This window comes from Corvus kubaryi, unplaced genomic scaffold (genome assembly GCF_017639235.1).
Source record: "Corvus kubaryi isolate FWS band 111438036 unplaced genomic scaffold, C.kubaryi_AGA036_p1.0 134, whole genome shotgun sequence".
In the NCBI taxonomy this organism is placed as follows: Eukaryota; Metazoa; Chordata; class Aves; order Passeriformes; family Corvidae; genus Corvus; species Corvus kubaryi.
Window position 1 is genome coordinate 1 of NW_024580668.1, and position 214508 is coordinate 214508.

Sequence of the window (214508 nt, forward strand, 5' to 3'; positions counted from 1 at the left end):
TTTTAGCCCAAATAAAGGTTTGCAAAGCTGAGTTTTGTGAGAAGTGCTTCATATTTGGATGATTCTTAACTTGGAGTTTCCCTTGGCACCAAAATCAGGGGCTCACCTTTTGCTTGGAGCTTGGCTGAAGTCCTCAGCAATGCCAGGGAATGTGGCCATTGGAGGCTTTGGGCAGATTTGGCTCATCTGCCTTTTTAGGCTTTGTTTCTTTCTCTCAGCCTTCCCACTGGATTGTGGCCTCCGAGGAATACGTAAAATCCCATTCCATTCCTATTCTTTCGGACAATTTTTTGTACCATTCCTGTACAAAAAGAGGCCCCCTGTTCGGATGCTTTTCCCCACCATTCCCTGGCAGTTTTATCTGCCAGTGCATTCCCTGCGTTGGTTGGGCTCTTCCCAGGTCTCTGAGCTCCTTCACAAGGCAGGAGATCGATTTGACCCAGGAACGAAACCCTCCTGAGGAATTGTCTGATACCATCTCCGCATTTGACAGCTGATCCTTGTGCTCAAAGGATCCCTCTTTCTTCCCTTCAGCCAATTCCAAGGCTCGCTGCCCCCAGCTGGGATCAGTCCCCAGTCTGATCCCTGCAGTCTTCCCTGCCGGGATCCTGCTCAGGAATCCATGGGCTACAAATGTAAGAATTAATTCTTCCCACCCCTGCCCAGTTCTAATTCCAAAGGATTTGGTGTCTGCCTTACCCGGCTGGAGCCTGCTTCCAACTCTGTTCTTGCTGCTTCTGCTGCTTTCCATTTCCCAGGAATTCCACCGACGGAGCGACAGCGATTTCCAGCTCCGCCAGGATTCCCTCTGCTGCGTTTGGGTGCTGGAAGGATATCAAAACCAGGGTCTCTGGGGCTTTACTATCAGGAAATTACATCCCCGGATTTCTCCATTTCCAAATATTATCTCTTCCCAACAAAGCACTGGGCATCCAAGGAATACAGAAAGTGATGGGCTGACCACTGCTTACTCCTGTGGAATGTCAGAGCTTGGAAAAAAAGAGCAGTTGAGGCTTCTCCTGGTGCTGCCCGTGAGGTGCATTTTACTTAACAGCCCCTTCCCATGTCTTTCCCTGTATCCACCAAAAATCCACCCGTTCATTCCCCAGCTGCTTGCTTCCTCCCTCTTTCCCTGTATCCAACAGAATTTTAACAGGTGACTATTCCCCTCTGCAAGAGCACCTTTCATTCCAAACCGAAGAACAAACGAATCACTTTCCTTCGACCTTCCTTATTAGGATTGCACTGAGAAGAGTGGATGGAAAATGATCCTCTCCTGGTCCCTGCTGGATTCCCGGAGCAGGGATTCTTTCCCGCCCCTGCGGTGCCCTCCTCCCTCTCCTGCCCACCCCGCACCCTTTCCAGGCTTTGTTCCACAGCTTTTGCCTCCAGGCCTCAGATCCTTTCGTTCTCCAGGAGCTCCCAGCAGCTCCACAGCCTTTCCTCTCCCATCCTGATCATTTCTCCAAGAATGGAGCTCCACATTTCAATTGCCTTCTCTTTTCTCTGACAATTCCCACCAATCCAGACCTAAAGCTGACACAAGGAACACTCGGTGCCCACAAATCCAAACCCAGACCCGGCCATCCCTAAACCAGCAACTCCCGGACAATTTGCGTTCATTCCAACCTAACACTGAGGACTCACCCAATCCTTCAAAATTCCCAAGAAATATCCTGTTGCCTTCACAGCTCCCAGGGGATTCTGCTTTGTGCTCACACGGATTTGGGACTTCCCTGAAAAAACCCGTGCAGGGCACGCTGGAATCCCCGATCCCGTGAATCCGGGGAGCGTTAAAAGCTCGGTCCAGCCCGGGCCCCTGGAAATTTTTGCCAAATATCCCCCAAGTCCTCGGGATAACAGAACTCTCTGGTACTGCATTTTTGGCATTGTAAAGCCTGGAATTACTTTATTCCTAGTGCTGGGCTCTGCATATGGCCGAGAAAATCCCGGCCTCCACACAGACCCAGATTCCAAACTTTTTGATACATTTCAGCAAACCGAGAAATTCACCTTCCCTGCTTCTTCTTAAGGGCATCCTTCTCTTCCCTTACCCGGCGGGCTCTCTCCCACTGGGGGTGGGTTTTCCCCTTCCCGTGCTAATTAGTCCCTACTTCTAGGAGGTTTAGGTACCTTTCTTCCCTGGGAGGGATTTCTTAACACAGCTACCGAGGCTTTGGGAGTCTTCTTTATCTCCTACTTTCTGGAAAAACACCCTGTGATCCACAAATGCCACAATCCAGACGCCCAACTTCAACAAGACATCCTTTTTATCTAAAAACACTCACTCTCAACTCTTAGATCTTTTCAAGTTTTACCCCCGCAAAATTCCCCTATCTTTCCACCACTGAATTCCTCAGTCCTGCTTCCAAGGATTTCTTGAATACCACGGGGCTTTTCTCAAGATTTACTCCCACGACCTTCCCTACGTGCCCACTGCTCATCACCTCATTTTTCCCTCAATGTGTTCGTTCTCCACCCCAGAGAGTTTGTCAAGTGTTGCCTCCAAAATGTTCCCCATCTGTCCACTACTGAGTTCCCCATTTTGCCTCCAAAATATTCCTTCTGTCCCCTCCAGATTGCATCCACTTTTACCCCCAACATTTTACTTCCTCTACAATATTGATCAAACCTTTTCCACCCCAAAAATGTGCATTCTCTCCCTTAAACAGCACCTCGGCTTTTCCCTCAAAAACGCCCCAGAGAGAAACTCAGATTCAGCCCCCAAACTCCCATTTTCCTACACAAACAGTTCTTGTGGCCCCTCTCAATTCCCCCAGGCTTTCAGCTAAAGGAAGAACTGGAAGCCGATTCCCTCATCTCCGCCTCTGTTTTGCTTTCCCAGAAAACCTTGTGATCCCACACTTTCTCCAAGAGATCTGCTGGGAGTACTGGAAGGTTTGCTCTGTCAGAGCGCCAGGGGGGGTTTACAGCACTTGTTCCTGCAGAGGAACTTTACCCTTTTATCAGGTTTCCCCTGGAACGGTGTTGTGGGAGAAGCTTGGAATTACCAGAAATGGATCAGGTTCACATTTTTTCCCCACCAGTTTTTATCTGGTTTGAAATTCCTGGAATTACCCTCAAATTTGCCCTAGAACACTGCTGTGAGAGGATCAATGAGAAGAACAGCCTGAAAGCAGAAAACCACCTCCGGCAGCAGCCAGAATGATCCCATTTCTGTTCTTACCTGGTCCTGCCAGAGCTCCCAACAGCCATTCCCATTCCGAAACAAGAGCTATGGAAGACATTCCTGCTGTCCGTGAGGGTGAGGTGGCAGTTCTGGATGTTCTTTGCTGTGGAACCAGACAACAAACAGAGTGTAAATGATCTTGGTGGTCCCTTCCAAGCCAAACCAGCCCTGATTCCATGCGTGGATCAGCACCTGTCCCAACTCCATTCCAGAAACCTCCTCCCATTAACCCAGAACTTTCCTTTTTCTGCTCAACATCAGGGATTTGCTGCCGAGTGCCCCGAGCAGGGGACGCCTCAGCCTTCCCTGGGACCGCAGCATTCCCTGGGACCGCAGCATTCCCTGCGCTGCCTCAGCACTCCCTGCGCTGCTGTTCCACGCCGATCCCGTGGTCCAGCGCCTGTGCGGGCTGCAGTGCCGGGCTCTCCCCACAAGGCGGCAGCACCGGGAGCGAGCAGCCCCGGCCGGTCCCGCTGGCTCGGGGCAGCTGCGCCTTGAACCCGCCCTGAGCCGGCGGGGCCGTGAACACAGCGGGCACAAACCCCACCGGTGCCCTTTATTTCACCCTCAGAGGCACAGAACCGCAGCATTTCCTGGGCTGGAAGGGACCCGCAGGGAGCCTCGAGTCCAAATCCTGGCCCTGCACCCCAAGAATCCCACCCTGTGCCCGAGAGCCTTGTCCAGACCCAAAGTCTTCCCCCAAGATCCTGAAAACACAGAGGGGCTGGGAGAAGGATGACCATGGAGGATTTCTTAGATAGATCTCCCTGTACGATCGTTATATAATATTATTAGACAGTCCAGGAACCCATCCCTGTGCCTGGACACCCATCCCTGGGCCGGGGCAGCCATCCCTGGGCCGGAATACCGATCCCCCGCTGCCCCCACCGTCCGCTCGGGGCTGTCCCCGTTCCCCGCTCACCTCCGAGCCCGGAGCACCCGCGCCGGTGCCCCCGGCCCGGCAGCGCTGCTCCCCGGGCTCCCCGCCATTGCCGCTCCTGGCGAAGAAGGGCGGAAGTCGCCGGTACCGCACCAATGTGGCTATTCGACCTTCTCAAGATGGCGGCCGGAAGGACCCCGCTCCGTCTATTTCGCTGCCTGAATGCTCCCGCCTGCCCCAGGCACCGCTGACCCCACAGGCGGTGTCCGCATAGCGGGAAACGCCTCAGAAAATTGCGTGCAAGCGCTGGGCTGGCGTCGGCGTCGCGTTCAGGCAGCCGAATAGACGCAACTTGGGGGGGGGGGGGGTTGGGGGGGGTGGGGCTTCCCTGCCGCCATATTGAGAAGGTCAGAAAACAGCGTACACGATCTCCATCTTTAGTGTGGCTGTGACGAAACTTCCGTCCTTCGCCGCCATCTTGGGTGCTGGCAGAAGCCACTTCCGGTCGAACCGCCATCTTTAGTGTGGCAGTGACGAAACTTCCGGCTTCTTGTCGCCATCTTGGGTGCTGGCAGAAGCCACTTCCGGTCGAGTCGCCATCTTTAGTGTGGTACACTTAGGGCCCCCGCCGCTCCTCACAAGGGCGTCTATTCGGCTGCCTGAAGCCGGCCCGGACTCCGACGCCGGCCCCGCGCTTTCCGCGCGATTTTCCGCGGTGCTTCCCGGCGCGAGGACACGGCTGGTGGAGTCAGCGGCACCGGAGGCGGGCGACGGCCGCGCGACCAGCAGCAGGCATCGGCAGGGACACCTCTCAAAGGGGCCTAGTGCGTCCGCCATCTTGAGTGTGGCGGAAGTGTAAACCACCCTCTGCAAGGTCCTGGCAGGTTCTAATAAAAACGTCACTTAACGCCGTCCCGAGAGCGCCCAACTGCGCCTTCCTTTCCGAGCCGCCCCCTTGAGAGCGGCACGCGGGCGGCTCGATTCCGACCATGCCCGCCCGGTGCTCCCCGCCCCGGGTCGCGCTGCGACCGCGCCTCTGCTGCCCGGCAAAACCGGCCCCGCCAGGCCGCCCCCCGCGCTGTCATTCCTCGCGGTCGCCGCCCCGCACGGCGCCCACTCCTTTCCATAGCTGTGGCCCCGCTCACGCACGGCCGTGTCCCTCGGCGCTCCGAACCGCCCTTCGCCCCTCCCCTCCGCTGACAGACCCAGCCCCGCTCGCTCCCGCTCCTCGCCCTTGCCACGCTCGGCAGCCACCGAGGCCGCCGCCCTCTCGCCTCAGCCGGCACCGGGCGGCAGCAGCGCCGGGGCGCCGTGTCGGGGGCGGCAGTGCCGCGCTCTCGCCACCAGGCGGCAGCAGCGCCGCCCAGCTCAGCCCGGGGGCAGGGACAGCAGAGGGAAAAGCCGGCTCTGGGCGCTCTGCAGCTCCTGCAGCCCGAGCGTCTCGGCTCCTGGGGCCAGGCACTTGCTTCTTTCCTTCCTACAGAAAAACGCCGGCTCGTTATTCTCAAAACTTGCTGATCTCTATTCCCAGCTTCTTATATTCCTGTATGCGACAGAGTAGAGAGAGAGGGCTGGCTCATTTCAAAATGAATTTACATCTAAATCAGTAGCATTTGCCTATAGATGTAAAAGTGAGGAACTTAACAGGTTTTAGTATTCTGCACACATCCCTCGCTGGGAGGAATGGTAAAAAGTTAAAAACAAATGAAATTTAAAAAGTAGAAAGTTAGAAACAAAGTTACAACGGCAGAAATTTAGAAACAAACAAAGAGGTAAAATACAAGAAACAAACAAATTTCTAAAGGTAGAAAGTTAAAAACAAACAAAGTTAGAAACAAAAAAAAAAATTAGAAACAAACGAAATTAGAAAGGTAGAAATTTAGAAACAAACTCAGAAAGGCAAGTGTTGAGCCTTTGACAGGGTACCCTTCCTTCTCGGACCAGGGTGAAAGAGCAGAGGAGGCTGCTGTTCTGCTGAGTTCTTTATTTCACAGTCTCACAGCTGTCTTGAAGGCAGAGTTCGAATGGGGTTACATGATAAAGCCAAGCAGCAGCAGCAGGCAAAACCAGCTTCTTCTATATGATCCATACACTGTATTTTTTCTTACAGAAGTGTGGATTCTATTTGTTAATTGACCAGTAAGATTAACACACCATTCTAGTTTTCTTTTCCTTAACCCATCCTGGTCTAATTCTAACAGTCGTTAGCCTCACACAAGTGTCACATCTGTATTACACAGATTTGCATATACAGTTTCTATCAGCTCTTACTGTTTATGTGAACACTCCATCTAAAAAATGTTAACGGTGTAATTCTATCTAGATTTTGTCTAAAGTAAAGAATTCTGTGAAAAGGTAACACTGCTGCAGCAAGAGCTGTGTTTAAGATCTCTGCTACAGCTTTTTCATGTTTAAGGCACTTAGCATCTATTTCTACTAAAAGTTAAAAATCTGTATTTCTATTTCACTTTGGTGTGGCTTCATGGATGTCAGCTTGTCCAAAGGTTTTAATTCAAACCTAGTGCTTTGGCTTCCCTCTGGGCCTGAGCCCAGAGGAGCCTTCACTCTAACAAGAAGGTTAGAAACAAAGTTAGAAAGGTAAAAGTTAGAAAGTAAAAAACAAATTTAGAAAGGCACAAAGTTAGAAATGTAGAGTGTTAGAAACAAACAAAGTTAGAAAGGTAAAAATGGGGAGAAAAACAAAGGTATAAAGTTTCAAAGTTACAAACAAAGGCAGAAAGGGACAAATCTAGAAAGTTAGAAACAAACAAAGGTAGAAAGTTAGAGAGGTAGAAACAAAAATGCTATGAATGTAGAAAGGTAGAAACAAGCAAAAATAGAGAGTTAGAAATGTAGAAAGTCAGAAAAGTAGAAACAAAGATAGAAAGTCAGAGATGTAGAAAGTTAGAAACTACCAAACGTAAAAATGAACAAAGGTAAAAAGAGAGAAAACTTAGAAAGGTGGTACAAAGTCATAAAAGTAGAAACGAAAAAGGTAGAAAGGCAGAAGGTCAGAAGGGTAGAAATGAACAAATGCAGAAAGGTAGAAACATAGAAATGAACAAAGGTAGAAATGTAGAAAGTTAGAAATGAAGAAAGATGGAAAGATAGAAAGTTCGAATGGTAGAAACAAACAAACGTATCAAGTCAGAAATTGAGAAAGGTAGAAAGCAACAAAGGTAGAAAAATAGAAAGGTAGAGAGTCAGAACCAAACAAAGGTAGAAAGTTAAAAAGGCAGAAATGAACAAAGGGAGGAAGTTGGAGAGGCAGAAAGTGCAGAGGCTGGCAGCAGCCATTCCAGCCTTACCGAGAGCCCTGAGTGGGAGAGCAACTTGTTCCATTGATCTTCACTTTGCTAAGCGCCTTCTGCTCTCTTGGCAAAGATGCAGAGCAGGCAAATGGCTACAGGTAGAAGCACCAGGTGTGACTGTTCTTCCTTCACCTCCCAGAAAGCTGGGGGGTTTCATGTCTGAGTCAGTGGCCTAGAAGGGGCAGAAAGTCTGCCCTGACAAGTGTGTGGGCATGGATCTGTTTTGTCTTTCCCTGTGCCCATTGCCAAAACTCTCTTAAAACTTTCCCAAAATAGAAACACAGAAATACTGGGGCTTGTGTAATAAAGAGAGATCGTGCCTGAAGAAAGAGTGGTCTCTGTTTTTTTCCAAGCTGCTACAGAAACAAACAAAGGTAGAAAGGTAAAAATGAACAAAGGAAGGAAGGTAAAAAAAGCAGTTCAAAAGTCAAAGTCAGAAAGAAAGAAAGAAAGAAAGAAAGTCAGAGAGAAAGAGAGAAAGAAAGAAAGAAAGAAAGAAAGTCAGAGTCAGAAAGAAAGAGAAATAGAGAGAAAAAGGAATAGAGAAACAGAAAAATAGGGTTTGAGAGAAAAAGACATTGAGTTTAAAAGAGAATTAGTGTTGAAGAGAAAAAGAGAAACTGAGAAATAGAGTGACAGAGACATCCAGAAACAGTTAAACCGTGAGAAAAAGATAAAGAGTTAGAAAAAGTCAAGTGAGGAATAGACTGAAAAGTAAAGCAAAGCAGAGCAGCAAAGCAAGAAATACGGTGAAAAAATTACTAAACCACACCAAAGGAAGAGAGCAACCAAAAGGGGGGGAGGGGGGTATCTTTATTAGGGTTTATTCAACTTGATTGAACTAGGGTTTTTTATTTACACTTCAGCAAAGCAAGTGGAAACAACAATGTACACAAGCACAAGTACAATCCATATGCACACTGGTCAAAGTCCAACTGACATACAGAGCAATATGTGCAAGTGCAGCAGCAAACACGAACACAGAGCAACACAAGCCAACCCCCTATCAGTACAATGTAACAATTATTCTATTTCTGGAAAATTTAGGACATTTTATTGTTCCAGGAAACCCAAAACAACAGCAGCACCTGGAGAAGAAAACACTCATCCACCACACACCTCCTTCAGCTGACACACAAACCCACCCTCGCTCTCGTCTCGAGAGCACCCCATGGGAACGCGGTTCCCGGGAGCCCCAAAATCATCCCGCCTGACAAATCCCCGGCACGGTCGGCACCCAAACCCTGGCGATGAACGGCACCTCACAGACCGGCCGGGTCCCACATAAAAAAAGTCCAGTGAGGAGGGAAAAAATCCCCAGCCAGCGCAGCTGGGTTGTTTTTACTCTATGTTTAAAAAGTAGCTGAAAAGCCTGAAAGGCAAAACTCCCACACACAAGGTCAGAACCATTCCACACCCGCACTCTTCTCGCAGGCAGACAGACACAGTCACACACACACACACAGTCACACACCCTTCAGCTTACACCCTGACTGCAGCCCTTACTCAAAACATTCCAGCCAGGAAGATGCTCCGACACAGCTTCTGGATGCCGCTCCTCGACGTCGAACAGCGCGCGCCGGGAAAATCGGCAGCGTCGGTGACCGCGGAGATCCGAAGCTGCCTCGGGGACCTGCGAGACAACGGGAGGCGGTCAATGAGACGCCGAGGGCTGGGAGTTATTCCCACACCGGGCCCGTAAGTCTTCTACCCAAAAACCCATAGAAAAGAGATGAACCACTAAGTTTGATAACTCTTCCACTTAACCGTGACCCTACGTGCTGGGGCAGGGCAGCTCCGACCCTAAGCAGCACACGAACAAGGTGGTGCGCCCAATATAAACAAAGATGATGCAAGGGCTTGAAATAAATCTCCGGAAGATTAATTCTCGAGCCCGACACGCTTTGAGGCAGCGGAACCTACAGAACCACCGCAGTCACGTGAAAAGAGTCTAATACTCTCCAAAGAGAAGTCCAAGGGAATGGAACGTGAAAAGAAGGTGCTTATCAAAAGCGAGAAGGAAGATGGATGAGAATATCTTGTGTACTTCTTGTGGTCTCAAAAAGCAAAAATATAAAGATGCCAGACTAAGCCCGATCTGAGAAAGTACGCGAGCAGAGACCCCCGCTGCCGATGTGGCCCAGAACGAGGCCGATAAAGCACCGAGACATAACAAAGCCCTGTGACACACAAGACGATGGACACAAACTACATAACACAGACACAAACTAAATGACACAGAGAGAAGTTGAAACTTCTGGGGAAGTAAACATTTCTGAAACATCTACCAACAATCTGTCCATATATATTTCCATTCCACGGGACTCTTGGTTTGATATATGCGTGTTAACAGTAATCCCCGCTGTAGCAATCACCACTATGCATAATTCATTAATTCTTTGGAGTTGCTGAGTATCATCTTATCAGTCTTATTTTTTTCCTTGGCTCTGGTTTCGGGCTTTTTTTTTTTTCTTCTGATAAGATTTTCCAGGAATGTGAAGACCCCCCGCATCCTTCCCAAACTGACCACCCAAACTACAGACATTCTATAGCATTACATTACACAACCTAGGCAAAGTTTTTCTAACATTAAGGAACATGAAAAAAGCCAACATCACAATACATTCATAACAATTATGGAACATGCGAAAAGCCAATACCACAGTACATTTATAACAATACCTCCCTTTTCCTTTCTTTAGAGATCATTTGGCTTGACCGCCGCCTCCTCGCCCGCCACCGCTGAGTTCTGCCGTGCCGGAGTCACGGAGCCAGTCCCCCGCGGCCCCACCGCCTCCTCGCCCGCCGCCACGGAGATCGGCTGCGCCACTCCCGAGCTCTGCCGCGCCATCGCCGCCCCCGCCGGGGTCCCCCGGCACCGTGCAGCCGTATCCCTCCGCCGCCCAGCAACATCCCTCCGCGCAGCGCAGCCCCGCCTCACAAGCTGCAAGAAGCGAAGGGAACGATGCAGCTCCAGTGGCAGGGGAGACAGGGAGCCGCTCTGCCGGAGCTGATCCTCCGTGCCTGAGGCGGCGCGGCCGGGCCGGTGCGGGAGCGGCGCTGCACACGGGAGCGGGCGCAGCGCGTGCGTGACTAGCGGCTCCTGGCGCCCCCTGGCGGCCGCGGTCGGTGCCCGTCAGGCGCGGGGCGGGAGCGGCCCCGGGACCCCGCGGGCCCCTCACATCCCCTGAGGGATCACTGGGCTGGAGAAGCGCTTCGGGACCATCGAACCCAGCCTGTGCCCCATCCCCACCCTGTCCCCAGCCCAGAGCGCTGAGTGCCACGGCCAGGCCTTCCTGGGACACCTCCAGCGATGGGCACTCCAAACCTCCCTGAGCGCCCTTTCCATAGGGAAATTCCTGCTGACGTCCACCCTGAGCCTCCCCTGGCCCAGCCTGAGGCCGTTCCCTCTCCTCCTGTCCCTGTTCCCTGGGAGCAGATCCCGACCCCCCCGGCTGCCCCCTCCTGTCAGGGACTTGTGCAGAGCCACAGGGTCCCCCCTGAGCCTCCTTTGCTCCAGGCTGAGCCCCTTTCCCAGCCCCCTCAGGAACTCTCCACCCCCTTCCCAGCTCCCTCAGGAACTCTCCAGCCCCTTCCCAGCTCTGTTCCCTTCCCTGGACTCGCTCCAGCCCCTCCGTGTCCCTCTTGTCCCAGAGCTGCCCCCAGCACTGGAGGTGCCCCAGCAGTGCCAGCACAGGGACGGGCACTGCCCTGGCCCTGCTGTCACCCCAAGCTGGCACAGCCCAGGTGCCCTTGGCTTTGCCCACCTGGGCACACCCAGCTCGTGTCCAGCTGCTGTCCCCAGCACCCCCAGGGCCTTTCCCAGTTTTCCAGCCCCTCTTCCCCCAGCCTGGAGTGTTCCACGGTGAGCCAAGGGAAGGACCAGGCACTTGGCCTTGTTGACCCTCACACTGCTGGTCTCACCCCATGGATCCAGCCTGTCCCGATCCCTCTGCAGAGCCTCCCTGCCCTCCAGCAGATCCACATCCCACCTGACTCGATGCCATCTGTGAATTTACCGAGGGTGCCCTCAATCCCCTAATCCAGATCATCAATAAAGATATTGAACAGGACTGGGCCCAGCGCTGATCCCTGGGGGACACCAGGCTGCTCCCAACTGGGTACGGCACCATTCCCACCCCTCCCTGGGCTGGCCATCAGCCAGTTTCCAACCCTGCCCAAGTGACCCTGTCCACGGGCTGCAGCTTTTCCAGCACAGCAGCACCCTGGGAGTGCTGGACTGAGGCACGGAGGCAAAATTCCATCCCAGAGAATAGCCTGAAAAAAGGAAAAGCATCGGGAAAAGCCACAGAGGATGCTCAGAAGAAACAACGCAGCTCCTGGGCCTGGCGCAGGGACAGGGAAATGTGTAACTCCAGCCCAGAGAACACGTGCTGCTAGAAATAGCAACATCAGAACAGAAAACTGGATCCGCAGAGAGAATTAACTCCCTGCACATGTGAAACAGAATATTTGGGAGAGGTAAGAAAGCTCAGGCGAATCCCTGCCGTGTCCAAATGCTCTGCTAGAGCAGGCTGCACCTCGGCAGCACGGCTGTCAGCACAGGGATCAGCAATGAGCGCTTGGATGCATCCATCCGTGCCGGGAAGAGCAGGAATCCGCTGAGCGGCAGCCAGGGCTCCCCTGCTGCAGGCACTGCTGAGTGGGACAAGGACATTTTTGTGACTGCCGAGCAGTGAACGGCAAAAATGGACAATTTCCGCTCCTGTCTCCAGGAAAAGCAGCAGGGATCAGGCCGGGGAGGAGGTCGCTGGCTCCGGGAAGGGATTTTTCCAAGCCGGGAATGAGCGCAGGCAGCAGAAGGAAGAAGCTCTGCAGGAGCTGCCCTGCACAGCTGGCCACAGCTGGCCTACGGGTGGCACAGCACCTCAGCAAAAGAGGCATTTAGTGTTTTTTAGTGAAAAAACCCCTTTTTCAGTGAGTCCCCAGGTGCTGCAGGGTTGGTTGTGTCCAATCCCACAGCCCAGAGCAGAGCAGTGGGACAGAGCTGAGGCAGGAACGCCACAGGGCTTATTTAGTCAGGATTTTTTCCTCCTGGAGGAGTTTCTGGGGGTATCAAGGGTTCCCTAAACTGCCTCCCTGCTCCATTATTTTATCCAGTTCATTTGGGACCACTCAGAAAATCCTGTTCCCCTCATGTCACCTGGCACCATTTGTTATCCTTGGTTCCATCTCTAGAGCAAACAGAAACTTCTAATTTAATTTAAATGAGATTCTATAACATTCAAGCATCAATTTTTACCACCTGCTCTTCCCTTTTCCTCTTCCTCACTTTTTTCTTTCCCTTTTCCTTTTCTCTTTCTCTTTTTATTTTCATTTTTCTTTCTTCTTCTTTCTGTTTTTCTTGCTCTTTTTCTGGTTTTATATCTATTTTTGGGTTTAATTTTATTTTTATGTCTAATTTTTCCTTTCCTTTCCCTTCCCATTCCCTTTCTCTTTCCCACCTCTTTCTTTCCCTTTCCTTTCCCTTTCTCTTTCCCACCTCTTTCTTTTCCTTTCCCTTTCTCTCTCTTCTTTTTCCTTTTTCCATTTATTTTTCCTTTACTTAAGGAAATATCTCAGCACACCAATTGCCGTTTAATGCACAACTCAAAACTTTTTGGAAGCAGTAAATTCCGTGTTTAAGCTTTGATTCTTGGACAGGGAAATCAGGAACATCCAGGCTAGAAAGAAACTTAATGCACACATGCTGGAAGCCCTTCCCAGGCATGAACCACCTGGAATTCGTTCATGTCTTTGGGGAAGGTTTTGGATTCAGGTAAATTTAAGTTAATTGCTTCCTTGGGCAGTTTGTTTCTCTCACTAAGTCCAGATTATTAAAGATCTGGGATGAAATTTAAGATGCAGCTGTTGTGGACAGCTCAGGATGGGAAAACAAGGAACACAAGCAAGTTTGAAGGCTGGGAAGAGCAGGTGCCTTTTTACTGAAATATTAATTGCGATTACCAAACACACACAATGGCCAGGGCAGCCCAGAATTCTGCTCGAGAAGGGGCAGCACAGCAGAACCCCCCTGCAATGCAATAAAACACCTGGAAAAACATCTGGAGCAGTCCCAGAGGCTGCAGGAATCCTGCAGGGCTGTGTTGGGATCTCCCCGTGCAGTAATTCTCCTGCCACCACCTATCCCCGTCACTTTAGGATTCGATCGGTAGGATGCATTCTTTAGGGGTTGAACCTTGGAATTCTTGGGGAGCAAAAGGTGCTGGGAGATGCTGCTTACCTGTGACGCATCCCTGGGCGCTGTGGGCTCTGCGCCAGAGGGCTCCAGGTGGGATTCCAGCTGGGATCATCCATGAAGCTCTTTCACAGCAGCAGGTGCCAGAATGCTGCAGCTGGACCCTGGAGAGGGTTGGAAAGCACTGGAGCACACCGGAGTGCTGGAGTTCCAATCCCTGGAAGTCTTCAAAAAACCCGTGGGTGTGGCACTTGGGGACGTAGTGGTGCTGGTTGAGGGTTGGACTTGATGACCTTTAAGTGCTTTTCCAACCTTAAAAATTCCAGGATTTTGGGATTTTTTTTTCCTTCTTACCTGTACCTGGGTGCTGCCTGGCCAGGCATGGGCCACTCCAACATCACACCTGGATTTTCCAGAGGGAGGTTTCTCCCCTGCAAGTCCACAGGCTGTTCCACACTCTCCCAACAGCTGCTGCAGGGAAAACAGACACTTCCCATCCATACAGGGAGAATACTGGAAAATCCTTGGCTTGGTTAGTGCTGGGATTATCAAGAAATAACTCAGGTTTCTCTTCTGGGATGGAGATCATGGATCCACCATCCTCCTTTTTATGCCCTCATCATATCCCTCACCCTAAAAACATCTTATGGGGCTGGGCATCAACACATTAAAACACCAATTAAAGAATTAGTTAAAGCATTAAAGCTGCTGTCACCCAGCCCTTTGCAAAGCCCCTCCCTGCAGGCACAAATTCCCTCTCTCTGCTTCTTCTTTTTCTGGGGCTGCATTTTGGAGCAACCCAAGCTCAGGGATCAATCAGGGAATAAAGAGGATTTTTTCCCTTCACCTCTGCTTCCCCAATCTCCTGTGGCCAGGGACATTTAACAGCCCCAATTTAAAGAGCTCTGACCTGCAGACAGCAGGAAAAAGCTGCTTTTTCCTCTGCTGATCCTCAGACGTGTTTTCAGTCCCTGCTAGGCGGCTCCCTAATTCCAGCCCTGTAACAAAAGGCCCATTTTAAACCCAATATTCCTATTTCAGGCAGACCTGGGGGGATTTTTGCTGCATTTGAAGTTCCTGGAAGCCTTTGGTGCTTTCAGTGATCCTGGATCCAGCCCAGCAAGAGCTGCCCCAGATCTGGGGCAAGGTGGAAAGAAGGGAGCAGATTAAGACCCTAATCTTGATTCCATCACGGATTTTTTCATCACCAGTCCTGGTGAATCACTTTCACTTTTATTATTCTTCCAGTCCCATTCTCCATCTGGGAGATAAGATCTTCTTCCCTGGCCTTTTTTTTTAATTTAAGGTAGATTGCACTGACACCTTCTGAAGGAGGATGGATTGACAGCTGAATGGATTTTAGTAGAGGAAACAGCTTTAAAAAGCCAGAAAAAATCTGTTTATGGCCCCATGAAAAAGAAAGTTGCTTTGAGCTGAAAACCTAAGGAGGCTTTAGGCTCCGTACAGTCCTGAATTAATGAGAGTTTCTGTTCTATTCCTAATTTTCAAAGCTTTTGCTTTTAAAGACAAAGTCCGTATTAATGTTTTGTTCCAGCCATTATCTGGCCTCGAAATCTGGGACCTCAGCCGTGCTGTTCCCTAATCCCAGGGATTACCCAGCCCTTCTTTCCCTTGCATCCTAAATACCACACAAAAAGAGGGCTGAAGGGCTCATTTCAATTTTATCTGCAGTGGTTTTATCTCAAAACTTCGAGTGTTTCTCCATTTCTCTTTGAATCCAGGGGCAAGGGGAGCAGCTCCTTTGGAGCTGTGATTTTCCCAGATTTCCCAGGCTTTACAGGAAGGGGAGGAACCCAAGGTCGTTTCCCTCAGTCAGGAATTTTGCTGTGGGAATTCAGCTGCTCTCCAGGCAGTTCTTCTGTCAAACCATTAATCAGCTCGGAAAAGTTGATTAATCCACGTAGGGGCTGTGGAGAGAAGGATACAAAGGAACTTTTCCATGATTTTGGGGCTTGAAGAGGGAGTGAATTTCCCTCGAAGCTGGGAAGGGCCTGAGTGGGAGCAGGTTGGGAAGCAAATGTCCAAAAGGGGAAAGATGGATTTGTTTCACATATATTGTTGGGAATAAAGTCTCAAGCTTAGTAAAAGAACAACTAGTAAATAAAGAGGCAAAGCCAGCACAACAATCTAACTCTGTATTGACCCCAGTTCAAGACATGTATATGAAACTCAAACAACAATTTCATCCCCATCTCTGGTCTACCCTGAATTTCAGTGAATATTGATACAGTTTATAAATACTCCCTTTGCCTGCTACTCAGTCTTTCCCTGTCCATCCAGGGAGCAGATTACTCCATCCTTTGCTCCCGACTGCAGCTCTCCTGCCCAAATGCTGGTTCTCACAGACACTAACTAAGCAGAAAAGTACTACAATTGTTCACTTTTAAAGTAAAATTCTTATTACATCTGGCTAAATAATCAAAATAAATACAAGTATTGATGGTCACGAGGGGAAAGCTTTTTTGGAAGAGAAAATATCCATTTTGGTAGCACAGATCCCATTTTGACAGTAATGCACTCTTTTGGGTTTGGGAATCTTGCACATCTAAGACAGCTGAAAATTGGTATTTTGGAAGCTGATACTTGAAATTGGGCCATTTTGATATTTTTGGAACTTAATATTCTGATATTTTGAAATGGAATTCTTTTGGTATTTTGGAACCTGGTATTCTGGTATTTTGAAACTAGGTTACTTTGCTATTTTGAAACTTGGTTTTCTGGTATTATAAAACTGGACTACTTTGGTAATTTGGGATTTGGTATTCTACTATTTTGAAAATGAGTTACTTTGCTATTTCTGAACTTTGTATATTGAAACTAGGGTACTTTTGTGTTTTCGAACTTGGTTTTCTGGTATTTTGAAACCTGGTTTTCTGGTATTTTTTAACTTGGTTTTCTATTATTTTGGAACTAGGTTATTCTGGTATCTTGGAATCTGATTTTTTTTTTTTTGGTAGGCTGGTTTTTTTGGTATTTCTGTAGGCGGGGGGAGGGTGGTATTTTGTGACATGGGCTTTCAGTTTAGTATTTTTGTAACCTGGGGGGTTGGTATTTTGTAACCCGTGCTCGGCAGGAGCCTGTAGCATCCTAGTCCAGGCTCTTGGCTTCATTTGCCTTCTTCCAGTGCAATTATCCTTTCATGGGAACTGTTAAATCCCAGACTGCACAATGAGACACGCTTCTCAAAACAGAAGTAAATTCCAGCTATGGAAAACATCACTGCCACATTTAGAAGCACTTCAGCAAAGACCTCGGAAAAAGCAAAGGTGACGTGTGACTACCTGGGGCCCCAGGAAACTGAGGTGAGGGTGGGGAACAAACACATAGCAAACAGCTTCCACTGCTTCTTGCTCCAGCCACTACTGCAAGTGCAGCTTCCCTGGAATTTCACGTCCAGTATGTGTCTTCCAAGCTCAGCAGGTGAACAAACAGGTACTCCAGGATTTACTTCGTTGGTACTGCAGGCAGCACAGACCCTCCACGAGGAACTGGAATCCAAGGGCAGGTCTAAAACTGGTCCTTCCTCCCACTTGCTGCTCCACACTTTCTCCTTCTGGTAGGATGCAGGTGCCTTGCAGAGGCAAGAACACTGCCTTTCAATTCAGTAGAAAACCTGCCTGAAAAAAACAGGACACCAGGAGCCAGCAGCAATTCCTTAGTGTTTCTGTTCAGTGCTGTTCTCCTGCTGCCTTTCTTCATGGGGCCTTTTCTGCCAAGGTCATTCCTGTATGATTTTATCTTGACAAATGCTTTAGAAAGTTGAGTTTCTTGAGAATTGTTTCATCCTGACGTTTTCAGTGCTGCGCTTGTCATGATCCTTTGCATGCCCTAACTACGCATCCAATTCAGGGAACACCAACTTAGCCCTGGGCCGGGAAATAAAAGACAACAAACATATAAAAATCATCCCTGCCTTGAGGGTGTTCAGGCCCGGGAGAAAGCTGTTCCCACCACCCTCTTGGCATCTTCCCAGTCTGAGTAACTCTGGAAATGTGCATCTGAACCCGAATTACACAGATCGGGGTGTGTTCTGCACACCAAAGACCACAGCCCCAAGCACCGGGAGCCTGAAGATGCTCTGGATTACAATTCACAGCCTCGGTGAACCCTGCAGAGTAAAGCCAAGCGGTTTCTCCTTCTCCTAGGGAGGAAAATGCATGACAGGGAGGGCTGTCCCAGCTGACCTGGCCCTCATGGGCAGCTGCGTCACTGAACAGGATAATCCGCTGGGTCTTGCTCTGGTGCTGTAAAATACTACGTACCCTGTGGCTCTGGGGTTCAAAAGCTACTCTTAGGTCAGCAAAAAGGTCTCTGGCTGAGACAATCCACTGAATTCAATGGCAGATCCCAAAATCTGTTTCCAAGTGCATAAAAACCTACACGTACAAAAAGGTGCCAAGCACAGTGGAGTTAAAGGTGCTTTGGGCACCGGCTCCTTGAACTGCAGGGAAATGATCTCAAGTCTGGCTTTGGGCTGCTCCCCCCTGCAGCCTGTGTTCTCCACACCAGCCATCGTGCCTGGGAAGGCCAGGGGTTTTGGAACCCCTCTGGGAACCCCCAGCCCCCCTGCCAGTGAGAAATGACACTGTCAGTGCCTGCAGCCCTCACCCCAATTTGTGTCGGTGGGTGGTTCCTGATGCGGCACTTGGGAACATGGCTAAGGGGTGGCCCTGACAGTGCTGGGGCAGCAGTCAGACCTGATGGTCTCAAAAGGCTTTTCCCGCCTCAGGGATTCTATGGGACATCCGGTGACTGACCCAGCTGCACAGACAGGCATGGGAAGCTGTTACACACAGATTATATTGCCATGAGCCAGAGCACCTCAGGGCATCCTTGAGCGAATGCAGAGAGCAGGAAAAAAACACACTGTTGCACCATTCATCCTGCTCTGTGGTTTGCAAGTGGGGCATGAACACCATTTTGTTCTGTTATTTTCCTTGATCACTCCAAGGAAAATAACTATTGAGCTGGCAATGAAGATTCCACTTTCCTGATACTCCTGGCCCAGAACCATGGCCCAGCAGGCTTCTGTGGCAATCTGAATTATTTGTGCAGTTCAGAAGCTGCACATCCCTAAACTAATCCCTTGGGAGCATGAAGTTTCCCACAGGCATTTTGTACTTCAACGTGTACTTTCAGCACACTGGGACAATTTAAATCAGAATGAGGTCACTTTGTGATAGCACAGCATTAGATCAGAGATATCAAGAGACTCACCGGACAACATTCACTATGGACTCTCCATTCCCATTGTTCTGGCTGCAGCATCCTCATTTCTCACAGGTCTGTTTCAAGGACTCCCCTCAGAAAATGGATCGCTGGTCCCAGTAGCAAATCCCCAAGGGCATTTTTACTCCCTGCAAACCGCAGGAATGACCAAGGATAGGTTCTATCATAGGAAACGCAGAGGATTGTGATGATTACACAGCCTTCCCTGTGAGGGCTTCAGTTTCTACCTGCAGTCCCTGAGCAGCTCTGCCTTGGCTCTACCCGCCTGCTCCGAAATGCCTCCGTGGGGTTTAACTCCAGCTCTTTGGATCTGCCCATCCCCACCGACAGGCAGCACCGACAGCACAGCAGGGGAGCATCAGAACAGGTACAGCCAGGGGCACACCAAGGCCATCAGGTCCTGCAGCACAGCTTCTTGTGCTTCCTGTCTTCCAGTTTTTGGTACAGATTCACTGGAATTTAACCTTGTAAAAATCATGTGGCAACACTTAATGTCAACTCAGAAATTCCAGTGCATCCCTGCACCACTGGGATTCCGGCTACTGTACAAGCTGTGAGAGGCAGTGAACAAAGCAGGACCTTACCGGTAAATCAGGTGCCGATCTGTTCAGCCAACAGCAGCTGCAAGAAAGGTACTGAGCCAGCACCCCACCAATACTACACTAAAAGAAATGCCAACACCTTGAGAATCGCTTCAGTTTTGAATTCCTTAAGCAAAACCAAAAGTGATTTTCAGATGTTTAGCCAAAGTCCATCTCATTTTAACCAATTTCTGGGACTTGTTCCCAGCCTCCTGATGTTAATTTCCCAGTTCACACGTGGCTGCCAGCATTAGAGCTGGTTCTACACGCAGACACGCGAGGCTGCTGCGACTTGTCATTTCAGCAGTTCCTGGGAACGTGAATACAACCCACATCTCCCACCTGCTCAGCACGGAGTCCATCCGGCACTCACAGAGCTGCTACGAGCTGAAATTCTCCCTGCTCCCCCTCTCTGGGAAACCTTGCCTCAAGCTCTGCCGCCCCCCCCCCAGCTCTCACCTCCAGGGAAAGAGGAGCTGCATCCTTGCTGTGTGCTCCCGTCTCTGCACAGCTCCTGCCCTTTGGGGGAGCAGGGGGATGGCAAAGGCAGCTTTAGTGACTGTTTGGTATTTTCTGACCATTTTGAGTTTTCATGCATTTCCCGGGGGTGGGGTGTGGCCAGGAGCCCGGTCCGGCACCGCGTGGCGTCGCGGGGTCCTCGTCACGCGCGGCGCGGCACGACCGGGACAGAGACGTCCTCGCCGCTGCCTGCCGCCGCACGCTCGGCTCCTGCCTACCCCCGAGACCCCACACCGAGAGACTCCACGGAAAATCACGCTGAAAGCGCCGGGTCGGCATCGAAATAGGGGTCGGGTTCAGGCAGCTGAAAAGACGCCTTTCGGAGAAGTGGGGAACCTTGTGGCACCATACTTGGTCCTTACCCAAAAAGCGCATGCGCACGGTGCCTCACCGGCGCACGGTGCCGCCAAAAATCGGCGTGCTGGCATGCTATCGTTGGTGTGGCATCACGTGACTTCCGCCCATCCTCGCCATCTTGGGATCTGGCAGAAGCCGCTTCCGGCGGGGCCGCCATCTTTTGTGTGGTACGGAAAAAGGGTCCCGCTCCTCAGAAAAGCTTTTTTTTCCGTCGCCTGAACCCAACCCCGACTCCGACGTCGACTCTGCTCTTGCACCATCCGCGTCCGCACACCGCAAAGCGCCGCGCAGGATCGGGCTGCAAGCGCGGGGTCGGGGTCGGGCTCAGGCAGGCGGGAGGACGCCTTTGTGAAGAGAAAGCTCCTGCCGTTGAGCAATTTTTCCCTTCCACGAAGCGCATGTGTGACCGCCCCCCATCTTGGGAAGGACGGCGTTACCCGTGCCCAAGCCGCCATCTTGAGTGTGGCACAGGCTCACCGAGCGCTGCAGTTCGTCAGTACGTGCAGTTCTTATCACCAGGTGGCAGCAGCGATTTAAGTGCCAGCCACAATCTCAGGCTGTTAGACGGAGAGAAAAAAACTGAATACACTAAGCTATTTCTATTGCCTTCATAGGTACCATATTTTCTTCCATTTTCAAGCCTTTTCTTGTTTAATTTATATATATAAAAGTTCTATTTGCATTTTTAAACCTTATATATCCATATTTAGGACTTCTTATCCTTGAAGATCCTGTATATAATACACTAGATACGGGGTTGTATTTTGAAATCCATTTTAATATAAATTATTAATTTTATATATATATAAAGGTAAGGAAAGCTACAGTTTTTAATTTTCTGCACAAACACGCCCTCTAAACTTCCAGGCATTTTTGGGCTGTAACCTCCCTTTTTTGGGAGAACACCACCTAAGCCCTCTCATACCCTACTCACCTTCTCCTCCAATGCATCTTCACTCTCCAAGTGACCCTGGGGTGCCCGAAATGACATCATCATCCCGCGGATTCCAATTCCCTCCCTTTTTACTCGTCCCCAAAGAAGGCAAAAACGAAATCACACTAGCCCGGACAGCAGCATGTTTCTTTAATAAAGCCATTTACATTTGTGTACACCCCCCCCTCCCCGCAAAAGGAGCATCTTCCAGAAAAATAAAGGGAGGGCAGCCCCCCAAATGGTCGAAGTCCCTCCCCAGCTCCCGCCTCACAGGCTGGCGGCGGCCCCACAGCAAAGGCGCAATGTGTCCGAGGATGGTGTCTCGTCTCCCTCTCAGGCTGTTCTCTGCCTTGTTCCTCCTCTGTTCCCGCGCTCCAGGCAGTGCCAGATGTCTCATCCCTTCCCTGTGACGCTCCTGCGGGGATATCACCCTGCGCGGCTGGAGAAAACGGCTGTACGATGGTCGGAATCTGTGCTCACAGACCCGCCACGACAGCTCCAGCCCTCGCGATGGTGCCGCACGTCTCACTGGCAGGGCCAATGAAGCCCAATGTAAACTGTGAAAATTTTAAGAGTAACATGAAAATCGATTTTTTTGTTTTGTTTTGTTATCCTGCTCTCTCACGGCTGCGGCCACAGGGAGAGCAGCTCCAACATGTACAAACACACACTGCACACAAACAAAACAAGAACCAAAACTCCCTGAGAAACCCGAGTACAGGATCAAGGATACAATCAGGACCCACAGCTGGAGGTCAGCAGAAACAAGGGGGGAAATCGCACGACCCAGGGCTGGTACCGCACTGTATTTTGAACTCTAGTGCGCAGTAAAAACGCTCCTTATCATACAGATACGGCATCGCGTGACCTCTAGCCGCATTGTGCAAGTGCCGCCGGAACGTGCCTGGGGTTGCGCGGCATAGGCACCTTCCCCTGGGACCGCTTCCTCCTTCCCGTTTCAGCACGCCCTACCGCGGAGAACGCCGCGATGCAGAAGCGGCACCGGAGCGCTGCCTGACGGCTCCGGCACCGGGCCTGGCGCGGACTACAAGTACCATGAGCTCCCACGGGAAGAGGGAGTGGGTCCCGTGAACGCCCGCGCGGAGCCGCACTACAGCTCCCACAATGCCTCACACCGTCTGGTGTCTCCACTCCGGTCCCGATTTAAATCCAGGCAGTGAGGAAAATGGCGGTGCGCGGCTGAGTGTGGGGGAGACGGAGATGTACCTGAGATTTGGCGCATTTCCTAGGTGAGTGGGGTTTGGAGGGAGGGAGTGAGTAATGAGTGGAGGGAGGAGAGTTCTAGTTCGCGTTCCTCTGCTTCTAGTGCTGGGGTGGGACGGGGATGGCGGAGGGAGCGCTGCCCCTTGCCAGGGAAGGGCGAAGCTTGGGGGTGGCCCTGAGGGGCGGCTCTTTTCTGTCTCTCGCCCCCCTCCTCAGTATGAACGTGGTTGCCTGAGGGGAGGAGGAAGGGGAGCGTAGATGGGTTGTGTGAGGAGTATTCCTAGGGCTGGGGATGAGGGGGTTCCCCGAGCAACGTGTGGCTGCCTTTACCTCTTTCTAGCTATTGTAACTTTACTGGCGACTGAGTTTGAAGGAGCATTCCTGAGGCAGTGGCGGGGAATTGATGTGTGGAGTGAAGGCTTCTCGTATCGCTGTGTGATGCATATCTAAGTACGGTGATTTTGGGTGGAGGTTCCTCGTAGAATACAAAGAGATCTGAGATCGCTGTGGACTTGGCTTTAGAATCGTCTGACCCACGGTTTCTCAGCCTGAGCAGAAGCGGGGTGTGGGTGAAACGCCTCGGTTAGAATGGCCCCGTCTGCCATTCATTTGGGTTTATCTGGTACTGAGGCGGTTCCAAACACCTTGATAGCTGCATTCTCCTGGTCATCCTGTACCCTCGGTAAGTTTCAGAGCTGACTTCTCTTGCCTCCTTATTTCTGGTAATAAGAGAAGGGATGAAAAATACTGCAAATGAAAGGTTCATTTCCATTCCTCTTACCTCTTTCTGCCTCGTAGCTGTAATGAAACTATGTTTTTGAGGGCTGGAGATGATGCGTTCTCCCTCCCCACCCCCCGCCCCGAGGTCGCATGCCACTTTAGTTGTTAGTGTTTCTGGGATATAAATAGGGTGATTATGAGTTAGAATGTAGCGTGAGGTTGAGATAATTCCCACAATTCTCTTTCTTTGGTTCTAAAGTTGGTTTTGTTTGTGGTTTCTGCTCCCGCTCCTAAGCACAGTCAAGTTTTCCTTTCAAAGCGAAGCTTCTGAATTTGTCAGCTCATCTTCAGACTCATTTGAATCCTCAGTATTTCCTTCCTCTTTTAGATAGAAGTTAACAGAAAACAGTATGTTGGATTCTAACTGGAATAACAAGACAAAACAAAAGGAAATCTGAAAGTGTGAGGTATGGTAATACCTAGCTATATGGTATCTGTAACACAGTTAAAATGGACTCTTACAATAAGCTTAAAATTCTGTCATTGCTATTGTAAAAATAAATATTTTCTCATGGAACATTTTCATCTTAAAATGTGCTGCTTCACATGAAACAAAGTTGTATGTTCTGCATATAAAGTATAGCTTCATAGAAACAAATAGTATATGAGTGAAAACCAGGGAATAAAAGCTTGGGTAGAGGAAACAGACAAAACTGGGTGGTTTTGGGGGGTTTTGGGCTTTTTGTTTTGTTTCGGTTTTGTTACTTTTGTTTTTTAAACAAGATTGTGCGTTATAGCATGCGGTCATTATATTTACTCTTAATTGCTGTTACAGTGGGCTGTTCAATTGACTGTTGTAAAGAATTTCTTTCAACTCTGTTACTACTACTGTGGGGGTTTTTTTTTAACTAATACCAGTGGATTTGATGGATTCTCTGCTGTGATGTGAGGATAGAGGCTGTGGGATACGGGAAGTGATAGAATAAACCCAGCATTCAGCCTCACTTTAAGTACTTCTCCTGATTACAATGTGTTGTTTCCAGTCTGATTTTATTTGGAATATGACTTGCGTGCATTTTGGGCTTGCCTGTGGCTTTGTGTTTCTTTTAACTGTTCATTTGAAGGCCTTCTTCATCCTGGCTTTGAATTTATTAACTTGGAAGTTTTGCATTGCCTAGTTATCTTTTTTTTTTTTTTTTTTCTTTTTTTGCATTGTATCAGTGACGTGTACCCTAACGTATAGCTGAGACAAAATGCAGATTAGGAAGGAGAAGCAAATCTGTTTTACAATGGAACCTTATCTTTTGATCATGGTGGGTTTTTTTCCTTAATAATGGACAAGAAATCACAAAATCTTCAGGATTAATCTCTGTGGTACAGTTTCATAGCAAAGGGGGTGTGTGCTTTTAATTTTGAAAAACTGTGGGAAAGAAAAGGTGTCTCGATTATATTTGCCTGCATAATTAAAACATTTGTAGCATGTGAAAAGGTATTGGACACTACAGTCTGACACTGGAAGTTGCTTCAGTTCCTGCATTTAAATTAGTCTCTCTCGAAAAGGTGATCTTAAATGACTGCATTTCATGTTCAAGCATTTTGAGTATTTAGAAACATCTTAGATATTCTTCTGACTTGCTTTAATTAAAAAAAAAAATGGAGGAGAGGGGGAGGGGAGGAATAGTATCCTTTATGACAAGGGTATGAAAGGGTGGTGAAGAATATCTAACCCGAATGCTGGGGCAGCCTGCCTATGTAGTTTTTTTCATTTGTTTTTCTCCCCTTCCCCTCTGGCTAGATCTATTGATGTTTCTAGATGTAGTGTATTAGGAAAGAGGCAATTACAAAAGAATTTAACTGCTACTAATTTAAATCTGCTATGGAATTGTATTTCTACTTACTCTGATTTTTGTATGCTGCGTTTAGTTGAGCGAAGGTACATCAAATTATTTTTTGCACCATATAAAAGCGAGGTATATTTCAGATGGATCCTGTTACTTTAATAATACTTAAATGGTGACTTTTAAAATTTACAGTTATCAATAAGCTGATTTTTGAAAAGTCAAACAAAATTACCTTGCCTTCAATCTCATAAAGGATTTTTAATCTTTTGTGTGCAGTGTGTCTAATAACAGCATGCCCTGCCTCACTGCAACCTCCCAAGGTGAAAGGTAATGGGACAGCGACTGGGTTTGGCGACTTCTGTTGCCGTATCTTTTAATGGAAGGGTTAAGTAAAAGACAATTTACTTGAAAAAAAAAAATAGAAATACATGTTCTCTCCAATATTTTGGGGAAACTGTTGTTCAGAACAGTCAGTCAGGAGAAGAGTTCTCTGTTGGTTTTGTGTGAGTCTGAAGAACTAAATAAATCTAAATCAAAGGTAGCATTCTTCTGGTTTTGCTTTGTGCACTCAATTTGTAATTCTAACACTTTGCAGATTGCCCTGTAGAGTATATTAACATCTCACCATTGCTGTGTTTTATCATCACATTCTCTGGAGGCTAGTAAGTCACAGAAAAAGGTAAACTGCTACTTGCTTTTTCCTGCTATGTGTGCCTGAGGAGGTAGCTAATATGGTCTATGTGGATAAACTTTTTCTAAAACCTTTTAGACAGCCATCAGGAGCATACACGTGCGTGCGTCCACACGTAGTCAATCAGTATATGGAAATGCTATATTGGCTTTTTTGAATCTTATGGAAGAAGCAGTAAAGCTTCAAAAATTATTTTATTGTATCAACAATGACAACTCTAAAACGGTTTTTCATTTTTGGCAGCTTACATCTTAAGGAGATGATTTCAAACAAAAACTTGCAGTTTCTTTGCCAGTGATAGGGATAGGCTTTTCAGGCATCTTCCCCTATAATAATTTTTCTTTCCCCATAAAGACTAGGCTAGAGAGGTTAGGTGGAAATAAGGAATTATGACTTGGTTTGCAGTTCTTTTTGTGCTTGGTCCATCTTTGCTGCTGCAATGAACTAAAGCAGACATAGCAGCATCTTTTGTTGTAGTACCCTCCTGGTTTTATATTCTATGGCAGCCTTTTTGATATTCAGAGTAGAGATTTCTGGCTCAATGGGCAGAGGTCAGTCAGCATATTGCTTAACGTTCTTAGGTAGTAATTGAAAGAATCCTCTCCTAATCAGTATTTCAAGTATTTATCTAGTCATCAATTCAAAGATAGCGCTAATGGGAACAAAAGCAAGAGTACTTTATCTGCAAACTGTTCACTTGATTAAAATAGAAAAAAACCGACATAATCTGTTAACCTAGAAAGTACATTTGATCCCCCCTTTAGAAGGAAGGCAGTTTCTCTAATCAGTGCACAGAAAACTGGAAAAAGAAAACATCTTCACTGGCCGAAGTAGCTTTCAAAGACTTTTGTATTACAGCTGTAGGTCTTCTGTTGAACCTTCTAATCTTTGGTGATGTATTTTCAAGGCCAGTGAATAAGATTGGTAGAGGTGAGGTGTAGAACTGGTACTAGCAAACTTGCCAGTCTTAAGAGAAACAATAAGCAGGTAGTAGGGATGATGAGTGGGATTCAGGACAATGGAAAACGAGTGCAAATTTGAGAAAGTTGAAGGAGTGCCATCACTTGATAGGAACAGAATAGCTTACGTTGTCATCCACCGTGATTTCTGTTCAAATGTACAGCTACGAGGCAGCTTTATCAAGTGCTTTGTCTTCTCTTGCCCATCTGTCTGCCTGTAGCTGAACGTCAAGTGACCTCTATCAAGATTAATACACAGTATGATAATATTTCAGATTGGCCAAGCAATGCTTTTGGTATTTGAGCAAAATTTTTTCCTTCCCTCTCATCTTAGCCCTGCTTTACAGCAATGAAACTTTAAATGAAAGAGTCTGTCTAGGCAGAAGTGGAAGGTTGTTTGAGCAGTATATTTGAGAGAGCTTTTTAAAAATCTTTAAAAGCAGTGGAAATTTCCAGGCTTCACGAAAGAAGAAAAAAAAAAAAAAAAAGCTTTTAGGGTCTGGTTTAATAACTGCTTTGCAAGAAGAGAAATATGAAAAGGAACCGCAGACATTCTGGATGTCAGCCTGAGAAATTTTCCACTGTTTCCTTTAATAACATGCAGGCATGCTTTTATTGCTGGAATTTCAGTTAGGCATCCCTTCCTGACTGAAACTTCAAGCTATTTGGTGAGCAAGTGCTTGCTGAAAATCAGTTGTCAAGAAATAAATTCTCACATGCAAGACTGCGCATAAACTACTCTCATGGTGGGTATCAACTACTGATTACGTTAATCTTCAGTTTCTCGTTTTACAGTGTGTTAACTGTTCCTATTACTACGTGATCGCTGCTAGGTGACAATACATCTTTTCTTGCTTCCGGTAATTCTAGATTAGCATTTCCAGTAAGGCCTGTCTGCTGCTAAAATAAAAATCTTAATTATCCTATCTTTAATATACAAAGGAAGAAAGACATTAGAAAACATATCTTTTGTCAAAGAGTTAACCTTAAAGATTATTTAATGGTTATTTTTAAAATTATTGTAGTTTCAGATACAGTGGTGAAAATCAAACTGAAGGGATCTACAGGTTCAATCTCATTTGTCTACCTTAAAGCTCTTTTCTGTGTAAGTTGTTCTTGTTCACTAAAAGCTGCCTGACCTTTCTCCAAGATGTAGAGGACTCTGTACTTGGAATGTGTCTTGTCTTTCTGTCACTACAGATATTTATCGTTGACTTATGCTGTTTTAGGTTAGGGCCTAAAGAATCCTTCATCTATTGGGTTGAGGTTTGTCTTTTTTCTTAAATGCTGGGGTGGGAGCTAAGCTCTCACTTTACTGTACTGTGTAAAAAGTAAGCAACATCACAACAAACTCTTGTCTTTCTAGTATTAATTGAAAATTTAAAACCAGAACCCTTTAAATGCATGTTAATGGAATGTTGTCTTTTTAAGACAGCATAGTACACTTTCACAGCTCTCAAGCCAAGTCAGGGCTATTGTGCTTCCTTTTCTGTTACCTCTCTTTCCCTTGCTCTGGGGCTGAGTCTCTTGTCATCAGCAAACAGATTTTAACTCAAAATTGCCCATTCCCTCCTTCCTGCCAACAATAAAAGTTAAACCCCAAAACAGACTTAACCATCCAGGCAACTCCTGGCTACCGTCTTACCCCTAGTTGCCCAAACGCCAGTACAGTGCAAGGGGATGGGTGGGATGGGACTATAGTAGCCACAGTCGTGTCAAAATGTAAACTAGAAGGAGTTCCTCTAAGAGTCTGCTTCTGAAACAAATGTGATAGAGAAGAGAGACTCAAGTGGTGCCTGAGCATAGACTGAATTCAGCACCCTCTATAAACCCAGGGGCTGCAACGGGGAAGAGTTGGATGAGATACTGATTGTGTTGTTGCTGGTAGTTCTTTACCTACTGTATCTGCGTTAGAAAACTAATTTCACTTAAGTCAGTAAGGATTGAGTAGATATATTGAATGCTGTCCTGACAACTGATGTTGAGTGACCTGCTGCATTTAATGTGTATTTTTTACTAGTGTAGAGCATACACATATTGCTAAGCAGACTAACTGACTGAAGGGGATAAATACTAGAATAATGTTTATTTTGGAGTAGAATTAATGTCTTTAATCTGTTGAATGGACCACATCTGTAAGGGCTCGGAAGGTCACCAATCCCATGCTGTTTGGTTTAGGATTGAAGGATTTTTAACGGGACTCTAGAATTAGAATATACTAGGTTTTGTTAGGAGAAACTACTTCTTTTGCTTTTTTCCTATACTGTTGTAATCAGTGGTGCTTCATAGGTGGTAAGGGAATTTGTGGTTGCTAGGCTGAGGTTTAAGGACTGAGAATGGGACTAAGATCTTTAATAGCTGCTGGTGTGTGTGTCTAAATGAACCTGCAGAGTAGACTGACACACTTGCCAGCATTTACAGGATTTGGGCTTAATACTCTAGTTTTCACTTCCATGAAATCAAGGTTCATATTTTTGTCCAAGGATCTTTTTATGTGGGAAAAAAACAAAAGGGGAGGGGAGAAGAGTAGAGAACGTCTTTTGTGTACGGTATACCAAGAGTGCCTTTTGTGTCTAGGTCTAGATAGTTTTCAAATTAACCTGTGCAGCTAGGCTAAAGTGAACAACTACATGCAAAGCTGAAGACAAATTATTGTACTCTCATAAAAGTTTGTTTATTGTAGGAAGCTACTACTAAGTAGAAATATATTCTGTGTTTATATGAACACTTGTTCAGAAAGAAGCTATCAATGCCTGTAACACAGATTTATAGGACACAGGTCAATTTCAAATATATCCACCTTACCTGCAACTTCATGGAAGTGATGAAAGTGGGAAGAGTGGCACATAAGAGTAATTGACTTTTTTTTAAGCTCACGTGACAGTGTTTCTCAACCTCCAAAAGCAGCACAGCTGAACCCTCTTACTGTAACACACAGCTGCAGAAGTTATTGTTATTATTAATTTTTTTTTTTAGGGCCCTGTTTGATGTCTGCTTAATATTGTCTGTGAGCTTTTTTCCTGTTTTCTGTCTACCTTTATGTTACACTTATGCATGCAGGAGATCCTCAGTCAGTTTTCAGGGCAGATACTTTATTGAGTTAAGTAGGGATCAGACTTTTTTAAGAGTGGAGTGTCCAAAAGTCTTATTTCAAGTGTGTGACTTGTATCTGGAATTACCTTTTAGCTGACATGCAGGTTTCACTGCTATGGAAGTTTAGCAAATGTTTCTCTAATTTATGATAACGCAAACCTATGACGTGAGCTGACTTTATCAGAGGCAGAACAGTCCTAATACTTGTTTCTGATTAGAATCCACAAATGTTTTACCTGGAATAGGATCTCTTGAACATTAACAATCTATGAAGCGTCTGTGACTGGCCTTTCCTGTTGATTTGAGTTTAAGGAAAAAAATAGTGTCTTGAAAATGCAGTTTAGCTATAAAGTAAACTTTAATGTCTGAGTAATAGTTTGCTATAATTAACTAATAATCTGTTCATTAATCCTCTGTCTTTAAACAGAACTGGTTGTCCTTAATGTTTCTGTTTACTAGCACTCTTCAAGTTTACATGTTTCATTGTTGACGTTTCAGTAATGAGTCACCTTTTTCATCCTCTTTCAGAGCTCACAAGAACTAGTAGCACACTGTATAGAGAGAAACCCTTTGGGGCAACACTATTCCTTAGTGCAAAGTTGGCTTGAAAGCTTTTTCAAGGTGATGAGGTTGCACATGTGAGACTTGGAGTATTCTGGCATGCAGCAGTAATTCATTGTGCTTGCATTTTGCATTAAGTTTGATATAGCAGGGTTCCATTAACTTTATCTGTTTTAGAGAATCTGGAAAAAGATGTCAAACTTACTTTCTAGGTTACATGCTATTGCAAGGTTTCTTCAGTAGACTCATTTCCTTGACCAAGAACTGCTATCTGGATTAACACAGTGAGTGAAGTACCTGTAACTTTCAGTAATACATTATTTCAGGGTACTTTATTTAACACTATGTGGACTTGTGCATATATAGCCTTAGCCACTTGATTTCATACCTAGTATACAGGGTCTACCACAGCACAAGTTTTTTTAAATAATTCTAAAAAAAACCCGATACAGTAGTTTCTTCCTTAAATATTGAGACACTAGTAGAGGATAGATGTATTTACGATGGATCTGTTTCACCAGAGTGGTGGTGCCAGCTGAGGATGTACCTCAGTTGTGGTGGTGTTACTATAGCAACTGCCTTCTAAGAGCAGTCTCAAGGTCACTGATCGGTTGTACCATGGAGTGCTTCTTGCTTAAGCAAAATATCTACACCAGACAATTCCAGAAATGATAATTCTGCTTTAAAAAAGCAACAACAGGGATGCAAAGTAGTATTTTATTTTTGGGTCAAGGGAAAGGAGATTGTCTTCCGTTACGCTGTAGATTCATCCATTACATAGTTGAAGAGTATTATGAACATTGAGAGGCAGATTTTAATTCGAATGTGAGTCATAAATAATTTAATATCAATGACTGAAAAATGTCACATTTAAAAGCAAAACAAAACAAAAAGTAGAACCTGTAGAAGTTGAAGAATTCGAATAGAAATTGGTGACCAAGCCTGAAGTTTCTCGTACAAAAATGACTGCTTATACCGGTGAAAATTTAGACAAGATGGTGAAAACTTACACTGAACTGGGAATTCAGAGCTTCTCATACGTAAGAGCTTTTTAAATGAGACGTTCAGATGCATGCTCTTACCTAAATCCTTGTGTACGTAGTCAGAGAATGTCAAATACATTTGAGAGCATTTTTAGTCTAAGGTGCAGTGATTCACAGGTAAGGCTAAAGAAGGGGGTGGTTCATGAAGTTGAACTTGTGTCTGAAGTTACAATAGATTCTACTATACTGCACGCATAAGATTGAATTGACTAGGCTAAAACACTCAACATGGTTTTCTGAAAGTGAATGGGTAGACTTGTGGGTCAGGCTTATGTCTGTATTTTTCATGGCATTTTGCAGTAGTTACGTCTATTTAAGAACTGTCCAAGAGTTCATGAGAGAAAGACACTGATATTCCACAGCTGTTACAGATTTATTGAGGATTCAGCTATTTGATATCTTCAAAAGCAGGTCAGCTAAGATCCTAGGCAGTAGGAATGTTTTATTCCAATATATGTACAGGCTATAGCCAAAAGTTTCAAGTTTAGGCACATTACTTGCCTTGGCAACCTCAAAAGCTTTTTTAAGTTCTTTGCAGTCCCACAGCTGATTCAGCTTTCTAATGTAGTATTTTGAACAAAAGGTTGGATACTTTCCTATAGTCAGACGCGCTGCCCTGAAAGCTTTTCTAATATGGAGCCTTGATATTTAGTAATTCTAATCTGGTCTAGGCTTTTTGTTTTTCTGGAATAATAAACTTGCAAAACTTTCAGACTTTTCTTCCTCCCCAAATACAGCTAGCAAGGAGTTTCACCACAGACTGATTCATTTAGAAAAGATTTTCATGTGCTGTTATGGTTAAAAACAAGCAAGGAAAAAAACCCAAACAACTCAAAAAAACTGTACATGAAATAGAATATTTTTCTTCTAGAGTTACGCTGGCTCCGTAGCATCAACAGTGGAAAAAAAAAGTAACTGACAGTCCTGGACAGACTTTAGCTGTATCATTTGAAACAATGATACAGCTAGAGCTATTGGTTAGTGTAAAACAAAACCAAAGCCACACCCACAAAAGAATACAGCTGAAAAGTGGCTTGTTCTAACTTGCCTAGTATATACTAAGACAGCATTTTTAGCATATTTGTGCTAAATTAAAGGCCCTGAGCCAACGATTTCAGAAGCTGGTCTGACTTTTCTCTGTATGCTTGCATTTCAATATTATTCTAAAGAATCTGAGGAGACATGGAACAGAATTAAGCAGCTGCTTAAGGTCTAACTCGAGATTGGCCACCGTCACAGAATCACAGAATGGATAAGGTCAGAAGGGACCGTCACAGTGGGTCGTCTGGTCCAACCTCCCTGCTCAAGACATCCTAGAGCAAGCACATTGCACAAAATTGTGTCCAGACAGTTTTTGGATATCTCTTCTGTGAGGGAAATAGTCAGTTAGTTTGTAAGTGGTGTGTCATAGCTGGTGGAATTTACATTAAGATTTGTTACATAAGACAATATGGTAGACACGTTTTGCAGAACAGATGAAGCGGCTTTTATTTTACATTGAAACTTTCTTAACTCTCATGAGAGGATACAGCTTGTTAAATACAGCTTGGTCAAAACAACTAGTTTTCCAGGAAAGTTGTGTCACTTTTTTGAAGTAAGTCTGGAACAAGCCTAAGATATAGAGCTGTTCACCCACATTTCTAATCAACTTAAATTTCTTCACTGGCAGCTATCTTAGTAGTTCTTTCCTCATTCTAGGTGAAAGAGAAACTTCATGACAAAGGCTGCTAGAATTTGGCATTACCTTGAATCTGCTTTACTCCATGCAGTCCTACATTGTCTCTGTTTGTCAAAAGCTAAAGAAACAGAAGGACAAAGCACAGATCAAGCATCAGATAAAAAAAAAAAATTTAAAATGCTTTAATAGTTTTAAATAAGCAGAAGTTACAGCTTCTAGAATGAAGCTGTTTCGGTGGTTTTCCATTTGGGATTATTTGTTCACCTTGGGTTTGATGCCATATATCCAGATGTGACTGACCTGTCTCGAGGCAAAGTTTACTACAGCACTTTTCTATTGTTCAAGCTTAAAAAGCTATTACTGTCATCTTGTAAATATTAAGTTCTGTATTAGTTACAATTTACTGTGACAAGGCAGAATTTACTGATGTCAGAATTGGCAGAAATTAGTTTAATCCTCTCAGAGAAATTAAGTTATTGCTTACATGCAGTAAAATAACATGAAGATGGTCCCTAATTCACTGTTTTCCTAGCAGTCATCTGAAGCAGTTTCAGTATCTTCCATATGTATGTAAATACATCACGGTATCTGCTGCTTCTAAATCTCTACAAAAAACCAGATAGTTCATATAGCCTATAATTCTTCAAAGAGTTCTGGCCTTCAGTCAAGGCTACCTTGCAGTGTTGGGGCTCAGACATACAGGAGCGCTCAAAACCAGTTTGTTACCTCTTAAAGGCTAGCAGATGCTCATGCCTCTTCCCTATTTGTTAGCCTTCTTGAAGTGCAGTTGTATCAGGACATTTTCAAAGGGGTTGTCATTCAGTTCACTATTATGTCAACTCCTAGTAAGTCTGTTGTGAGTTTGGCTGGGTTGCTTTGATCTCGTGAAATGCTTTAAGAAGTATCTTGAGTAGCTCTTACAGCAGTATCCTAAATTTCACTTTTAAAAAGGCTTTCTAAAGAAATTGTTGTATTAGTGTCAAACTACATGGATGTGAGGATTGTTACTCTGTGACCTAGAGCAAAATGGGAGTCCAGATTTTTTTTTTTTTTTTTTTTTTTTTTTTTTTTTTTTTACTTTTGGAATGAAACATGCTTATGAAGTACACCATGATAAAGAAAAAATAATAATAGCAAGCAATTAATTGCTAATTTATAAAGCCTTAATTTGGTATACTGGGACAATGGGGGATTGCATTAGTTGACTAGGTCCAAGTAATTTTTATGGAATCACTTGTTGGGCTACTTTTTTTTTTTTTAAAGTAATTATATAAAAATTTCAACATCTGACTTCCTGACTGCTTATAATCCTTTCTCACGTATTAAGTTACTGCTAATGAGAATGCTAATGACTAAAGTTAAAAATAGAGCATGTTGAACTTTACATGAACCTTAATATCTTTTCCAGCTTATGTAAGGATTGTATTGTGAATTGTGTATTGTTTAATTGGTTTCTCACTGATTAAAAGTACTAAAATTACTGCCACTGCTTTGTATATTTGCTTTACAAATTTGCTTTACAAATTTGATGCAAAGTTCAAGCTTGAGATGGGATTTCTAAGTCTTAGTGAGACTTTCTCTTCCTGAAGGCAAAATGTATTGCTGAAGACATAAGACAACTGAAATGTGTTTATTGTCAAAGCCTAAAACAAATTTACTTTGTTTATCTGGGCTTTGGATAAAGCTAGCGTGGCAGATGAGATATTTCACTATAGTGTTAGATGCTGAGGCCTTGCAGAAGTTTCCAGTGTTCTTTGAGCTTGGTTTTACATGTATCTTTATTCTGCTTATTGCAAACTCATTTATTGACTTAACTGGTAAGTTTGCTAAATACGTTATAGAAATAAGGTTGACCTTGACTGAAGCAATTCTGCTCTGAGCAGAAGCTTAATGCATGAAGATTTGGTCAACTTCAAGAAAAAAACTCAAATCCTTCTTGTTCTGGTAGTAGATTCTAGTGTGGCTTGGTTACCTCTGATATTTTATTCTTGTCTTCTATAAATGAGATCTGGTAACCACAAGTAATAATTGCAGTCAGAGTGGTCATTGAAGACGAAGCTGTGGTGATTTAAGAGAACTTACTTTTCAGGATGACTGACTGGATGTATCGCCAGCACTTGGGTTAGGAGACTTGTCCTTACTCCAGTGATGCCTTTGTCTTTATGTGTAGTGTTTTACTGAGGGAAGAAGAGGGCATGCTATAATCAATAAATATTTGTTCAATTTTCCTCCACTCAATAGAATAAAAAATAAATCTGAATTAATTCTTCTGTCAAAACGACAGACCAGTGCGAAGTAGTGCTCCAAAAGTTGAGTGTTGTCAGTAAAGAAAAAGGTTAGAAAATTGAAAATACTACATCATTATACAGTCATATTATGTCTTCCTCTTGAATATAAGTATTTCTGGTATATGCAGTATCAAAAAGAATATAATGGACTATGTTTCTCTGTATTTTTAATGAGAAACAGAATTTCCAGCATTTCTCTCCCTTTTTTTTTATTTTATTTTGTTGGCCTAACAGTACAGGGCAGATCTATACAAAACCGCGAGTGTAATGGAAAAGCGACAGGATGAAAGCATTTTCTTCTTCACTCATTTCACTTACTCTCCTTATTATCAGATGGCAGGGCTAAAAATAAAAAAAAAACCACTTTCAGATAGTGTAGAGCTTAACTACAGAACTGACTGCCACAGAATATCCAGCAGCTAGGAGACTTAGTCCTTTTGAACCAGGAAATTCCTGAACAGTAGACTGTAAAGTTTGAGAGTACGCCAGAACACATTCATATGCTTTTTCTTTCTAGGTATTGCTACTGGCTTCTGTTGGAGAGAATACTGTGCTAGGTAAGTTTTCTGTCATAAGTACTTTGTTTTCTCTGCATCAATTCTCATAAACAATTGATATTTAGGGAGTTAAAAAAGGGAGAAACTTTCAATTCCCTTAGAAAAATAAAGGGGTTTTTTTATGTTCTGTATTAATATCAAATATAGTTTGCTGTCTTCCACCTCACTTAAACTTGAGGAAGTTCATGGTGTGACCTGGCCTTGGTATGTATCGCAGTATCTAATGCTATCAGGCTTTTTGGGGAACACTTGGACCATTAAAGCATGCTCCTCTTCAGCTGTGGGATGGAGTGCTAGCATCCTTGTGTGTATATATCTGTGTTCCGGTTTGGCCAAATTCAAAAATACATCCTCTGAGAAAAGGCAGGTCACAACCACCCCTCCCCCACCAGGTTCGGGAAAAAATAAATTTTCCTCGAAGGAAAGTGAAAGAGATAAAAACTATTTGTTTAACAAACACATAGGAAAAAAAGATAATGATGCTAAATAATACAACCTCTTGATCTGCTGAGAGAAACCTGGGAAAATTTCAGAGTCCTTCTGTAGATGTCTCTCTCCCCCTCCTTGGAGCTGGGACGGGATGGTGGGCCCACCTCCAGGGCCACGGCCTCAGTAGAAACTCCTCCCAATGTATTCTGATGTTGAAACAGTCCAGCAGAGAGAAAAGGAAAAAAAAAAACGAAGTCCCAGGAAAACAAAAGTTCAGCTCTCCAAAGGAAAAGGAGCTGAGGAAAAAAAACTGCTGAAAGCCAACTGGAAAGAAAAGCAAGCCCGGGTGCTTCCCTTCCCTCTCGCTCTCCTGCCGCAGCTGAAAAAAAAAAAATTGCTATCTCTGTGTGACCTTGAACAAGCTGCAAACTGCTTTGAAAAAGTTTTGCTCAGTTTTTCCTTCCTCCTCTCAGGCTCAGTTTAAAGGCATAGAAAGGCACAAGAATTAATTTTTGGGCATAGGGCAGCGATATGGGATACACATCATAAAGTCACCCCAAGACATTCTGCCTTTGGTTTTTAATTCTCTCTATCACCAGTACTAGAGTTTTCTTCTTCCTGAAGTAACCAATAATTGTTCTGAGCAAAGTATTCACGTTATTTTGAAAGACTGGTTATGAAATAGGATTTCTTAGCTAAATCTGTTCTAGGCTCAGTGCAGATACAATGCTAATTGCTGCTGGGTATTGTTTGTTTGAGGTTTGATCATAGCTCCTAGGGTAAGCAATTTAGCCTTCAATACTCCATTAGATTAATATGTCAGCCTCTATATCTGTTGCTGGAGAGTAGTGAAACTGAAAACTTGTCTGGACATTCTGTTCAGTGGGATTTTGGTCTCAAGAAAGGAAGCACCTCCTTTGGAATAATCTCTTGTCATAAGTTCAGCCTCTATGCTCTGCAGTTTAGCAGGTGCCCTGGAATAGAATTCAGGTGAGCTGGCTTGGTTAGAATGAGGTAAGGTTAAAGCAAAATGAAGAAAATGAAAGGAGACAGTTGAAAGCAAACCTTTGGAGAATAATCTCTTCAAAGGACAGAAGAGTTTGTGGTTTTTTACAGATAGCTGTGCTCATCAAAACATTACAGTTCCTAAGCCATGTTTTGTAGACAGGTGACACACTGAGGTAAATAGTACGAGGTGGAGAGAAGTGATAAATAACATTTGCTCTTGACTGGATGCAGGCACTGGTCTGAGCATATTGTCTGTCATAAATCTACTTTCAATAAAAAAAAGTCACATCAATTTTATTCTTTAAGAGGATTAATGATACCAGACTTAAGTTTTGTATGCTCTTTTCTTGTGTTCCCTTCATGGTGTGCTGTGATTATCCTGTTATTGTTTGCACAGTGTTACTTAGAGGCTTCATCTATATGAGATTCTAGCAAGCTTTCGTACTGATGAAAGCTCAGGGGTAGGTAAGGCTTTGTAGGTTTTTGAACTTTCAGTGGACTGTTGGGTACACTAAAAAATACTTACTGGACTTTGAAAAGAGAAGCTATTCTATGCCTAGAGACAATTACTAGTAACTTTTCTCCTAATAATTTTGACGGGGCCCAAGAATATAAACTTCTGACTGCGGTGTACCTAAACGTAACTTCCCACGCTGTGTGGGATGTACTGTAACAGAAGCTCATTCACTGGATGAATGCAGTGTGGCATATACTGATAAGAAAACTCACGCCATCAATCATGCTGCATAGCCGATCTTCTCCGCTTGTATGGCATAAATGCATGATCACGTGCTACTCAGTTAGCTACTATGTTTTATTTGCTTATCAGATGCTAATATGGCAACGTTGCAGTGCAGTGATGTGGCTGAATACTCCCTTTAAAGATCAAGCAATGGCTCTCCAGCTCAGGGTTTACTGATTGTTAGATACAATTCAGTCAGTCTACGTATATGGGAACGAAAGAAAAAATGCATGTAAGAAAAAAGTAATAATAAAAAAATCTACAGCTCTGTCCTGGCATTTCCATCAGTGCACTATCTAAGAATACGTAAAATTTGCTTCCTGATGATGTGAAACTGCACAACTGCTTAGCTATTTATCTATAAACAAGGAAGGAACTGGATCTGAAGACATCATAAATGCTTTTGTTGAAGAGGAAGGATATCATCCCATCTGGTTTTGGTAGTCATTGACCTCTTGTACTAACTTCCAGAATGGCTGCTAATCTTCTTAAAATTACTTGGCATTTCTATGCTAATGGTGCTCGTGTCATTTTGGAGGGTTCTGCAGATAAGCATTAGTGTTTGAGAAGTGCCATTTGTATAAAAACTTTCATGAGTAAGACTGATTTTCTGCCTGTTTGAGGAATCTTAGGGAGCTTAATGTGAAATTTGTTGGAAAATGGCTTTTTAATGAAAGTGAAGATACCGCTTCTTTAATAGAACATTAGAAAAACTAGGAGCATAAGGTTTTTATGCAATGGAAATTTCTCGTAAAGAATAGAAAGGTTTGGACCACAAAAAAAATCCAGAGGGCACTGAGAGCCTTATTCAAAAGCATGCCGTTTTTTCTCATAAATGGGAGGGGAAAAAAAGATCCTTGGTGGTAGGAATGAATGTTGTGGTCAGGATTACATACTTTGTGTCCAGTAAAGATGGGACTGTTGATGTATGTATAAAAAATCTAAAGCGTACATGATATTAATAAAACATACCTCTTAACTCAGAACCAAAAAGAATGTGGTAATATATCTTAAGATTAAACAAAGTAGGATCAATTGTAATGTTACTTTCCTGTCTTAGTGGCCTATTGTTGTAATGGTAGGAGTTTATCTCTGGGCTATAGTACATAATTCCCTGATGATAATGTTTTACTGAAACTCATAGCATAACTATGCTAGCATCAATTCAAATACCATGAGCAAAGTTAGTGCTGGTTGGTCAAGGTTTTTTTCCGTCAAGTATTAAAAGTCTCTCAGGATAGGGATTCTGTAGGCTGTCTGAAAGTGGTTCCTGTGTTCAATAACTATTTAAAAACTGAAATTTAACTTGTTGCAGGTAATAAAGCTTGCCTATTGCCCTTTTCTTGTAGTTCTCGGAGGAGACTCTGGGACTCTCCAGTCTCTAATACCTCTCTAGGTGGTACTTCTCTGTTTTATGTAGCACTGAACAAAGATACCAACCTTGGGACTTTTTCCTTTTTATTACTTCACTTTGCTTAATTTTTAAATAATTGAGCCCTTAAATCTTAAGATTTCATTTGACCAGAGATGTACACAATACCACTGCACCTTTGTTTTGAGCAGTAAATTGTAGTGGATGCTCTGTGTTACAAACATTGGTACACAGTGGGTAGGTAACATCTGAAATATAACAAGATAACCTGACTGTATTGTGGAAAGATTAATTAACCTGATTTGGGGGTGATTCTGTTCTGCCTTTATTTTTCAATATAACTGAAGGTACTCTACTAAGCTCTGTTCACTGTGAATGAAGCATGGTAAGGTGTATGAAAAAGAAATAGAGAAAAGGGGATCCTAATTATTGGAATGCTGAAATCTGTTGGTATAATATAGGTAGACAGCTGATCTTGCTTCAAATTTTGAATGGTAAGCATTTTTGTTGAACTAAGTGAATAACCTCTTGCAGCCAAACAAAATGTACCTGCATATACTCAAACTTAATCAGATTTTAATGACAGCATTGAGCTTGAAACATTTCCATATTTCAAGGACAAATTGGTGTTTAGAAATGTCACCTTTGTATTAAGTAGCTGTACATATTCCTTTCAATTAAATAAATCATATATAAGCACTGATGCTATGCATGGAAAACTTGAACTATTTTGATTTCCTTTCTTCAGCAGCTTACTTTGGCTTTAGTAGTTTTTGATCTCCTACTCTCAAATCTGAGAGTCTAGTTATGTCAAAAACTCATTAACAGGCCTTTAATTACTATTAGATCAGCGGATACCAAGATCTGATCTTAAAAACAGAGGATGTGTGTTTTTCAATAAATTTAAAAAATACTCTATTTTAGCAGCACGATGGAAACAGATACAAAGTAGGATTCTCAAAAGCACTCTTAAGACACCGGGCACTTAACTGCTCTTAAAGCCAGTTTGTGTGAGTCTGAGTAGACTCATGCAATTTGAAACCCTGTAATGGATAGATGCCTTCCCCCCTACCCTCTCCCCACAGCACTCAAACACTTTTTCAGAATATGAATCTACGTTTTCTAAACTGTAACGTTTCCAGTGTAAAATAATATCTTTGCTTTACATTAATTCTGTAACTTAATTCTTGTGCAAGCACATGGATAAATGTTCATAAGTACTGCATCTGCCAACTAGCAAAATGTGCCTAAGGCAAGGCAGTGGGATTTATGGAGTATATTTCTTCCATGCTCATGGGCCCACACATATTGATGGGTCTAAATATATTCCAACAGTTAAATCAGTGATTAAATGCCAGTTTAAAGTCTCCTCTAAAAGGATGTTCTTAATCAGAAGTTGGGATCTGTCATAATCAAGACAGTATGTATCCATGTTGTTTACTCTTCATTAGAAAAAAACTGTGTGTCCTAATTTGAATGTCATTGGAACTCCCTAAGTACCCATGCTGGGCAAAGGCCAAGTTAAGATACAGGTCCTCGACAGACTTCAGATCTCCATTTATGAGATAATTATCTATTACTGTGTGGTAGATTGGAAGTCATTGCTGTGTAACTGCTTATGAGACTCTGTGGGATTGGCCCCCATCAGTTCACAGAAAAGACTACTGTAGTCTTATTCGTCTGTTGTGTCATCTGTGCAGTGCACTATTTCAGCAATCTGCTTAAAGTAAGAATGTGTGGAAAGGGTTAAAGAAGTGTTGAGAGGTGGAGCTGACAATACTTTTTGAAGTTTTTTGAATGAGCTCACATCCTTAGTATTTTCAGTGTAAGGTTCTGTATGTCTTTAAAAAGCTTATGGAAAAGAAGTATAATTTGCCATAAGGAAATTTCTACTCTGTTTGCCAGTGAGGTAGTCATCGAGCAGGATGCCACCCTGGTCACTGAACTGAGTGCGCCTTCTACAGGGGTTACTCACTGGAGGGGCAGGAAAGTGGGGTTTTAGTGCTGTTGGCTGAGACCTCCAGCTACCATTTCAAATGAAATCTTGGAGGGAAGTGTGGCCTTTGCTAAGCCCTTGATCCTGCTGCTGCCTCATGCTTTGTGGATGTTGTGTATGGGTGTGGCAGTATAACCTAGAAAAATGTCCCTGTTCATTAACTACTGTGCAGCCAGGGACTTTTAACTGCTTTGTAGCTGGCAGGTTTATAGAGAAGTTGCTCTTGGTTTTGGTAATGTAGTGATAAAGCATGTTCTGTCTTGTTATCATGGAGGAGCTGTGCAGCAACAAAGCAAACTTGGTTAGATGAAATACTTGAGGATCTTGGCAACTGGTTTAAACCAAAACTAAGCATGTTCAAGTACTTCAAATATGGCACTTACCAGCTATACAGAGATCTTCACTGGAGCAACAAGATGAAGTTCAGTTTGCTTAGACATTCGATCAGTTTCTCTTCCAAAGCTTTAATTTCTTGGCTTAAATAAAAGGTTACGCTTTGTTCAACAGAATTCTCCACTCATTTTTTAAATGTCTGAACCAAAAAGTAGTTCTGAGGCGCATGTCAGAGACAGGCATTAAACAATTAGAACAGGCTGCTGTGATGGAAAATGTTAGGCATCCTTAACCACAGATGTAGTCGTGCCTGCACAGGCACCGATATGCTGTAGTTTATTTTTCTATTTTAGGCAAAGATGCCCACCCAAAACCAGCAAGGCTCCTTTCTTTTTGCTGCACCAATTTGTCAAAATTAACTTTCATTCAGGAGATCATCCTAATTTCAGCCTGGTATGAAACATCTGTTGCAATGATGGGTGTATCAAGGCTGTTTTATTAAAGATGAAGTATATTAAATTAAAGGTGAGTGTGTGTATGTCTGTGTGTCCCCTGATGTCCTTGTGGAAATGTCTGTTGATCTATGGTTTTAAATGTTTTTCAGTAATAGATTCCTTTCACCCTGCTGCCAATGTGGTACTCCAAATTGTAGAAAGAGCAAAAGTAATACTATTTCTGTTTGGTAGGGTCTCATTTTCATGACCTGTTGTGTTAACAGGGAAGGGAAAACTACATCTGATTGGCCTCATGCATAATGCAAATGTAGCACATTTTAAAAACAACTTACTTTAAAATACCCTTACAGGGCTAAAAATATCTTTACACATAACAGGTGAACACAGCTTATTTCTAATTGTTTTCGTGAGCTAGGTACAGTCTTCAGAAACTGGAAAAATGCATGCTGTAGACATCTGTAAAGAACTTGCATGCTTTCCCAAAATGTGTTTTTCCTACATGACTTCAGAATAGGACACTGGATTGGGTGGAGTCTCACAGTCTCAGTAGGACTGAGACATGCTGTTAATTCAAGGGCGGGCAGTCTCTGATCAGCTTCATGAACTGCATGATAAAACATAGATAGTATTAAAAAAAAAAAAAAAGTACATTTTTGAGTAAATTGCATACAGTTTAGTAAAGGGTCCTCAGAATTAGCCATTTTTTTGCAGGCTAGCTGGTGCATCATTGTGAATCTTGTTTGCTTGGAACAGTAATTATACAGACTCAGACTTCAGTTATTAGGTTACTTATGTAGTGATGAAGTAAAAAATTCCAAATTTTACTCAAGTTTTGTAATTGGTATATTTTTGGAGACAGTGCTAGCAATTGCCGGTATTGCCTTCCCATCCCCCAGCTTTTTGAGTCTAGTTTGCTTGCAGCTGCAGTAGTAGGCATCTTTCTTTCAGGAAGTGACCTTGGCTTGTATTAATCAAATTCAGAAAACACAGAAAAGCTTCTTGGTAACATGCTGACTTGATATAAAATTTTATAGTATCCATTTTCTTTTAAAAGGAGGCCCTCTTACAAAAAGGGAATTCATGTATGATATCTTACTTTAAAAGAATTTCTCTAAAATGACACGGTATTTAGAGAAGGCAAAACAACAAAACCAAACTGCACTTTTTACTGAGAGGAATGTACCGAGAGCTTTTTAGAAAAGTAATTAAGTCTTAAATTGGTATTGGCAAAACTGTATTTTAACCTAGCTAAGCTGTGAATATACAGCATTATTTGATAGCATTTTCTTTGGTGTCTTTCCATTTTTGAACTACAGTAGAAAAGCTTGGTAGTAGGGCATTAACTCAGTCAGCTAAGGTTATGATGTCTTCAACTTTCTGACTTTATGTTTTAATCACTTCCTGCATCTTTTGTTAGCAGATCTCAAGGCACTAAACTTAACCTCATAGTATCTGCATTAAGCTGCCGCTGTGCCTATTTGCATAGATTAAGAAAGGAATCTACCTGTGTCGGCTCAAGAAATCACTGTTTGACCTTGCCCACCAGGTGGAAATTGTTTTTCTTTGGCTGCTCTGAAATGGAGTGGCTGACTATTCCTGAGGCAGGTTTTAAGGAGGTTTTGCATTATTATCTTATTGCCTAAAACTATTTTGTGAAGTGAGTTGCAGAAGTATGATTTGCAAAAGAATGATTTACAAAAGTTTGATTGGCAGTGTTTTCAGCTGGCATAGATGTTTTGTAAGAGTCTTTATCCTTTTTCTGGACCTGTATAGAGGTCTGAGACCAGAGTATCTTTCACCATTGCAAAGTGCACTGAAAGCCTTTAAGGTTCTAGATAATTTACTGATTTTGAAACTGTGTCTCGATGGCAAATTAGTAATAGCTGCCAACTGAAAAACAGTGGTTTTTTCTCCCCTTACGTTGTCACGTGCATTATCTTGAACAATCTACCTTGGCTTCAGGGTTTGGAAAACTGAGTTGTATTTTCACCGGCATCCTTACCATGAACCTTTTCTGCATGTGGATGGCATATTTACTCATTTTACCTCTTCACAGTATGTTCAGATTCTTGTCATCCTTTCTGCACTGTGTTAGAGATCAGACTACGCCAACATACATGCCTCCAAGTGTTTCCTGATTTGACTGCCTCCTGCTTTGGAATGGTTAGTTCCATGTGTCTTACTCTGCAAATGTATGCAATGACTTGCCATTCTACTTGGTATCAAATCAGAGCTGCTACGATCTCTAAGTAAGCCTACCCCTTTCTGCTGTGTTGAATCATACTCTTAGGTTACAATGATACAGATTTTGCCTGAACTACATGCTTTATATACTTCCGTTCATGATGTATTATATTGTCCATTGCTACACTGAACTGAGAACTCTCTCCGCATCTTCACACATCCTTTAGCCCTCTTTTCCTTGTAGTCTGCAAGACCAATAAAGGGGTGATAAATCTGTTGCTCTCCTTGCTTAAGTGTAGTTGGACATTGACTTTTTTCAAGTTCAAACGGATGCCAAAACAGAATCGTAGATGGTGCCGTTCAGATTTGCTGTCATCAACATTTTCACCAGTCTCCCAGAGAAAAATCTGGTGGCAGCACAGATTCTGAGGTACCCCACCATGGACTGATTCACTGAGTCTGTAGTTCCTGAGGTGAAAACTGCATTGTTAGTGATGACACAGTGGACCAAGAAGCCTGTTCTGTGTTCATGCTCTAGTTCTGTAATAACATGAGTGGAGTAAAAGTGCATCTTGTCTTTTTCAGTGCTAAACCAAGCCAATCTATTATAAATCTCATGTCCAGACCATTTTTTACTTTTGTGGCTATGCATTACTTGTTTTCCTTTGCAAGACACTGAAAACCTGAGGATTTTTGTGCCAGGAGCCATGAATTCTATTTCCATCCTTCATGGAGTAGAAGATGTCCTGTTTTCTAGTCAACATCTAGAAGCAGGCTATTATTACTGGTACTCCAGGGACTGGGCAGCAGTACTTCCTGGGCTGCCCAGCCTTAAGCCACAGCACCGTGGATTCCTCCTTTTGAGGTGAAACAAAGTAAATTACTGCAGCTCTGGACTGCACATTCAGAATCTTTTCTGAGAGTTTTGTGCTGGTGCTCTCCCTCCCCTTTCTCAAGGTCAGACTTTCTTGTTTGCCAGCACAAACAGGCAGCTCATAGCTGTAACATCTCCAGAGTTGTGATGCTTTGATAATGCCTAGTATCAGTTCTACCCCTTTGGTTACTGCCATGGTTTTCAGCTACAGCGGGGGAAAGGGGCCCTACTTGTGCAGGTCTTAACTTCTGCCTCGCTGCCATACTGCTAACGACGGCTCCCCTTTCCTTTTATTTCCATGCTGAAAGCAATGCTCGGTCCGGAGGAGGCTGCTGGGCGTTCTGCTGCTCGTTCGAAGAGAGGGGAAAGGGAGGAGAGAGGCCCTTCTCCCTCACTGTCCGCTCCCTGGCGGGGACGGGCCGGACCGCAAGGAGTTAAGGGCCGCTGCCGCCCGCGGTTCTGTCTGGAGCCGCCGCGCGCTCATTGGTTGCAAAAAGGTGAAATTGAAACCACGGTAAACTTTTGACCCTGTAGCAGTTCTTGTGGAACGCCTTCCCCTTGCCAAGAGTAGAGGGTTGGGTTCCCCCCCTTCCTGTATTTTTTCTCTGTGATCGTGCTGTGCTGCATGCAGCTTCTTCGAGGGAGGAGGAGGACGAGAACAAGTGCTTGTGTGCTGCTAACGGCAAAGCTGGAATATGCCTTTAACAGCTAGTACCAGCTATCCTCTAAAACTCATATCGCTAAACAAGTACGAGGCCATTTTTCAGTTTCCGACATGTTTCTGTATGGTTGAAGAAAAAACAACCCAACAAAAAGCAACCTGCAAATTGATGCTGACGATCGGGGCTAAGTAGAAAGTGGTGAAGGGAGGATGAATCACCCCGTACGCTGGTATCAGCGAGCTCAGTTGCTTAATACACGTGTTGAGCTTTTTAAAAGATTGAAGTGGTGTCTTCTTACTGAAATCCAACGTAGAAATGTCTCAGTATTACTACTTAGTTCATACGTCCGTGAATTAAATACATATTTACCTAACTAACTACTTTTCTGCATCTTCCGTAAACAAGAAAACCCCAAACACCTCAGTCTGGGAGACAAGTAGTGCCAGCTGAACTTCACTGCCAGCTTGCAAAGTGTCAGGGGCCCAGAGAAGCCAATGTTACGAATTTTTATTTAGGGTGTGCGACTCTAGCAAATTCTGGACCTAATTAAAGTGTGTGCCATTTTCACACTATGCAGATTTTATCACAAACCTGCAATATCTGTGGCCGAGAAAATTTGTCTTCCCTGTGTAGCTTTGCCAAAGCAGTCAAATTATAGCAGCATTACATTTTCAGTGAAATACGAACACGACATTTCATTATTCCACGTTTCTTTCTCCTTAAATGTGTCTTTTCACTGACAAAAGAATAGCTAACTTGATTACTTTACTACATCAGCTTCCATTTCCTCCCTCACTAGCTCGTAGGCACAGATATCAGCCTCCTGTTCTTGCTGTAACATTAAATTTACTGAATGTTAAGTGCCACTTAATCCAGCAGTCACTCAGCACCTTACCTAGAGATACCATTCAAAACTCTTCCTCAACAAAGAAACCTGATGCCTGACTACTTCAGTCTGTGGTTTTCATATCTCTCGTGTCTTGTTCTTGCAAATAGTTTCATCAGATTTATATAGCATGTTCATTTTCCTAATTAGAGATTTAGCTGGGGAGGAACCCACAACTGCTGTGATTTGGACTTTTAAAAAAATCAGTCTGTAAACAGTTTAGTGGTTAAGACGTGTTTACAGCAGCATTAATACAGTAGGACAAAATTGTGGCTGTTAGGTGTGGGCGGTTCTTGTAGTGTTGCTGTTCTTGATGCAGCTTTTTCTGGGAATTGAGGGAGTCTCCAGAAGCATTGCCAGCAACATCGAGGGAACAATGAATATTAAATGATTAATAGCAGATCCTCTGCAGCCTCTTGTGTGCAATTCTCCTTGCAACTGCATAAGAAACATGCACTTGTAATGATAGTTTGTGGCCTCCCTGTTTGTTCCAGCTGGTGTTCCTAAGCAGCAGCTATTATATGGTGTCTTTTTCCCCACTCCCTGTGATTCTTTGTTCTGTCCTCCCTGTGCCTGTGTACGTCCTGTCTGCTTCTCATTGTCTGTTTCGTGGCAGTTCATCTGCCTTCACAGTGGAACTGCAGTGAAGCTGCACATCATGTTGCCTGTCACAGTAAAATGGAATAAGTGCTCTTCTAAAGGAGAGTAACAACTGTCAGAAATTAGGAATCACTTCTGAACTCTTATTTCTGAAGCATCATTTAATGTGTCTCTCTTGAACAGTTGCATGATTGCATTGTGGTAACACTGTGTGTACATGCCTTTTAGTGGCAGAAATCCATAAACTCTAAAATTGTTGCTGCACATGCCAGCAGGAGGGTGGGAAACTGGCAAAAAAATGAACACTGACACTGAAGCTACAGAAGCACAAGTTTCATTAGTTTTGTAAATCCTTTAACTTCGAAGGACCCCACTGGGGGGAGTGTTTGTAAAGACTGTTATTGAGAGCTAACTGCTGATAATGAAATGTCACTGGTGTAACCATTTCCTGTAATGAATGTGGCTGGAAAGAAGGTTATCACAGATACTGCGGAGACATTTTGTAACCAAAAAGCATTAAATGAGCACTCACAAACTGAAAATCAGTGTTGGCCTTCTATACTGTTTTATTCTGTATGTTTATTGAGCGTAAATCTTGGTGTTGGTGTCCTCTCCCCGTATGCCACAGTGGAATCTTGCTAGCTACTTTGTAGCTGCCATTTTAAAATTTTCTTCCCCCACCAAGGTTTCTGCACAAGTGAACAAGAACATTTACAGTGAACAAGAAATTTAAAGAGAAGTTCATGCCGTGGTGTTTTCATCTATATTTTTCTCTAGATAGAGTAAGCAGTTTTCTATCTAGAAAGCAGTTTTTTTATCTGCTTTCTTCTAAGCAGAAGGATGGAAAGGTGATTTAGAGGAAATTCTAGAGCACAGCCTCTCAGTTTGGAAAACTACTGTATGTTTCAAAGCTCGTCAGGACAACTATTGCATGCTTCAAACTTCTGCTGGTTTATTAAGGCTTGGCACTTCCCCCTAGATCAGCTCCTCACTCTCATGCTGGCATAAATGATGCTGAAAAAGAGTAGACAGGTAGTAGTTGGACTCCAGATTTTTGTTTGGTTTTGAAACATTACCATTGTATCTGTCTTTTCTGCTTTTATATCTGTTTCAGTTGGTGGTGAAACTTACTGCCTGCAGTGCGATGGTTTCATCGTGGGATGCAATAAGTGGCTTTTTCTTGGCTTCTTCCTCAGGTTTGTCTCAAAACTGTCCTGTCCACATCCTTGGTGCAGCTTTTCAGTGATGAGTGAACTCTTGGTCTTCTGCAGCAATAATGGCTTGGGTTTCTGGATTTTAAATGCCTTTTTGAAGAGCATGTTTATAGCAACAACTTACTGAAAGACAGTTTAAAATAAAATCAATCTATTCATTTTTTACCTCCTCTGCTAGTATAATAATTTTGTAAGTTCTCTTGCAATACCATCAGGATGCACCATGAATAGACACAAAAAATTTTAAGCTGTAGACATGTGAATTCCTTTAAGGATATGTGTACATACACACAGTCTTGTTTTTCAGGAATCAGTATCTGAGAAATTTTTTTTCTCTTTTAATGTACAAACCAGTATGTAGAAAGAATAGTGTTCTTCTGACACAAAAGTGGTGTGATCTTGATGAAGCAGACCTCCTGCTGCAAGTTGCATTTCACCTCCTGCACTTCCTTGAAAAACGTGATAAATACGAGGATTGGGTGCTATAGGTGAAAGGACTTTATGCATTTATAATCTCTGTAGGTTGCATTATCTGTGTAAATGTTTGTAGGTTAGGGTGGGTTGATGTGCCTGGATAATCAGGTTATTTCTAGCTTCTGTTACAGGCTCAGGTTTCTTAATCTCTCAGGCCACAGGGACAGTAAACAGTGGCTTTCCTTACTGATTTCTGCTGAAGTAGAAACAAATAGCTTTGTACTAGCTTTGAATTTGTGTTGATTCTACTACTTGGTCTTTTTAGTGTGTCACTGCATTTTCCTATTAAAAAAAAATCATGTTAAAAATGAGCTTAAGCGTTGAAAGGCCTGTTTGAACTTACAGTAGAGGTATTCAAAGCCAATCAATTTTATTCTGACTAGTAGTCTTGTTGGTCTTAAAAAGATCCCTAAATACTATGCCGAATTTTGAATGAAATTTAGGAAGTCTACATCTGGTGAGTTATAGTAAGAATTTGATATTTTTTTGTTTTCTGCTGCCTTTATTCTAGTACTTTTATAAGGGTCTTATCTACCTTTTCTGATGTCCCGGCAATAAGGTTTTTTGCAGTCCATAGAAATGCTAGGCATTATTTGTTCCATGGATTTGCCCTTTTTTTGATTGTTTTTATAAAATGTCTCCATCATACACATCTGGTTCCTTTTTCTTCTCCTCCTGCAAAGACTCATGTTTTCTTTTCTTGTTTCTGTGTTTGAGTTTGTTTCATGACTGCTGTCTGATTCATCTAAAAATTGAATTCAGCAGAGAAATCCAGCAAGAAATAGACTAATTTAGTTATGGCACATAAGGCTTCCTAACTGCATTTTGCAAAATTATTCACATCTTCGTGTTACAAACAAAAAAGGCTTGCAAGCCATCCTCCCCCACACCCTCCATTATAGCTGTATAAGGCTCCTATTGTCTCTATTCATATTGAGATGTCACAGATGTGTACACTCTTCTGGGTTCTTCTCTCACATGAAACTGTAATGACCGGTCCTCCTTTGATTCCTTTCTCAGGCAAATTGGCATATGCTCTACAAAACGAAATTTAGGTCACAAATAATTTTTAAATTATTCTGCTTGAGTGAATGGAAGATTTAGCTGGCAGTATTTGTATATACTGGAAATCTGTGGCAAAACATGGCAGAAGATGGTTGACTTAAAAATACCACCAAAGGATTGTGCAGTTTTACTGTGAAATGTAGGTGTGCAATTGAGTTTTAAAGCTATATTTATATTATCCTGAAGATTAAAGGCAGGTGTGTGCACCTGTGCTGTTAAAACAACTAGGAGTATTAGAAATAACTAATTCTAAATAAATACTTTTAATTTTATGAATATAAATATGAATAGAGACATTTTTACTCTGAGATTAGCTACCCTCAATACCATATTCCCTGTCTGTCAGAAGAGTGAATTTAGATTTTAGTTCTTAGGATAGATGTAGATTTCTTTGAAGTATGTGGAGCACCGCATGTGTTTCGTCTCTTGATTCCGTACATTGAGGTGTCATGGTAGACAATTTGCATTTGCTTGTGGACCATATTATTTGCACAGATACACAAATGGTTTAGTTGAGCAAGCAGTAGCAGTGGTCTTCCATTCATTAAAAATTATTTTACTGTAAGCAAATAGATTTCTCTTTTACATGGTCTTGAGATAGGTTATTTATGTACGGAAAAAGCAAGCTTTTACAGAAACAGGAAACTATTCTGTTTCACACTACATGTCTGAACTGTCTTGTACCGACATCCTTCTATGTGTGGCTACTTTCTTCCCATCACTCAAAAGGTAAAAAAATCTGTTGATGCAGCATAGTTTCTAGTTGTTTTATAGGATGGTGAGATTAAATTAAACATTTAGCTAAATTATTTAAGGTGCTTCTCATTATTGTTTGTCATGTTGAATTCTGTTCCATCAAATACATGTGCCCTTGAAAGTATTGTGTATTTCAGCTGGGTGCAAATTCATGACTGCATGCTGCCCAGTTTCTGGCACTTTTTTTTTCAGGGGGTGATCAATGCTTCTGTCCAGTACTTGAGGCTTGGTAGCATGGAATGCTATATTTTTTAGAACTGCCTTCCAGTATTTAGGAAGAGGGACTGAAATTATTGTGAGCATGTTTTTACAGAATATAGTAGTAGGCTGTTGTTTCCTACCAGTTACATAGTTAGAAGTCCCACTATTGTAACCCAGACATCACATCCTGTTTCTTTCTTTCTGATATTTGAGCTAGAGATTTTTCTGTTTCTATATATGTATATATTCAGTAAATTTTAAGTTGGTTTTTTTTAAAATAACTATTTACTACCTTCTTTTAGATACCAGTCTTTAATGACTTACCTATGTTAAAAATACTCTAAATGTATTCTAAAACCGCTCAACTGAAGCCATCGGCTATAATGAAAGCCCTAATTACCTCTTCCAGCACAGTGGCTTGGAAATTAGTCAAGATTGAAGACCACCTTCAATATCTTTCTGGCCTGCTGTGTTTGAGCCTACGAATTCTCACTGCAGGGGTCGTGCAAATAAGTGGCATGGCTGCATCATGCCCAACTGCCTCTTCCTTACGAAAGCTATATCCTGAGCAAACACCTCTAGACAGATAAGCTACTACCTGTTCACAGCTGGCTTCTGAGAACCGCAGCTGTTCTGAGGCTAGAATGTGGCTCACATGTCTTTGGAGCTGTGATGAGATGCAGTGACCACTTCACCACAGTGCTTTGTTTGGAAGCGGACAAGTGACAAATTCTTACAAGCGTTTGGCAGTGTGCGGTGAAGGCATAAGGGTAAAAAATAGTTCTTTTTATAAATGTGTTCACCAGGGCCCTGCTTTTCTCTTTCATACATTTTGTTTGCTGTAAACGTGGTCCTTTATGTGTTGCCCTGACTAGCAAACAGGGATGTGTAGGAAACAAATTAACAAGTAATGACATTCCAAAAATAGATACATGTGTTATTTATCGGAGGAACGGGAGACAAACGCCAAGCATCTTCCACCTTTGACCATACCTTAACTAAAAGTGTTCTGTCATATTCATATATGCAAAGTGAAAAAGGCTCAAGTTAATTGTCATGTCTGAAAAATAGCCCAGGAGTGCATGGTGTTTACTGCACATAAACACTGCAGGGGAGTTGGTATTAAACCTGACAAGGTCTGAAAAATTAGTCTCCCTAAGATGGAATGTATAATATAAAATGAATGTACGTGGAGTTAAGAATAATTAACATGTTGCAACAAGGTGTGCTTCACTGGCATTATAGATGGCACTTTTTTTTTTCAACTGAAAGTCCTGATTCAGTGACTTCTCTGAGTCATTTATTAGCTAGTAAATCACTTTTTTTGTCTGTGGGAGGAATGTGGGAGGGAGAAAGAGTAGAGAATGATCAAATGCCTATATTTTGGAATAGTATTTTATTAGTTACTGTACTGATGGAGGGAGTGCTGGATTAGCACAGTGGTGTATCAATACAATTAATATAATTTCCTGTTTGCTTCATAATGTAAGTATAGGTGCTTTCATCTTAAAAGGTAATGAAAGACTTCTTAGTATAAACTACTTACAGTACACAAAAACCTCTTTATTTACTCAGTGTACATGAGTATCTGTTTCAATAGTTTGTTACCTTGCAGTCTCAGATTCGCAAAGCTGTAGAAAGGTTCAGTGGCATTTTTTGTCTGCTGTGTTTTGCCCCTCCCTCAGAGGTTTAAAAATACATTGGTCTTACGCACTGTAATTTAAAGTGTGTTGTATTTGGGTTCTTTTTTAAAGAGGCACATTCATTATCTCTGAAACATTTAAGGAAGATTGTAAATGCTACCCTTTTTAAGTCGTCTTTTAAAAAGTAACCATTGTGTTTACCATATCTGGCACATTGTATATATATATATGTATATTTTTAACCTGAACACAGTGTAGGTTTAGGTGTCTGTCATCTTGTTGTTGTCTGTGCCACAGGTAACAATATGGTTTGTCACTTAGCCACCTCATCCAGACTGTAATGTAATGGTCTTTCTTTATGCGTTTTAAAAATGGGATCAAAAAACGTACCAAAAAACTTAGATTTGGTAGCCAGGCTGTGTTGGATGCTAAGTTTCTGTATGATGTGAATTGATTATCTTTGTAGCTCATCCAGAGGGTGGGGAAATCGGTCGAAGGTCAATATGTTGAGCTCATTGAGATCAAAACATGCTGAATATGATGTTTTTGTTTGCGCACTCTTGGGTTTTGGTTGAACAGGCTTTAGGCAGGAAATTGTATGCTCACGTGTTGAAAATTGTACTGGTGTGGTACGATCTGATAGGGAAGCTGACTGCATGGCCCCAAATGCCAAGCGTGTAGTGCATGGCTGTGCTTTGATACAAGCACCCTAATAACTTAAACTATTTCATGTGAAGCAAAACAGAGCACAATGTTAAAATATGTTTTGAAATTAAGATGTTAAGCAGTTGACTGATACCTCTGTATTTAGAAGAGGAGCATGTGGGTTTAGAGTAGGGACAATAGAGTTGAATGGTCAGCTTTGAATATCTAAGAGTTTGGACTGTCATTAGCAAAAAAAAAAGACCAAGTATTATTGAAAAAGATGGACGTATTTCGTTTTTTCATTTAAATGTCATAGATCATAGAATCATAGAATGTGTGAATTGAAAGGGACCCATCAAGATCATTGAGTCCTATGCCTGGCCCTGCACACCTCAAGAATCACAATGTAATGACTTTGTGGATTATAGAATTTATATATCCTGTTTTATTTGTAGTGGTAGTAACTTGAAGTCTGATTTACTGTGGACATATGACATAATTTTGCTGTAGCATATTTGGTGTAGTGTTTTCGCTCACCGGGAAGGGGTTTTTTTCATCCCTAATTCAGGCTGGTTTAGTATCATTTGGGTCTGTAAAACAGAACCAAGAATATGTGTCTAGGTTGCCCTGCCAGTTGAGAGTTCTCTTAGAATGGTCCTCTGCAGTGTTTGGCCAGACCAAATGAGTGCAAATGCTGCTCTAGTCTCCCAGATTCAAATTATTCATAAGGTTATTTTTAAATTATTTTACTGCAATACTACTTTGTAGAGTTCATATTCTGGAGTTGTATTCCATCTTATGTTTTTCAAATTTGAGGAAAAAACCTGCACATGTGACTGAACTGTGACTGTAATTTATGCTACATTTTTGTTTTATAAATTCTGTCCAGCAGAGACATCAGAAAATAGCCCTTGTTGGGTATATAAGACTACCCCAGGGAAGCTAGATATCAAGCTAACACTGAGCAGTATATGTCTTGTATAACATTTTTTACAGAAATGAAAAGCTGAAGGATTTATTTTACTTGACATACAAATGTTTCTGATACTGCATTTTAAGATTTCTTAGGTTTTTCTTCTGTGTGTGTGTGTGTGTGTGCTTTTGGCCGAGTTTTCATGATTAGCAGAGGTAGATGTAGCATAAACGTGGTGTTATTGAAGTCTTTAATTAGGAGAAAATTTACTCTTGATGCTTACTCTTATTTGACCATATTGTCAATCAACCTTCTAATTGATAATTCAAGTTTGTATAAATAAAGCTACAATCCGTATTGTCAAAGGGATGGTTAAAAAGCAGACGAAGGCATATGTAACGTGTTGGTATGAAAAGCTTCAGTTTAATTTCTTAAGAAATGAGCTACTTAAATAAAACTCCTTCACCTGCCTGCTAGTGATTACCTATTAAATAGTCTGCATGTAGGTATCAGTTTTTAAACTCTTTCTTTTGGGTAGGACTATGGTGTGCTTACATGTGAATGTCTCATAAATACTTCCCAAGTGCAATTTATTAGCTTGAGCAAGTTCTGCCTTACATAGCACTTTAAGCAGTTTTCAAAAGATCAATTGCACAGCTGTTGTTTAAAACTTTGCCCAAGTTACTGTAATTCTCCATAGAGACCTGGAATCTCACTAGTTAGTACACTTAATCATACTTTGTATAAAATGAATGATAATATGGATTAACCATTTGTAGAATTCCACAGAAGGAGAGCGATCCAGAAACCTGAGTGTTCATAGCGCTGAAAACAATTTGTTACTCTCATGTATTAGTTATTTAGCAAGCAGTATGTACAGACCAATGTAGAGTGGCTGCACATTTAATTTTACTTGCTGGTCATATCTTCACTAAATAATTACTTTGATAGTGTGGCTTTTCATATTAAGATTTAAAAGTTACTAAGATCAAACATCTATACTAGTTTCACTGTTTCTTAAAAAAAAAAAAAGAGAGGAACACTACATTTAAAATAAATACTTTTAGTTGTTATGTGAAAGAAAATCTGCCTTACTGGATGGCACTTGTGATGTTAAGATTCAGAATTCTGAGCTGTTCAATGTATAGCAGAGATGACAGTTACTTGAAGTTACATATTATATATTATTTTTGTTTTTCAGGATGTGACTTAATGACTTCTTATTCTGAAGGCCCACTGAAAAATATGCAGTGCTCGAATGTTTGCTAAAGACTAGTAAGTGACTGATCTCATATTTGGACTATATATACCTGAACATTTTTAAAGCTACAGTTTAGTATATGAGAAGCATGTACTTTAAAAAAAAGGGGGGGGGAGGGAAGAAAGAAGGAAAAAACCCAACTCAAGCCAAAAACCTTACTGCACTACTGCCAGAAAGTGAAATTGCTGCTTATGTTCTTGTGGATTCCTATCTATGTAAGTGGAAACATCAGTTGTTTCTGTGGTCAGTCTTAGAGCAAAAGAATCTCTGCATAATACCAATAATATTTTGAATCAGAAGTTTCACTGGAAAGCTTTGATACTTTTTTAATGTGTATTTGAGGGAGATACAGGTTTGAAGTAACAAATTTCCACTAAGAATACAGAGTTGCAGAATGGAATATCCTCTAGATTTATTTATTATCAAATAAAATTTAAATACTACAATATGCATCTTGCAAAAATGTGTGACTTACATCTTGATTTTTAGGAGGGAGAATTATATTTAATATTTTAACATTGTATACAATTTTAAAAGTTCCAGGGCATCCTCATGATTCATTGAAATGAACTTGTTTGATTTAACGCTTTGTAATTGCCTTATTCTAAGTAATGCTAAGTTCTGCTTAGCCAATTTTTCAAACAAGAAATCAGCTCAGATAGAAGAGCTCCAAGGATGCAAGATACCACAAGTACACATACTTAATATAGGAAAAACTTGGTGGTTTCATGGGACCAACAAAGTATTAAAAATGTTTTCATGCAAAAAATATTATTAAAAAAAAATGTGGATATATTTTAAATTAGTATTGTATAGTTATGCATTTTGGAGGGTAGTCAACTGTTTCAGAGAAACAGATATAAAATCTAAATCCGAAGCATCTAATTGTTTGTATTTTTGGGCCCCTGCTAGGACAAAATCTTCTCGCTTGCCATGTCCTGTTTGGTGAATAGGTCTTTCATCTACCAGCTACTGAGAATTTGGGCATAAGGGAATGAATCATGCTTGAGCTGGAGAAGGAAACGAGTGCATTGAAAGACAAGCTAGCAGAAAGCAATCTAAGGGATATTAAGTTAGTAGCTTTCCAAATTCTGGGGGATTGAGTTGAGTAAGACCAGGGAAGAAATAGTTGCATCAAATTGAAAACTTTCTGCTTACTGTGCCTAGTAATTTTGACATCATTTTGGCTTGAATGCTCTATAGGAAATGGCCTAAGGAACTTCCCCCATTTCAAACATACTGTATTGTTGGCATGTGCATTGTTTTCTTGTTACTCCAGGGCAGTATGTTAGAAGACAATGGGTTTTACCCTGTCAAAATACTGAAACCATGGCACGTTGGAAACTGCTACTCATGAACGCTCATGATTTCTTTAAATTCTATGGTTTTGTTTGGAAGGCTGTACATACGCTGTTGCAATGGATGGATTAGTAATTACTGGAATTTATTTTACCTGCCATGTGCAGAACCCAGTACCTTTTTAACAAGTCATTTATGCTTTTCACTGAGAAATGATATGGCAAAGGATGTAGGCCTTTTAAGCATTTTAGCATTAAATGCCTTTTTAGCATTTTAATAATAAGGACTGGTGTTTTTTCAGCACAGTTAATGCTGAACAAGAATATCTTCATTCGTTTTTGTTTTCTTGAATTGAGAAGAATGTTGGAAAACTTAGGATTATACCTGAAAAGATGTTGCACATAGTCATGAAAGTTTGGAACTTTTGCTCAGAATATTGCTGCCTTTGGTTCCACTCCACTGGTGGGGTTAGGAGCATCACGATGTAGTGGTTCATTGTTGCTACAACCAATGGAATTAAGCAGTGCGTTGCTTTGAAGACTTTGAACCTTTTCTTATGTCACCTTTGTTTCTCTGAAAGTATAAACTTTGGAGGGCTCTGGACATCTTTATTCCTTTCAACTTTAACATTCTGTTTTATACAAACACATACCTATCTAAATTATTTGGAAAGAGCTAGGGCTTTTTTTCTCCAAATACGCTTTAGAAAATCACACTGGACAGAAGAATGTATGGGTTTGTGTCATCTGTTTTCAATGGCTAAATGTGCAGTGTGGCATAAAATGCATTTAATTTCTACAATGTTCAATGAAATGACAAAGTATTCCAATACAGTGGAGTAACATGGGCAGTTTAATTTAGAAATTCAAATTAGTTGCAGGTGCTGATGACATCAGACTGGCAAACATTTAAGTACTGTTCTATATGTAGAAGTTATTGTTCATTAAATACCTGGCTTTAAAATGTAGAAATCCCAAGAAATTATGAATTATATTAGTAGGAACAGATAAATTTTAGAAAAACATCATGTCTTGTCCCTGCATAGAATTTATATTCAGCATTTCTTCATCCTTACATATAATGAATCTGCTGTAGCTTCTTGCATTTTAAGCAAATACTCGCATACAAATTTCATTGAAAAGTACATAATAGTATGTATTGTTAGCCTAAGTTCATAATACAGTCCCACTGTTAGTTGTCCTTCTATGCAGTAGGTTTGCTGTCTATATTTTGAGCTTCTGCATGCAACTTCAAAGAAAGCAGAACAATTGTCAGATTTTTCATGGAAGTTGTTGCTGCCATGTCTGCATTTCCATTATTCTGAGTAAGAATAATATTCTAGGACAGAAGATTATCATTCCTGTGTTTTGGGTAATTTATACTGATCTAAAATTTAACAGAATTTCTTGTATTTGCCCAGTTTTATGTGGTAACTGAGCTATTTAGTCAAATTAAGCTAGCTTTTAGATTTATTTTAGTCATGCAAATAATAGAAAGAATTTCACTCTGTAATTATTTTCTTTAAAAACGTGCTTCATTTAGGTAGGTAATATTGTGCGCTATAACTAGCAGAGAAGCCTTTCTAGCCAGCAGTGGTGGTTCATAAGCCAGAAATAATGTCGTTGCCTCTTCGCTCAGAAAGTAAGTTTACAAAGATGCCACTGTTAATTTTTTTTTTTTTGCTTTTAGCAGTAAAAATGCAGAGAAGTTTCAGAGCTTCATAATTTACTTCAGGAAAACTCCCCCAAACCCCCAAAATAGCTTTCCTTTTGGAAAAGCTTTTTAGCCCATTAGAAATTACAGGCTCATCTCCAATGAATAAATATAACGCCCGGTACTTTCAGAACTGGTGATTTCTTTCATTATTAACTGACCGAGTAGTAGCTTCTTTTGCAAATACTTCCTGTAGCTGGGAAATTAGTTTGACCGTTAACAATTTGTACTGTAAATCCATCTGTATTGGGAAGCAGCTTCTGTAACTTCCTTAGCTAAACAGTTACAGAGTTGTTCTAGGCATGACCTGCCTGTGCGGCTTGTTGTATATTCTTAGGGAAAGAAAAATACATGTGCAGCAGCTCTGCAGCTTCAGATCTGCATAAACTACCACCAGCTACTTGGGTGTAAGAGTACGGTAACGTCCTATGCAAATTACTGATTTTTCCTTCCTTGTCCAAACTCCTATATTTAGGCACTGAAAAGTGCTTTTTTTTAAAATAGAAGAAGGGTTTTATTCTCTGATATTTATCATGTTTCTGAGACAAAATGTAATAATTTTTGGTTTTCTATTTAATCATGTTGTGAGTTATTTCTCAGCACAAGTAGATGTTAAATCAAAAATGACATTTCTATTCTAAATAATTTAATGCAACCATATAACCTTCAAAATTATGTTAGAGTGAAATATCTGTCCTAGCTCAAATTTTCAACTGCTTAATGTGTTTCAAATGCTTCCTCCTCTTAAACAGAATTTACTCTTGGCTTCAGAAATACTTGCTTTGTCCACATCCTTCCTGAGCTAGCCTTACATTTTACGCTCTTCCTTTCTCTTTCCACATTAGCTCTTAAACCTGCAGTTCTGTCTATACTCAGCCTGCAAGTGTAGTTACAGGAAGGGAAGCGGCAGTCCTGGAAATGTGCGCATGTGTCACTGCCAGCATAACTGAAGGTTCAGCCTTAGCTGTGAGGTCTGTAGACATAAGACCTTGACTCATATGTAATGCTGAGTATCAGCTTCAGATAATCAACTGCTTTTTGCATGATCATAAGCTGTTTTTATAATCTCTTTTTGGCAACTGCTTACTCTTTCAGAAGAGTAGTTTTTTATTTAGCCATTTAAATGAAGGAAATACGATCCCTGCAGTTCTTCAGTTCTGTACTGTCATCTAGTGGCCTAGCAGTGTATTTTTCTTGAACTTTACATAACGTAGGCCGCTACATGCGTATTTGGGAGTTTTTTGCCCTGGAGGAATATATGAATGGATAAAGGTCTTCAGACTTGCTCTTCCATGTCTCTGTTGATTTTGTCTTATTCATCCTGGTTTTTTAATCAAATATTTATATGTAATACCAAGTTCTTACCTGTACAGTTCATGCCCATAATACAGAGTTAGGCATCTTTTGTAATTGTTTATTTCAAATGGAAGATTATGTTTGATTGTTGAGTTTAATTCTGTTATCATTTTAAAAACGTGTTATCCTTCCTTTTGTAATGCATATCGATTGACATGAGGACTGGTTATGATACAGTTTTATGTTAAGCATTGTAACATTTTCTTAGCTGCAAAGAGAATTTGTACTTTAAAAAGATGACATTTTTATTTCTGGGCTTTTTACACATGCTAGAGTAATCCAGTCCTCTGTCTTGTTTAACTTTCAAGGTTTTGTACTGCTGTAAGAAGAATGTTCTTTTAAATTCTCCACCTGGAGAATTTCAAACCCCCATACTGCTTCATGTAAATCTGTTCTTGTGTGTCCTTTCAGTTTAGACTTTAGAAAAAACTAAAGCAGATTTTTTTTTTTCCCCCCACAAGAAGCCAATAAACAAAAATTCAGTCAGTCAAGGTTAGTAACCTTGAAAGTTACTACTTTTGAGCAGTAAAACACACTTTTTTTTTTTTCTTTTTTTTTTTTTCCCCCCTCTCCTCAGATGTCTTGTCCTGGAAGCAGTTAGTTTATTAGGTGCCTTTTCTGAGGGGTTGGTTGTCTTTGCTGTAAGGATACACTGCTGACTTGTGTTTCACTAACTTCTTGTTCAATGGGGTGCCCATATTCTGTTCTGCAGAGCTGCTTGAGTCCGTTGGCTACCAGCCTCCGATACCTTAACATAAACTTCATTTAGTTCTGTCGGTTCCTTGTCCTTGTGTTATGTGATCACTGACTCCTAGGAATTTGGTCATCCTAGGCCAGTTTCTTTTAACGAATGTCATAATGGTGGTTTTTGCTCGTGGAGATAAAGAACGTTTTCTATGAAAGATCTCTGTCACAATCTCTTAGTGCCTGGGTTATGTTATGGAAAAGTTTCTCTCTAACTGACAAGTCTAGCTCTATTAACTAAATACTTAGCACCATTTATTGCCACTGCTGTATAGGGTAAAGAACTGCAGTCTGAACTAGAATGCAGTAAAATAAATTTACACATAATTTGGAAATTTCTGTAAAAAGGATAAATTAATGCTGAAATTCTAACTGCCCAGATCTGTTTTGTTTCATTGTAGTACAAAAGACCAAAACCAATTTTTTAGATCATTTTATAGTTCTACTTATGTTCTAAAATACTCCAACTACATACATAGCATAGATCCATTAAATTTTTTTTCTTCCCTCAGCATGTTGTTGATTGTAGCGTAGCAGGACCTGACACAGCTTTCTTCTCTCCTTTGTGCCTGTGCTCCTTTTTTTTTCCTGGGAGTGAGGGGAGATGAGTGTCATATATATCTAATCCGCCAGGTTTGTTTAATGTAACTAGACTTAAACAAAATTACCTGGTATCTTATTGGGTTATGGCCCAGTCTTTGCTGCAGAAGCAATAGAAATGAAAGATGCTTGAAGTCGTTGCTTGCCTTGGCCTCAAAGTTTTAGAAAACTATTCATTTTAGAAGGTTTAGCAAGAGATACAAAAACGATAGTAACCTGTGACGATGTTAATAGTAATCTGTTGGCTTTATACAGAGACAGGTGTGAAACTCTTGTAAGCCCCTTGATTTACTCCTAAGGATGAAAATTATTTGTTTCTGCAGTTGTATTTTGGTACAACATTAATTTATCACTTTCTTTTCAGGTTATTGAAATACATATTTAAATACTGAGAATTTTTTTTAAGACGAATTGAAGCTATGCAGTGGTCCCAGTACAATGGTGGAAATTTTAAATATCTCTGAAACAAATTAAATGCATTTTTAACCTTTACTTTTGCTTACAATGATACAAAGCTTTATAAACCTGTGTTTTGGCTAAATATGGGGTAGATTTTAAAGAAAGGTATCCAAACATTATTTTTTAGTAGCAAAAAAGTTTATGGATTTGCAGTAAGAAAATTCACTTGTAAATCTGATAAATTGCTTATCTGGATAAGTTCTCTGTATTTTGAATTAGTATTTTGAGCATTTTATTCACAATTATTGTTTCATTGCTTTTAGTTGCTGATGCATGGTCAAGATGAGTGGATTAGGAGAAAACTCGTTGGATAGTTTGACTAATGAGTCAAGGAAGCGCAAGCCACTGCCCTGTGATACACCAGGAGCAAGGTAGGTTTATATAGAACTTTTCTGGTTTTTAATGAGTTTTGAAAAATATTTCTCAAATTTGCATTGCAATTTAGAGTAAGTTCTAACTAAGGAATTTGTTTAGTTGAAAAATTCTCTAGGTCAGCTTCTGTTGTGAAGATAGGTAACTTTACTAATAGGTGTAGATATGCCAAAGTTGATGAACTGTGCTTTATAATTTAGACTCTTGTGGAAATTTTAATACAGTGAACATATAGAATGGATTGAGTTGGAATGGACCTTAAAGATCATCTAGTTCCTGTTCCCCTGTCATGGGCAGGGATACCTTCCACTAGATAAGGAATGACTTTTGAAGTTGTGATTGCAAGGCAAAAGAAGAAAAACCTCTTGCTTCACAGTAATTTTTAAGGTGACATCTTGTAGCTGGTAATTGATTTGACAGGCCTCATTTCAGGCAGTTACATTTAGCAAAGAATACTGCAAGAGGTTGAGCTTTTTGCTAATTTGTTTGTACTTCTTTAGACTATTTCTTTGCAAGTTCATCTTAAATTTTGGCAATCTATACTACCTGCCTGCCTGCCCCTCACCCAACTCTGTCAGGTAGCTGTTGTCTGAGGGACTCAGTTTTCTGTTCCCCACAAGTTTCATTGCTCTCCATCATGTGAAGTGTTCTCTTTTATCTTCTTCTTCCTACAGAGTATTAACTTTTATTAAATTCATCTTCAGGCGTTCTGTGTGCTAATATTTGTCCCTTTTATATATATATCTCCAGTGCCCCATGCCAATTGCCTTCATCATTCAACAGATTGTGTATGAGATCCTTAAATGCTTCTACTGTATCCGAGTGTCTTTTTATGAGTGTCCTCCATTCCATTTTCTCTTTCTGCAGTGTCTGTCTGTCCATTCAGGAATTCTTTTTCAGATTGTCACCCTTCAATAGCTTTCTTTATCTTTCAAGCTCCTGCTTTGTAATGTATTTATTTTCTCCAGTGTTGGTCCATCCATAGTTTCCTAACTCTTCCGCTTGGTTTCTTCTCAAAGAATGATTATTCTCTTTCAGTTACCTTGATGTGTCCATTCTTGCCCCTGCCCTGAGTCCTTCTTTTCCTATTCTTGCCATACTGTGTATGACATTTCTCCCTGTTGATTTAGTCTGTAGACAGTATATTTACTCAACATATTAACCTGGGTAGGAAAAGGAATTTCAAAGAGACACTGTATCTAGCAACATTAGGTTGTCTGGGATTGCATGTTGAGATGGCATGTAGATCCTGGCCTAGAAATTTCTGAGGTATCACCTCTTATAGTCATCTCTTTACAAGCAAACTGAAGGGAGTTAATAGAATGTTAAAATTCAGTTTCATTTGTCTAATAAATTTTAAGCAACTGTAAAGCAACTTTTAAGGTTAAAATATACTTTCTGTAGGAGTGCTACAATTTTATGACAAAAGCAGTTGCTCTTTTCATGAAATCTGTCAATAAAGTAATAGAGTAAAAACAGGAGGATTTTTTTTTATTAATAGCTTTCTTCTATCCTCTTGATATAAATTTGTATTTGAAATTCTTAAAAAAAATGCAAACCAAACATAAACCCCAAACCAAACACCAGTGTAACAAAACACACATATTCGCCCTTCAGATTCATGTTCGCTGGAAGAATAACTACTGCCTAGGTTTAATGGGAGGGTGTTAAGTGAAGTACATTATAGTGCACAGAGTGAGCACAGGTTTTGTATAGGATGGTATGTAAGTATATGAAACAATGTTTTTGATTCCTAGTCTGGTCTGCAGCGGTGAGAAGCGTCGACGTGAGCAGGAAAGCAAATACATTGAAGAACTGGCTGAGCTGATATCTGCTAATCTGAGTGACATTGACAATTTCAATGTCAAACCAGACAAATGTGCTATTTTAAAAGAAACCGTGAGACAGATTCGACAAATAAAAGAGCAAGGTACAGTTCCCTGCTAAGTCAAAATGAATAGTTTAATTTCATTGTGATTCTTTTTTTGAAGCAATAGTTACCTGGGAAATTGAGTAGTGGTTTTCGCAATACCGTGTAACTGAGCAGGTCTTTGGGCTTTGTCTTGATTCAAACCTTAAATGCACCCTAAGTAATTTTCTGTTTAAAAGTAAACAGGTATTTATCAACACTTTTTATTGGGAATCAGGATTTTAAAACTTTGTATGATCTTTCTTACCAGTTTTGTACCACAGGCAAAGTCAAAAAAAGGAGATGGTACTCTACCATCAGCTTGTACAATACACCGAATACTCATCGGTGTGCAGAATACATGCTGTTGCCTTTCAGTTCTAGGAAATTCATCCTTTTCTTATGGGCAAGCCTCCAATCACAGACAGTGATTTTTAATGCTATGTCAGTGTGATTGAATGTACTCAGAATACAGCCAAGTCAACAAAGGAGAAAGAAACAATGCATCCTATCTTGGTAATTTCTGTCAGATAGGGTAAACCTAAGTGATGTAATACTTTTTTTTTAACAAACAGGTGGGTGCAAACCCCATGTTTTAAAATACAGAGTGAGAGGTATATATAATTTCTTTTTTAAAACACCACCCCGCCCCCATCTCCTCTTCTCAATGACTAGCCTCCCAAGCTTATCTGTGTCATTTGGGCAGTAAAGCATTAGAAAACCGGAATATGCTGTGGTGTATATCTTACCTGTTGTGGTAAATTGCCACATCTTATGAAGACATGCTAGAACTATTTTTAAGAATCATCTTCTGCTTTTAGGGTTTTTTGTAGTGCCATTCAGTGTGTTCTAATGTTTAATGTTGGAGTTGAGATGATGTACTCCTCTTGTGGTCTGCTTAACCAGCCAGCAAGTACCACAAAATAAAGTTTACGATTTTTTTTTTCTGTAATTCTGCTGCATGGCATGGATTCCCATTCCACCTTCCTGTGCAATCAATTAATTTAGGATATTTTGATTTTAAAATATAGTTTTATTATATGCATGCTCACACACACACACATGCATATATACACATACAGACACAAGACTGTCAACATGAATCAAGGCCTTTTTGTAGAACAGTGGTGATGGCATCTGAAGACTGTGACCAGTGATAATGAGATGATCAAAATAAAAGCACGACAAAGAGATATATATTATGAGTGTGTTTAATGGCTATTGAAAGACTCATCAGACGGTATCTGAAAAACAAGAAATGTTCACAAAGCAAGTTCATCTTGTCAACTTCAACTGCCAAGTCAATTTATGTGAGCGAAGAGTTTGGCATTATGCGGCCATGACATTTTTCTAGTCTTAGCAACTAACAGTATATGAGCCTTCCTCTCTCAGTTGTGCTTCTTATTGCCTTTATTCACAAGCTTCCTAGAATCTGGCTTGTTATATTAAAATGTGGTCTTCACATGAAATGTCACTTTCAGGAAATGTATCTTTTGGCTTTCAGGAAAAGCAGTTTCTAATGATGATGATGTTCAGAAAGCTGATGTATCTTCCACGGGTCAAGGAGTTATTGACAAGGATTCATTGGGACCTCTTTTATTACAGGCAAGTACAAATTAGGCCCTAGTAAATTCCTATGGAACAAAATACTTAAGGCAGGTGAAAATTTTCCAATAAAGTATGCAATCCTGTAGTAATAAAACAGCATGCAAGAACCATGCAGAAGTATGTTTGAAAGGGTCAGGAACAAAATCTACCATGTGTCCTTCATTTTGCTGAAATTCTCCGTAGAAGGAAATAGAATAGCCTTTGACTTTTTCTAACATTCCTATGCTTTATTTACTCCAGCAGTCATTAGCAAAATTCTACTGAAGCAATGCTTATTCGTACAAGGAATATTTTATTTCTTATAGGGGATAGACATTAAATGGAGGAGTTTTTGTAAGGAGAGGTTTGTTATGTGTGTTTGCATTTGTGTTACTGAATTATGAAGCATTTTGAATGGATGTTGCCATCAAGCAAAGTAACCCTAGAATAATAGTAAACAAAGGTACATAGCAGATAGCCTTTCTTTATGCCTAGAAGACCAATCTGATATTTACAAGTTAATTAAAGCATTTTTGAAGCCTAATTTTGTAACATAGATATTGAATTTTTCTTTCAATTAAGAACATACAGTATTTGGCTAGATCCTACTATCTCATCACTTGCTAGTGGAAATGTATTCATATTCATGACATACTACTTGTTTCTATTGAACTTCTTGTTTCAGTTTGCTAGCTATTGAATTAATGTTACAAATTCATGATCTAGTGTTCATATGGATTAAGAATGAAACAAGAAGGCTGGTTATCAGTGTGAAAGCTGAATGGAATATCAAATGAACATATTAGTTATTATTATTATTTAAATAATTCTCTACCAGACACACTTTTCCTCAAAGAAGAATTTAAAACTTCATCTCTATCCTTGAAAATAAATTAATGTATTGTGACTTGACATTTATCACCCACACAGTTTTCAAACTAAATTCTGTTCAAAATTAGTCAGTATGTCTTATATGATATGTTGTTGTGTTAATATTTAGGCATTGGACGGCTTCCTCTTTGTTGTAAATCGAGATGGGAACATAGTATTTGTATCAGAAAATGTCACACAGTATCTGCAGTATAAACAAGAAGATTTGGTTAATACAAGTGTCTATGGTATCTTGCATGAAGAGGACCGGAAGGACTTTCTTAAAAACTTACCTAAATCTTCAGGTAGTAAAAGTTGATTTACTACACTTACTAGGCTATTTGAAAGCAATCAGAGAAGAAAAAAAGACCTTGTAATGCATAACCTTTCAAAAGAGATTACTTCTATAAAGAATTTTTGTCTATTTATCTTGATAAATATTACTGTGTTTTTACAACAGCACACCATCAGAAATAAATGTGCTGGAAATTCCCACTTTACTTTAGCCTTTGCAATTTGTTTACCTGTAACTTTCAAACAGCGACGCTAAGGAACACCTTTCCTAATACCACAAGGCTAGCTGAAGGAACTGCTTGTTTTTAAAATATATGAATGACTTTCCAGCACTTCTTCAAGTGACTGAGAGTGTCATGCAAAAGAAAGAGTGTGTTTTACTTGGTTCTCAGTACTCCTATTTTATACTGACCTTATATTGATGGTATATTGAGAAGGCATCTTAAAATAGTCTTTATTATCTGTAATCTAGGAACAGGGTATCTAAATTAAGAAGAATCAGTTATTAATTGATTGTATCTGAAAATCTATATGAATTCTCACTGTGTTCTTTTAAGTTAATGGAGTTGCTTGGACTAATGAAACACCTCGACAGAAGAGCCATACATTCAATTGCCGGATGATGGTGAAAAGCTCTCATGATCTCTTGGAAGATGTAGATGGCTACCAGGATATACGTCAAAGATATGAAACTATGCAGTGCTTTGCTTTATCGCAGCCAAGAGCTATGATGGAAGAGGGGGAAGGTAGGAATTTTTGTGGAATTATCCTGCATAGAAATTTCTGGGAAAAGCTCTTTGGTGTTTTGCAATCCATTTTTAAGAACACAGCAACTTTAATCCTTACTGTCTGTACTTCCACTGTAACAACGAAAGACGCTTCAGCTATTTCATTAGATTCTTCAGTAGAGTAAAACAGGAGAAGATGAAAGAAGAAACATTCTTTTTTAAATACAGATTTGCAGTCCTGCATGATTTGTGTGGCGCGCCGTATCGCAACTGCAGAAAGGGCATTTCCAACAAATCCAGAGAGCTTTGTTACAAGACATGATCTTTCAGGTAGGAAGCATACCCAGGAGGAAGGTATGAAGGAGTCTTCTTTGTCCACGTGCTCTTGTTTTAAATAAACGGAGTATATGTTGTGTATCTGTAGTGACTAATGGAATTCATACTGAGAATTCCCAACTGCTTTTTACAGTATACCATTGTTGGCAGTGAGGTGTCATAAAAACTGTGGGAGGCATTTTCTTCTCTATGTTACTGTTTGGTAGCTTGGTAAAAAGCATTACTTGTGTTTTAACTAGCATTTCAAATGGTTGTCATTCTGCTTTCCTTTACGCATAAGAAATATTTTAGGTCATAACTGAAGCGAATGGAAGTCCTTCAGAATGTTTGTATTTTTATACAATACATGAGCTAGTGTTTAAAATGGTTTATGCTGTTTAAATCGAAAGAGTTGTTTAATCTAAATGGGACTTTTTCAGGTGCCAGTTTGTGTTTATGATGTTCATTCTGTGTAGTTGGTCAGTATTTTTTAAAATTTTACTCTGTGCATCCCTTAGGTGCCTGTAACCAGAGACTAAAGTTACTGTTTTCTAAAGCTCTGACATTGACCTGTGGGTGATTAACTTCCTCTTACTCAATTATATAAATCCCTTTGAATAGTGATGCTTCAACAAGCAACATCATATTCTCATATGGCAGATAATTCATAAATGTAACTTCTGCATGCTCAGAATTCGGTGATTAAAAGGGTGGTGTTGGAGCCTTATGAAATGTACCATATTTATACAAAAAGAATTGTCATAGTCATAAAGAGTTTAACTTGTGAATTTTTTTTCATGTTAGGCAAACTTGTCAACATTGATACAAACTCATTACGATCTTTTATGAGACCTGGCTTTGAAGATACAATTCGTCGGTGTATCCAGAGATTCTTATGCCATAATGATGGGCAGTCGTGGTCAAATAAACGCCACTATCATGAAGGTAAAAATCAGTTTACAATGTTTGGGTCATATTGCTTCTTCTAGGGGCTGCATTTTTTTCTGAAAAACAAAAATGCTAAATTCTGCCTATGTTCCTTTTTTTCATGTTTTTTGCTAATTACTGTGATTCATTTACAAACTGAAGGAGGATGATCTCTTGAGAACGAGGAATTCTGCTGGAAGTTGTTTTGTTTTTCAGTGTGTTTGTTTTGGAAATTTTCATGGAAAATGTCAGATACATGATCTGGGGACCTCAAGGAAGCTGTTTTTCCATAGACGGATACAGCAATTACAAGAGACAGTTATATTTCTGTGGTGATATGTCATCTTTAATTATCATTAGCTTGTTATTTTTGGTTAATGTTAGTTTGACTTTGTTTTAATTCACCCTTTCCTTTGTTAAAGAACCACTCTGAAAGTGGTAACGGTTGTGTTGATGCCTTTTCCTTATTTTATTTATTCATTTATTTATTTTTAAAGTTTTATGGCTTTTTGGGGTTTTTTTAATCTTTAGCAAATGAAGGGCATTGTGTCAAAAATATCTTATGATTCATATTAATAATTCTTGGGATTTTAAATATTAACTATATTTGTATATTCCCTTAACAGCTTATACACAAGGTCATGCTGAAACCCCATTGTATCGGTTTTCTTTAGCGGATGGTACGATAGTGACAGCACAAACAAAGAGTAAACTGTTTCGAAATCCTGTAACTAATGACCGCCATGGATTTGTCTCTACCCACTTCCTTCAAAGGTGAAATTAGTAGTATCTGTTTATAATTTAAGTGTTACAGTTTTTAAACATGCATCTGACCTTGAAGATAACCTGAGAAAAATAGCATAGTAAAATATTTTACCTGATTAAAACTCAGATGGGGAATAACTTGGGGAACAGAGCTGCATAGCACACAAATAGATGTGTAAACATAGCAGAGTCCCCTTTAACTATGTGGCAGAAGGACAATCACAGTCAAAAGAGATTTTTTTTTCTCGGTACCTGCACAAAGCCTGTGCTATGTTTTTATTAGTCTTTTGTGGTAACATTGATGAAACACTGAAAATAGAAATGCTCGGTCACATGCTTTTGCAGACCAATTAAAAATCCTCTCAGCAAAACCCTCTCAGATACATAATCCATGACTGAAATGTACCTTAAGTAGCATTTCCTATGACCTGTTCTTGTTCTTTGCAAGAATAATTGAAATGTCACTTTGGAGGGAATCTGTCTCCCTCTGGCATTAGAGTGCCTCCAGATGCTGAAAAATTAGTAACTTGAGATTTTTCAGGGTTACATATCATTAATGTGCACAGTAGAATGGTGTCAGACATTAACTCAGGAAGGTGGTAAAAAAAGGAGGATCTTTAAATTGGTAAATCTGATTAATAATCTGACCATTGATTAAAGCCTTTTGAGGCAGTGATCCAGTATGTGCTTCTGACTCAAAGCCCCCAAAGGATCAAGCATTTCTGTAATGAATAAATGAGTGTCATGGCTTAGTTCTGCTTTTGTGGAAGCTTGATTCTCACTGCTCTTTTTTGCAAAAAATATTTGGGCAATTATTTAATAATGTATTTGTAGCACATGATTCCAAATAAGGTTTTAATTTATTTTCTTGCATTTATGGGGATGATGTTGAATTTGCAGGGAACAAAGCGGATATCAGCCAAATCCTAATTCTGTTGGGCAAAACATCAGAACACCTGTGACTGGAAACACAAATTCTGTTGGTGGTCTTCTGAACATGTCACCTGGTCAAGCCATGCCAATGCAGAACAGGAGCTATGGGATGGGAGATGCGAATGCAGTGGGTCAGCTCACCAGCACACGATATGGAGGCCCTGGGAATATGGGGCCAGTGAACTCTGGACCTGGAGTGCAGTCCTCTGCTTATCAGAATAACAGTTATGGGTTAAATATAAGTAGCCCACCACATGGTAGTTCTGGCTTAACTTCCAACCAACAGAATATAATGGTATCTCCTAGGAATCGAGGGAGTCCAAAAATAAGTTCACACCAGTATTCTCCAGTTACAGGTATTTAATTTTTGCTATAAACTCTTTTTTTTTTTTCCAAGCTATCTTTTCTCACTTTTACCTGAATCCCATCTTTCATCCATTTTAACCGTTCTATATGACTCTATATGTGTTACTTGAATGTAGTATGACTTCATGGTAAATATGTATTTTAAAATTATTAACTCAGTGTGGCAGTCATACATAATCCAAAGGAAGAGTAGATACAGGCAGTACTGTAATCTAATAAGTTTGATCTCTGTCGCATGATACAGGTATGCACTCGCCAATGGGATCTGCCAGCAACACTAGCAACAACACTTTCTCTAGCAGTTCTCTTAGTGCTCTGCAAGCCATTAGTGAGGGTGTTGGAAATTCCCTTTTATCAACACTTTCTTCACCGGGTCCAAAACTGGATAATTCCCCAAACATTAGCATAACTCAGCAAAGTAAAACAAGTACCCAGGACTCCAAAAGCCCTTCTGGTTTGTATTGTGAACAAAACCAAGTGGAAAGTTCCATCTGCCAGTCAAACAGCAGGGATCTCCTTAGTGAAAAAGATAGTAAAGAGGGTAATCTGGAAGCATCTGAAAGTCAGAGAGGACCATCTGAGAGCAAAGGGCATAAAAAACTCCTTCAGCTACTCACATGCTCCTCAGATGAAAGAGGACATTCTACACCATCAAACTCACCTTTAGACACAAATAGTAAAGAATCTTCTGCCAGTGTTACCAGTCCTTCAGGAGTTTCCTCATCAACATCTGGAGGGGTATCTTCCTCCTCAAACATGCATGGGTCGCTCCTGCAAGAGAAGCACAGGATTTTACATAAATTGTTGCAGAATGGTAATTCTCCAGCAGAGGTGGCCAAGATCACAGCTGAAGCTACTGGTAAAGACACGTATCATGATGCTAGTAACACAGGATGTGGAGAAGGCACTGTCAAACAGGAACAACTGAGCCCAAAGAAGAAAGAAAACAATGCTTTGCTCAGATATCTGCTAGATAAAGATGATGTTAAGGATCCGCTTTCCAAAGAGTTGAAGCCTAAAGTAGAAGGTGTGGATAATAAGATGGGACAATGCACGAGTTCTACAATTCCTACTTCAAGTCAAGAAAAAGAGATGAAAATAAAAATGGAGCCAGCAGAGGAGGTACGTGTAATGTAAAATGATGGCAGTGAGCAAACCAATCTTTTATTATTACATGAATGTAAATATATACATATCATGTATATATTACATGAATGACTAAATATAGAACACTCTACAGTATGCATGTGTAAACATTTCTTTAAAAGTTTTGTGCAAATGATGTCAAACAAAAAACGCAGGTTTAATTGTGAATGAAAAGGCACAAACAAAAAGAATTACAGGATATGTATATAACCAAGTCTGAAGTCCTGAAGTCCTGGACTAATGTTTTTAAGTTATGGTACAATTAAAGTACTATTTACAAATTATTCCTTAAAATCAGATCTTAGCACATGTTTGGTTTTATGGCTTACTAGGAAATGGGGCTGTAACTGCCTCTGTAACTAGTTGGCAATACAAGAGCAAAACGTAGAACATGATTTCGTTTTGAAAATATAAACAGTACACAAAAATGTGTAATACTTGAAATAGCCATAATTTGGTTTAGTTCATTCATTGGTTTTAGTGGTCTTTTTCTTTCCTTAAATGGGGGAATATGTTCTTCCAAATACTTATATTTGTATTCAGCATTCAAATAAGTACCTATTAAAATGTATAAATGTATACATAATTTGAATAAATAAATGCAAATAAATAAGTTCTAGAGCTGGAATTCCAAGAAATGTCATGATACAGAAAACTGGCACCATGGAACAACTATTCTGAAACCAGTAGTACACTAGTTAGGAACAGCTGTTCTTAAAATTATAATCTATATATAACATTTTTGTATTTAAGTCCTAAGATTTGGAGCTTCGAAGTAAACAGTACTGGTCAGTATGACAGAGTTTACTGAAGATATGTCAATTTCTTAGACCTTGAATTTCCCAAATCAGTAATAACTGTGTATATAAAAAAAATTATGCACAATTTTTTTATATTAGCTAAGGGGTGACTATAAATGAAACACCTTATAACATTGTTAGAATACCACTTACCGGAAAAGTCACTAACAACTCTGTAATAGTACACAACATGTAGTTTAAATACTTGCTCCTGAGATGTAATTAAGGTATTCAGAGAAGCACTTTTTTGTGAAGATAGGGATCCACTATATATGAATTATTTTTCTATTGAAACTGTATCTGATTTGAAAACAAGCTTTTACAGAAAGCTAGGGCTCCAGCTGACCAGAAAAACCTTGTGGGTAATTTTCATGTCTTACAGTGTTCACTAGTAGCTTTTTGTGTATGATAGATACATTGTTTATCACTTAAGGGTACACATTCTTGATGTCGTTCACTATCATATGTGTATATGTCTTTGTAATTTGGGATTATTTAAATGTTTATATTCAGAAATACTTTTCATTTTAGTTATGTGTACCTCCAGTTTCTGCTAATTCTCAGAACTACCCAAGCAAAATACTCTAAAAAAATGTATCTAAATGATATTTGAAGTTCTTTGGAAGTTAAAAGATAGCTCAAGATAGTGTCAGTGAATTAAATCATTTGTCTCCCAGTTATATATTTTAAAATTAGCAAGGAGCTAAGTAAAAAGTGAAGTATAGCCATATGAGAGTAAATAACCTTGGTATTTTACTGCATCATTTTCAGAAGAATGGAGACTTGGAGAATTTGGATGCAATTCTAGGTGATCTTACTAGTTCAGAGTTTTACAATAATGCTATGTCTGCAAATGGAAATAACCTTGGAACAAAGCAAGCATTATTTCAAGGAAATGCCCTACTGGGTAAGGAATTAAATCTACCACTTGGGTTTTAAAGTTAGGGTTTTCTTCTTACCCGATGTTAACATAATGCATTCTCAAACCCTTAGAGAATACTTTCTTCATCTCCTATTTCTTCAAGGGCAAATGTAATGCAAAATGGCTAATTATATATGGCTTTCATAGGCTATTATATACACTATTGGCTGTCTTGAGAGCACTCACCTTCTAGATACACGAGTAACATTCAGTTCCTTGTTTTGTGGTTTATTCTGGGTTCATCTTATATGGGTTCGTAGATTTCTCAGAGACAAGTCATCGGGAAAGATGTTTGGTGAATTGTAAATTAAAATTGAGAATTTTTATCCTTTACTGATGACTAAGGATGTAATGTGGAATTGGTGACAAGCTTTTAATTTCTTTCTTATTCTATGTGAAAACATCCTGTGGCCAGTAAATTCTAATCGTTACTCCTCCTTGACATGAGAAGGAATTCCCTTCCTTAGCAGGAAGCTGAGTAGGAGGGGAGGATAACCTAGCTAAGACCAGCATCATGGCAGTTGTTGCTTCCCTTCATGACACTGGTCATCTCTTGATTATATAGGGCAATGGATTGCTGAGATAACCGAAGGAGGTGAAACATGGATAATGAAAAATATAAAACCAGGTACAAGAACACGTAAGGCCACTGACACTATTGGCTGTGAAGCACAGTGATTTGTGGGTTAATTGTCCATGTAGGACACTGTGCTCAGAACACCATGTCTGGATTCCAGCTGTTCCAAACAGAACCGTTTGTTTCTACCTCCATGTGAGAGTTAACCAAAGTCTGGACAGTCCACTTAGATATATCAAGAAGTCTGTTTTACTAAGTTCATTACAGAACTGAAATTAAAATGAACTCTTTTTTTGTCTAGGGCCAAAGGGAACGGCCTTTGACTTTTTCTGCAAAAGGTCTTAACTATGTGTTCAAAATGGGAATTTTTGTAGTGAGAACATAAGCAACATAACTATTCCTGGCTTGCTTAAGATCAAGTATATGAGCTCATAAATAGATGAGACTAATTTATTTAAGTCATTAATAGCATATTTTATTTAAAATGTACAGTTGCATGCATCTTTTAATTCTTTAACAGGTGTGAAGAATCCCCAGTCTGTGCAGACTACTCGCCCACCTTTTAACAGAGCCTTGTCTTTAGACAGCCCTGTGGGCTCAGGTGCTTCAGTGAGGAATGTCAATGCGTTCTCCATGTTACAAAAACAAAACCTGATGGGTGGAAGTCCAAGAATGATTGAAAACCAAGAAAATTTTGGAGCAAATCTGGGTTTGTTGGTTGTGTACAAACAGCTCTCATTGTAAAGGAAAAAGCTTTTATGTACAAAAAATTGCAAGATTAAAATACAAATTTCTGTTAAAAGAAATTTTAACATTAATGACTTATAATTTTACCATCATTAACACTTGTGAATTATTATCTTAGCTAAAATTATAAGAACATAGCTGTTTACTATCTGTGTGTCATTACCAGTACTTAACTTTAAGTAGTTAAATTATTTTTTACTATTTTGATACATAGAAGCAAGAACAGTTCACAGTGGCAGCCGGTCATTATGAACTTTACATACATTTAGACTCATATAGTTTTTGTATGATTTAGAACTTGGCATGGTGAGCTCTAGTTGCTTTTGTAGGACTTCAGTGAATTGCTCTGACATTAGCAGGTGCACTTGGTGAAATAGCAAAAAATTCTAAAAGCAAAACATATCATGTACTCCAGGTAATGAATTGTTGTGTTTTCTGCTCTTCATTACAGCAAGCACTCCCAACAGAAATGTGATGAATCAGCATCAGTCAGGAGACTGGGGTTTGCCAAACTCCAAGGTGAACAGATTGGAATCTGCAAGTTCTGCTTCCATGTTGAGACCAGGACCTGAATTTAGTACAACCCTTCCCAGGCCCCCAGAGGGTGGCTCTATGTCTGGGTTGCCTGTTCGCTCTAACAGCATACCTGGTACTAGGCCAATGCTGCAACAGCAAATGATTCACCACATGAGTAAGTTCTTAACTTCTTATTGTCCTACATAGCACTATCTCATTGGTTTCTTGGTAAGCATTCATCATAAGAATCTTTGCAGTTTTGGTAAAATGCTAGATTTTCGTTGAAGGGCTTTTTGAGGTAGAGACTCTCGTATTGTTCCCTGACTATGACATTTTATGACTTTTTGGTGGTGTCCTTGTTTTCTTCTGGTGCTGTATGTCTCATATGCAGATAATTTGTTCTGCATCCTGAGATTTGGGGGGAGTAATTTCTGTGTATTTATTTAGTGCAGTACTTCTTTGCTAAATTCCAGGAGCTAAATAGCATCTATGATTCCATATGTGAAGATACTAGTATTGTGATTAATTTAATTCATCCTACTTGATATAGATGCCTTTTTTTTTTTTTTTTCTGTTAACTTCTTGGTAATCAGTGTCTTTTGAAATTTTTCTCTCAAGCATTTCAAAATTCTTTTCACATGGAGTAGCCAAATTTCATATAAAACCACGTTGCAAATACTGTTTCTCTTCAAAGTATTCATGTGTGCATGAGAGAAAATAAGCTGTATGCGTAAAATATGAACAGTCTTAAAGCCTGTGGGTTTTTCCTGTTCTATATCTTTAACAAAGGTTTAGTCTAGAGCTGAAATTGTCCAGTCTACTATGCCAGTACCAGTATGCCCCAAACCAGCTTAATTAGACAGCATTCCTTTCTTATCATGGAAAGCTACCAGGACTGTTACCAGTTCTCTTAAACAGACTTACTATTTCAATGCAACAAATGGGTATAAGTTTAAATGTGGAAGAAATTTGTGCAGTCCTGACTGAGTCAGAATTTTTCAGCTTAGCTTCCTAGAAATTATTGTTGCTAGGTGATTCACACAGATACTGGGAAATAATGGGATGACATAAACTCTCCTTTGTATTGCTGTATGTCCCTGGACAGGTAGAGGGAAGAAAGTACTCCCAAAGACCAAAATGTTATGTAGTGTGTGTTTCTTTTGATTTCCACTCTGTATTGGAATTTAAAATGACAAATTTTGATGTCACTATGACAGTGTATATTTGCTGGTACCCAGATATCATTGTCCAGAATTTTTGTTGAGTTTTTTTTTCATGTAAAGTGCTATGTCTATCGTGCTCCTATTTAGAGGCTAAAGGAATAGAAATAGCAATTCTGCTGTAACAGCGTAGCAGGTCTAGATCACGGTCTGCCATATTTAAATCTGTTGTCTGTTATACTTGTGAAATTATCTTAATTGTGAGTTTTTGTGTATACACTGTAAAACATGATAATGGAAAGCTCAAGAAGCTGCTTGACAATTTGTGTGGTCATCCTAATGTGAACACTAGGAGAGCAAGCGGAGACCTTCGGTTTTTAAAAAATACACAAATGTTTTACCTTGCAGGGCCAAATGAGATAAACATTGACATGGGAGGGAATCCATATGGACAGCCTGGACCTTCTAACCAACCTGGATTGTGGCCTGACAATATGATGTCCATGGAGCAAGCATCACGGGGTTCACAAAGCAGGTAGAATTGGGGAAGGTTTTAAGGTAATTCTAAATACAACTGTTTGCTGTCTGTCAGAAGAATTTAAGACCTGGAAATAAAACTGTGTAGCATACACAGTGGGGATAACAAATTGGAGTCAGAATTCCATTTCTGGAATGTTACAGAAATGTTTCCATTTCTGCTGCTGATCCAACACTGGATATCTTTTAACCCAGCTCCATAAAAGGCATTGTTAACAAAATCTATCAATCCTTGAGTTGGGAGGCACAGAAAAAAGAGATGGGAAACTCTGAAATCGTATCTCTGTGGCACATGGCAGAAGCTAGGAGAAAACAGAATTTATGTGTGTTCACGGGTGCATGGAAGGTGACTGGACATTTTAGGACATAAATTTGGGACTTAAGTTGTTAAGTCTTACTTCAGTCATCGGGGTGATGATAGTACTTAATCATACCCAGCTCAATATACTATATAAAAACTGTGTTTTTTATTGTAATGGTTGTAATGAATTTCTTCACTGAAAGAGTGGTCAGGCATTGGAATGGGCTGCCCAGGGAGGTGGTGGAGACACCATTCCTAAAGTGTTCAAGAAACGACTATATGTTGCACTTAGTGCTATAGTGTAGTTGGCAAGGTGGTATTCGGTCAAAGGCTGGTCTCAGTGTTCTTGGAGGTCTTTTCTAGCCTTATAGATTCTATGATTTTAATCTTTTTTTATTTATAGACAATTAGTTAGAAGCTCTTTGGATGACCTCTTATGTTCGGCACCAAATATGGAAGGTCAGAATGATGAAAGGGCGCTTCTGGATCAGCTGCACACACTACTGAGTAATACAGATGTCACAGGTCTGGAAGAAATTGACAGAGCATTAGGAATTCCTGATCTTGTAAACCAAGTAAGTAAACAGATATTTTGGCCATTTATTTTCCAAAGACCAATATTGTTTTGTTACTTGAAAAGAAAGTGAAGAGGGCCTCCTCATTTACTTCATCTCCTCACATCCTCATCTTCATTTTCATACATTTGCTTTTGGAAACCTCTACATTGACTAGTGATTTTCAATGGAGAAGCTCAGTATGGATTAAATTTCTTGTGCATTACAAGAAATATAAAATGGCATATTCTTACGGAAGTTTATTATATCATGCCTTGGTATATAAAGGTGGGGTTTTGGGTGTAATTCATTATAAATCTATAAGCTGAGAATTGTGTTGGGTTTCTTTAGTAGCCTGTTGTCAGCTGAGCTTAGGTTGTGAATTATTTGACTGGCAGTGATGTGTATCTCCTTCGGTTGCAGCTTGAATTTGCATGGCTAGCAAATATGAAAAAGAATTTCTGTGACTAATTTGGAACTTGCTAAGAACCACAAAATGACACTATCATTTGTACAAATAGCATCATAAGGTGCAGAGGGGCTTGAATAGTGACACTGGTCTGCCTGTGTATGCAGTGTGCAGCAAAATTGATTTTAAAAAGAATTATTATTAATGACTTTTACTATTTCATTAGTCTGGAGACAGAACTAACAGCAGCTGTCCATGTTATGTTCTATCCAAAAAATTGCTGACTGGTGTATTATGCTGTGTTAATTTTATTGCTTCTTTAGGAGTTCTATGTATACTGCTAATGAAAGCACTTTTGTATCTGTTGAAGGGACAAACTTTGGAACCCAAACAAGATTCATTTCAAGGTCAGGAATCTTCAGTTATGATTGACCAGAAGCCTTTGTTATATGGTCAACCCTACCAAGGGCAAGGGGCAGCAATGCCAGGAAGTTTCAGTAATGTCCAGGGACAGCAGCCATCTTTTAATTCAGTGATGAATCAGATGAGCCAACCGGGCAATTTTCCTATGCAAAGTATGCATCCCCGAGCAAATGTGATGAGACCTCGAACCAACACACCAAAGCAGCTACGCATGCAGCTCCAGCAGAGGCTCCAGGGACAGCAGGTAATTTTTTGCTCCTACATTTACACTTCCTCCATGTTTCAGAATTGAATCACTTGCACACGGAATTGTGTTGCTTCACATATATAACAATGGAGATCACAACAGGTGATTGAGAGGGTGGATCTTTCATTTCGACAGTGCTTCTCATTGAATGCCTGATGGCTGTAGGAGTGGAAGAACATTTATTAAGACAAGTGTTTCTCCTTTATCAGCTACAGGTTAGATTGGTTCCTGCAGCACACAAAACGATTGCTAGTTAAAACAGTGCTTTTGTACAATGTAACTCTTTATCCATTTTAAGATTAGTATGTTCTCAGAACCTCACAGATAGCATTAAATGAGAGCTGTATTTCTTCTGTAAATCAGGTGTTACTTCTTTCTTGCTGTATTTTCTAACTAATCATTTGGGTTTATAGATATATGGGTTTGCTTTCCATTTCATGATTTGATGTGACTTTAGGTACTTTCTTTGGATAAAAGGTGAGAGAACAGATACAGCCACATAGATCTCAACACTAGAGATGTGTTAAGAAACTGCTTAAAAAATTGGTGCATGATTTCAGCATTGAATTCCTCACGTGAAAATGCAGGCTTGGTATTAAATACAGCGTACAAATAAAACTTGGAAAACTGAACTACTGCTGTATGACATGGTGTGTGAACAGAATACATGCAGGTAACACCAAGACAGCAACAACACACAGCTGAAGTGCAAAGAGTAGGTTTATTCCATCATCTTGGATTCCAAAAACACAGATACACATAAACTGCTAAGCTCATTTTAGCAGGGGCAAAAAGCACCCAGGCTTGAGCCCTGCATTACATATCAAAAGGGCCTGGAGCATGCACAGTCCTTTGCCAGGCTGTAGTTTTACATCTCCAAACCCTCTTATCTCCCTTCCGCCACCTTTACAAAGAGGCCCAAGTCTATGGGAAAGGCTTTTAAAAGTCTTTACAACGTCCTGCTATCTTTTGTGAGAAAATTCCATTTCTTTTCCTTAGACAGACAACATCTCAGAGTAAACATAAGCGTGAATTTTCTCAGCCAGAGTATTTTCTAACATCCCCCAAGTGCATCATTGGTCTTTGAGAGAAAATGATTCTAAAAACAGCTTTTCTCTCTCCTCGACAATCTTCCATTTTTCAACCCTTTCCTCTCCACACGTGGAATGGCAATGTTAGGAAATACTGTGTTCTCTCTCGGTTTTCTGTGACACAACTGTTTGAAACAGATAGTCTGCTCTTTATTCTTGAAGAATGCTAATTTCAAGGGAAATAAAAAACCAAGGCCAGTTAATGCTGCACTGTTTGAAGGAGGGGGGGTGGGGTGGGGTTTGTGTGTGTTTGAGCTGCTTAAACAAATAGTTTGGTTCTTCAGGTACATTAGACAAGGCAAAAATTAGCCATTGCACTTTATGGGTTCAAGAGGTCTGTAAAGAGTGGTTTTGCAGGAGTTGCCATTACTTGGTTCAGATGCTGTTATTTTCAAGCTAATAGTACTAAAATGTCTTTTTCCAAGTTTATGAATCAGACCCGTCAAACGCTTGAAATAAAAATGGAAAATCCAGTAAGTGGTACTAACTCAGTGATGAGACCAGTTATGCAGCCACAGGTGGGATCCCAGGTAAATAATTATTACAGTAGCCATTATTTAGAATTCCAACCTTCTTTCATCGTTTTATAGCATTCCTCTTTGGTTTTGTTCCTCTGCATAATTTAAAAAAAGGGGTTTTTTTTACCTCCCTTATTCCTGAGATTGCAGGGGGATTTGTTCATTAGGTTATACTGTCAATTCAGTATGCCAATAGTTTTTCCATGTAAAATATCATTATCATTTGTTTAGCATTAATGACAATTTAATGAAAACTTTTGTCTTAATATTTTGATGATTTCTTTTGTACTGGCTGGGGTTTTTCCTTAACTTGCTGGGTCTTAGAAATGAGTTTGACTGTGACATGATTTTATTTGTAAAACATCTTCTAATATGATTTTTCTTCTCTTTGGGGGATAGCAAGGTTTTCTTAATGCTCAAATGGTGGCTCAGCGTAACAGGGAGCTAATAAGTCACCATTTTAGACAACAGAGGATGGCAATGATGATGCAGCAGCAACAGCAACCTCAGGCCTTCAGTCCACCACCAAATGTGACTGCCTCAGGAAGCATGGATAGTGCTTTGACAGGCCCTCCAATGGCTCAAGTTCCTTCACAGCAATTCCCCTATCCACCTAATTATGGTACTAGTACTAACATGGTTGGTTTCTTTTTTATTTGTCTGGTTTTCTTTTCCATTTTTTAATTAATCCAAACTACCTAAATACCAGTCATTCTGAGAAATTGAAAATACTGCTGCAAAAAAGGATGACTTTTCCCCTTCCAATCACTGCAAGAAGATAAACTAGAAGTACTAGGTGATGCTAACTGAAGTATGTTGTATCTGTCTCCTTTTTGTTTTATTTTAAGGAATAAGCCAACAACCTGATCCTGCATTTAGTAGAGTATCAAGCCCTCCCAATCCAATGATATCATCAAGAATTGGACCCTCCCAGAACCCTATGTTGCAGCATCCTCAGTCAGCAACAATGTACCAGTCCTCAGAGATGAAGGGCTGGCCCTCAGGAAGCATGCCCAGAAACAGGTGAACTTCACAATTACAACCTGTTTCTCAAAAAGTCTTTCATTTCGCTGGAAGTAGAAACTATGTTCAATAGCATGTAGTAGGAAAAGGATTTACAAGAGGAAAAAATAACCACCTCTCTAGTGTCTGTATTGTCCTTCATCCTGCTCTGGTTTGGGAAATAGAGTGATTAAGTGTATTTTATGCTTAGCTCCAATGATTCATACTGGACCTCTACAATCTTTGTAGCCAGATGGAACATTCAGTCTTTAAATATTGAAAAAATAACTTGGAGGAGGGGGTGGGGAAATACAAAAGTTCACATAGTATTACAGTGGATGATACAGCCCTAATACTAGCCTCAAAAAGGTTACATTAGGCATACACATACAACTGTGCATTTCTGAAGACTCAGAGATTCCTTTTGGGAGGGAAGTTTCCATGTTAAACAGATACTAGGTAAAAACAGGTAAATGTAAAAATAGTTTTATCTTTCATGTGTTGACAGCTGGTGCAGGGAAGGCAATACATCAGTGTGTAAACTTCTTGGAAGGTAATTTTATTTGTCCTTTTGTACTTCAGTTCTTTTCCCCAGCAGCAGTTCAGCCATCAAGGTAATCCAGCAGCGTACAGTATGATGCACATGAATGGCAGCAGTGGCCACATTGGACAGATGAGTATTAATACCATGCCTATGTCAGGAATGCCTATGGGTCCAGACCAGGTAAGTTGTACATCAAGACTGATGAAAAAGATTTGCTGACTCTTTTTCCATTGAGTACAGTCTGATTACATCCATTCCTCTGGCACAATCCTGCTCTCAGTTATCCTGTTTATATTTGCATCTGTGGGCCTATTAATTTTATGTCCAAAGAGATACTTTATTTTTGAGGATATGTAACCAAATTCACAATGAACCCAAGCTGTATGGCGTGATTAGCTGTTGACTTTGAAGTATCATGGGTAGGATCAAGCCTTAAACTGCACAAAGGATTGAAATACTTCTGAACCTGGAGAAACCCCAGGAAAAAACCCCATGGGCATTGAGAAATGCATCTTCAGCAGATCTTGAAAATTATACATAACAGCTCTTACAAGTCAGGCTAAGAATCCTGATAGTGTGGTATCCTGGCAGATGCAGATGATACTTGCCCTTACAATACCTTAGAATAACTTGTGTATGCATAGCCAGAAGCTATGGAAAATTTAGACCCCTCATTTAAGGTGAAAGTGTGCTTATAACAGGCACTGAAAAGAAAGCTGAAATATAAAATACACTTTTGCTACAATTTTTCCACAAAATACCTAGGCATGAGCAACATAATACTGACATAAGCTAAGTCTATTCAAGTAAAAAGTATCTCATGAAATTTTGTCCAGCATACCTGAGGAAGCAGTCAGAATAATCTGAGGACTTCTGGGCGTTAGTAAAGTTTTGGAGGACTCTGATACAACAAATGCCTTTTATAAAGAGGAGAATATAAAGGTGAAATGTCAGATTTTCCAAATCTACATGACATAAAGATACCCAAATAGTATGTTTATGAAATTCAAGGACAGCATTTGTTTTCTAGAAATTATTTACAAAGTGGAGCACTAAAAAGCTATTCTTCTGCTTCTAGGCATTGACTGTCAGTAGTTTCCTCTTCCAAATGCAGTACATGGACCACTTTTTTTCAGCAAACATGTCTTCTCTGATGAAAGTATCTTTTCTTTAACAGAAATACTGCTGACATCTAGAACCACATCTTCAAACAAGAATGGCTAAATGCACTAGTGTTAGAAAGGAAAGTGACACATTCTTCATGGCAACTCATACTGGGCTTACAGAAACCAGTGATAAATTTTCTCATCCAGAGGAAAACAAACCAAAAAACCCTACCGAACAAAAATACACTTTAGTAGAAGCAGTCTCTGTATTACTGTATAATGTGGGGCACAAAAAAAGCTTAGTATTTTTGGTGCTCTTCCTCTAGATATGTGAATTTGGTAATGGCATTTTAATAGAGTTGATGGGTAGACTCCTGGTATACCTTATCTGTTTACTGTAGCTATCCAAAGCCCTTTAACTACAGGCAGACAAAAGTGCCTGGAGAAGTCACAGTGGTAAGAATTTCCTGATTTCTCTAATAACAATATCTGACAGAGAATGTAGTTCTTAGCCTTGACTCTTTTATATGAATTCCTGAATATAAATGCTGCTTTTAGTCTCTTACCCCAAGAGTCAGGGATTTCCCAAGCAAAGTAGCACTGCAAAATTAATTGGCACATGCTAGTCCAAAAATCCTGTCCATTGAAGCCAAGGGTTAAAAAGAGAGGATAAACGATTTAAATTATTTAAACACAATTGTGACTAATATTTACATATTGCTGTGCAGCTGAGTGCACTTTATAGAAGACTATATAATGGATTAATGCAATATCTTTGATAAGGACTTAATATGAAGGTGGGGTGTACTCATGTTCCTTCTCAAACACAATCTCAAGAATTATTTGAAAAGACTGCATAATGTAATGCTTTCTGTGTATGGAAATCAGAGCAATAATCTTTCACCTTTTTTTTAAAAATAACTTAAGAAAACTCAAGGCAAGACACTGCAGTCAGAATCAGAATTTTGCAGTCTTTTTTGTGAATAAATTTTGTAAATATGATCTTTAAAATAATGTATTATATATATGACTTTTGTAGGTCACTAACTCATTTTTGCAGAGTTTGTGAAGCTAAATATTTAACAAAATTGATTTCTGGAAACTCGCTGTAGTTGAGGTCCAAACAGAATTTTTAATTAAATTTAAGGACTTTGAATCTGGGTGATTTTGCCCACATATTTCTCTTCTTTGGTCTTCAACACTTCATTTATTTTTACATCTTTAACGTACAGCTTTTTATAAAATAAAAGACCGGTTGTTAAATACTTTCTCCACCTGTGAGCACTTCTGTTACATTTCTTTTTACTTAAGGCAATATGACACAAAGGCTCTGCATTGTAGGATCTTACAACTTGTCAGAATGCTCATGTCTGTCTATAATAGGTTGCCTTTTCAGTTGATGAAGCTGGATTGTGTCTTCTTGGTCAATTTTAATGAACTCTTAATGTTCTTCAAAAATGTTTGTCTGTTGAAAAATAGTTGTTGTTATGTCACATCCAGAAATCTTTAAGGATATTAAGCCACACTTTAACCAAATGTCTACACCTCATTGGATTGTTCTAATAGTAACGAATGTATTTTCTAAGCAGATTTCTCTCATATCAGTATTTAAGTCTGGTTACATATTATTTGCTGATAGCATGGGGGTTTTTTCCCCCTCGATTTTGGGTGCTTGAAATGAAGATCCCTTTGCACTTTTTGCAGTTACAAGGACTTAAACCGTGAAACCTTCATAAGGGATGATCCAGAAATGTTTGTGTGGTGCTTCTGTTCTGTTGTTCATTGTGTAATGGAAAACTGATTTCTCCCAAGTGAGTAAAAGAAACCAAAAAAACCTGATCTGTGTTCTTTTTTGCTTATTCTTGGTACTGTTAGCAAGAGGGGTTTTGTTGTTCAAAATATTCAGTGATCTTCCATTTTAATACAAGTAAGTTTCAATAGAAATAGTCTCAAAAAATTAATCCTTAGCACCTGCCCACCTGTGTTTCAAAGGGAATGTAGAGTCAATTGATCTACTTCATGCAACCCTGTCTCCTCCCTTAGTTCTGAGTATATAGATTATCACAGCATTTATTTGAAATTTTCAGTCCCGTTAATGTGTGTTTATAAATGCAAAGCTTTTAAAAGCCTAAGGAACTTTTATCTTTTCATTTCTTGGAACATATCTATTTGTTGAGTAAGTGCTGCTTTTACTGAAGGTGAAAGGCAACAATCCCTTGCTTTTTATATCAAATCAGAGTAGAACAATATTTATATTTTGTAGTTCATTATATTGATGGAAACTACAAACACTGATTGCTTTCATTAGGTGAGCTCTAGACTATATACTGCTATATACATCTTGCAGTGCAATTTTTTAAGAAGTTAGTAATTCTGTTTATACATCTATGTATAATTGGTACCTACCTGCCTGACGCTATAAAGGCTCATCCTTTTCTCATCTGTTTAGAATGCTGGAGCTTTCCAGTACCTACTTTTTTTTCTGAATTAAAAGATTTTTAGTTTAAACTTGATGAAGGGGCAGGGGGCACTTTTAAAATGCATTTTAAAATGGCATCTTTCATGGCAGCACTAAATAGTACATCTAGTTTGAAATCTGTTGACATTTAGTTACCACCATCAATTTTGCTTTGGTCCTATAGCAGTAGATTTTTCTGAATTTTTTAAAAATAAAACCCATGTAACATTTTTCAACAGTAAGAGATGAATTAACTAGTACAGCAACTTCTGATCACTGCTGCATAAACGAGTTTTGTTTTGCTACGGCTCTGTTACTTTTTTGATCACAGACACCATGCATTTAATAAACCCGTAGGTAGTTGTACTTTTTCTATTGGCCTAAAATACTGCTTTCAAAGTGAGAAATTCAGACCACGTTTCTGTCACACGACAAAACTTATTTAAATGTTGCACCAATTAGCACACCTTTTATTTTAGAATTTATGTGCAGACTACCAGATGACAGAATGACACAGCAAGTGTGAAACCATGTAATTCTGAGAGCAATATTTCAAAAAATTCTCAGGAGAAGGCATACAGTATTGAGAATTGCATATAAGTTTAGTTTACATTATAAGTATTGCTTGAAATATCTGTATTTTGCAAAACAGAAAAATCATGAGGACTGATTTATAAAAGTTGGTTGTAAGGTATTACTGCCCTTCTGGTTTTTGTTTTGGATGTTAATAATAATGTAAATAAAGATTTCTATTTAAAATCAGAACTTGGTGACACTGTATGAGCTAATACTTTAAGGCTGATTATTCTGTAAAGGTCAGAGAAAATTCCCTGCTATCACTGATGAAAACTGTGTGGAAAGAATGATTTACATTTTTTCGAAGTTGGCTGTAAAAGCTGAGGGAATAACAACTGAGACCTTTCACTTACGAGACACACATTTAGCACTGACACTGACTAGAATTCACATCTTTTTCAACTTAAATAGCAGGCTCTAGAAGAGCTGAAAGGATGAGAGGTGGTGTCTTTCCCCAAACTTGGCAACAACATACCTTTCATTATATACCAGCTGCTTCTTGTGTCGCATACAAGTCTCACAGCTCAGTATTTTCTGTAAAGGGACAAGGTAACTTTTCAAGCTTTTGACTGAAAAGTAACAGGTGCAGTAACACTGGTCCTGCAGGATTTTGACAGTCACCACCTCACCTTGCCAGAGACTATAGGCTAAACATACAAGTGCATGCAAATTTTTTAAAAATCTAACCTCATACTCTTTCTGCATGCACACAGGGAATGGCAGATACCTAAAACTCTTCTCTGGAAAGCACCAAAAATGTGGGATTTCTTGGGAACTTAAGTATTTTTTAACTTACTTGTATGTGTCTGGGACCTCACCATCTAGTAGATTTTTCTGATAATCCATGAAATTTGTAACAAGTTATAAAGAAAATACATGGCTAGATTAAGACAGACATTCAGATTTTACTTCCATAATCAAAAAAAGCTTGCAAGAAAGCTTTGGGTAGTGTATTTGACTTACCACATATGATACAAATACTCAAGCCCTATCTTACCATATACAGACGGCACTTCTGCTTTCTGAGCAGGGATTTTTTCTCACTTCCTAAATTGAAGTACATTTTTTTGAGTATGGGGTTGTGATACCAGGGATCTATATGCCTGGATATAATTCCACTTGATTTTCCTAATTGGAAAACCAGGAAGGGCTTCAAAATAATTTCCATGCTGTATTTTTACACCGCATTTCTACAAGGGCAAGTTTGCATTTTGAAAAAAATACGTCTTTGTTAGGAGTGAAGGCCACAGGTGGTTGAGTCTGTCCCATGAGCGCCCTCAGGCATTTGCCTTTAAACACAGGTAGCAACGTAACATGAAACAAATTAAAAATGCAAATCTCACTACTAGTGCCTGTACTACAACGTATTTAATAATGTCCTTATGAAACTACTCAAATAATTCTGTACACTGTGCTTAGTAAAATTATAGGTTTTTTCCCCTGTGAAAACCTTTGAACAGTAACTGTCATTCAGAACATTTATTTTTTTGCAGACTAAAGCAGAACTAGATTATTCTTTATTGACTACAAGTATTGAACTCTCAGAGCTGCCTTTTTTAAAAAATAAATGTAAAAGTTACACTGCTAAGCAAACACTGCTTTCTCAAAGGAACTGTTTTGGTTTTGAACATACAGTATAATATTACCACATAAAAAAAGTCATACAAATCAGATTTTGTTAAAATTTAAGAAGTACGTTTACTGAGATTTTTCAGTACCTTTAAAAATGAGTAAATTCTGACGTACTATGCAACAGTAAGTAGCATTTTGAGAAATGGTGGGTGGGTGTTATACTCTTTTTTATTAACAAATTTCTTCACAACCTGAAGGAATTTATTTTCAAACAGTATATATGATCAATATTTACACAACCCCTCCAAAAATGTGGCATCCTGTTAGACAAGATTTTCTCTAATATTCATAGAGGTGACAATACGATGAACAAGTAGATGTGGAACTAAAATGTATCCTCAGAGGAAATTGAAGAAATTCCATGGTATTGAGAACACTCAGTGCTGCTGACTTCAGTTCCTGAATCTTTTCAAAGTTCTTTTCGACCATTACCTTTACCCCAGTGATAAGAAAAAGCTTGTTTTCTAAATCTTGCTTTAGAGTTGTACTTGGCTTTGAAGTTTTTCTCATGACAACTAAAGATACAAGTGAACTGGAAATTGTTTTAAGGTCCCTTCAACTGTCTGTGTAAACACTGCCGCTGCAGTGGCAGTCCTCTTTGGGATGTGGCTAGGTTTCCTCCTGTATCAATTCCTGAATCAGCGTCAGTTGTGTCTTGAAGTAAAATGCCTTGTGAAGCTGATGAGGTATAATCCAAAGCAAAAAAGCCAGTACAACAGTGGATTTCAGAGACCTGTATTTCTGACAGCATTTCCCATAATTTCACTGCTTCTATTCAACTCACTCACCAGTGCAAACATTCTATCTATTTCAGCCTCAAAGTTTATCCAGTTCTTCAGGCAAATGTTACAATTCTTTTAGTCTGTACATGGATTCAAGTCCTGGCCAGGTTGTATCCTCATGGAGGTGCAGCACATGGGGGAGATTAGCCCTCCCAGCCTTCCCACAGTTGTCCTCTTTAAAATAAAACAAATGCAGTTTAGTGTATAGCATTCTTGTAGAAAGTAGTTAGAAAGGTATTTTTAATGGTTCCATGCGGTAAAAAACAATGGAAACACCATGAACCACCTATAAAAGCATAGCAGTTGAATGACAGAAATAATCCAACTGTGTTTGAAACTTCAGCCTGTACACAGCTTGTTAATTCAGCCTTCATTTTGGTTCTAAAGCCAGTCTTAGATCTCTTCAATTGGAAATAAAAACACTGCATTATAGGAGCAACTCCTCTTGGGCAAGACGACCAGACTGTGCCTAGAAAGGGACTTGTACCTGGTTTTCCCACTGTACAGTTTGAGAACACTTTATGATTTTTAATGAAGTCTCTGCCTTCTTTTTAAGGGGAGATTCAGAGACAGTAACAGGCAACAGTAACTTTTTAATATACGTAAATTTGTACCTCACCTTGGAGCTCTGGCAGTTTGAGAAACTGCCAGATCATCATCAAGTTTTAAATGCCAGCTGAGTAAGAAAAAAGCAGTTTTAGATACAAATCTGTCTTGTAGTCTACTTTCTGTTTTAAATTCCTTTTTCTGCTCACAGTACAAGGCTGTAGTTGGATAAAGAGCAAGAAAATACATGATGCTGCCTCACAACTCATGAGAAATCAGTCGGTTTCTGGACTGTGTGAAAAACCACTAGGTAGCTGCTACTAGTTTAAATCCAGACAAAACCAATATATTGGACTTTAATTTTTACTGGCAGTTGACCATAACTGGTTTCTTCAACTGAGCATCTAACTTGTTTGAAATTGCCTTGACCTTAATGCTCCTAGATTCCCAAAAAAAATGTACCAAGAGGTTTTGTGCAGCAATAGTAGTCAGTAAAGATATGGCAGGATCGTATTTCTTGCATAATTTAGAGGACTTTCCTCCTAAACATTCCATGAGAATAGATGATAATGGTAAAAAAGGTGGTGCATGCAAAAAGAGAAGGGAAAAAGCTAAGTAAAAGCTAATGCTTTTGGTGAATTGCTCCCAACTCACAGTGACTTGGCAGATGATGGTCTCTTCACATCTGGCCATTTTCGACGCTGAAATTGCCTAATTTTCAAGCAGCAAAAGGAGAAAAAAAGTTAACCATCACCAAGAAAGCAACCAGCACCACACAGTGTGAAAGAGGAGGAAGAAGAATTCAGCCAGAATTTTGACTACTAGGATCAGAACATACTGTAACATTGAAACAAATAGCTCCAGTGTTTCAAAGCAACTGGGGTGAAAAGGTCTTTCAAATGCTCTTTTAGGCCAGGGCTTTCCACGTGGTTCCCAATCCCACACTTGCTCTTTCAGCATGAAGGTAGTACTTAAGAATAATAACATAACTTTTTTTTTTAAATGTACCTGTACTGCTCGTAGCTTCCATCTTTAAGTCCTATATGAAGAAAATTAACAATGTTACTAACAATTGCCTGTATGAGGTAAATCACAATTTAAAACAAATACTCAAGAATTTAACAAATTTCCTGATGCCTTGAGTAAGCTGGTATGCCCTCATATCTGACCCTGCACTGAGCAGAAGTTTGGAGCAGAACTCCAGAAGTCCCTTCCAACTTGAACTGACCTGTGACCACCTAACAACAGTGGCTATTACGGTATTCTCTCCCTCTTTCTCCAGTACTGTTCCTTCCTCATCTTCTCCTGCATCTCAGCAATATTTATCACTATGCTAAGGGTCATTCTTCATCTTAAAAACATGACATAACACAAACTGAACACGTACAAAAATCTGAGAACGCAGTCAGCCTCAGCAGGACATTACTAGTATAAGTAAATCATAAGTTTCATAATGGTAAGGGTCTTTTGGGGAGTTTGTGAGTGCAATAGGAGAGGCACTTACCTAGATCCATGTTCCTAGTTCTTGGATTGCATTGCTTATACCCTCTGCAACTTCTGAGTTCCATGAGCTGGACATGCAACTGATTAAGAACATCTCTGTCGAGCGTATTCACTGCATTAATTAGCTGCAATAAACAGGTGGTTCTTGTTAGTAACTATTGCTCTGTAATTTGGTAACTTTTGGAATATAGGTTGTTTATTTGTAACAGGAAAGAGCCACATTATACTAGTTTAAATGATACAGGCCTTAACTACATCCTGCAGCAATACTGCACAATTTCAATTTATTGTTGATAAGTAACAATGATGTGTTTCTTGAGCTGTGATCTCAAGGTCTATGATCAGATACCTGATATGGATCGGTATTGAGATCAAAATACTCCAAAAATCCAGTAGCAAATTCACAGAACAGGAAGTTGTGGGTCTCGTTGATTGTCCTCAAACACCAGTACGTGTTGTTGTTGGCACTGGTACAGGCACAGAAAGGGCCCACTGCAAATTGAAGAGTTATAAAGACATAAGCTACATGCTTCTGTCTTTAGCCCTGTTAATTACTTTCTGTTTATGGTATTACTTTATTCACAGACAGTTACTCTCACTCCTGAGCTCTAAAGCAAAGAATGCCTTCCAGCATCAGCTTCTTGTTCTGTGCACACCTAACCCACATAACATGACTAAAGTAACCTCTTGTCTAGTTGCTTTCTCTGGCTGGAAAACATTCCAGATGGTGAGATACCATGCAGGTCATTGTACAGTATTCAGTATCTGTTGGGTATTTGCAGTTGGTTTTACATCCTTGCCTTTTGTGCAAGAATAACTACAACACTGAAACAGAGATTATTTACTATGGAGAAGACTGCATGGCTTTGGTTACAGAGTAGCTGTAAACTAAAACCAGTAGCTGCCAGCAACCCAACATCCTGGCCCAGTCTAGCCAAAATTTGCCCCCCATTCCTTAGTTTACAGTATTCTTACGTGTCCACAGGGGAGCAGTTTGCCAGTGCTGGTTGTCATGGGTGAAGCAGGTCAGACCAGGCATGCTGCATGTGTCATTATTTTTAATTCTCTTAAGCAATTTACGCAGTTTCTTCTTCCGTCTCTGCTCTCGCAGCAGCCACAGCCTGTCTTTCTCCTGTAGGGCTTTCCTGCACACATGAAACATTAGGGTCATGCAAACTCTGTTAAACTTGAACACACCTAAAAAAACCTGAACCAGCTAATAAAATAAGCTGCTCAGAGGGAAAGAATCTGCATTTTTTAATTAAATGGTGTTCCATACAAATGGAGATGACTCTGCAATTCAATAGCACTGGGAAAAAAAAAAAGCAGCCAAAGGGGCTTGTAGGCCTGAGGTTTGCAATGTGGTATTTTCCAAAGCAGAGACTTTATCTTAGAATTTACAAGCATTTTGATATGGGCTTAGTTCCTTGCCCAGGTGTCCCTGTATTTATGCTTTTTAATACAGGATAAATTAAATACTACTACTTTTGCCTAGCGTGTAACTGGTGTGTACAGACCAAATGTTAATATTAACATTTTGAACATCATCTTTCAAAGGAACAGGCCTTCACTTACTTGAAAGGATGAAGACTGGATCCTTTGTGTCTCAGTTTGCTCTTGTGTTTTGAATGATAACTGGAAAATAAAAACAACATTGCTGGTGAACAACAGCAAGACAACTGCCCCTGCTCTTACCACATTATCTGACTGGATTTGAAACAGATTTAATCCAGTGTCACTTCCCTCTTCAATTTATTAGTGTATGTGATGAATAAAGGCAATCTCGCTCGACTGGATCAGGCACTTCCCAGCCTCACTGTGCCTCTTTCCTCCACTCCTTTGTCCACAGTGACGGCCGGTGTGCGAACACTGCACTGCAGTGTACAGCCATGTCCAGCTACAATTGACTCTTATTTTAAACTGGTTGTTTCCCTACACGAGGCACATAGAATAAATAGATTTGTAATTAAATTACATTTCTGCAACTGAATATTCCCTAAATTCCCTAATGACAAGTTTATACAACGTTCCTGTTATTTTCCTTCTGAATACAAGCATTTCAACACCAGCTGTACTTTGTAGGGCTGGGAGGCAGGGGATGTGGGTGTCCTCCATTATTACTAGCTGGAAGTTCCAGGAAAACATTAACAAGATGGATTGAACTGTCCCAGCAAGAGCAGTGTCTAATATAGTCAGAGATAGACAGAGTGTAAGCAGACATATATTCTTGCTGAGTTACTACTGCTTTGCCTCCGTCTCCAGGAACTCTTAACAATTTTTCAGAAATTTCCTTTTCTGTGGCACTACCAAAGTTAAAAAAAAGAACAGCCTCAGTCAATGGCAATATTTTCTCATTGATAAAGTTACTACCTACGCAAATCAGCAAACTCAAACTTGGTTTAATAAATGTTTTCTAAACAGTATATCTGAATTCAGTTAGTTGTCGTATTAAAATTCCCTTCAAAACAAATCTTTTAAGTTCTTAATGCTGTTGGGAGCTTTCTTAAGTTTAATCTGCATAATAAATTAATAAAGTAAGTTTATTAAAGAACTATCTTCTTCAGTCAATTTTTTTATCTTGCACAGATGCTGGGCATTTCATCAACTAATTATAAATGCTAAATCAATGCAATTGAAATGCAAACACTTGACCATATATAACTCAGATGATTAACTTCATTGATTTCAGTGGGATTAGTTATCTTAATAATGCCATGCACGAATATAAGTGTACTCTATATCAGTCTGAAAAATAAAATTATTTTACATTTTCTAGAAAACACTCACCAAAAATAAATTCATCTTTACAGTACATATTAAATAAGCTCAGTTTATATAAACTCAGTTAATCAGTTTTGAAAGCAGTCGATTATAAACCAAGATAAACTTTCTGTCTATTTACCATCTAGAGTGATACATCTTAAGCAGTTTTTGACATGGGCTCCCATAACCCAAGAAATTGATGTTTTCCATATTTTAGTGATCTGGTGCTGAAACTACGTTGCCCACATGGGCCACATCCACAATAATTATATACCTCGTATCTGTAGAGTATGTTGCACCTCCAAGGTTTTAAGCATTAAGTTCAAAAAGGCATTCTGTGACACCAGTGAGAAAGAGAAGTTTTATCCACACCCTCTCACAGAGTCTACTTGGTAAGAGGTGCTTTAGCCACAGCTAACAGCACAGCTGCCTTGCGGTTTTGATTCCATTCAGATACAGCTTGTTTTTTGTGTGTGTTCATCATAACCATTCTGCCACTGTGGCTACAGTACACCCAGTGATACCTGGCTCTCAGCAGCCTCAGAGCTGGCTCTGTGATCACCATGAGCAGGAGAAGGTGCTCCTGGTCTCTTTCTGAACAGCTTTTCTCAGGGGCAAATTCTGTTCAATTTTGGAAGATTTTCTGTTGTGCTTATTTTCAGAGCAAGAGCTCGATTGCCCCTGGGTTTCAGGTGTGCTTGAATCTGGATCAGGATCAGGTTTGAGATCACCTAAGGAACCGGAATGTGCACAAGCCCATGGGACCTGATAAGATTTTTCCATGGGTCCTGAGGGATCTTGCATGGAAAGTTGCTAAGCCACTATCCACCATTTTTGAAAAATTGTGGCAGTCAAGTCCCTGATGACTAGAAAAAGGGAAATATAATGCCCATTTTTAAAAAGGGGAAAGCAGAAGATCCAGGACACCACAGATCAGTCAGTCTCGTTTCTATGCCCGGCAAGATCATGGATCAGATTCTTCTGGAAGCTATGCTAAGGGCACATGGAAATTGAAGAGGTGATGGGTAACAGCCAACATGGCTTTACAAAGGGGAAATTGCGCCTGACAAATTTGGTAGCCTTTTGTGACTGGGCTACAGTGTTGGTGGAGGAAGCAGAGCAACTGACACTGTCTACCTGAACTTATGTAAAGCATTTGACACTGTCCTGCATGCTATCCTTGTCTTTTAAATTGTAGAGACATGGATTTGACGGATAGATCACTCAGTGGAGGAAGAACTGGCTGGATGGTCGCACGCAAAGAATTGCGTTCAAGGGCCCATTGTCCATGTGGAGACCTGTGATGAGTGAGGTCCCTCGGGGGTCGATACTGGGGCTGATAATGCTCAAATGTTTTTGTTGTCAACACACAGTGGGATCAAGGGCACACTCAGCAAGTTTGTGGATGACACCAAGCTGTGTGGTGCAGTCACACACTCTAGAGAAGAGATGCCATACAGAGGGACCTTGACAGGCTTGAGAGATGGGGCAATGCAAACCTCATGAAGTTCAACAAAGGGAAGTGCAAGGTCCTGCACCTGGATTATGGCAATCTCTGACAAACCTACAGTTTGGGTAGAGAAGTTATTGTGAGCAGCTCTGTGGAGAGAATGTGGGGGTGATGGTTGATGAAGCACCCAAGCCCACAGTGAGCGCATGCAGCCCAGAAAGCCACATGTATCCTGGGCTTCACCCAAAGGAGTGTGGCCAGCAGGTCCAGGAAGGGGATTCTACCCCTCTAGTCTGCTCTTGTGAGACCCCAACTGTGTACAGTCCCCAACATAAGAATGACATGGAACTGCTGGAGCAAGTCCAGAGGAGGCCACAAAGTTGATAAGAGGACTGGAGCACATACCCTGCGAAGACAGGCTGAGAAAGTTGGGGCTCTTCAGCCTGGAGAAGAGAAGGTTGTGTGGAGACCTCATAGCAGCCATGCAGTATCTGAAAGGGCCTACAGGGAAGCTGTAGAGAGACTCTGTCTGGAACTGTAGTGATAGGACAAGGGGCAATAGGTACAAATTGTAAAGGGGAAAATTAGGTTAGGTATTAGAAACCAATTTTTTACTGTGAGGGTGGTGAGACACTGGTACAGGTTGCCCAGGGAGGCTGTAGATTCCTCAACCCTTGCAGTGTTCAAAGCCAGGCTGTATAAGGCCATGAGCAACCTGGTCTAGTGGGAGGTGTTCCTGCCCATGGCAGTGGGGTTGCAACTGGATGATCTTTAAGTCCCTTCTGAACCTTAACATTCTATGATTCTATGGACCTTCTTTCCACATAATCAATGGGCTAATTGTATGGCCATTTTGCAAATATTTGGCTGTGTAAGAACCAACTATGCAGAGACCTTAACGCATAATCACTATTCAAGTGCCTACTGCACTTCATTCACAAATAATTTGTAGTATGAAAAAAAGAGATCTGGTGCACTGAGTCAGTAGTAGTTACAAATACAGGTACTCTCCACCAGCTGTTAAATTCCTGCCTCTCCCACCTGCTAAATAGTGCAGTGATTTCATCCTAGGAGATAATACCTCCAGCCTTGAAAAAAAAATTGGATGGGAAAAAATTCTCTCATCTCCCCATTCATATACATCATGTACTGTTATTTGTAAAACAGATTTGTGTATCACTCCACCATAATAACGATTTGCCCTTGTGAAAGTTTTCAGAAAAAAACGTGCAGCTTAAAATAATAATCTCCAATATCTAATAGCAGCATCTTCAGTACAAGAGCATAACTAACTGGTTTACAAGCCATGCCACATGACCTGTTACATCATCACCACTTGATGCGGTGCAGAGGCAATTAAACTCCTGCCTGGCAGACAGTGGGCCTTGTACTTGTGCAGCAGCTCAGCTTCCCCTGAATGTGTACACAGGAGTACAGTAAGCAGGCAACCACTGAAAAAAACAGATCCTGATCTCTCCTGTGAGGACATAAATCAGTTACAGTTGCACACTAAAAATAATTTTTCTGAAGTACACAAAAAATACCTTAGCTTGTTACAATCACACTCTTCAGGTCGCTTCTTCTTTAGATGACCTCTCACCTCCCTCAGGTTTTTTATTTTATTTTGCAAAGTTTCAATCTTTAAAAAAAAAAAAACAACAAAAAGGCACAAAGACAGAGGTTGAAAAAAACCAGCATGATTTAGTCTTATTCTAACCTGCTCAAACCCATCCTACTGTCACCAAGAGCTTCCTCTTCACTATCTTCCATGGCTCCCACTCTCACCACTAACAAGCATGTTCAAATTATCTAGCACTAACAAGTGAAAGAAATTAATTCTAGAAGCACCAAAACTAATGAACTAAACTAAACTCACTTTTCCTTGGGCTTATATATTTGATACTGAAGGACTGTGTTTTCAGAGGTACACTGGGGAACACAGCTACTAAGATGTTAAAAAGATCCAGATTAATTTTTTCCCAGCATGGGGACAGCTTTAAGTCTTGTTTGTCTCATAAGCCATATGACATTTCTCAGCTGTACCTTCAGTTGCAATTCTCTCCTCCACTCGGCATCTTGTCTTCACAAACTTGTAATAATTTAATTATTTCTGAAATGTCCATTCTGAAATCAGCCAGCGAGTTCAAAAGGTTCCAGGGAGGGACAAAGACACCCAGAGGCAAACAGACACACAGACAGACAGCTTGATCCTATCAGCCCACAGAAAGCAACACTAAATAAACACACACTGAAAACATCACTGACCTCATGGTCAATATGTAGTTTATGGTCCTTCCAAGCTTGCAGTGACCTGTACAGATCTGTGTCACACTGAACGGTATCATTCTCCAGGATATAGCACCTTGGCATGGAAAAGCAAACAGTGTTTATTACAGTGGCTACACATACACACTCAGAGCAATGCAAACAGCTGCTCTTAATAACACAGCTCCAGGACAAATGAGACCATGGATTGGAAATGACATGCAGAATTCAAAAACCAATGTTCATTCAAGAAAATACAAGCGTGTTCTGAGCCAGGAAAGAAGTCTGGGTTTGAGTTGCCACGGAAATTTTTAAGTAGAAAAATTCAACGAGAATATTTCTATCAAGCAGAACCTGTTGACTGCTTCATTTCTATATGTAAATGGTGCTGCACAGAATTCTTGTTTATTCTTTGGACTTCCTACATAAATAATCATTACTAACTAGCAAGAATTGAAAGCATTACTCAGAGGCAATTTCCCAATGCATAATTAAGTGATGCAGGAGTAGGAGCAAGGATAAAGTACTTCCTTATAAGATGTATACCATCTTATACACCATACATCTTGTACACCATAAAGAAAAGAGAGGAAACCCAAAACCAGAAACCAGAAGCAAAGAAATTTTGATGTTTTCTACAAAAGTGATTAAAATTTTTCAAGGGTATCTCCCTGACTTTGAAAGCAAAACACCCTCTGGCAATATAAAATCCTGATGTTTCACTAACTTCTAGTGAAATCCATTTTTTAAAATTAATAAAGAAGAAAGCAAAAATCACCACTTGACAGATTTACCTGGAAAGTTTATTAGGGGTTGAATACCATGCAGTCATTTCTGAATGCTTGTTTAAATCAAAGCTGAATATTTGCAATACTGCTTTATTTTCTTTAAACCACCTCATGTATTTTGTCCCATAGCCTTCTTTTCTGCTAAGGACAGCTCATGAATAATGCACAACCTTCCTGACAGTTCATTGTACGAATCTTGGATTCACCCAGTAAGGCAGCAAAAGTCAATTCAATTTGTTCCAGAAGGAAAAAACAAACAGTGATTCATGGGTCCTAAACATTCATGAGAGCTGGGGTAAGAGGGCACAATTCTCTGATGCCTACATTTCCTCATATTGGTGAGTTTCTAATTCACTTCTGCGAACAGAAGTCAAATGGAAAACACAGATATCAACAGCAGCTACCTGGCTCCTGCATGTTTACATGAGCTAGTCATGAAACAATTTAATGCATGTAATCAATGATGATTGGTGGATTTTCTGATAATTCACAGGTGGAAATGGGGACTAAGTGAATTAAAGTACAGCTGAAGAGACATCATCAGTCCCTAGATTCAACATTGAGGAAATTATTTTAGCTTATTACTAGTCCAAGTGATCAGACAATTGCCTTCCTTCTCTCTCAATATGTTTCATTTCCCAATGCTCCTGGCCCATCCAACTTCAGTCACAGTATAGATTTTCCTCTCCTAGCACTGGTTACAGAAAACTCTGTACAAAGCAACCAGTGACACAAAACCAGTTCGTGCTCCAGTCAAGGCCTTTGGTCTCCAGCTAGGCCAGGTTATCCACTACACACTGATTTCCAGGTGTAAGGCCTCTTTTGGTTTCACACAGTTAACACCACTGTTGCAAACAGTTTTACTTGTCCTCACTAGAAACATATACACTGATGAGTGGTTACTGTCTCTACCCAATGCAGAAGACACAAATGCACTGCTGCAACTCTTCAGGAGCTTCATGCCCCTCTGCAATGATGAAACTAAAATAAAACTGAACACTATTGTACACATGGGAATAAGAATTTTAGTGAAGCTAGACTGGGTATCCGAGAGGGACACAACATGCTCAGCACGTTTCAACCCACCCATTTATGTAAAGCAGTCACTTAAGGAGCAAAAGCTTTTCAAAATCTACCATGTGCACTTACCTGTGGGTTACTTTGATCAGGTTAGGGGCTGTGTACTCGGCAATGCTACCAGTGCCACTGTATTCCCCCATGTCTCTATCTTCCTCCTCCTGGAAAACAGCCCTCTGCACCTTGTGCCGCTTGGTGATGTTCCTTGGTAAGATGGGCTGGTAACCATCCTCTAAACCCAGGTTATAGTCAGCTCCATCCAGCTCAACCGATACAGAACGGGCAGAGCGATTCCGGACATAGCTTGGTTTGAATTCTGCATGGAAAAAGTGCAAGCGGGGCAGAAACAGCATGTTACAATTTGCTCCTCTTTGTGGTTCTTGGAAGGAAAAAACCCAGCCCATACTGTGCTGTTTGGAATTAACTGGATGACAGTGTTTGTTGAAGTTGTTCTGTGAGCTGCTGCTTCCCCAACTTTGGCATGGATGGGTGGATGGATGGATACTTCAGGGCATGAGAGGGGAGGTACAATGCAAATACAAAAGAATGGCAAAGGGGAAAGAAAATGCTCTAGTCCAGCACCAGTGAGAACAAATAGCTCATTCAAATGGATGCTTGCTCTTCCCCCACGATCACCAGATGGCAGTCACACCTTAAGCACTAACTACGACAGTTGTCACAGCTGTTACGGGGTCACCCTCAGGGACCAGTTCTCTGTGCTTTTCTGCTATCCACCATACAATCCTTCACTGCTAGGATTCCTGCAACACTTTCTGGAAGTTGTCCCAGTATTCCTAGTGCTCAGCCTGAGCCTTTTCCCAGTCCTATGTTCATTCTTCAAGGCTAGATCCTTGATTTTTTTGGAAGGGATTAATATCCGAATCTTTACTTTTATCCACATGCAATTCTTTTCTTTGCAATTCTCTTCCTGATGTGCAGTCCAGACACTCAGTTTCTCCATGAAGCACCACCCTCCAGTGCTCTGTACTCCCTCGAACTTTGCTTCTGCGTTTGCAGCTCAAAAGCAAAATGAAACATTTGTTATGAATTGCCAGTGTGCAATATGAGATTCTCATGGATCTTTGCCCAAATCCCCCGAACTCCTCTCTTCTGTTTGGTCTGGAATGGCACAAGGAGAATGTAGTTATGAAATCTAAATCTATATCTAAACTTCCCTGCTGTGTGATGGAGTCCATCTCTGACTGTATTTCCTGCTCACCACCAGCAACTGCTGAGAGTCACTCATTAGGCACAATCATATCATTCCTTGAGAAAAAAGTACAACCTAGGTACCACAGACTCTCTTGTGCTCCCTGCCCTAGGGGAGTGTATTGGTTTGGCATGGCCTGGTTTTAGGTAGCAGGAGGGCCACAAAGATGGCTCCTGTGAGGAAGCTGCTGGAAGCTTCCACCATGTCTGACAGGGCCAATGGTTGATAGCTCTGAAGATGGACATGCTGCTGGCCAAAACTGGGCCAGTTAGAGAGGTTGGTAATGCCTCTGCAATGACATATTTAAGAAGAAAATCAAAAAGTCACAAGATTTTGGATTCTAGTCAGAGAAAAGGAGGAGGTGAGAACACGTGAGGGAAAACAACATGGCAACACCAAGGTCAGTGAAGAAGGAGGGGGAGGAGGTGCTCCAGGCGCTGGAGCCACGATGCCTCTGCAGGCCGTGGTGAGACCATGGTGAATCAGGTTGTCCCCCTGCAGCCCCTGGGAATCCACAGGGGATGCAAAGATCCACCCACGGCCCGCGGGGGAGGTGCCCACGCCGGAGCGGGTGGATGCCTGGAGGAGGCTGTGATCCAGAGGAGACCCAGTGGAGAGAGAGGGCCCTGCTTCCAGGCTGGAGCAGCCTGGCCTTGGAGGACTGCAGCCCGTGGAAAGAGACACCCATGGCGCAGCAGTTCTGGGAGGAGTACTTGCCAGTGGGAGGACTCACACTGCAGCAGGTGCAGCGTGGCTGCTGCTCATGAGAGTGGACCCACGCTGGGGAAGGTCACGGAGAACAGTCTCCCCTGGGAGGGACCCCACGGCCTCACAGGGGAACAAGTCCTCTCCTGGACCAGCAGAAGGAAATCTCAGTGATGAACTGACCAAACCCCCGTGCCCTGTCTCCCTGTGCTGTCGGTGGGAAGGAGGGAGGGGCTGGGGGGTGGAAGGTGTTCTAAGGGCTTATTTTACTTCTCATTAGCCTCCTCTGATTCTGTTAGTAATAAATTCACTTTGCAACTTAGGTTGAGCCTGTTTTGCCCTTGAAGTGTTTTATGGTCCTTATCTCACTCATGAAGCATTCGTTAATTTTTTTTTCTTTCCTTTTCCCTCCTCTGCCCAGCTGTGGCAGGGAAGGGTGAGCGAGTGGCTCTCGAGGGTGCCTGGCGTTGGACCAGTGTCAAACCACGACAGAGAGCCTGAGGCTTTGCTCAGTATATGAGGCTTGGAGTTACCACAGACATTACTAGAAACAACTAAGTCCCTTGGGTCCTTTGGTCACCTCTCATTTAAAGAGACTGAAACACACAGCACACCTCATGAGATGGGACTTCCTTCTGCAATCTGATAAAGGGAAAATTCAACCAATGTGCCAAATGAGAAGATCGATCCTTGCAATCCCAAGCTCCACAGAAAGACCATCTTCCTCAATGGGATAATCTCCCCAGCAAAATAAGCGGAGGGAAAAGAAAATATGGAACAACCAAAATTGACAGAAAAGTACCTTCCTTAACTGTCATGCTCTGCCATTAATGCGGAGTGACTTTTTTCAATAAGCCTTACATTCATTTCAGATAGATTGCACAGTCTCAAAAGCCGTTTTGCAGACTGTGGGAAGCGGAATAAACATCTCCTCCCACCTGAAACTGGGCCAAGCATGATATTTTTGTCAGTGCCACACATAGAAAGTAGAATACCAGCTGGATTGTCTGGCTTTGCACATTTTCACCTGTGGTTCAAAGTTTATTGCTGATATTAACCCAGGTGAGTTACTGCTGAAGGGATAAAAAAAGCCACAAAAGACCTATTTCAGGCACCCAGTCAGGAAATGTTTGAATAAATGAGAAGGAAACTCCCATCTTTTCCAAAGTAGGAGGAAGTTCCAAAAAGCTACACCCTACCAATTGGATTCAAAGTATAAACTCACATTTATTTAATCATTCCTTCATTTTATCTTGTTCAGCTCAGCCAACTAACAATTAATCTTCCGTCCAAGTCTAATACACCAATCAAGCATGCTGGACCTCAGCAGATAGTCCCAGGGAACCATCAAGTACACGTGTCCCTGAACAACTAGGAGCCAGGTTACTCCTCCCTTTGCAGCCAAATAACGCAGCCTTAGAGCTAACTAATTGGTATGGAGTGAGGCAGCTCATAAAGGACTGCTTGTATTGCTTTATCCTAACGTGCTAGCCACAGTGCTGACTCAGTGCTGTGATTAGTATCAAACTCTGAAGTGGTTAAAATATTTAATAAGATCAATATTCATTTGTGCTGTGTGCTCCCATCTGCAAAGTGCACTGCAGGCATAAATACTAATGTTTAATTACTTATTAGTCAATACTCCCCCAGGTTTTATTCTCCAATCAATTTACCTCTGTACACAGCCTACAAACAGTTGATCCAGGGCTGTTAAGTATTTGCCCAAAGACATCTATGCTCCCTTCTTCAGATTACCAAAGTTTGGCTTTGGTAAGCTCTCTGAATCCCAATGCCTCTCTTCCTCAACTACTACAGAGACCAGCTGTCTTACTGCTAAGAAGGTACTGCTAAGAAGTTACAACCTCAAAATTGAGTCGCAAAATGGAGTCCAGAAGAATTTAGGCCAAGAAAGCCAACTGCTTTCAGAGACCCACTCATCCACCTGGTCTTGCACCACTTGACCAGCATGTTTGTCTTCATTGGAACCTGAAAGGAACAAAGTTTTCTCCTAATGTCTATACATGCTGCACTTGGTAGACAGAAGAGCATTTTTTTTTTGATAACACAAAGTAAAACTGGGCACTTTAAAGACATTCTTTTAAAAAATCTCTAGTGTCTAGAAATATGGATAAAGTTTAGAGGTACTATCTTGTATCCCATTTTTCACAACTGCCATTAAAAATCATACTTCTAATGCATTATCTGTAAAGTAATGGATTTTTTTTTTCCCCCAGTAACAATGAATGTTACTAAAACTGTCATTTTGATCCAGCACTGAGACTACCTCAAAAGAAAATTGAATGTCAGGAAAATTTCAATAAAAATGCAGTAGCCCCTTTGTACACACCTTCTGTTTCTTTACTAATCAGTGTGGCCTATCATCATTTCTCTACATGCAGCTTAAGAATTCCTTTAATCACGCACACTCGTTCATCACAGGAAGAAGAGATCAAATCCACAGCAAGAAAAACATAATAGGCCACAAGACAGCCAAAGATTTTAAGAGCTCACTATTTAAATTTCTACCTACTGCAAAGCTCTGTTTGATCTTTCTTATAAAAGTAAGAGCATACTAAAGAAATAAAGAGGACAAAAATGAAAACATTCTGGACACCTAAATCCAGGCATACCAAATATTAATGTTTATAGGTTTCTGGCACTTAAGAGCTTTGCAGTCAAGTTATGTATTCTTACATTGTCCAAATGGCACATATATGACATGACCCTGTTTTAAAACTGACCTTACTCATTTTAGAAAATACCGTTCCCTGCTAAATGCACTGGTGCACCTGAAAATGAGTTCTAGACCATGCCCACACTAGAAAATAATTATTTTATCAAAACATCTCGTGCTCCAGCCCCTCTACCAGAAATTCAGTCTGGTCTTTTAGACCATAGGTTCTCACAATACGTAACTGGTTTCAATCTTTCTGAAAGACCCATCCTTATACACTACTAGGGTTTACAACATGCTTGATGCACCCTAGATGCAGGGCATCCATCCCAGTTTTATGCAAATGACTGTAGATTGGAATCCAACAAAATGACCTTTTGCAAATCTATCTCTGTTGTGCGCAACAGAAAGGAGAGATCAGGGCATTTCCTTTGAAACTCCACTACTGCTTGGAACTACTGCATTAATGTGAACATGACCCTTAGTTCAGTTAGAAACCTCTATTTTCTATTTAGCAATGATTCAAACTAATGAATATTATTTAATGGCATTCAAGTAGGGCTGCAATGTAATCTCATGCACTCATCAAATTGTGTGTAGCAGACCCCAAAGGTGCCCTAAGATTTATGCAACCCAGCGCAGACCACACTTTATCCCAAATAAAGTGGAACAGGTCATAAAAACCCAAATACACATCATGAGTATCCAGGTCACCCTCTTAACTATCCACAGTCCAGTGAGACAGCTTTCCACAAAATTTGTTTAGAAAAACCTTGGTATGTTACCTTGACTTGTACTGCTTTGTGCTCATTTGCATTTGGTGTGTGATTTATTAGATAAGTGCATGTAGAAGAACAGCCAACACCAAATGAAAAGGTCTCTGTAAATAGGTCCAGGCTAACCTCTTCCCTGTATAGCACATCCCAGATGTGGGCAGAGGGAAAAACAAAGCATCTGTGGAGCCAACACAAACAATGGCAATGTGATTGTCAAGATCCTATTTTATGTTGCTGAAGTTTGTGCCTTAAGGTTCACTGAGGCTAATGAGCTGAAGGGTATAGTGTAAACTGTCTCTTCTGAGCTGAACACAGGGAGAAAACACCATTCTGATCCCTCTGTGAGAGGAAGCAACTTTCACTTTTTTTACCTCAATTTCCTACATACATAAATTAAAGGTAATTATACACATAACCACCTCCTTAGGATGTTGTGAAAATTAGTTAATGTTTAGAAAGCAACAATGAAAAGTACTTAAGTGTTAAGTATTATCAGATAGCATTATGTTGCCCTCACTTAAATTGTTTTCCTGTCCTCATTAAGTGCCTTCCAACTACTGCTGTTCACTCCCCATGACTTGACTTCCTTCTCTGTGACTTAAAAAAAAGTAGCTCTTTAAAGATTATCTGCTGTGCCACATATTTGAACATCAAGTATAGTTGATGGAACCAGTAATTTTTTTTCAACTAAAAATTAGCTTAGTAACTATTAATCAGCTTGCAAGACAAATATAGTGGGAGAAAATAAATTAAAACTCTGTGTTTCAAGTTTGTGCCAGGTCATTATATAAAAAGACTAATCTGCTAAATAATTAAGGCTCTGTATTTGTGAAGTGAGATGAAAGAAACATTACAAGTAACTAATAATTCTGTGTTGCCTCTAATCTATAACTAGGCTATATACTTCAAATATAGATGTTAGTCTGACTAAGGTTTAACAGAGTCAGTAAAATCGGTTTTCTGAAAAACCACTAATCTGTGTCAAGGAAACAAGAAACAGTCATCCCCTTTGGTCATTATCTCTGATTAAAAGTCAGCCTTGTCTCTGCTGACTGAGCAGAAGGAAAAGGATGTTAGAAGCAAGCAGCTTCTGTAACAAAGTACACACATCCCTATTAAAAACGAATTACTGAAGTAACAGCTCCAAGCATTGCAGTAGCTATTGAAAACTGAAATATTTGCTGTAGAACACTGTTCATGTTCCATGGCCTATGTAACCATGTGCAATCTGCCTCTTCAGCATGGCCGCTGCATGTTCCAGAACCAAACATTCTTCCTACAGATATTTTCAAATCTGATTGTCCAATATGAGACACGCTGTTTCATAGTTAAGATACACAGGAAATATGCGAACACAATTCAATGCTTACAAAAGTCAAGATGATTATGTAAGTTAGCAAACCACGGCTTTCTAAGGCAGAGACAGAAGATGCAGTGGGTTTGCTTACTTCTCTTGGAGAAGAGTTTCTTTCTCTGTCCGATGTGGCTCAGCTTGTATTCATTCTCTTCACAATTGCAATCTTCACTATTCCTGTTGTAATACTTGGGCAAAATATTGGAGGCGCCTCTGCCATTGCCTGCAGCTGCCAAGTTTCCCATTCCCTTGCACTTGTGCAGCTTGAGCTTTCCAGTGGCATCTTCCACACACTGCCATTTCTGGAAGAAAAATTTGGTCATTAAAAATGTGTCCCAACTGTGCTCTGTCTAATGGCCAACTCCAGCAATTTATCAGATACTCCTTGTAGTAAAACAGGGCTCATCTATCACCTATTATCAAACCAGATTTTTGCAATCTTCCATTTTCACACAAAACAGCAACTCTTTGGAACACCCTTGCATTTGTTTCTGATTTTGCTTCTTGGAGGCAGAACAATTGAAATTTCTTTAAAAAAATCAATACTGCAGCTAAAAACATGGAGGTGGCAAGTGACAGCTTTCAGAAATATAACTGTGGCATAAACCAAGGACATTCAAGCCGTATCCTAATCCTGATAGTCTTACTATATTTATAACCCTCAGAGCAGTGGGACCAAAACCTTCCAGTTTTATGGAAGCTCTCCAGGTAGAATCATATATTGGTTTGGGTTGGAAGGGACCTTAAAGACCATCTCGTTCCAACCACCCTGCCATACGCAGGGACACCTTTCACTAGATCAGGTTCTTCAGAGCGCCATCCAACCTGTCCTTGAACACCTCCAGGATTGCTCTGCAAAAGCACCTGTTTCTCTTCAATGACCTTTAAAAGGGTCAGATCAGCTGTGGAATTCCTTAGCTGCACGAATTTATCTCCATCTTGAGTGGTTCTCATAATAGCTTTTTCCATTCAACACCCTTGGGCTTTGACTTGTAATGGCGAGCTGCACTGGATGTCTCTGAAGTGAGAAACCCCTCTCTCTTGCACTCAAACTAGAGAAAATACTGTCCCTGATCACCAATTCACTCTGTTACTCAAAACCTGAAGTAACTCGCTCACAGTGCCCTTTGTGCTGCTGTCAGAGCTGTACCAAGGGCAAGGGAGTTTAGCTGCCTTCAAACTGGCACAGAAGTTCCACCCACTTCCCAGGTACCTCACAAAATTATTTCACCTACTCCTTAATTTATCAACACTTTACTAGCTACAGAGACTTTAAGACACATAAAAAGCCCCTTAGAGTAGCAGTTGCTACCGCTTTATTTAAAGTTTCTCAGAAACACTCAGCTTCTTGTTGAGTCTTGAGAAGAGTTCCTCTTCTTCTCTATTACAAAATCCTATAAGCTTGTGCCTCCAGGAATCACTGGAATATTGAGAATTTTCCAAATAAAAGGACGTAAGTAAAAACAGCAGCATCTTCCAAGATGGTATTTTACAGCAGCCTGCAGCTCTACGAGGGAGACTCAGCCACTTCAGTTTCCACAGCAAGGTGTGCAAAGGCTGGGACAAAAAAGCCTACATTTTCCATTGAAATTCACTCCATTGTTTGCAGGACAGAAAAGTAAGAAAACAAGATCACTGTGCTTTTATTATCATACTTTAAAAGGAGTCAAAAGTGAATTGGCCAGCTACAGTACATTTACCTATCTCTGTGGCACAACCTCTCATGTAAAATAATCAGTTTTATGGTGTGCCCACTGATTTCTTTGGACACCTGGATGCCAAGTCTCCTGAGAGGTATCTATGTTCAACCTCCTGTACAGCCCAAGCCTTGCTCTGATGCAGACAAACCCAGCTTAACTTTCAGCACAACAAATCACAGAAAATCAAGGAGAGATATGACAATAAGACCTTTGCATGACTATCTTCATCTGTAAAGCAGTACTCATTTATCTAGATGTGGTAAAGAATTAACATCTGAAGAATAAATTGCTCTCTTACTTTTCTAAATGCCTAACACTGATTGCTGTACAGACTGAGGTTTGAACTAAAAGTTATTTTACTAGAATAACCAATGCTTTCTTTCACAACTAAAAGAGATGTAAAAATGGTTTTTGCTGTTTCCCATTTCCTCTGAACATTATTTTTGAAAATATATAAACAAACTGCATTTTCTGCTCAGTAGAGCTCTATGCTCTAGGTACATTTTAATACATGAAAAATGAAGTTTCAACAGAGGGCCAGTTCAATGCCATGATGAGAATTACTGCAAGTACTCTGATGTGTGGCCAAAAATATTTTTTCTCTCTTTCATCTCTTGTCAAGAGAGTGATGCTCATTTTTCCCCTCCAGGTGAACTGGAAAAAATCCTTTAATTTTTGGTGCAGCTGTATGCTACAGTGAAAACATCTCAAAGACTTCGCTGAAGGGCACATTGTATGAATTAACAGGCCCCACTGCTGAGTGACTGCAGTGCAGAGCTACATAAATTACATTAGAAGCAAACATTGAACACATGGGGGGGCAGGGAGCAGGGGGAAGGAAAGTCTCAAGTTTCTTCTTTTTTTTCCACAAAACAGATATGGGCATGTGTGTGAATATATCTGGGATTCAACAGCTTACTCTTGGTCTGCTTGTAGGTCCAAATGCAAATTCTCTAGGTTGATATCATGCCTCTATCAGCTGCAGTCATTTCCACAGGATGCCTTCAAACTTAGGGGAAAAGGGCAGGAATTGCAAGAAAAATGAAAACCTCTGCTTAACAGTTAAGAAGCTTTAAACACTGTTAATTCTGGCATTTTAAATTGCTTTCTAGTGTGCAGCATACCATCTGCTCTGTGGAGAAGGACTGGGGGGTCCTGGTGGACAATAAGTTGTCCATTATGTCTTGGGGGCCAAGAGTGCCCACAGTGTCCTGGACTGCATTGTCAGCAGGTCAGGGAGCTGATCCTGCCCCTCTACTCAGCCCTAGTGAGGCACATCTGGAGTGCTGTGTCCAGTTCTGGGCTACTCAGAGCAAGAGAAACATGAAGCTCCTGAAGTGGTCCATCAGAGGCTGTGGAGATGAAGGGACTGGAGCACCTCCCTGCCGAGGAAAGGCTGAGGGAGCTGGGCCTGTTCAGGCTGGAGAAGAGGGGACCTCACCCATGTCTGTCTGTGTATGCAGGGAGGTGTCAGAGGATGGACCAGGCTCTGGTCAGTGCTGCCAGTAGGATGAGAGGCAATGGGTAGAAACTGATGCACAGGAAGTTCCACTTGAATATGAGGACGAACTTCTTTACAATGCAGATGACTGAACACTGGAACATGCTGGCCAGAGAGGGTGTAGAGAATATCCCTGGAGATATTCCAGAAACATCTGGACACAGTCCTGTGCCATGTACTCTAAGATGACCCTGCCTAAGCAGGGAGGTTGGAAGAGATGACCCATGTGGTCCTTTCCAATCTTTCCCATTATGCAATTCTATGATCATGCATATACCTGTGGAAAACCCTGGAAGCAATTAAAATATTTTTTAAGAGATAATCACTTAAATAAATAAATCTCTATATGAAGAACTTCAGAGTGTCCCAGAGATACTTTGACTCATAGGTAGACGCGATAACCATCCAGCAGCAAACATAATTATTTATAAACAGTGGATTAATTCAACTGTCAAGAAAACTAAAAGCCCTTAGTTCACCAAAATTTTCAGATATTTTCTTCATTAGGGCAAATGATACGTTCCTAAATCAAGACCTATAGCTTGTTACACCTCAAAAGCAGAAAGTCCTGAAAGAGGGGGGAGTTTAACAGCAACCAAAACTCAGTGGAAAACCCAGACTGCTCCACAATCTTCATCCCAGCTCATATCAAAATTCCCAAGGAAGAACCTTCCTTTCCTCCTGCAAAGCCTGGCAGAACAGCTACTCAAGCCACCACATAAATGGCTTTTGCAACATAGCCTGAAGTCCATCAAGCTCACATTGTGCAAAACTTTCCAGACACCTCCTTTTAACATTAAAGCTGTTCCAGCTGGAGATTTCCCACCACCCTCAGGCCAAGTTAGCTGCTGTGCTCATGCTTTCTGTCACCAGTTGTGCTAAGCTTGTTCTGATGCTTCTACTTCATCCCCTATCCCACTTCCCATTGCACAACTCATGCTACCCAGCTATTTGCTTGCAAAGCAGAAAAGTCTAGGCTTTATTAGTTTAATAGGTAAGTTACTGGCAGTGAACAGAAATCTTGTTCAAATGTACACTGCAAAGGAAGAAAAAAAACCAAACCACAGTTTGTTAACACGTTCTCTTGAGCCCAAACTATCTGATATATGTATCCAAGACTAAATTAGGACTTCAATATCTATGAAACATGAATCTTAATGGCAGCAATTGTAGACTGAACCTTGTTCCCTTCCAGTAACACTATTTACCTTGAACATGCAAGTGACCCAGTACCAGAAAGACATATTGCATTTTTCTGTGTGTTAAAAACCTATTATTTCCTTCACAGCCCTTATCACCATGAAGTGGGTTTTGCACTGTTGTGCATCAATGTCTTCTTACCATTACAGCAATCACAGATGTTAATTCAAAGTCATTATTTAAGGCCCCAATCAGAAATAAATAGCCATGAATTTCCCTGTAGGATTTTTTTCTACAATTCATTCAACTCATTTCCCTCAGTGAGTGTCTCTCAACTGACACTGCTTTCTTTGGGGGAAAACAGCCAATCATATAAGCCTTGCTAAGAAAATATTCCGTTGAAACACACGTCTTTCAGAGCTCAGCCCTAATTCATCATTCTGTGTCTCAGCAACTGTTTATTTGGGTTTTTTTATTAAGCCAAAGAGATTCCATCCTTTTTACAGAAAAGTAAAAAGTGAAACAGTTTGATCCCTGACCAGCCAGCGGCTCCCTAACAGCTCTAGGAATCCAAGTTTCTACAGGATAATAAAGTCCTCTGTCTTTGCCAACAATCTGAGAAAAACACATCAGTAATATATGTTGTCTTTAACTTACGCAGATGCGTTCTGAACCCAATGTTGCTGCCACATTAGATGGTGAGCTATAAACAAACTGCTTTAATAGCTAGAAATATTCTAACTTCCAGTCTAATTGATTCATGAGTAGTCAGGATACATTTTTTTTTCCTTTTATGAAACAGTACAGTTACAGTTTAGTTAGCTCTTCTCTGCTGTGGTTTGCTCCTTGTGTTATTTTCCATTGGGCTAATGAGGACAAACCGACAAAATCCAGAGAGACCACACAGGACTGTTGGGGTCCCTCCCCTGCCATGGAGCCCTGGGAGAGGGGCCCTGAGGGCACAGACACGGGGTTTCCCTGCCCCTGCTCAGCCTCGTTCCCATTGGTTGGTTTGTGTTCCCTGCGCGGGCAGAAGGACCCTTGGTCCCGTGACTGGAACAGTTCCTCGGCAGAGCCCCGGCCATGCGGCTGGAGAAATAAACATCTCTGAAACAGCTATCAAGAATCTGTCTGTCCATATATATTTCCTTTCCACGGGACTCCTGGTTTGATATATGCATGTTGCAGTATCCCCACTGCAACATAATGGTGGAAAATTGTGAGCAGAACGATCCCCGATCCCTAAGCAACTGATTTGCGTGAGTAACTCTGGATTCCTCTTCTTGGTTTTGCTTTGCTATTCCATATCTAAACTATGGAGAAACCGTGGGAAGACTCTTGGCTCTCAGAGCCGCATATGGACATTTACCTTAAACTTAAAATGATTCTTGAACAACGATTTGTAAATTTTAGCTTGATTCAAGCTCAAAAAGAACTGAAACACTTCCTGGCATGGTTGTTTAAGAACTTTTTCTATGTTTCTTGGGATTTAATTCTTACCAAGGGCTTTTGGAAAACCGTTTGGACACAGTTAATATTGGAGTCAAAATATATGCCGATGGAAGAATATTTTCGTGAATATTATTTAATTACCGAGACTGTTGAGCAATGTCAGCTGTGTCCTGGCGAAGGGAAGCCTGGCGCAGGGACCGTGCGGCCCAGGCCACGTGCACCGAGCGCTCTGCGAGCAGCAGCGAGGCAGTTCCCGCGTGCGGGCGGAGCCACCCGAGCCGCAGTGTCGGTGGCGGAGCGAGGAGCGGCGGGACCCGGCGGTGCCCGCCCGGCCCTGCGCAGCGCGTGGTGGAGCGAGCCCCGTGAACGCCCGGCCGAGAGGGGCGGCGCGCGGGCGGCGGCTGGCGGTGTTGGCGGTAGAACTGAGCCGCACCCAGCCGAGACGCGTGCTGGAGCAGGGCGCGGGGGGGTCATCGCTCGGGGGCCCGGCCGAGACGTGGGTGCGGCGCCCGGCATCGGCAGCGAAGCTGCGACCAGAGGAGGCGACGCACGGAGAACTGAGCGGTGCGGCCCGGCCCGGCCCTCGCAGCCCCGAACGCGACCCCGGGAAGAGCGCGCAGGCACGAGCAGCCCCGACAATTCCAACACGGGAGCGACCGAAGGAGAGAGCAAAGACGCAGCGAGACAAAAAACAGCAGCCACTCGGAAAAAGATCATAGTAACTAAGACCTTAGGGATAGTAAAATGGTATAATGTTAAGCAAAATTATGGTTTTATAACAAGGTGTGACAACCAGCAAGACATATTCGTGCATAGAACTGCTATTAAAAAGAATAACCCTGAAAAATGCATCCCAAGCTTGGGAGATGGAGAGGTGGTGGAATTTAATATTGTACTAGGGAGAAAAGGGTTACAAGCATCGCAGGTCACTGGGCCTGATGGTGTTTCTGTAAAAGGCAGTATATATGCAAAAAATCGTAGTCATGTTAGACAATATCTCCATTGTAAGCCCCCCCTACAGTTTCCCTTTCCTAATCCCACCTTTCCCTTTTACCCTATGTCCTATTACCCCCAGTGTATTCCCAATCCGTTTTTTCATCCATGGTTTCCCTCACAAAATCATGCTTTTGCCAATTGTTTCCCCAAAAATCCCTTTCCAATGCCGAGTGGGGGATGAAAAGGGGGAGGGAAGAAGTTAAACCCTCTCCTGCCTCAGTTTCCCCACAAAGCATGCTCAGAGAATTCTGTCTCCCTTCTGTCAGCCCTAAGATGTTCCACAGAATCTGTTTGGACATTTAAAGACTCAGGAGGGTGGCTCGTTTTGTCTTGAAACTGTTCTTGTAATGTTTATCCAGTTGTTTTCATTCTCCTTTTATTAAAATAAAACGGGTGAGGTGTTGGGGTCCCTCCCCCGCCGTGTAGCCCTGGGAGAGGGGCCCTGAGGGCACAGACACGGGGTTTCCCTGCCCCTGCTCAGCCTCGTTCCCATTGGTTGGTTTGTGTTCCCTGCGCGGGCAGAAGGACCCTTGGTCCCGTGACTGGAACAGTTCCTCGGCAGAGCTCCGGCCATGCGGCTGGAGAAATAAACATCTCTGAAACATCTAGCAAGAATCTGTCTGTCCATATATATTTCCTTTCCACGGGACTCCTGGTTTGATATATGCGTGTTGCAGTATCCCCACTGCAACACAGGACCCTACTCTACAAGAGATTGTTCTTCTGATTTTGCTGGCAGCTTATCCTACTGCTCAGATGGTACGAGGTTCAGGGAACAGACAACTTGAATTTGCCATTGTTTGTCTCATACACATTACTACTTCTCTCTTCTAGATGACTTAAAATAATCAATTCATGTCTTCTTCACAACATCTCTAAGATTCAGGCAGTCAGACCTCTCTCTTCTCAGCTATTTTTATAACTGATTGTGCCCAGTTCCTTAGTTCTTCCCATCAGGTATCACTTCCTTAACATTTTAACATTTTTGTTGGGTTCACCCCTTCTCCTGGTACCTTCTTCCCACTCATCTACTGGCAAAAGATAAAGTCTGGTTTCCTCTACTTCATGTTATCAGTATATAAATGAAGAATACTGTCTGGTTTTCATTCCAGGGCAACATAATTTCATTACACTGACTCATGATTTTTGGAGATTCAGACCTCTGAACTCTCAGCTCAATTTCAGTTGTCACACACTACATACCACTCAAATCTTGAAATGATAAGATAGATGGCAGAATATTTTGAGGGCTCTTTAATGCCACAAATTGTAGTTGACATGAGACAGGTGGGACCATCACAACTAGCACAAAAAAATGAAGAATCAGGTATTCAGCTAATTTTAAGATTACAATTATATAATTCATTTATTATTAATATAATAATTGGATTGTGGTATCAAATGGTCCCAGCTGCTGCGCTAGGCATTGCACAAGCTAAGGACTGAGTGCAGTCTTAGCAGAAATTACATTAGCTGTGAAGGAAAAAACCAGCAGCACCAAAAGGGGAATTGATTTGTCTGAGGTGCCACACTGAGCCTGTAACAGCACTTAGACTGAAGCCAGTTTCCTGACCTCCAGTAGTCTTTTAGCTAAAGTACACCACTACTCATATCAGGATATTTTTAAAAGCTGTGGTATTATTAAATGTTGGTGTCGATTTTAGCAAGCTACTTACAATAGCCAATACTGTAATGACAGTGAGTTAAAAAATCTCTTATCCAGAAATGCAAATTTCTTCGAGTTTGTGAAGCAACAAGCAAAAAGATCCCATAAGTAAAACAGCCTCTGAAAATTATTATAGGCTATTTCTAGCTTAAGAAGGAAAAGTCTTGTTAATTAGAGTTCCTCATAAGGAATACAATCCTCAGATTCCATCTGATTTATCCTTTAAATCCTCAGATTTATTCAGCCTTAATAAACCATCATGATTTTAATTTTCATGGTTTGTTGCCTGCTAATTTTATCAGTTCCAGGGCTGATAAAACTTTTAATGTATGAAGTTATCAGCAAGTCATTTCTTGCTGCAATTACAGATTATGAATTCAATCCTGAAAGCTGATCATGTGCAACTTGTTCTGAAATTCAGGAACTCCAAAGATCTGGCAAAAGGGCTGTTGAAGTTATCTGGACTCTAGCTGGCTTAATATACGTCACTTATCAACAGAACTTAAATCCTTTCATAACCTCAGTATATCTCTGCCAGCTACAAAAGTACCAATAAACCATAAAAGATAGACAGATCCAAAGCTTTCTTCCCAATTAAAAAAAAATTCCTTCCAAAACATGACACTGTTTCCTAGGTCTGGTTGATACAATCTCAAGCTACAGTGGCGTCAGACAAAGGAGAAAATATAAGCAATTTTTTTTCTATTGCTCCTCCCTTGGCACTAAACAATGGCTAATAATGATTGTGGTGAAATCAGCAATATGATGTAGAGGTGCCATTTATGAACTGCTAAGGAAGGCACACACTGATCAGAATAGTTTTCATCACTGGTATGCCATGTTATGTGAGGGAACTGGGGGCACCAAGCAAGTACGCAACGTGCTTTTACTTATGGTATCTTCAGGCCAGTTACGAAAGAGAATATCCCTTCATGATCAAAGGGATATTGAGCAATACAAAGCAATTGGAGGGAAGACTATGTCAAACCTTTCATTTGTAGAACACCTGGAAGAAACAATGTGCTAACGTTGGCATTTTGAATGTTCTCCTGTGAAAACTGCCATATAAAATGATACTTTGAATGCTATTTAAAGGCAATTTCTACTGTATCAGATTTGCATGTAAATAAAGCTCTGAAAATAAAATGTATTTGAAAAGGAAATAATGTGAAATCAGGCAATTATTTCTCTTCATGAGTTAGCAGTATTATTGTATTATGCTTCTAAAGAAAAAATTAGGTCCTGCTAAAGAAAAAAATTACTATCTTTTAATCTGTGGAGTTTTCACATGTACAGCATAGATTCCCTCTAGCAATCAGCACTGCTGCAGGTATTGCATGTTTATCAAATGTGCGCAAAATTGGCAACTTACTTAGACGGAGATTTTGTGCAGCTGATGTTATGATACTGTGGGGTAGGAATACTCTACAGAGCAATGCTGGTATCCTAATTGGCTTCCACAAAAGCACATTAATGCAGGCTACCAGATAAAAGTGGGTCAGCTTCCACTCACCAGGCAGTTTCGAATGAAAGGCCAAACTATACTGAAAAGAAAAAATGTGTGTGGAAGCCATTAGGTACTAGGATAAATGTTTTTATATTTCATGTGCGAAGAGCTCATCTCTTTTAAATCCTTGAATATGAATGCTGAACTGCTCTTTCATCTGATTCTACAGTCACCCTTTGTTGGATGCAAATAACTAACACAGACCAAACCCTAATAACTGAAAAAGAAAACATGGCAACACACAGATTCCCACTGCTCTCAGAAGAATTTACATGTATCAGTGGTGCCAAAAAAATTCCACATGATGGACTGTGAAACAAGGTTTTAGACACCATGAATAGCCTCATCTCCATGATCTTGGTACTCTCTTATCAAAACAATTATAGGTTAAGGAGGGTGACAGAGATTTTCAAAGATCATTTTGTGGCAATAGACCTGTATTCACAAACTTGCACGCTCACAAAGCAGAATTTCAAATTCTCCATCATACATTCAAAGCTTTATTTACTTCTCCTTTCTTTACCTCTTCTTTAAGTTCTGTCCTTGTCTCTTGTCCTTCACTCCCTTCTGAGTCTTTGTCCTCCATTTGTGCTTCCTGTCTCCTGCTCACACTTCAGATTCCCTTGGACTGCTCAGATTTCTCTGTGCATGGAATAGCGGGTCCCCAAAACTTAAGTCAAAAGAAAGAGTCCCAATGACTTCAGCAAGCTTTCAACTAATTCTGACCTGGATGTGTCTCTATCTTTGCATCGGGATATGAAAACGCACTTTTTGCACTGAATACTCCAGGTACTGTTAAATAGAGTGTCCTGCAGCATCAGAAGACATCTGCTAAATAACCATTGCATCTGCATAACATCAACTCCCCAAGGCAGTGGTATGTTATTAATTTGGGCTCATTCTACTTACTATGTAGAGCTGTGAACAGCACCAGCAAACAGACAACACCCATTTGTCATTTGAGAAGTTAGTCTTGCTTCACTCTGAAGAGATTTTTGGGGGCACCCATATTTAGACACAATTTATCCTCAAATAAGCAAGTTTATCTCCCACTAGTCCTATTGTCTAGACAGACTACTAAGACATATTTTCTAGAGTAGAGGTTAGATGGATTGAGACTCCTTTGAGAGCCCTTCACAGACTTTAATTGACTTGACTGTTTGGCAATTTTTCCTGATGTCCAGTGTAAATTCCTTTTTTTGCTCAATTTCATCCTATCACTTCCAATTATGCCTGACCAAACTGCTCAAAACAATTCTCCTCTCTGTCTCCTGACAATAAGGATGCAGCACAAGCATCTCTTATTAGCACATCTATCCTTCAGAATTTATTGGCAGTTTTGACTATGGAGTTGACATTTCATACCTGCTTCTTAAAGAGGTCAAAGATATTTTATCATCCGTGGAAGGAAACATAAGCCTGTGAATGTGTGTAGACATTACACGACCTTCCCCCTTTCTTCCACAATTGAAACGTGGTAGTTAAGAGTAAGAAAGCCTGAATGTAGCTAAGTTACCTTATGCAAAGACAAAGACTCAGTGACAACATGGACTTGGAAAGTCTCTCTTCCCTCTGTTCTTACAGTAATGTTCAAAATAATTGGGTGGACAAAGACAGAAAGTTGAAACATCTCTTGAAGAGAAAATAGTGATGGAAAAGAAAAGCTGTATTTCCCCATACTACTTACTGGATGATGTCGTAGTAGAAACAGTGACTTTTCCTCCAGTTCCTCAAATAACATTGCAAATTCATAAAACAACAGATTTCTCCCATTCAGCTAAAATTTCAGCTCAAGACTTCTAGTGACAATAAGCTACTGCATATAGTATTCCTTTAAGTTTAGTATTTTTACGAAGAACAGGATGTTAAAATCACTCTGTATACTAAGTCTGACATAGAAGCCACAGGAAGAAAAGAACATCTGGAAAATTCTTATACATATAAACTGGATCCAAACACCTAAGGAACAATGGATTTATTTCACAGGTGCACTGAACTACATGATCAGTAGAGCCAGAAGTATGGAGTCTGGCCTTTGACAGTAAAAAATGAACTACTGCAGCCTAAGGAACCCCTTACTGACTATAGCCTTGGTAAGTCATATCCTGTCTGCAAGAATAGCTCTATTCCACAGACGAACTTCCCTTGACAGCCCTCTGGGCTGCCGGGATATGAGGTAATGCCAGTGTAATAACAGACACATTAGCATGTGGACCCAGTTACCCTCACCCCTTTGTCCACAGAATGTGTTACAGTCCTTGGAAAGGAGTTCTCTGACCCATACCTGGATGAGAGAGCAATAACACAGAGTCAATTTTGCCAAGAGTGGTGAATTCTCTGGAGATAGCTATGCTATGCCTTTGCACTGCTCTGGTAAATTTGCAAGATCCTCTCCTGTGCGTGTCAAGATCATGTATTGATCCTACCCTATTTTTTTTTCCCCCATTAATTTCTTCTATGTAACTTGTATCTAAATTGTCATATCTGCCCAGAACAGTTATGCAACAAGGGAAATGACACACAATCAATTAGCTTTATGCCCATATACACACAGACTGCCTCCAGTCATAATTGCACGTGTGGTTTCCAAGTGTGTTTTTGTTAAGAGGAGGTATATATATTGAGTTAACAGAATGTTAGTTTCCCATTACTATATGTAATTCTAAATAACAACAACAAAATGAATTAAAAAGAGAATTCAAAGCAAAGCAAGCTGTATGTATTTGAAGAAGGCCAGTCTGTTAGGTACAGTGTAGCTTCTCATTGCTAATGAATCCCAAATCACATTCTCTTTGGGGAATAAAACATTAAAACAGCCTAGGTGGTTTTCTTAACAGTAGTCAGGAATCAATGCAGAACACTTGAATCAGCAATTTCCTGACTGGCAGTCAATCTCGTAAATGCTGTAACAAAGCTTTGAGCAAAGGCCACAGAATGAGCCATTTGATTTATATGCTGGCATTGATGATGAGGTGAAGGACATTGACACAGTGAAGGTGTTGAGCTTAGCCCAATTATAACTGCTTACTTGCAGTCAGTGGTAACAATGCCTACCTGGCCAAGCTGTTCACAAGCTGTTTGATACTCAGCTCGCTGACAGAGATCTTTCACGCGCTGGTATTTGGGTAGAAAGTTTTCTTCTTGGGCATCTACCTTCTCATTCTCCCTTTTATGCAGCAGTTTACTGGAAAAGAAATAAAATATTTTTACATTAATATTAACTCCAAGATAAAAATACAGTTTACTGAAAAGACTCAGAGGAGTAGTTATTTTTCCAAGTCCATACCATCTCTAGTAGCCAAAACTTAGCAGTCCAGTAGAAACTAGCATTTAGCCTGTCCAATAACACACAAGTTACTCATGTCATGCTCTCAGGGAGCATACAAAAACACATAAAATCAAGACAGTGTGTTACATGCCTGAGTGACAGGCAGTGACAACAGTCAATATAGAGAGACCACATCTCATTCTACAGGGCTGCACTTTGCAAACCCCTCACGCTCCCATTTATGTATTAAGGCAGAGGTGCAGAGGGAATGGCCAGCAGATGAAGATGCAGAGAGGAAGGGTTGTTCATAATCCCATGATACAAGCAGGAGGGTGGGGGGCAGCAGCTGAAAGCAAATTGGGATGCCTTCCCATCTCTCAATCTAAGTAAACTCCCCTTCCCCCACCACAGCAGCGTGTTCATGCAGGTTGTAGGCAAAGGCCATGCATTCCGTCCAATCACACAATCACTGCCACTAGGCATACTGCAGCCATGTCCCTGCTGACACAGCTAAATGGCTTTACACTGTGGTGGAGTGCTGCTTTGGCTTTAGCTATTCAATATCCTTCTATTTAAAAAGATTGGGCTTTGTGATTAACACTTTCCTTACCCTCTTTCCACTAGGAACGAGTCTCTCCACACCTTCATCTTCTTCTTTAAATGAAACCTAGGAGGAAACAAGGAGAGGAAGAAGCAATTCCCACAAAACCAGTAACCAAGTTATGCCCCAGTTTTCTCTCCCACCCCTAATTCCAACAAGAAACGTGCCACATAACTGCACAAGAGGACATTCAGCTCTATGAAGCAGGGACATACGTCTCTCCACTGAAAACAATAGGATATATTTTTCTCACAGGGACAAAATCCACAACAGGTTTATGCAGTACAACTTCTTCAACATAAGCATGTTTAAGGCATGAGGCATTAACTGAATTGTCCTTGTTCACAAAGGATCACAAATTAAATCGGTCTTCCTGACTCAAATTTGGGCTCTTAACCTGCATCTACCCACAAAGTATCCTATTCTAAAGCAGCTGCTCCTTTCCCGCTTTCCCTCCACCCAACTACTTGTAAAGCAAATAGTTCTCCTTCCCTGATTTTCTCTTGCAAGCATTCTCTAGCCAGTCTAATTCTCTTCCTCAGTCTTTTTCCAATGAAAGTATGGATGGAAAGTCTTAAATAATAATTGCAGTTTTTACTGCGAGTCTGTCTTTATATTATAGTCTGACACACAATCAACGCCGTCAATTATTTTACTATTTATTCCATATGAAATGCTTTGCTACAAATGATGCCACAGAGACATTTAAAATCTGTAACTCACATAGTTGAAGACTTTCATGTGTAGCCCTCTTATTTCTACACAGACTACATTTAGTATATACAGATGCCACATATGCCATACATCTAGAATATGAATGTGCCAAAATGAAAATAAATGACTGAAGTGAGTTGTATATGCCAAATAGTCTTCAGACTTTCCAGTGAATGTTGTACTCAGACAGATGGTGGTTTTCTTATATTTTCCTTTAAATTTTCTGCATGCTGCTGAACACCTGTTCAGTCTTGCAAAAACTCATGCATGTTTCCATGCAACATTTCCATTTCTTACCTATTGACTGGTCTCTCAGAATCCAGCAGCTTTAGAATGGATTTACCATCCATATCAGATGGAATATCCAATCCAGCAATATCTAGAATTGTGGGTGCAAGATCAATATTCAACACAATGTGAGGATTCCTGAAAAAAACATAGGAGAACACAGTTTAAAGTCTATACAATAATACCAAGCAACTCCAGCTTCCACAGAGTCCAAGGATCTGAAAAGTCTTATTTTGTGACACCTGCAAATAAAAGAGGACACAATCTGATTCCTTTCCATGATGGAAATTAACATATAATACATAGATAAGTTGCATAACCTCAAGGGGACTAATACAAATATTTTAAACTTTAGCATAGAGCATTTTTGAGAAAGAAAAGTAGTTCATAAGACAAAGTTAGTTAATTTTTGCAAAAGACAGTTTAAAAAGCATTGGAAAAACTGTTTGGGTGTCTTACAGAATCAAAATGACTGCCAAATATATTAATGACTTTCTTAAAAAGTAGATTTGGCAGATAGCACATGCTTTACCTGTTTCGAAATCTGGTATAGAAATGAGTACCTCAGTTCCTATCACAGTAGGCATGTTCTGAAGAGAACATGAGAAATGTATTGCTAGGCACTAGTGAAAACTAAAAGTGACTGCTAATTTACAGTGTGAGACAGAAAAAGGAAAGGGATGAAAAAAAAAGCAGCACGGAGGAAACAGTTATGAAGAAAAAAAGAGAAAAAAATAACAGCTTTAATTAAAATGATCTTTCAAAGGGCACACATTTGCACATTCTGCAAAAATTTATGAACAGCCACCCTCCGGTACTTTGCAGAGTGCGGCACATGCTCCTCAGCCACCGCAGTTAACAGTACGTCTGAATTCAAACTGACTTCAGATTTGGTTAAAACACTAGCATTAACTCCCAAGTAGTATGTTAGCTTCTATCCCCAAACCCACTGAACTGTCACAGCTAAATATGAGTTAATATATCAGAGCATCTGGCTCTGACAGATGAACTCATATCCATCCAGCCCAGAATTCAGTAGCTAAATGAATACCCAAAATTTTTAATCATGTGATTTGGTTTTACTGTAGGTCTGCTTTTGCAGAAGTGTTTTCTGTTTATGTTCACAGAGTATCCTGAGCTGGAAAGGACCTACAAGAGGATCTCTGAGTCCAACTTGTGGCCCTGCACAGGACAGCCACAAGAATCCCAACACGTGCCTGAAAGCATTGTCCAAAATGCTTCTTCAGCTCCGGCAGGTTCAGTGCCAAGACTGCTTCCCCCAGCAGCCTGTCCCAGTGCCTGAACATCCTCTGCAAGAAGAGCATTTTCCCAATATCCAACCTAAACCTCCCCTGCCAGAACTTCATGCTGTTCCCTTGAGTCCTGTCACTAGTCACCAGAGAGAAGGTGTTGGTGCCTATCCCTTTGTTTCTCCATAAGAGGAAGTTGTATACTGCTATGGGGTCTCCCCTCCCCTCAGTCTCCTCCAGTCTGAAAAAGCCAAGTGACCTCAGCTGCACCTCACAAGGTTCCAGGCCTATCACCATCTTCATAGCCTCCTTTGGATGCTCTCTAAATAGCTTTATATCCTTCTAATATTGTAGTGCCCCAAACTGCCCCCAGAACTCAAGCTGAGGCTGCCCCAGCACAGAGCAGAGCAGGACAATCCCCTCCCTTGCCAGGCCAGCAGTGCTGGGCCTGGTGCTCCCCAGGACACGGTTGGCCCTCCTGGCTTCCAGGGCAGTGCTGACTCTCATTCGACTTTCTGTCGACCAGGATCCCCCAGTCCCTTTCCAAAGCTGGTCTCCAGCCTCTCTCTCCCCAGAGTCTGTCTGTATCTCCAGGGTTGTCCTGTTGCAGGTGAAGATTCCAAAACTTGCCCTTGTTAAACTTCAGAGAGCTGATGATTGCCCACCTCTCTAATTTGTCAGTGTGTCTCTGCAGGGCCTCTCTGCCTTTGTGAGGGTCGACAGCTCCTCCCAATTTAGTATCATCAGCAAATTTACTTCATATTCCTTCATGTCCTGCACCCCAGTTGTTCATTACATTGAATCTTAAAAACTCATTTCAACCATGTCTATGATAGTGTTGAAGTTGAGTGCGCAATTACTCACAATATTACATATATAAATACTGTTTATCAGCCGTGTGCTATTGCTTTTCCTTACTTCTTTGGAAAACAAGGACTAAAAAGTCACAACAGACCCTCCATTTCTTGAAAGTGGGGAAAAATAATAACATGAGCATACTGCTACACAAACAGTGTTCTACAGCACTGAGCATAAAGAATCACCATGTTATGACCAGCAGGCACAAAGGAAGGATGGGACCAGATGGACTGCAATACATGTCAGTGCAGAATTCCAGCTCAGAATACAGGACAGAAGAAAGCTGCTAAATTCACACTATTTAATGAGATACTATTTTAAAATTACTACATCTTTGAGTGAGCAAGCAAACAGGCACTGACAAGAGCATAGGTGATGAATTAAATTGATGTATGCGATTTGATTTTAATTACTGATAATTATGATGTAGCATATTTAGTAACAGAAATGAGAGGTTAGTAATCAATCACTTGCTACAGTGATTGATTTTAAAATTTCCCTGGTATCCAAAGGGAGTCATGACAATTATTCTGCAGGAAAAACATAAGGTTCACACAAAACACAGATGACAGAAGTTCTACCATTAAAGAAAATCAGGCTGAGAGGGAAGATCAATTTATTATCTGATGTATTCCCTTTCCAAGGTGTTTTACCCTGTTCTTCCTATTTGCTCTACTGTGACAAGCTCTGTTCTGTTAAGACTCTGTCAGGCTGACTATTCCAATTCTAACAGAAAGATGTTTTCATCTTTGGAAGTCTGAAAAATAAAATTCAGTGGGAAGGTTTCAGAGCTTTTGTGGATATCTGTGTGTAAGGATCCTTGAACTACCACAGACACAATGTGGCTGGTCTCTAGCACTATGTTGCAGAAGCACTAGCTCAGTCACTTGGGCCATGTTAGCACTGACTCTCCAGGAAGGCCAAAAACTGCAGACAAAGGGAAAGAGAGCAGGTTTGTAGAAGGCTATTCCAGCTCATTTGAAATTCTGGGCTGCTGCAGACAAAACTCTTTCAGTGCCAAGGTAGTATGTTTAATCCCAACTGAGGAATCTCTCCCTGCTCTTTAAAGAATATTATTTTTTTCACATGCACAACTGCTGAAAATAAATAGAAACACAGTGTAATAGCTACAGAATTTAACATTTTTCTGCCTGCAGATAACGTGAATCAGTGAATTTAACCAGCATACAGAATGAGATTTTTTTTATAACTATTTGTTATCATATTACACATTAGATGCATTCCTCTGCAGTAAAGAAAAAAATGTGTGTGGAAGACTGTGTGTGTTAATTATGCTAAAACATGCACACTGATACAACTATTAGGCAGCAATTTATGGCACTCTGTCCAACATCATTACTTAAGTGCAAATATTTGCTATCCAAAATAATTGCTTAGAAAGTGTATTTGCTTAATTTTTTAGCTGATCAAAGCTACCATTTCAATTAACAGTCATACTCTGCATGCTTGTGTGCATCTGACAAACAGGCCTAACCACATAGTCCCAAAGAACGAGCCAGAAAGAATACTTTGTGGATGATAGTATATGAACTGATCATTATAAATTGAAACAAGTGACTCCAATGTTCACCAATAATTATCTACTATGGCATTATACAGTATATTTTTTAACTTTAAAATGACAGTTACGTGTATAATTTGCACTCCTTAAAAGAATGCAAGTAAGTGTTTCCTACACTGGACATCATTCAAAGTGATTTTTCCACTAGATCCACTGAAGCGCAGTGGCTTGTGCTGCACACCCACGCAAGCAAAAAGGCAATGGCCTTGAGTTTGTTACACCAGCCTGTGCAATCAGTTCTGGTTTTTGAGTAGACATATTTTTCTGCCAAAGATAACCAGGATGGGCAGTACTTTGTGCCTCCATTTGGCTGCCAGGTCAATACAACTAGAGATGTGAACATGAAATTTTCACGTCACAACACACACAATAGCAAAGAACTTACAAAGACCCAGCCTCCACATTTGGTCCTCGGACATAGAACGGAACTCTGATATCAAACTCATATGGCATAGACTTCCCTTTCACCAGCCCAAACTGCCCAATATGATAACCATGGTCGGCCATGTATATTATATACGTATTTTCCAGTTCTCCTGTTTCAGCCAACATATTGTAAATCTGAAAAAGAGCAAAACAAAATATGAAATTAATTCCACTGAGTAGCTCTACATGTGGAACACTGGATATCACTTTCTGCCTATGTGCAACATACAAATAACAACAGCTAAGGATGGCACTGAGTTATCACAATGAACCACTCTGAATAATACATATCTTAATCACATCTTAATTTTACTAACTGAATATTGTGGCTATTACAAGGCAAAACTCTGTTTCAAGGTAAAACACAGCATGCCATTTCAAAAATGTTTGGGTTCAGTATTTTGCGTGAGAGCTGTCAAGATAGTACTAAATACATACAGTAACACAAGGTGTCATTTCAAAATTTTCTCTCCAGTTTTATCTTTTTCTTGCAGCAAGCAATTTTAATAAAATGACAGCCTTTTGAATCTCACATATATTCAGGCAGCACTCAACAACTTCAGCTTCAGACAAATAAGTCTCCATTATGCAGAATATTTGCAAAATATCTTCCAGATAAATATCGCTCCATCATAGTACTCTCACTATGGAGAATTACGAGGAGATTTAAATGTGGATGCTTCTACAGATTTACATAAGAAACTATGCGAAATGTGCCAACTTTAGCATCAAGGATTGATTTTCATGTGACATTTTGGCTTGAGAAAGGTAAGAAGGTGGTGGAATACCACCAAAGTGGTGCCTCACACAGGTGCAAAACACATCAGCACAGGACAAAACTCTGTTGTGTTGGTTTGGGAGTTTATTTTTGGTTCTTTTTCAGGTTGTTTTGTTTGTGGGTTTGGCTTTTTTTGGCTTTTGTTTTGGTTTTGGAGGGGTTGTGCAGGGTTTTTGTTTTTTGGCGGTTTTTTGTTTTGGTTTGTTTGTTTGTTTTGGGTTTTGGGTTTTTTTTGAGTGTGTGAGGTTTTTTGTTGTTTTTTCTTTTTAATTTTGAAAGACTATTAACACATATAAATCAGTAGAAAAAGATCAGCCTAACTTTGTAATTAGAACTAAAAAAGAACCTAACTGACTTGCCTGCAGTAAATCACCTGGAGTGAAAACGTTTTACTAAACAGAAAATCCTAATAGTGCAGTAAAATCACCAATTTCCCCTAATGCTGGTATCTGATCCATCTAAACAGCTTCATTAACAGGAAGCAGAGGTCATATTTGCCTGAATCAGTAATTATAAGATATTAGTAATTATATTAGTAACAAGCTTACGCAATGCCATCCAGATAATCTCCTTTTTGCCTTAGAGGACTCCTCTAAGTCTAATTTAGACTCCTCTAATCCTCTAATTTATGTTCTAGCTTTTTTTGACTAAGAATGCCAAGAGATAAGCAGTAATTGCAACACTTTTAAATCTGCATAACCATTCTTTTTCAGTATAGCTTTTAGTGAATCCAGATCTTTCTGTGGGAGACATATAGTTTGTATTAAGAAATCTCATTGTTAGATGATGCAGGTAATTTTAAAATACCAATCTATGTATTTATTTACTTCCAATATTTAACCTCCTGGGCTGGGTTTACCGTGGGATCATTCCAGTTAGGACTCCTGTATCATCACTTTTTGCTGCTGTTGTTTTCTTCTCTCACAAACTCAGTGTCACAAGATTAAAATAGACACACATTTAGGTAGTTATTTCCAACAGGCTATATGATGACTTTCTTTATCAAAGGTACATTTTTAGGCTTTATGATGCATAGATTTTCAGGCAATCCCTTTCTCCTCCCCTTTATCAGCAGTAGTTCTGTGGCATCAAGTCAGCTTGTTCACACCACCCAACTCAGAGTACCTGTCTTTAGGAGATGAGGAACCTTACACATTGAATAAAGAGACAAAACGATCAGAGGTGAGAGGATTACACACTATTAAAAAACTGATGCGGTCCTTCTCCACCTTCTTTCTCCCTTATCTTCATATGCAGGACTATGTGGAGCTTAACTCAAGAAACAAGCACCTGTTTAGCCAAAAAACAAAACAAAACAAAAGCGACTATTAATCTTACCATCTCCATAGAGTCATCCACAGACATGAGTGTTTGAAGGCGCTTTCTCTGTAGCATGTTAGTGAACTCCATATGTATGGGTTTCATGGGACCAGTATACCTCATTATCCAGTGCTTGTCTGGGTTTGGAGCATAGTTATAACTGGGAGTACTAAGGAAATGAGAGAAAACCACAATGTTTTAGCCAAGTAGAAAAAAGTGACAGTAATGAATATTAATTTCTATTTGATCAACACTATAGGAAGTACTATCTGAGGTGCACAAGAAAATATTAAGATTATTTTCGAAATGTCTTCTAGTTTCATGTTATGAAACACGGGAAAATGAAAACAACTTGGGGGGGGGAATAAAATCTATGAAAACATTAAACATACCTTATCTTTCGAGTGATTTCAGACTAACAAGTGTACATTTCAAGGCCAAGGGACTTAGCCTCAGAAGTCTTAACTCCACAAGTATGATCAGGATGAAGCACGTATTACAGAGCTCCTACTCATGTAATTGCTTTGTTTTCACTCCACTCACATTAGCACCAAATACTACATCTTGTGCAAGCTGTTTAAAAATAACTATACAACTTGCTGTAGAGGTTCTACTATGTTCTTTAACAGCTTTTTGGAATTCAGCATGACTGGCTACTTGAATACTTTCACACTTATGCAACAGAGGAGCACAGGCACTCTGTCTACTGGTATCCAATTGCATGTGAGCAGCAGAAGTGGATACACAGCCGGATTTTAAAGACCTGCAAAGAAAAGTGGGATGAGGAAAATAGGGCTGTATTTTGAAGACTCATTCCAGCCACCAACTCCTTTACTTGAAGTCCCTGCAAAATCCCAATAACTGGGTTCAACATCCACCTGGAATCTCACTGTCCCTCAAAGTTCTCACAATCCTGGGACGTCATTAAAGTGATGAGGAAAAATATTGTCCACAGTTTCACATGGTTGGGAGTCCCAGCAATCACTTTTCTATGCATAATTATATTACTTCAGGTTAGCTGAACCTAAATAAAAGATTTATATTACCACCATGATGTCAACTCTCCACATCACCAACTCATTAAAAGATATTATTATAGCTTACATTTGCAAGAAATACTATTCTTACATACTATATTTATTCCTTATTACTTATGGTTGAAGACCACCTTTTACAATTTCTTCACATCATGGCTCAAAGACATCATGCACAGAGTCTAAAGTGTTAAAAATTACTTTTCCTAGGTAATTTGGTTAGACTTCCTTTTTTCATTCAAAGCAGTAAACTTGGTCTGTGCCAATCTGCAAGCCAAGAGAGTAACACAGTAACACAGGAAAAAATAGCAAATACTCATTTACTTTCCTCTAACCAACACAGAATTTCCTGATAAATTCCTATTTGGGAAATTTCTACTGTTGGTTTTGTGTAGGCAAGAGAGCAGCAAGGTAAGTTATTAAGCTAAAAAATAACATCAGCTGAAACTTCTCATCAAAATACTGCGTATCTAATGTATCTCTGAATATGACAGTCAGAAGACATTTAATATAAATATTAAACTAATAATCTGACAGTGAAATGTTTTATGCTGAAAGCCTCTGTTAGATGCTATCTGAAAAACTTTTTTAGGTGGCAAGTGGAGGCTTCTTCATACAGGGAGGAAAGTGCTGCTGTCTATTCTCTCTGTATTGTTAATAGTCTCTTGAATTTCAGAATGTTATTGTGGTTGAAATAATGACATTGCTTCTCTGAAAATGCTGACCATTACGGAAACTGTTGCTATGTGATGCTCAGAATGAATCAAAAATGCTTCGCTAACTCCTTTTCAGCTTACTTTGTAATTTCCTGGCTGATTTGAAACCTCCCACTAGTTAGACCAACTAAAGCCCACAATTTTCTTTGATTACTACAAATGTAACTCTTTAATCCTTAACAGATTTGTCTGTCTTATGGGAAAAATACAAAAAAGTAACATTCCTAGAAGCTAGCTGAAACAACTTCTTCGAATGTATCCAGAAGGGAAGCCCCAGACAGACTGAATTTGACCTTGAAAAAGATGGATGGTAAAATGTACCCTCTATTGAAGTGAATTCTGATCACCGCTAAAACTGCCCAGCTGCCACATTCTCTACAGCTCACAATACAGGCAGCAATAAAGGAAAACCATGCAGCTGAGGGATTTTCTCTGTGAATAATTTTCAAACAAGATGACTGAAGATGCTCACAGAGAGGAGCTCTACAGAATGAGATGGAGAGAGTCTGCAGTATAGGGCAGAATGGTCATACCAGCCAGAATATGGTAGAGAATCAAGAGAACAGCAGCAGAAATTAGCCACAGAAGTACATACCAGAGCTCCAAGGCAAAGCAGCACCCTGACTAAAACCCATACCACTGGCTTTTAGCTATTACTAGCAACGCCACATGATGTAGTGTGTACATCAACCAATGTCAAGCACTACCATCCCACTTTCACTTGGCTTTTCTTTTCCACAGAATCCACTTACAGTCTTCGCCACTGCTGCCACAAGGAAAGGTGTGGAGTCATACCACACAGTGTACTGCCTTCTGGTTTGGCGACTAGGCAAAGACTTTGTTCAGGGTATTGCTTATTGCTTTAGGGCAATTTGTAAGTGTTCCACTTGCACTCTGATCCTTCCTTACAATATCCACATGACAACCAAACAGTAAGAACTGCCTGCAACCCTTTATCATTGAGAGATTTATCTGTCACTGAGATTCCCTGGAATTTGGGAACAAGGGGAAAAATGGAAAGTAGAGAACTAATTTGTATCATTCCTTCACTGTATGTACACATTCTGCATTTTTACATTTACTCTTAAACCTAGGCCACTGAAAACTCCTCTTAAATATTTGTGACAAGTTATGCCAAGAGTACTATAAAGAAAACATTGTTCACCCAGAGGTACCCAGAACTTCCATACTCCAGAACCTGAAAATCAATCAAAGGTTTTGTTTTTTCCTTACATGTGTTGTGAGGCATTAGGAAAGAGCTGTGAGTACTGAGGGGCTGAATCTTCAGGGCCATGAGGAGCAGCATGGCTTATGACCATCAGTACTGGCCTGTGAGGATACATCTTCTTTGATATTCTAAAGAAGGTAATACTGTCATTGGTAATCAGATCAGTCAGATAATCCTGCAAGTAGAAGCAAACGTATAATGAGACACTTGAAAAGGAATTTCAAACTGGGAGGTAATAGGAAGGAGAGGTCTGAGGTACCATAAGAAATAGGGAAAAAAAAGCTACTTCACTAAGAAAGGTAGGAGGAAGAAGTAAGTTACAGATGTTAAAATCTCAAAAAACTAAAATCAAATAATTCTTTCTTCAGTGCCTAGAAAAACAAAAACCAACAGCTTCTAGCTTTTTCTCAGAAATGAATGACACTAAAGAAGATCAAATAGTACTCTTTCTTCCTAAAGTGGGTAACTACATTATGAAAAACACAATGCTAAATACAATGACCAGGTATGAATGAAAAAAAATTATCAGTGTCGGTATCTTCTAAGGTGTATAGTCCAACCTTACATCACAAAAATACTTTGAAAAACCAAATGGCTCAATATTCTTTTTTCTTAACCTTCTTCTGAACCAGAAGTCACTAACATGAGAAGATTGTGGGCTAATTGAACGAAAGACTTCATTCAAAAATACAGTGACAATCTGATAGAGATCTAGCTCTATTGCACATATTGTTGAGAATTTAGAAATCTTCCTGTAGAAGAGTTGGACTATCTCTATACTTTCTAAGAGTGTCATTATCATTCTTATGATATCTGCAAGAGCTATAGGGATTGAAGACAGGATTTTTAATGACAAGCCATGCTCTCCCTTAGGTGCTTCACAGGAACACTACAAGTATAAATATCCATCAAACATTAGTAGGATATGAAACTACACCTTAAAAAAAAACCCAAAATAACTGTCATGTCACAGCAGAATGTAAAATCAGATGTAACATATGGTCAAGCCAACAAGTACAAGGTGTGGTATAGACTGGATTGCATCTCCTTTTGAGTACAGCTTTCTGCCCATGGTTAAGACACTTGCTCCTCTTCACCTCTGTTAGCATCCTTGGTCTGAAAGTCAGCTTGTCATTCAAAGGAAGCCTTTTCCACAGACTATATTTACTTCCCCCAAGTTGTTTCTTGTCTATCCCAGAACAAGGCTGGCAAAGTCTCCATTTATAATTTTACACACTGGTCCCAACACAAGGCATGACTGTTACTAAACTGCCATGATTATGACTGTTCCTGGGATGGTATTTTCACTCTAAATAGGCATTAAATGAAGGACTTCCACTCATAAAAGTAGGCAGGGGAAGGGAAAACGTACCAAAGCAAAACTGACTTCTGAACATGCTTTCAATGCCTGAGATGATATTCATAGCTAAGAGAGAATACTGAAGTGCTCTCAAAAATGCACTGCTGTTTATCTTCATTGTGCTGCTTCTTTAAGCCGGTCAATCACTTTAAGCCTGTAACTCCTCTTTGATTTAGCCATTAGAAGAGCAGAGTTCTCCAATTTCATTTTAAAGAGACAGGTTTCCACATGGTCAAAAGTGAAAATCACTACAAACCCAGCATTTACCAGGCCAAAAGACCAAACAGAAACATTTCACTGAACTGATTTCTTTTGGTTTTTTTTTAAAGGTCCACATTATAGAGGTTGTAGTTGTACGAAATTAAAATTCATCTAAAAGATGTCGGCAGAAACTGAAAAAGAAAAATCAAAGTAGAATGTATTTTGTAAGAAAATCTGAAAGAATTTAATTTTCAGAGAAGCTTAGCAGTTACTTTAGAGGACAAAATGAACTGTTGTTTTGGTTTTTTTTCCTAGTTTTCCACTGGCACATAATTAACATCAGCTGGTTAAACAGATAGGACTAAAAAATAGTTTGATTATATTGCTCATTGCTGCAAAATCACATTTTCAGCAACAAGAATGGCAGGAAAAAAAGAGAAACAGTCTTCCAATTCGGCTTCCGTTTGCTCATTTGAACTCCAGTGTTAACATCAACCAGTGCTGTTGCTCTGCACGCTATCATCTGTTTATTACTGTAGCTGTTTATTATGCAAGAATATGAAGATTATAAAAAGTCTGTCTTTTCATCAGCCTTATTTTTTGATTTATTTATTACCAAAATCAGTAAGAAAAACTAAAACAAGTGAAAACCTTAACATTTTCAAGTCTGGCATACACAAACAGTTGAATATATTGGAACATAAAGCTCCCTGTTGGCTCCTTGGTACAATGGAGATGGAGAACAGTGCCTATGAAATCACTTGACTGACACTGTTCCACAGAAGATATATTTCCATCACAACATTTTAGTACATGGCTGTAAAGATTAGCTCTATCATTCTTCATAGATCAGAAGGAAAACAGAAGACAAATAATTCTGTACACTAGTTTGCACCTTCTCTTTAGCAGCTGATGATGGAAAAGGCAGCCCTAGAAGACTGTGAAGTTTTATCTCTCAGCACAAAGTACATTCAATTATAAAAGGCAAATAGGGCAAAGGAAAACGGAAATCACAGAGAGGAAACCACAGACACCAACCTTTTAAAGGAAAAACTGGCTGTGAACACTATGCTAATGAAACACAAATAGGAAGGCAGGATTTGCCATCAATAAGAGAAAGCGAACAAAACATCTGTTAAACAAATATACATTACAAATCACTTCAGAATGAGTCAACTTCCTTAGTGATACACTAAAACTAGAGCAGTTTATGGATAGATTTAGTTACCATCCTACTTCAGAGTCACTTCTGCCCACTTTAGGACTTCACTGAAGCTGGTTCCTTTGGAAAGGAACACTTTTAGCTGAAATAAACATATGCCTGACTGCAAGCAGGTATTGAGCTGTAACATGTTAGATGAGGAAAAAAATAATACTGTGTTTGACAATGACTATCAAGCATTTTTGTAAGTTTGGTCAGGATATAACATCCTTGAAAGGATATTAAGAAACATATGCATCTGTATGCACAGAAATACAAACAAAATATTTAAATTCTCCACACATTCAGAATTATCATAAATTGTCCCAAGATTCTGTGAACACTCCATAATATTGTGGCTGTGAAACAAGTTGCTTATACTAAAAGGATTGGTCTAGCTGGAGGGAAACGGATTCTTATCTCATTAATGCTTGTGTAACTCCGCTGACACAATAATTACATACAAAGCACAGAAATAGCTAACACACAGCATCTTCAGCTTGTAGTATCTAATACAGTCTCAGAATATTTTACTTGTTTCCACTGCTGGTAGTAATGTTTTCAGTAACTCCCAGACACTCCCAGAATGGAAGGTAACCATGCCCAAACACTACTGTTACCAGTTGTAGATAATGTTACACGCACTGGCTTTCAAGTATAAAAAGAGACTGAAACCATAAAGTACAGCTTTCTTATGGTCATGTCTAAATGTAAATAGAAATAAATCAACAGGACCTACCCTGGAGTAGTCATATCCATGCTTCTCCTTCACTCCGTTTCTACAGAGTGTGTAGTTGTAAAATCGAGAATTTTTAAGTAATCCAACCCATTCTTTCCAACCAGGAGGCACATAGGAGCCATTGTATTCATTAAGGTACTTTCCAAAGAAAGCTAGGGGTAGAAAACAGAAGTGTAGTAAGAAGGCATAACAGAAACACCATAGTTAAAGAGATTGTTTCCTTTCTGTTTTTTCTTAAAATAATTTTGTCCTCTCCATTACAATAGATTTAAGGTAAGTTCTGAGTTTTAAGCTTGCATCTGTTTTTTTAATTTGTATCTCTATAATGTAGATATTTTGATTTACAACCTATGTATATGAGAAACTGGACCACGATTACCATTATATTTTCTTTTTCAGTGCCTGATATACTTGGAATCAGACCACACGTTCTTCCTCCTAGACTCTTCATATCCTTCACGCTGCTGAGCTGCATCCATCCACCTATTAGTGCCCCATGAAATTGAACTTCCCACTAAGAGTGTGAAATTAAAACTCATGTTTTAAGATATTAACACTCTACATTTAAACATGAATGCTGTGCATAAAGTACTTAAAAAATTTATTTAGAACATTGTTTTTCTGAGCTATTTCAACAGACAATTTTCCAGATATTAACTTGGGTTTTGAGCATGAGTATTAATTACTCCTAAAGATTTGTTTATCTCTTTAAAATCTTTTACTTCTGTATCTGGTATCAGTTTTCCCCAGCTCAAAGTTGAACAGTGAGCTACAATTGCCCAATCCCTTAGTATAGGGATGGAGTGGGGGGAGCGAGGGAACACTTCTGTCCTTTTTTCTGAGGTATATCTAGCAAAAATTACTTTCAGTATTTTTGTCCCGAGAGACAATCAGAGGAAAGCAGATGAGAAAGTACTCTTGGCATTGCATGGAACAACCAGTTAGCCCAAAGGTCAACTACATTTTGCCTTCACATCATGGCCAAATATACTCTTAGACTGACAATATACAGTGGAATAAACCTCGTGAAATTAATGGGTTTACTGCAGAAATAAGGGAGTTCCAAGATAAAATCCTGTAATTCAGTATTAAATTTGGTTCCATGGGTAAGATGTTTTCAAGAGATACCAGTTCTTTTTAGGTATCAAAATAACTGACCAAGCTTTCCAAAAATCAGTAACTCCTAACTGCTGAAGCCACCTTCAAAATAGTCAACAAAATGGTCCCAGTCAGCAACTTTTGTGACAACTGAAAATATGACACTACTGTAAGGGTTAGAAGATGTGGCATTAGTATTATTACCTTAGTAACTGCAGGAAATCTAATGAGTTGCATAAAACATACAGTGAGTCCCTCAATCTTAGAGTATTTTCAAGGATGCAAAGAGGGGCTTAAGACTACATTTTGTTATCAGATCCCTTTAGTAACATCAGTTTCAAGATGCTAAGGAAGACTGGGTTCTGAGTACCTTTTACTGTTTCTTGTCTCTTGTATGTCTGCAACAGTCCTTGATATGATGAATCCATTGAAGTACTTCACCAGGTAGATTAAGAGGAGAAACACAGGTGTGTATTCACACACACATTTTAGTCTACTGTGCACTGATGGCCAATTTTTCTCTACCTTGCAGCACACTGATAGTGCAGTGTGCTATCACATGCTCCATCCACTATCTCGCAGGGGACTAGTCTGATATCTAGCAGGACAAAGGCAAAGCACAGTAATCTTTGTGACACCTTTGTTCTTCTTCCTGAATTTGCATTGCACATTCCTCAGTGGTTGCCAAGGATCAGTGCCAAGATCTATTTACAGGGGAATTGGTGGGAGGGGAGCAGATGAAGCCAAATAAAACAAAAGTACTCAAACTAAATACCTTGAAATGGTCAACAAGGAATCAAACCAAAGAATGCTGATGGTGAGCCAAGTGTTGCTTGTCCTTCTCAGATAAGCAAATTTCCAATGGAATTGGGACCAAAGGTCCTTTTCACTGATGCCTAGGACAGCTTACAAAAGTTTAAACCCAACTAGAACCGTAAGGCACAAATATCTTTCTGAACATCCCTCTCGGGCACCCTTTGAAAGTTAAAAGGAAAAAAAATGTAGAAATGGTAATCTTTATGTCACCAATCTTTATTACAATTCAGGACATGATACCTTGGTGTATCATAACAGCATGATTTCCTACACCGGGCAGTGGGAGTGCTTGCTGGTGCCGCGGCTGAGAACGCTCCTTTACGACACACCTCACTAGCACTCCTCAGTCTGCTCATACACCTTGGCAGCCAATCCTGACAATTCAGATTTTCCATAAAACGTTTCCTAATGTCAAAACCACAATAGCGAGACATTTTAATAAAAATTTACCATGGGCATCACGCCCCCCCTTTTATACACCATGAGCACAGAAGAATCTTAACATTTAGATTTATCCTCCTCTTTCCACATGCAAGATTTCTTCCTCTTCCACATGTAAAACTCAAAAACCTCCTCAATAGTAGATTGTCAGACTTTTTAAAATAACTTTTAAAATGCTTTTTTACTCTAAGCAAAAGTTTACCCAGCTTAATGCTGAATCTTTACTAAAATACCAAAGTCTGCACTATGCTGTTTGGGCAACCCCTGAAAGAATTTCATTTAGAGCCATTTTGTTCATAGGATCTGAAGAAAACCTGGTTGCCAAGTTTCAGGGAGCTATTAGGATATTCCGCACAAGAATAATTATTTGCTGTATTTTAACAAAGTTGGGTGTTTTCCCATCTACCAATAAACCAGGAAGAAACCTACTAAAAGCATTAGTTCATGAATAAAAATAATAAAGTCTTACTGAATCCAATTAGGTGAAAAGTCCAACCACAGTTCAGTATAATCACAGACTTCCTTTCAACAAGATATACACTGAATAAAAAGTCATCTAGATTTTACAGTCGTTTATTGTCTGTACATTTACCTTTTACTTTTGACAAAAAAATATATTTGACACTTTTTTTGTAATCAACCAATAACCTCTTACAGTTCTGAAATGCCTCCATCTCAAAAATGTACCTAGTCCTCCCACACATAACACACAGGCAGGGATGCAAAGTGCTATTGTCTCTAACTTGGAAGACAAGACAAAGGTCTCAGGGCAGTACTTTTGCTACCAAAACATACAAAAAGACACGAGCTTGCTTAAATTCAAAGAAATAGAAATTCAACTTTCAGAAACTGGAATTAGAATCTATCTGCAAATTTTATGCTGTAGGCACTGGCAAGTCTCTGGAAACATTACTGTTCTCCTATGCACTTCATTAAGGCATACAGCTTATTTGAACTCCCATATCACTAAATTCTTCCAGTGCCAACTCAATTGTGCATCACTGCTGTGGAGGACAGGTATAGAACCATGTGGGCGATACAGAACACTCACACCTTAAACATACAGGAAAAACAACTTAGGAAAAATTGTCCTGAGTACATTACGCTAGTAAAATAAGCTTGATGATTTTGAAAGACCATCTTACTAACTCACCACCATGAACCAAGCCTATCAGAAGAAGTAGTAAGATGGACTGAGTCAGTAGATCTGGGCTATACATGAGGACTCATCGTAGATCCTTGGTTTCCTTTTGCAATAACAGCTATCCATGATATAGACACTCTGCAGAATCTTTCTTTCACATCAATTTCAAGCCCGATAGTCTCAAACTATCTAATGGACAACAGGCCTTGCTAAGACAGTAATATTTCTATACAGAGAGCAGAGGACCTATGGAAACTAATTTACCTTCTAGATAAATAATTCAGAAACCTGCTACCCAGTTTTGTAAGTTACCAAAATGTCCTGGACGTATCCAACACTTCAGTTCCTAGTCGAGCAAATCACTTCTAAAAATTAAGTCTGACTTTTAAATCACTTGGTTATTATTTTTAACAACGGCCTGCAGTCCTTCATCGACTGCAAAAGCCATCTGTTCTGCAAATAGGTTGTTACTCTGATCTGGATAATCTGTTTTCATTATATGCAGATAACATGACAGAGTGCAGTATGGCATAGTGGCTAGGGCACTGGAGGGTGGATGAAAACTTGCATCTCTTCTTTGTGTTGGTTTTCATCTGCATGGGACCTTGTAGAAAGTACTTCACAATTCTGTTTCTACTTCTGTCTATGCTTTGAGTTTTTAGGTCACTCGTTATTCCTCATCAAGCTATTATACACAAAGATCAACTTAAGTTTTTAAGTATTTCTGTAAGAAAAAATAGCAAGCAGCAACTATTGCATAGAGCAAATTCTACAGCAGGGAACAGTTAATCTAAGAGTCTTATTCCTGACCTGTATCTAGATATTAAAAACTGGTCACATGTTTATTAAAGGAGGAATGAACCTCAAAGGCTATTCACCAATAGCCTTTCTTCTCCTTCTTCCAATTTAATGTTAAAATCACTTTAAAATAGCAAAAGCTCAGACAGTGAAGTACAAAATAATTACTTGAATGGAGTCAGCCCCTGTATCTTCTTACTCTAATATTAATGGAAGGAAATGGAAAGCTGTCACTGAATTTTAATTAATTCATTAGTTGATTATTGTAAAGCCCCATGAAAACGCTAAGAATGATTATTACTTTTATTCCAAATAAATATTTCATAATGGCAGAGTTGGACCTCCCAAACCCACTTTTCTCTAGGTTCAAAATACACGATTGGTTCAAAATGGCATTTTATTAATTCTTTGTATAATTCAAGTACAGACTTACCACCACAAAGAGATACCCACACATCACCATAGAAGCAGCAGCTTTTGCCTTTGTTAATACGTTCATTTAACTGAATAGGGGTAGCTGTACTATAGGGTACTGCTCAACAGGAACAAGGAAGGTAAGTTAGTCAAAATGTGTACTGCATTTGGTGCATACTGAGCCACATTCAGCCCTAACATAAATTAACAGAACTCTCTCAGAAGAATCACTGAAGCAAAAGTGTCCTTCTGCCAGGCTGCAATTGACCTACCATCCCTAGTTCTTTTGAATTTCTTAAGATAAAACATGTCTTTTCATTTCCTGACTGCAGAGAAGGCTGACAAAATACCTTAGAATCAGTCATCAATTTAAGACCTCATCATTCAGCCAGCTGGACAAGCGGAAAAGAGAAGCTTTTCTCATTCAGTAATGTCAAAAAAAAGTTTAAACCTGTATTTCAATATAACATCTTGGTATTTGTTGCTGCAGGACCCAAGTATACAACAATGCATTGTGCATTTTAAAACCCTTCTCAGAGAAAGAGATGCATATGTTCATAGAAAACAGATCCTTTTTTCTATAAATATTTACCAGGAACACTTGGCAGAGAACTGCCATTCACAAATGCTTGTCACAGGATCTCTTTGTTTCTTTTCCATTCTAGTAATGTCCTACTCTAAGCTGAAGTACCAGCATCCACTATTTTAAGTTAGTCATGATTCAGATGTAGCTTAGTGACTTTCTAAAGATTGATTCATCAACTGAATTGGTTTACTTAGATAAACTGTTCTCCTTGCCCAATTTCCCACTTTATGCTATAGGAGAATATACTGAGATTGGGAACTCATGTTGTGGGAAGGTGTAGTGGCTACATAACAAGAACACGTGTTGCTATTCAGGACACTGGCAGTTTTTAAACTGTGAGACAGGTTAATGCAGAACACAACATACTTGTAATGCCTATTGCCTCAATGGCTTCCCTTGTAGAAGGAAAACCCACCCTCTGTATTCCCATGTGTCATAGGTTAGCAAGCATAGTCCCGGAAGGGATGTCCTTGCTAAGGGGTGCTGACAGCTTCCTCTGGGAACCGATAGAACCTATCAGCTGGCCAGTTTGAATATGGACAATTCTCTGAGCCACTTAAAGTTGTGACCACCTCTGTGATCCACATTTAAGAATAGGCAAACTCCCCCTCCAAGCTCTCTCTCGTTTCCGGCGCTGGGACAAGTGGCTGCAGGCCCCGTGTGGGGGCCAGCGGGCCCAGCCAGGCCCTGCTTGGGCCAGGCCGGGCCGGGCCACGGCCATCCTGAAGCCATGGACCTGTTCCAGCCATGGAACCCCCCCCACTGCCTTGCCGTGGGCAGCCGGAGCAGCTCGGCTCTCCCCCCTCTCCACTGCGATAAGAAAAATTCAACATTCCAGCTGCAAAGCTGCAAGGCCGAGGTGAGATTAACCCTTTTACTGCTGTGAACAGCTGAAACCCTGAGGGAAGAGAGAGAGGAGATGCTTAAAGCTGAAATTCTGTTGTGAAGCTATGATATATCAGAGTATCCCGTTGTAATTCCATGAAGATCTGGGGGGTGGAGTGTTCAACTCGTGAGCAAAAGCACCTGCGCTGAGATAGGCAGATGCTGACGCAGCTGTAATTTCATGAGAAGTTTGGACAGGGAGAGATGAACCAGATGAGGACTTTTGCTCCAAATGGGAAAGGAGAAAACCTCAGTTCCTAGAGATGCTCCCAGAGATAGTCCTAACAATGAAGATGAGGAAGACCCTTTGCTCCCAGGGAAGGAGAAGGGCCTCTGTTTTTGTTTCTGAACGGCTCAACCTTAAAATGGTACCCCAAAACACTTCAAGAGTGGACCCTCGAACGCGGGAAAACCAATTGCTATCTGTGTGTGACCTTGAACAAGCTGCAAGTCGGGGGAAGGGACTCACACGCAGGCAGAGAGACTCCTCTTCCTAAATGGACTGAACGATATTTGGAAGTGGGTGGCTGTCTCGTTGTGATGATGTTTTCATAGCATGAGCAAGAAGAGACTTCTCTTTCTAAATGGACTGAACAAGGTTATTATGACAGTGGTAAACAGACTGAACATCTCAAGGGTTGTCTTTTTACATTATCAGTGGGAGAAGGGAGGAAGGTGGGGGGAGGAGGAGAGTTCTGAAGGTGGTATAATTTTTTTTTTTCCCTTCTTTTAGGTCTGTTAACAAACTTCTTTATATTCTTTCAAGTTTGATGCCTGCTTTGCATTTCTCCTAATTCTTATCTCACAGAAGATAAACAGTAATGAGTATTTTAGACCAAACCACTACACCATGATATTTAATTGATGGACATAAAGTGACAGCAAGCCTATGCATGACAGTCAAAATCCTGGCTGTTACAGCCAAAGACTGAACTTCCCTTGAGCTCAGCCCCTCTATTCTTTCAAGTACAGTGCCTAACAAAGTTGGTCAAGGTTTTTAACGTGCCAAAGTTAAAAAACGTAAAACTGACACCCAAGGCTGAAACCGAAGAAACAGCTGGGGGAAAGACATACCTTTTCCATCTATTTTTCACTTGCAACTTGTGCCAGAAAAACCTGCACCACACTGCTCTCTCCTGCCTGCATGCGACTAGCACATTCCCAAAGGTGTCAGCAGCTGCACAAGTCTCTATAGATCCCAGCCACAAATGCCACTACCCCAGAGAACACACTACAGTGCAGAAAGACTGATCCCCAGAAGAATCATCTTTTGCAACTAAACAAAACACAGGGAAATCACAATGGATAGAGAAGAGGCAAAGGAGATGTGAAACCAGCAGCAGGAAAGAAAAACAGATGGAAGCTATGAAGTGGAGTAGGAGAGTACAATTTCTGCCTTCAAGATAACACAAAAGAGAAAAGAGAAGAGAAAAAACACAGGGAGAAGGCCTGGGTTATGAATCAATTAAAAAGCTTTCTCATTCCAAGGTTGTCAACTGAAATACAAAAGCAAGCCTCAAAAAGCTTTACTCCTCATTGCCTCTTTTTCTACTCCTTAAAAAATCCAAAACCGACCTAACAAAAAAACCCCAAAACCAACAAACAAACAAACCACACCAAAACCAAGGAATTAAGAAGCTAAACTGTATGTTTGCAGAGCAAACCAGTACTACAAAGGACTTCAAAAATAAAAAATAAAACCCAACAAATGAATTCCTGTGCTTTCCACATCTTCCTTTGTTCACTGTAGTCATGTTCAAGGAGGTCTCTCCATTTCAGAGAAACTTTATTCATAATCTTCAAAGTATTCTTCTTAGCAAGTTTCTTTTGAAACTTGAGAAACTGAGTAGACAAGGTTCTCAAATACAATCTCCTGCTGTTTCTGAAGCAGGTAACGCTAATATCTTTGCGGGGGGGGGGAAAAAAAGATAAAAAATACCTTATTACTGCTGACATCCTTCATAGTGGATAACTCCAGCCTTTAACTGGAGAACAGAAATGAATGCCAGCCTCCAATTACAGCAAATTCCATTTAAATTTGTATAACAACATGTCACATTTAACTACATGAATGAGGATCTCATTTTCACCTTACGATCACTTTGTACTTCTAAAAGCCCTATTTCTGTGTGTTCCAATAAATTTAGTTTCCACATTAAGAGAGGTAGAATGAATATGTAATATAGATTCACTAAGATCTTGGGTCTAAATTTAAACATTAAGTTAATGTAAAAAAAAAAAAAAGACATATGAACACCTTGCAATAGCTACTCAAGTTGGTAAAAATTGCCGGTTCTTGAAATACAACCACTAAATATAAAAATTATTACAACAGACAAAGCTCAGTAAACACAAACCAAATAATCTATGAAGAATAAAACATTAACCTTGGTTTGTACTCATATGCTCACTGGTATTGGTGCCAGGAATGATAAACGGAGGGACACAGCAAGCAATTAATAAGATATGTGCACTTCCCCTAGTTTAGTTCTTTCCAAATTAATTCAGATCTTCATTTTAGAAAAACAAAACAAGGAAATCACTTACTTAAGACTGAAACTTAGAAGAAATAACACATAAAACTCACTTGAATAGTCAGAAAGAAAATAATGATCTTGTTACAATTACTATTCAAGGCTTATATTAGTTTCTGGAAGCATCAAATAACTATGAATTCAAGGAAAAAAAACACATACTATTACTAATGAGTATAATACAATACTGCAGTACATATACACTATAAATATCACAAAAAGAACCAGGTTTATGCTCATTTCTCATCATGACAAAAGGCAAGAAATGTAACAAAACCACTGTCACAGGCAAGGACCTGAATCTGATGTCGGGGGAAGCAAGAAGAAATTAGGTGTGAAACATATGCTATATGTTTTCTGAAATCCTTTCTACAGGATATTTGTTCCTGACAAGCACTGCATGAAAAGAGGCTAATTTGTTTCTCAGGAGTGCATTTCATCTCGCCAATTATTCCTCAGTCATTATTTATCCTAAACACCTTTCTGGGAATTGATTGTCTAGAGAAATCACACCAGCTGACTGTCCCAAAGCACAAAAGGAGCAGTCCCTTCCCTTTCATTCTTAATTTGCTTAATATATCAGTTTTATGAAAAAAGTCAGAACACTAATTCCTTTTCATAGCATTTTTCTTGGTTGTTCTGCACACTTCAGGTAATTGTAGGCCATATTCTACGTTTGCTAGGCCTTCAGTTCAAGCATGAACAGTATTTTAGTCCCACCTTCTGAAAAACAAAAGTCTTGGTTTTTTTGTTGACTGTTCATTTGTAAATAAAAATTTCCTCAAGTAAAAGCGCAAGGAAGCTAAACCAACATGGAAGACTTAAGCTCTGGCATTACGCACTGCTGCAGTAAAGAAGAAATTAGAATTAAAATATTATATACGATAGTCTCTGTACTAGCAAGTCTAAGGAAGCTTTCAGATGGACCCAGCCTTACCTGTCCTGTACCCTGTATTGTTGAGGTACACTGCAAACGTGCGTATTTCATGCTGAGCCTGCCAGGATGGAGAAGAACAGTTCTCATTGTTAGTGTAAGTGTTGTGGTTGTGGACATACTTCCCCGTAAGAATAGAGGAGCGAGATGGGCAGCACATGGGCGTTGTCACAAAGGCATTGATGAAATGAGCACCTCCGTGTTCCATGATACGTCTTGTTTTATTCATCACTTGCATAGAACCTGTAAGAGGAAAAACATTTCAGAATTATTTTCTTGTTTCAGTCACAAGAGCTATGTAAGAGCTCGGACGTTACATTAGAAACCAGAAGGAAGCACAAGTAGAAAGGGCATTGTTATCTCTGACTGAACCCAAATCCAGAGAGGTTACTCCTGCCTCAGTGAAGTTCTCCCACTGTTTCAGTAAGGACTAAATACTGAAGTCCCAAGTAAAGACTTGACTCAACCATGTTAACATAGATCATAATGCTTCTTTCATTTCTCTCTCTCTAAATTCAAGATTTACAACTGTAACTATCTGCACCACCTCCACAGCCTTTCTGGAGCTGCTAATACTGTTCACCCTAGTACTGAGGGTGAAAAGCACTTTATGCAGAAACCCTGACCAAAGCTTGCATGCTCTTTAAGTGTTATCTAATCTTTGGTTTCACAAGAAACCTGATACACTACCTTTTGTGCCAGCCTTATGCAAAAGGCTGAGGGCTGTAACCACAGAATCATTTCGTTTGGAAAACTATTTAGTCCAAACTACTGCTCAAGAAGGGTCTGCTAGAGTTGTTCTCTAGATAAATTATTCTATTCCCTAATGTGAGGTATTAGGAGGTATTGATTTCTGTAATTGTCACTGAACCAAAGACAACAAAAAGCTCCCATAATAATTTCCATAACGAGTTCAGTGAGTTCTAGCTATCTGCTTTATCCATTCTGGTAACAGACTTACTATCTACATCTTCTTAGGCTTGATTCTGCAGAATCAGATTTTTAGATGACTACTCAGGGCAGGTAACACTATGTATTACATAACTATTGTCTAAAAACAAATAAGCAAGGGACTTGAATAAATTGGGGTAACATGAATAAGTCTTTGACAACAATTACTGAATGCCACAGTGCTGCCAAATGGTTTTTCTGTTTATTTAAGACAAGGTTTTGGTCAAAGACTGGATCCTTACCATAGACATCCACCTAGCTAAATCTGGATCCATATCAGTGCTCTTCTTAAACCCAGAAACACCAAGAATCAGAGAAACAAGAAATTTAATTTCCCTGTTCTATCAGTGCCTAATAGTTAAAACTGCATCAGAGCAAGTTAGGTAAAATTTTCTTGATCTAGGAAGAATTCCAATTTTGTAAAGAATTCGTCATGGTACCTGTCAACAGCATGACCTTGCAAAGGAGATTAAACCTGTTCATCACCAACCCTTCCTTCTTGTTAGGAGCAGAGAAAGCCAACTGACAACACGTAGATGAAGGTATGGGCTCATGCTAGAATAGGGTTGGGGCTAACTTACCCAAGGCTGAGTTGGATTAACCGTTCAGCTTTAATCAATGCATCCTGCAACCATCTGGCACAAACTGTGTTGTTTCTGTCAATAATGCATTTAGGCTTCTTCTAAGCTCTTTATGCAGGGATTTCATTATGAAATTGCAACAGTAAGTTGATTGATACAGACCACACTGATATAACCAGGAATCAAAACCTAGAGGGAAAATGGTCTCAAGCCACGTACAAAATCTGACTCTCTGGCACCATGAAGGAAGGTTAATTGCTACTGTAGGTCATTTCACCTAAAAACTGCCATGGTATTAGTTTGAGACCACTTGTTTGGAATGAGTGTTAAAAAAAAAAAAAAAAGAAAAATTACAAATCCGTTTGTGCATTTCTCGGGTCGGAGGACGTCGCATCACTTTGTGACATGAACCAAGGCAGGTTATTGCACTGTCCCCTTAGAACTTGCTAAACTTCACCTATCAAAAAGGAGTTTCTGAAAAAAGCAAGATTTACTCTTTTGTTTCTATAATAGCTGTGTATTAAGTGTTAATGCCTAAAGGTACTAATAACGCAGTTAACAATTATAACAGCTAATTATACATGATGTGAGCCTGAAAACTGTGCATGTTTCCTCTGTGTTGTCCTATGAGCTAGCCCAAGCATAAACAGGCAGTCTGAAAGAATGTTTTGTCACCCCATTATTGAAATACAATTTAACAACCCCTTTAAATGACAGAGGCATTTGTGCATAAATAACAGTACATGTTAAGACTCCCCTTGGGGACAATAAGCTTCTTTAATAAAACTGCTGTAATGACAAGGCCCTATATATCAACAGTCTTTAACACAAAAACATATGATCTAATCTGCTTCTCCAGTTTGAGAACTAATAGAGAGTGACAGGGCAGTGGAAGGTAAAAATCCAGCATACTCTTCTGTATAATCTTAAATAGGGCAGCTTTAAATATTTTAAACAGCATTAAAATAGCCAACCAAAACTTATTTTCTTCAGTTTGCCTCCAATACACACACATCCATTCTCTGGCAGATTACTTATGTGTTAATCAGCAGCTGGAACCTCACTGCATCACCTTTTGAGCTAGAAAACCTTCTGAGGTTTCACTAGTGGATGTACTAGTGGCAGTCATGCTTTGAAAGTGTCAATACTTAATTCAGAAAATGTTCTGTTACTCATCTAAAACCACTGATAATAAACAAAAATCTAGCAGTTAAAAGTGAAATTTCTAAGCCATTTTAAGAAAATATCCATTGGACTACTGTGAAAATATGGAAGTTTAACTAATTTGATGTATTAAAGTTACTCAGTGAACAACGCTAAGCAAAATCTATGTTGAAATTTCACTTGAAATGTGTGCTTTCCATAACTTTGCTTCACATATCTTCACTGTTCACCTCAGGGATAAAAGCTGATATTTTGACTAATATTAATGGAGAAAAAATACCAATTATTTATGAAATAATACTGACTTCCTATTAGTTGTGTTTTGTTGTCAGAGGGAATAATTTACATGTTTTAGGGAGCTCCAACTGTTGAAGAACCTGTATTAAGTACCAAGTGACTTGTCTACTCTGAAGCACAACTTCAGAAGTGTTTTCCAGTAAACTGAACCCCAGAATTTTAATTAACTGTCCCCTAAAGACTTCTCTTTTAATTGTATTTGAAACTCCTTAGACACCCTTTTCACATCTTCATTTCCTTTTCTTCCTCTCACATTTAACAAAGCTCTAAAGCCTAATCTCCACATATGATAAGAAAAATCATCTTCCATGCTATTTTTGTAGCTTTTCAGAGGAAGGTCTCGAAACATACAAACCACTTCCCACTCAGATTTCTCTAACATGGTTGAAATACCCCCTAAATAATCAGATCTTTCTCCAACTAGATTATGAAATGAACTGGTTTGTTAAAACCATAGCAAATCCAACTAAACCGGAGATGCTGAGTCCGCCACACAGGGGACATTCAGCATTATACTAACTTGGATTTAAATGGCTCTAATGGGGAAAAAAAAAATCTTTGTTCCTAATTAATTATTCCTTGTCAGTATATTCCTTTTCTTCATACTATGCCTGTCAATACAACTCTTTTGATTAGACAGTCTATCAAATACGTATGTGTCAGTAGTTCTTGGCGTTCTCATTTGTCTTTTCCCATTTGTATCCACCACAGTTTACACTCATTCTCCTTTGATGTTCTCCAGACAGTGTGCACTTGATCCATCAGCCCTTCATCCGTATTTTCCTTCTTTCAATACAAGGCTGAGGTTTGGTTCCCCAAATAAAACTCATGATTAACAGTAATGCGAATTCAGAAAAAAAAAAAAAAAAAAAAAAAAGCGCTGTAATCCTTTCAGGAAAGGATAACATTGTCTTTCTGGTAAACTCCACCTGCTACTGGCCCATTGCTAAATCTATCTTTAAATAAATAAAGGAAAGTGTCTTGGGGTGGCTTTATGATGTTGCATCCCACATCACTGTTCTACGCCCAGAAATTAATTTTGTGCCTTTCTATGCCTTTCAATTGAGCTTGAGAGGGGGGGAGAGAAAGCCAAGGGAACTTTCAAAGCAGTTTACAGTTTGTTTTCAATGACACAGATAAAACCCTCTCTGCGTTCAGCAGCGCCAGGAGCGGGAGGAAGCACCATGCTTGCTTGCTTTTCAGCCAGCTTTCGGCTTTCTTTTTCTCCGGCAGCAGACAGAGAGTTGAACTTTTGTTTTCCTGGGACTTCGTTTTTTTCCCTTCTTCTTTTTTGGACTGTTTCAACATCAGAACACATCAGGACTTTTTCCACCAAGGTGGAGGCCCCACCCTGTCCCAACTCTGAGGAGGAGGAGAGAGGCTACCTAGCGAAGGACTCCGAAATTTTCCCAGGTTTTCTCTCTACAGCAAGAGGTTTCATTATTTAGCATTATTATCCTCCTCCAGTGTGTTTGTCAAATAAATAGTTTTTATCTCTTTCACTTTCCTTCGAGAAAAAAAAACTCTTTTTTATCCTGAACCTGGTGGGGGAGGGGTGGTTGTAACCTGCCATCTCTCAGAGGATATATTTCCAAATTTGCCCAAACCGGCAAAGAAAGGCTGCTAAAGGCACTTGAGATTATGTTGTATTCCCTTTCACCTCCAAAGTAGCTACAAAAGAACAATGAAATCTACAACACCCATCAGTTACAGAATATTCTTAGGAACAGATGAAATCTTACCCACAGCTTTCTTCCCTACGCTTTCATAGCTTCCAACTTTTCCTTAGCTTTTATTTGTAATTCATGTCCTGTTTTGATCTTTCTTAAATGCACTAGCCACAATCACCACAAATGGCAATTTTGATTAACTTGGACAGCTCACCAGACAACAGACAAGAATAAAAATTAATTCAAACAAATATTGGATCTCCCAAAGCCATTAGTGGCAAATGATGAGTATCAAATCTCAGCTTCATCAAATGGATTTTCCTCAGTTAGATCCTAATTTGCGTGGACACGTGCCCATTATCCTTGAAACTGGAAAGCATCACGTTACCAGAGAAGCGAAATATACTCCCCAAAGGACTTAGACAATTGCATCAGAAACACAAAGGGTGGCATAAAATAGAAGATGATACATTTTGCAAGACCTTCCAACCCTGCAAGGTAAAGTACTTAGGTTCTTTGGGATATACATTATTGAAATTGCTTCACTTGTGATCCAAATAACCATTTAAAAAAAGGTGATGACAACAACAACAACAAAAATCTTCTGATCCTGCTAATTTGAACTGGATTTAATTTGATGACATTACTTCCATAGCAGGCTTTCTTACCACCTCAGAGAAGAATGTGACATCTATGATACTGGGGACGCACAGTAACATTGATACAAAGGAAGCATCTGTAAAAAGACTACCACATTGCTGTGATTAACTTCTCAACAAGATGAGTAAGTGTATGAGAAGTACAAGTTGATTAATTTTGTGTTCTATTTCTTCTGTGAGATCCGTTTTCCAAATTTTTCTATCCATGCTAGAAATCCAATGCAGAAAAATTTGGTGGCAAAACTCCCCCCGCCAGACTACACATACACGAGTTCTCATTTTTCAGATGACCCAGGCTTTATATACACTTAAGAGCATAATTCTAATGCAAAATTATTAATGTTAACTGGTTTGTGCTAATCACTTCTCATAACTAAAGACAGCATTTGGTAAATACAAGCTTGTTCAGGTAACACAACAAAAGCCAAAGTCTGTCAGTTAATTCATTATTCCAAATCATTAGGCAAAGCATGTGTTTAATCTTCATCTCCTTTCTTCAAAAATTAACATAGCGTTGATAACTCAGCAGAACCTTCTCACTCTGCGTCATTTTGGTCAGTAATGAACTACACATCTAAATGGACAATTACAAGAATAGTATGACTGTGTTAGGTAACATTTTAGTAAATAAAATGAAAATTGTGTATGTAATGAATGCCTGCAATTACACAAAAGAATTTGGGTAGTTACATGGTGCAATTATGAATTTAAACCTACTGTTTTGGCATGTAGCTTCCCAGGTTATACTTGCAATTGCCAGAAGCAAAGTTTAGGTGTTTAGATGAAGACAGACAGGCATGAATTGCGTATTTCCACAGGAACAGGAAAGTTAACATTTTGGGACTAACTTCTGCTGTCCCTGAATTGCAGGCAGATGGAAAGGATGTTCTACATAAAGGCAGGTTAAAACTTGTTCTTCCTATCATTTTTCACACTGAAAAAATTTCTTATTTTGAATGCCAGAATCTAGCTTCAAGAAAAAGCAGTGTCATACCCATTGGCTAAAATTCTCTTTATATTAGGCTCTTACCAAGTTCTACATCCTGATCATCAGTAAGAACAAGGATGATGTTTGGGCGGATGTTTCTACGGTCTCTTTGAAATCTTCCCTTCAGACGTTGATTTAACAGGAAAGCTGAACTTCCATCCAACAGTGACAAAACAGTCATCATGAATAATCCAAGGACAATACTATGCTGTGCCATGTTGTGCTGATTTAATGTTCTCTCTGAACAAGGTAGCTTAATGGCTTCTATTTCTTTTTCTTTGCAGGTCTCCTATAAGGGAGAGGGAAACAAGTATTTATCTATATTTTTACCCCTCTGCACCCATCAAGGAACAGCCAGGTGCTCTCCAAAGAAGTAAAAAGCAATATACTTGAAATAATCTTAACTCCTAAGAAAAAAAACTAACCAAACTCCCAAACAACAACAAAGCAAACACTTATTTTTCTAGTGCCAGCTAGAAGCAGAAAACCTGAAAAATTATATTCATAAGCTGTTATCAATGTAGACAACGAAATTTCACTCAAAGCTCAGATTTGGCAGCAAGTTCAAGGATTTAGCAGCGTATCAAATTCTTTTGCTTTCATACATATAAATAGCAATCATCTTCCTTCTTCTTCCTTAGTGATCCAAGATGTTTTCAGATCACATTTTTGTTAACATCAAAAATGCAGATGTTGAAGAGAAAAACCCCATATCTATCATAATTTTTAAACAGGACTGTAGCAAAATTTACTGAGCTAACAACATATTTGCAAAGTCATAGAACACTCAAACAGAAGATTTGTTATACACTGATTTATCTTACAAAGCCATTAGAGAGCAAACCTGCCCTGATCTTGAAACTATGGTATGATACTGTTTGAAGTCTACTACAGTTTTGATGTAAGTGCGATATCCTTGAGCATTTCTGTTGGCTTCCAAGATTATATATATTTTTAAAAATATCATTTTAATAATGAACACATTTGAAGGCCCATTACTTCAAATGTTTGGGAATGGATGCATCAAAGTGACTTGCACTGCCTATGACTTAATTGCAAAACAGAGTACATGCCTCAAAATAGACTAGATTGCAAAACAGACCACATCTAACTGGTGCTACTCCTATTAGTGAGTATAAAAATAAAAAATTCTTCGCAATTCCTACAAGGAGATTACAAGAAATGAATTAGCATGCTGAAGAACCTTTGAAATCACAGTTTTGCTCAGTCATCTTCTGATATAAAAGGATCTTCTCTTGCTTTCAGAAGTCAAAATAACAATATGAAAATGTACTGAAAATATCAAGTACTAATTATTTCATCAGATACATCAATCAGTGAGTCAGTTTTTTATTAATTCCCTGCTTGCTCCCTGTCTTTTCCTGGACTGGTGCCAATGATCTCTTGTAAGAGAAGAAAAATCAATTTAAAATGACGCAAGAGAGATTATCTGTTTTTTGTAAAGACCAAAAATGCCTGAGCTGAAAGAACATAGCGCAACGTGTTTTACTCTAAGAAACCCTAAGAAGCCCCTTGGGAAAACGGTTTTTACTCCAGCAGATTTTTTCCTAGCCACATTTTTACTTCATCTCTGACAGCAACTGCTCTTTGAGATAAACTTTCTTGATCAAACTTTTCATGCAGTAGCAAAACTACTGGTCTGAAAAATTACAGTCAGTTTCTATGCTCATATTAGAAATGTATATTGAATTTTCACGTAAGTCAACAGACACATTGCTATATTATGACAGAATATTTATTAAGGCTACTTTCCAAATTTGCACACTAATAGGGTTTTGAGGAAATGAAAAATCCTCCTTGCTTACTAGTCCAGTGAGTTTCACAGGCAGGTGAAGTTAACTTTTTCCCTAGAAACTAAAACTTGATTTAAATATCCTCACACTTGCTCCAATGGGCAGGGAAAGAGCTTTCAAATTTTACAGATGCAGCTTTAGTATCTGCTGCTGCTGCTCAGAAATCTGCCAGGCTATAGCAAAAGAAACACTGACAAGTCCAATGAATTTCCATTCCTTGTACTCAGAATTCCATCTGCAGCAGTACAACTGGGAAGAATCATGTCAATGTGTTGCTACTGTCCAGAGTAGTCAAAAGCAGCTTGAGAAAGGAACCTGGATCTGTTTCAACAGGGAATATAAAAAGAAAGTTTGCTTAGCAGGCACGTATTCTTAGACACGAGCTTTTTGAGGGGGGAGGTAAAGAAATGCCTTCTGCTCTTCAGAAATTATTACGCATGTACTTTTGCTTAAAAAAATAAACTGACAGTATAGATGTTTTCATTACACACAAACGTTTTTCTGAAAGGTCTGAAAGTTGATGTGGGTTTTTTTTGAGAAGCCAACAGCTTCTCAAAATAATAGCACTTACTGACTTTTCTTGCAGCATTTGGAAGGCTGTCCGTTCTTGCTATATCTGGTCGTAACTACCTTCCCTACAGTACTGTGCATTTAACAGTCTTTCTTACAATTTTCTCTTTAAAACAAATGTTTTAACCTCATGACCTCATTGCCTCTCTCCCCTCAGCCTGTCTTTTCCTCACAGTTTATTGCCCCTCACACACTCCACTTGTAACTAAAAATAGAAGCTGTCCCCAGCTCAGAGAGCTGCTTAAATATCTATGAAATAATTAAGACATTTGGGGACGCACATAAACTGCTCTCCCACAGCTATTCTATCCACACTTGTATATTAATGGTTAAAAGAATTAGTGATCTCTGAAAGGATACTGCAAGTGGAAGAGGGAATTTCATGTCAAGTACAACAGGCATCTTCCACCAAACCTGTTATTCTCATCCCCCATCCTCAATGAGTATTTTTCAGCTATTTTGATGTGTTATGTTCCTACTGTTATCAGGATAAGTACTCCCAGGAATCAACTCAAAGTATGTAATTATGTGCAAAAGTCATACCAATAACTAGATAAGAAAATTAAAACAATTTTAGAAAATAACCTATTTCTTAAAGTATGTTTTCACAAGACATACATGCCACAACTAACAGCATATATGCAGTACAATTCAGAAGCTAGCTTTAAGTAGTTATCAGAATAGCAACACAAGAGTGTCTCTCATGGATTGCCAAATACAGATTGGGTTTTTTAACCCCTGGTCTTTGGTGAACTTCCAGGAAGAAACATAACAAAGTTTCTATTACCAGTTCTTTTCCCATTTCTGTCAACAAGGTTAATCTGCAACTCACAGATAAAGCCAGAACAGTTCCACAGCAGTGCCCCAATCTGCCTTCACTTTTAGCACCCTCTCCAATGATGCATTTTGATCTGAGTGGTACAGGTAGTCCACTGCTCTCTGTGCCTCTGCAGGCCATCCTCCAGTATTAAAGATGCTTAACCTGTAGTGGTTCTCATGAGAATTCGGTACACCTCTTATTTTCTTCGAGATTACACACATGAACTTGACAAGTCTGGTCGCTCATGTTTTATACTTACGAAAGTGCTATCAGAAATTTATGAAATCTTCAGATGGGTCATCAGCTGAGCTTTACTAAGCCTATGAAACCTCTTAGAAGGCTGCTTTTGAGAAAGCCTGGTCCTCTTCCTTTCTCCTTTGTGGCAACACAGAATGTTACACTAACTCACATTACAAATGTTGAAGAGATAAACCCACACATTTATTCCATTTATAAAAGAACTCAGCGGAGGGCTGTTTCCAAGTAGCCTTTACACCAAGGAAAGATTTGTTCTTTGTAACACTGCAACACTGCCCTCAGTAATTAATGTCAGTTCTGCAGCAGTATAGGCAGAATGCACGGGGATGACTGATGTCAGTTCCACCCCAGATGGTATTTTTAACACGCTATTGATTAGTATTGCTTGGCACAGATATAAGAGGCCCCATGTATGCAAAATTAGTAACTGACAGAAGCTTACATAGACTGGTGTTCCCAACCTCACTAATCCAAGTCCCAGCACAACTGTCCCATGCGTAAACTCAGTGCCACTTCACTGAAGTCAGGTAATTCAATTATTACAACATAACCAAGAGTAGCATTTGACTCTCCTGTAACTCTGTATCAAAAATTTAAGCCCCACTTCAAGTCTACTTCTAGAAAGCTGCTCCTAGTAATGTTTACATTATTCAGCTTGGGGTTTAGTTTGTTTTGGTTTGTTTTTCTCTTAAATAAGTATACTGCAAAACACTAAATACAGAATTGGTATGACAAGTTCAACTTGCCCAGCAGCCACCACAGAACAGGGTAACTGCATGTGAGCCACACAGTGGAACTACACAGTAAGGGAAAACTGGCTAGAGAAGCAACACACACCTGCTCTCAATATGGCTAGAGCCAATACCAGGTGTATTATTTAAGCAGATCTAGGTATGTCATTTGCCAACGTTTAAATTCATTGAAATACATGGTGCTAGAGCCATTCCCTAGCAACCAACCCAATTAAATCCACTCTGCCAGTTAAAAGGATTCAGCTGTGCTGCTGTTCTTTTAACTGGTGTCACTCCTTTGCTTTGGTTATGCTAGGTCTTTTTTCAATAAAGCTGTCAACCATCACTTCAAAACATTATATTGTGTTTGTAAGAGATAAACACATTTTTATATGTGGATTGGGAAGAATCTTATTTGCAATCAAACAGGGGTCCCAGGGGAAGACTAGTATCAACATTACTGCTGTAATGTAACAACATGCTGTGTTTGCTTATAGTTTTCTACTTTCTGGTTTTTTTTTCCCCAGGCAGTCAAAAATTTATGAGAACGTACAAAAATCAAATCCCCAGTGCTAAATGTGACTCTTGAAGATTACAGTTGTGCTGATTTACAGGAATCACAACAGGAACAGAGCTTCCAGACTACTAGAGCACTGAATTACTATTCAGGCACATTCTTCTGACTTGCTTGCCTTATGCTGGTGAACTCTGTACAAAAATAAATATTTTTCAGAGAAGCTTGGTCACATTACAAAATCTCATTCATATTTTGTAACTTTATTTTAAATAAAACAGAACTATAAATTAGTTATAAATTTCCCTGGGACCTGATATTTTAAGAAATGTTTTAAGCAGCTCAATCTACTTTCTTTCTGTCAACTGCTTGCAAATTACTGTTTCCCAGTGACACACAGAGAATTAATTAGTCCTCTGATAGGTTAAATTGCTGTTTGGATCCCCCAAATCCACAATAACAAACACGTTTTTCTGCACCATATGCAAGAAACAACAACAACTTGAAAGAAACAAAGAATTATTTTGCTATTTTACCTATTATCATCACATAATTACATATAATAGATGCAGTCTTTGACTTTAAAGATAATTATATTAGCTTGTATTAAGTACAGTAATAACCACAAACTTTTACTTCTGAAAATACCATAAGGAAATGAATGCAAGTGCTTTAAGATAGAAAAAGTAGGCAAAACCAGTTACTATTACACAAATACGTTCTACCAAGTAAACGCATTTTTTTGTAGCCGTATACAGAGGAGGAAAAAATAAAAGTCTCACTGTGTTTATACAGCTGCAAACACACACAGGCGTTCAGATACACGCATTACCCGGATCCGTCCGGTGATGTGCCAAACGTGAAGCTGAGCGCTACGGCATCAATTATCTTTTGGGAACTGTTTTCCGCATAGCCCCGGCCCGGCGCGGCTCCCTCAGCCCGCACCCGCCGCGGCCGGGCCTCACGAGGGGGCGGCGCGACCCCTCCGCCCGGCTCGCAGCCCCCGGCGGCAGCGCCCGCCCGCCGGGCCGGCAGGGCCGCAGCAGGGCGGGGGAGCTCAGGGGAGCTCCCAGCAGGGCTGGCCGCGGCTGGCGACACCACATCGCCCCCGGGCCCCCTCGCTCAACTTCCAGCCCCACCCGCTCCCTATACAGCTCCCTTAGACCCTCCACCCAGGTTCCCCGCGATGGCAGCCTGGCCCTGTGGCCAGCAGCTCCACCAGAGGCACGGCAGCCCCGCCGTCCCCAGCTCGTGAGGGGGGGCGGGGGCTGCAGACCTCCCCTCCAGCGCTCCCCACTTACCCGCGGAGCCGGCGCTCAGCCGTGCCAGGCCAGGGCCGGTGCAACCACCGCCCGCCCGCGGAGCCCGGGGCCCGGTGGCGCGGGAAAGCGCATCCTCGGGCCGCGGTGCTGGGCAGCAGCCGAATCCCGTTTCCCGAAGACGCGTTTAGAGGAAGCGCTCGGGCTGGTGCTGCCCCCGCCTCTTCTTCCTCCTCTGCCTTCTTCTCCTTTTCCCGATTAAAAAGTTCATTTACCTCGAGGATCCTCCCCCCGGGATTGACGCAATGCCCAGCGGCGAGCAGGGAGGAAACCTGTTCTACCAGCCCCGGGCTCGTTCAAAATCCAGCGGCAGCACCGCGGCAAAGACGATGGCGCAGCCCGGCGCGCACGGGGGAACCGGGGAGGCCCCAGAGCCAGCCCCGCTCCAAAGAAAAGGGGCCGACGCTGAGCGCCCGCCGGGTGCACAGAGCCTTTAAAAGCAAAGGGGATAGTTCATGGGGGGCGGGGGAAGGGGAATGTGATTGCCCCTCATAGTCTGTGCTCGTCTTGTCTCCTATCGCTAGGTGTTTGCCGAGTGCTGCCAGCCCCACGCAGCAGCTGCCCCCCATCCCCAGCTCTGTGAGGTGGAGGACGGAGGCGGCATCCTCCAAAGGGGCTGAAGGCCTGCGTCTGCCCCGGAGCCTGGACCGAGACACCTGTGAGGCGGGCCTGAAGGCTTCTAAAAGGTCATGCTAACACAGACCCCGTTCCACTGGTGCAGTTGAAATTAAAGGGCTCAATATTCATGAGTAATTAAGAAAAGCCTAACAAAGCTCTTCGAGGTAGGGACTGTGTTCACAGCAGGCGCAGTCTACACGACTGGCAACCAGTTAACACTTTACTCCTGAAACTTGTTTGAGTAACTATCTAAATCGTTAAGTTCTTCAGTGGATTCTTTAAAGACCTCTTAAATAAGTATCTTTCAAAGATACTAGTAGATTACCATGTTAAAAAACCTGTAAGAATGAAGCATTTTCTTCTAGCATTCCCATACTGCTAAGTGTCAGACATGCAGCACAGGTTACCCCAGAACTTCCCAAGCCTTCTTATTACATCTAATATTCTGTTCAATCTATGATGTATTAGGACTTTTGCTTTAGAAGAAGCATTGCCTCCAGTGGCCTCCTCTGGACTTTGCTGGAAAAGGCTAACAGTCTTGAACAGTTTTTCATTGTTGGCTCTGTTCTTGGCTATGCATAGACAGATCCTAAATTAGCAAACAATGTAATAGCACACTCCCTCCAAACACAACGATCTCACTGCTAAGGTACCAAGTGTGCTCCTGTATGTACAGGAATGAGCAATATAAGTGAAACACTGTATGTCAGTAAAACACTGTTCACACTAGGGGCTGCAACAACACAACTGTATCGGGATAAATACGCCACTCCCTAACAGGGAGTTAAACTAATCATAGACCCATATGATGTGCATAAAACAGGAGCTACATCTCGCTAACATTTTGATAACATTCTTTTATTGCTTTCTGAGATAACATTCAACCTTTGCCTAGCAACTTTCAACTCACAATGAAACAATTTACAGACAATTACTTTTACAACACACCCGTGAGCCAGAATGTTCTGATTCTGCAGATTTTAGACTTGAATTAGTGTCTAAAGGCAGCTGAGTCACCCAGAGTCAAACAGCCTTTCAGGCCAGGCACAGAACGAGGAACCCGACATTCCTCTGTCCTAACCACAGGCCAACGGTTTGCCACCGGCAATATGCAACCTCTACAAACTAGCTCTAAAGGGACTGCAAGCAGTAACTACCAAGCCAAAGAAAATACTAAGTTTGCTATGGTCCACATTTCACATTCGAGAAGAAAACTGATTATCTACCTTTATTTCTAGAGGACTGTAAATGGGATTTTCCATTTTAAGAAACACATGACCTAATACTAAGCTACAATGTCATTAATATGAACTACAAGCATCAAAAGATACTAAGACTAGGATTAGTGACATCAGTATAGGAATCTAAATTTGATTTAACATCACTGGAAAATGTCACAATAGATTGCTCATTTCAACAGAAGAGTATGTTCACCTCACAGGGAGCGCATGTAATTTCCATTAATGTTAATGGGAGTTATGCAAGTGCATTAAGAGGATAATACACCCCCTGGTCTGAGACAACCCTGCAAAGTGAAAGGTGCTTCCTCTTCAAGAGAATGGCATTTCCATCTCATGCATTTCAAAAGAACTTGTTCTGGCACAGTTACAAAATAGGATGGGTAACAACTATTATGCATCCAAACTTGAAGCAGTTTAGTGATTTCAGCTATTTTCCTATTGCCAAAAACTCAAGGGATAAAGATGTATTTAAAACACTATGGTTTATTTGAAGTCTAAGGCAATAAAATCATGTGAAATTACTGGTAAAACGAGAAGGTCTGAAAACTTACTCGTGAAATGATGAAGAAATCTTTTAGGTATCTCGTTTTAAAACAAAGTCATTTTATTAACTACCTGGAAAAGGATTCCATTGATGTATACGGATCATCATGGCTGAGTTCAAAAGACAAAACGAAAAAGCAAGATCATTTGCTTCCACTGCCAGACCCGAGATTTTACACCAAATGAACTTCAGATTTCTCCTGCAGCATGGCATTGAACAGCTTGAATTTATTTTACTGCACATCAAATAACAAATGTTGCCTATTATCTAAATAATTTGTCTAAAATTATCCTAGGATTTTCTAAAACATAGGATATAACTATCAAAGTTAGGAGAAAACAGAAGTGCAGTCATTTCTTTAAAAATCGCACATCCATCTACATTGTTAGCTGGAAAAATTCCTTTAAACATTTAATCTGCAGATTCTCTGTCCGCCTTACTCTCAAGGTGCACAGCACAGGAATACGTATGGAACAACGCATGTGGGACTATCAAGTGAACTATGGAGCTGCATGTAAAGGGGAACCACTTTGATCCACCTGGCAGATAGTGGGGGTCCACAGCATTATCTTTTAATTAGTCCTGAGACAACAGCTAAAACTTCAGGGTGTAACAAGCAGTCAGGGGAACTGTCATGAGGAAAGGGCAGCATGTCAACGATACAGAGAAGCAACTTCTGGGAAACAAGAAGATGGTCAGAAGGAGTCCAGAAGTAATTTTTAAAAATCCCAAAAATAGAAGCTAAGCAACATGCTGTGTGAAGCATGTCTTTTTCATTGTTGCCAAATATATTGTGCTTTCAGAGCTTGAATATTGTCCTCATGTTATAAGAAACAGGAAAAAAGGGCTAGCTTTCACACTTCTACATACTTAACCATGCCTTCTAACTCTTCTTCAGACTTGCTAATATTTAGCTTTATAGTAACCCATCATACGTAAACCTCTCACACCATTAGTCATTTAGATTTCTCCTCTCTGCTTTCACATTTCTTAATGTCTATCAAAGTAAAGAGGCTTTGAGCCATCTTTTTGCTTTTCCTCAGTATAAGTTATTACAGTAATCAGTCCACAGTTATAGTAATTACACTGGTCAGAGCTCTTATGGCAGAGTTTATAGAGTTTAATTTTTTACTACTTTAAACAACCGCATTTCAGTTGCTTAAAGTGTGTAAATACTACTTCAACAACAAATCAAAAAGCTATTAGGAAGGCACAAACAGCACAATATATTCCACTCCTTGATCCCTCACATGACATGTGTTTTATATGACAGACTCCAGCTCAACATGATTTTATAGGCAATTGCTTGACACCTGTCTTTTAAAGTCAAGTTGCACTTTCAATAAATGTTCAGTCACATTATGGGGGAAATGGTTTATACATTTTCAGGTACTACAAAAAGTGAAAAAGGGAAACACTGACAGGAAAAGCAAAGGAGAAAGAAAAAAAATGAAGTTTGATTGATCCAAATGCTAAGCATTACATTCTTCTGTGTGAAAATAAAGATTAAATATATTACACTGTATGAACTTAGTTACAACTACGAGTTTGCAACACTTAATATAATTCTAGTTTAATACTAATCAAATTAATTTTTATCATAATTCACAACAGTGAATGCAAGCTATTCAGCAAAATATTGAAGCAACAAAGATGATGAGGAGGATGTAACAACAATAAAACTAACACCCTAGTGCACTGACAGAAGTGATAACTTATCTTTCTGGACAACAAACTGAAAACAAATCCTTCCTGCAATGCCAAAGAGAAATTCCTAAGAAAACACTAGCAGAATCCCAAAGCTCACACATAAAATTAGTATGTGTGTCCTGAGTATTAATATTATTAATAATGCCCAAGGATGCATCTGAAAGATGAAGAACGTCAACTCAAAGAACTATTGTTGGTCACACAGCCCATAAAAGGAAAAAGAACAGTAGCCTTTTTCTACCCCATTTATAAATGACCCTTAAAATAACTGCCTGTAAGTCAGCAATAATTCAATAATCTATTTTAATAAAGAATTTTTCTTTTTATAAGGAATTCATATTTTTCTTTTATACATCCTGATCTTGTTTTCCTTTGTAGGCTTTCAGCAGGCTGTACTACAGTGCTCAGACTCCCTCCTGTTCCAGTTCCCGATGTTTTATGCAAATGGAGCAACAGACCAATCATCAAACACACACATTGTTTAATTGATGATTAGCTGCAATCTCAGCACAATTTGGTATGTAATGCAAAATGCGAACGACTCCTGTATTTTTTTTTTTTACTGAAAATTCTCCTACAGAAGACAACAGCCACTCCCTTATCTAAATAACATTTCCTAACAAAAGAGTAAAGTATGTAATGATAAAATACTATCTAAAAACAACTATGCTCTGATTTGAAAGTATTAAAGCAGAAAAAGGTATAATCAACTGATAGAGAGGATGGATAGAACAGCAGGCCTCAACGCGCCATTCACTCTTTTCTGTGGTTCCCTGTGCATTTAACTTTAGTCAAGGGTCTCTTTGTGTGACCACCCTATCTCCATCTATCTCCAGTAGACCAGTCCTAGCACCCTGAATGGTCACCTTCATGTCCTGCCTCTGAACATTTCACGAACTGGCACAGGCATACAATCTATGTTACACACTTTTTGCCATATGAAGGTTTTGTTTGCAGTCTTTAGGTTCAGCTGAATTTGATGCACCTACAGCAGAAGTACTTTCACTTACAAAGACCTATCCTGTAGGCACGAAGTCCAAAGGGATGCACCTGGACTTCACCTCCACTAGGAAAGCTGTGTTTACTCACTCTGCTTTTCATTGTCTTCTAATTACTACCGTTCAGCAGTTCTCCCCATCTACCTCAAATACTTTAAATAGTATTATAGATACCTTGATCTGACTGTATATTTATATATTCTAAGCTGGGCTTCAAATGGACAATTGCAAGAAATATTAGGAGAGAAAATTACACAACTGCCTGCATTTCGCACATGCAGGAAGTAATTTTCCTGTTCTCTTGCCTCTATAGCACAAGTGAGGCGAAGCTTATGGTGGGATGTGATACCTGTTATTAGATCAACTGCTACAGATGGGAATGAACAGACACAGCCTCAGGCATATCAAGCACTTCTTCAGATCTGAAACAGAAGCAGCTATCTTCAAAGCTAAGCTGCTCTGAATTTAACTAATGTTTTAACCAAGCCATGTGAAAAAAAAGTAGCTCCTATCTCTGATATAGGAAGGCTTGCTAACAAAGAAAAAGGAGACAGTTTGGATCATTAAAATAAGGTAGTAACTCATCTGCTGAAAAACACAGACTTGTTACTGAGCTGGGAGAAACCAGGAGAGAGGTTAAGAAAATTACAATACCTTTAAAACTGGTATGTCTAGTAAGTCTATAATTTTTACCTTTTATCAGAGTCATGAATTTTAATATTAAGGCTTATCTTTTGAAGGTGCTTTGTGGATTTCCCTTGAGGGTCAGGACTGATTCATCAGACATAGAGTAGTCACTTTATGAGAAATGTTCACCTACCAGTCACAGGCATCTCTCTTACTGATCATCTCCAAGGACCTTGGGGATTTTTTGATTCCCTTTGTGTAAGGTCATTTGGGGCATTTGGGTAGGCAGGTTACTTTCCTCTAGAGACTACAGAGATGTATCAGCAAGTAGATATACAGTTTTGATAGTGTTATGGTAGCTTCATTACTCTCAGTACTGATAATGTGCTGTTTTTTGAAAGATATAATGCATACCTTTTGCATTCTTAAAATACCAACTATCACATTTTTGAAAAAGTTGCCTTTTAATAACAAAACAGTTTCATTTTTTTCTACCACGTATCAAGGGTAGAGATTATTTATATAATGTTTAAAGGACACTAAAGCCATTCAAATTCTTTCTACTTCATTCAAGACAAAAAAGACACTGAAACAGACACAAGTGCTGCCCCTGGCTAAAGAATGCTTTACTTTCATTTCCAAAAAGTTAAAGTTGAATCTACATGTAAGCTTTAGCATCACTCCCCTACCTTTAGAGTTTACAATCTTCCATAAGGTTGAGACAAGATTCCTGCATATGAAAAACCCTAGATCATGACTACAATACTATACCATTAATGGCAACTGACTCAGTGATGCCTCAAATCATAGAATTGTTTGGGTTGGAAGGGACTTAAGGATCATTCCTTCCAACCTCCTGCCATGGGCAGGGACACTTTCCACTAGACCAGGTTGCTCAAAGCCCTGTCCAACCTGGACTTGAACACTTCCAGGGATGGGGCAGCCACATCTTCTCTGGGCAACCCATGCCAGTGTCGCAGGTGCTACCCTCAGACAGAAGAATTAAACATCATGGTTGCCCTTCTGGCTCAGAATACGTTACTATTTCTGATCCTTAATTCAGAGAGAAATGTATTAATAACTAGAAGCACAGTTTATTTTTCTATCACTGCGAAGCTCTGATATTATCAGTAAGCAACAAATGACAGGTATCTTACTTACAGTAAGTCTCATTTACACCCCTAAAATACAGAGGACTGATTTTTCAGAAGTAGTAAGCAGCCACACAAAACAGTTCTGAAAACTTACGTAGTTTTTCTTAGGTCCTGAAACTGTAGTTGAACACTCTTCATGTCTGGCAATGAAACCTCTTTTATTTGTACTTCAGTTCACCTTATGTTATTTGTATGCCTCATCACTCTCATGATTGACTACAGCGGCAATTCTTGAGAATTCTTTGAGAGCCCCAAAGTACATGCACTACTTCCCCTGCCAAACAGGAGTGTCTGACATGAGAATATCTGAATATATTTCCACAGGACTTTGAAAGATTATTTTTCAAGACAAGACTGGATGCTCCCAGTTAGAAAATTTTTTTACCATACACTGAAAAGTTGGTATGTAAACTGTAGACACAGAGCAATAAATTCAAACATTTAATTTTGCATTTGGCTCCCTTTTTTACCCAAATAAAACTATGTAGTATCAACAAAAAGCTTCTGGAGGTACCTATCAAGTCATCACACAGATTTTTACTGACAAAAGTGGTAAACCCATGAAAACTAAATTGTCTTTCAAGCATGAATGATATTAAGTGCCAGTTAGTATTTATAGCTCAGCATTAAAATGTTTTAAATTTTGTTTACTAGCAAAGAAAGAGGTCAGGACAGCCATTTGGCTTAATGATTTCCAGCTGAATGGATTTTAAAAAAGGCCAAAATCTTTTGTGAAGTAAAGTGGAATGTTTTATCTGATGAGCTCTATGGCAGTATGCAATTCCAAAGCAGATTTCCTATCCCCAGTACATTTTTGGCTTTGGTATTTCTAAATGCACACAAGATCACACACCAAATTTTGTTCTTCGATCAGTTAATACACAGTAACTGAAATAGCAAAGTATACTTTTCCAAGAAGAAAGTATTTAAAATGAACAAAAAATATTTCACCAAAAGCTCTGTGATACCCCTGCTAAATGAGAACCTATTAATCAGTCCCAGTTTTACGATTAAAACCTGTAAAATTCCCAGAACAATTTTAATTTTTTTTTCAAACTATCTTGGGGATAAAGTTCTTGCAAAACCCAAGATAAGGAATATCTTATCATAAATAAGATTTTTGGCCAACACTGCAGAACAGTAAGATGACATCTGCAGCAGGACACTGCATTAGCAATGGCAGGGTAGTTCAGATCTGAGGTCATTATGCAGATAAATTAAACTTTACTATCCTTGGCTTTTCTTAGATGAAAATATAAAAGTTATAATTCAGTTACTTTTTTAGCTTAACTTTTATGTATCTCTAACAGTAAGTTTACTTCTTACCTATTGCTTTTCATAATTAAATCTCGAAGAGGTTTACAAATTCGGTATGGAACATTTATAATATCCACTGAGAAACTGAGCTGTAGAAAGGTAAAATTACTTACTCAAGGTCAATTCAATGGGTCAGCGACCCATCTAGGAACAGATATTCCGGGCTCCAAAACACCGTTGTATTTACCAGGCCAACAGCTTCCAACTTGAAGTCCAAGGATCTCTGGGGCTCCACAGGTTAAATTTATAGGCTACAATATATGTTATCATTTGCTTTGCTTCCCATAGTTTCTATACGTGCATCAGAACATACCAACTAACCTGTGATGACAGCTCTCCTTGATACTCAGGTAATTATGCTCTGAACTGTCACCCATTTAGATAACTACAGCAATAGCACAGGGCTAAAGGCAGATGCAAATACACACAAATAAGGCTACTGAGGAGCAAGCATGAGACCTGCCCTGCTCTCTGGGCACACAAAGAACCTACATGTGTGCACATGCACCTACTGAATGTCATCTAAGGTATGCTCCAGCTCTTACTGCTGTGGGCAATATGCACATGCTTCTGGGGAAGCAGGATGAGCCAGAGGAAGGGGGAGAGGAGAAAGGACAAGGCCACTGGTGGGGCACAACGACCAAGGAGATAACAACCTTCCCACACAACGCACATACCCCTACACCAACTGGTATTAAAATTAAAACAGAAACACTCCTGCTTAGTAAAGCACTTTTTACTTCCCTTATATGGTATTCTGGGCTGTCTGAAAACTCAGGTCGACATATCCCTATTGATGGCACAATGCTCAAGCGCTCATGAATCATGAAGTAAACAATTACAATAGGAAGTTTCAAAGAATGAGTAACTATTTAGGATTCTGATATAATCACATAACTTCAGGTACTTACAACTTATCCAGGCCCTGTCCATTTTGTGAGGAAAAAAATTTGAGTAGGGAAATACCAAGGAATTTATGTTGGAAAGTCATGATTCAGGATCTTGCTACAACAGCCAACAAGCAGTCCATTTACTCTGATCCCCTAAGGATCTGTACTGGCTCTGGCTGGGACAGAATTAATTTGCTTCATAGCAGCCAATATGGTGTTATGCTTTAGATTGTGATGAAAACAAGTGTTGACAACACACTGATGCTTTACTTATTGCTGAACAGTGCTTACAGAGCACCAAGGCCTTTTCTGCTTCTCACACTGTCCCAACAGCAAGGACACTGGGGGTGTATAATAAGCCAGAGAGGGGGAGAAACAGATGGGACAGATGATTCCAACTGACCAAAGGGATATTCCATACCATATGACATTGAGCTCAGCAATAAAAAGTTGGGGGAAGAAGAAGGAAGGGAGGACAGTTGGAACTATGGTGTCCAAAATTGCACACAAATGCTCAAGCTCCAGAAGAAAATACCATATTTCAACTGAGTCCCTTTCATCAGTGCTTAACTGGTGCCTCTGCTGTAAGAGATCTTAAAAGACTAAAATGTTGATTAAAATTCAAGCGTAATGCAGATTTATCTGTTGCAGTTGATAACAGGCAAGGTGATAGCTCAAAAAATTTGCATAGCTGTACTGGTTTGTATCTAATTACAAACTGCCCCCAGGATGCTGACATATATGTGTCATGCACACCCTTTTCAAATCATTGAGACACTCCACAGCTGTTAACAGCATCTCAAGTTAGAAAGCACTGCTCATCAGTTTTTACCCTGTGATCAAATCTGAATACCAGAGAAACCTCAAGGGCTTGTTCTGACTTTTGAAAACACTCCTTTCTTAGACTAGATATTTTTTCTTCAAGTAGTACATCTTTTCTTTCCTTCCCTTCTCTACAGTTTCTGCAAGTTCTAATTTTCCCTACACCTTCTCAGTTGTGAGCATGTGGCTGATAAAACTAGAGGTAGAAATCACACTACTGAGTGTGAGAATACTCTATGCTGCTGAAAGCATGATTTTAAAAAATTCTACTGAATTTTAGGATGGCCTTACAAGAGCAAACAAAAAACAAAAGGGCTAACTTTAAGCTGTTCTGCTAGTTCAAACATGTTCAAAAATGTCACTGGGGTAACTTCATCCCCAGAGACTTTGTGCTACATCAGGTATAACTTCTCCTCCCATAGTTCAACAGAATAAATCATCCACTTGGTTCAATCCAGCAGAAAGACAGACCTGTATTTAGTTTACACCTCCAGATAACCCAGTAGTGCACAGATTTAATCTTAAGTATTACAAATGTCATTCTTCTTGCTTTAAAACAAAGCTGGGGATTGGGAGTGTTAATATTTGCTTATCAGACCTAAATATAAGGTGAAGACACTGGAACTATTTAGCAGACTGTGTCACAAAGCAGGAACTTCTTAGACCTTTTACAAGAGTAACCTCATAATAAACTTTCTCAAAAAGTTACCAGTGCCTTTTTCTTCATTCAGTTTGCAATGTGCTGATCTCCTTATCCTCTCATTGTTAAGCCTGACAAAAATGAACGCAGGAAAAAGCTCACTACACCTGCCTCAGTGACAAGAACAGCGATGAACTATGTTAAGTTAGAAGCTTAAGTTTTAGTACCTTGGATCAGCTTAGTGGAAAGGAATAGCGAAATAATGTGGCAGATGATTATAAAACAGCTACAGATACTACTAATTGCAGGTGGACTTTTAAAGCTTATGTTGCGTAACTGTTTCTGACTTTACTTAAGATACACGCCAGTCCCCACTTGTCCCCTTTTCTGTGTCAGCTTTGTGACATAAATAATCTGTTATCTCCATGCTTTTTCCCACACTACTTTAAACTGAAACAGACAACATGGTATAAATGGTCTAAGTACACTGGCCTGAGGCAGTGTACAGAAAATTGCAGGTTATGCTTAGCAACACTATTATGTAAGATTAGAATAACCAACCTCTTATTTTTACAACCCAAAGCATATGACATTTAAAAACAGTGTAACAGGTCTTTCTATATGTGTGATGATGACTCTTTCTGAAGTTTAGGCTTTGAAACATTTTGTACACCATCTGACATACTATCACAGTCCAAGAATTACAGTAAGGATGGCTATTCCTAGGGACATAATATAAGCTGCATACAAGACTGATGCTGGTAGCTACAATGAAGCATAATATCACCATCCCTGCTATAAGAAGAGCATTACATGTTCTCTCGCTGACCTGCAGCTCTAAAAATACATGCTGAGTGACCTGAATCGCTTTGCAGCAGTTCCAAAGTTAAAAAGATTGAACTACAACAGACAAATGAAATACGGCATTGTGAATTCTTCGAGTGTGTAATATGAAGCTTTCATTTTTGCATACTTTCATACCAATACTCAAAATAATGCTGCAATTCAACATTAAATGCAGATAAGCTACATGACAAACAGGTAATACTCAGGCATTATATTATCCTGATCTCAGTGAAGAAATGCTCTTCAAAAATTTGGACAAGGCTCCCATGCATTTAGAAACTATTAAACTTTAGTAACTCCATAAATCAACAGTGATGCATCCTCAAAAACTTGTAAATACTCTCCAGCTCCTTTGATATTTACAATTTTATTAATACTTCTTTTTACCTTTTCTGACTTAGTAATGCATATGGGAAGTCTTACTACAACTTACCACAAAGGTCAAGCATATTATCAAATAATTCTGGGAAACCTGGATGAAGTCTGAGTGGGTGCCTCAGTGAGCATCTTCGAGCAGAAAGTTTGTTCATTATGATTTTACATTATTGCTTCAGGAAAATCAGGCCAGAAAAAGAAACAAAGGAGTCAGCTAGATTCAGATAAGTAAATATTCAAGGAAGAAGAGACAACGAGATCTAGATAAGTAGGTAGAGGAAATAGCTAGCAGCCTGAGTTTCCTCTCTCCAGTTAACCATTAAAGATTTTCTGTGAAAGGAAGAGGTTAGGAAAACATACAGTGTCAAATACACACACAGTGTTTTTAGGCTACATAGAATGTACTTAAGAATGGAATACGGAAGTGTCATCTTAGTTCACATGTTCCTATACTGCTGCTACTATTTCTCCATAAACTTCATGTGCTGCAGAAAACACTCATAAAATCTCTGCCCCCTGATGTGACCTTGCCAGTACAACGGTACTGCATAGTGGCATTTAAATCGACTACGTTCTTCTGGCTTTAAAAAAAGCACTGCTATATATTAGAAGTTCATAAAAGATTCAGTGTCTTTATCAAAAGTTTCAGAGGCAAACAGGAAAAAAGTAATGAGGCACGAATTCAGAATTCCATAATTTTAAAGCTCTGGTCCCCAATAAACCAGTTTAAGCATATAAAGAAACAGATGCAGTAGAGATCAGCCTAAGGCTTTCAATTCGCAGAACTTACATGGTTCTGCTAATTTACCAGGTAGCTAAGCACCCTCATTTATCAGTCCTTGTATTGTTCTGGCTGACCACTCTTACCCTTATTTTTTCAAAAGAAGCCAGCAGAAGAAGGTGGTTATCTGCTCAAAATCACAGCATGATCCATTAGAAAGCAACAAGTACCTGACCACTACTTTGAGTGGCTAAGCAAAAGGGTGCAAAATATTTGCATTTAATGCTATTCACCTCATTTCACATACCTAGCAACATAAACAACGATATACATGCAGAGCAACAGAGAATGAGGTTCAAGAATTCCTGATTACTCTAGTTCTTCTGACAAAACCTTTCTACTGCGAGAAAAATTTACACCTAACTTCCATTAAAAACTGAGTGCATGTCAAAGTTCTGTTTTATAATAAAATTTTATGCAATGTATCCTTAAATAAATAAATCTACTGAAACCAAGGATTGCATTGCACATCCACTTCTCTACCTAAACAGAGTATGAGTAAGAGAAACAATCTAAAGGACAACTACTTATGTGACAAAATACTGAAAGATGCCAAGACATTATGCTGATCTGAGCAGTGTAAGAATCAAGCAGGAACAAAATGGCTTCAACATTACAAAAAAACCAATCTAAAATCTCAGGCAGTTAAAGTCAGAAAACCTGATGGCTACCAGGCTTGCTGTATTCAGTGATATGACAAATTATTCATCTTTCCAAAACACTTGCTCCAGAATCCTAGACAAGTAATACATTTACAGTATACCCAAAAATCGGTGCACTGTCTGTTTCCAACACAAAGCTCATACTAACTTTAACCTCCCTGATGTTCTCTCATCTTTATCTGTCAAAGCAATTCCTTGGCATCAGATATGAGAATGCCCTGACAAGCTTTTATCCATATTCGGTCTGGTATTTTCACATTTCCCCCCTCTATTCTTATTGTTTCGTTCTGTCCTTCTTTTATTGTCCTCCAGCATGTTTGGTATGCTCAGAATATGCTAAATCCATGAACTTTCACCTTAAAAAAAGATGAAGGAAAAAAGTATTCTACACAGAACCCATACTCTGTAAGCTCCTCTTGTTCCAGCCAGACCTTAAGTCAAACTACATACAGCTTTTTAGGAAACACTATTTTACAATTTTCTGAATAGTTGGTTGTCTAATAGGAAAAACTGTCTGCCATCCTGAGCACCTTTGCCCTTTAGGAAAACACATTCCTTTTGAATGATGCATTAATGTAAAACACTTACATGAACTAAATACCTAATTCCTAGAATAAAAGATTTCCTTCTCACTCATTCCATTATACTTCAAAACTAAGCAACTTTCAAGCCTTTGATACTGCTTGCCCTATTGCTCAAAAAAAAAAAAAAAAAAAAAAAAAAGGCCCAAACTCTTAATTTCCAAACTAAGGAGCACCTGAAAAGTAAAAAAATGTAATAGAAGGTACTTTCAACACATGACGAAACTCAAGCAGTAAGGCTGTAATTAGTATTTTATTCTGAGAGCTTTACACGCCAAGTCTGATGGCATGCAGGAACCTGCTCACCCAAATATTTGCAGAGGTGTTAAAATGAAAGTTGTATTAACACCTAGAGCAGCAGCATGTATTCATCATACCAATGCACTCTCCCTAGCATGACTTCAGAAAGACCAAGTAATGGTTATTGACAATTCTGAGAAAAACTATGAAGTTCTATTTCTGTTTATACATTTTCCACTTCTGCACTAAATACAACAGGGTTTACGCATGCCAGCTTCTTGCACAAACCTAACTGAACAGTGGGACCAAGCAGATAGGGTTATACTATTATTTTAAATGGTATGGAAAACAACTAGGTTGTATTTGGTAAGCAGCACGCTACTGTGTCCCTTCATTAATGATTCTCAACAGGATCAAATGCCAGCCATGTGGTTTTCTGCTGTACCACTATGAAGCATGTCCACTACACACCTGGAGCATTTTTTTTTGTTTCAGTTACGACTGATGTTCATCTAGGTCATAAGGTACAACAGTGTGTTTCTAGAGTCCAGGGTTATTTCCTTGGTAGGTGGTTAGTATAGGTTGCAAATGTGCTTTCTACATTAGAAGCTGTTTAATATGAGTATATATGGGGGTGGGGATGTCTCTGAACTGATATAAAATTGGGAATTAAAGAATCTTCTTGAAAACCTGTACATTTAGTGAAATTTAAAAAAATAATAAAGTGAATCATAGTTTGCCCTGTGAACCTCTCCAGGAACAAATATGATCACATACTGTAATGGCTGAGGAAAATAAGGCATCTACAAGACTACTTTGAGCTTTCAAAGAAAATATTCACTGAGAAGCTCAATAAATGAGCCAAAGTGTATATGCAAGATATTCTGTAAAACACTGGCTTGGAAAATTCCACCACAGAAGAAATGAATCCCTTAGCAAAACTGCCTATTTCCAAAGCAAATAAATAGAATAGAACAAAACCAAAAGAACAAATGGCAGAATAGCCAGGTTAATGTTTTTAAGAAACCATAATTAACCACTAAAAAGAAGTTTTAGGGGTCATCTTTTTATTAAACAGCTTAAGCAGGAAAGCTTCCCATTTCAAAGAAGCACAGAGTAAATTCCAATGTTTCTTTAAATAAATAAGCCTTATATTACATAGTTATCAGGCATTCTAGGGATTTGTAGGTGAATACATGCCAGATATTTTATAGAAAAGAAATGAATCTGTTTAAACTCCTATAAGCAGGCATAACAGCAGATGTATTATTACACATACTGGCCTTATGGGGCAGCTGTTGTTCATACTCTTAGATAGCAAATTGATATTATATATATTTCCTTATTTTCTGGAACACGTATAATCAGGAGTATTGTTAGCTTAAAAGAAAATAGAAAACACAGCAAAAGTCTTGCTAGGAGGCTGGTTTAGGGCAGAAAGCCACATATTGTTTGTCCTCCAGCCTCACACTTATTTGTAATCAAGTAAGGTGAGAGCAGAGGCTGCATCTTTTTATGCATTTCTGTGGGACTTAGCATCCTGAAGTCTTGAATAAAATACAGTCTTTTGAGGCTCTTCTAATATAGAAATTCATCATTCAGAAGATAAAATACTATGAAAAAATGCTAGCAGATGTGAGGTGTAATGCACCTGCAAAGAAAGGAAACCATTTCAAAAGCCCTTTGAAACGTACTGATGGGTTGGAGTGAAGTCTGATATGTCTGATTGCATTTTTGCACATATCTGTCACTTCCAACAACATTCATTGTTACCCTAACTGAATCAACTCCTTCATTCCTCAACAATGCACACTTTTGTCTGTGAAGTGTCACACTGTTTTCATGATTTATTTATTTCAAGTCGTTTGGTAGGAGCTAGAAAGTCAATAGGTGAATGCTAAAATGATTTTTCGTAATTATTTAAGGCTTCAGAAGAATAAAAAGCCTTAACATGAATTAGCATTCAGTAGATAATGCTTGAAGAATAAAAACCTCTACAGTCTCCTCACAAATAAATAAGGGACCTGACAAGTTAACTTTGAGAATAACCACCAGAATAACTAAGATTCCTAGGAACATTTTAGCTCTCCTGATACAAGTTTCTAGTGTTGCATATTGAGTAAAAATCATTGATACTGGTGCACCAACACTGACAGACAAGCAACAATGAAGATGTATGGCCATCCTCTGTTAGCCTTTGGCATCGAAATAATGTCCCCTGGGTGATAAATGGACGCTGCATTTGTGAAAAGGTGCTGTCATCATTATGAATTTCTGAAACAGCATCTGTTCCGACATGTTTTTAATGCAGCCGAGGTCAGCACTGAAATACGTCACCAGAACAGCAGGAACTCCTGAAGCAGCTCCTGAGAGACAAAAGTCATGGAGATGCAGTTGACATCCAGCAGCAAAAGGCATCTAACTTGGAACTGTAACTCTTGTCCTGTCTTTGAAGGTTTGTGTAAATCAGCAAAACAATGTAAGAAACTGAAATGAAGTTGGCTCATGAGGAGTACATCGAGTGAGTCTCTTCTAGTAAGATGAGGCAAAAAAAAATTGTTATTGAGTTAATATGTTACTGCCTAAGAGGACAGAACAGCATAAACCAACAAATGCTCATTCTGCTCTACAGAGAGGTGTATTAGTACAAACCCTTGTCATTCAAAAGTTCTACAAGTTTTATTCCAGATGAGCTGATAAACAGTGTTTACGGAATGAGAAATCTCTTATCTAATGTATTCTAAATTTTTTTGAATTTTCTCTTGAGTATAGCAATAGCTTTAATATTAAACAGGGGTTTAGACTGTTTACAACAATGTCAGAATTGATCCACTGGCAACTTCCCACACAAATAATGCCAGCACAATCAGACTGTAATATACTTTCCAAATCATCCGCTGTGTCTCATGTTTTTTTCCAGGAATGTCAGTAGGGGACTTCAGGGAAGAAAATTTATCTCATATTCTGTCAGAAATTTCCAGAATGTCCTCTTTGCCCGCTACTGAGTTATTTTAGTATCTTGCTTGCAGGGTTTTTGAGACCATGAGTTGCTTTGAGAGGAGCAGCATGAACAGGATATGATTGGCATGGTTACCATGCTGTTTGAGATTTCATGAAACCAAGCCTTTCAAACAAGCAGTAAGGGTTCTAACATGATGTAGAAACCAATTCCTAGTATGCACAAAAAACTTGCCCTGAGGAGAGAGGGAAAGTTGCTATCAAGCAACTTTTTCTGCAGTCAAAAGACATAATACATTTTATGTGCACAGGGGAAGGAATCAAATTCAATTTTCATAGGTAATGATAATGATAAGTTTGCTGTAGCTAATCTGTATTATGTCAGTTGACTTATCAACACCTGAGAAAATCATAAATGTGCTTACCCAAGGAACACAAGGAGAATTTATATCCCGTGTTTCTAAGATGCTTAATTGCAGATCTGCTATTATTCATGACAGAGAATGTTAGCAGAACCTAAGTGTTACTGCTAATATTTACCACAGCTGCTAGGTGTCAAGACTGGCCTCACTTTAAAATGGTGCTTTCATCACAATGCTCCTCACAGATAAGCAACAAAGGATGCTACCCTTTGACAGTGAAGACTGAGTTATCCCTGCATTTTTAGCCAATACTTCCTTGAACTTCCCTGTGCCCCTCTGAATTTAGATGCATAAAAGGTGGTAAAAGGAGCCTCAGGAGAAGGGTGAAAAAGGTCAGGAGACCTCCCAGTGCATTATAACAGACACATGCTCCCATAACATGGAGCTGCTGGCAGAGATCAGCAGAATGTCCTCCATGGATTATCACAGGCTCTCTCCAGCTCCCTACACCTGACATTTAGATTCAAAGGGTTAAAGACAAGCTGTGATGCTTGTCCAGCATCACAGAGTAGGAGAGGGAGTTAACAGGATGGAAGCCCTGTAATCTAATCTCTTCCTCTCTGTCTCAAATCTATAAACTGGTAACTGTTACTCAGTGTCAGTGTGAGAAAGGACTGTTTTCACAAAATCAGCATATGACCTCAGGAAAAATAAATCCATATTTTTTCTGTTTTTCAAACTTTGAAAAGTAAAATATAATTGGGCGGGTGTTAATAAAACTGTTTCTAAACTATAAACTTCCATTTTAGCTATTGCTAGATCCTCAAAGAGAGTTTGAATAACAAATCTTTCATAATGCTTGAGGGAGAAGGTTCTGCATTTTAAGGAGTTTCTCTCAAGCACTGACTGCCTTTCTGCATAGAACTGGGCAGGGGTGTACAACCTTATGGAAGTGTGCAGGATTCTCCCTGGCTAGTTTCAGACAGGAGGTCGTATGCTATTCACCTAAGCCCAGAGCCAAGTTGAAACAAAAAAAATGTTTTCCTGTTTATATATCTAATCCCCTGATTCATCTGCATAGGGAATGAAGAGCTCATATGCCTTTGATCTGGTCACAGATTGCCTAAAGCACTCTTTATACTTTAATACAGAGTAAGCCCATTGAGAAGAAAGACAGACACATTCCTTTTGCCTGGTCAGACTTAAACACCCAAAGCGAGGGCCTGTGGAGTGCAGCTCTAATTGTTCTCTAATTGTTAGATCCCAACACCGGGTTTCGCAAGTGGTCCGAGCATTTTTGAAAAGTGAGATTTGTGGCAGAGCCCAGTGCAGAACACTTTAAGAGCTGCTCTGAGAGGAAAATCCACAAAAACTTTCCTCACAACAGGAAGACAGAATCTGCTGTCCAATATTGATGTCACTTACTTGGCAGCATTGGTCTGTCCTTGTAAGGCCAATATCACAAGACCTACCTTTGCTTTAGGGAAATCTTTCTGTAAGAATTTTCACTGACAGGTTGAGCCTCACAGACTAGAACTGCAGCTCTTAGGACACTTGAAAAATTCCATATGCCCAACTTAGAAGTCCATATTTAAGTGCCCAGAGACTCCAGCTTAGCTCCGTGCTTTGTCATCTTCTCTGCTGATGAAGTGAGGCAGAGATGATGAACCAAATGGAATGGCAAGCAAGAGTTCTCTAGTCCCTTTTTACCTGAGAAGAAAAATGGTGGAAGCTTATACAAGAAGTCAGTACTCACTAAAATGAAAAAAGGTTTGAAGACAAAATGACTGAGAAAAGTTCAGTGAGCAATATATTCCATTATTGTAAGCAGAAAATTTGATGGCCTGAGCTGCAGCCTAGGTCACAGTCCCAAAATCTTACATCAAGAGTATCGCTGGTGTTAGTTCACTGATTGAGAAAAGGTCAATCCATGAATTTGTCTCCCAGAGTGTATTTGTTCGGGCTACATTCCAAACTGGCAGAAATACAAGAATAATTAAGATGGATCAAATGAATATAAACTGTCTGTCTAGACAGTAAATAATAATAAATCCATGTGTATAGATTCCTTCCCTTTAAACAGCTCCACAAGGCAGTAAAAGCCAGGAGAGAAGAGAGAAGCAGGCACAGAATGAAAGCCAACAACAAACAATGGACTGCATGCAATAAAGCTTAATACAGTGCAGTTCCCATTCAAATGGGCCTCGGAGTGTAATGATACAACCCAACTGATCATATCAAACATGAATGAACTGCCCAGGAACACAAATATCACCCTACTACTCAGCAGAATTGGCAACTAAGTCAATCACAGCCTTTGTCTGTGCCATCTTCCTTCTCTTTACTGGTAGAATACTCCTTTTGAAAGTGCTTTTTCAAGCTCTTTCAGAAAGCTTTTTATTTCTTGCACCATAGTTCAGTCAAGAATGTTAAAGAAGAAAGGGTGGATTAGTCACTTGAAGTAATTGGAAAATACCTCAGGATACCATTTCTGTTCTTTCAAGGAAAAAGGGTTAAAATTAAAATAGCTGATTTTAAAATTAAAATAGCTGATTTTAATGTGATTGAAAGATCAGTACCAGACCCCACGGCAAACTAACTGTATGTGCAATAAATGAAAAGAGGTTGCTGCAAGAATGCTGAGATGTCACTGGGCAATGAATCTAGGCATCCAAGATGGCTGCAGCTTCCTGACCTCACTGTGAAAGTGAATTAAGTATCAGAATCACTAGATGAAAGTTTCACAGAGAAGATACACATCCTCCAGAACAGATTTGTGTAAGAAAAGTGGACTCCATGTATTTAGGAAAGACATACATATGTATAAGGTAAGTAGATTCCATTTAAGTACTGGGGATAAGGAGAATACAAGAGAAGAACAGATCAGAGTAGGGATTTCTCTGAAGAGCTAATGGGTTACGTGAAACATAATGCACAAAGAGATCTCAAAGTAAAAGGGATTTTATTTTTATACGGAAGAAGCAAGGAAGCACACAAGAGACATGATGGTGAGAATAAAACCCAGAACAGTGATGACACATCCATTAAAAGCCACAAGATGAATTTACGCATCTAGAACGTAACTGTGCAAGAAGTTGGTACTGAAAACTAGAGATAATGATGTGTTCTTGAACTCAGAATACTTGAAGTTACCCAAGACTTCTCATGCTGAAGACAGAACAAGTCCTAACACCAAGCTTTAGTTTATTCAAAGATAGAAAGAAAAAAAACAAAGACTTCGCTGTTCTATTTTTCCTACTGAACGAAGAGCTTTTACAAGCCTTTGGTTTGCCAAAAAAGATTTCATTACAAATGAAGCTGTAGCACCACATCCATGGAAATGTTGCTCTGTGCTGTAACACACAGTCCTTCAGGACTCCCTGCTATTATATCTACCCCAGGAAGACATTTCTATGCTTCTCTGAGCTTGCTCCCATGCACACACCTTTAGAAATGCAGACATATTTTGCTGTGCAGGAATGGCTTTGAGATACCTTAGATATTACTCTTTTCCAGGATGCAAATTTAGAACTCTTAAAATACAGAATTTCAACTGAAATCCACAGCACTGCTTCCTGCAGAAGCTGGACTGTCCTGGAAGGTTTTCTTCTCTGACACTGACAACTTAACTCTGAGAGGCTACAGCTACAAACAGCTAACAAAACTTTTCCAGTTATGTAATAATGACCCCTCTCCATTTCTGTATATTTTCATCTTTGGTAAGCAAGGTAAGGAAAATGGTCCTGTCCCTAGTTAGTCTTCTGTGCTGTCAATAACCAAACACTAGGCACTGTTGATCATGTATCATTAAATTTTTTTCCATTATCCCATCAGAGCTCTAGCTTTTATATTCTTACTTGCCTTAGGTCCTTGGCAAGTTTCTCTTTTCACTCCTTTAGCAACATTGCTTCATCCCCTGTTTTAGTAAGTGTAACTACCATCTTATAAAACCACATGAACACTGGTATCTTTGTACACACATTCATAGTAATCGATACTGGCTACTTTTATTTCTCTGCCAACAGTAATGACAACTTTAAACTCTACAAGAAGCAACCAATTTTAACTACAAAGTTTACATACCTGTTTCTTTATGCAGCATGTATTTTATACTCAGAATAACTGGGCCACAGCAGATAATGATGAAGAAGCAAGATTTTTTTTCACTGCATTTTAAAATGGCTGCAGCAGATGCCTTTTGTAGTCCTTGGAAGATTGATGATTCCATTATTTGTAGTACTCAGCAATAAATCTCTGAATTTAGGCTAAAGTGAGCACTTTTCCCTACTTTGCGTCTTCCATTATACTGTTATTAATCATGTTTAATCATTCATTTACCTCTCACTGCTACTGCACTTTGGGAGGACTGGCACATTATTGATTTTTGACTTTTACCCTTTAGAAGCTGGCTAAAGGGCTTTGCAGCTGCTTAATCAAAAGTGACATGACCAAGGCAGGGGCACTGTAGACCTCAGGAAAACAGCAGCTAAACAACATGCCAAGTTATGATAAAATGAAATTAAGAGTCAACAAAGAAAGCAAAATATAATAAATGAAAATTACAGCAGATAACCTCAGGAGATCACAGAGTACAAAGCACTCCTCTGCCTTGCAAAACACATTGCTAGGAAAGAGGAAGCAAAGATTAAGAAGTTAAAACTACAAATTCCCACAAAAAGAAAAATGCAAAGCCATGTAGTTTGTCAGCCAATGTAATTTGGCTCAAGCAGATTCTCAGTTGCTTATAAAGCTTTTCCCACAGAGGAAGCATCACTTCAACACTCCACTAGCAACTGTAACAAGAATAACACAATGTAATATTTTGATAGCTGGCTTCTTCTCCGCTTACCAAAAAACCTGATATTTTTAAGAAAGTCAAAGAACTCCATTCATATCTTTTAAAAAGTGCATATAAACCCTTAATTTCATCTACAATATCTAGCAAATTATGCAATAAACAATAGATATAAGTGCAGTTATCAACTCTATATGAACAGCAGTAATGTTGGCTTCATATTGTAGAAGAGAGGCAAAAAAGAAACCAAAAAAGGCATAAGAGATGGTTAAAATTGTCCAGGTCCTTGTACAATCCAGTTAGAGAGGAACAACTAAAAGTGGGAGGATTTGTGGACTTACAAATAAAAGAGTTCAAGCTCCTATTGCTCTTTCCTGGAATTCTCAGTGTCATTTTTTTCTGATCCTTGACATCATGTTTTGCCCTGTTTAAGTTATGCCACCTCAATTCCACTAACCTCAGTGCAGAATACAAGAACCAGAGGAAATCAAATGAAATCATCAAGCAATACATTCCATTAATGTGCTTATTTTTCCTGCATATCACATTATTAAAATGTGTAGCACGCTGGTGAAAGATATTGTCAAGACCAAACTACATGGACCAGTAAAACTCTCATCGAAAGTTTGTTATGTACCCTGCATCTCCAGCCCTTAGCTGTCAGTAACTGTTTACACTACAGCTACTATGCAGTAGTAGTTCAGGTCACATGCCAGTTACCGCTCTAGTATCTCCTGCTCGTGATTAAAGTCATATATTTTGCCAATGGCGACTGCAAACATTCCAGTGTAACTTATTTTATTGTAAGTGAAATGGGAAGATGCATCCACACCATGACTTTAATCTGGCACAAAGAATGCAGGTAAAGTAGTTCTGATATGAAAGGTGGCACTGCTGCATGGGAGGTGCTGTTCCCTGGCTACGTTAACTGAATGAAGATCACTGATAAACTGTTCATGAACGTGAAATGGACCTCTTAGAATGTGATAAATGACACAAGAAGCTCAAGGAAGGAAAACCAGTAATGATGCATCTTTAAACATAGTACACATAAGCCTACATATGTGCAAACAGCACAGGGTAACTCCCCATGCCAGGTTTTCGTGTCTCGCAAAGGATACTGTCAAGAAGAGAGGGTCCTTTGGAAGAAATTTGACATTGAGTATTTCAAGACAGTACCATATACACAAATTACTAGTAAATTTTCAAAGCCTTATCCTGTTATATCTGCAAGTTCTCTGAATTCCAGTTTCTCACAGTCTGCTACATTTTCATGTAACTGTAACACAGGAAAATAAAATTACAATGTTGTTAATCAAACATCAATAAGATTTGCAAGCTCTTGCATCAAAAAGGAAAGTAAAAATATAAAGTGAAAGGGAAAGCATTAAAATTTAGGAAATGCTACTGTTCATACACTGTAATTCATGTATAGCCCACTCACTTTACTTGTACAGTTAAAAAATACTTTCACAAATGCTTCAGCATAAAGAATGCAATAACTAAATACAAGGATTGTATTTCTGGGGGTGTTCAGTGTCTTGGCAGATCGGAAGAACTATTGGTGGAAAGGCCTTCTGAACTCTGTTGGGTTCACTCTTAAGGACAGCATATGCAAAAACTAACTGGTCAAAAAGCAAAAAGAAGAGAAAGCGAAGGTACAAAAAATATGGGGTTGTTTTGTTGGTTTGGTTTTTTTTTCCCCCCTCGGAAAGCTGCTAGGCATGTAAATGAAACCATGGATCATATAACCAATACTCTTTTTAGCTTTTGTGCTTGAGTAGGATTGTTAAATCAGAAAGACCAGTCCCACAACATCCTCAAGCCAAGCTGAATCCCTGCTCCACATGAGAACACTTCTTAGCACACACACACACAAAAAAGAAAATGACAATTTTTTCTTAAAGGTTTTTTTCCCTTTTCCTAGGGAACAAATGTATAGTCTTTTCTCAAAATTCAACAATGTCAGACTGTCAGAAAAAGCTCAAAGAGACATTAACACATTCCAAAGTTCTTACAAGATAAAGGAGAGCAAGCAACATAATTACAGAGATAATCCGTTTCTTCTGTTACAAGAACGTGTGCTCTATTTCCTGTGGTCTGTTGTCAAGAGAACTGTAAGACAGTATCCTATAACTGTTATCATTAAATTGTGGTTTCAAATAACATTAAATGAAACTTATCTTTTTTTAGTACGAAGACCTTATTTGATACCTCTTTCTTCCTTAGTATTGTCATTATTTACAGCAATTCTGAGTAGTAGGGCCTCCTATTTACTCAAATGGAAATATCATGCCTCGTATCTGCAATACCCAACCACTCTGACAGGCATCACAAGAGTTTAGCATCACCTTTCAACCTTACTTCAATCATTTCATGAGGTCTTTTAGTTTGTCTGGATAGTCAGACTAGCTTGTAGTAATGCTGCGACCAACAATGCAGGAGTTTTGAGGAAATGGCAGGGAAGTAACAACTGGCTCCCCAGCTATAAGCAACCTGATGAAAAGGTTACTGCTCACCAAATACCGACCAAAAGAAGACAAATTTCTCTATAATTTTGCCTTATTCTGTCCCCACCCTAGTTAAAAAAGAGTATCAATAATACCAATGTTTCTCTCTAATCACTGTAGCACACTTGCAACCTTTATAGATTTCATTTTAAAAATAAAAGTGTCTTCATCTTAATAATCCTATCAATTCATGTTATGCATGATTTTCAGTTCCCCACTAGTAGAAAAAACCAGCCCCACAAGCAGACAACAACTACTTTTCTGATACTATGTGGCAAAGTAGTGCCAAAGTCGAATGCTGTGGACTATAACTACACTGTAACAACAATCCCATTATCTCCCTGCTATATTTCATAATTTGAGTAAATTAAAGCAAAATGCGCAGTGCTCACACCAATGAGCAGCAGTAAATTCCAGTAAAACCCATTTAATTTGGACTACTATTTTGTATAAAATACATTACTGTTTAAGTAATGAAGCATTTGGTTGATTGGGTTTTGTGCAGTTGATTTTATTTTATGTTGCATTGCAGGAAATCTGAGCCAAAGGAGCAGGGTAGAACATAGCCGAGATCGTGGGCACATATTTCCCTTTTTGACATCAAACACTGTTTGAAAATATGAGCCAAACTTATTTGCCTGTATGACTTAAAATGAATATTCACCATTCTGGTTCAGTTCTGATGATTGTCATGATTACACCTCCAGGCAATGAGTTGGTCACACAGCCTAACAGCCTGAAAAGAGCAGCAGCAATATTAATGGAAGACACGAATGGAATAGTGGAAATTTGTTAGTTACTTAGACCCCAAAGACTTTGAATTCCACAATTTCTAGTTGGTATCATGCACTAAATCACAGAAACATCCTGAGAGACCAAAACCAATAAAAAAGTACACTGCATCATAAGATGCCCACTCTGACTACCAAACAGTTAGTTTAAACCAATGCAGTTTTGAGGATGTAACAGCAAAGTATCTAAATCTAAAATAATAAAGTGCTGGATATAATAAAGCCATTTCAGAGTGATAGCGCTAAATCATTAAACTTGGAACAAGCAAACCCTTCTACTACACCAAACACAGCGATAAAGCTGGCCATGCCTTGCTGTCCCTGAGGTTACATGACAGATTTTAACCACTGCTCAATGGCTAAATAGACAAGTCATGGCATATCTGGTTCCCGGTACCCAGAAGGATACTAACTGGTCAAAAATATTCATTTAGGCAAAAAGGTACCTGTCTAACAGGCAAATGGGGAGCCCCCCTTAACTTGCTGTCGGAGCAAATAATGCATGGGGGGCTTAGAGAAGATGTAGCTGTACATTTGTATTGCTCTTTCAGTGGCTATATATACATGCTTTCCTTGAGTCCAGTTGCATGCTGATGCAGACTCTGGCATAGAAACTGGAAATAGAAACAAGAAAGCTCATTTTGGCAACAGGCCTTCCTGAAAGCATAGTAACTGAACTCTTGACACTACTCAGATTCTCTGAATCAACAGAGGCCATTCAATTCGACATCTGTTCAGCAAAGCTAATCACATTCAGTGTTTAAACTTTAGAGTAGACAGTGAGAAGAATTAGAAATCTGGATTCCTAGCAAGTAGAATAGGAAACCATTGGCAAGTTTTTAAAAGCCAAAAATTCCCAAGGTTCCCTTAGATGAGGAAAATTTGAGATGTTTGCTTTGGAGTTTTAACTCTCCACCCAGTCCCATTAGTCCAAATACACTGTCCCATTAGTTGTCAAAGTAAGTAAATTACTGTCCTAATGCCTCCAGTATTTGAAGCCTACTTTGCTTTGCAAATCAATTATTAAAACTGCTCTTTCATGAAAGACAGATCCTTTCCCCATTTTTTCCTCATTTATAGCACTATAAGTGAACTATTTTACAAAACAAGCATTATTTCCTATAAAGAAAATTAGCTGAGGTAAGTATATCACTGAAACTCACGGACAAGAAGTTTTATGAATAATTAAGTAGCTGATATACAGCAACATTATCACAAGCCTCTTACACTGCTGTCTTTCTCAGCATGACACAGGCAAGACTTTGCTTCTGAGGTATAAAGAGACTTAATTAAATCTTCATTCTTCAGTGTACCAGGATTTCTTCTTCTTTATATGAGCTCAGATTATTATATGTAATGCTGAAAAATGTTAATTTTCTGCTTAAATTCACCAAATTACAGATGGGATTTCCTTACAATTCTTCATTGCTTCCGTCTTTAAGATACAATGCTACACATTCTTAAGTAGAAATTAATTGCACTACTATTTCAGTCTCCAGAGTAGGCATCTGAACATCATCATTCCTAAAAAATTTCCATTTTAACATATTGTTAGTATGTTTGAGTGATCTTAATCCACAGTCATAAAATTCCACGTAATTGCCTGTGTCTTAATGACCTTAGGCTTTGAATACAATCACTGGTCTTTGCACACTGCCTGTCACTTTTAGTGCTTGAGTATTGACATTGTATCTCTTTTAGGTTCTTTTCAGCCCTTTAATGACTATGCCAATTAATAATGCATCATTCTCTCGCCTTTAGCTAATTTTAATTGCTGTAATTTATGTCCCTAGACAATTTCTGCACTACAGATGGAATCTATACTACTGTAGCTGAGTTAGAAGATCACACTCTCAAGGTCCTTAGCAGCTAAACAACACAATTTCAGGTTTATAGTTTATCTATAATTGACACCAATTACTGTTCAAGGAAACAAGTCATGACATTACAGGTAACACACAGATCATTTTTATGTTCTGGAGCAGTGTGGACTTCACCAGTAGGGCTTTGACAATTAATTATAGCTTCATAGTGCTTTCTGAAGACACTCAGATGCCTTGAAAGGGAAAAATCCACCTAAAATTAGCTAATATAGAGGTTACACACTTCTTTAACAAGGCCTATACTTTTACACTGATATTCTCAGAAGCACATGAACGTCCCCTCTGAGGTAGTATTAGAAGGCAGCAAAAGCTTAAAGCCTGAAACAGTGCCTAAGATCTACTTCAGCTTTTTATTAAAACATGTTTGCAAAGCTCATGGGCACAAAGAAAACAAAGCAGAAAGAAAAACTGTTTATCACTAATCTCTATTCAGCTCTATAGACAGCCCAAAATGAAGGGTGTAACCATGAACTGTGTTTGTCCCATATTAGATTATCGTTCACTTCATCCCCTTGCCAGCATTAGGGATACTTCGCAAATCATATTCCAGTGTTTCACTAAGTACAGCTTACATTGATCCACAGCCCTGTAAAGTTCAGTCCCTCTGTTTTTATTGTCATCTCTTCTTACCTTCAATCCACTTTTTCAAAACCATAAAACTCCTTGTGCCAGTTGCTTCTGCTTCCCTTCCAAAGCCAAGCATCTTTCTGGCCTAGAACATCACATCCTAGTCTCCCTAATAATTTTTCTCAGGCACACTGGCCCTGTTCATCTCTGTCCAGTGGACAGCGAAACATTAAGACAGCCTACAGCCTGTGTGTGCTTCTAACTACACACAGTATAATCCACTCAATTTACCCAGAAGAACCTCACACTGTGCTAGAACACTTTCTCTTCTCAACTGGGTCAAAATCCATTAAAGATGTATTACAAATGTCAGTTTTGGACCAAATCATATTTCCCCTTTCATGGGGATGAAAGGTCAGATGAATGGTTCAACATCAACAAGGTTAGAAACTCATGAAAAAAGATGTCAAAGGATAACTTGCCTGCTACCTCAGTAGACAAATATATACACTGGATTTAACTTACACTTACTTGGAGTTCACCATAACACTATTGCAGATTACTTTAAAACTAGTCACCCCTTCCTGGGTTCAGTGTTGTACTGAATGAGACTAAAGATCCTGGACATAATCAGCTATTTCTGTTATTGATATAAGTACTGTATTTCAAAGGGGACAAAACCATTAAAACAATTGCCCTCAAGCACAGTAATAACCATAATTCTTGCATGAAAAATGTGCACCCAGTTAAACAATCAAATAAATTTACCTGTACAAGTGTCACAGACTGCAATTTGTTCCAGTCATCTTTAATTGATACGTTCTCTTTACACACAATGTTGTTTTTCAATATACGAGATGACTAAATGAAAGATAAACTGAAAAGCAAAACTTACTGTGGCTTGCAATGCATATATCATCATTCAATTTCCAAGCACCCACTGAAGAATTTTTGAAACAGTACACATTTTTAACTAGTCTATAGTGAACTCTATTCTTGTATACTATCCTCAGAACTCATCTAAAACCCTCCATAAATTTACTGGCACAGGTAAACAGAGTGAACACGTCATAGGTCTTCAACCTGTTTTCTGTCTTCTATTAGAGGCAAGGAACTCATTTGCTGTTAACTATTTCTAATAGCCAGGAAGGTGAAAGGCTAATAAAAACAGACAAGTAGGTAGAACAGATTCAGGGTCCTTTTAGCTACATCTGCGTATCTGCCTCTGGAACTTGAAAAGTAAATCTAGAATCCCTCAGCTGCTGAAGCCCTCTTTCTGTTGGCATAAAACTATTTAGGTTTCTGGCAAGGCCACATAGCTCGCTCACATGCAGAGGATAACAAAAGTTACTACAGCACTAACTACACTCATTAAGTAGAACACGATAGTATGAATGTGAAGGTTCCCACTGCTCTTACAGACTGGCCTGCAGCAGTCTTCCATGTGACAGCAAAAGCAAACAAAACTAACCCAAAAAATTCCAAGCAAGAACAAAATAACCCTTCACCAGAAAAAGCATGCTCAATGGTGAGCAATTACACTAACATTTAACTATTAATAACTTCTGCTGCATGACCAAGAAATTAGTTAGAGCAAGGCTTTTTCCCACAGCTGATACCTATTGCTATGGTCACCATCTCCTGGGTGTTAACTGAGTAACTCAGAAGCACTGTATGTGCTACACTGCAAATGAAGCCAAAGAAATGTTTATAACAATTATGCTGTAAAATGCTCCAAAAATGCAAAGTCATCTAGATAAATCAGTCCCCCATATTCCTAAAATAATCACAAAGTTTTAATCTAAATTGTGCCACACCTATCTCCACTTTGTCTGGAACAGTGCAGTAATGACACCGATTTTCAAACCCTGTAATAATCACAAAGTACTTAGATACGTTGACAGTCACTGTAAGTTATCCAAAACAGCATTCAGGTTCACTGTTGTACAGTGTCTGATACGCCAGGCAACAGGACAGTGAGAAAGTGCTGCAGTTATCTGGTGCAGTAAGCTCCACCTGTCCTGCCTACTGGACCCTGGAACACAGAAACCACACGTTTATGACATGGACACATATAATGATAATATACTTGTGCAAGGGACCAAACAAAAAGACCACTTGAGTGCTCAACTTTACAAGCATAAAATTAAACTTAAAAGGGGTGGGTCAATGTTTAGTATTTAACAGCAGCATACCCCTAGCTGTTAAAACAGTTGCAATCCTCATTCACTAGCAGCTCAGGTTCAAAATTGCAGTTCTCACACAGACATTAATCAATCCCTCTTCAGTGACAATCAGTTTTCACTTTGAAATCCCCCTGAACTTAATTTTCCAGTGAGCAGACAAATTTGCAGTTTTTGAGGACCATACACTGTGCTGTGACAATTGAATCTGGGCACGCAAGAGAGACGCATTTCTTCATGAGGAGCTCTTTACTACTAACATCGTCTGCAGAAAAGAATGGGAGCCAAACACACCACAGCTTTCCATTAAAATTCCCTGTTAAACGGGGAGACAAAGCCACATTACTAGAAGAGTGGAAGAAATAAACAAAATAAAGATGTGATTCTACTGAAAGGTTACACAACAGCAAAGTCAGCAGAATGGTTTCTCTGTATGATTTAGAATTAATCTTATGAGAGGTTTCTTTAGTAGCTCATATGAACCGCTAAGAAATTTTTTCTTCCTCTTGCTTTATCATACTAGGAACAGTAGTAACTATGTCAACCAACGAAAATGCCCAACATTGTTTTATATAAGAAAAAAATCCAACATCTAAAAATCCCCTTAAATCTACTTTAAGTTAAGAAGGTTTGAGCATAGCCTGTACATGACTGCCAAAAACCTGAACTACTGTAGCTAAGCTAAATCCAACATGCTCCAAATTCCTAAGATTGGAGGAACTATAAAGAAGTACACAACCACTACAACTAGCAGCTGCTTGTGCTTTAAACCATTTAGATATTATTATATTTATTCATTTTATATTTATATTAAAAATTATAGTATTATTTCTTAATAGAACTTTTGCAGTGTTTCTCATTATCCCTCATTATTATTTGCGCTTACATACAATCAGTCTCAAAGGTTGCTCAATAACTTCCTTGGTCTACAATATAACAATTCAAGCTATGCAAAATACTCACAGAGAAACCTAAAAGTTTTGAAAGGTAAAGTTTGCTCATCTTTATTCCATTTCTTGAAATGCAGAAATTATTTTTTCTTTTATAATAGTAACATAAGAGTTGTTCAATTTTTTTATTTGTTGATTTGATCAAATTTTCTCACCAGAGTAACGGGTACAGGACGAGAGAACAAGAATTTTGTTTTTCTAGTAGAACACTTGACCATTTTTATCAGGAATTCTCTGGTGAGTAAGCAAATGGCTAATAATTTGAGGTTACAAAACATCTTTTAGAGAAGACTTGACTGAAATTAAAGTAATTAAATGCATACTTCCCTTTATATCTTAAGCTTGTATGGAGATAAGATAGTGATGTGATAAACACTTGTCATTCATGTGGCCATAAATGAAAAATATTTTCATATTTGAAATTAATTCTAAACCACTGTCTGGACCTACTTATCTCAAGATTAAATCTTACCATATACATAAGATACTAAACAACGAAGAACAGACTTACAGGACATTCAGACAAAAGGAAAAATAACACATCTAATCAGAATAAAACCACTCAATTACTCCAAGAACAGGAATTCAGTAGTTTTTAGCATGCGCTATAGTTAAACATTGAGCCAAGAGAACAGACTCAGCACTTCCTTAATAAAGTTCTTCCAGAGATGCAGGTGTGTTATACCACCAGTGCACCACAGAATTCAGCCTCAAAAGCCAGAGGTATCTCTCCGCACATTTTAGAATGTTTGCTCTGTAAATCTACTAGAGACTTAAACAAAGAATAATTGTTTATATGCACACAACCTAATACTCTCCATTGCTCCATACAGCCTGAATTTATTTTTTATTGCATATTAAAACGAACAATCACTATTCATTTATACAAGGAAATACTGCTCCAAACAAAACTATTCACTTCATTCTATTCAGAAAAGCTCACATCAGGCCTTCGTGTAGACAATCCTTAACATTCGTGCTATACTTTGATTTCAAAAATACTTTTCTTTAGAAACAATACAGCTACTAATTATTTTTCAATTGTTAAAAAGAGTAGATTTTTTTCTATACTCCTTTTATTGAAAATACTTTGACGTGAAATCTACATTAACTGAAACGTCCATGCAGGACTGGGGAGTTTTTTGTGTCATTGCAACACTAGGAAAGTGATTTATATCCATTGTATTTTGGCTATTTCACGAGATTTAGTTCAGCCATACTACTAAAAAAATTGTTCCTGCTGCAACAAATACTACTCATATCTGAGGACAGCTGCATTTTCTTAAAAATTAACACCCCAATATTAGAATATTTTCAGAAATGAAGCAATATTTAATTGGTGTTATTTATCTTTCTGCACAGTGGTTTAATTCCACTTCCTTGTCCTTTCTGTATGTATCATGTGCCACAGTTAAAATTTTTATATTGTCTTTGTCCCCTGCATCATCACCTACAATCATGCAAGAAACTATGTACAAAAATAATAAGAAAAAGACTTCACAAATGAAATGTCATCCAGTTCTTGTGTCCCAAGAAAGCTGGCATTCAGAGGCATGTCCGATGCACAAGTTTCTGATAGTGACTGATGGTGTCTCTCACATACTACCTACAGCCAAAGGAAAACATAAACTTTCATTCGCTCTGATGAAGTGCAATTGTATATATTACCAGTGTAGATAGCACAGATCTGCAAGGAATATAATATTTGCCATAAATCCTTGAGTTACAAGCCAAAAATACCAATTTATTCTGGCCTAAAGGGTTCCTCTCTGTTTTGAAACACTTGTATTTTTCAAGCATCCAACGTACACATGGGGCAGAGATGTAGAGAAAATAAAACAGAAAAAGGAGAAAAAAAAGACAAGTATCAAAAGAGACCAAAATACCCCAAAATAGCAGGGACCAACAGAATGTTTACTCAAGCAGAACAATGAAGAATACATTTCCTGCACATCAGAACAATCTTGCTAGACCAATTTTAGTGACTGGGTGTATGAAGCTGTCAAAAATTACAAGCCAAGCCTAACTTTTGTATGTCATATATATATATACACACACACACACATACAAACACACAGAGATTTCCTAGCTTAAGTGGGCTAAAACCAGAGGAGTATATATTTCTAATGTCAATCATTTTAAACATTGTATATGAAGTTCCAGTATCCATAAGAAACACATATTAGTAGAGATCAATGTATTACACTTGCAGAAAGGCGAAGTTAAACACATCTAAAGAATAAAATCCCTGAAACTCCCGTTTTTAATCTGTTACTGTAGTAAGTAAATCTATTAAAAATATATAAACTGTACACACAAGCATGCAAAATGGGTATCTAATATTAGAGATACATACCCATTCTAGATTCTCAATACCATTTGCCTCTATCAATAATTGTCAGCATAAAATTCCCATTCCTGGAAGTGTTCAAGGTCAGGTTGACGGGGCTCTGAGCAAGCTGGTCTAATGGAAGGCATCCTTGCCCATGGCAGTGGAGTTGGAACAAGATGATCTGTAAGGTCCTTTCCAACCCGAATTATACAGTGATTCTATGATTCTGGGAAAATATAAAACCCTAATTTTAAGAACTTAGGTTGTAAGGTTATGGCAAAAGTTCATGAGTAAAAGAACATTAATGTTCTGGCATTCAGTTAGTTCTGGTTACAATACACTCAAAGGATAACTGTTCAGAAATCTCAGTATCCTTCCATAATGCAAGAGTACAGAAATAGTCTGGTTTCAAAATGGATTTTTCCAGAATATGATCTGGATTATTTGTGTTAAATTAATTGATATACAAAGCAATTGTAGGTGTGAGAAAAGTAGACACTTAAGAAGATACTTTTGCCAGTCACAGAATCTCAGAATATTCTGAGTTGGAAATAAGCCACAAAGATCATGAACTCCAAATCTGAAGTGAAAGGTCTATAAGGGATCGAACCACGGTGTTATTAGTACCATGCTCTAACCAACTGAGCTAATCAGATTAGGTCAATAATATAATTAAGGAACACTAAGATTACTAAATGCAATTTTATACAAATAGTAACTACAGACATCTATCAATAGCATTACTTGAATCACATTCTACAAATATGCCAATAAAACCTACTCTTATCCATAGGGACAAGCATCACCAACTTGAAATGCAACCAGCTTCTGGATAGGCACTTAAAAAAGCATTATCTCAATGGGAACACCATCATCTAATCCTGCTCTTGTCCTACTCCCTCCAAGTGCCAAGATGCGATATTTCAAAAAAGGTGAAACCCTCTGTCACCCTGATAATACATGTTCAGCCAAAGCATGACAATTTACATACAGGTGACATCCATCATTCTTCTTCATTTCTAGAAATTATCAATTTACACCTGCAGATGAGGTTTGCATCTAATGACTTCAGCATTACTGTCAAACTCATTTTGAATTATATTTTTGTGCCATACATCTGACAAACTTCCTACTGTTGTGAACTGCCATAGCAAGTGAGTCAGTTAAGAGGTATATACTTTATACTTGTATCTTATTTAGCACTGCAGTTATTTCTTTTTAATGTCATGGACTGTATCTTATTCTCAAAATGGGGGAAAGCTCAGCTTCATATTCATATCTGCTCACAGTTCTGACAACTCCCTCTAGTTTTCCCTCTCAGGCATCAAATGTGCACAGATGTACCATCTCTCACGTCTTTCAGAAGAAATATCCTATTCCAATCTCTGCTACCTTCATTTAACCTCACACAGCCACCTCCCCTTCTCCACTTTTCAGTCTCTAATCACAAATGCATGGCTGATAGCCATCTTTCCTTCAAAACTGTATCTGGGGATAGCCAACATGTCAGACCCACAAAATGAACTCATGCTTTTTTCTTTCTGAGAAACTGAATGTTTCTTTCTGAGAAACAAACCTCCCCTTCTCTCAAGCTGACAAATTAGGATCTTTTCGTCACATGGCTACCGTCTCTGCAAACTGCTAATGTCTCAATGAGAGCTCAACTAAATAAATCATTCAAAATGAAAGAGCTGCTTAAGCTGTGACCTGAAACAGCTGCTGAATTTTTAAATGTTCACATCCTCCCCTCAAAGCAATGAAACATTCTGTATAAACAAACACCAGCTCTCCAAACCTGCTGGGCTATCAGAAAACAGGGTTAAGAATGAAGCATGGGAACTGAATTAGCAGGGACAATTAATTTTTCTTGAAGGATCGCAACACTGCCATTAATTGCCTCGAAGTGTACAGAGTATAGGAACAGCGTCAATAATAACTGATGTTCAAATACCAACTGTACTCATATTTTAACCACATACCTTGCATATTGATTTTGACACAAATGTGTATTACAGAGTATGATATTTTTATTGTGAAAATCCTTTAAGACAAAAGGTATACTTGTGAGAAAATGTCAGCGTTATTCTGTGTACATTAACAAATACCTACTGTACTTTCCAGTAGTTGACACAACTGTTGTTCCCACTTGAACAGACATTTTTCTCCCAAAATAGAAAACCAGTTACAGATATTTCTCTACAGGAAGCATCTGCTATTTTTCATTAACTTGTTATTCTGAAGTTTTGCAGACTTCAAGACAGTTGGATGGGAGGGAAAAGAAAAATCCAAATTATTCTACATATATTTAAAGGCTGAAACTATGTACTAATTCAACAATATTCAACACAGCATGCTTTATTCTTTCTAGAAACATTCTCAAAAAGGCTTTAGCCTTGCATTTTAGGAAAACACTGTGATATGAGGTAGGTTTCTTTTTTCAGTATTGAGCATCTGCAGTACCTGGAGAGATCACAATGTCTTGTTAAATTCTGCCTGGAAGAAAAGTGGATTGACAGAAGGTACTTGAAGTCTGCACTCTGTGTTGAAAACTACTTGGCAGATTAATTGTTGTCCTGCTCACAACTATTAGGGAGCACCAAGAGGAGAAAAGAGGAAAAGAGGCAGATGATAATTAAAAGCTTGGTATTTTGTTTCAGAGTTTTTAGATATATTGTTTAAAAAGAAAACTGTAACAGGATAGATTTCAATACACTAAATATGTATTGAGATCTTGGGTACAGTAATGGAATCAGTACCCATAAACAGCCAGCACTAATTTCCTGTAGTCCATACCCCTAGAGCTGTATGGCAATATACATTTTAATGTTTAAGAAGAAGGTTTTTGAAATTCTATCCATCAGGCTAAACAAGTAGATTCACGAACGCCATTAATAGTCATGTTTAAAATATCAAAACCCAACTCTGTTTTTTACATATTTGCCTTTTAAATACAAATCTATTCTCAAAATAACATACTGTTTTTTCCATTAGTGTTTACACTTCAAACAGAACTACTTTCAGGCACAAATACAGGAGACAAGCTTCTTCATACCATACCCATATTATAGAATATTTATGCAAAGTATTTTCAGACCTTTGAGACAAAGAGTGGTAGTATCTAAAGTGTCCTCAAGTGCCCAGAATGTAAGCAGTGGCTGTTAACCTTCCTGCATGTGTCAAAGTTGCACTGAAGAAAGAAATCAAACACAAGAGCAGAGTCTCTGAAAAGTTCGGTTAAGTAATTGAAATTAAGAACCGTTAGGGAGGTAATTTCTTTTCTATGAACAGAAGTATTTCAGAGATATTATTTATTATGATATTCATCAAGTACTATATGAAATCTTTGGCGATAATTCAAAATATTTTTTAAAATCTTTTCCCTTTTTGTAAATGCACGTGCAATGAGAGTCATATTCGGTGAAGAGAATTTCTGAAATTTCTTTCTGAAATACTGTTTCAGAAATATTTCAAACTTTTTCCACTGTCTGTTGTCATGCTTCCCTACCTTCACCTTAAAAAGTTAATCACATAAAAGTCCATTGCATTGTGAGGTACGCAGAAATTATTTGTGATAAATGAATGCATGATGCCAGATTGCCCCATCAACAAGAGGGCAAAATTAGTTTTACTCACAAAACTTAATCTGAACACATACCACATGAAAATATTATCCAGAACACAGTATAATCAACTCAGTATATTCTTACCTGGTCTTGAAGGAATTCAGGTTCAGCCTTCAATTTGAAAAAGTTCTTCCTGGCTTAATAGCAGCAACTGAAAATTTGTACAAATTAATAGAAACTTTAGCTATATCTATACAGGAATAACTTATCTCATTAATTTCTTTTTAAACACAAGAGATATTGCTGAGTTTAGGATTTGAACTATCTGAAAAGCATATACCCACCCTTTCAAAAGCTTGCAATCTGGTGCTTCTCAACCACTAACCAAGAGAAGCAATTCCCCTGTAAATTTATGAATAAGGGAATTACACTGTGTGTAATTCCAATCTTCTCAGTCACAGTTGGTTTTTGCCTCTAGCAGTAGGAGTACTCAGAGTTGAAATAGGGAAAGGACCCATGGAGACCACCACCAAGTCTGAAATCCTGTTAAACAGCTAACAATACCAAAACTAACAGACCCTGACAGAATAAGCTCATAAAAAGAAAAGAGCAGGGACTAAGCTGTGGGGCACTTCGGCTCCCTTTATACATAGAATTCCCTGTACTCTCAGATGACTGAGAGAAAAAGTTCTCATTTTCAAGATGCTCCAGTCAGTAGAGAGAGAGGGATTTAATATCTCACAACTTAAAATTCCCATTGTTTCAACTTAATTTTCAAGAAAACTAGAACAAGACAGAGGCTGTATTCTACTTCTCCTGCTGCCGTAAGAAAAAGAAACCAAAACAAAAATCCCAGGAAAACACAGGACACATTTTTATCATTTAAATTTAGGCACAAAGCCACATTGTACCAACATAACAAACCACAACTTCAGTATTATTTCTACAGAATCACTTTTTCTTCCTCACCCTTAAAAAAAGAAGGGCTGCAGTGCCCAGTAGGATACAATGTGGCAGATCCTTTACATACAGGCTCTTAGAATAGAGGAAAAGATTGGTTTAACCACCAGGTAGAATATATGCAAAGTCCCGCTTGGGTGGCAGTGGTTTCACAGCAAGCAATAAAGCTTCCTGCCACAGGAATGTTTTTATTATGTTCAATGTATTTTAGAGGTAACAAGGAAATGAGGACAGACAACAGCATATGCCAGTTCTTCCCAGTTGGTGGAGGCAGCTGATCTCTAGCAAAATTGCAGAACATACCCAAGGCATACACCAAGCATGCTTATTTGGTGTGGTGCTCTAAGCCACCTGATTGAACAGACCAAGTTCCCAAGAATCTGTTAATGGAAATTTCACCTGTCCCTCTTGATATTGCATATTTGTAACGTATAATCATCCAGAAACAACTCTTATGTCATAAGAAGTCCCAAACAAAAACAAGTGTCTGAATCAGTGTCCTATAACAGCCCAAAATTCCACACTCCCCCACCAAACCCATCTGTCTGCATGGCCAACGCAGGACTCAGGATTGCTGCGGAAGTGTTTCTGTCTGCTTTTTGCAGAGCACTCAGTAAGTTGTTTCTAGATGCTCTTGCTGCCACAGGCAAAACAAAAAATAAGTACAGATTTTATCTCCAAAGGAAATCTGTGGTAAAAACTTCAAGGAACAGACAGCGCAGAAAGGATTGGCTCTAGAGCAGCTCAAGGCCTCACCCTGTAAACACTCGATGTTCTAATTGTCAGAAAATGCTCAGGTTGTTTTGGATTATGCATTACTTAATAGATCTGTGACACAGACAGTATGAACTGCTACTACAAATTGGTGTGAATAATCATTCCACCTTTTTCAACTGACTGTTGTATAATTTCACTTTCTTAAAAAGAATATATACTTCATGCATGAGCCCACCCAGGTGCCAGAGAATCTCATTTGCATCAGAAAAGCGGTATTCAGATCTGCCCTTAAGACAAGATCTTCGTTATTATTTTGTGGTTATATTCAGACTTATTTGCATAACACAGCCATGCAATAATAGAATTGCATCAGTTACAAACTTCCCTACCAACATCTGTACTGGTTCTACTTTAATTTAAAGCATGAAAAAGAAGGGAGCTCCTGGGAAGCTGCCAGCAGTAATGTCCTCCTGCACTTTAAGCAAATAGCTTGTTTCCTCCACAGGAGACAGATCAATACTCAAGAAACAAAACAAAAAATCAAGAAAAGCTAAAAGCTTAGTCATGTAAATCAGGGTGGAGGAAAAATGAAAGAAAGCTCCTCATTGGCATTCTACAACTTCTGCAGACCCCCATGGCCCATTAGCTAATTTCTGTTAAAACACAGAGCTCTGGAATAATAAATGCCAGTGGCACATTTCTAAAGGTTTGTGGTAACTGAAATAAACATGTCCCTGTTCCCAGGACACCAAGAGACAGAAAATTAACCAGAGGTTAACTGGGTCATTAGCTAGAGCACAATATAGGTCACTGCAGATTTAATTTAGTTTGTATTCGGCTAAAGAATCAAATACAGCGACCAGTTCTCACAGCAGGAAAGTAAGTAACTTATCAGCATGCTGATGTATCTTAGATACCAAGGCACCATGTCTGTCATGATTCATACCACTTTTAACTAATTTCACATTATTTTGATGAAACAAAGTACACTGTATACACACACATGCATACAGCTTAAATGGTTCTGAATCTAAGTATTCAAATACATGCACAAATACTGAATATTTAACATTGTATACAGTCTGGGGTTTTGTCTCCCCCCCTTTTTTTTTTTACTACACTGGAAAATATTTAAGTAAGCTTTTCCTCCAAAACAGGGTTTGCAAGAAAGTAGTCAAAACACAAGTCTAAAAAAAATGTTATGTGGGTTAAGAAAAAAACCCAAACCATTATGTTTTAATGAGTCTGATCAACACCTAAATAACATATGCAAGTATTTTGTCTCAATACAGTCTCTGACGAACAAAATACCTCAGCAGCTCTAACATAAGAGGTCCAACAGCCCAAACATTGCAAGAATTGGCAATACTAAATAAACATTTAGAACCTGTTTGTAGCCAACAGATTTGCATCAGTCTGCACTAAAGAAGAGGGTTTGGAAAGACTGCATGAATTATCGAGAATCCTGCAGTCATATCAGGTTAAATTGAGAGACTACCAAGCAGGTCTAGGTTAGAGAGAACTAAAAAGATCTTAATTTCCATGGCTGCTATCATGTTTATAGCTAGTCCCTTGTTCTTAACATTCTCCTCTCTTCTGCTGCTGTGCAAGGGAAAAAACCAAAAAGATCAGAAGCGGCAGCAGACAAGGTGCACTAGTAAATAATTACATATAGAAAACAAACTAGAGTAGTTGAATGGTGTGGGTGTGCAGACCAAAATTTTAGGTGGAACATGTGGCACTAAAATTTTGACTTAAAGATAAACTGAACATTTTCCTTCTAAGATGCCATTTTAATCTGAAATACTCCATTTTCAGTAAAAGTAACCAACAGGTAATAAGGATCCAGAGTCAACAAACTCCTATTCAATACAAAACCCAAAGTTAAAGTGAAAAATAAGTAAAAGTCCAATCTGTGCTAGACTTGAGAATAAGTTTTGCAACAAGGGTGACCCCTGCACCCAGGAATTTATATAACTAAACCAGCAAATTACTAGGCAAGTATTTCTTTACCAAAAAATGAATTTGAAAATAAAATAATTCCATTTGAATATTGTAGCTTCATCTAAATTGTATTTTTCACACCACATATAATTAATCAATACCTAAATAATGCATTTTTGTACATAAACACAGTATCTTCTCTTGCTCAGATGGCAACAATTGAAGGGAGGGGTGGGGTGAGGGGAAGAAAACCCTCTCTTACCCCTAATATCAAGGTTGCAAACATTTACTGCTCAGCAGCCAAAGGAATGATTTCTGCACACCCCAGCCAAGCATTAGAACAAAACTATGTGGTGGTACAAGCCTATCCCCTTGCAGCTCTCTGAACAGCCATTTCCATTTACAGCAGCTACATTTTCTACTTAAACTGAGGTCACTGTCCCAGCTCCGCTTCAGCTGAATATCCCAGGTAGCATGTTTCTGTCCCACACCAAGATTCCTGCACCTCCCACTCCTCCCTGACCTGGAAACCTCCCAATGGCCCCCCACATATAAGAAACCCACACACGCACCCACCTCAAACACTTAACTCACATAAACATATTGATCTCTGAACATATTGATCTCTAATGTTACAAGCCCTTGAGGTCAAACTACAGGATTTGCAGTAGGTAGGCACTGCCAGTCAGAATCGAAGTCCCAGAAAGGGATCAGGATAGCAATGGTGAAGAGGATAAATGGCAGAAAAGCCCAAAAGCTTCAAACTTTTCTTTATGTCCTTTCACCTGTTTCTCCCCTTAACTTCATATAAAGGTGACTTTAAAACACCTCATCTTATCTCCAAAAGTTATTCTGCTTTGCAATAGCATGTGTTTAACCATCTTAAAATTGTCACTCCAATAGTTTGATTGTAGCAACTACACCATAGGGCTCTGTATCTTCTCTATTCCATATTCACTGTATGAGTATTACCATACTCTAGCATTTGCATTCTAAAGTGATCCAGTTCTATTTGATGATTTGTATTTATTTTTCACCAAATTCCTAAATTATCATTAATAAATTTCATTGAATTATCAGTCTGCAGAAAACAAACATTTATCTGAAAATCAACAGGTCATCTCAACATTTGTACTAAAATTAGTTGCAACAATTGAGAGAAGGAACTTAACACCATACAAAATTTGGCAGAATTTTGAATCCGACCTTATTTTCTTTTTATAGAGTCCCTACTGTCCATAAATGGGACTTTTTAAGCCATATAATAGCTTTTTTTAAAAAAGAAAAAAAAGTCTACCTTACAAACATTGGGAAAAAGGAAGAAATTGAAAAAAAGACTGAATCAGAATCAAGCTGAGCTCAGATCCAGCTTACAAAAAGTCCAAGTGGCCACACTTAATAACTGTCTTAGATGAGTAAACTAAACTAAAGATTAGAGTAAGAACACATCTGGACAATTTCTTGAAAGTTTTGCAGACACTTTGTAGATCTCAGCATTTTGGTTTCCTGCATCTTTGCTCACTCACAACACGAGCACACGAAATTCACGGGACATGATTAAAGTTCAGTACACCACAAGAGGTTTTACTGAAGCTTCCCAAAATTCAGTCTTTCCTCCTTCTACAGTTAGTATTGCTTACAATACATCCACAGAAACAAAACAAGTACTTTAGGATGTGAGTACTTGAGCTTCAACTGATGGCAGGTAGTTCTTACTGGTAGAACAATGTTAAACCAAGCAACTGTGTATCCCATCATCCTCCATAAATATGGTTTTCCCACCTGTTCCCCAGTTTATAAGCTTTTGTAAGTATGAACGGAGCAATTTTATTTTGCTCTAAAACACTCATAAGAAAAAGAAGTGAAATTTATGATTTTGGTATCTTTTTTCCAATCTTGGCAATATTAGAAGAGGTTAAGATGCATGTTTTCTGTGACAATACTTGAATCCTTAGATTAAAGATTAATAATATATCACACATGCTGATGAATGCATGATTCAGGAAAGACACAAACAGCAAGTTCTATTTAAAGCTTTGCAAGGCATGAATAGAACACTAAGATGTACACAGTGGAAGGTAAAAAGCCAAAGGTACAATTTTCAAGAGAAAAAACCCTGCCCTCATAGAGGTATAAGATCACAGTTTTCACAACAAAATGGATGTATAGCTAATATATTAACAAACCACAGCTCAAAAAAACAAAGGTGGCAAGGAACAGCCCAATATCAGCAGCCATACTTAAGAGAGGTTTGCATATCATTACAAACTCTTCTGCTGTTAGGTGATTTTCTGAAAGCTCCACCTGCTAGAAATTAAATTATCTCATGAATCACTTAATTATCTTGCACAACTGTAGGAAAGCTTTAAAATCCCAGTCTAAACAGCTCAAAGAAAAAAGCAAAATAACACTCTTTGGTTTTGCTCTTAAGTATAATGGATTTCAAACCAGTGGCGTTGATTCACTTTTTTTTAAGTAGGTTGATCTTAAGGCCTTGAAACAGGATTAGACAGAATACAAAAATAAATAAATCTAAAGCAGTAACTTCAAGACTTTTAATTCTCTGCAGCAAAGTATTTATTACATGCAGCTTTCCTAAAATTCAGAAACATATAGCACCTACATTAGTAACTTATAAACCTATCACTTTTCTTCACTTCATGCAAGCTACAGAAATGTGTTCTCTTGAGAACTCTCATGAGTTCTCTTTCCAAAACTTGCATCAAGATCAGAATTGAAAATAAAAAAATAAAACCAGTGTTTAACAAAACTCCATTCTGTAGTACTATTCAGTCTAACTTCATCATCATGTGAATGTACAATTTCTGCAGCACAGGGTTTCTAGAGCAGATGATGTAAAACATAATAGCGTTTAGACATCAGAAGAACCCCCAAACAAATCATCCCCCAACACAATATGGTTTCCACACCATATGCTTTAGTGTCATTGTTTGGAATTTGTTTTCACCCCAACCTCCAACAGATGACACACAATGTTCAGTAAAATCTAAAATTTATAGCCAGCTAAATGTTACTACACTCCTGAGACTTTTTTTTACAACACAGTAAATCAACCCATAAAAGGCTTTCTGGGAAAATAGTTTATTAAGTGCCTCAGCTCTATGCCTACTAAGAGTCAAAGAAATCCTTACCATATTCCAACTCGAACACAATAACCTTCACAATATACCAGACACATTCATAGGTCATCAGATAAGCAATTCTAATTGCTGCTGCTTCTGAATACAAAGTTTACATGGGACTTAGAATACAGTTTTAAATTAACAAGTACTGTTCTCCTAAATCACAGAGAATCATTAAGTGTTTTCTTTCATTGGAAATGTTATGTTTCAACCTGACATTTTTCTAACAATTTCCTCTCTTTTTCAGCTGTCTTTTTTATTAAACAATCCTATTCTAATCATAGTCACACATATATCCTCAAGTTAGTTCCCTTCTCTTCATACCACCTTATTGATCCATACTCAACACAGAGCTCAAAATTGTGAACTACCACCCAGAAGAAAGCTTCAAAATCTTTGTGAAAAGCGCAATCCAAACATAAATTGTCAAGAATTGTTAAAACAGTAGTACAGGCTCAATTTAGTGAAAACATACATTTATAGGCAAAAAAAATCCATCAAGATTACCAATTGTGACACGTAAACCCAGTAGAACTTGTAGAGCCATAGGGACTTCTCAGTATCATACCTCTTTATGTCTGTATTCTTATTACACACTAGAGTGCCTATTATCAGCTGCAACAAGAGCTAAAACACTGAGCTTGACAGGTCTCTGTAACTGCCTTGGTGTAAGAATAAGAGTACTGGATTAGGCCAGGATGTTACTTAGCTGCAGTGGTCCAGTACTATCTTTACATTTGAGATTCTTAAACAGGTAATTTTTAATTAGATCAATAAAATACAAGCCAAGTTATTTTCCAACTTCTGCTGATATAAACTGAGGTACTGCATTTTTCAAAATGTTTTCACCACCTTCATTATATGCATGATAAAACCACTTATAAACCCACCCCAAAATAAAGTCTTGAAACAGATACACAACATCCTTGGCCTATTTAGTAAGGCAGAAATGGATAACGTTGCGCCCCCCACGACGTAAATATGAATATAGCTAGGAAAGTGGCTACTGCTGCATGCTCCCTCTCTTCTTTTCTGTCATGTAAAGAGACTAACCACTTCGAAATTGTCACACAAGTTTTTCTAAAGAAGGAAAGACAAATCAAGTTACTCAAGTAGAAGTCTACACATTGACAAATCAGAAGAATTTGCAGCAAAATTTGTACTGGAAGTGCTTGTATTGGAAGTGATTTTTAGCTCAGCCTTGTATTTTCTGCAACTTAGGCACCACGAATAGGATTACTGTAATACAATGATTAAATCCTACTTCAGAAATAAAATGACAAGTTCCTATCTGCAGTAAATAATTTCAGCTTGGAACTCCATTTAAGGCTTCTACCACAAAGAACAGTTGACATCTTCTGCAAGAGGCTTCCACTTGAAGTACAATAACTTCTCTGTTAGTGGTTTCTACAGAATACATGCTTGCAAAGGAAAGAAGATAATACAGAACAACATTTTTTTCTTTAATGACAGATAATATAATAGAACAAGTAAACTTGGACTATTTCCTTCAGAACACAATGCAATACTAGAAATACATTTAACCAAGTGGAATCAGACACTTACTCTTCCTAAGGCTACTGTAAAAGCAGGAACAGAATCTGGGATCAAATGTTGAAAGGAAGCTCTTCCCCAGCTGATGATCTTTCCTTCTGTGTCGGCCAAGTACAGAAAATGAATACAGCAAACAATTTGAATACTGGTTTGCAGTATCAAGGTCTATTCTAGGTTATAACCGTTCTAGAGGTAGCCAGAGTTCACTCAAAGGTAAACTGATTTATAGAGGACATTATTTTTGCCTTTTTTTCCCCCCCCTTGATCTCCCCACAGATGATGATTCATTTCTTCTGACTGATTCCTCTACTGGAAACATTTCTTCAGCTTCTCAGAATAGTGACATGCAGGATTACACAATACAATTTTCTGGGAAGCCGACATATGCTCAAACATTTCATTTGCATTGACTTGGACTTAATAAGCTTAGTTTGTGTTGTGTAAAATAAATCAAAACTAGACAGTTCATTTTCTCACAGCATATATGGAAGGGAGAGGAAATAGCAAAAATGAAGAGTATAAAAACTGGCATATTGTAGTTCAGTGTTTTAAAATCCTAATCTGCTAATTGTAACTGAGACTATCTCACCAGAAAATAAAAATTAGAAGTGTGATAGAGAGTCAAATTAACTGAGTCACTGAGATAAATCCAGAGCAGATTTTTTTAAAACAGAGACCAGATGTTCAAAAGACATTTAACTGTCCTTACCTATGACACTTTCAAATTTTATTTCAGGTTTGGTTTGGGGATTTTTTTTTAAATTCAAAAGCACAACTGAAAAATTCATTTAATACTACACCACGTAACTACACTGCATTCCTTAGGAGGTGACATATGTGCTACACACAAGTGTCAACGAGGTATTTAAATTTATATTGCTACAAACACATGTCTATAAGGATAATCAACACACTGGAAAATTCTGACCTTGGTTTAGGTTTGTTTTAAATCAACACCACTTTGCAACAGCTGTTTCCAATGGATGTTAGGTGCTCAGCACCAACCATCTTGCCCTAAGAGGCTGCCTAAAGTGTGTTTATTTAGTAATGCAGAATAGCATCTAACTACACATTAGCTGATGAAGATGAAGCAGCTTAGCATACACTAACATTTAAATCAAGACCTCAAATTTAGTGTTAATAACTTCTCTGCTTCTGATAAAAAATTTCCTTACCACATAGTCCCCTTTTTCTTCACACATGCAATTAAAGCAAGGGACTAACTTAGCTTTATTCACCACAATAGTCACAGAAAACATCAGAAGCCTTCAAAGTTTTAGCTTTGCCCTCTTTTGACTCTGGGTTCACTAAATAACTTTAAATTTGTAACACATACACACAGGCAGCATGCCCCCACACATACCACCTTCCAGAAATTAGTATTATGAATAGCTCATAAAGCCTGTTTTCCCTTTCTAGCGGCAATGCCTTAAGTTATTAACAAACATTCTTTCTGCTTTAAGATGTCATTCATCAGAATAGTTGCTTTCAGCTTGGCTTGACTGCTCACTAATAGTTCCAAAAATTCCTGTAGTGTGAAGCCAGTGTCAACAACTGTAACATGGCATTAAATACCAAGAAATGGTTTTCTGTTATGTTACAGTGGCAGAAAAGACCTATTTTATCATTAGTTATCTGAAGAAAAATCTGAAAATAAATCAGTTTCAAGTTAGCAGCCTCACTATGCTTTGGTTTTTTTCGGAACACTATGTATATCATAGTTTTAACTTGGTTATCTTCTGAAGTCTTCACAAACATTTAAGATTTTCCTAGGTCAGTCAGCTGGAGAGAAGAAAATAAAAAAGATTCCAATTTGAAGACATCTTAATTCTGAAATTTCATTTGGACATCCAATTTGTATAACTCTCTGCTTCCAGTGAAATCAATACAACTTCTGAGATGAAATTTCAACTCCCCCTCAAAAAATTAAACTGAGATATCCAAATGTATTTATGAAGCATATAAAAATCCATTATCCTGGTCTACAAGAGCTAATTCCAAGAGTGCAGAGACTCTGCAAAATCCAGAGTACCTGTGCCACAGAGCATAGCTCCATTTAAAAATACCCAAACTAGCTCAAAGTAATTTAAGCACATTAGAACAAAAACCTACCAAACAGATTCATGCAGAGCTCTGATCAGGTCACTAACACAGGTAACACTGCTTCCAGTACTCAAGGAATCCCATTTGGAGCTAGCTTAGTTATACTGCATTATACAGAGTACCTGTACCTCTGGTGATCCACAGGCAAGGTGGCTAAGTGCATCTGAGGCTAGATTTCCAACAGCATCCGAGGCTAGATTTCCAGGAGTATCCAACTAACAGCGGGGACAGAGAGGAGCATGCAACAAATAGCAAGGGAACATATTACAATTGAAAATGGTGCTGATACCTTCCTTGCCATCAGCTGTACTTGTTAGCAGACAGCATCACCTAAATCCACAGTATTTTTGCCCCTTCCGCAAGATACTCCATTCCATCTGTGACAAGTCAGGAAACAGGATTTGAGGCAGTAGATCCAACATGGGGACGTTACAGTAGATCTATTCTGGAGTTTTTTTCCATTCAAGGGAAATCTTTCATTTCTTACCTAAAAGCAAAATAGGAATGGCACAGGACCAGAAGTAGCCATGCATTTGGCCTATAGGAAATTATTTTAGAAGTATTTGAATAATAGCAAATCCAAGAATTAGACATCTGTAACTTTTAATTCAGGTAAGTTCTACTGCTGGCTCTCAACCTACCCTAACAAATCCAAGTATCAGCATCAATGACAGGAAAAAGAGGAAAATGCCTTGCTCCTTGCTGTTCAGCATGAAGCTTCAAACAGTCAGTGCTCAAAAATCACTGCTTTACAGCATAGTAGAAGTTAAGACTGTAGGCAAGAAGGACCTACTCTAGAAGCTTTGAGTCCAATTCCAAATTGAAAATTGATGGGCAGAGGTCATCCTGTCTGCAAATCAGACAGCTGACTCTCCAAACATAAATATTATCTCCTGCTCAGGGAGAAAACTGCCATTATGCTGGGTTCTTGCAAAGGAATACACTTCACCAAATACAATCTGGAGTTATTCCGTTTCTTTGCCTTTGGTAGTGTTAGCTTCACCTCTGGCAAGGGCTTTTTGGAAGTGGGCATTACTAAACTACCTGGTATTTGACTGAAAACAGAATTAAATATCCCTTTGCAAAGAGGGTTATGCTTATTGTTCACGCTTATCATGCAGGTGTCCATGTATTTAAGCTCCATTTCATCCTGTGTAAATTCGTACCATATGTTGCAAGATTTGTGCCCAGCTGAACCAGAATATTTTTGGCAAATACAGACAACTTCTACTGGGTTTTAAGACAGCCCTATGAGGCAGACATTAGGTTTTTAAGCATCAGTAGCTCCCAATAAGCATCTTGAATGCTCCAATTACTGTCTCATCATTGAAGATGCAGAGAATGCACATGTGGAAGACTACTGAAAGTTATTAACATGATAATGTTGGTAGCTGAGCCTTTGCCCTGAGATCAAAGAGAACAGCAAAATTCAGCATGCAGATGATGAAAAACACTTACAGTCCTTGTATGAGTATTGAGCATTAAAACTTTACTGTCTGGAAAGCCGGTTTAATGTTGATTCAGGTAAGAATAAAAATACATTCAAGTGCAATTGATAGTAGAACGTTTTCCACTTACATATTTTATATACACGCATGGAAAAAGTCAATTTGAAGTAAGTATTGCAAAGAGTTTATTTTTTATCTTAGAAAGGAAATCTGCCTTTTAACTGTTCTCTTCCTCCTCTCTTGCAGCAGATTTCCCTTCCTATTCTCTTGTAGCAGGTTTCCCCTACACACATACACATTTCTCATTCCTTAATATCATACCAGTGAAAACTAGAGGAAGAAAACTTAAAATCCTGCATAAAGACGAGCACTTATGTATTCTGAAAAGTAGGAAAGGTACTATTGCCTCTTCAAATCTGACACAACCAGACAACGGCTCACTTCTAAGTGCTTCCTCCTCCTATCACTATGCTGATTTTGGCCCCAGCTAGTTTTGTATCTACTTTCCTTGATACTATTAGCAGCCTGAAAATAAGCAAGTGCTCTAAACCCAAGAAGTTGAATGTAATTTCAGATGGTTCCGTCACACCTATCTCTGCCACCATGGCTGCCTTGTCTTCATTCTACACCAGGAACATGGAATCAGACACAGTGAAACATAACCCACAGCATAAATACATTCATCCTGCTAGTGATACTCCAAGACTGAGAAACCAGGGCTATCTGAATTTGGTGAGGCACACAAATCTAAATAGATGTTCCATAATTGAAGGAGTTCTGTTAACACATATAACAGAATTTTTTTTTAAAATACTCAAAATAATGCTTATTAAGAGAATTCTGTACACAAATTTTATTAAGCAGATATATGATATATGGGAAAAAACTCTTGGAATTAAGCTCTCTTCAAACTTAACGTGCACTACAACCCTGCTAAACAGAGGGGGTTCTAACAAGTAACTATGCTTTTTAAATAAGAACGTGGGAAGCATTATATATTTACACCTTAGCAATATGCAGTCAAGTCCAACCTGATCACAGAGGGCTGATTCAAAAATAAAAGGATCACTGGAGTTCAGCCAGCTTATGCCTTTGCACCATAGGAGAAAGGAGGTATATAGAGATCTTATGACTGCCTAACCTGTTAAACTTCTCAAAAGGTTTCACAACTTTACTGGGTACTCAATTCCAGTTCTTGGAAATGCAATGTGAAATGCAGAAGACCACATTAGCATCACAAATACATAGTGCATGTTCATAGTGTAAGCTATAAAATATTGCCAATTTATTTTGAGGACCCTCTGCCCAAGACCACTAGAAACAAGTCACACAGCAGAGTATCTTTTAAGAGCACAGCAGAGAAATCACAAGCTTTCTCAGTCTTAGAAAGATGGAATTCTGTTTGGCTTCTCACCTAATTCCAGGACACTCAGTCTTCTCTTACCGGGGTAATAATTATTTTAGATCATAGATAATTTTGCTCCTTTTCTCTAGATCCCTCCCAGGGAGTTGATGTTTCCAGGATAGTTCCTTAAGAGGAGAAAATGCTGATATGTGACAGCTCCTAACAATATGAGACAAAAACCAATTCCTCAACCTCTACAAATATAGCCAAAGACTTAAATGAGGGAAGTACTTCATTTGAGGTTCAGCTTTTACATGCTACTAGTGCCAAGGTACTCCTCCTATCTCCTGGAACCAAAATATGAGGCATATATGCTGCCTCGCTATGTGAAACTTGCCAAATTCAGGCTCTATTACTGTGCCCCTTCTCCCTTTACAGAGCTCAGCAAGTGTTTCTTTAAAAATCTAAGTCTTCATTTCTTTGACGATTCTGCCTTGCTGAAGAACATTTTGGTGCATGAAACACTTGTTTCTGGATCAGACTTGCCAAGTTTGGTGTATGGTGGTATAGCTTAAATGCATTCAAATGACCATGAAAATATCAGATTGTGCTATTAGTTATCTTAGCATACATCATTAACTTTGGATTCACATCCTAGAAAAACTTGCAAAAAAATACACATTCAAGAACAGAGGTATCAGACATTCTATTCAATGGAATTGATCTGTTCATTTTTGAAAAATAAATGAGCTCTGCTCTTGCATTGTGTTTAGGTTTTTGTTTTGTTTTGTTGTTTTGTTTTGTTGGGGTTTTTTTTAACAGGTCTTTAATAAACCTACAGGATTGCTATTTGCAAATCTAGTTTCCAGAGGAAGGGAAGAGAGATATTTTTGCTAGTTAAAAGTTAAATCTTTCAGTAATTCTTATTTTTAAAAAATTTAATTTAACTGTTCTTTTAATTGCTTGTAACATCTCCATTCTTGCAAAGACTGACAAAAATTTTTGAAGTATTTGAAAATTATTTTTGTGATTTTGAAAATGACTAACTATCAAGGCTGTCTGGTTCTTTCCAAACTGCATATTACAAGATAAAAGCAGGATGAACTCACAATTTAGTTTTAATGAAGTGCTGTACTTTTAATGAGATAAATGGCAGTGGCTGAAATACAGTACTCAGTCACACTTCAGAACATTGGTGCAGGTGCTATAAAATATACTTATAAATTGTGCTAGATAATAAGCTACTCTAAATGCATCCGATTGTTGAAGCTTTTATGTTCTGTAGGTAGCGATGTTAGTACTCCAGTGTGACACTACAAATCCTTGCTCTGCTAGAGACAGGAAGAGTAAATGTCACAAGGATTATCTGAAACTAGATTAAACCTTTCCCTAAAGCCATGGTTAATGCATTCATCAATTAAACATGTAAGTTAGTATTACATATAGCCATCTGATGGAAAAGGACTTAACAAGTGAACTAAAACTGTTAAAAACAAAAACGTAAGACAGTCTCAAAATTTTCCCGAAGATTACAAGAGGAGCTAATTGAGACTACAACACTTTCCTACAATGAAGTGCTGGACTACTTGCCTCACAAAACCAGGACAAATTCCAATTCAACAGCAGTGCCTGAAAGAAAGGAAGACACCAACACACATGTCAAGTATGTAAAATAAGCTTTTTTATGGAGGTGAGAAGAGATAATAAATCCTTCATTGCTTAAAGGGGAACATTTTTGTCTTGCCATAGAACAGCTTCCCAAAGAATATTTACATTTTTCTACAACCTGTAATTTTCTCATTTATCATTTGTCAGGGCCCAAAGATCTTTTGCTGCACACAGGATGTTTGCACATGTTTAACGATCATTTTACCAAAGAAATGTCACAGTCTGAATAAAATAAATCAATTAATACCGTTGATGTTGCTAATTTAACACCATTAATATCACAGCGAGCAGCTACAGAACCGACAAGGTCTTGTATCATATCTAAGCTCTGCTGGTTGGAAGTCTGTTCTCCAGCAGACAGCACTGAGAAGACAGTCCATGGAAATATCACTGGCAAGGTAATTCAATAGAATTTTTAATGATTGCTTTGATCTTACAGTTAAGACTATCAGACAAGTGTGACTAAAGACAGATCATTAGATAGAGATTTAGATGTACTAGTTAGAACTCATTTATCTACATTCTTACAGATGCCTCCACTTTCATCAGTGTGCTAGGATCTGGAGCAGTCAGAAGACCCTAACCAGACCACAGAATCCACTGCATCATGATATTGCTAGATGTCCATCATGAGCTAAAGATTTATCCAGTGAATTAGAAGGCAGAAGACACATTGCAGTGCTGTCTTCAATGGCAACTAAACTGCCTCACCCTTCTGTAGGCACAACTAAGTTACATTTTGTAAAGTAATTTGTGTCTGCACATACTATCTATGGAAAAAGCCTTCTAACAGCAGAAACATATTTTTCTCTAAGCCGCTCAAGTCTTCTATACTGACTACTTCTCCCTCTGACAAAAAAAGAATGACAAAGGAGTCCAGTTATTTAGGAAGTCCTTCAAAGGATGCTGTACTGTAATACAAAGGAAAATAATAAATTAATTACTAGTTTTCTTATCATGCACCTACCAAGTATTTGTTGCTGGAGAAGTATTGAAACTTTAGTTCTTAGGATTTTGGTACCTTAACTTTCCTTAGAAGCAAGCTGTGATTTCCCAGACTGCATATTTCAGTCACAGAAGTAAAATGTATGAATTTAGGATTCTAATATTAAAGTTATAAAAACAGAGCAACTAAAACCCCACCCTAAAACACCCTCCTGGCCCGTTTTGACTTGTGTTCTTTCTGTCCACTAAAAGGCAGAAACTCTGGGGTAACATGCAAAAAAAGATGCACCAAGACCTTCATATTGTTAGCACTTCAACCATAAAGACACAATTCAGAAGAAAAATATTAAATATATAAGCAGACCTAAGAAAATCTATATAACAGGTCAATCAATCAGGACTTCCAGATACCAAAAACCCGTAAGATACTTTCCTTATTCAGTTTCCAGATTGAAAATAACATCAGCTTCTGACACAACTCAGCACCTTTTAGATGCACAATCTTCCTTTCCCAAATATTACTCAAAAATCGCAAGTTCTTATATACAGTGATTTAATCTATTAAGATGGAGATTCATAGTCAATGATTCAGTCATGGAGATTATCAGAACTGTCAGATCATAGTAGAACCACACTTTACAGTGCTTCCTACCTCAGGGAACAAAAATTTCAGTGTTTCACAACACCTGCTGCCTAAAATCTTCAAATAAGACAGGCAATTCAATTGCTTTCCTTTCAGGAACTAGGAAATAAGGTGCTGCCCATTTCTAAATGAAATATGTCTTTCAGGAGCAATGAAACTTCATCTAATATTTATGTCATTTCTTGAGAGGTGTTGATACTTACAGTTGTTTACCCATCACCACAAAATTGCAACCTTCATTTCAGAATACTACATACAGGTTAGCGACAACTAATAGCCCGATAGACTAATTTTATTTTGACACTCTATCCCAATAATCCATTAAATATGGCTAATCAGTACTAGTGATTACTCATCAGAACTTTTATTTCAGTTCCACAAACTGCTTAAACTCACTGAACTTAGAGATGCTATTCTGATTTTACTGCGAAAGGTGAACTAATGCTGGAAAACACACAGAGATATAAAATAATAAAGAAAAACCAGAATAACATTTTTACGGAATTCAGAAATATTACACAACATTTTTCTTCCTACAGAGGTCAGCCACTAATTAGCTTAAATCCTCCCTTACTGAACTTCTACTATCATTTCAGAATTTCTTCCCACACACCATTTAAGTAAAGGGTGAGGAAGGGTGGTGGCGACAGGTAGTGGAGAAGCAGTTAACCAGCAACAAACTACATGGAGAAATTCAGACAATTTCCAAAGTTAAACAAAAATCCAAGCGTGTAAGAAACTCATTTAAATGGGAAGTAGGGGGGAACAGGAAAAAAAAAAAAAACACAACAAACCACAAACAAATAAACAACCACACACACAAAATACCCAACCAAACAAAAAAGACAAAGTAAACCCCACTCATTAAGGTTTTCAGGTTTCAAATTAAATCATGGTTTGTACTAGAATAAACCCAACATATTCTCAAAAACATGAGCATACTGAACATCCATTTTATCCGTAAGCATATATGCCATTCTCTATTATGCCCACTCCAGCCTGAGAAATTGACCCAACATATTGATAAAAAAATGAGAACGTGTTCTGTCAAGAATACTGCAAGAGACAATTGAAAAGGCAGGTTTTATCTACTCTTCATGAAAATTGGCAAAGGTATGGAGTATTCTTCACAGAAGTATGATCTCACTGAAATCTTCAACCAAGATTCTCTGATGGGTTTGTAGAAGTTCTTGATCTTACTTTCACTCAATTCTAAATTTCACAGTAAGACAACATCTTCAGGTGGCTAAGAGAAAAAAAGTGAAAAAAATACTGTGCTTCACTGAGGAGTTACAACTATTTGAAAAATATTTTAATCATTTTATGCTATCTACACCGAAGTAAGTTAGAGATATCTGGCATTCAAATTAATTCTAAAGCAATTTTGAAGGGAAGGTAAAATATAAATTTGCACCAAGTTGTAGAGTTTTTTGATATTAGATATTAAAACTAGCATCTCAAAAATACATATTTCTACTACACCACAGAAGTGTTTGCTTTATTCAATCACCTTCTCTCCCACAACACAGAAAGCTCTTACTCATTTATAAACGCAAATCAGTTATACTTGCAAATTTGATATCGCCAAGTCTGTTTGAATTATTCTTTGTAGATAAGCAACCATAACTCTTCCAACCTGAGATCCTCATAACAGAAATGCTCAAAAGGAAGTTACAATAGTGAAATACACAGACTTTCTTAAAAACAAAACATCATCTATTTCAACTTAACATCTTGTTTAATTAAATAACATCAGCTACTTAGGTAAAAAAAACTAAAGACATTTTCCTATGCATTTAGAAGAAATTATGGAGAAGCTGGTACTGAAAGGGCAAACTAAGCAAATGAGTTTATGCAGTAAGGACGAACTCTTTCAGCTAGAAATTACCCAAAATAAGACTCCTTGCAAGGAATCTAATGAAGAAAAAAAAAACCAAATACAAAGCACAAAAAAACCCCACCAAATATTATATAGCCAAAACACAAGCACAATAAAAAGTTTCTTTTTTTTTTTTTTTTTCAAATATCCAAGTCCAGGGGAAAATAAAACCATTAAAGGATTTGAGAAAAACACTCTGTTTTCTGAATGAGACTAAAACAAACACATACAAACCCCTCCACATTCAAATGATAAAACATCCACGGTAGGGAAACCCTGTGATACCGGAGACCTGGCCTTGAATTCCATGATTTGTGTTGAAGAATGTACAAAGTTCACCTAACACTCTAATATAGATTAAAATAAAGCTGTCCTACTTATACTAATATTTTGAGCATTTTACTAAACTTCTCTCATATTCAATTTCCCTACCCCCCCAAAAAACTAAGAAGAGCAGCTAAGCTAAACTGAGACGGTAGCAGGGACAGTTTAGATTTTGAACAGCACACTTTAAGTTTCACTGCTGTAGGACATTTTATGAAATGCAAGGATTAATCAAAGTCTGTGAAGAGGATTGACTCTGACTACTCTAATAACACTTTTAATCTAAAAAATATCCTTATAGGTGTCCATTTTACTTTCACATAATGAGAAATTCAAAAGAAACACTGAACATTAGCAGGGGTAAACTACAGAACGTCTTCGTGCAAACTCATTGAAATTATTTTTGGAGAGGAGAGAGGGAAGGAAAGACAATTGCTATGCATATAGCTATCACCAAAGCAATCACTCCAGTTGCATCCTTTGGAGAACTCAGCCACCTTATATTCTAGTCCTAAGTTCTTAAATCATGGCCCGCCATGCTTTATATCTCACATGCACTGAGAATAAAAGCTATTGCACTGCAGATTAATTTTGGAACTCAGCTGCCATTTAACCAATTAAAGGGCTTTTCACAACAACTCTCTGACAGCATAAGAAGACATTCACTATTAATGGGGGGGGGGGGAAATCCACAAAAAACCAACAACTTATTGCCATGGTAAAAGTTTAGGAAAAAACATGGTATTTTTACCATTAATTTCCTACTGAATTTAGCATTAGCCACAGAAAAGCATGATCACATATGCATTCATTCACATGTCTGAAGGCAGGAGAAAACACGGGAGACGACACAGATGCTGCACCTCTGCATGCTTTAACGTCCATAGAAAATTCTAAAACAAAACAACAGCAACAACAAAAAGTAGCTAATTAGAGTCCTACTTACAGCTCAGACAGATTTATGCCTGGTGTCTTGCACGGCTGTTGAACAGCCCAGCACAGGGCTAGAGATCAGAAGTTTTTAGTACAGCACATATTATTTGCCACTGCCTCACGGAGTGACCTTGGGCAAGTCACTTCCCCCACATCCCAGCTCCCCACCTGACAGTCTGTCCCCGTCCCCCCCTCCGCACTGAGCGCCGAGGACCAAAACCCGGTAATTACTCGCTACAAGTGGCTCTGCATCGATGAAGCTGGAATAAAGGGAAAGGGGGAGCGGGAATAGGGAGCGGGGGTGTCCCCTCACCTACCGAAAAGTCTCCCCAGCATGGATTCCGTCTTCCGCTCAGGGGAGAATCCCCCCACCCCTTCCCCGCTTCCCTAGTGCACCGGCTAGGCCAGAGAAGGCGGCAGCTCCGGCTCGCCCGCCCCAAGCCCGGGCAGCAGCCGCAGGAACCGCGCCCTGCGGGCCTCGCGCCCTGCGGGCCTCCCGCCCCCGCCGCCGGAGCAGTCCCGGCAGCCCCGGCCGGCTGCGCGCGGGTACGGTGCCACTCGCAGCCCCGCCGGGCGGGCACTCACAGGTGACTGCAGCCGTGAGAGACGGCCGACGTTCCGGAGCGGAGGTGGTCTCGGCAGCCTCGCTGGAGGCGAGGGAGCTGGGATGTGGGCGCTGCGCTCCCGCCGCGGAGCCGCCACTGCAGCCCGCCCTTCCTCCGCCCGGGCCGCGCCGCTGGCCAATGCGGGCCGCGCTAGGAGCCGGGAGCCGGCTTGAACCATCTGTTGCGAGGCGCCTCCTCCAGCCCTTAGCCGGGGGCTCCCACCCAAGCGCAGCCGAGGAGGGGGAAGCCTGCAGGGAGCCTGCGGTCCCTCCAAGGCGCTCTTCACCCTGCGCATCTCGGGGACTGCGGCTGTGCCCCGCCTCCTTCCCCCCGCCAGGAATCTCCCCGTCTCAGGGCCGCCGCTTCTCCCTCAGCGCTCAGCTCCCCTCACAGCGCCCTCAGCGCCCGCCCGGACAGCCGCCTCAGGAGTGCCAGGTGGGGCAGCGAGAGGGACGGGGATGTCAGGGAGCAAGAGCTGCAGGTGGAACTGATCCTCCTCAGGTGTGCAGGCGATAAAGTCCCGACCTGATAAAATTTTTGTACTTCCCACCTAACAAGTGGGATTCTCGACATGGAATGTTGCACGGAGAAATGTGTCTCATCCTGCTTCAGTGTCAGAAACCGGGCTAAAATCTGTGTTTAGACTTAGACATCTCTTGTGAGCAAGCTCTCCCAAAAGAGTCAAGTCTCTTTCACTATTTAACGGGTTTGAGTTTTAGCCTTTCACGTTCCCAACTGGAGGGTTTTCCCAAAAACAGGAGGACAACCTATGTGCCCAGGCCCTTATTTTGGGTCTCCACCGCACGTAACAGTAGTTGAGATACTTGCAGTGCAGGTGTAAACTTTCACGAAAGCAGAGTGATAGTTCGTGTTTTACTTCTCTTTTTGTATTAATAATTTCCTTGTTACAGGCCTCTCTGATCATGCTTTTTAACTAGGTGCCTATCTTTTCTGTTGATTCTGCAGGGAAATAAAATCCAGGGAATAAGACAATAGCTTTATTCCAACAGGTTCTAGAGTAATATTTTTAGGAAGTCATGTCAAGAAAAATATGCAAATTTATGTCAACTTTCAACAACTTAAAGTTAAGTAAATAATCTTGAGATTCATGCTGTGTAAAGTAGAAAAGGTACTTTTTAAAATGGGTTATACAAGTTCTAATTTAGTCTCTTTTTTTTTTTTTTTTTGAAACCATCAGATTCTTATTTCTCACCAGAGCAGTGTCAAATTACATATTTAAAACCAGAGCATGGACTAGACACTATTTGCAGGGCTTGAGGATTTGACATATAGTATTATGTAAATTTTGTGGTGGGGTGAATGTCAAAGGGTCAAAATAAGCTGGATAATCTTGTAATTAAATTAATCATAGCTCCTTTTATTATAAAAAAATATGATTTCTGGAAGTAAAGCCAACCAGCTGTATTTTATACCAATGCTGTTATGACATGGCTTGTAAGTGGTTCAACATGTTACTCCAAATAAACACTTTCAAAGATGGGATCTCTTTCTTGCCCACCAAGAAAGTTTTATCTTTGTATTAAAGGTGCTCAACAGCTTTACCTTATTATTACAAAAAAGTCTCAAAAGTACACAAAATTAAATGATTGCAGTCTTTCTTAGGAGACTCCAAATGGATAAAATTTTGTCCTCAATATGCATGTGTAATGCCTCTAAATCTGAAGGGACGAATTGTCACTACAAGATATTTTTAAGGAACAATTTCTATATAGTTATAATTACCAGAATGATAAATTGGTTAGTGAATCTTCCATTAATCTTACAAAGCTATTCTCAAGCCTAAGTTAATTCCATATATATTCTAATCAAGACTGATCATAATAATTTTGTGAGATATTG

The 214508-nt window shown here is 39.5% G+C and overlaps 3 protein-coding genes and 1 long non-coding RNA gene across 28 annotated transcripts; 2 read left to right on the top strand and 2 right to left on the bottom strand.

Annotated features, from left to right (window-relative positions):
* On the bottom strand, nt 1-21307 carry LOC121671942. 16 transcript variants are annotated; one of them, XM_042044350.1, is made up of 11 exons: nt 19871-20254; nt 18819-18990; nt 16883-17467; nt 13935-14048; nt 13626-13848; nt 10064-10325; nt 8888-9014; nt 3188-3293; nt 1648-1736; nt 700-824; nt 1-301 (listed from the first exon to the last, which is right to left on the bottom strand). In XM_042044350.1, exons 6-11 carry the CDS (start codon nt 10088-10090, stop codon nt 215-217), a joined length of 561 nt encoding a protein of 186 aa, XP_041900284.1. In that variant the 5' UTR covers nt 10091-10325; nt 13626-13848; nt 13935-14048; nt 16883-17467; nt 18819-18990; nt 19871-20254; the 3' UTR covers nt 1-214. The 16 variants fall into 16 exon arrangements, 10 of the variants coding, with proteins under 10 accessions (XP_041900284.1, XP_041900277.1, XP_041900258.1 ...); XM_042044343.1 differs by having other exon boundaries at nt 13935-14051; XM_042044324.1 differs by having other exon boundaries at nt 13626-13744; nt 13935-15508.
* Nucleotides 6542-9085, top strand: LOC121672006. Its single transcript, XR_006018718.1, has 2 exons — nt 6542-6843; nt 6951-9085. It is a non-coding gene; the product is annotated as an uncharacterized LOC121672006 (long non-coding RNA).
* A 1010-nt stretch (nt 21308-22317) lies between the features above and the next one.
* On the top strand, nt 22318-85265 carry NCOA3 (nuclear receptor coactivator 3). 4 transcript variants are annotated; one of them, XM_042044210.1, is made up of 26 exons: nt 22318-22471; nt 35837-35876; nt 48532-48613; nt 55530-55603; nt 62024-62131; nt 63890-64062; nt 65546-65646; nt 66629-66803; nt 67350-67538; nt 67749-67850; nt 68640-68780; nt 69389-69536; nt 70428-70816; nt 71071-71948; nt 73544-73679; nt 74260-74322; nt 74792-74980; nt 75470-75709; nt 77103-77229; nt 77936-78107; nt 78866-79162; nt 80682-80786; nt 81174-81396; nt 81623-81797; nt 82359-82500; nt 83498-85265. In XM_042044210.1, the coding sequence occupies exons 5-26, from the start codon at nt 62034-62036 to the stop codon at nt 83507-83509; spliced, it is 4275 nt and encodes a 1424-aa protein (XP_041900144.1). In that variant the 5' UTR covers nt 22318-22471; nt 35837-35876; nt 48532-48613; nt 55530-55603; nt 62024-62033; the 3' UTR covers nt 83510-85265. The 4 variants fall into 4 exon arrangements, with proteins under 4 accessions (XP_041900144.1, XP_041900125.1, XP_041900135.1 ...); XM_042044191.1 differs by having other exon boundaries at nt 82359-85265; XM_042044201.1 differs by having other exon boundaries at nt 73547-73679; nt 82359-85265.
* Nucleotides 85266-88242: 2977 nt separating this feature from the next.
* On the bottom strand, nt 88243-212950 carry SULF2 (sulfatase 2). 7 transcript variants are annotated; one of them, XM_042044254.1, is made up of 22 exons: nt 212629-212720; nt 192582-192648; nt 149514-149760; nt 143165-143404; nt 133512-133663; nt 130016-130185; nt 127051-127201; nt 124894-125069; nt 120828-120956; nt 119826-119882; nt 119002-119131; nt 106080-106287; nt 99339-99582; nt 97402-97498; nt 96681-96775; nt 92499-92558; nt 91899-92068; nt 91273-91415; nt 90925-91048; nt 90429-90459; nt 90075-90131; nt 88243-89048 (listed from the first exon to the last, which is right to left on the bottom strand). In XM_042044254.1, exons 3-22 carry the CDS (start codon nt 149686-149688, stop codon nt 89018-89020), a joined length of 2640 nt encoding a protein of 879 aa, XP_041900188.1. In that variant the 5' UTR covers nt 149689-149760; nt 192582-192648; nt 212629-212720; the 3' UTR covers nt 88243-89017. The 7 variants fall into 7 exon arrangements, with proteins under 7 accessions (XP_041900188.1, XP_041900166.1, XP_041900204.1 ...); XM_042044232.1 differs by lacking the exon at nt 192582-192648 and having other exon boundaries at nt 212629-212949; XM_042044270.1 differs by lacking the exons at nt 192582-192648; nt 212629-212720 and adding an exon at nt 212361-212395.
* Between the last annotated feature and the right edge of the window lie 1558 nt (nt 212951-214508).

Coding starts and splice junctions, on each gene's coding strand:
- SULF2 (XM_042044232.1), bottom strand. CDS start 212,943: ATGCGCAGGGTGAAGAGCGCCTTGGAGGGACCGCAGGCTCCCTGCAGG. Junction 149,761..212,628: donor TCTCACGGCTGCAGTCACCT/GTGAGTGCCCGC, acceptor TCTCCCTTATAG/GAGACCTGCAAAGAAAAAGA. Junction 127,202..130,015: donor CCTAATGCCTCACAACACAT/GTAAGGAAAAAA, acceptor TCATTTCCTTAG/TACTCCCAGTTATAACTATG.
- LOC121671942 (XM_042044288.1), bottom strand. CDS start 4,587: ATGGCGGTTCGACCGGAAGTGGCTTCTGCCAGCACCCAAGATGGCGGC. Junction 3,294..4,112: donor CGGGTGCTCCGGGCTCGGAG/GTGAGCGGGGAA, acceptor CTGGTTCCACAG/CAAAGAACATCCAGAACTGC. Junction 825..1,647: donor TGGGAATTTTGAAGGATTGG/GTGAGTCCTCAG, acceptor ATATCCTTCCAG/CACCCAAACGCAGCAGAGGG.
- NCOA3 (XM_042044191.1), top strand. CDS start 62,034: ATGGTCAAGATGAGTGGATTAGGAGAAAACTCGTTGGATAGTTTGACT. Junction 70,817..71,070: donor CCAGTATTCTCCAGTTACAG/GTATTTAATTTT, acceptor CGCATGATACAG/GTATGCACTCGCCAATGGGA. Junction 73,680..74,259: donor TCAAGGAAATGCCCTACTGG/GTAAGGAATTAA, acceptor TTGATTATATAG/GGCAATGGATTGCTGAGATA.